Raw genomic sequence first — 288,358 nt, 5'->3', positions numbered from 1 at the left:
TGGCAGATATTTGCCCAGCTTAAGTGTTCCTTTAAGTACAGTTTTCATCCTGAAGGTGAAAGAAACATACCATACAGGAACAGTGCTAATTTCTTATCAATCTCACATTTGTGTCCATTTTGTCAAGGAGAGCAGAAGTTCAGCAGAAGGTGCATTTCATCGCACAGGATCTCATTTAAAAATGGGTGACGCACGGCTTCGCGCCAGAGCGAAAGGGACACACTTTGCGGTATCACTCGATTCTGGGAGCGGCTGCTCATTAAAACCTTTTACGGATTTTCAAAGAGCAAGCAATTAACTGTTCGGGATACCATGGCTTTTAATTAGCCCGTTCCTAAGAGACTCTGCTGGAAAAATATTGCTCTGAGACAGCCCCAGATACAAACAAATGTGGGAAGTACAAATGTCCTGTAAATAAATAAAAAAGTTCATGTTGCTCAAATTCAGAATATGTATACATTTAAATATGCATTTACAGGCACAGACAGAAGGGTTCCACTGAGAGGGAACGGCTTCAATAGTGTGAAAATGCAGTCTTCGCTACTATGGAAAGTTTTCCTTCCTGTTTTTATTTAGTTTATCTATGTGTATGAATGTATCTTAGGGCCCTGTGTGCATCTAAGATACATTCTAAAATAAAAATAAGCTTCTGTTATCAAGTTCAACTCAACATGTGAATGTCTGTGCGGCTGGTAGGGCAAAGGCATGTAGCTGGTAGGGCATAGCCTTAACTGGCTAGTTGCTTGAAGTCACAAGCAGCAGGTGGTAAAAAAAGAAATGGGTTGTGTGAAAAGAGGAAGCAAGGGCAGAACAGGTGAGGGTTGCTTTTCACTTTGGGTTTTATACATAGTCCTTGTTATTTTACAGTTTACCCTTTTATGTTTGCCAGGTTTACCAGTTTCATCTTGTCTTTGTGCAAAGTGTTTTTTGGTGGGAGAAGTACCAGACAGCTTCCTGAAAAATGGCCATTCAACCATCTTGGCTAAGAATTGTTAACTGTGGTCTAGCTGAGGTAAAAAAGTTATGAACTTGCCATATGAGCACTTGCAGTTGGAAGTTGGAAGCTTCTTCCCGAAAAGAAAAAAAAGAAATCCTGTCAAGAAGCCTCATAAAAGGTGGTTCTATTTAAAGGATGTCATCCAACCAGGAACAGCCTGCAAGGTGCCTAGTGAAGAAGAGAAAACTGATGGAGTGAGAAGGGTGTCAGCAGGATGCCAGCATTTCCTCTTTTTTGTTGTCATAAACTTTGCCTTACAGAAGTTTCAATCTGGGAGGAGAACTTGTGCACCATCATGTACACTGTCCAACAGATCTCAAAGCTGACTTGAACGTTCTGTTCTCAACCACAGAGAGGCTACAAGAAATGCTAGAGGAGGCATGTTTCATCATTTTATTCCTTTGTGAAAGATGTGATCAATAGTTCACCAGCATTTTCAGCATTTCAGCAAAGACTTAAATGGATATGTTTTGGGGAAATGGTGCTCTATACAAAAATAGCTAATGTGTACTCATTTAGAGTATTTCTATCCACTGTTCCTGATGTCTCAATCTAGAGCAAGCCAGCAACTATGTTTTCAGACAAACATAAGCTTTGTTAGGGTCATAGTATTATGGCAAGTAATGAATGCGTGTCTGCGCTTTCCACACTTTATGTTACCATTTCAGCCTTTAATTTCATCATAATGCCGTATCAACCCTGTTTGCTAAACTCAGTCTGCTCTAGCACAGTAGCTTTTTCCTATCAAATACACGTTTGTATGCCTCTTACCATGCTAAACAATGTCACATCCAATAACATAACTCAATGTATGAACAATTGCAGATGCAATTGTATTATTTATTTTCTCTGAAATATTAATTCAGTGGTCGGACTTTCTGAAAAGGCTCAATTTGACATTGAATCAAAAGTAATTATATATATATATATATATATATATATATATATATATATATATATATATATATATATATATATATAATATCTCCATGCCATTTATTGCATGTTTTGCAAATTTTTTTGAATGTCTCACTTTTTGCAAATTACTAAGCCTCTTCATTATTAAGTCAACACTAGAGGTAGAATGGAATGGCTTCTGAATGGCATACATCTAGGTGTGATCGCCATTGCTGTGACCTCCATAATTGTGTGTGAAGGAGCAGTGCAGGGGCTTGTATTGGTTGTAGCACTTGACTCTCGGCCTGGGGGTCATGAGTTTGAATCCCAGATGGGGCACTGCTGCTGTACCCTTAAGCAAGGTACTTTAGCTCAACAGCTAAAGTAAAAATTCAGCTGCATAAATATGGTTGATGAATGACCATGACGGAGAACAGTAAGTGCTGTAATTTTCCCGGCACAAGGACATCTGTAAAGCTATAAATAATGTAATGCAACGGTCAGTATGTAATGATCTAGGACAGATCTCTTCATTTGTGGACTATAGCAGGGTCCCACTTCCATTGTGTCTTTAGATTGCCTAGGGTAAAATAAAAACGGTGTATACATAGGGCATATTAATGCCAATTTTTTGTCAGCACCACTTTAGTTCTTACATATCGCTAAAACAGAGATTAACTTGTGACTGCGAAAAGAGATCCATTTGCTTTTGGATCATGAAACATACAAAAAAGATAGCCAATGTGGTGAAATGGAAACAGATTTTTCTCGAGGTAATGGTAATGTAAGTGGCCAGTGGTGGTGAGCAGAAACTGTGCTTAACACCAATAACATGGTGAACATCAGTTCTATATCCACATATTTATTTACCAGTAAATTGGTTTCTATGAAATCCCAGGGATTTGTGGTGTGGTTTTGGATAAAAGTCATTCTCTTACCTACATGCCATAGCCCATTTGCTGTTGCCTTTCCTCAGCAGAGTCCAAGAGTTTCCCATTATTCAGGCTCACTGACCGCAGCATCTGTCTTCAATGGTTCATTGTGTCAGCACTTAGCATCCCATTCTTGCTTGATGCAAGAGAAGACAGGAGCTAGAATCACTCACTATGACTTGAGTCAGCTGATTTCTTGGGTAGTCTGAATTTGAACTTTTTTTCTGCCCTAATGGAAATACCAGTGATCATATAAGTAATGTGAAAAGAAGCTTTTGATGAGTGCAGGCATTCCTATTGCATTATTTAAGAGGCGCATATCCTACACCACAGCATTTATGAAGACAAAAATAAATAACACACTATGAGCTCAATATCAGAGTTTGGCTCGTAAGGTTCCCCTCCTTGTCTCTCTCATCAATATTAATGATTGTCATTTTATTGCATGCATTTTGCACATTCTGTGCTAATTGCGTTAAGTGAACTTTGTGAAAAGAGCCTCAGACAACAAAGATGAGCATTCAAGAAAATTCAAGAGAATTGAATATCACTCAAGAGTTTTGACTAGTGTATTTATTCTTGTTATCTGCTTTGATCCAAAGGATTCCACCAACACCATTAAAGACCTTACCCTTGGAATTTTTAGTGTACAATGCCATTTTTATATTCCTTGGGAAATGGGACCAAAGCAATTATCCCACAGTTTCTGTATGTTTTACTGCTTATATAATGGGACAAATTTAATATAATACACAGTGCAGTGTTCTTAACTAAGTGCTACACATTTTGAGAATGTTTTTTTCTTTTTTTTCTTTCTTCTGTACAGCATTTTCCACCTGTCTCAGCAACTGCTGAGCTCATAATGTGATAACAGAAACATAAATTTGCTTAGATTTGTTACTCAAGGTTAAGGACATTGTGGTTTGGTTCAATGTGGGCTTTACTGTTGTCATGGTGACAATATTTTGGTTCCCTCAAAACACTGGCAGCTGAGGGAGCTGTCCAGCTGTTTCACATATCATAGGACTGAGTCTGCTCTGTTGATAGCCTTAATGCCTTGAACCTTAATGACGCCAATTGGTGTCGGTTTGCACTGCTTATGATATCTGCTATTTTTTCCCGTTATTTCAAAACCTAGAATGACTGGTTTTCAAGAAGAGAGGCTAAATTGAGGGCAATCCAATGTGATTCAATTACTTGATTTCACCAAAAAACTCCACTGAAAAGCACGGAATTTTTCCCTCTCAAGCACACAGTACAAGGACTGTCATTTCTTAAAATCTAGACCAAGGTTTTTCTTTTTTTTTCCTAGGAAGGAGAGGGATTTAGCTTTGAGTGAAGACAATCCCAGTGCAGTCTCACACAATTTAACTACTTCACTCTGACAATGAACTCTGAAAGTTCTGAAAGTGCTTGTAGTAACACAACACAGGAGTTGTTTAGGGTCAGCGTGAAGAGTGTGGTAAGGGCAGGCTGACAGGTGAGAGAAAGCAGCAGTTTATTTGTCATTGTTAGGATTAAAATTCTTAAATGGCACCAAAGACAGGATAGCCATCCTGATGCCCATTAGTAAATCACTAAGGATGCAATAACATTGTTATTTCAACACATATTATATTTTGCATGTATTATTTATTTATTATTTAGCAACACACTGCAGTGCCTGTTGCTTCACTGACTGGGTGAAATGGGACATTGAACATTGATTAATGTTTGACATTAGTCTGTAATATAAGCTAACCAACCTTACAACAAAAGAAGAAGTTTTGCTCTTTTGAACAATTGGCACAATATTAGCAAAACTATCTGTTTTTGCTGGCTGCTTCCTGGACTGACACTTAGAATTCTTGGTCTTTCATCTGTGCTCTGAGAAGTGGTTTGTCATTAAGGGTTGGTTATCCTTCAGGACCAGGATAACTGTGCAAAGTGTCAGCGTAGATGATGGATGCTGTGTGGGAAAGATGCTCTGCTGTGACCCCCCCCTTCACTGTCAGTGTCCCTTCAGTCTCCGCCCATGCAGGTTAATGATAATGGTAAACTCAACATATCGACTTAATATATTGACACCATCTCCTCAGTAAACAGATGTTTCACCCATTTGGTCTTTGTTTTTTAATCACGCTCATCTTTTCCTTGATGTTGAAATTGATATGAAGTGTACATTTCATTTTCTGTACAAATTGACAAAAACCTCCTGTATCATTTTGCAAGTTTCTTGCAACATGCTCTCTTGGTTTCTTGTGGGAGTTGGAAGTTTTGTTGTCAGACTCCAAAATCACGAATGCCTGCAGGGCATGAGAAAAGAACCATTTTAAAACAGCTCTTTGAGTGGATGCTCTAAACGAGGTAAAATGCTGAAATAATGAAAATAGCCCCCCTGAGTTAACAGTACATGTATTTATTAAGAATCGATTGCTGCAAGCCATTTAGTCATTGGAGCCCACACAAAGCAATTATCCATCCATAATTTCCAAAAAAGCCAAACAACCAAATCTCCTACACAGAGGGTCTGCGCTTGTCATGCTGGGTAAAGTTTACTCTCTTTGAAGACGTGCTTTGCTTCAGGGCTTTTTTTTTCAGAGGAAAGCCTTTTAAGAATGTACAGCTACTATTGAGAAGATCTTTTGTGGTAATTTGCTAGTTATGCTGAAACTCATCGACACCAATTTTCAATCGACTTTCAATCAGATTTTGATCTGATTTTGATATTAGTCAATACCAGAAAGACAGGCTTTATAAGATGGACATTTGTGTGATATTGGTATATTGCATGAGAGGGCCCTGAAAAGAAAGTTTGTTATTTTGAAAAATGTTGCTATTATTTTAAGAAAGCTTCTCAAAAATCAGTAGAGGTCCACTGGAAAATAACAACAGCAAAACAATTTTAGCAAGCAGACAGGTTCTCCTGAGAGAAAAAGAAGAGTAAAACATCTCCAGTGCAGCTCTCCAGTGAGGAACAAAATTAAAATAACTGTAGCTGAAATGTGTCTGTTCTTGCAGCTGCCTGGTTTAACTCCCCCTTTCTAACAATCGTGAAAGCACTTACATTGCTAAAACAAAGAAGGACAAATATAACAATAGTTGTTGTTTGTGAATTTCAATTACATACTTAGAGTGCCCTCAGAATGTATTCATATGACCAATATACAGTATTGCAGAAGTATTGGATTTTTTTCTGCTTAGAAATTAAAAATGTTATATTTTATCTTAATAGTATTGCACTGAACAAATACATATTGTTTACAAACAAGTAGTTTATGTCAGGAAAAATGAAGGTCACATTTACTCAAAGATCTTCTGAAAGTACAGTGTGTAGCAGCATCCCAAGGTTTTCTGTTTTACTGTAATATAAAAGGAGGAAATTCACAGAAGAAATTCATTCATAGTATACGTTGACATGGTGAAGGCCTGCAGGCAGGTGGATATTGACCTAGACACCTTAGGAGAAGTCTGCAGATGAATTCACTAAAAGCTGAATCTACCACTTTCCACTGCTGTGTCCATTTTTAGGACATTTTAGACTAGTGCAGTCGCAACTCTGACAGGAAATGGATGCAACTGGCTATGAGACAAGTGGTCCAGTAGGCAAATGCAAATTCCATGGCATGCAGGAGATTTCAACAAACAAAATCAAACTGAAATCTCCTGAAAACTATCCAGAGAATATAAAGTGTCAAAAGGTATAATTTTAACTTGCTTGCATGAATATGGCATTCATGGCCAGATTGCAACATAGAAACATATTCTGAAGGCAAACTGTGAAAAAGACACTGAATAACAATTGCAAGCATGTCTTATGGTAAGATGAAGTGGAAATTGAGTTTTTTGTACATGTTTAGGGTTATCTTTGGCATAAAAAGGGGAAGATTATGCTGATGAAAACCCACTCCCACTGTGAAATATGGTGGGAGGTCTATTATATTTTGAAATTGGTAACATTTGTTTTAGATAGAGGAAGTCAGGAACTTCAGCATGCACCAGGCCAAAAACCAACTTTCCTCTGCCAGTAAGCTCCAGCTTGGCCAAAATGGACATTCCAGTATGATCTCAATCATTAATCCAAATCCACAAAGAAATGGTTAACTGATCAAAAAATACATTTTTTGAACTGGCCCTGTCAATCTCCTCAATCCTGTCAAATGTCTGGAACTGCTGTTTTAAGTTTGTATCACAACCTGTGATACAGACCTGTGATACCTGTGAAGTGTCACTGTAATCTAGGCCAGCAGAGGACATTCAAAATATCAGCTACAGGGGTGTGAACAGATGTGATCCTTGTTTTCTGGAATAAGATTTATTATCTGTGAACAATATGAATTTTCTCTTTACTATGTTTGGAGACAAGAGCACCATTTAAAAAAGCCAAATTTACTGTTACATTTCATTTTATATTCCAATTTAATTAGGGGTATGAATAAATTCTGATAGCACTGACAATGGATAGACATGCATTGGGCAAGACTGGCTTACATCCACTTCTTTTGTGAGCTGAACATTTACCATGAAGAGTTATTGGTGTCCCACATAAAGAGGTTCACTGACATGCCTTTCACAGTTTGAGGAATTTAAAGCTGCCAAGAAGAATAACACCAGTGGTAATGTGCACTGCAATAATGTAGGATTTGGCTGCAGATGAAACAGCCCATAGCAAACCACTGTAATTGGCAGGTTTCTCCGTCCAATAGCTGGAGGGGTGCTGGTGCACCTGCCCATTTGACAATAAATTCTCTAGAGAGAAAATAGAAGTCTACTCAGGAGATATTTTCAGCTCTAGAGAACAAATCTACTCTGGAGAAACTGTTCATGTTTTTTTTTTCTTGACTGTTTGACAACACAATTGCTTGAGACAGCTCTGAGGAATGCCCATTGATCTAGCTGAGAGGCCACTAGCACCTCATTAACATACTTTACCCTTCGTAAGGGAATAAAGTGACTGTTGTCAGTCTCGCTGATAATGCTCATGCATGAAATTCAGCCTCCCAGAAGTGAACATCCAGATAAGGAAGTCAGCTCAGCTGCTGACATGGTTAGGCAGGGTATGAGGATTGACCACAATTCAAAGATCATACCAAACAAATTAAACCAAAGAGACATGTCAAAGAATGTTTGCTACTTTACTTAGCAATGACAAAGTAAACAGATATTAACGTATCTGATGAAAGAAGGACTCACTGGTGATGTAAGTCATGTTGGACAGGATATTAGCTGGTCATAAGGGATGATCTGTCCCTGCCATACTGAAAGGAGTCACAAGACATGGCTAATTATTGTTGCTTTGACACCTACCTTTGTTTTTTGTTTGGTAACAGACCACTTATTATTCAGTTATAAAGTGTGAAAGGGATGCATATAAATCATCAATTACTATGTTCAGAGCTGCTAGCCAGTCCTTAACTGAATTCACATGTAAAGAAAAATTGCATCAAAAGAATGCCTACAAGGCCACATTAGTTGGTTTCACTCCTTTCAGATACATTCAATCTATACACATTTTGTTAAGGGATGGCATATATTACCATTCTTCCACTCTTTCTGCATTTTTTTTTTCAATTCAGATGGAACTGGAGGTAATTAAGATGTAACTATGCAAACAGCAAACTAACGGAACAAGTAAATGAAAATGATAGAGATTGGCTTCAATGAAACGATAAAATGACATGAAAGGATTACTCATTTCTGTTCGCAACTGAAATAACTATACACACTCACAAGTCCCACAAGCACCAGAAGGCCAGATAAGATCACACATCTCAGAGCTGCTCTTTGGAGAGCTGCCTGGTGACACTTGAAGGCCTGCCATGACTCCACAGTGTTCTGCGGTGGACAAGGTGCTGTGGAAGGCACTGATTCAGCATCAAGCTTTTCTCATGAAATCATCCTAAGAGCCACAAGATTAAGTGCTGAGAGGATTTTTTTTTTTTTATTTGGAGACAGTGGTGAGGGATTCTCTGTCAGGCAAGACATGAGTTAGATTCCTCATCCTGTACTGAGAGGTCCTGCAATAAAAAAAAGGAGGACAGTCTAAAGTGTCTGTTCTTACTAGTCAGAGACCTGACTAAGAACCTATTGCATACCACCTGCTAAGGTTACATTTCTGAAGTGTCATGTAATAACCAGCCCCCCCCCCCCCCCCCAAAAAAAAACAACAAAAGCACACTCTCAGATCTCACCCTCCCAGGCACTGTTACTCATTTCTTCTTGTGTGAGCAACCACTTGATGTGTTGAAACATATCCTCAGAGTTGTCTCAGCTAAACCAGGCTTGAGTGTTGTTCTGTTGCAAAGATGGATTTTTCAGAAAGAATCCCTAACAAGAGAAAAAATTAAGGACAAAAAAAGCACATTAGGAACCCTGGGGTTCCAATCATTCCATTGATTTATATTCTGAAGGGCTGTTGACTTCTGTACATCTCAGTACTTGAGATGATCTCAGATAAGCATTACTATGGCAATATTTTAGCTTATGTCACACATTTTGTGTAATACATTTTCAATTCTGACTCAAAGCTGTCTGGAAATCCTCATCATGTGACCTAGTTGCATTTCTGGTGAGATGATGAAGAGAGACATTCTAAACTTCTGTTCAGAAATTAGAAATTAATTTATGGTTGCTGCACTAAAACATATGCCTCTCTGTAACGTGAAACAACAATCTGGGCTATTTTACATTTGAATTAAAAATAATGACAATTTAAATCTCACAAAGATGATGAAAAACAAATTGTTACGCATTCATAGACTGCAGAGATAAATGGTCTCAGATAACAGCAACGCCAAAAGATACAATGCTATTCTCTGATGAATACAATCTCCAAGGAGGTTAAATACAGCAAGAGAATTAATGATATTATATGTCTGTGACAATAATAATCCAAACATGAAAAAATGTTTCACATTAGTTACGCGGTCTGAACTGACAGCAGTCATGTACATGTAGAGACCTTGTTTGATTCCTTTATACATGAAGAGACTAAAAATGTAAGTAATAAAGATTATCCCACTTCAAGTAAAGAACTTCCTTAACAGTGTGTTCACCTTGGATTCCGTCTATGTTGCTGACTTTGATTTTCATAATGTTTTGCTTTTTGGACAAAAGAAATATCAATGAAAACGACCAGAGTGGTACACCTTTGCTATTTTTACACTGATGGAAACATACTCATGAACAACCTTACTTTCTGCTGTGATTTTACAGTCTTATAAACCATAGTATCCTTCCCTAACTGACTGACTGACTGAACAACTCCCCTAGTGTGACAACAGTACCTATGTTTCACCATCAGATGGCGTATTGTAGGGGGTTCTACCCTTGGTAGCAGGCTCTGAACAATGTCTGCTCTGTCCTGGTGCCTTGTGTAATGATAATAATAATAATAATAATAATTCCTGATGACTGCAATGTTCTAAGTTAACCCTAAAGAACGCTTACTCTCTTGCTTTCCGCATTGACACTCACAACTGTCCTTTCTTTTCAATCTGCCCAGACTGTGATCTGAGACCTTTTTTTTGGGGGGGGGAGGGTGGTAAGGGGTAAATTGTCCTCTTCTCATTATGTGCTAGTGCGTTTCCTTTTCCAGCTGCACCAAATTCTCCAAGAGAATAACCAAGATGATTGGGGGAAAGCGGCCGGCACCTGCTATCTCGCAGGTGTCGGAGTGGATCGAATAAATGGCTCTCAGGAAAGCTGGCGGGTGGTCCTCCATTTTTGTTTCCTCCTCCAATGATCAAACTTTTTTTCCCAGCGGAGGATGGGCATTCAGTGAAAGAGGGACAGCGGTGGGACTGAGGGCTTAATTGCGCTCGCTCATTAGGCCCCAAGCAGAGAGAAAGATGATGAGGATGGCTTCCCTGGGAAACGTCTCTGGATCTTAAGTGCTGTGCCTCGCTGTCAACAGACAGCCTTCATCGTCTTCATTAACAATGGAGTCTGCTGGATTTCTGCTCTAGTCACGCAATTCATTCTGTAACGCAAAATGAATAACACCTTAATCGCACACTTCAGTAAATTTGTACAAGTTATTATTCCCGTGATTCACTCTTGTTATGACACTGCAGTGATACTCATTTAGTGTTTCCTAATACATGGATTGGAACAGTGTTGTGTCAGACCTCAAATTGTGTATTATAATGTTAATTTTAATTACGTATTAAATACGTTACAGCACATTTGCTTGGCAGACACTGTTATTGAGAGCACCTTACATAACATAGAATTTTTATTCAAAATATTTTTTTACAAACAAATATTTTTCCGTAATCGTTTTGTAGAATGGGGTATTTACTGCAGAAATTTGGGTTAATGTGTCTTGCCCAGCAGGATGCAGAAACTGTGGCCCACCTGGGAATCAAACCAGCAAGCTTTGGTTCTGCTCCTTTTGACTATGCCACACTGCTGCAAAGGCTGAATTCTCTTATTGTGATGGACTCACATCAAAGGGTTTGAGCGTATGAAAAATGTGTCTCTGGTTTGAAATAGGGTCTGAATGGGCCAAGACTTTAAGAACTCCCAACCTGACTGTAAAGAAAGAGAAATCTTAAAGCAATTTTACTGTGGCCCAGAAGGCAGCTGTCTGCGGTAAGAAGAGTTGAAGGACCCATACATTTGTCAAAACTTGTTAAAAGGCATTCTTATGCATGAATGTCACCATCAAAGGACAAAGTGGAAAAAATATGAATGCGGATGCTATTTATTTGTACACAGTAATATTGGCTATTTGATTGTTTCTGAAGTATTTTGATATTGGTATTTTAGCAGGTGAAAATAAAGTCTTCCATATCCAAGACAAAACAAAAAAGATTTGACTTTTTTTTTCTATTTCCTCCCATGTAGGGACTGATCCAGCATCTTAAATGTACATTTTCAATGAGGCAAACATCTTAAGCTTAGAATACATACACAGCAGCACATGTAGACCCTGAAAAAGGTATATGTATATATAGATCACAATGGGTGCACAGTAGCTGCTTTCTCATTCGCTATGTCTTCAGATGGGTCTGAAGAAGACACATCAACACAGCTGAAAAGCCTGTTGCACATCATTTCCATATTACCTAAACAGGACAAGCAGACGTTACTGGTCTGTAGTGTGAGTAGTGTGTCTGCATAAATATCCAGTGACCCAGAAAGCAACCAATAATGAAAACTGAAGAGTCGGCTCAATTTTCAACATGCTAGTCCAACACAGCGTGCATGTCTACGCCAACAAGGGTTTCATGATCAGACCACAGCATTTGTAGCAGTGTATATATGTTAGGTCTGCAATGAGAAAGTGAACAAATGCTGACACGGCAGGCAAAAGAAGTACTCTGCAATTTCAATCATACAAGAGACCCCCAGCAGTGCACAAGAGACAACCTGCTCCAGCTGTCCAGCGGGGAGTCACAATGTCGTATGGATTAGCCATACTGTATGAAAATGACTGTTTAGATCACACCCTTTCTTTCTCATAAATTACCATTCATCCTTAACTTTGTGGCTCCATCTCTAAAGACAGTATTATTGTAACATTTGCCGTAGAAAATAGCAAAGCAATGGAAATGTATGTGTGTGTGTGTGTGTGTGTGTGTGTGTCCTATAGCCAAATGTATGTCCTATAGCCATTGTTTCACTAAACATTAAACAATGTATACTTATCATTATCTACTTGATTCCTACCTGAATGTTGCAAACACAGCATTCCTGCCCGCTCTTTTGATCAAAGATTCTTCATGGTTATAATGGGAGTTGCTTTTCTTTGGCTTCATGCAATGAAAGACACATGAAACACAATTAGTGAAGACGGAGTGCAACTTCGATTGCAGCCTTTATCTGGAGGCTTCAATCTCATGTCTTCACCTCTCGCTGAATATGTTATGCGATATTCAAAGAAATGTGCATCAGCGAGCCACACTTCATTTTCAGTTCATTTTAATGATACCATTCCTGCAATGACTGATAAGGGGGCAAATCACTGCGCTCCTTTAAAGTTTTAAGCATTCTGTCTTTTGTACAACCAAAGCTGCTTTGCTCTTTGTTCTCTTAGCATATGCTAGTTTCATGTGTAAATATGTACATTAAATTTACTGGAAAGCCAAAAGCGTTAAATACAATATGCTGACAGTAGTTACAAATCACAAGGGAAATTTCAAATATATACAATGCATATTGCAAAAGAGTAGTAATAGTCAGGGGTGCACATAACGTTTTTGGTCTGGTTCTCAAAGGAGCACCTGAAGATGTTGTTTGCTGCTCACCTTTTACACTGCAAGAATTTAGTTTGCCTGAAGTTCGTGTGCTCTTTATTCTTCCAGCGCTTTTCAAAAGCTGGATGACTTTTTTCGTCCCTATATAAAAGGCGCTGCTTTTATCCGCCAGATTGGGATTTTCACGGCACATTTTGCACCACATCTCTGTGCGGTCATCATCTGTTTGGAGCCATGCTACCTCCTGCAGCCGCTTTTCCACGAATACTTGTTTTTTTTTGTTTTTTTTTTGTTCAGGTTCAGTCTGGTGTTTCTTTGAAGGTGGTGGAATACCAAAGTAATTACTTAATGTAGCTTGCTTCTTGGACATGTTGATGAATATATGAAAATCTTAAAACCAAAAAATGTAAGCCAGTTATAATGTCAGCTAACTACTCGCTGGAGCTAACCTTGGTAACTTGGGAAAAAAAACACATCCACTTAATCAAGAAAGAAGGCTACAAGTTACACTATTACCAACTGATGATTAACATTAACACATTTGTCCTAATGGCTATCTTACCAGTGATGCATGGAGAATATTCTAATGTTTTAGTAGGTAACTGTGTCCCGAAAATGCCAAAAATGTTGGTATGCAAAAGCGCTTCTTATTGTAATACATGCTGCGCGGCGTTTATTTTGACCACGCATGCGCACCTGTATACCACTTATGTGAATCCCTGGTAATAGTAGTGCATTTGTTAAAGTGGTAATAATGCTATAAATAATATCAGCTTACAGTGGGAGGACTGAATTACAGTTACTCTTGACTGCCAGGTTTCATCTACCTGCTTTGTGTTTTGCTGTTGACTTTGATCAAAAAAATTTGGAAATTGTTACATTTTCTCTCATGTGCATGAAAGCTAATGTAAATGTGCAAAATTTACATTAGGTTTGAGAATGGGTGCATTATACACTTGTACTGCCTGTCAGAGAAGACAACCCTTAAACTGCTTTAGTATAATGGTCTGAAACCTCTGTAAGTTTGATTATTATTAATTTCTAGTAGCAACAGTAGATAGAATGATCTATTTCTTTTTCATATGGCTTTCATGTGTCAGTTTGTGAGGATGTAGTTACAAGCGCTGAAATGAAAAAAGATTGTTTTTGTACTACAGTATATATGTTATCATACACGACTTAAAATGATGAAAATATTGATACCAGCAATTAATGTTATTGAAAATTTTTATTTAGTTGTTTTGAGACATGGTTTTTATATACCTGAATGTCATAAAGCAAAAGACAGTGATAATTTGGGAACTGGGAAGTATAGTTATAAATGGGTTGTTCATTGTCCACATCCGGACACTCTAAACATTAATCTTGACCACATATGCCCTCTCATTTGAAGCTACAGTGCCGTAAGTGGCAAGTAACAGGCAGAAAACTCAAAGGATTTAATAATACGACAATATTAATTTAATGAGGATGTGATACCAAGGAATAATGATTGTCTATTTGCTCCTTGCCCCTTAATTTTAGTTGTCAGTAATACAAGGGACAGTTTGTCACTGGACAAAGTGTACAAGAGCAGATTTTTCAGTTTTCTCTCAGGCAGGGAGCTGCTGAAGTATTGCTGACCATGGATGTGTCACAGGTTAAGTACTTATGCTATACTGTTTTCCGTTTGTCCATGGTCAACATTAAGTCACAGACATTCCCAGAAAGAAGCATGGAAACTGATCTAGCATGAGAACTACATTCCTTTTGTCAAAGATTTGAGGATGAAGCAGATGGTGGGGGCTTTCATTCTTTTGATAAAACTAAGCAGAAAAATAACCTCTGTCTGCTTTTCCATGCTTTACTGTGCACGGATTCCTTTTCTTACAGCTACCTCACATGCACATTTTCAACAGTACTTTGAAAGGATTTGTTTAAAAGGAGGCGCAAAAAGAAAATGCCTTGGCAAGGCATTATGAGGCCTCTGCATGGGAGCATGCCGAATCTCAACATTTACTGTGGTGAAGATTTATGTCACTCATGAATAGCAGTTCATGTTGAACATGTGTTTTTCTTCTTCTTCTTTTTTTATAATGATAGACCGATTCAGAATACAATGTGGAGAACTCTAAATCCACTGCCAGCAGTCTGCACACACAAATGGCATCTAAAGATTTCAATCTTAACGTCGGGAGCACATTTAAAAATCCAAGCACATTTAAAACTGATATTCCCACTGATGAACTGAGAGCTTTTTACGTGAGATAATGAAAAATTTATAATCCATAACTATGCCCATGCTTATCTACGTGAGGGAGATTTGAACTGACATAATAAATGTAATTTAATCCTGTCAAGATGATTCAATATACTGGAGAGGATCTGGGCCTTCTCAACAGTATGTCACCTATAATTTCAAAGACTCAGATTGCACCCAATATTTCATCATATTCCTCAGTTGTTGTGAATCCACTGAGAATTCTATATGAAGTTCAATGGATTTTCCCATCCAAATAAAAAAAAAATGCACAAATGCTGTAGTTTCATCTAATAGATCAGTGCAAAATACAACACCAATTAAAAATGATAGTTGACCTATAAATTATTCCATGGACATATGATAGTATAAAATACAAAACATTAAATGCTATTGAAAATCAAGCTATTGTGGTGAAAATAGGAGATATTCACACATTTAAACATGGTGATGACCATGAATATTTTGTTTTAATAATTGGAGATTAAACTAACAAATGTACTGAGTAACATTACAGATACAAAATCAAAGAACTATTGAGCATAACTGAACTGAACGTGATTTGAAATGAGATTTGGATTAGTATCCTTTAAAACAATTTCATAATTTATTTTAATAATGGCAAATTACAGTTGTCATCATATTCTTCAATTCTGCCTTTTGTCAATTTTTGCAAATGCCCACTTTGAGTCTCTACACATGGACATCAGTGTGGTTTCCATGAATTGATCTTAATTTTGATGGATCATATTTTGTAAGTTAAAAGCATGTGCATAGTAAGTGGTTTTGAATTCCATCATGCCTTTTACCCATTTATAAAACCAATTTGGTTGAGAAATTCAGAATACCGTCATGTCAAGTGAACTTTCTGTGATGATGAACAGTAAAGATAAATGAACTGCTGTAATAGTAATAGTGCCTTAAGTAATCAGTGTCTCCACTCTTCAAACATTCCTGTGAAGCAAATGTAAAATACCAAAAAACAAAACACACTGTTAGATTCAATAGCAAGCTGGTATCAAATTACTGTTCCATACAGTACATTCCTTCATTTTTCCATGCCGTAAATTAGTGGGTGAGGGTCTTAAAAAACAGCATCAATTATATGATTATTTTTAAGGTGGATGTGCTGCAAATCCATGGATATGAAGGCAATTAATGTGAATAGAGATCCAATTTATAATGATAAGCTTCCAATAAAAAAGATGATAAAAAGCCTCTAAAAATGTTCTTTTTCAAACAAAGACTGTGTTACTTTCAACATTGACTAACTGCTGTTGGGATACCTGGTTTGACTTACGAAGGACGGATAGATTTCATTTCCAATGAGAGTTATCATAGAACGTTTATTATACAAACTACTGAAGCCCAAGGAATGTTTACGGAGGAGAAGATCAGACTGTGGAATATGTGCATATTTGACAACCAGCTGTCTGACAGCAAGTAGTGTACATAATTAGACCAGAGAAGGAGCCCAAGTGCAAACCCAGCGTATGCTCAGTGCTGGCAGCTACGCCACGTGTCGAACTCATTTCTAAATTTGGATTTTTTTTTTTTTCTTCTCCTTTACATCTTGGCAACTTCTCTTTTGCTTTGTAGAATTAAACATAGCTGTTTTGTGTCTTTTAACTGCCCTAGATTGCCTCCTTTTGGTTTCATCTGTATCTTCATTGCCAAACATGGCAGTGATGTACCATTAAAGGAGAGCAGGGTCAGTTTGTGTTCCCACCACATTATGTCTCTTGGAATTATTTAGCCTGAAGAACAAGCTGGTGGGTGTCATTAGTATATGTCTGCCTTGTCTTCAGCAGGGTTCAGGAAAAATTAATATCTCACACTTCACAGCTTTGTCAGCTTCCCTGACCATTCTCTGCCTTATGATCAGGTTACAAAGGCATCCTTTCAATTGCACAGGTTACCTAGAACAAGTGTTAGGATCAGGCCTTAACAGGGTGTGGTGGCAAGTACGGTAAGGCTTTTTCCCCCATATAGATTTATATGTGGAATAACATACAAGCACTTTTGGAGGAAGCCACACTTGAATACATGTTCAAAGCACCAATGTGTGGCTTCAAGCACCCATTTCTACCCTTAATATGGTCATATTCACATAGTTTGGTTACAATGAGCCATTAGAACTGAGCTATGAAGAGCTGAGGATTTTGTTACCGATTTTAAATATGTGCAGGGATAAAGACCCTGTCTCGTTGGCTGTTTCTTGAAGATCCTGTCTTTGATGGTTGCATTTCCTGTCATTCATAGCAAAAAATCTGGCTGATGCGGTTTATGCTTTAATGCATCTTTGGCTTACTGTTAGCAGTCCTCTGAAATAAAAGCCAGTTCTGTTGCTTGTACACACGTCGTGTCCTTGGTCTGGTCACATGTAGCTCCAGCTGGAATTTGATGCTGTGGTTGTCCAGCCAAATGAGCCGTGCATGAACATAGGTCAGGATCAGGCTTGATCAGGCAATGAAAAGATCAGAGTATGGATAATAAATAAGAAATTGGATATGGAGAACCTAGTCTTTGTGTTGTTTTTTGCCTTTGTTTAGATTTGTTGTTAGATCTTTGTATACTTCACAGCTGTTCCTCACATGAAAACAACACTTGTGGTGATATGTGACTATGATTTTGCAGAGTCAAACTAAATATAGAAGTCTCTACTGAACCAAAATGTTGTCCTTAACTTAGAGTAGCATTCCTTCTCTTCTGATTTCCACATTCCCCTTTTCATTGATTTCAGATGGAATTCAGATTTTCTATAAGTATTGAAAAAAATATGACATTTTCTTTGTCTTTCAGAGCAATGGAGAAAGCTTATTGCTGTTAGACAGAATAGAGGCCAAAGGCCAGACTGCATCTACAAGTGTCCTTTGATGGCCTCATACTGTTTCACTCATACACAGAGCAACTGCTTTATCCTGTCATCCAATAGTGTGCTCAGTATCTGCAAAAGAATTTCAGGACCTAGAACTAGTGGCAACTGCAGAATTCTTGCCATACGTGTTTGGCATTTACTGTTGTATGACACAATGACAATACCCCCCTGGACCACCACTGAATGAAAAAGCAATATTTCCCAATCTTTCTATTATTCATCAGCTTTTCATTATCAAATTTTTCAGCATGAAATATCATGTCTGTGCATTAAACGTTACAAAACATCCATCTCTTGAGTGAAACAGGAAGCCAAATAAAGTGGTGTGTTAAATTTTACTTGAATTTATGAAATCCGTTGCACCTGAGAGATTCAATTCAAAGATGAAGCTGTCACATTTAGCTTTTACTGAAAATGACCGCAACACAATTGGATAAAATTGCATGACTACATTTTATTTGAAGGTCACAGGCTTGCACATCTTCAGCAGAATTTCATACGGTTTATATTCTTGTGCAGTTAGTTTGCGTTCACTTTCAAAGAAGACGTTCAGACACACCACTCCCTCAGTTCTGGTTCATTAGCTTCTCTTTCATCCTCAGGATCCTTTTATCCATTTTTTGATCCTTTTATCCTTGGTGTATATTACCACCACTGCTGCAATCTCCTATGAATACTGTATGCTAAAAAGAAGGAATACCTCAGAGTCAGGTACAGTACTAGAATATTTTCATGGAAGAGAATAAGACACTTGCTCCATCCTCACCGATTAAGAAAAAAAAAAATACAAAAAATGCAGAATTAGCAGGCATTAGTAAAATTACTGTAAACGAGTAATGTGACTGAAAACGCTGGCTTTGATTCAGTCAAACTACATCATGATGAAAATGTAACACCGTTAATGTTTTTTTCCCCCATTTCTTAAATTCTCGGCCTCAGTGTTAGTCAGCAGATCTTAGAACCAGTGTACAAAATTATTGTTGAGAGTGTTTTAACTTTTCATCTCCCTGTCTGATGTGGTCACCTTAAGTGTAGATTTAAGAATAAACTCTCTAGAATTGTGTCAATGGAAAGCAAAATTGTTGGCAAACCCCAGAGGCCTTTAACTCCACTTTTTACAGAAAGGGTGAGGAAGAAGGCGCGGAGTATCCTGGCAGATAGCTCCCATCCTCTCTTCAGCCAGTTTGAGCCTTTGAAATCCGGGAGGTGCTATAGAGTCCCTCTGGCAAATAATGTTTTTAAGACGTCCTTCATCCCAAGTGCCATCAATATTCTTAACTCTACAAGTGACTGATGAGATTCAAGCCACAGACACTGACAAGAACTGTTTTTATTTATTTATTTATTTATACATTTATTTTTTAATGTCTAATGTGACCGTGTCTACATGTTTGTTTTATTAACTGCCTGTCTGTTTCTTATGTTGTTGTTCTTGTGTTTTGGTGAACCGAAGACAAATTTCCACCCTGGTGGACAATAAAGATATATTCTATTCTATTCTAAATTGCATTAAGTGCAGCAAAAAAGGATACAATTGTTTTATTATAATATCTCTCTCCACCACACCCTTTCCAGGTGACAGCAAGTCTGTATTCTAAGCATTCAGTAGTTTTACATTATGGCAAGTTGAGATGATCGCAGTTTGACTGAGGGTGGGTCCCAGAGTAGGCAGCTGGTTAGCGGCATTTCTCAGGCGTTCGATATCTCCCTGCCTGTTCTGACTCATGGCTGTCGATGTCTGACTTGATTCTGCTTAGTATGAAAAGCAGGTGAGGAGATAATATGATATGCCAAGAGAATGATTCATGCAAATGAATTATTGATACCATACCTGAAAGCAACATGCATGTTCTGCTAACGAATGGACACAGGGGAGGTGCATGGTTGCATTCATCTTGGAGAGGGGCTATAAGCAAAATTCCATCACCCCAAAGACAACTGACAGCATTTTGCATGTTGTAGACCCACCCTGCCTTCATCCACTAACCATTATTAGACTTCAAAACCATCCAGCTCCTGGTCTGTGTCCTTTAGTGTGTATAAAAAGAGTATTTGACACAAGCACAAATAATAACGTGCTACATGTGTGCTCTGCACTTACAGGATCCTGGATTCTGAGAGCAGATGTTACATTTTGTTGTCAGGGAAAAAAAGGAAAAGGTAATTTACAGAGCAATCTGGGCATCAAAATGTGTTTTTCTCCTGCCTCCACCAGCCGGGCTGGCCTTGTTAGAGTTTAAATCCAGCTGTATAACAAAACATTTTAAAGTAATGCATCTTTTTAAATTGAAGGTGACATCTCCTTGCAGTGCATGTCAGGGGGAATGGAGTCCGCTTTCAAGGCAGCAGAATTAAAGGCCGCCACACCGGTATTAACCTGCTCCAGGTCACTTACTCTTATATTCTCCTTTGCAAACAATACAGTTTCCCTCCCCTGTTACAACACTGAATATATTCATGCTTTAACCTTTGCTGCCAACATTACAGACATCACCTAATTTCTAGTGAGAGAGCAGATCCTTTTTGTCTCTTCCGGAGAGAGCGGTTCTCCCACAATAGGAGCCCAAGCTGTGCCAAGAGATCCATTATGGTTCATCCGGCAATATCCTGCCAAGGTGTTGTTATGGCAACTGGCACTTAATAAAACCTACAGGGAATAAATGCTGGGTTTTAATAAAAAAAAAATAATAATAATAAACCATCTAGGTAAAGCACCAATCATGAGCTTCAGCCTATTCTCAGCGGCACACAGGGAACAATAATCTAGCAAACCTGTCTCTTACATGCGCACAAACACACACACACACACACAGACACACTTGAAAATTCATGTGATTTGTTCGTTGTAGTTATGCAAAAACTGATTGAGTATAGCCAGGATCCAGTTATTATGCAGTCAGTCAGTCAAATAGCTGGGTTTTTTGTTCCTTACAGCATCAAAAGAAACCTACCAAGGACAGAATCGCTTACGGTTATTATTTCTCATGTAGTTTTATGGACAAAATAATTTACCGGCATGTTGGCTCACTCCGTTTTTTTTTTTTTTTTTTTAAGACAGGATACCCTTCTCAGCATTAAATGCCGTTAATCTAACAGGGACGGGGAGATAATACTTCAAAACTATCTGAGAAATGTTCTTGAAATGTCAACAACATTCATTTTGAAAAAGTCAATATTCCATTTATAATTCAGAATTCATAGCCATCGGCTTTATAAAAAAAAAAAAAAAAAAAGGAAGAAAAAAGAAACCATTAAAAAATACTTAGTGTCAGGAAAAAGTCTGCCTGTCTGAAATAATTGTAAGACCAAAAGTACTGAATCTTGATAAAATCCTAGGAGAATGCCACGGTCTTGACTGTATGTTTATGAACACGGAATACTAAATGAAATTAAACATGTGAAAGGAGTATTTGGAGTCAAGAATGAGAACCAAAATCATTTAAAAAATGAAAAATTATTATGTTATATTCCATGACATTGTTTCCTAATTAATAAAGTTTATTTTACTGTGCTGATTATAAATACTTTGTCATATAGCCTTGTTAACACATAATCAGTTTGCAAATAGCCAGATTCAGTGTCATTATGGCAACACCTACTTAAATGCTTCCTCAAAACTGTCATTATAAATGCAGTGCTTAGATCAGAGGCCTACATAAGAAATAAATAATGATTCTGATTTACAGCCACTCTGAAGGAACAGCGTTTGGATTAATCAATATCACATTATCAGAACATAATATTTGGCTGTGTTGGCCAAACATGTCATAAGCACTCAACTAATAAATATAAGCACGCAAATAACACTATAAAATCGCTCTGGTGTAGTTTCACAGCAGACATGACACAGTATTGTAATTTCTCTAGCATCGAATGTCATTTAAGCAGAAACTGTCTCTAACAATTGAGTTCATCTCTCTCTCCTCTCTCTTTCTGACATTAGCAAAACAAATTATTATTTTGCTTGTGGCACTTCCTGACAATTGCAGTCTCACACTGCTTTTAGCCTTACTGTGTATGCATTATTCAGCATCGCCACATTAATGATTTATTTCTTATGCTGAAGGTACGCTGCATGGCTACTTTTCAAGGTTTTAGATGTTGCGAGTCCAAATGGATGAATACGCTTCTACACTGGAGCAAAATACACTGGCTGAGTTTTGACCTGAAACAGACAGTCCTCAGAGACATTATCTGTTTCTGACAGATAAACAGGATGTTTAGTCTGTCTCAGTGCTTTACAGTCTGGGAACCAGCAGCCCCTGTACACTGTTTTTTTTTTTTGCTTCAACTGAACTCAAGTATTTAATTTAGCTTTAAACTAATTACTGTCTTAATTTGATACGTCTTTGTCAGGCATCCGCTTGAAGTCCTATAAAAGAAACATTTAGTGGGAGTTGTGTAAAAAAGCAGAAAATGTACTACAGCTTGATTGGCATCAGTAAGTCAATCTGATGACAGAACAGACTTGAATGGGCTCCAGCAAGCCTATGAAGAATGATAAATTACTTGTAACACATCAGCTGGAAGCTTGGAACATAATGATCAACTTCAGCAGGTGTGGAACAGTCATTCATGGTTTGATTTTTTAAAGTTTCCTCATAATTGTATTTCTAATAGTATTTATCCAAAAGACACAGGTGAACCCTTACATCCCCATTGCTGGATAGGAGCTCCATGATCATAGTATCACAAGAAGTGATGCACATGTGTTCTGTATCCTGCTTCATGGACCATACAATGTGAAATGTCTTTTACAGAGCAATACAGGTGATGCATGCATTTTAAAATATCTATTGAGAGCATATGCACAAAGACTTTCTTTTTTTTGACAACAGCCTGATCTAAGAAGTAGTAGCAACACGTTGTGGCCTGTGGTCAGTGGTGCTGACTGCTTTGCCAGTGGTTTGGATGAGTTAATGTACTAGGTAAAGGTCCAGTGCAATAGCTTGGAACATAATCTAAGTGGTCAGTCACACTTTCCTGGTGAGGTGTCAGCTCTCTCTCAATGCAGCACATATTCCCCCATGTCCTTCAAGTCTTTTAAAATTTCTTGTTTGCACTTATTACATAACATTTTCCTATAAATGTATTTTTTTTACTTTTTATACAGAAAAATTGAAAGCATCAGTAAGTTCCAGTTCAGTTCCAATTTAATTTCTCGGAAATACCTGGCCAACTTTCATAATTAAATCATAACAACATAACAACCTTATTTATATAGCACTTTTCAAGCATGCTGCATGTAAGTGCAGTAAAACAATTTAAAAATGACAATGAATGACAATAAAGAGATTAAAAAGAGGACAGACAAAATACAATATCAGTAAAAGCAAGCAATTAAACATTGACAAATGCAAATCTATAAAACTGAGTTTTAAGATGGGATATGAAAGAAAATACTGATTCAGCAGATCTAATGCTTCACATGCTGTTCCAGAGTGTTGGGGCCGTCACAGTGGAAACACAGTCCCCATTTGTTTTTAACCTAGCTAAAAGTGTCTCTTGAGATCTTATCTAAGAGGCCTGAGAGTATGGTAAGAGATTACCCTCTCTGTAACATAATCAGAAGCCAGACCATGCAGTTCCTTGTAGGTGATCAAAATATTGCCAAAACAGAGCCAGTGGTACAAGTGGTAGGTACAAGTGTGTTGTAGTTGGGTTCTGCAATGAATACAAATATCTGTAATGGAGCTCTGAGAATTTCTATCTGCAAACTGAAATGCACAGAAAAAAGCACTCAGCCCTCTAGAATTAGCTGTCATATGAGAAATCTTTAAAGCTATTTATATTTAACATGTAATATATTCAGATATGTACATGCTGTTATTTAGGGGGATTCATTTTTACTTTTTCGTCCAGTCTTTTGTGACAACATATGCAGAATAAATGACACAAGAAAAATGAAGCTTGGAACATGATTTTCTTTACAGAGGAGTGATGTGTATTCATAAACACTCATGTGCTGGTATAATTTATGTGTCACATTAGCTTTCAAGTGAAATTCTTTGAAAACCCCCTTTGAAATGAATCATATGAGAAAAAATGGTGGTTTATACACATCAATGCTGCATTCATAAACGGTGATGAGCAAATTAATACGCATAGGCCATCAAAGAATCTGGACAAAAGATTAAGCCATGTTAGGTTAACAAGGATAAAATATAGCAATTATTAAAATGAAAAAAAAAAATCAATAGATTTCTTTTGTGTCAACATACGGAATCAGGACACCTCATATCTTTGATCTTAGTTCCTGACTCCTATCTTTAACAGGGCCTTAATTTATGTGATGGGTTATTTTTTTCTATGAACATAAATCGAAACAAATTATCATGCTGCTTTATGTCTTAAAAAGTGACAAGATGGCTTTCATGCCCAAATACACCCTGGGAAAGTGCTTGGGTGGATGTGTCAAACATTTTTAAGTCTGCCTTGTAATGACAACAGATTTGATGGCCATACTTTCCCCGAGGCGACAAATATAAGAAGGTGTTAAGTTGAAAAAGTTAGAGAACTGCTTCAGGTGTCCTTGAAACGCAGACATTTTCAGGATATCTCAGTTGCACCAAAGTTCACATTACATGGAGCCAACAAAAAATAGTGTGTCGTCACATACATATATTCAAGCATAGTTTATTAAGTGAAGATTTTTTAAAATAAAAATAAGGAATGTATATTATCAGAGAGCTTGTTACATAATTACCTTCTTAACATCTCCTGGTATGAGAACCAGTAAAACATACCCTTACCCTACCCTGCCAGCCGTTTTCAATGTTTTTAACCCTTTTGCATGTGACTTATTTTATGCTATGTAGCACACACTATATTACATGGCTCGTTATGTTTTCAGCGTTGTTGAGCTTCTCATAGTTTTCACCACCACTTTTGCTATACCTTGTAATGTTAAGTCACTGTTTCCTCAAAGCTAAAGTTAGCTAGAATTTTTCCAACCTAGTGTTCTAATCACGCCGGTGTGACAGTATGCGTAAAAAAACAGTTAACCATGATATTCCGTCGGGGTCAATCTGTAACATGGGTGATAGCACACCTGCCATCACAGTCAGATTACATATGTGGAGTGGTATGGTAAAGTAGTGAATGGAAATGTTGCAACAATCTCTAAGTTTGTGTATTAACCTCGATTTCCTGTGATACTTAAATCAGCGATTACTCAAAACTCTGCACAGCATTCTCTAGTTTTGTGAAGCTTTACAATGAATTTGGTGCTGTGGTATTTGTCAGTTTGTATATCAGTGTTGTCATGCAGCTGTGGCCATACCCATGGCATGAACTCTTACTGATATGGGTTCTATGCCCAGGAGGCAGCTGTTAGGAAACGCTAACAGCAGAGAGAATTTAAGAATTACTGAAAGTGATGCTACACTTTGCAGGTCTGATGCCTCCTAAATTTAGTGTAGCTGTAACTTTGTTCTTTAGTTCTGTGTAACAATTGACACACAATGTACAAGTGAAACATATTACTTTTAGGACTTCAGTGCACGCAAACTACAGTATGTGCGCACTCCCAAAGAATATGCTTATGTCTTGGGGATGCTGGAATAATGATTTGGGGTGCATTGACCCAAGACATTTTTAGGAATGTAGACTCAGAGAATCAATGCCAGTGATAGGCATTTGAGCTGGGAAAAAATCCAAGGCTTGAAACTTCTGTCCAATTATGAGAATATAGATAAAATATAGATATAAGCCCTCACTAATTCATTTGCAGACCTGAGTTCAAACACAAATCTGACCTGGGTAATAAACCGAAAAAAATCCAAAATATTTTATTGATATCCATGAATATAAGAATACATTCATTAGAACATCAAACGATAAGTACATTTCTCTATCTTTTAATTAGTGAATATACCACTGCAGGAGCAGTGAGAAACAATATTCATATACAAAATAAATGAACAAATTTATACATCTGAAGGATATGAAGGGAGAAGAAAAATGTATGAAAAGCCAGTTCAGTTCAGAAGGTGGATAAATTCCGTTTGCCAATCAACCAAGCTCATTTTTCTGAAGAATTCAAGCTCAGAATAAACTGCTTTCATGTACAGAAAAAATTCTAAGCAGAGATAGGTCATGAATTCTCACTGGCAATTACCCCTGCTAGAAAATATCTCTTCATCTCCCCAGGAAGTGAAAGTATGTGGAATTCATCATCAAGTTGACTGGGATAAAACTACAGTTTGAAAGTAATTTGTTGTCTTATCGATATCCAGATTACAGTGCACATTACTGTTTTTGACACCACATCAACAAACATCATCAAAGTAAGGTGCAGACACATTCACAAGCTTTGTGTCCACACCATCAAGTAAAAAAACAAAGTAGTTATATTGTTTAATTCTTGGAATTCTTGGAAGTGATTATTCTATATGCTGGAATTTAGTGATAGTGGGATCAATGGTAATATACCAGAGGCATGATAGCTAAATCATGATCTAACTTGATGATGCATCCACATTTAATGAGGAAATCCTGAATGGAATTTGTGCAATGTTCATCATTAGCAGAGAGCAGGTACTGCGTGCCATCACTATACCGTTAGAGGTTAACAGGTAGTGTTCCCTACAGAAAAACACATCAAGTCCTCAAGGTTTATATACTAATATACACTGCTTTTGATTTTGTCCCATCTAACCTCACTTGAACAAATAAATCAGATGAATCATCAGAAGGCTACACAATTAATGCCTATACTTGGAAAATTTTGTTTCTTAACCGATCACCATAAATCCACCAGTACTCTTTGTAATATTTCTCACTATTAGTCTGTTATAGGAACATCAGTACATTCTAACCCAGCGTTTCCCAAACCTCCTCCTCCAGGAGGACCCCTTGTCCTGCATGTTTGAGATCTCTCCCTGCTCCAACACAGCTGATTTAAATGATCAGTTTGTTATTAAGCAGTTCCAGGAGTTCATAACAAGTTGATCATTTGAATCAGCTGTGTTGGTGCAGGGAGAGATCTCAAACATGCAGGACAAGAGGTCCTCTAGGAGAGGTTTGGGAAACACTGCTCTAACCAATGGCAAGTTTGATGCCTCCTTTGGAAAACATTAAGCTTAATATTACAGGTTCAGGTATTCTGCCCTTAGCAAGGCTACAAGAGAAGGGTTTGCTACAACATGTACAATAGGCTTTTAAGCCTTCTGGATGCACTGGTGCTATGTGCATTAATCGTTTGCACACTTGACCGAAAGCCAAATCTCTTGTATGATGCAGCTGTAAATTTGACACTCGGTTCACTCTTATTGCTCCGTCTGCTTTTACTCCCTTCCTGCTATGCCTGACCATCAATTCCAATTCAGGTCCAGAGTGGATGAGGCACATTAGCTCAGACCTCCTTTTATGGAAAGCATTTAATTCTCAATTCACTGAAACACTGGACATTTATGACTCCTCTTCCTTACATTTCATATGGTGTGTGCTTTCACACGTCTCTATGTATGTATCTAAGTGTGCACGTATTGACTGATGGAGAATACATGATATTTTTGAGTAACTTGCTATTTCTCTTCACTGCAAGAATTGTAAAGACGGATTAAAAGACAAAATGGGGGCTCCTGAGTGGCTTAACTGATAAAAGAAATTGCTATTACAAGTGCACAGATCACGAGCACTATGGCCTTGGTTTGATCCCAGGTGATCCCAGGTACAGTATGTCATTGGTTGATAATAACTGGGAATCCACAGCAGTGGGACAAATTGGCTCTGTTCTGTCAAAAGATATTGGGGAGGGTAGGTCAGGGGGCCAAGTCAGCGCCATCGCTCATCACCACCTCCTGCTGGTCGAACGGGTGCCTGCGGTTCTCCCTCTGTAACATTGCGTATAAAGTGTCCTCCTCCAGCTCCAGTATTAGAACAAGCTTAGCATGGGAACTGCAGTGTGTAAAGAAGCAACAGTTCACGTCACGTTTTGGAGCAAAGCATGCATTTATCCCTGCCTTCCTGCATTGACAGTCAAGGTTGCAGCGATATGAGCGGTGTCTAAGGACATCATTGGGCATTCCAAATTTGGAGAAAAAGGGGAAAAAAGTATTTTGCATTCTAGATTCATGGAGTTCTAAGATGGAAAATCCAACAAATGCAGGGGTCCAGACTACAGATTTGCATGTACAATCCGGTTTAATCTGATACGTCATTATATTACACAGACAAAACATGCTTATGATTAACAATTAATAATTAAGGACCGATGGGACACTAATGTCTCCCTGTCTTTTGATAGCTCCCATCTGAAATGGCACTACTGAACAAGCAAACCCTTCAGCAAAAAAGGAATAAAAAAACTTAATGAGGTACACACTGAGATGCACATTGCTGTACATCAGCAACACAGTGTGATCCTTCCAAGATTTTTGTTCTTGCTGAGCTGCTGGTGACGGTTACTACAGAACGTTTGAGATCATTCAGAATGTAATTCCAACATACCCAACGACTCTCCGCTCTGTTCCCCAAAATCAATCAAACCAAGACTACAATGCAAGTGTCTGCCTTCTTTCAGAGCTGGTTGAAAGAGGGAGAACCTGCTCACTTGGAGTATTTCGCCTTTGCAAGCTCACTTTGTACCATAAAATGATTTGTACGTTTTGATCCACTCTCTTGACCTGGATAATAACCACAGAAACACTCTTCACTTCAGCCCTGAGACTGCAACACTCAGAACTTTGAGTAGGCCATGTACTTCAGCTTGTCCCTTGCCACCTTTAATATTTTATTAACCATTACACAGAATACATACTGTACAGGAAAAAAATAATAATAATAAAATGAGAACCAAAAAATATAAAATATGCAAAGCATGTCTTCATTTTCAAAAGCAATGTTTTCATTCTTGAACAGTGAACTGAATGGGCTGGTTGACATATTTTTTCCATTAGGATGTTTTTCATATGTATGAGTATGATGGCACTTGTTATTCTTCTGCAGGGTGGCAAGAGCAGCAAAAAACAGCAGCTGTAGCATTTCCAGTTTCAAGCCAGTTAGTTTATTGACATTATCAAAAAGCTAAAATTATATCAGTATCCTCTTCTTACTGCACATTCAGTTCATCGTAAATTAATTCCAAAATCATGTACACTATAAAACATAAATAAATAAAAACATTAAAACACTGCATAGTTTTAATTGAAAATGGATATTGGTGTTGCTCCAGGTTATGCAACCATAATCAACATTCACAGCTGTGGAAGCCATGTATGTTTTAATATGCCTTCTAAAATGATATTATAGCTGCACTTAAAAAAATGCACCTAAATATATGGAAATGGGTGAAAATGTTAGAGTTGCATCAGTAGGGAGTGGAAATGTCATACTGGGCACAGGAAAAACATGGATTTCTGATGATTGGCCATTGTATGGTTGTATTATGTATCTATCATGTATATTTATACCAAGCCTACTGGTCAGTAGAGAGGAAAAAAACAGTTTTCTTTGTTATGGAATCTGACACTTTCCTCATTTTTCGTGGTTAACAGTGCAAAATTTTCTTCACTCTTTTGTTCAGATTTTTTTCTGTTGTACAGAAAATCCTCTTCCTGTCTCACCTCGTGCTCTTCACCTGATGTTGTAAAATGTGGAAATTAGCTGTGCAGGGGCTGCCATGGAAACGCAGCTCACGGTAACAAATTCAGGTATAATGCAGGTGGCATGAATTACACTTTTTTTCCTTGTAGCGCAACCTCATAGTTAGAGTGTTAAGCACCGTAATTGCTTCTGTAATTAGATGCAGATTTTCTCCTGCCATTCACTGCTGGAAAAAAAAAAGAACGGGTTTTGATTGATAAATCAAAATGTATCCCACAATACAGCACCATGGTGTGGAGATGAGCTTGTAATTGAAAGACTGAATGTTCGCTTACCAGGTGAAGCCCTGCTGTTGCAACTCCGATCAAGGTATCTAACCTGAATTGCTTTAGTAAATATCCAGTTGTGTGTTGTGTAGGTTGCCTTGTGTAAGAGGAGGTGCAAGGCAAATAAATAATGCAATGTCCACTTTTGAAGCAAGGAGGCAAGTGGTCGTTGCTCTTAGCATATATTCGAGAAGCTTAAAACACAGTCTGTATGATTGTAACAGTATTTGTAATGGGGCTTCAGATTTGATAGCGATAAAACGGTGCCATCTACCTTGTGTTCACCCATGTGTCAATGCCTCTTTAAATGTAAATTCTACCCCCTAAACCTCACTGTTTAATTAATTATCCTTATAGTTAAGAACACAATTACATTTGTTCACCTGGCAGATGTTCTTCCTCAGAGTAAATTACAAAAAGGGCATTCAGTAGGGCTAGGCAAGTGGGCCCACAGACACTGAATCTTTGTGCCGTCTTTGAAACCTAGTATGAGAAACGCTTCCACAAATGTTGTTGTAGAGCACACAACCTTACCCTTAACTATTACCATATATTTCTAGCCACCAGGTTTGTTTCACCATAGTTTGTATCACCATAACATGTTCACCACCGAGGTTTTGTCACTGCAAAAGTCTGAAGTGCCATCAGGCTTTTGTCTTATGTGCTTAAACTGCCATCCATTTCACCACAATTAGAATTTACTACAGAATTGTGGAGGGTGGGGTCAGAGTTCAGGTAGCCAGGATGTAGTCTGAATAGGTGTGCCTGTGCCAATGGACAGTGATCATGCTCTTCGGGCAGTTCACAAGCTCATGACTCCCCCTGGGGGCAAGGGTAGAGAGAGAAGGGACGTGAAAATGACCAGCAACCTTTCCAGGAGAAGACTATCGGGCGACCGCAGGCAGTGGGGTAGAGTGGTCTGGTAGGAATGTGATAATAGACTGCAAGTATTGAGGTGCTCTTTCTGTTACTGGTTGGTAGGCTAGCACTAGACATTTAAATTTTACCTATATCAGGTACCTGGCGTATAGAGACGAGGAAAGGTGTGACATGAAAATATTTTGGATTATTGCAGATCAGTTGAGCAGCTGCATTCTGAATAAACTGGAGAGGTCTGATAGCACTTGTGGGGAGGCAAATACAATTAACATTTCTGTACCATGTTCGCTTAAATAAAATAATAAATAAGGAATTAAATATGTACATAAATGCATAAAATGTGCAATAAAGTTCTCCTAGGCAGGGGTGTTGCTAACTCCAGGCATATGGAATCTGTGCCCCAGATATTTAAAATGACAATAATAGTACCCAATAAAACAATTTAAATATGGTATATTTCCTTGCTAATTTCATCCTAAAATGGTTACATCCATAGTAATAATGTAAAAAATTAAATTTACATATGGGCCAAGCCATGTTGTAGTAAACCTCCATTGTCTTTGAATAGTAAGGTTGCACAGTTTTGGAGTAATCTAGTTTAAACCATCATGTCAATAAAAATCAGCAAAGATTTACACATTATTGCCAGAGGTTCAATGAAAATGTCACTGAATCACAAATTTGTTTTTGCTGTTGCTGGAAACAGTCATCTAGCCTGCCTTACTTCTGTGGCTATTGTAGCTAATGTAGTTACCACCTGTAGATTCACTCAAGTGAAAGGCCAAACTCTAGGCTGTTAGAATACTGTGAACAAAATAGAATACTGCAAAATAGCGCACCAGTAATTCGGAGAGGTGCATTATTAACTACTGCCTTTAACAGTTAGAAGAGTACTCTTGATTCATTCAGACAACATTAAAAAGGTAGCTGTACACAAGGTCAGTTAGCATGGGTTGCTTATAGAGACACTGTGTCAGATGGTGGATGCAGTGCAGGATTTAAAGCCTGCGGATGAAAAATATAAAATTCAAAGAGAGGCAAGATTATCTCTGGCACGTTGTTGTCATCCATGCGGGCAAGCGAGGGATGTTATTTTGAGGTCCCAATGAAATATAAGCAAGCAAAAACAAAATGCTTTCAGACGTCTGTGGAGAACTACAAAACATTTTCTTAGAGCTGTTACCTCACCATCTATGCAGAACGAGGTGATTCAGTCTTGTAGTTTGGAACATAACTAGTGAAATTAAGGCATCAGTTGTTAAGGCAAACATTAATAGCTAGAGTAAGGGACAAACACACAAGAATAAATAGAACTCTGCATGTAGTACATAGTTCCAATAACTTATTCATGAAATTAGCATTTATTTGGATTCAATGACGAGAGGCTTTGACGCAGAATCCATTACAGAATCAATCCTGCACCGCTGACGTTAATGGAGTCAGCGATCTGCAAGTGTGTGATTTAAACTTGATGATGATTAAGTGGTGTTCGAGATGAATTTAAGAGGTACCACCCAGGTGTGATACGTTCGCCACTCTGCACATGAACCGAGCGTGCTGTTATGCCACGTGAGATTTTTTTTACACATTTTTTGCCCAAATGCGCACAAATTTTTTTTTTCAGCAGCAGATCAAAGCAAAGCAAACTGCTACAACTTTCCAATATGTGGCTGTCTTGCCAGGTGCGGTCTGTGAATGTAGTTTTGTAAAAAAAAAAAAAAAAAAAATGCCATCATCCAGCTTCGATTATTCAGTCAACAGTGCATGGTCTGTTTGCAAAATTGCACAAATTGTCCACAGTGTACTGTCTGCTAATGTTCCAGACACATCTCTGCACAACAGAAGGCTTTTGCAAGTTCCTCCAGGGAGGAAAGTGTTGATCTGGCCCGAGCAGTGCAATTTTTTTACAGAGGCCACACACAGCACCTGGGAAAATATGCAAAGAAATAAAAATGACAGCGATTTCCATGATGAAGCCGGACCCTTTGGTATTAATGATATTCAGAAGACAGCTGTGCTTGAAGGATTCAGTGGCTGGAACATTGTGTGCAGCAGGCGTAGATGTCAGCACAAAAGAGGACCTCAGGACTACATTATCTTTCCTTGTTTAGTTCTGACACTTGCTGAGCTTGATCATTGATCCTCCAACATCAGTCCTGAGGTAATGAGTGGCATACAGACAAGTAGCTCTTGCCAAAATGAATGAGACTCTCACGATCCTGAAGTAGTAGCTGAAGGTAGGGTGGCCATTTTTTCCTCATGGACAAATCAGTCCATTAAATCAAGCATATTTTGGTCTTATTATGTACCTGTTCTCTAGTGAAATGTGGCATTATAATCCAGTGAAGAATTGTGACGTTGCATATATCAGCTTCTATTGCTTACTCATGACAAGGTGGTCTGGGCACAGGCCCTAAATGCTTACAATACCTAGTGATATATCTTCTCTTTGATCAGAACTGTTCATATTGTCTTTCATTAAATGATTTCAAAATAACAAAGGAAATACCTGCCATGTCAAATATCTCAGACCAAATCATTCTTAAGTAATTATATGAGTTGCGTGACCATTTTGAAACCAGACATGTATGTACAGGAAACAACATTTGCACTACATAACCTTCAATATTTTGATGAATCAATTATTTTGCTAATTGTTTGGATTCATGGAAACAAAATACACAAAATGACACAACACTAAATAACACATTTAAGGTGAAATACAGAGAGCAAATCCTCACAGTGACACATATCGCGTCAGTAGGACACCTTGTCAAAAACCACATTTTTTTTCCTCGTTGGGGAGTGATGGACAGGGCGAGACAGGGAGGCTGGCAGGAGGGAGGTTTATGGCGAGAGGGGGACTTCAAGTCAAATTTCTGTCGCTGTCCTCTCGGTTCTTCTCTTTGGGACTTGATACTGTCATGAACCTGCCCAGAGGTGCTTGTTAGCTGTACTTATCGAGAAGACGAGTGGATAGGTGATGGGCATTCTATGGGACTTAAATTACTGCCCACAAGTCTCCTGTAATTCCTTTAGTTTCCATCACTGTAATATCACCCTACTTGTGGTTTAATGCCAAAAAGACAGAGAAGTACAAATAAAGAAAACAAACAAAAGCTTAAATTTCTGAACAAATATCCGTCTCGTTTTTGCTTGACTGCTCACTCCCTGTGCCCTAAGTGGAGTGGCGTTTGATGTCTGAGACAGCAGCAGACAGCCTCCAGCAGAACTGCACAGCACTGACCTCCACTTCAGTCCCTATGAATATGCTGCAAGCGTGTGACGGATCACATCTCTGGAACCAGGGCCTCACTGGCACCGAGTCTGTGTCTACATGAGGAAATACTTCATGGTTTCCATTAACCGATGATCACCCATCACTTACTGGATTTTGTAATCTTTAATGTAAATTTTTATCCCCGTCTGTCATTTTGACAGACAAAAGAACCCTGATCGTGATTAATAGAGAAGACTATCTGCGTTGCTCCGTTATCGCCGTTGCTTTAAGGAGTGTTGCCTTTTAAGGAGTGGTTTAAAAAGTTCTATGTATCTACAAGGTCTGCCATAACTACAACATGGACCAACAGCTTATGACAACTACATGTGTACTGCAGGAAAATGAGTTTATCATCTTACAACAGCCTTGTGAGATTCTATCTAAAAAAGGACTGTGATAAATTTAATAAATTGGATGGTACACGGCAGGAAACATTTGTTAAAATTACTTAAATTAGATGTGTAACCACAGAAATTTTGTTGAACATGCCATTTCATAGACTTTCTAAATTAGCATTTCTTTTTTCATTTCTCGTAAATATTCAGGTATTGATGTTTGAAATATTTTGTACATTAAAGAACTAAAATTATTGTCGTTACATTGCATCACTGTTTCAGAACTGTAGTGCTATTGCTTTTGAAAGTCATTGCAAAATTCAGTGAATGTTACGGCTATAGCCTAAAAGAAATAGTTGTTGTGGAGCATATCAGTTTATCAGAATTGCCAAGTGTCTGCATTATGCTGTCTTCCTTCTAATACATTAGCTGAACAATGATTTATTGAGACATGAAAATGATGGACAAAATTGCATAATGAAGGAAAATATTCAGCGCTGTCACTTTCATGGTTAAAAATTTATCCTAGAAGAAGCCCTGTTCTGTTGATGTTCAGGTTTCTTTCCCAGACAAAGATTAAATAAGTTAAATCACTCTTTAATAAATAAATATATAATAAATAAATGAATGGTTATAAGTCTATCTATTCATCTGTATTTCTAATGTATTGACACCAATTCTTCTGATGTTATCATAAAAAAAAATCTATGACTATCTTCATATTAATTCATGTATATCATGTTTTACATAGCATGTGCACTATTACGCTCTGTCTGCCATCATGGAACACTGCAGTTGTTTCATGGATCATTTATAACATAGTAATGACATGTTTATAAAGGTGCATGAGTTAGCAATAAGCCATCTTTACTCTATGATAGTATCTGGTTAGTACCTATTTCCAGGGAGTTAGGAGACATGGAATTTGGGAAAGACTGATAAAAAATTGGAGAAAGAAAAAAAATCATTGCAATCAAATACTCAATCAAATACGCCAAAATGGTGCAGTTGTTTTTATGAAGTTTACAGGGGACAGGCAAAGTAGTCTGCAAGAGGAGTAACTCGATGGACAGAAATATTGGAGCTGTCTGTGATTCCCTGCGTTATCAGTATTTTTACCTTACAGCTTAGTGTAAAGGTACATATGTGTCACATAAACGGACACATGGGCGCGCTGATAAGACCACATTAATCGGGCAGGGGCTTGTGACTTTGTGGCAGTGCGTTTGCAGATGATTTCCATTTGGATTTATGTCACTTTGGATCTTTAAATTTGTTGACTCTGTGATTTACAGAACTCACAAAAATGCAACCACTGAAAAACATAATTTCAGAGGACTTAACAAGAAACAGACATCTTTAAGATGTTGGAACTAGCAAACTTAACACGCAAACTATCAGGGTATATAACTATATAGACCTCTTTAAGTCAAACTTGTGAGGAAGCTCAACTCACGGAAAAGTAATATTTTATATAGGGGAAATAGCAAAGTATGTATTGAATAGTAATAAGATCAGCAACAACAACCTTAATGGTAACAGTCAAAACTGTGCACACTAAAGCAGTATATTAAAATGGGAGCCAGTACAAAAATCAAAGAATACATTTGCTGAATACCCCCCCCCCCCTCCAATTGAAAATTGGCTCAGCTTCTCAAAGATCTTTGAAATCATTATTGTGGACACCAATTAAAGGAAGTAAATGGCCAGTGCAAAGGTCTTTGGGGAAGGAAGAGCAGATGCAGACAACATGCAACACAAATATCATTTGCATTTGGACATTGTAATGCTTCATGAAGTGTACAGTGTGGAATACGAAAATGCTTAAACAGAATATGCACACAGAATGTAACTCATGGAGAGAATACAAACCGATGGCTGCTGTGTAGCATTGGTCAAGTACAACATAAGAAAATATGTAAATAGTACATTGCATGTTGTCACTTTAAAACAGGGACATTTATTCTGCAGGTGGTATTCAGTTGACAGGAAGTGCAAAAGCATGTGTAGAGTACAGGTGCGTAGTGTTTCATAGTCAGCTAACAGTTTATGCCCATAGCACAATACACAGACTTAACATTGGAGCAACTAAGCCTGATACCACCACATGGTAATCTAGAAGCGATTACAATGACTTAAATAATAAATATATAACTAAATAAATATGGGCAGAGCATGAGAATTAGTTCTTATTTCTAACCTACATCAGCCAGGCTGCCACATGATAGACCTGTGTGTGTGAACAAATCCAAATGTTCCATCATTTTAAATCTCCTGCAGTAACAGGACTGAGGGCTGCAACTAGATAACAAATATTTGCTTCGTCGTACTGCATTCAGGTGCCGAGCTGGAGGTATACTAGCGCGGGTGGGGGGAGGGGGGGGGGGTGGATAAATTGCTGGTGACAGCTCAGCTTCTGAGAGCGGGGCAGAGTGAATGAGATGTGACAGTGGCGGATTTTGCCAATGTCACACGGGGTGCGGGCGCGTGGACCTATCAAATGATTCGGTTCCACGGCGGGGTAATCTGCTGATAGCGCCGCTTTGCTACGGGTGACCTTACTCGAGCAGGAGGCGAGAGGGGGAGAAAATGCCGGGCAAACCAGGAGCGGCGGAGCTCTAATCTCTTATCCATATCTTTTGGTTCACATTAAGGGGATTAAATCAGATAATGGGATCTCCCGATGCTCCGCTGTCCGTGGGCCATAACGCTCATCAAATGGATTGTTTACTTTTGCGCCTTTTTATGTTCTCTTGCTTTGTGTACTCCTTCTATGTTCAGACCTTTCAGAGTCTGCGATGGGTCAATATGCATTTATTATGGAATCATAATGACCTGAACACGTGAAATATGACAAGAGTGAGATTAAGGTTAGAGGTTTATATGGCTGCATAGAGTTTCATCCTTAAAATTCAGATATGACTTTTGAGTGCTGCATTTCAGTTTCTCTTTGATGTGAGCCACATGTTAACTCAGTTAAGGACACAGCACACTGCTGTGAAATAGAATCTGGGCCATAGCTCCCTCCCGTATGGAATGCATGCTACTTAATTGTGTTATGGTAGTGTGATGTTGAGAAGATTCCTCCCACTCAATTACTGAAAGTAAATTTTTATTGTGCAGTGTCTGAAATGATGGTAAATCCTTCTGGGAAATAAATGACCTTAATTGGGCAGAGCTACTTCAGCTGCTAATGACTATGGTGTCCAACTTTTAGTGGTCCTGCGGATATGTGAGTTAACCATTTATCCACAAAGGCTGAGATATTTACCCCTCTTAAAAAAGGTCATTTTCATTCTCTCAAGAAGAAAAACGAAAAAGCACCAGTAATATGTAGTATTGGATAGGAGATTTCATGGAATATTGCTCATTTTTATTCATGTAAGAAATGACAGTGAAGTATTAACCAACAAGATAAGAGGCTGGGCCCTATTCAGCTTCCCTGCTTTGTCGTTTAATTTTGATTAATGCATTCATGTGTGTCACAAACACGAATGGAAATGCCATGTAAATAATGGATAAAAGCAACGCTTGCCTCAATTTGTTAGTCAAACCTATGGACAAAAAAAGAAGAAAAAAAAAACAGTGGAAGGACCAAATGGACCCCCTGAGCCACAGATGAAAAAGGAACGGAAGAGTGTTATTTGAAATTGGGGTTTTTCATGGAACACATTAGTGCACACTCAATGATGCGAAAGCTTTGAGAGGATTCTCCAAAGAAGGAATTTCAGGCCAAAACAGAATATTTAACGCCTGAGCAGGAGAACAACACAGGCACATGCACAAGAAACAAAATGGAGTGGTCAAGGGTGAAATTGGATCGCAACACAAGCTGCAGAGGAATTTAATAAAGTGTCCAATTTGAGAAATCACTGCCCAGAAGCTGCTCGGCTCACAGGGAAACAACCCAAAAAAGATTTGTGACCTCCAAGATTTTTTTTTTTTATTATTATTTTTGGGCCCCCGGAGAGCATTGCTGTGAATCTGTTCAATGGCTTGAACTGTATGAATTATTGTGAGAATGGATTTTCGAACCAGTGGAATAGGAAGCCTGTTCTTCAAATGTTGAGCAGATTCTTTAGTTTATCTGTATTCTCAAAACTGGTTTAAGAGCCAGTGGAACCATGGAATAGAAAAACAGGTGAGGGCTGAGTCACAAATGACAACCCTTTTTTATTTTACTTGGTTAAAAAAAGCAAAAAAGACAAGTAAAATTACTGAGGCATACATTGCTAAAGATCACAGAACCTGTCGGTGTGCCCTCTTAAAATCCATATGGACACTTATCACCTCCCCCTAATGCAGACCCGATGGAATCACTACTGACTTTGGGCTCCACTTAAGAAGCTTTATGTTTCAAATCATAAAGGAAAATGTGAATGATTGCCATATTAACACAAGTGGAACAAAATCGCATCCGTGTTTGTGACCGTAGCTACATGCTGCAGCCACACAACGCATTCAAAGGAGCAGCACTCAACAGAGCAATGGTCCCCTGCAGGCTCGGCAAGCGTTGATGATGCCGTGATGGATCATCCCTCATCCCAGGACGCCGGCTGATAAGTGGGACTGACACTCTACACTCCACCCCGTGATGTCATTTGGATGGAGCGATGATGACCAGCTAAACCACACTGACAGTAGTGCTGATCCCCTGTTTCCACACAGACATGACCAAAGTGAGCCAAAAGAAAAACTCTACTCTAACAAGCTTTTTCAACCATTTCTAAGATTGTGTTAAAATATAATTAAAGAAAAGAAAAAAAAAAACTAAGAAAACAGCAAACAAAGTGACATAGTTTGACTGAACAGGGCACTTTGTCAATGTGAAAATCACAATGTTTTGCCAAGTCAAGCAAAGTTCACACCGAATGACCCCTCCATCTGATAAATAATGCCTGGACCAGGCCTATAATAACTCATAATTTTGTTGCGCAATTGCTGCGGGTTCAGAGACAATTTCAGACATACTCAGAGTGCACTTTTAATCATACTGGATTAATGTGAATGCACCTTTTTTTTTTCCTTAATGGACTCCAAAGCCAAAATGCAACCCGATGTGAAGGACATGAACCAGAATGTTCCCACAAACACTCAGGAAAGTGCTTTTTCCTGTCTGCAAAGTCCAAGAGGTGAAGGCACTTCAAGTAGTGGAGGCTGACTGTTGGACTCCAAAGGCCTTGAAAGAGAAAGCCATTAAGAGGACTTTTAATTCATAACATTTCGGAAGTGATGCACTCTCATCATCTCCATTTCTACGAAATGACACCAGTGTAAAATATATTCAATTCACACAGGTCAGATAAAACAGATGTACAAATTAGCTCAGCCTATTACCTTGATGGCCTTAGGTTATATACAGTGATACAAAACCTGTAAATAAAATTGGTTGTTTAACCTAGTGATGTTTTATTTATTTAGTCATTCATTCATTCATTTTACTATTATACAGCTTATGTAATTATGCATACATCATTATACATTACTTTTATAAATGTAAAACACAATAGAATTAAGCATTAAAACATTTATCAGTGTTGTGAATAACAATGTATTAATGCAATGTTAGTTTTGTGCTTCTGCATTTTTGCTGAGGTACAGCAAGTGTTTATTTGTTGAATATTATGAGTATTTCTATAAAGAATGTAAATTTCGGAGTTGCTTCGTATTGCATTATTTGTTTTGGAGTACACTGGGATTCTCTGTTTCATGCATTCCCCGCGGAAGATATTTATATATGCTTTGTTCTTTCAGAATAACAAGGACCCATGGGACAAGACCTCTCATACCGTCGAGTTTATTGTCTGGTATGCAGAACCAGAAAGTTTAAAATGCAACTGACAAATTCAGCATTTATCAATGTGAGCATAAGGACAGGCCACACACCAGAATGACCCTACATAGGGTCACAGCAAATACTTTCTCACAGCTGTTGACCTTGTCCATCAAGTCCCGACACATTTTCAGCGCTGCACAAAACCCAGCAATGTGATTTTGCAGGGATATTTCTCATTACTAAAAGAAGAAAAAAAGCCACATATCTAAATCAACACCTTTCTGCCATGAATTTACTATGAATAACATTTATTTTTCTACCCCTGACTGCAAAACCGCCACTTAAAAGGTGACCTGCTAAATATTTGCTATGCATGGTTTTATTAAAAATAAATAAAAGACTCCCGGCTGAAATGTGGTGAGGTGTTATTAAAAGTAAATTTAAAGTAGCTTAGATGGAGCCATATCCATTTAAATATTTGCTTGTTATTGGAAGCTGTAAAGCTCACGAGTAAGACTGTCAGTCTGTCTGAACAAAATGGTGGTGACCAGCCAGCAGGTATCAGTCTTATCAGTGTAGCCAGTGGAAAATAGCTTTTATGAAATATGGGAACATATGCACATCTCCTTTGCATTTTCTGTATATTGGCAAGGCTTTTGAACAAGCTACAAAGCAAAATATAATAGATAACAACCTTGTTTTTTTTCCTTCCAAATCTTCCTTTACTTCCTTCCCTTTATGAATTGTGCAATTACTGTTTTAGTGTTTAGTGTTTCAAAATGACCACCTGCTCTACTCTTCCTCCTGGGGTGTTGCAGGTTCAAGTACGTGGCGGTGGGGGTTGAGTGAAGTCTTGAACCTGAATTACCTCAGTAATATCTTGCTTTATGGATATAACGTAAAATGCTGTATACAATAGTCTTGGATAGTGTAGATCAAATAAATAATGTAGTTTTGTATCCTTTTTAGCGAGTCATTTGATTGACTCTGTGTGGTGTAAATAAGTAAAAATCAATTGATCATCTTTCCACGGGTCACAGACTAAAAACAATCAGTGTGTGCCTTAGTATAATGAATCAGGGTCAGTCCATATCAAAGGATCCCTTTTGAAATGTAAAATAGATACTTGCCATTTGTCCTTGCCTGTCTGTGGATAATGTAATTATCTTGGTTCCGCTGTTGTTGTGTATACTATAGATTCCATAGGGGAAATGTGTTCCATTTCATTAAATTAAACTTGAGTTGGAATACTGGTATAATGTGCTATAAACTGTCTTTAAAGTATAATAATAATAAATTAGATCTTGAATGAGTGTTCCTTTAAGGCGAGAGTAAGTGCCCAGTACGTCATGCATGCCAAATACATAACAATATCTGTTTGTAACTGAGATTCACATATACTACTGATTTCTCAAAAGACAAATGTATGGCGGGGCCAAGACAGAAGCTGGTAATGAATATAAATGTATGTGTATATGTGTCAGAGAGAGATGCATTCTGATTTAAAAAAGTAATAATAGTCATCTTATTCATAAAAAGGAGAAATCAATAACTGTGGTGCAATTTCCTCGAATAGGGAGCAACTCCCCTTATACATTGATCTTGTAATAAAAATGCTGTCGTCTGAATGAGAGGAGGAACACAACATCAATAAAGTGATGTTTCAGTTCTTAATTAAAAAATGTCAGGGATTTTAGGCTATTTTATATTTGTACTCTAATCATATCTGTTTAGCCAACAAATAAATCGAATGGCTAGCTAGGCTCGGTAATCATGTATGCCTGCTTTGTGTAATGACAATTTATAACAGGTGGAATGCAGGGGCACAGTGTCATCATGCTCTGTGCAATAGGAACTCAAGGAACAGCTATACCCATTAGTGCTAACTGCAAATAATGGAAACAAATCCAAAATGCTTAAAACACCAAATACAAGCATTTCAGCACTTTTTTTCAACTTAATTAAGGCTGGTGATGATCAGGTTTTCATTATGACATTGGTACAGAGTATAAAACAGCAGTAGGAACTACATTTCACAACCTATGCCCCTGTGTCTTCATTTCCTGTTTTAGTATAATTCCCATTGCCACTCAATGAAGCTGGCAAAATATACCTGTACCTGCCAGACGCTCGTGGTTGCTCATCATTGTCTAACATAAATGATTCACACATTTTTCACACATTCACACACTTTTTTTGTTGGTCCAATGTATGACATTGTGTTGCCTTTTAATAGTCATGGAAAACAGTTATTCTTATTTTCTCCAGATCTTGTCTCTGGACATTGCCCTTTTCCAAAAAGTGAAGGTATTATAACTCGTTTGATTCAAAACTTCAAAAGAAACTCAGTGGACAACACAATGTTCTTTGAAGTGAAAAAAATCATTAGGGGCTACGAAGAATAATTCAGAAGGGCTGGTTTAATTAAAATACAAAAGGAGAACAAGCAGGCATGCTCATAGCAATGACTTGTGCGCAAATGTACTCAGGCAAATATAACACACAAATATTTGTTGATTTGGGATAGATCTCAAAATAGTGGGATAGATGAAAATACTACAAAGAGTTCTGCAGTGCATTGAATTAATAAGAGTTTACCTTAGATGAAAAAAAAAGAGAAATAATATGGAAAATCAAAACAGCATTCTCCCTTTTAATGGTCAGAAATGTAGCCTTCTGTCTTTTTTAATCCTATGTGTGCTTGAAGAGGCCGAGGACTGTGAGGACAGGAATACCAAGCTTCCTGGGCACAGCCAGAGCAGGGCTGACAATAATATGAACAAACAGAGCTCTCCAGAGTTTCATGTGACGTGTCCAGGAAGTGACAAGGACCAAGGCAGGAAGGCCTTGGCCAGCCGTGAGATCCCGAGAGAGCAGAGCAAAACAAATTCGCGGGTCTCCCTGACAGTCACATCGTGACACCAACTACATTACATGAGCGTCGGACCTGTCATCCAGTCTGCAGCCGGCCGGGAATTGGGTGACAGGGGTTATTCACCCACTGCGCTCTTGTGGCGTGCTCTCTAAGAGGCACGGGTAGCTGTGTGCATACAGGACAGCACTGCTACTGCAGTAAGTGCCTTACTGCAGATATGTGTTATTTCTGGAGCAGTCCGACTTCACATGTCCTGTGACGGGCTGCTGCTATGGCTATACGGGCAAACAATTGTTTGCTCACAATAAGCATCATTCAGCTTGAAATAACAAACACAGGAGAAAACTAAAAATGTTGATACTTCCGTTATGAAGGGCCAAAGAGGTGCAAAGCAGAGACTGACTAGAAAGCTTGCCAGTAAATGACCTTAGGGTCAAAATAATAGTACAAGACATACAGTAGAAACTGAACAGATAAAACAGTGGTAAGAAAGAAGGCCAGAATTAAGGCTATCATGCAAAAATAATAATAATAATAAAAAACATTGCAAATGTTACTGAAAATCTGTATTTGTAGACTTGTAGGGCATCCAGTCTTGCTGGTATGGAACAAACATCTGCTTTAGAAACAAATGTAAGTGTTATATCTGTCAGTATGATATATCTTCAGTATGCATCATGACTTTGGCGATCACTGATACAGTATGTATTAATAAAATGTAAAAATGTAACAAAATGATGAAACTGTTACTCGAAGTTAACAGTAAAGTGCTGTTGTGGTGAGATTGGATGCCTTCCCCTTCAGCTCAGAAAGCAATCACATATTCAAGAGAAAATTAGGTACTCATTAGCTCAGCAAGGCAGAGCATCAGAGCCAGTAAAATGTGCCCAGGTTAAAGAAATGAGAAAATCCGCATGTATCACAGTATGTGGAAGAATCATACGATTTAGTTGTGAATGTTAAGTGTCTCCTGTTAAAAAGAAAAACTACCCTCTCATGATGCTTAAGATTTATATTGTACATGAGAGCAGTCTCAGGAAAAAAAAAATCTTTTGGATAATTATATAATTCCTGCACAAGGACTGAAGATTGAATAGCTGAAATTTTGCGTGTACATAATGATAGCTAAGAAAGATAAATCAGTGTTATTATAGGTTGTAGATTTCCTACTGCTTCCGATGCATATATTACCATTAAGTGGCTGCCACGTGTACCAAATAACATTGGAACATTGAAGTTGGAATGGATTTAAACCTGGATACTAGTAAGTGAGGAATGAACATGTGTAGGGATGCGTGAGGCATTCCTGTAAACTGCACACTTTCTAGCAATCTTTGGTCAGTGCAGAGGTCGTCAGAGTTGCGCGTTCACTCCAGCATCTGCATTTGGTCCAGATCCATGCAAAGAAACTCAACCCCTGTTTCAGTACAGAGAGGGGCCGGTCTACAGTGCATGACATCCTATGCTTCTGTTTGACCTTTGCTTTGGTTTAACTTATAATACTGTCAAATGTGTGGTTCTGCTGCATCTTAGGCTCCTCTCAAATTAGATCAAATCTGCTGTTCACCAAATATATCAAGCATTCTCTAAGTGTTTTTCTTTGATTGCCAAACTATAGAATTGAGGGAAAATTGTTTTTGCCCTTACATTGAAAGATTCTCATAAGAGCTATTTGTTTATATTAGATCTTTATGTAAAAGTACGGTGCTCCATCAATACATCCTCCATTCCATAACTGTATACAAGAAATGCAATCTGTAACTCTATCAAACACAATTTGAAAGTTTTCTTTTAATGTGCACGGAACTCCAGCACTTTTCCAAAATATGTCAATTACCACGGCAGCATTTCAAAACCAAAATTTATGTCAGAACATAAATTGTACAGGTACCGGTTTAAAGAAAGAAGAAAAAATTGTAACTGCATAATTAATTAAGACTGTGATTTGTGACTGTTTTTCACTGTATCCATCTATACAGCTGGCTGCTTGCTGAAGCAATTCAGGTTAAGTACCTGGATTTGAACCTGTAAACATCCGTGACAAACCCACAGCAACACATTGTCAGCATCTGTTAAGGACGATCTTGTTGGTCTGAGGAGTAAAATATGGACTGCGTTCTGAGCAGCAAGGCATTAAAAAGGAAAGTGCTTTGAACTATGATTTGTCATTTCTCACACAATTTCTCACAACAGGATAAAGTGATTGCAATTTAATTGTCTAACTGGGGCTTCACTTCAGTGAACAATGTGACAATTTATGTCAGTATTGGTGGACTGTTTTTTTGGATCACTACCTCAGGTTATTATTGTTTAACGGAATTAAATCGCCGCTGGTGTCCTGGATTTTGTTGACTGTGTTAAATCTACCAAGCTATCAATAACTCACAGACAGTCACTCTCACCCTCAGAGGTCCCTAAACTTTTAAACATGTATGCTTATATATATACACATATATATATATATACACATGTATATATATATATATATATATATATATATATATATATACACATGTATATATATATATATATATATATATCTGAATTATTGTTTAACTGTTACCATTTTTTTGAAAATGTCCATTGCTACTTAATTCGTGCATATGCAAAATTTTGAATGTGCATTGTGAACATACAAGCAAGACTATTTGATGCCATTTGATGCTATTTGACCTTTAAGAAAGCCATGGATATTGTGCTTCATAAAGTGGCCTCTCAAATGCCATTCCAGGACCCATCAAATATGCAGACGTTTTGTTTGACCTCATTCTTGCTCAGCTGTAACCCACTCCTGATTGGGATGAATAATTCAAAGACATGCTGTATACTTGTTCAGTGTTTTTCCTCCAATGACTATTCTGACAGAAAATTGAATGTGAGCTAGGTGCACACAGGTACTCCTGAATTGAAAATCTGAATGATGTAATGTACTCAAGCAGTAAAAAATTCCCTCTCCATCAACAGTGGGAGTCAAGCATGTTCACGTGTGTATTGATCGTAACTTACCGAAGCTTGGGTTGCCATATCTATGTGTGGATGGAAAACATAATGGTAGCACACCATGAAAGAAACGATAAATGGGGAATGTGATTAGCCCAGAGCTAAATACAAGGAAAAAATAGCTTAAATCATTAAAAAAATGACCTGATGTAAAAGTTCCACATATGGAACAATAGTAGTTCAAGCAGAGAACTCACTTGCAACTCAACAGCAAGCATCATTAACTTGTCTTGACTTCCATATGAAACCAAATGTTGCATCCTTCCAATGGTCATATACTAGGGCCTATATAACCTCATCTATCTGTTAATGACATTAGCTATGCCGCATTTATAAATGTACTCTTCTACCCTAGTCTCCACCTGGTTTTATCAGACAGCCTAACCTCTGTGGTAGCCAGGCATACTGGGTGCCAGTGTGTTTCCTCTGAAGTGTGTAGCATCTTAAATGATTATCTGCCACACTCTAGGCCTAAATTTTATTCTGTGATTTTCCTGACTGAAAGGAAAAAAAAAAAAGATCTCATTGGTTGTGTATCTAGGATCATGTAAGGTTGGAGTTAAAGCAACTTGTAGAATAAAAGTTTTCCTACAGTACTCACCCAACACGTAGCATTTATAAATGCAGTTACACTGGTGTTGTACAAGGCTACTGTAATGTGGCAACTCTTTCTTTGATGCGTGTGATTATAAAGCATTTTGTAGGTAAATGAATGCATAACAGCTTTAAGATTTTAGAATATTTGGGATAACATTCCATAGGCAGGAGACAAAGACACAGAATGGTTGGCCTCCCACCACACACCGCCTGCTCTTCAGAGTAACTATGGACATACGATTGTGCAAAGGGACGTGAAGCTGGAGCAGGTCTTTTAGGTACATGGGGCCATTGCTTTGTATAGATTTGAGTCTGAGAATTCAGAAATGGATACTTTGATGGATTGGAAGCCAGTGAGGAGTTGCCAGAAGGGGAGTGATATGATCATGCTTACCCATTTTCAACAGAATTCTGGCTGCATAATTTTGGATATATTGCAGTCTTCAGGCTGTTTGCTCCAATGCCTGTAACCATGGCAAGTCTTGCAGTGACGAAGGTGTAAATGAGCTTTTCCACAGTTTTGCAACAGTCCTGAGATGGTGGAAAGGAACTTTACAGATCTTTTTATATAACTGTCAGAATACAAAGAGGGTGCATATTCAATGACCAGCAATGGTGACTTGAAATGTAATGCATTGTAGGATTTGGCAACTAATAGAGCTTCTGTTTTACTGCTGTTAATCTGAACGAAATTAATCCTTGCCTAGACCTTCTACCTATACCTATATCTCATCAAACAGGTGTTAGGACATACAGTAGGTATAGAGATACTTGGGCAACTCCGGGTAAATTTGTGTGTCATCCAGTGGACATGTGAATAATGCTGTGAATAATACGGCTGAGAGGGAGTCTGTAGGTGATGAATGAGATGGGGCCTAAAGCTGATCCTTGTGGTACACTGCATGTGACAGTGTGAGACTTGGATTTACAGCTTGCCGTGGTGCCGTTAGGAGCTATACGCTGCCTGGCCGCCAAAGTTGGCCTCAGATACGCTGGGTATACAGGCTAACAAGGTAGTAATTGTGTGTGAATGTGTGAAAGGAGATAAAAAAGGCAAAAAAATGAAAATAAAAGGCACCATCTGAGACAGACAGCTCACAATCCCCAAGCAACACAACAGGTTAACCATGGGCTCACATGGGAAGCATGATCTTGCACGTGGAGGGCTGTTTACTGACAATCCACTTGGGGCAGTGCTGAAGCAATCTCTGGTTTTTCATTCAGTTGTCTCCCCCAAAAAGAAAATCTCTGTGGTAGGAGAAATAAATAAATATGTACAATATCCTGATTATTTCAAAGGCAAAGCATGCACAGAGAAGAATAACGCTGTCTCCCAAAACCAAACAGGTTTTCAACAAAACAATACCAATGGTCCACAAACAGCAGCTGCTGCAACATGTTCCAATACAAAGAGGAACTTGCTTCTGCCCTGACCCAGGGAAGGTCACATCCCTTTAATCTGTGCTACAGGGAACTTAGACCCCCCCCCCCCCCCCTCCTCAGGTGAGATGGAACAAGTGCCAAAAAAGAGAAAGAAAATAAACCAAAAGTCTGTGTAAAGTAGGTGCATGAGGTAGGTTGTAACATTGGCGATATATCAGATCACAATTGCACTATAAGAAATGACTGTCATAAGCCATTATGACATTTATTCATAGGCAAATCTGTGTCATAAATTAGCTCTTTCTTTGAAGGTAGCACTGCCTTTGCAGCGTATTTATATAGCATCGTGTCTTTACATATATCGTTGGGCCTGCATTCCATTTTCTTAAACGTTGCAGATGACCTGTTGGGATGAAAATTGCAGTCCCGTTGCTGTTGTTTTGATGACTGCACTAAGCTGTTGCACCGTCACAGTCAAATTCTGTCTCTGGATACGAGAATAAAAACACATGATAATAAGTGATCGATGTGGTCATTAAGCTGTTTCATAGATGTGCTGAAATACATTTTAATCATATCACACAGCATGGCGGCCACAAGGCGTACTAGCAGTCATGCACATTTTGCTTGCAGTGTACAGCACGTGGAAAACTCTCCTTCCTGGGCAGCAGGTGTTGCAGACCCTTGAGGCCTCCTATCATACTGTTCTGCTTCCCCTCCACTGATCATGCTGTTATGTCACTATTGATTGGCCACAGTTAATACATAGGTCAGCGATTACCACAGGGAGGTGGAGCGCTGATCATACATCAGAAACATAGACAGTTAGATAGAAAGGTCTGTAATGTGATGTAACGTATCTCAGGCTAGAACAGTCTTATTTCTACAGGGCAAATGTCTACCCACTTACAAGGGTCTGGATGTCTAACATGGATGAGGGAAAGAAGATTACTAGTTTAGACATATGAGCTGAGACAGATAAACAAACAAAAAGTGGATGACAAATGTTTGTGAATATCTTTAACACTGAATCTTTTTGCCATGAAGCATGGGGGAAAAACAGACTCCGGCTCACAGCTGGCAGGTACTGTCTCAAGATAATTCATCTCTACATCATGTGCTATGATGTATACATACCGGCTCTATAGCTGATCTGATGTTGCCTTTGAACATGATGTATGGATCATATGAATTATAATTAAATAATGAATTGTTATATTGTTATATATTGAATTGCTAAGCACATGTCATACAATTGGGCTAGAATACTGAGTCAGTACTAGTGCAAATTTTTTAGGAGATGTTAGTGCAAATTATTGATTCATTCAGGTTCATTCTTTTGAAGATATGGGACAGAAAACTTTGAAGGATACTACTTATATTACAGACTAGTGAGTGATGGTTCAGTGCAGTAAGCCACATTCTCCATTGAGCACAAACCAATGATGAAATTTACAGTCAGTATAATCGCATCAGAAAATGTTTTGTCTCCAGGCGACGCAGAAATATTAGTTCATTTTACTGGCATCATATTTGTCACACATAATTAATTCTGGCAATGGCAAAGCTCTCCATTGAGTAGATTCATTAACCCCGATCCAGTAGTTTCCAGGATACTTTCCAGTGTATTAACATTTGATCCCAGACAGGGCAAACTGAACATGCATTGGAATGTTATTGTTCCGGTATAAGATGGTGCAATATTAGAGCAACAGATGGAGGGGAGGGGGAGGGGGTGATATTCCATTTGCCCTGCTTACACCAGACCATTATTTTTTGTATTGATGTTTCTCACACTTAAATATCTCGGGGAAAGCAGCTTTTACTTTATGGTTAAACTTTATTCACAGAATGCATGGGATTTTCAAAAGGATTTTCTCACAACTTCCCTACAGCAGTTACAAGTTTGTTTGACTGACAGTTCATGAAATAGCTTCCTGCATTATGTTACATCCCTTTTTATTGATACTTCAAATTTCCCTCAGTTTCCTTCAGAAATAACTTTTTTTTCTCAAAAACAAGATTTGATTTTCATCCACAATTATATTACATTTTGTTCAGACTTGGTATTTTAGTTGATAGTTTACTCCAAGTAATACACAATGCATCTTTGCTGAGTGTTCCATAATAAATTCTTTGTTACACATTTGTTATTCTGCATTCACAGTTAACAATAATGTTTACTGGCATGGCAAGAATGATCTTTTGACGCTATTACTAAAGCTGGTGTGCATCCTGGTTCTATTCATCCAGCAATGGTGAACCTATCCTTAACATTGCCAGCGTACAAAAATGGTGGTATTGTATGTCACTCAGACAATATGAAGAAAGAAAGAACAGGGAAACATGTTTTTAATGCTGTTAATCAGTGATACAAGTTCTCCCTGAAGTCTTTTAAAAGAGGTTCATGTATTGCATCATTCTGTAAAAAATATGTAAAACAATGGACGCCTAATTTGTCAGTGTTCTTGCAGTAAAATTCTTGTAGTTCCAGCGTTAAGAGTTGCATTTTTAGTTTGAGCTGCTCCCCTGTTATCAGTCGCAGACATTTGAATTGACTTGAGTACTTTAGCCACAAAGCACGCTGCATCTTAGCCTTTTCCCTGGTTATCTGATCTGTTTGGAGCCCAAGAGCTTTCAAGTGATTGGCTCTCAGAATTGGCTCTCAGCAACAAGAATCTTATTCCAATACTTGATCTCCAATAGCAGATAGTTTTCTATCACCCACAACATTCCAATGAAACACCCCTAAAATTCACCTCTCATGGTATAATGAAACAGATTTCCATCATAGTTCTGCAATTTTGGTAAACTCTTGGAATATTTCACAATAGAAATATATTCAGCACAGCAGAAAGAACCCGTAACACATGCAAAATCTCCACTTGAGTCTCAAATCTCATGAATATATTATTCAAAGTCAAATATACAGTACTTGCTCAACAATCTTGGATGATTAAAAATTTAGATTTTAGGCATTTGTGCAAAATAAAGTACTTGATGCTCATTGTATACAGATCCAGCAGAAAGAGTAGTGTCACACTTTACTGGCCACAAAAGGAGCCAGTTTTACAGAATGAACACTGAAATGTGCATGTGGCATAGATTAAATATACAATTTTCTTTTTATCCAAGAAATTACATTAAAGGATATATTGCTCCATATTTTAAGGCACTACATCCTGGCATGGACTGAACAGCGATGGCATAGAACAGGAATGTTCCAAGACACAGTTGATGTAGGCACAATTTGTGGCATCTTGTTTCACCATTAACTCCATTCACTCACTCATTCCTCTTGCGCCAACCTCTACATTATCTGCTGATTTGAAGTCAGTTGAAATTAATTTTCGAAAGACAAGGAGAAGCACAAAATTTAAGGCTCAGTTCATTCATGGGAGTCAGACACTCTGCCTGAGGCTTACCAGGTAATAATTATAAACTGACACGTTGCCTGCTCCTCCATCTGCTGTTTTTCAAGCATTCTCAGAATCACTTTGAGCATACTAGGGGAAATAAAAATGTATACCGTGTTAATTTACAGACTTCCACTTGACATAAAGCACTGACGTATGTGGAACCATCAGCATTACATTCATATTTAGTCCTATTTGTCTTTTTTTTTGCTTCAAGATTGACATCAGTCCCCCCTTACAGACAGCATTGCAAAACCTTTTCACCAGCGTTCTAATTAGGAGTCTGTGAGGGATGCTTTTCATAGACATCCTCATCTACTTTATACTAATGTCACTTGAGGAAAGCATTTAAATTAAGAGATTTTTAACTGAACAGATTTTGAAAGTTTCCACGTTTATATGAGGTTTAAATAAAGATTGGAATTTCTTATGTCTCTCCAGGCAAATTGTAAATTGTCATTATTGCAAGAACAAAAATAAAAGAAACCACTCAAAAAAAGAAATGCTTTTGTAATCATATTCTCATTAGATTTGTTTAAGCCAAAGGCCATAGAGCAGACAAATACCAAGGGTTTCTGCAGTGGAACTGCATATAGTGTGTCAAGATGTCTAAGAAAGCCACTTTAGCATTCTTCAAAGAATTACATTTGTTTCCTCTTTGCATCCCTGACCCCTAAGTGGTGCAATGGGCTACCCGCAACCCCCAGAACAGCTGAATCACACCTCCTCTGACAGAGATGAAAACACCAGCTGTTAAGAATTCAGCTTAGCAGACATTACCTGGATATGTTCTTTGCTAAGCATCCAGTACCAGATCAACAGAATATTGTCTGATGGAATGTAATTCTGTCTTTGCAGGTCATTGCTAGGCACTGAGTAGACATACAAGTATGTGAGTATGCATGGTTGCCGCTTTGCATATGCAATGAACATTGAACCGGCCATTTGTTCCTGTCATTAATTTCCTCATGGTAAAAGATGCCTTGGCTGCTCATGGAAATTGCAAGGAATGATGAAATAATTCATGTGATTTTATTTTGAAACTATACTCTCTTTTTTGATTGCTCTCACTGAGATTTATTGTTTTTGTGTGTGTAAACACACTTATTATTCTATTTTAAACATGAGTGTAATGCACCTGGAACAGAACTAAGAATATTTTTACGGCACGTTCTAAAATTTCAGCACTGTGACACGCCTTTTCACTTGACACTTTGATTGTTTTTATTCCCTTTTTCCTTTTTTATTATATTCTTAAGACAAATAATCAACATGATCCCCTTAAATGTGTGCAGCCCTTCCCATGTACCTCATTTGGCTACTTACCTTACCAGAGACTGTGGGTGGCACTCACTCAAGCCAAACAAGGAGTCAGATTATCAGAGTATTGCATTTTTGAAGGGCTCATTAAATGCCAGGTGCACTGGATGTGTTCTGAGAGACAGCGCTGACATAACCGTTCCATGTGCAGCCTCCTGTGGTTGGAACATCTTAGCTAGCTAATCACAATCCACCCAACAGCATCCCTATATCTAATGCTCTACCGGGTTATCTATCGGGGCTCTACCTGTGTAGATTCCTAAGACTAGTTAGTTTCTGTTTGTTCATACTTAGAGTCTTTGAAATTAATCTGAATTTTGATTGGTAGCTATTATGGTCAATTATTTGGCTGTTTGACTCCGGATATTGAGTGGATATAAGCCATTTAAATATATAATGCCAGTATCAGCTACACTAGATATAATGATGAACTAGGGCTATTGTGCTGTCTATATAGAAAAGCAAATTCAACCTGATGTTCTGAACAATTCAAAACTCATAAAAGCTGCAGTAGGCTACAGCTGCAGAAGGATACCAACAGGTAAGAATGAAGATCTATCTTAAATTATCCTTGCTTAATATTTAATGGATACTTAACAATCAAAGACAATGACACTGAGTAAGAAGTTAAGCATGCTGAAACAGTGCTCTAGATTGTAATTAGTTCAGTCAAATTATAAATTACTAAGATATTTTGAGACTGAGTGGATCAATGTCAGAATGCTTTGGATACATAGCAATTTTATGCTGAATGCTTGATTTAAATGCATACATTTACGTGAAGCTGACAGAGTAGCACAAAGCTGAAGCAAAGATGTTTGGCAACAGCTCCCTCACTTTTACAACTACAACACTGATTGATTGTTACTGTGGTCCTAGTCCCTCTGTAAATGCGCTGCTATGCCCATTGTAAACACACTCCCACTTTAAGGAATCAGTCTCAAACATATTGTCCCCAAATGCTCCTCATGATTTGTGTGTGTGTGTGTGTGTGTGTGTGTGTGTGTGTGTGTGTGTGTGCGCGCGCACGCATTCTTTTTTAGAGGGGGAAATATCTGCAGCAAACCTGATTTTAAATTGAGGTGTTCTACCTTATCTACATAATGGTTGGGGCACATGAGTGAAATAACCCAGCCGCTTCAATATTGGTTTCTGAGTTCAGAGCAGCTGCTGACAATGGGCCATTGATCATCTCATATCACTCAAAGCATTCCCCGGGGTCTAGCGGAAAGAGCAATGAGGTTGCAGGGGGGAGGAGTAGGTGCGAGGGGCCCCCATTATCCAACCCCATGATGCTTTGCAGCGAAGGCAAAACTGTCAGTGCCAATGTCTCCTTTGACATCACTGCTCATATGCACTTCCTGGATGAAACAGCCAGGAGTCTTGTTCATATTTTAACGCTTGATCAGCCAAGACACACAAATGCATTGTGTCTGCATCCATTTTGGAAGTACTATTTACTGCAGACAAGACACTCTTCAGCTGAATTCCCACAGGTACCACATAATATTATACACAATTTTGTTGTCTGCTTATAGCTTTCTAAAAACCTTAATATCCTTATTATTGTCTGGTTAAGACCTTGCAATTTGTATGATGCTGAAAGCAGAAGAGGTAATGTCATTTTAGGAATTGAAGCTGGGATATAGGTTTTCTGTGAAAATCATGGGATTACAGAGACCAACATCCAAAGTAAAAACTACACAGAAAACATGAAGACATTGAATGTGTTTAATGGGAAAATGGGATGGTGAAAAAAGAAAGTAAAACTAAAGGAAAGTACCAGGATTTCATAGATCAGCTTTGTGACATCCTCCACTTGGTGCTTGCTTGATTTGCCAAAATATGCTTTTTTTCAGATTTCAGATCTTTAAGTAGATCAACTCAAATAAATTGAATTAATCTGACCCCCCCCCCCCCCTCAACCCTAACCCTAACCCTAACCCTAACCCCCCTTCTTAATGTGCAGCATTGGGTGGCCCTTAAGGATTATATGGGGATTAAAAAGATGAATGTCCAACTAAAAAGGCTCCAGGCCTATAACAACATTGCTTGGGTGTGCCAGGTAAGGACCTCACTCAGTAGAGTCACAGAGAAAAAGAGTAGTGGGATATGGTAAGGGCAGATGCAGAGAGGTAGATGCATTGTGGGATTGTATATTACTTACAGAACTGTGTATGTCTGTATTCTTCTCTGCAGTTGGAATACATTTCAAAAAGAGCTGGTGTACAACGGAGGAAGCAAAGAAATGAATGAAGATGGAATGACCACCAGCATCTCTTTTCACATTAAAATAAAATGGCTGATAGACACCATCTTGTTTACACCAGTAGTCTACAGTTCGCATTATAGCAATTATTGTAGATAATATTAAAATGCTTTAATTTTCAGTAATCTCTGTAAGACTTCTTTCATGCTAATCTTTCCCGGGTGGATATACAACTGCGATTAATGCTTCCAGATACAGGGGGTGGGATGCACTCATTAATTTTTAAAATGTAGTTTTGTAGAAATAGCCTCTGTCTTTTCAATCAGATTCATTCACAGACAGTTGCAAGGAAAAACAATTCAATTTCAAGTAACATCCAAACTATTTTATATTTAGTCCTGCCAAAGCTTTGGTTTTGGATTGTTTGTGGAAGTCTATTATAAGAGCTTATATATTCAGCTCGACATTTTGATGCACAATAAATGAACTGATGTCAGGGGAAAGGAGACACTGAATAATGGGGGGAAAAAGATTAAGAAGATCTCCACAAAGTTAAAAAGCTAAAATTACCCCCTGCATTGCTGCCACTGCCTGTTCTCCTTCAGGGAAGTTTCCCTATTAATGAAATATTCCCAATACAAATGGCTTTTGCATTCCTTCTTTGAAGCAACTTCATTTTGAAGATATTTTTTCTGTCCCAAATGCTAATTAGTCAATTTGGTGTAAATCATGCAGTCTTCTGACACTAGGTGTGCTGCTAGCTGCACTGGTAGTGTGATATCAGATATCACTCAGATCCTGATCAGGTGACAGTGTGACGCATCACACTTTTTTTTAGTTTCTTGGGGGGCAACTCAATACTCATTACAAAAAAATTCACCTAAGTGTTGAACAAAGGTGGGGTTCTGAGCTTCTTTTGACTTCATGATCAGAAAAAAAAAAAAAAAAAAAAAAAAAAAAAAAAATTTACCACACATCAGCACCATTGCAAAATATTGCTCAATATTTGCGTTGGCTTTAGTATAAAGCAATGCAGAGTGCTGTGGGAATTTAGACAGCATGCTACCCAAAAATGGTTTCATGGTTAAAGGGGATTAGTGTCTTTCCTTGGTTCTTGGACAAACATCACTTCTCCTGTTTCTGCAGTCAGCCCATCTCCAAAATATGTTCTTACAATCACAATATTGGTATTAGGCTTTCAAAACATGACTGGAGCCATCCGTTGCAAGACACATAATAGTCTCAGGAACAGGTTGAATGCTGAGACAAGTCAGCGATAATTTTGCTTTACATTTGTCCTGGATTTGTGAATAAAATAGCTTTCAATCTGGGTTGCATTACAACCTTTAAGTAGGCTCTGCTCCATGATTATCAGCATATTTCAAATGTTGCTTTCCTGCTTTTCTCACTAAAGTGCCCAAAGTGTTTTTGTCCTTCAAAATATGACTGAATCAGATGCAGCATGAGATCATAATGATTAGGGGAAAAAGCACCGACTGCATATAAATTAAAAAGGAAACAAATCAAAACTAATGCAAATGGGCAAAGCTTTGTGCTGAGCTCTTAACATCACTTTTCTCTCTGCATTTCCATTCCTTTTAATTGGGCTTTATTTCATTTCCTTTTTACATTTGACATATTTGTCAATGACTCCTCTGGGGCCCATTGTATTTTTGGGCAACGTTAGCAATGTATTTTCCAGCCTTGGATTGCTAGAAGCCCTGGATCTGACCTATGCTGTTCCAGAACCAATAAAACTTCAACAGGGTATTGAGTCATATTTAGCTCTTTTTATCCCTTAATTCTTCCATGTTTTCTTGATAGCCAAGAAGATCTTGCTCATAAAAACCTTCAATGGCATTTCATAAGCTCCTAAAATATAAGCAAAAAGATCTGTGTCCATGTGTTTTGGTAAATATGCAGCTAAAGATTCTAACATTGTAGAATACTACCTTCTTCAGTGAAGTGGTGCTAGTCCAATGGCAGCCTTTTTATACCCAACTCTAAATAGCTACCACAGGTGTACAAGATAATTGGAGAGGAATTGGCAATCAGTGTCTCCATTTTCAGTAAGGCTACTGATAAAATCCTCACCCATGGAAGCAAATCCAAAAGGAGTATACTTTTTCAATATAAGTGGATTGTGTTCTTATTTCCTCCTTCAGCTACAGTAATAAAAGATCCACACTTAAAGGGCTTCAGTAAAAACAGAAGTAAAGAGTCAAATGTCAGCATACAACTTCAGTGAAGTGGTACCATTCTGACGGTAACCTTCTTATACCTGACTCTATATGTCACCACAGGTGTACCAGATAATTGGAAATGAATTGCCAATCAGTGCCTCTGTTTTCAGTGAGGGCATTAATGAGATCCTAACTAGCGGTAGAAAATCCAAAAGGAATATATATTTTTAGTAGAGGTGGACTGTGCTGGTTTTTCAGCTAATAGGTAAGGGTTCTTTTGAAAAGTAACTTACTTGTGGATCCGGGGTAGGATCTCATTAATAAAAATTTCTGAAAACAGAAGCACAGATTGGTGGCTCCTCTATGATTATATTCCACTGCTGTGGTAATGTTTTAGAGTTAGGAATAGATAAATAGTTTCCCCCTAAAGAATAAATATATCTCTAAATAAATATATAAATATTGACTGTTTTGGTAATTATGAAACATTCATTTAACAAATTTAAAAATATAAATGAATCTAAAAATATGTAGTATGTTTATGGGAACTTAAATTACCCTCTTTCTCCCTTTTAGTTGCTTCACAAAACAGGACTCTCTTCAGGGGCCAGAAAAGTCATGCGATCTCTTTCACACTCTTCTACAATACCAGGCAGTGCTGAAAGTGATGGTCTGTGACACCAGTACAACATTTGAGAGAGGAGAAGTATTTTCTGTCTGTAATGTCTAATAATAGCTTTTTCAGGTATGTGCAGTGCATTGACACTCAAAGCATTCACACTCACTTTGTTGATCACAGTCAGCACCATTTGTGCGCAACTCATGCAATGCAGATGCAAAGAGATCAGGTGTTCTATTTCTCTATTGACTCAGGTGCAGATCCTGCCCATCTATATTTGATTTAAGTTTAGCTTCTTCAGGTATTCCACTCACAACATACGTCTTCTTCAGGTATTCCTCTCATCAACATACCAGTCATCATATGAATTTCTAGAGAAAAAAAGAATGGCCAAGCAAATTTCCTGGTAGCCTGCGGCATAGACAATGAAAGATGACATATCCGATATCTTGAAACTGACAGAGCTAAATGTTTTTTATCAGGCCGAAGGTTTTGGTTTAAAGCTAGAAGAATGTCAATTCAGAGACACAATCCCAGACCAAGCTGGATCAAAGGACTAGTACTGATAGTTTAAAAGATAAAACATTCCAGATTTCACCATAGTGCAAACAAATAGAAGTCAAGTCACACCCCAAGTCGAGGGCATAAAAACACATATAACTCAACAATTTCTCCACCCAAAGAACAGCGGTAGTTACCAGAAATGCCTGGTAACGATGCAACTAATTGGGAAAGGAGAGACAATTGAGACCACAGAAAATAAATTGCCTTGATCACACAAAACTCCTTTGTGTAAAATCTTCTGGCAAGCTAGAAGCCATGAGATGTAAAAATAAGACTGAATTACAATTGTGAGGATTGTTAAATATGTCAGTGGCAGCCAAACTGCTATGATTTTAATTTTGGAAAAGGAAATTACATAGCAGTAGCAGTGAGGTACATCTTGTGGAGGCTCTTCACAGATACACAGCTTTCATGTAGAGCTGATGAAAACAACATCAGTTTATACACGCATTTTCTAAAAGATTAGAATTATGAGCTTGTGTGTTCGTTGCTTTGGCAATTTGAGTCGTCATTTGCTGCATTTACTAATGTCCTCTGCCAGGCCTTCTGTCGGTAAGCACTGGCGGTAAACACTCATGCAGAGCATCAGTCTGTCTGTCCACCTGTGATAACAATCCACATCAGCTCCTAAATGCCTCCATCTTCTGCTAGGTGTCTGAAGCTCCCACCGTTTGAGAAATCACTGATGAAATCATGATTATTTTTCTAATTAATTTTCATGAGTCAGCTCCTGCCCCATGTGTTAACTGCAACTCCCCCTCAGAGTCTGAGAGAAGAAAACATGGCTACAGAGAAAAAAGACAAATTAACCTTAACAGGAAAAGAAAAGGAGACTTGAACTGCAATTAAAATAGCTGGATGGAGGATGGAGTCAATTAATCTGAGTATGTGTGCCCGGCAGTAATACCACTAATAATAAAAGATTGAAACATTTTCTGCAATTCCATAAAACCCTTTCAATAGTGTAGAGTGTACTGTGGAATGTAGTATAGGTACATTTTAGGGGAAACTGTGGAAGGGTCTGGATATAAATGTTAAATAATAATATATAAATGTAAGGTTTTTGTAAGGTTAATGTCTCAATAGAGGAACCTAGCCTTCAGAAGAATGACCAGATCATCCTAGTTCTTGTTACCTAACATGAAATAAATTTCCAGTGTACTTGTCACAAATGTATGTTTGCAACAGTATCCTTTCTTTTTTTTTCCTTTCTACTCTACTCTATCTAAGCTCCGTTCTATCTAGGCTCATGCTGGGTTTATAAAAGGTATATAAAACATAATGTAAAATATGGTCTGCCAATCATTCCAGTAGGACTTCTATTAGATAATGGGCAGTTAGGTAGCTATATACAGTATATATATATATATATATTTATATGGGTATGTTTGCATTTCCAAAATCCATTGTTAATAACATGTGGTAACATAGTGGGACATTAGGAAAGCAAGATTAATGAATACATACATGTGCATGTGTTTTGGCCATGTATTCACTAGCCCCCAACAACCTCAGACAGAGAATTTTGATAAATTATTGTAATTAATTTACCAACAGTTTTGGTATATTTGGAAATGAATGAATGTAATGTAAATTAATTTGCTCTCTCAAGTGGTTCTCACCACCATCTCCCACATATGGTATGGACAAGAATACCACTTTCATTGGCCCATATTGCATTGGGATTTTCATTTGATAACATTTACAAATAAATATAAAAGGTATTAATTGGAATTAATTGGAAATTTTAACCTAGAAATTTAGGCTATAAATATAGATACTCTGGAACAGGATACAGAAATGTGTCAGTGCTCCCGCCCCCTAGCTGTGGTATTTTTGTTTTTCCCTGTCCATGTGCTTGCTTTTGTTTTCCTTGTGTTCTAGCCCTGCACTGCTCCCCGCCCGGTTCTCCACCCACCTGATTGCCTTATTGCCTTCACCTGCCTGCCTGCACACCTGCTTCCCATCCCCTTGTCAGCCCTGCCCTATATCTTCCCTGTGTGTCCCTGTCCTGTTGTTAGTTCATAGCAGTGTATTCTACCTGTTTCGTCCCTGCCGTTTTCTCGTCTGTGTGCTGTTTCCCGTCTTTGACCTGCCCGTTTTTCGACCTGATTGCTGCCTGCCGCTCTGCCTTGTTCGCCCGATATCTCTGCCTGCCCGTTGTTCGACCCTGCCTGTTCCGGTTTACCTGTACCTGGATTTTCCCTCAGACTGCCTCTCTGGTTTTGACCCTGCTTGTGATCTGTTTACGATCTTGCTTGCGATTTCATTAAATCTGCCCTGAAACAGACGCACCTGTGGTCTGCAATTGAGTCCTTGCCTGAGCCCTGACAAATGTGTTCCTGACAGAAATATACAGTAATGATCTAAGACATTCAGCAGCTCATCTATGCCCATTATGTCAAAATTCAATTGAACAGCCTTTATTTGGTAAGAAAAAAAAAAGATTTTCTTTTCTCTGTCAGTGATTTTACCATCACGCAAAGATACAATTGTTATTTCAGTCCTTTCGCCCTGTTTACCCCTCTTTCCCCTGCTGAAAAGGCATAGCAGTGAGCTATGATTCCCACCCACAACCAAGGCAGCTGGCTGTTGAATAAATTGAAGGGATGTCTTTAATCCTACCAGGTTTTTATGGTACAGTGTGATCGGTTTTCATTCATTCTGGAGGATGGAAGTGCTGCTTTCCAAACAACACAAAGGAAAATATCATGGCAATAATGCCTGCACATCTGAATATGATTTTACAATGCCTCTCGATCAATATACTGCCTGTGCAATAATAATATCATAGCCAATCGGAGGTCAAAAAACGATAGCAGCACAACGCTTGCTATATACACCTTTGTGTCTTCTGGCATTTGTGAGTGGGGAGGTGAAAAGGTCTGCATCACATTTTTAGGGGGGATATTTTAATTTGACGTGTAACGCAAAAATATTTTCTTAAGAATGCAGTGGTTATTTAAATCTGCTAAAGGTCAAATATCTCTTGTGCCCACAGCCCAACAGCTAGTCATCAAATATGTAAAATTAAGGATGCATTTATCACACTCACTTTGACTTTTGAAGAAAATCAGTCAGTGGTGGCGTCGTGGAATCTCACCTTCTAGAAAGAAACTTCAGGGATGAAACAAAGTCAGAGTGCAGTGAGACAATTCTGTGTTTATTCTGAAAGCACTCAGGGGAAAAGTCATCCAACAACTCGCATAGAGAAGTCAGAGCAATTCTAACTTTCAGTAGCATACATCACAATTTTTATGCAGTGATAAGGCGTGCAACTCTCAAATAGGCGCATACGTCATTTCTAGGAAGTATCCAGACACACAAGTTATAATTGTGTTTTGAAATATTCTGTGGTTAGCAGTTAATTAAAAAAGAAAAACTCCCTAAAATACATTCTTTTAAACTTGAGTCAGGTCAAACCATATCTATTGCTGACCGGGCATGGCCTGTGTGCTTCCTTAGACCCACACAGGATAGTAACCAGTCAAGGCCGTGGAGCAGATAATCTGCTCCACTCAGGAAAGATACAACACCCTTAACATTTCAGGAGAATACACAGAGGGCTTTGTGAAGAATAACATCTTTGTGTATAACTTTTATACATGCAGTCTAGCAGAATAGCAGAATTAGCCCCTTTTGTCTTTGATAGTGTTTATTCTGATTGACCACTAAGCAATATAATCATAGTATTTTCTGACTTGACACCGACTTGGCACTTGATTATACACACCTGAACATGCTTGGTGGCTGCTGTGACATTTTACGTTTAAGCCTGCTATGATCCTCCATTTAAATGATCCGTCTCTCCGCTTGGCAGCTTGTAATCTCAGCAGCATCTGCATCTGTGTTCTTGTGATTACATCTGCCCCAGCGAGTTTGCTCTAATCGCTGCTAATTCCGTTGCTTAATAATTATCGATGCCGTAATGCCTCTAATCACATGTATGGTCACAACAGGTCATCAGAAAGAAAGTAAAATGACTGTGTAAATGCTTCACTGCATTATTTTAGATTATATGGAATAGTAGTAGAGAGCCTTGCTCATATGACCTTAGCATGTCATGTATTGCGTAGTTACAACAGGCAGATGAGAGTGACATTGAGAATGTGATGGAAAAATCTGGAGTAACAATAGTTGATTTCAAGGCTGGCATATCTTTAAAATGTAATAACTCCTTCTATTCTTTCCATTTCAACTTCACTAAGAGTTATACGTTCTAATGAAACCAAATGATCTATTACTTTGTGTTGATATGTTTCAACCTATGCCGTCTTGAATATTTTGACCAAGCCAAATCTATCTGCATTTTCCCTTTTAGCAATGAATGTAAAAAGGAGCAATATTAAATCAATTTTTCCAGCCATGGATCCTACAGAAGGTTCTAGAAGCCATGGTGTGATTCTGGCTACACTGTGATCAGTCATTTATACCTGGGGGTCACTCTGTTCTACTCTGAGTCAGTGGGCATGAAGTATAGTCAATCTCCAGCGGTATTACCGGTCACCTCTCCAGAGTGTCTCTGACCTACAAGTGTGTCTGATTTTAACAAGACTATTTATCTTATGACACACACATGTACTCAGTTTAGAAAGTCATTGGTTGATAAATTCAATATAGAACGCACAATTCACCATCGATGTGTCTTCCTTAAATATAACATGACACTTAAGTATTATAAGTATTACAGTGCAATTATATTGTAATCTATTATAAAATATTGTTTTCAGTGTAACCACTTTATAGTTACTGTATGGCCCATAACCAAACAACTGGATTCTTTTCTGTCTGTCTGTCTTTCTTTCTTTTTACGGGGACTTCTGCAGCTCTGTTTCAACTTCTATGTTTACATCCCTGTAATATTGTCTGCAGGCCCAGATTCAATCTAATCACAATGTGCCTTTGCCTTAACTTTAACCTAACACATTTACTTTAACCTAACAGATTTAGCCAAGAGTTTTATTAGAGTACTGCAAGATATATTTGTTAATTCCAGTTACTGTCAAACTCATGATGTTGTTCAGGTAATGAAAAAAAGTTACATTCACCTAAAGGTGCTTCAAAGTGCATCACAGTTTGACTGTAACTGAGCCTTAGTTTAGCATGACTGAATTATCTCCCTTATACTGATGTCGTTGAGTGGTTTGTTTCCCTGCAATTATGTCAAGGCAGCTGAAGAAACGTTACGCAATGCATTTCACCTGCCAAATCACCCCAAGAGGCTTACATGATCCATCAAACTTGCAAAACAGAAATTCTCTCTCCCGGTGGTGATTTGTGCATTAAAAGTATTCCCCTTGTCACAGACAGGGAGTGTCTTTTAAAGTCAAGCTTCAATCTTGTGTTTATAATTTCTTTCATCTTTTCCAGGAGGAGAAGGAGACGACTCCGGGGCATTTTGCATCCAGACATGTATTGAAAAGAAATTTGGGTTGCACTCTTGAACGCCTATCTGTTTAAGACACATGAATCACTTTGTACCTGTCTCAGCATAATTGTTGATAATTGTTGAAATACACAAGATAAGTAGAATCTTTTTTTGACAATAAAAAGGTGCCATTCGATTTCAAATTCAGTCACAGCAGCAAAGCTCTCAACCAGTCATCGCTGTCACTGCACTGAGCGTTGAGTAACCATCGCTAGCCTTGTTGCATGTCTTTTCCTCCAGATGCAACAAAATAACTCAATCTAAAGGCGAATGGCAGATCGTGAGTGATTATAGCAGGCAGCACCAAACGATCACAGCTCTCCTACAGAGCGATGACCTACATAACCCACTGCTATTTAATTAACCTGGAGATTGGGATGTGGAGGCGCCGCAGGCTCTGCTACGTGTCCCCCCACTTAAATTGGGACACTTAAAGGATCAGTGGAAATTCAGGTCATTTGCCGGCATCATTTGGGGTAAATTCATTTCATATTAATATATCAAAACTGAGTTTTCCAAACTTGTACCTGTGTTGTATCCATACATGCCATCAAAAGTAACCCTAAGTACTAGATTAGTTTGATACTAAAACAATAAATGAAATAAAACTAGACATGCCCCACCATTACAGTTGGGTGGATATACCTCTCTTGTGCTGGAAGTCACTCTGAATAACAGCGTTGGCTAAATGAATGTAATGTAATATAAAGTAAGTTATCACTGGTTCAGTAATGCATAGGTTTCCAGATACTTTGTATTAAGCACATTTATTGACTTTCAAAAGCACTTGGGCAGCTCAGTTCATTAATTTAGGTGAATGTCAAATACATGTTTTGAAAGCAACACAGTTAAAGTGAAACTGGCTGTACTTTTTTCTACAGGTAGTTGAGGAGTCTTTACAGAATAACTAAAACACTATCCATCATTCATGTAGAACTGAATTTACAGTAGGCCACATCAACATGGATTTCATGTTTCACACTGGGCAAAATCTTGCAAAAAACCAAAGGCTTCCTTTTGGTTACAGGAAATTGGATATGAGAGCACTGTGTGTTTGAATTAGATAATGGTGCCCAGTACAGTACAGCATTGCACAGTATCATTTGTAAGTAGACAGCACTCTAGCCACTCTAAAGAGAACACCACACAGGTGAATTATGAAACCCCTTCAGCACATCACATCAGAGGCACTTTTCTGCGATAACCACAGCCACCAATCAAGTGCTTTCCCTGCATGTTGCCAAACACATTTGTCCAAGTGAAGTGACTTATGGGAATGTTTACAGAATTTTAAGCTGGCAATGGAACAAAAACTTTCCTTAAGAGAATATTGATAAAAGCAGGTTTTTCACAGGAAAAAAAAAGGTTTTTATTTTCTTAATGGTTTTGGAAAAAAAAAAAAAAACAAAAAAACAAAAACTAAAACTAATTTCATGCGGATGACAGTGCATTTTGCTGTGGGTCAGTATAAAGCATTGCTGAGCGACAGCATTTTGACAGTCCTGACACCAACGCATGCAGTGTTGAGCTTGTAAAGATACTAACACTGTAAGAAGAGCATTTTGGCAACACTGTTGCTTTTATTTTCTATGCCAGTGTCACATATCTTACACAGATTTGACACACTCAGAAGCAGTGAAGATGAGAATTATTAAACTAGCCTCTGAGCTCATTAAAAATGATGTCCAATGTTGTCAGGCCTTGAAAGATGTATGCGCCCTCCCTGATGGGCTATCTTCACAGGGCAAGATCATTTTAGGCCTTAAAAATATATGACACTGTGTGAGGAAAATAATGAATTTGTGTCAAGGATTGCAGATGCTAGTAGGACATACAGCTAATACTACCTGTCCTACTATGACATAATCTGAAGACTCAATCTAAAATATGTTGATTCCATCATAATAAAGAAAATTGGCTAAGTCCCTCTGGAAATTAATAATAGAAAATAATTCTGCCTTTGAATTGGTTTTATTGACTCTTTTTTGATTAGATGATGCTATCTTTATTTCAAATTCAGCATCGAGGTCAGAGGAAAGTTCATATGTTCAATCACAATAACATTAGCTCAGTTAGCACAGCTATTCAGGAGACTTTTTATTATTACTGTTATATATTTAAAATCCATTGTTTTAATCACAATTGCTTTTTATTACTATGCAAAACCAAGTACTGTTTTAAAAAGGGCCTTCACATAATTTAAAGCCTTTTCATTGGCTCAGCAGTACATAACAAGTTCACAAATAGGCTGTATTTTTACTTCAGCAAAGAGGAAACGAAAACATTGACTGATTAATTAATCTAAAAACACAGCATCAATCATCTAGCTCCACACATGTTCCACTTCTGAAGGACTGGTCAAAGCAGCTGTTCCAGGGAAACAGTTCTGTCCTCATGACCTGAATGACCTTGACTTTTTTTTTTTTTTTTGCAGATGTGGAGACGCAAAACCCTGGTTCCACAGTGAGATGGGGCTCACAGCACCTCTCTGCAGCACAGTGTTGCCTTCTGTTGCAAGCAGTGAGCAGTGGCCCTGCACCACTGCAATTATCATCCGAATTCTTAAGCGTTGTCCCCCGGTGTTGCTTTTTATTTTTCCTCTCTGTCCAGCTCTATGGAGCGAGGGAACTGAGCACAGCTCTCAAATGCGAGGCTGCTGTGACTCCAAGAATCGTATCATGCACTTGAATGAGCTCTGTTTGTTTTGCAGCAATTTGAAATACCGCTGCAGGCTGAATCGCCTCCAATTCTTCTTTTTTTCTTTCCCAATGCCTTATCCCATATTTTGTGCTGATAACTTTTACTTCAGTTTGTGGACACTTTTCCACATGGCTTGTTGTAATATATGAATGTCTCTTATTGTAACCTACTTATAGAAGTATTCAGCACAGCTATATGTTTAAGTTGAGGGCCCACATATTGATATTAGTATGTTGAGCAGGCAGCCATAGGTTGATGGTTCAAGCTGAAACAAATATGTGTCCTGACAGATGCATGAATAAACAGATGTATTTTTTTCATGTTCATGGATTAAATAAGTAAATAAATAAATAATTATCTATTGTTCCTCCCTCTGTTTTGTAATGGCAGATTTGTTTAACTTCACAATAAATTAATAAATAAATGCGTACATAAATACATAAAGGAGTCAAATAAGTATTGTATGATTAATGATTTATATTAAATAGGAACTTTTGTGTGTTGACTGTGACTACTTTGCTAGCCTTTCCACCCTCTAGTGGTAAAATGTCACTACTGCTGTTATGTTGGTTTGGAAGTTACTTAGTGAGTGAATGAGTGAGCAACTGCATTGGTGAGTAATTGTCTGAGTGAGTGAATAACTGAATGACTGTGCTAGAAACTGTGTGAGTGATTGAATGAGTTTGTGATTGTCTGTCTTAGTGACTTCATGAGGAGGTGACTGCATAAGTGAGCGATTCTGTTAAGTGAAAAAGTGACTGGATGAATAAGAGACAGTGTGGATGAATAAGAGACAGTGTGAATGAATAACACGAATAACGTTCTGAGGCTGCTTCATCAGATTGCTGACAAAAGGATCGCTTTGCTTAACTTCACAACTTAAAGTTAATGACAAAAGATGTTTCAGTTAGGTGTAATTAATCAAGGGCAAAGAGTTAAATCAAACCATGTGTTTTTACAGTGTATAATACCTCATAGTCATACTCATAGTGGTACCACACCAATCTAATCCCACATGACAACTATAATTACAGCATATTCACACCTGCTAATGCTAATTGTTTTTGTTTTCCTCGTCTGCATGGACGCAACAGTAGGCACAGGTGTTTTGATAAAGGTGTCGGGAAAACAATATGGCACACGCCAACAGAGAAAAAGCCCACACTCTGTCTTTAGCACTGCATCACTTACACCCCCTCTATTTCCAGGATTTCAAACTTATGCTGAATGCTGAAGGCACTGTCCTAGTGAATTTGTCACTTTAATCATAACACATTAAATGCCACTTATTGCTGTCAGGTACAATTCTCCCAGAAGGCCCTAGTTTTCAGCTTTTTAAACCTTATTTAGAATGGTTGGCCTGACATGAATATGACTTGGACACATCAAAACCTTTAAATTTACTATACTCAAAAGGCTCACAGCCAATACACGTATATAGCTCCATTAAATATGACGGCAATTAAATCTGTCCTCAACTTTAAAAAAATTAAGCAAACATTACTATTTTTTTGTTGTTCTCTGCACACCATTATGAGTTCAGCAGTTGAACATGTAAGCATATTTTGGAAAGCTTTTTGAACTTTGCAGCTGGAGACTGGAATTTGGCCAGGAGACCAAGGAGCCCCCTACTGAGTAATGTAATTTCCATTATATCTTTAATGACTACAGTGAATCTGTAAAATACAGGTTATGAACATTTAAAGCTTTATTTAACAAATACACCATGAGGATTTAAGAGTTCACCATATGCTGCATATATACAGAAAAAAAAATGTTTTATATTTCTACTTTTAAATATTTTTTGTTAAATTGAGTGATTACCTAACTTGCATTTTATGTAAGAATTCAGAAAAATGCAATGCTACTTGAATTAGTTCCTTCCAATTTGGAGAAGGTGGATTCCTGAGATTTGGAATCTGGCACAATTTCAAATCCAAGCGCTCATTCATAATTTGAAGTATAAAGTAAAATTTGTTCAACAAATATTATTAGATATGTTTGACAATGTTGATATATGAGCATATGAATTATATTATATATAACCACAATATCACCACAAAAACATGGAAAAGATTCCATGCATTTATAAATATCTGCAGAAATAAGCAGAGTAGTGGTTCCTTTCATTTGCTGATCTTCCAGGCTCGGCTGACACACAGCACTCCCGATGACATTGATTCACCTTTCATTCTTTCAGTTAGCATTCTGCTGGGAATGCACTTCATTGATCCTACAGGGAATGTATGAAATAAGTGTAGTTTCATATCAGACAGACACTGACAACCACGGTGGAGCACACACACAAATGCGCGCTCACACACAGTCACTGCTGCTGACAACCTTTTCACTCATTAAACATTCACAAGTAGACAGCACACAGAGCTGGAGCCCTGGAAGTATACCCAAAGGTATTTGACATGTTAATATGCGAGAGAGAGAGATGCGTACCCTCCTCAAATGTACGCAGATAGAGATAGCTGACTGGCTTGTTTTGCAGGAAAGACTCGCAGCCAGAGTTTGGGCGGGGCAGAGCTGTGTTACTGCAAACTGTGGCAACCACAACCGCAGAGGCCATTCACTTAGCCCACACCATTATGTTTGAAAGCATGCTTACATTGTTATTTCAGTTTTAAAATCAATGTCGTGGTGGTTCTACATGTTTTTCATTCTTTTATAGCTATTCTAGAAAATAACTTTGAAATCCAACCTGAAGTCCGCTGGTCTGAAAACAGTGACTTCTAACCAGGCTCTGCATGCGTAGGGGTCTAGTGGATATTGTGAACACTTGCCTAGCGCACTAAGAACCTTGTCTAGTACAATACAAGTGAATGCTAGTTTGTGTGTGACATTTATGGAAATCTTGCGACCATCCAGACCGTAGGAAACAGAGCAGGAACAAATTCCTGAGGCAATATAGCCATTTACATCATTTGAAAACATTAAGAGATATTCAGGGATATTCACCAGAGGCGAAAATGTCTAGACGTCCAGAAGAACTCTTTCATAATTTTTTTATGTTTATTATTCTTTAAAAATGACCCCACGCAGATTACAAAATGTTGTTTTCTCTGCTGATCAGGAGGGTTTGTAGAGGTTTTTAAAATGTTTTTGCATGCTCTGAGTTCACAAAGCTCAAATGAACATCAAAGTGCTCGAAGCACAGAGCGTTATTTACACATGCTGCTAAGGAATGGCTTCCTTGAAATATTCCTCTGGCAGTGCGTTTGATGTAATGCATGAATTAGCTCAGGAAGTAATCAAGCATCTCAAATATATCTTCAACAACTATCTTTAATCATCTGCCACCGGCGTACCAAGATTCAAAATAGATCAATCTTATGATCGCTGCTGATCATTTTTCATGTCACGGTTGCAAAAGCTTTCACGAAAAGATAACTTCCAAGGCAGTGGAACTTCCATGTTTTTTTCTGTTGTTAAGTTTTTTTTTTTACATGATTAATTATGAATGCTTGTTCTTGCTTAAAAAAAAAAAAAGTTTTGTAGTTTTACATTTCTGAGTTCAGACAGTGTTACATTGGAACATCCAGAGCCTGGAAGTCATCAGACTGGTGTAACACAGCTAATACTGAGAAAACTCCCACGGTGTGTTCAATTTAGTGTTGTATTAGGTAGTTCAATGGTTTCTTTTGCTTTGCCAGTAAAGGAGGTGCTTGTCAGTCCACAAATACATGCAGTTGGCTGGCTGAGTATACTGAACAATCTGCCTTGTGCAGTCTATTAACTTGAATTGTGCTCTGTACCTCCAGCTAAGCACTTCCCATGAGGTTTATTTTCCTATACTCATTTTAATGCACAAAATAAATTCATATCAAGCTCCAAGCAGATATGCCTGTTAAATTATAATTATGAGGTAATTCAATGATTTCACTTTTTTTAATTTTCTCCCAGACAACAGTGCCCTTTAAATGTTAGAATCGCAAGCACTTCACTTAAATAGTATTAAGATAAAGAAAACAAAGCAGTGCATATAATGTCAGCTGAAGTGAAAAGCAATCGAGCTGAAGTGATCCAAGCACAGTGACCCATGTTTGACATTTTCACACATAAACAGATTCTCCTCACCATTATTGGTCGGGTGGGGGGTAGGGCGGGACAACGCTTACCAGATATTCAGTGCGGCTACTGTCGCGTAGGTTTCTTTACAAGAGCAAAGTATCCGCGGCCACGTGAGCCTCCGCTTGGATAAATGTTATTGGAAAGGTCATGAATTTCATTTACAAGGCAGATCCTGCGAAGTTATGACGGCGTGTTTAGCCTGCGAGTGCGCTTTGTGCAGAGTAAGCAGGTGCACAGAGCGGCTGTCTGAAGCCCGATACTGTACAAGCTCTTGAAATGAGTCATTAATAATCTCGAGGTTGGCAGGAGTCACTTTTCAGCAGATTTCATTAACTCCTCACTTTGCAAACACCAGTCAAAATGACACGCAGGAAGCTGCGGCTCTTGCCAAAGTGGAGGCTGAGGGTGTGCCAACGCACTCCCCGATAAAATGCAGATCCACTCAGCCGCAGACCACTCACAGCATGAGGCTACCCAGCATGCACCTCTCTCCTTCCCTGCAGGCTTGCATTTTCAGCCTGACTCTGACTCCTCCTCATTATCGAATGAGGTGGGCGGCTCATGTCAATTGTGCCTAAGCATAAACTATACAGGTGAATGCCACCGATTCCTTTGTGTCATCACACAGGCATTGTACTAGTTGTACCAAAGTAAGATATTGTCATACGCATGGAAAGTTTAGCATGAATATAATAGCATACTATTACAGCATTGTTGCCCATTATTTGCCGTATGGGTCTTGCGTTCATTCGGTAAAGGAAAAAAGAGGCATCCTCCCACAGTGGCACTGGCTTCAAGCAAATCGGTGACTTGCAGGTGGAAACTGATGTTCAGCATCGCCTGTCAATGGAAAGGCTTACTGCAGTCAGGTTTGTCTCCCTTGCAGTGAACCCGAATCCATTCCTCCCCAGATACCTTTGTGTGGTAAACGTCTCATAATTACTAATGACAGAGAACAATGGGGACATTTGCTTTTTTCCCTGACTTCAAAGAGCATCATCCCAAGGGTGATAAAAAAGGTGGATTTGAATACGGGGTGCTTGCGATACTTGAATATTTCATGATTGAGCTTTCAATGGTTAAGGCCTTTTCACTTTTTGCATATAGCTCTGATGTAGTGGGCAAACAGTGCTTTTGACATGAGAGCTCTGAGTCTGATTCACATGTGAGGGCCAAGATACATAACCTGAATTGCTTCAGTAAATATTCAGATGCATACACTGAACTGACACCTAGGAAGTACAAGCTAAACAGTAACACCCTATATAAGGGTGGCTACTAAGCTAATAATAATGACTGCTAATAAATCATAATGAAAAACAGGTTACATCCAATATACTTGTTCAGCCAGAAATCAAGGTTTAAAGGGCACCTTTGATACTTTTATTTGTTCAATACAAATATACCAAAACAAACATTTACATATGTATTATTTGTAATAGGTTCAACAAATCAGACTTTAAAATTACAACAAACCAGCTCATTATTTACCATCACTTTTCCTCGTCCTTAAAGTCAAGTGGAAGGCAGAGTGTGCAGCATTGTTCTTTTCCTCCGCAAATGATCATATCATAGTGAGACAAGAGAGGATTCATATTTTCTTCAAAGTAATTGGCAATGCAAATTACTTTAGCTCCACACGTTGCATTGTTTGGTTTCATTTTTTTTTTTCCTTTTAATTTTTTTTTTTAGGAAGAGGTTTCATTTTGAAATTGTGTACAGCATGCTATTCGAATGGCCTTCCTCAATTATATTTCATTATTAAAAATAAATGAGAGAGAAAAATCTGAACAGAAGTTTGCCTGAAAGAAAGTGAAATGACAAGCAAAGTACTGCACAGTATGATTGAACTGTTTTCCTCATTGGATGAACCCTGCGTCTCTATTTCAAATTGTCGGTATCTCTCAATGGAGAATGTTCGATTAGTAAAGGCCTGGTGTGCATTATTTAGATGTTGGCTTGTCACTTACACTTTACAACTCAGGTTAATGACATGGTAAAAATGTGGTAAAACTACCTGAACTTACCCCCAGAGCACGCTGATTGTTACACAGAAACAAAGAGCAAAGCAACAATTACACTGAAATTTAGTGACATCTGCTGTAAAGCAATGTGCTGTGGGCTTGTGGGTGGATTATGCGGGTCAGGGAAACAATCATGAGATGCAACTATACACAAAAGGCCGTCTTAGTTATAAGACCAATCTCTCATTTCTGTTCTTTGTTTTGCTTTTTTTTTGCATTACTGTCTCATATATAAATTTTTTAAACGACCCACAGAAACGGAGTCATCTGTGAGGGATAAAGGAGTCACACATCTCAAGCAGCCCTGACTAGTCTCAGGTTCTATATATCAATGTTTTCATTCCTTCTGATGTTTTATATGATTCATATGCTAATCATACCTGATAACAGTGCTCAGAGGGGAAAAAAATAAAAATTAAACCCTTTGTGATTATTATGTTGTAAATCGTCATCAGTAATTTATTTGTTGGCAAACAAGTTTCACTTTTACAACAAGTATTAGTTATGAGGTCATTTAACTTGAAAACCATACAAAACGAATAAATAACCATAAACCAAAATAACAAAAAAACCTAAAATGTGCTGCAGTATTTTTTCCCACCCATTTTTCCATTTCTTTTGCCTTTTTTAAACCAATAAATAATGTTTCTGTCAGGGGAAGAAAAAGAGCCATTTCCAGTTTGCTATCTCCAGAATTTATATTTTCATATTACATCTTTTTACAAGTGCCTAGTGCGTATCAACATAGTATTTGTTCTCAAACTCATAAGCATTAGCTCCACCCTTAAGAATGAAGACCTTTATTTGTCCGCAGAGGTGATATCACTGGAAGTATCTAGCTTGGATTACTGATGATGCACAACCATGTTTGTTTCACTGCCACTAAATATGTTTACAAAATCCTATTTCAGTCTACAGAAGACAGGGTGGGCCAGCTCTCTTTTGGGATGAACACTGTGACATTTCCCACAGAAAATCTACCTTTACCCGGAAGTGCACTTCCTACCCCCATAGTGCTTTTCTGCATCTTGCTCATGGCTTAGACTACTATGGTCTGCCTTCCATGGTGAAACTAAAAATAGTTCTGGAAACATTTCAAGAGAATGATCATTGCAAAGTGTTTGTTCAGTGATTGTTTTTGGAGCAGCAGCCCCAAAAACGGTAGTGTCCCCTACTGACTGAATGATTCGCTCACTCGATCGCTGGGTGAGCGGCTCCCCGGCAGTGAATGGCAGTACCTCGTTTGACCACACGAGAGCAAAAGACCAGCAAATTAGCCACAGCCATCAAACAGTGCCTGCTCAGTTCTTGTTTGTTCATAGGAAACATGATAAAGGAAAAAGGAAAAAAAAAATGCTCCTACTGGTAGAGTAAACCTGCAAGACCAGCACAACAGAAAGAAAACTGTCAATTAGTACATTTACAGAGACAAAGGCTTTGGAGGAAACATAAAAAGCGTACTATTATGTGCAATGCTAGTATCTGTACAGTTACATAGAAATTCATTATAATTCTCTGTAATTAGTTTTTTGTCCTTTAATAGTTGGAATTATTACAGGAAAAAACATAAAATATGCTCTTTTCAGCATATATGATGGAGTTACATTTTTTTTTTTTCCCGAAAACAAAGTTTTGCTTAACTCGCAGGAACGTCACAGCAAAATCCGCTGTGATACACCAGATAGGAAGAAACTTTAAAAAGCCAGTATGGATACAGAAGTATAATAAAAATAGTTTTTGATTGTTTTTTGTGTTTGTTTTTTCTTTATTCTACACACTCAACTAATGGTAGACAGTTTTGGGCCTTTTGTAATTCCTTTGGGATGTCCACAAAAAAATCATTGCAGAGATGAGCTCCTTAGAATGCAGTTCCTTCTTCAAACGTTGAAGAGAGCCTCTAGGGGGATGGTCCAGAAGACAACAGACTGAGGACATTAGGTGCATCCTTTGCGAGACTCCAGATGGACCAGGAAGTGTAACCTATGCTTCCCGGAAACACAACGGGCTTAGTGTAGCCAGTGGAATAAGTAGGTAAGTAATAACATCAGTTCGTCTGTTCTCCTCTCGAGTGAAAGAAACCACAGAGTCTTAAGCCATCGAACGTCTATGTCTTGTCTCTTTTGTTCAGTAATTGAATGGCATTAACGACACAGAGAGAGAAAGAAAAAAAAGTTCACCACTGCAAACGGTTGATCAGAACAAGAAACCATGGGGAGCGAACTGCCCTCTATAGGCTAGTGACCAGGTGGGAAGGCTCTTGGAGGGGTTCCTCAGGGGACAAATCTTCTTTGTTGGGAGGAACTATAAATCCATCACTGCTGCCCCTGCCCATTTGGTAGTAAGTATGCAGCTCGTGGATGTGGTTCCTGGAGCCCAAGTTTGGCATACTTTTATAGTAAACATCGTCCACGTCGGCGCTTTTACTTGTCGGAAGCTCTCCCTCGTCCTTGGCGTCGTTGGTTTCCGCGTCGGGCGAGCCAGTGAGCACGGGCATGCTGGTGTAGAGAGAGTCCCTGTGTGGCGACTGAGACTCCTCCGTCTGTTCGTTGGTGAGCAGGGGGAAAAAGCTCTCGCTGTTCTCCTGGGGGATCCTCCTCCTGGAGAAGTGGTGTGGCTGGTGGTTCTCGGCGGACTGCATCCGCTGTGGCAGCAAGGGGGCGTTGGACTCCTCCCGGATCAGCTCCAGGCCCAGGGCCTCCTCGCGGGTGAAAGGGACGGGGTTGTCGAGGGCGGCAGGCTCGTCGCCCTTGGCGCCGCCACCGCCACTGACGCCGACGCCGACGTTGTTCGCCAGCTTGTTCATGAGGTTCCGGTTCTGCTCGCTGGATCGCTCGTGGTTGTTCAGGTAGGAAGGGATGTAGTTGGAGGTGAGCTCCTTCAGGATCTTCTTCTCCAGCGTGGTCTCCTTGTGGTTGTAGCCGCGGTCAATGATCTGCACGCAGTCGCTCATGTACTCGCCGCTGGCCATGTTGTAGCTGTTGCCATGGTTACCATTCAGTGGTAGAGTATCCATGACACTTGTATCCCTGGCATTGTTCAGAATTCCCTCTGAAAGACAGCAGACAGGACTATTTTAGATTAAATCTGTAAATGGCATATATTGTGAATAACAAAATATGAAATAAAAATAAAAATTAATAGTTATAAATATCTATTTTGTCTATTTTATCATTTTATTTCATGATTTTACGTTACTCCTAATTTTTGCATTGATTAATATGTTTAAAATCAATAGCAACAAGGTGCAATGTAATTATAGCACAACAACAAAGCAAATAAATCACAGTTTTAAAGGATGTAAACTGTCCTAAGTTTTAGTTTGTCTGTTTGATGTTCTTTCATTTTTTTATTAAAGCTACAAAATAAAAAGCTAAAACGATAACCTTACCTCATCACCTGACTTTCTCAATACTCATTATACTCATTATAGACATATAATGCTAACTATTCAGAATACAGATTTATACATAAATATAATGCACACGATCAAATTAATCATTCCTGATTTTGTGATTTTTCACTTGTGTTTCTGGAAACAACTTTTTATTTTTTTCTTCTTGTACATCAGAGAATGATCAATCTGAGAATGTTTTAATATGCACAGAGTCAGACACATCATTTAAAGCACATTCAACAGCGACAAGATCAGGTCTACAAACAGTCACACTGAAATAAAACAGACTCCAAATGAGCAAATGACAACATAAAATGAATGTGGTTGAAAAGTTCGTACATGCACACAAACAAAAACACAACACTTAATCATGCCGCTGCTTATTTTAAGACAGACTTCGCAATGAGACCTCAGTAAAATCGGCCCCTATTTAACAAAGCATCGTCAGTCTTCTGGCCCTGTTCAGTTTATTTTTCAAAAGAAAAACTGCAAATGCAGCAAGGACCTCCATGATGTTAGTGACTTTATCGGTACTTCTACACCTGCTATGATAAATAAGGGCCATTGTTTAGATGGCAGGAAAAAAAATCATTTAAATTAAAAAATAAACAAATAAAAAGCATTCAGGTTGACTTTCTGTTCTCTTCCATGCAGAAAAAGTGTGGAATCCCAATTGACAATTCTGACTTTATTTCATCAATGCAAATCCAAATCCATTATTCAAATCTATAACACTTCCCTCTTGTCAAGTACAACATTGTTAAACTACCAAGTTATTACACTTTACTAATATTTGACAAAAAATACTTGTATTCTGTCAAAAGGCAAACAAGTACATAAATATAAACACACATTGTGCAAATTATGTTTAATTAATCCGCAAACCTTTGCTTGACTCTGTCATAATCAACATTTAGTGTGTGAATATGCCATTACAATCACGTGATACGAATGTTTTGCTTGCATTGAAGTTTATGATTGTAAAACTACAACACAGCAATTGGGATGTTATGCTGATGATATGATGCTGATAATTGCTTGATTGATGCATTTCGGAAGATTTATTTATAATAGATGCATAGTGAAAAAAATCTATCATCAAATAATGAATAAAGCTTTTTTTTAAAGTTACTATTATGCATATTTGGACAAATCTCAAATTATGAATTTAGATGTACTCTTTTTTTTGGAAATGCAATTGGAAAAGGATGAAAAAACAACAATTAGAGAATGGCTGGTCGGTAATTTCCCCCCTTTATCGGCATAGAGTGAAAAGAAAGCAAACTGAGGTCAATTACATTTGATAAGCAATGTTTAGCTTTACTCCCATACTTGTCTCTCTGTAGGGTGCTGAGGGGACAGCGTGGGGGAAAGGAAGGAAAGAAAGAACACCAGTGAGCTTACAGTGACAGAGAGAGAAAACGGATAAAAGCAAACAGACTGATGAAGAGCAAAACATATTTCGCAATTTAATTGTTTATATTCTAGCAGAGTATGTTTTGCATCCTGTTTTCAATATACAGTAATTAAATACACAGTAATCAAAAAGCACTTTGTCCATTAAGCTGAGTAACAAATTTGAGGAAGCAGTACTTATTTTTCTTAGACAACATTTTTTGTTAATTTTGGTGACCTAAACTCATATCATGTTTGAGGTACAAAGCCTATTAACTTAACAAAGACCATTATTACTTTTTCTTCATGAATTTCTGTAAGAATTTTGTATTTTATTTTATTTTTCCAGAATTACAGAATAGATTTCAGGAATGTAAATATAGAACAATGTGTAACATTTTCTTCAACTTTCTACGCAAAGTTAAATGTTGAATGCCACCTGAGAGAAAAAAGTAACATTTGCATAAAATTGTTACTCAAAGTTAAGGACAAAGCACTCTTCAGAGAGACTGAATAAAGTCATTATAGCTTTAATATATTTCACACAAAAATGTCAGATTCCAGCTAATTTGAAAGGCATCTACAAACTTCTTGGTCATGTGCTCTCATAGAAGTGTCGTAGTTCTACATACAATGAAGCAACTTGGCTGGATTGAGATTTTCAATCCCTAATAACACATTTGTATCACTTTGTGAATCTTTACCCACAATAATAATAATAATAATAATAATAATGATAATAATAATAATAATAATAATAATAATAATCTGTCTATTATATTTTGAGATTTTACTTCATGATTTGTCTATTCAAAATTATATTATAAAAACCATTTGTATATTTGTCACGTATACTAGATGCTATTTACCTCCTAGATCTTGCATCTTGACACAACTAAACAAACCAGTGTATAAACACGCAAGGTTAATACGTAGTGTTGTCCTTGTTGCTACTTCAGTGCAGGTTTTGCTATTTAGCTAAACAAAGTTGAGTTTCTTCCTCATTTCCTACAAATATTTAACTTCCAAGGGTGTCAAAATCATGAAATACTTTCATGAATAAATGAATTTGAATAAACAAATCAATTTTTTCAACAATACATTAAACCGGTTTTTCATAGAAGTTTTTACAACAGTAGCTTACCATACCATAACTTACCATAAGTGTTCAAAAAACTCCTGAAACAAGGACTAGCATGAATGCATACACAGACAGACATAATGCACAAGCACACAAGCTGTAGAGACTGAAAAAATGCAGAAAATATTCACAAGAAACAGCACATATCTGGCTCCCAGTATGTCCAAACAGCTTTCAAATTGATCAGCTTGTGTAATGTTCACGGAAATTTTCAGTGTCGTGCTGTGCAAGCGTAACAGCTGTTGCAGTTTGAATGAACTAATGCTTTCGCAAATGGGTACAATATTTTAAAGGCCTGTTTGTCGTGTTACAAAACAACGGTATACATTAGTAGATATCAATTCGATATGACTTTTTTAAGCAAATAGACAGTAAATGGCCACACTGAATAGCCAAATTTATTGGTGAAAAAAGCAATGTGTATTTACCATAAAAATTAAAGGTTAAGAATAAAAAGAGACCACAGCTGCCAGATACAGAATATTCCATTGGAATTAAGACTTTGTATATGTTTCCATCTGAAAAATACACACTGTAACCTTGTAACCTGCAACCCTTGTCTCTTAATACATTTACTAATGTTGGACAACACATCAATAATGTATTTTAAAGATGTATTATGCAGTTATTAATTCTTTATTAAGGATTTATAACTACGACATATTTAAGGTGTTAGCCAATATATACAGATTTTTAAATGCCACCTTCATGATTTGGCAGTCCATTAACTATTCACTACATTTTTTAATAAGTCATACATAATCTATAGGTAGTAATGCATTTATTAAGAGTTTTCTGACAGAACAAACAGGCCCTTATCATAAAGTGTGACCCAAACAATTTACTCAGATCAGATGTGTCCTGACTGGTAGCCATGATAAACCTCATTCTGACCAAAGCTTTTGAGAAGCAACTGTTCTGGCATCAGTGCCTTGATAAGGCCAGATCAAACACGGCTGTCAAATGATTGAGGAAAAAAAAGGCTAGCACACCTTGTGTGTTGTACATGCTCACTGAGGGGTTGTTATAGACGGCCGATTCCCCAAGCAATGTGTTATAAGGATTGTTAGTGCCATGAGGACGAAGGAGAGCATTAGTTATAAGATGGTTAGCCATGGCCCCTGCAGCAGCCAGATAGAGACAGAGAAAGAAAACATACAAATCAATCAGGCAAATGCAGTACAAAAAATAGTAAAAAAATGCCAACAATCAATCTTGTTTTCTGGTACAGCAGCAGCAAGCCGAGACGATTGAGGGGTACAAGACTAAATTGTAATATATGGACAAGGGCAGAGAGATTTCAATGCATTTTTGTTTTCATTCGATGGAAACACAGCCACAATGCTCGTCTCAGTGCCTTCACATTTAGACAAATAACAAAAGCTGGCTCAATGCGACAGTGTACATACAAAGTGAAGTCATAATACATTCAAGACACAAAACGGGAGCTCTTTAGATTTAGTGTTTATCTATTTTTTTTTTTTGCCCTGACTGAGCCATCTCCTATGCTCTTTCAAACGCCATGTCACATTTTCTGTTCAAGAGCGGAGGAATGTGTTTTGAAGACTCAGCCAATAGTGTAACCTTTTTGATTTTTAATGAGCGAAAGAACATTCTCAAAAAAAAAAAGATATAGATTTAGTCAGTCGAACTTTCACTTTCACAGAAGCCGTCAAGCAGGCAGTCAGAAGTGGTTGACAACTTACCTCAAGAGTTTCCATCAACACATCAGTGACTTATACAAACCAATTAAACTCAAACACCTTGTTATTTACTGCAAAATATATGGCCCTTTGCCAACATGAGGATAAGGTAAAGCACTGTTGCATTAACTGCGTTCCACCATTTTACATGCCTGCATGTAGACCAAAGTCTCTGTTCTGTAAATTTAAGATTATGTGAAATACTATCATTACTACTCAGTTGAAGAATGCAGAAAGACATAAAATTGAGGTGATTCATTTTGTGTAGTTCTAAGATAGTTAACTCTGAAAATGTGACAGTGAACTCCAATAAGAAAACAAATAACATTTTTGTAAGTAGTGAAAAAAAGGAATCTAATGAAGCCATCAACTGAGAGTTAAAGCCAAACCACAGCTAATGTATTGAGTCACTCCTTAGTAAGAAGTGTAGGAAAATAAGTTTTAATTTCAGTCATGTACTTTTCGAACTGTTATTGTACACTGTGCATATGCACCTTTGAAATCATACAACACTTTGCTCATCTGTTAAAAAACAGTTTCAATATATTTTTCTAAGAACACAGATCTGGTTTTTCCCAAAAATATCATACCTGCAATTTTCTCTTGAGGTATGCCATGACAGACAAGGGGAATTGGTAAATAAATACATACATAATATTAATAACCTCCACAGGAAAGAACTGCAAATTGGTTTTATTGTTACAGTGTCCTATTTCTGCTCTGAATCTCTCAAGAATTAAAAAGGAGGTGTTAAACAACATATCTGTAAGGACAATTCCCTTGAATAAACAGTGGCCTGGAACCCTGCTGTGTGTCCCACTAGGTTCACTGCATTCAGTCCAGCGAAAATTGTATGACTTTTCACACAAACCCAGCATTAGCTGTGACTTCCTACCATTTTACACTCATGTGATTAACAGAGTGTTCATTATACCAGGTGGCTTCTGATTTGGGCCTCCTTCTCCGCTTGTGTACTCAGCTAATTTTCTTTTATGTGAATAGCTTGTTTGAACCATGGCACTTGCCTCCTGGTTTTTGATTTGGGATAATTCAATTAAATTTGGCTAATTTTAGGATGATGGTAAATCCCTTGGCCTATGGCAGGCTGGTTTCCTTTAATCATGTTTCTTTCTTTTTTCAATTTTGAAAGCTGTCAGTTAGCTTTCTGGAGTTTTATTGTATTGCCTGAGTTTTCCCTCCTCAGTTTCTTTGCTTTGCAGCTGTCTTTTCCTTTCCTAACATTTTCCCAAATGAACATTTCTCTACTGAGTTGGATTCTGAACATGGGACTAAATGATTGACTTGATTCATGACTCAGTTCCACTTCCGTTACTGATGCCAGCCAGTCCTTGTTCATAGTTTTTACTGATTAGTTAGTGAAAGAACTGCTAGGTTCATAAAGGAGGTCTGCATTCCATTTTCCCTTTTGACAGCTGCGTGTTTGTATTCTTCAGCAGATTATTTGGCTACCACTTGAATTTGAGGTCTTTATACAAATTAACAGGAAACCTCCCACTTGTGATCGATTCTTGTCCTTTCTGCTATCTGTCACACTGAATCTGAATCTGCAAACCAAGGTGTGCAATGTACTGTGTCACAATATACAGTATGCGCACATGGACAGTAAAATATGCCTGCCTGCTCCACCCTATTTTCTGGCTGTCAGTGGCAGAGATATATTTGGACCGCCTCGCTTAAAGTGCATAATTATTGAGATCGGGACACTTCCTTTCTCTCCGTAACATCAATCTGTAACCGTAACAGCTTATTAGTGTCCAAGGGATTCTGAGGTCCAACCTGATATACTGACTGAGGAGAGCAGGGCACCACCTCCCATCAAGCGACATGCATCTTCATTAAGCCTCTCATGTGCAATGGAAGGCAAGCCCTTCTCTTCTGCTGATCTAAAATTTCCAACAAGAGTCCATTTGAGAGGCACTCCAATATCCATGCTGTCTGAAAACACACTGCGTCCGCATTGATTTTCTGGCTTTACGTCCTCTTTGGTTTTCTTCTCTTTAAGCTTTAGAAATTAAGTGTGTGTCTTTGTTTAATTTTCTGTTCGTCAATGTCGAGTTGCCAGTAGGTTCACGGAAGTACATTAAACTGGCGTGCTTCTAACAATCAGTTCAAGTGCCGATGAGTATCAGATGTATTTGATTCACGTCTTTCTTGTCAAGCTCTTAAGCCTATTTTTGGAAATAGTATCAGTTTGATCCACCCAGAGTTCTTTTCAACTTGAAGAGTAGGCTTGCTGCCAGAAGGACAGAGGCCTCCATCACAAAGCCGTGGTGATTTCTACATCATCATTTACTCAAGTTCACAGGACAAATCTCCATCTGTCAAGAAGTACAAAATATCGCAATACGTCCTCTAAAAATCATGTTGGTGCATTCTCTCTGAACCAAAACTTTCATGTGCAAAGCCGAATGGATCTATGCAAAAAATGGGAGAAAGCTTTGCATGTAGGCATAATTAATGTGTTCATGCAACCCACCATGATATTAAATGTAACTCAACATAAGTATGTAGAGCTCTAAACAATTGTCTCATTGATGTTACATTCAATACCTATGAAGATCATGCTACTTTACAGTGCCTTAATTTAAATGTGCATTTTATGGCTGTGTCCTCATAAAAACAAAAAAACATAATCTGATTACAGATAATGGACAGGAATTCTTTAATGGCATGAACTAAGTGAGTGTGGTTTTAACATCATTCCACTGACTTTTGATATGGAAGAGCCTCTTAAGCACAAATGAATTCAAAGCTCATTGTCAGTACGTTCCATCTGAGATCTGATCATGTGTTTTTGGTCTGCATTTATCAAAAAGAGTGGCAATTCAGAGCTGTCAGATATTTTGCAGTAAATCAGCATTAATGCCAGAGAGGAAGCTCTGCCTCTATTCCCAAACTGCACTTGCCTTGTCTGTTGTCAATTTTGACGTTGGGAACCTCCTCTTAAAATGCATTACTGGTAGCCATAAATAAATAAGTATACAGACAGCGTGTACCAAGCAGCTGTCAGGATAGCGAGAGCCACCAATGCAGTAATGAGTTGAGAAGGACTGGGTGATTGCTGTCAAGGCTTTAAACCCTCATTAATGTGGCGCCGGGGAGAAGGGAAACTTGTCACTCTCCCGCCGATCGGGCGCGAGCAGGGAGAGGAGGCGCGTTGGTTATCGTCACGGTTACCTCTGTTCAGCGACGCAGAGCTGTTTATGTCACCCGTGATGAAGGAGGACTCGGACTGCTTTCTGACGGTGTCGTTCCACATGCGGCGGATCCGGCTCTGGAGAGGGGAGGAAGAAGAAGAGAGACGATGTGGGGACAAGGCTCACGGACTCGCTGACAGGTCGACAGCGGCCGCCGCGCCGACAGAACAGAGGAAAAACTAATGGCCCATGGACTGGACAGGGACGATCCAGGCGGTGCGACCCACCGTCAGCATGGACCTGCCATCCCTGTGTCATCTTCTGATGGACTGTTGTTGCATTTATTTATTCAATATCATTACCATTTAAACCGAGGTCTCATTTAATTTGCTGATAGGCATGTGATTAACGAAATTATTGTCAACATTATCGTTACAATGATTTACAAAATAAGCTAAGAATGGAATTTTCAATTTTATCTGTGTATTTATTTCACACAGTAGTGAGGCCATTTATGCGGAAGCTATGCTACAGCCGTGCATTAGCGTGTATCAGCCATGCTTCTGTTGGCAGTCAATGCACACCCTCTCAACCAATCAGAATCAGAGTCTCTTTTGGCAGTAACACTGCAAAGCTAGAGAAACGATGGTGTTAAGGATGGTACAATATAATCAATTTTGTTTTGATATAAGCATCTCTTTTCAAAGCAAAATAATGAGTAGAAATTCCATGATTTTCCATTAATGAGTACATACATAATGGGGAGGGTCTCAAAGCATTGCAACTCTATGATGCATGAGACAGCATCAGCACTCTGGGTCCAGTCCTCGATCAACATGATGCAGGGATGAGAGGAGACTCACTGACACCATGTCTTAGGCGGTGCTCCACACAGTGTTGACATTTGTGAGACATTTCATTTGACGTAAAATAAGCAGAGGGGAAGCACATCAGTCTTCGAATCCGAAAGGGTGACATTACATGTCACAGTGAGGGACTCAAATGAAAAATCACCGCTGCATGTCGTTCGTAACCATTGCTAATAGATTGCTAGCATGTATTTTGCCAGCGTGAAAAACCTTGCTACTGCTGCTACAAAAACATGCTTTTGGAAGTTAATTGTCTCAGGCACTTTGCCCAAGCATAGATTTCTCCTTCAAATAACACAGTTTCAAAGTACATGCAAAAATCGCCAAGTGAGGTCAGTTGTTTACAACGTACTTTGTTGATTGCATGTTTATTTAAAAACCCTGTGATCCGACCATCAATTACCACCTTTTTACAGCTAGCACTTAACATCTCCCCAGTTTATATAATTAAAGTCGATATATGCTCTTACCCCGCAACCCTTAATTAAAGAAACATTTCACTACTGCAGAGACTGTGAGGTACTATATAATATGTATACTGGCTAGCTTTTGAAAAAAAGCATGCTTATGTGTCTGTAGTTTTAAGAGATGATAACATTTCTGTCAAAATGAGTTCACTCATTTTGACAGATAACATTTCTGTCAAAATGAGTTCACTTAACACTAGTTAAGTTAAAAAGCAAGCTAAGGGCAACTGTGAACCATGATCCCTAAGAAGTCAAACAGCCACTTCTGATATTACAGCTGGGGTGGTTTGTGAAATTTGTGAAACATATTTGACCGGCAGTCAAACTTGTGAAGGAGAGAAGGTCCTAAATAATGGTTTACAAAGCATCAGTTACATGAGGAAACACCATTTTAATCTGCAGGGGTGAGAGTGAGAGGGAGATGGACTTAATGGCCCCCTACCTGTGATCCTGTGGAATAGCGCCCAGGTGTGCGGGATGCAGTGCTTTTCCCTGAAGTGATGGAAGTCTCCACACTTTTGCCGCTGCAGCAGTGTGTACGAAGACACTTGCCGTACTCCTTACGCACCTGCAGAGTATCATCGACACAAAATTCCGACTGAGTTTTATTCACAGATATACTACAGTTCACCCTTGGCCTCCAATAAATGATTTAACACATTAAATTTAATTTGTATGTGAACAATGTTTGTTTAGCCTTTAGAGGTTACTTATTATTTGGATTTGTTTTGTACTGAAATATAACTGGTATGTACCCCCCACAAACTGTTGAATCTCCTAACTACAGCTAGGCTCTGTTCAGCATGAAGTCCAGAGTAACTGAGCAGATAAACACAAATTTAATGGTATTAATAAGGGCAGGTCTCTTACTCTTATCAAAGCTAGAACATCTTTAAGCTGTAATCAAATTCAAACCAAACCAATTGCTATGCATAAATTATTTGTCTGGGGCTATATATATTTGACACGCTTACTTACATGTTTACTTAATGATATACTATAAGAACTCACACACACACACACACATATATATATATATATATATATATATATATATATATGTATACACCAAAATTACATAAAGTGTGTGAAGCCAATTTAAGATACAGACATAACAATATTGCTCCATAATTATATTAATTGGGCAGATCAATTATTATGACCTGCTCTGTAATCTGTTATATAGTTGAGACTGTGTTGGAGTCATCTCGGTAATTTATATCCCTGAAGGCCAAATACACAGCAGGTGTCCTGGAAAAAAACACAATAACCGATTTCTGTTTCGGTTTATCCCATTTTTACAGAAAATAGCACATGATGGGATTCATTAATCCACCCGAATAACCAACCCCCACTCAGGAAAAAAAAAATAGTGTGGGCGAGTGGGTTCTTCCAGGACACTCTTGCTTCCATTTACAATGTGATTCATTGCAGTTTGATACACGTTATGTAGCATGATAAGATTCCTTTCATTTGAAACATTGATGGCCAGTGGAATTCATAGTTTTGAATTCGTAAATTTCAACCTTACCTTCTTTTGCAGGATACAGTGAAATATGAAAATGAACATCCCTTGCAACGAGTTGAATATCGTGAAAAGGTACGCCATGATGACTGTGCTCTCATTGATGTACATCAGCCCAAATGCCCATGTAAGTCCCAGAAGGCAAAGCAGTGCAATCGCTCCTATGACCCAGGATCTGCAACAGAATGCCAGCAAAGCGGGACGGTCATCACATCAACTCACCAGAGGAAATTAAAGCATTTCTTAAGTTTGGTATTCACTGTGATATTGCACTTTTATTGAAAATGTTATTTACATGAACATTATTTTCCCCAGTCAATGTCACCGTGACTCCATTTTGATGTACACTCTGCAGAGTCCATTTTTTTTTTAATCCATTACAAATTTGTCATTTTCTTCAAAAGGTCACTTCTTTTTCCTGTCACTGTTGCTGTGAGACCAATTAATCTGATGAGCTAACATGGCAGAAATGAGACAGAGGGAGAGAAACAGAGAGCGAGCGAGCAAGAGAGCGAGAGACCGAGCTAGAGAGAGAAAGAGACAGAGAGAGAGCGAGCGAGAGAGAGAGAGAGAGAGAGAGAGAGAGAGGATGCAAGAAACAGCAAGGGAGACCAAGAGAGGCAGACAGTAAGACAGTGGGAGAGGGCAAGAAGCATGAGGGAAACAGCAAGAAGAGACCATGATAAAGACAGACAATGAGAGAAAGAAAGAGAGAGGGATAGACAGCATAAGGAGAAGAGAGACACTGTATATAAAGACGGTCAGATAAAAGGAATGATAGAGAGAGAGAGAGAGATGATGGATTTGATCATCTTTGGCAGCGTTCAGTCAAGACATAAATAAAACAGGTGGACTCTGCAGAAAATAAAGGTTACACTATCCCTGACACCCCCTCCCTCTCAAAAACTGTGCCCTGTTAGCTAATAACTTGGAGGAATCAAAGACGGACACAGAGATATTTTAATAGACTTCACATAAGCTCAGCATGGGGTGTGTTTGGAGATGAAGAGCCTGCCGTCCTTGCTGAACATCAAAAACCGCAGCGGGGGAGCACACAACATGCTTGATTACTTTGTTTTACAATAAAATAATCTCAAACATTGGCAACAATCAAATACAGCGGAGCAATGTTTCGGTTTCAGCTTGACTTTAAACTACGGGTGGAAAATGGCTTGCTGCACACGGCAATCCACAGAGAAGACAGGGAGAAATGAAACGGCACACTGCACGGCCGCGCCAGCAATTGTACAAATATGACAGGTGCTAGGCGGGGGAACGGAAAGGAAAACTGACATCAAAGGAAAGAAAAGGAGAGTGTCCTTCAAATTAATTGCATTTTCTTCGCTTTTCTTAAATCAAGCCCTTTTTGGTCATCCCTTTCAAAATGGCTGTGCCCATTAGGCTTAGTTAAAGCCAAAAGATGAGTCCGGTAAATTAATTTCAGATCAGAGTGCTTCATAGCTCGGAAAGGACAGGCACACGCCAGTCACCAAATGTAGCCAAGAGGGGGGAAATCAAACACTGAATTAAAAGTAAAACATCAATCACACAATAAAATAAATAAAACACCGACAACATTTTTCCACAAAGATCACAGCGTGTTGACTGCTGGTTCTAGAGCACTGTCCATAGAGGACCCACACTGGCAATGCCACTGTGAGACGTGTGAAGAACCAGATGTCCTGCTTCACTTTTGTGGAATTGCAGCACCGATTCACAGATCAGACGACGAACACAATCAGCCACAAAAACACTCGATTAAATAAAAGGTACATCAAGCAAAAGTGGCACTCAGCTAGCTATCAGTGTTTGCGGCAGTTCTGTGAGGGAATAAAAAAGATCAAACACACTCTGTGTGGAAAAACTGACACTAGAATTCAAAATCAGAGAGAATCTGAAGTATAACTATTCCCTTTTTTTAAGTTTTTATTTATTGGTATTTTGAGTTCTGGTCACAGCATCTATAAATACCAAATTAACTTGATAAATTGATTATTTTACATATCTACTGGCTGATCTGATGAAATGATTAATTTAGGTGGACTTGATTATTTTATGAAGTCCTCATGGATGTTCAGTGTCTTAACTCCTACTTTATAAGTGTATCTAAATGAATATGACAGGTGAGAGAGGCTGCAGCTAATGTTAGAACAATGAAACTGTTGCTGCATTTAGAATGGGCATGACAGTGTTGTATACGCTTATTACTACAGCCACCTCTGTTTATCTAATGCTGTATTCAATCCACTTGTAAGATGGTGATTAATCTGAGGTTGACAATGTGTTGTCTAATTAAAGGTTTCCATTCTACCTTAATCGTTACACCCTACCTTCATAAGTCATCCTCAAAAGTGAAGCTTTTTTTCCTCCAAATTAAACATTAAGTAGGAAAATGACAAGTAAAAGGAATTAAACAGGTCAAATGCAATATAGTAAAAGAAACTTATGAATTGTAGTGACCCCACAGGTTATAAGCTTTATACATCACAATGGGTCTATACATGCCCTGGTGTTGACAGTGATGCAGAATAGATTATCATAACGTTCAAGTGTCATTATATTCATGTTTCATTATCTTTTGACTAATGCCAGTTCACTGGGGGAGAGAAACCACATTGTATCATACAGCACCAGGTAATCAATAAATAAGTGAACAAATCTTTTCAGTGTGTACATAAAACTGGACTGGTCTGAATCACAGCAAACTGACTCCTGTCAATACTTTTGATAGGTTGCAGTATTAGGACAATGGTGGGGGTCTTATTCCCACTCATATTCCCTCAAATATTCCCTCCTTCTGAGTCCTCTGTCCCACCCCTCATTCCATTTCTATCCTGTGCCTGAAACCTGCTCCCTCATTCTCACCCTCTCCCTGAAGTTTCCTTATCATCCCTCCTTCTGATCATAATTTTCTTTATCCCTCTGTGCCAATGTTCTGACTTCATACAACACAAACACAATAAAATGAAACTTCTTTCTATGGTGGGGATGACATTCTTTGCTGAACCTATAATCAGCGATACATCTGAAAACACTGATTAACAAGTCTATTTCAGACAAACTACAGTTCCTTTCAGCAGAAAAAGGGATTAATATGGCAAAGTTGGGTTTGTTTCACACACCAAAAAAAAAAAAACATCTGGGGAAAAAAGACAGAGGGAGAAAGCAATTAATGAGGATGTAGTGCTGTCCATATCCAGGCACATTACAAAGAAAAAAAAACGATACAGCACACTCCTAATGCAACAAAAACGAACAGGTCAGGAAACAGAACAGGATTCAGGGCTATTCTCTGCAGGCGTGTGACTGTTTCACTGTTCCTGTAATTAAGAAAGGAAAATGCAGATCCACAGCAGAATCTCATTATTGCTTTAACATGGCCTGCAAGCAGCACATTAAAACTGGCTCTGCTGAGTGTGTTAAAAAATATGAAAACATATATGTAATTAAGTAAAATAAAAAGCATGTCTAGTTATGACTTCATGTTTCTCCCTTGTCAGTTTGTCTTAAATATGCTACATTGTTTTATTATTATATTAAATCTCTTGTCAAACACCTAACATGGATGCAAGAGAACCTTAATTATTAAATAAAATGTATCTTTTAGAGTTTCCAGTCCTGTGGCACTGCAGCGTCCTATTATATCAAACCAATCTTCTTTCCCTAGGGGCATATTCAGCCAAATGCAAACTCTGAGGATCATGGGTAATGACTTTTGTTTTGTCACTGGAGGTCAAGGCTGATTCAAAGGTGCGAGGGACTGCAGCTTGCGACTATGCTTATTTCAGGTCTTTGAGGGCATCGCACACATCTGCAAGTTGTATGTATAAGAAAGCTCAGCTTTTCTGTATGCAGCCATTCACCATTAGAAATATCCCACAAAGGTACAATATGTTATTATTACTAATATTATTATTATTATTTAACTAAATCTGTCATCGCTGGTATATTCCTCATTTGGTTACCCACAAAGTTCATTTGGTTCCTCATAAACTACTCATACTGTACATTTCGGAGACTACACTCTAACACAGTGTGCAATAGTCCATCACACGCAAAAAGGTGTGGACAAGGTGATTCGACACCCTGATTTGGAAGGCAGCATGAACCTCAGGTGGGCAGGGGAACAGTATTTATAGGGTTGTGGGTTTGACAAACGTGTGACAATTTCCTGGCCAAGCAGGAATTAGTCATGTTACCTTTAAGTGGTCATTTGCCTTAGATCAGATAAAATGGGGATAAATACTGCAGACCTACCACAGATGGCATTTTGTTGTCTGTGCACTGCAATTTCGGTACTAAAATCTAGCCCTCTGTCTCAGAGGGACTTTTAGCAAAAACACTGATATAATAGCATAGGATGGTACATGGACTTAGACATCTACAAGTGCATGAAAAGCATTGTTCAATCACACTGATATCAGCAGCATATTCTCTTGAGGAGATATTTTGTACAGTTAAACAGTAATTTTCTGAGTGAGGTGCAGGTGTTAGCTATAATTATCCAGTTTCATAATTCACCACTTTCCAATAAATACTGATGTGTCTAGTGTTGCTATTTAATACATGGGCCAGGTGCAAAGAAATAAATGATTTATTAAGTTAATGATGCTAGTATTTAAGCATTCCCACATCTGCGCAGATGGGAAAGTGGGCGGCAGAAGTGCCTCCGATATGATTAGAGGCTTCACAGGGCCAGAGAGGACAGTATTGGCCTGAAATTGGAGTATTTTTGCTTAAAGGCAGACGTGGATTGAAAAAGAAATAAATACATTTGTTTGTTTTACAATGCAGTATATGATCTCTGAGCTTGTATTGTCGGTACAAATATATGACAATTAGCCCCATTCTTTGCCATTACTATCACTGCATGGATGATTGCTGTACTATGTCTCAACAAAGATATTCAGAATCTGATACTGTACACCATGGAGCAATTTTTTCGAAACACCCCGACCATCATTAACCTTGTGAGAAGCATCATATTCAGCAGTGCACTCTCTCCTCAATAACCTCAAGACCTCCTTACACAAAAGACCACAATAAGACTTTCTGTTAATGTCCGGCACCTGCAAAGCCATTTCCATAGCAAATTGGTATTTCTCTGATCATTCTGTGCTTTTTTATACTGTGTTATCTAACCAATATCAATCTCCAAACTCCCATCTTTATGCACCATTTTCCATTTCAAGAGTATCTAATTTTACGCAGGTCACTGGTAATGAAATCTATTTCTCTATCTATTATCTCCTTCTAAATCAAGGCATGTACTAGGGTCTGCCACTCATAACACCTGTCATACTAGCTAAAATGTGCTAATGTCTTCCATGCACCTTTGTATCATATCACCATGTGCTGTCAAGAAAAATATCAATAATATATATTTTTTCAGTTCCAAAACTGACAGACAGACAGATAGACATGAGGTGATCCTACCAATGCTGGAGGTAACAAAGGAGAAACACATAAAGAAGAATGTCAAAACACATTTTTTTTAAAGCGACTTTGGGATTTCAGTGTTGCGCACTGCCAGCTGCAACAGAAACCACACATTAATTATTAAGACAACATGGGGTGGAAAAAAAGCAGTGGAAAAAAAATCACAAGCAGACAGGGCTGATGGAGCACCTGCAGCGCAGACTGTATCCTAATAACTTCAGAGGCTGCGATACGCTTTTCCAAGAGGACACCTGAAAACCAGCATCAATTATTACTGTCTCTCTCAACTGTGAAATAGTAATGGCAATAACAGTAATAATAGCAACAATAATAACAAGTTGACCGGAATATTGCCCTTGTAGATCAATGTTTGTCTCTGTGTGCATGTGTTAGCATAATGTAGATATGTTGCTGGTAGGCACTATATGTTTGCTAAAATAATTCCTGCATTATGCGCATAGCACTGTTTTTCAGCTTGGTGTTTATTTACTTACTCACTGTCTACTTTGTTCCCTTGTTGTTGCTTTGCAGGTAGGTAGTCTATTTTAATGTATGTATGCCATGACTGTGTTCTAAACCCATCTCGTTGAGAGCATTTTCCATTAGCATGCGAATAAACAACACATATAACAAAAGAAGGAAACAGCCATTTTGGTTGTTGAAGAGACCAGCTGCACTTTCTACAAAGCTTTATATAGACATTTTAAATTAGTAAAAAAAAAATTATCCAATGACAAAATAAATTGAATTAGGTCACGAAAAATATGATATTTAGTTCAAACAAAAACATAAAAGCGACTGAATACATCAATCAATAACATGCTGGGCCTTTAAACAGATTATGGTAAGGACAGTTAGGACCGTAATCAAATTCATTTTTGTGCATAATAAATCACTATGTTGAGTCCACAGAATTATACAAGCATTTTACTTATTAGGTCAGTTTAGTACTGTTCTTCTTGAACATCATGATATTTGGCTGAGACCCAGAATACACTAAAGCCACGAGAGGAGTCATCACATTATTTCTTCGTTCATTGTTTCACCTGCGTGCGGTTTAAGAAATTGAGTCTAGCTGAGAATCCATCTTCTCTCTGAGGCACGTAATCAGTTCACCCACAGTGCCCTTGACCTTTTGCCCTGTTACTTTTTTCATTTCATACACAACATTTTAAATTCAGAGGCTGCTCAAATAAACGTAAAAGTACAAATAAAAAATATAAATAACACACATGCTTACATGAATTACTCAAAGACAAGGACAAGGCACAATTCAATCACACTGAAATGAAGCCTTCAGTTGCAGGTCAGTGCTTTCACACTTGATAAATATGTAAAATAACAACACCACACATCAATTTTCTGTTACTACATTCAAAATACAACATATCAGAGCGCAGGTTTATTAAACTTGTGCATGGCGTCGCATACTTTTGAGTGAACAGACACTCATATCAGACCACATGATCTGGTTACGCTCATTAAAAATGGATCTCAAAGCAGTGATAAGTTGCTCACTTTCCTGCAATCTCAGTCATTTCAAATACTGAAGAGGTTCCTGCAGCGATTCTGAAAAAAACGTGTGAGCGGTGATGACACTCGAGGTGTGCTAAATGCTCACAGCTTTTTCACAGCTTGCCGCCTTTGAATAAGAAAGGACTCATCTGTTCAATGGGCAAGGCTTTGATCATGCAAGTGCTATCTTACGAACCAAGAATTTAGCAGGGACGGTGGGGTGATTTCTTGGGAAAAAAATACTATTTTATTTCCATCAAGGCCTTGACTAATCTACCAGCAATCCTGGTCAAAGGCAAGAGAAGTCTTGCGACGGAATTAAGAGAGGTGACGCAGGTATGAGCTATGAATGCGTGGCATGCAGTTTTAGACCTCAGCTCTGTGGACGTTAATACTGGAAAAGAAAAGAGATATTTATAGCCTTTCACAATGTCAGAAGTACTGTAATGCTGAAATAATCCTGAACTTAAAAAGAGTTTAAAATCTCTGTGTACTCACTAGAACATAAATTCTTACAGATCTCTCACCAGACGTACTGCTGACTGTTGTACTGTACAGTATGTCCTGCAGTTTCATTCATTTCACCCACTTTGCCACTTTGTTCTTAATTTCTAGAGACAGATTTAGACATGTATTTTTTTAGATTCCTGCACAATGTCTTTCATTAATTTCAGTGACCGCTGACCTCCAGACAATGTGTAAATATTGAAAGAAGTGTAATATGTGCATTGAAAGAAATGTGATGCCTATTTTAATCCATTGCTCAAAGAACAGAATACCGGATATAGTTGGACAGCAAGCCCTCCCAAAGGCATTAAGACATTAAGACATTAAGAGATTAAGCCATTTTTCTACACGAGAAGAAAGACAGGAAAAAAACACACCTGAATCACACTGTGCTATGAGGGTACTCCACTATTGATAGAAAGGACAGGACATGAAGACACCACAATCAATTCCAATCAAAATGCAGCCTTTACATTGCAATTGCAACTGGAATTGATCTAACCAGGGTGACCCCCCCCCCCCCAAAAAAAAAAAAAAAAAAAACAGAATAAACATTGTACTGCTTTTAAATAAGGGCCAGAATATTGGTTTAGTCAGAGTAGTAGCTGAGAATGTTGTGGCTGTCTGAACAGACTGGACTGGTGCAAAGCAGGTTACAAGTGAATCATAAAAAAACATTAATAGGTTGAAAAGAGAGATAACAGATGAACCAGTCCACAATGCTTTGTTTTCTCCATTTTTTGACAGCTTGGCAATCTGATGACAAAATAACAAAATATTTTTAGCAGCAGAGGAGAACATAAGTGGCAACCCAGCTGGCGACCACATATGAAATGAGTCCATATTACTGCAGTCACACTCTGGAGGGAAAAAAAACTGCCTTTGGGTAGTGCATAAATGTACAGATTCCATCCAATGAGATCCTCACAACCTCTTTAACACCGGTACTACGAATCTCACAATCCCATGAAATGACACTAACAACACGGGTTTGAAAATGTGTCTACAGCTGCTGCAGCAGACAGCTTTGATAGACCTCACTGTCAAGATTAGACACCAGCAGATCGTTTTCACAGTGAAGAGATAAACCCGTAAAGTGGTGGACACAGTCATATAAAAAAAAGAGCTTTGACCTGAATGGCGGTCCCCTGGATGGGAACATGTCAGTAATTGTCTGGGAGTCGGGCCTCTTATCAGAAAGGGTCAGTGAAGGGTCGTTCACATTACTAATAACGATGCAGCAAAGCAAAGTTTCCCTTGCTCAACAAAATGGAAGCCTACGGCATGCTGTAACATGCATAGTGACAGAACCACACCATGCAGAGAAGGGTATGATGGCATTACAGTTTAATGCCATATTTAACCAAAATATTAAAATTATAAACTACATTACAGTCATTCAGCAGACCCTCTTATCCAGAGCAACTTCTACAGGTAACAATTTTTACATGTCCATTTATACAGCTGGATATTTAACAGGGCAATTCTGGGTTAAGTACCTTGCCCAAGGGTACAGCAGCAGTACCCCAGTGGGGAATTGAACCAGCAACCTTTCATTTATGAGCTCTGCTCCTTACCACTATGCTACACTGCCACCTCTTACTACATATTACACTGACATTGATGGACAGAGCATTCACACTTCGGTATCAGGTCCCGCGCCGCAGCTTCGTAATTGTCCTTTTAATCAGACATTGCGTGTTTTCCAGGTGTGAAGTATCTAAGGAGCATCGCTAATGGAATAGCGTTAGCGCCTTCTGTTCTGAATTTCGTGCATCGCATCTGGAATGCTCTCACATGAGCCGGGACGCCGGAGAGCAAGGGAGCCAATCTCTTAGAGAATCGGCGGAGATCAATGTGAAATTCAGCAGTCTATTACTCCACACTATCCTGTATTCCCCAAATGGATGGTTCCCTCTAATCTAATGAATGATTCAGATGCAGTTTGTGGTTATTATATAGACTTCTCGATTGTGTATTGATCGCTCTGTTCTGCAATTTCTTCTGTGACTTCAAAGTGCTTTTGGAGGGAAACATTGCCTGCTCTTTCTTCTGTATTCTGATGCCTGTGAAGGCTTTTTGAAGAACCCTTACATCCTGAGGATGTATGTCATTCAAAGGCATTTTCCTTAAATTACAGCTGGTATGCAGTTAATAGTAATACTACTACTACTAATAATAATAATAATACACAAAACAAAAAGGACAGATAAATACCACAAAATATGACAGACATATATGCTGCTGTTTCACTTAGACAAACAAAAGTTGTTAGTAACTGATCAAATACCCCTAACATTTCACCTTAATGTACACCTAGATTCTGTGCCCAAAGGCAACCCCATTCCAAAATGCCTTATATACATGTTAACATAAACACTGGAATATAGAATCCTGTAATAACCGTATAAATCAAATTTTGCATACCTTGTGAACATTCATAATATCTAACAATACATTACACACAACTAACCAATACAGTCTAAATACATGCCATTGTCAAGGGTTTAAAAAAAAAAACACATACTATTTAACAATAATAAACAGAATATTAATGTAAATCAGGACCTGAAAGGATATGCTTCAGAAATGACAGATTGACCCTATCTGCCCTGTCTGCAGTTTGCAGTGACTCCCATTTACAAATGATGCCACACCCTGGGCAGCTCCTTGAAAAATGAAGCCCGCTCGTGACATGCATCCACCTGCCTCCACGACATCATCCAAGCCATATTCTTTCTGAATATCAGTAATGACCAGGGAGTGGAAAAGGTTTGGATTTTCTGTGTTCAATAAGCATGACAAGAGATCGGGAAGCATGGCAGTGCATATACTGTAAAAATCTATTGCTGTAGACAACAGGCTGCAGGGACACCCCTATCAATCAGAAGAGTAATGGCTGTCTGGAGACACTCAAAATGACCCATCCAAAGCTCAACCAGTAGTGTTTGCTGTACTAACATTTGTTGGATGTCTTAGATAAGGGCTGCGACATAATCATCATTGTAATCATCACCATACAAAATGGAGGCTTACATAATTACCTTTGATCCAGTTTTACAGCTGCATCCAGCAGACATACAATACGTCACACTCTCAAATCTGCATACAGTATGCTGCCGTTACTGTGCCAATACAAATGTAAACCTGACAAGACCAGTGTTTACTAATGAAGTTTACTTGCCTTCAGTCAACCAGCCATTTCATTAATTACAGCAATAAACAATTCATAAAAGTGGGCATAGTTTAACAACCTTCACAATGGGTAGCTGCAGAGCACTATGCAAATATGTTATTCTGTTTGAACATTGTGTAATAACAATCGTGCCTTCAATCATTCTATTTAACAATTCACAGGGAGAGAATCGTCTCAAATCAGAAAACACACACGCTATTGTCTCTGTACAAAGAGAACAAGGAGAACCATTTCTAACATGAACATTAGGTCTCTGCTACACACAAAGTATAGTCTACATATGACTTGACATTTTATGACCTGAATGAGACTTGGCTCTGCTTGGTGCCTTTCAAAGCAGATTTGCTATCCCCATTTACAATGGCTTCACATGGTCATTGAGTATCAGCCATGCTTCAAGTGTGTCTGCTTGCCTCTCTACACAGCAGGAGATCCACAGCAGTGATTCAAGTTAAATATCTTCCTCAAAGGGGAAACTGTAATGCATCAACTCGTATTCAACCCTGTAACCCTCTGTTTACAATTGTACAAATGCACAATTCCCTATCCTCTACCCCGACACTGCTGCATAAATGCAATGCGGTATTATAATGAACTGAACAACTGTCCAACTATAATTATAATTAACTAACAACCTGTCCAACTTGAAAAATAATAAGTACACAAATGTACAACTAAAGAACATAGTTACACCAGGACTACCTTTATTCATGTATCTAACGAGTGAAACCTAGAAGAGTGGGACTAACGAGTACGAGTCTATGAAATGAAACAATGAAATCATTCCATACCCCTAAATTGCCTGCCAGTGTTCTTCAGTTAGACCTGCAGGGTTCAAATTACTGTCTTTGATTTTCTTGGAGTGTGAAAACATTTATATTGTTGATATTGAGTGAAAAATTGCCAGATCCAGAGCTTACAAGAGAAATACATGGTCACTCAATTCTTCTAAAAACAGAAAATTAATACTTACAACTGTTCAACCCACTTGCAATAAACATTGAAAAATGTGTCTGTTCCATTTCTTCACGCACCAAGACATTACTTTCCAGCTTCTTTCCCATACAAATATTCACCTCAAATCTCCGAGGCAAATAAATTTAACAAGGAAACAAGCCATAATTACACTGTGGTACACCACATCACTTACACTGTTTTTTTATTTGTTGAACTAAAAAAAAAATCAATGCACAGTTCCAGTGTTTGGAAGTTTTATTAACTTCACTTGATTTTGTCTCAGAATACTGACATTTTGGACACAGATATTAATGAGTACATTTGCACTGCGAGTGGTGATTTTGGAATCTTAAGTGTGGGGGAGGTGCTTTGAACACTGCAGTTAAAATGACTACCCTAAGCAACCCGCTAGCGGAGGGACGCCTCTGTTCTAACTAAGACGGAGCGAGCGCTGCCAAATGTTGTCCGGAACAGAGGCTTCTGGTGGCGTTTCATGAGCGGGAGTGGGCGGCCATTAAAGAAATTAAATGGGCAAGGAAGCCGACACTTCCAGCGCAGGGAAATCATTTTTTGGCAGCGCTGAATTTATACCCGTTAGAGTTTGTTTGCATTTCATTCACACTTGTTAGCATTTAATTCAAAATGCCATGCTTTTTTTATGAAGCCAAATAAACAAATTAGCAAAAACATGAACAGAAAGCCAAGTAAAATGCTTACTTTATGTTGTCCAGGCAGCCCGAGTCGGGTTTGAGAATGGCCGTGTGATGGAACATTTTGTAAAGTGCAATCCCCAGGAAAATCACGTTGAGCTGAAACACACAACAAGGGAAATCTTTGAGGTCCCATTTTTTTCAAATGAATTCCATTTTTATTCATTGTGAAGGCATTCGACGACATCAGCTGGGATTTTATGTGTCTTTCCTTCCAGACAAAGGGAGAAAATGGATTCTTTAAAAGTGCGGCCATGGATTAAAAACAGGCAGCATGAATCACGAAAGGTTGGCACCTAAACACAGACAGCAGCATCTCATCATTTCCACAACCTTCACATTTTCAGAATCTATAGTTTAGAAAAAACACACCTGTATGGTGAATTCTGAGCTGAACTTTAATGATTCTGTGTACCCGATGCTAAGTTTAGCAGTACGTAGTTTCTTGCCACTGGCCTTATGCTTACACACAGTATTACCTTTATGTCACATAAAAGCAGGTAAGTTTGAAATCTTAACCGCTTACGGGTAAAAGCCATACCTACGGTTGCTGTAATATTCATTGTTCAACAAGATTTTTTTGTGTTTGAAAAGTTATCTAGAAAATATAAAAGGTTTTTTGTGACATATTCATGTTTTGTGTACCCTCTAAAGCTCCTTTCATCACTATAATCTAGAAATGGAAGAGTAAGTCTTCAAGGAGCTGCCATGTGCTTTCAATTACTGAAAAAAAAGAAAACATCAAACGTCAAAACAACACGACTCATTCAAATCAGTGAGTAATCAATAACACATAATAGCTCCACCCATTTGGGGTTAATGAGGCCTCCTTCTCCCATCCCTATTATTACTCTGCTGGTGACACTACCACCGATGGTGTTTTTGACATTTTGTCAGGAATAGGGATCATAAGTATGCTTGTGACATTCAGCTAATTAGAGCAATGTCCTGCTCAGGCCATTTATTTCCACCACCCCACTGTCTCACGTCTTCACTGGGGACTGGACTGCCCTTCACTGCTTCCTCTGCTTCCTCCTCCACTGCTGTTTATCTATTTTTACTAATACTGAGTAGAAAGGCCCCTCTGACATCTCAATTTCAAAATGACAAAAAAGTCACACTCAATGAATTTCAGTTGCCTGTATAAAATACATGAGCACACACAACTGTTATCATAGATCTCAGATGGCATATTAGATCATACATATATCTAACTTCACATATGTGAGCTTCTGTGTGTGGGTGTATGTTTGTGCTCATGTTGTTTAAAAAAAATAAGGACAAGCACTGTCTTCACAGCTACCTTTATAATGACCAAAAAACTCTGCTTATGAAATGCAATTTCCATGTCTTAGAGCGCAGAGATTATATTTTTACCGCGCCTGAACGTGTATGCTGGTTCATTGTAGGGGCGCTCTGAAATCAATCTCAATCTCAGAGCAGATGACTTTGCTCTTGAATACTAAGGAGCGCTCACCCTGCAGTGAGAATAAGATGTTCTTTCAGCTGTTCATTAAACCAGTGAGGGGCCCGGCGCGGAGCGTGCTCTCGGGTGACGAACGGCCAGAGGACAGCCGCTGCACCGCCGGGGCACGGGGAATGGGAAGGCAGAGCGGCGGGGACACTCGATGGATAGCTCTCACCCCGCCCCCGAAACATGGGCGGGGTTAGTTCGGGGGCTGCTTACCATGATTATCAAGGTGGCCGGACCGATGAAGCTCCAGATGAAGTAGGTGTCCAGCCGGAGCCAGCATCTGAAAGGGAAACGCAGGGAGGGGATGAGAGGGATTTCGAACACTGCATCAGGGATACGCATCAGCACAGGGGAGTCTGACAGAGAGTAATGGATGCTTCGAAACATTCCACCGAGGGTGGGGAAATATTACATGGCTTGTTCATTTAAATGCTAAATTATGGGCCCCCAATCTTCGAAAGCACTATTGGCAGTGTGAGATAATTACCTCTTGGAGGCAAAGGAGTAGAAAAAAAGACAGCATTCTTGCAATATTCTTACACATTCCATGTCTATAAATGCTGAGCACATATACATACACACTGACATACATGCACACACAAACAGCCAGTTGTATCTGTTTATTCATATTTTTGACTTAATCATATGGTAATGTCATTTCAGAGGCGAAAAGATTGTCATTTTAAGCCTGTCTTCAGCCACAGAAACATGTAGCTAAATTATTTGTTGTGCAGGAGATTTCAATGTACGGGATTAACAGCTCACTATTCATGCCAATGTCACAGGCGCTGCATTGGAATGCATTGGAATCCCATCAATGAAGTTGATTCATGGCCTATAGCTAAATTATTAATAATTTCATTTCCAGCACATTAAACAGACCTCCATCTTTTGCCTCAGGAAACTTATTGTCCTACTCGGCTGCCATTTAGGGTGACAGAGAGACAAAATTGAGGTGACACAGTATTAACTATACTCCTTCTTTATTGAACATTTTCTGTATTTTAAATCTGTATGTATTTGTTTTTATTTTCATTAATTCCTTGTATTTCTACTGGATTCTGAATATATGGAGGTAAACGTGAGACCTTGCCTCATTTTGCATTTCAACAACAACATTTCAGGTTGAGAAATACATCCACTGCATGTACCTGTCCCCTCAGAGAATACTAGAGTGCTCTGTGCTTTATCCTTGGCAAACAACCTGGTTTTAAGTGACCAGAAGACTTAACAAAAGAAGGAAAATTCAAGTACTCTTACTTGACAAGGCTTTCCAACACACACAGTGCTTTTCAAAATGAAACTGTCTGGTGCTGTGTCTTCCTTTCAAACAAAATGCACTCACCACTTGGGAGGTCAGTGGGATAAGGATGAAAAAGATTCAGACATTCTCTCATTCAGCCCATAGCCATCGCCATCTCTGCCTTCTTCTGTGGGGTGAAGTTTAATCTTGTTTTGTTGTCATTCTGTGGTTATTATGAGCAGATGTAGCCATCTGTTGAATGGATTCTACTTTCTTTGAGGCCAAAAATGCTAGGCCAAAAAAGTTAGTAACCTCAATTGTTCAGAAATGTCCAAAGTTAATGGAGTTAATGGACAGAAACAAATATGAAGGTGATCCAAATAAAATGAAATAACGCCATTCAACACTCTTCTAGATTTCACTGATAACTAAGACTTGAGCAAACAGAATTCAACCACACTTGGGGATATAAATCTCTCACACATATAAAAGAGATACAGAAAATATCAGCCCCTTTGATACACAGACGGCAGAGAAACCAGAACTTTTATAATAGCCTTTAACATAAAAAACAACATCTATAACCATCTTCAACACCACTCCCGCTTTGAAAGATGTTAGAAGGTCATTCATTTACAATGGCTACAGTTTAGGGTGAACAGTGTCTTCTTTAGGAGAGACACTGCAAAACAATTCATGACAATAACATTAATATATGCTAACAATGTGTTATTGATACTGATACTAACGGCAACCTCAATATAATATGCCACCAAATTGTTACCTCAAAACTATGAGTGTGTTTTTAGCACCCAAGGTTGAAAAAAGGAATAAAATTATTATTATTATTACTATTATTATTATTATTATTTACTGATACTTTGAACTGCAACATAATTATGTATTTTTTAATACAATTTAATAATTATGCATTACATTATGGGCTCTACATGTTTTTCACTGAGAGACAGAGATGAATCTTAATACCGTCAGCCCTGCCTATCTTCTTTGCACGTGCCTTCTAGGCAGTAATTTCAACTCATTTCAGATATGTAGGGTTGTGCTCCAGTTATCATTAAAAAGAATTTTTTGAAAGGTTAATTTTTTTTTTTTGTGCGATGACACTTCCAACATACTTACCCCTTGACGCACAGTTCCGCATTTGTGAAAATACCTATTTTTGCACACATCTCATTGACACACACCGACTTCATATCACTTTTTCACTCTCCATTAGTGCAGAGGTAGAGGAATGAATTGAGACGAGGCGTGGGAGAAAAAGGGAGGTAATTGACTCTTCAGTCGTGTTAAAACACAGATTTTCTTCACAGTATGGATATTCGTCACGTCAGAATAACAACACCCGTGCCTAACACCTCTGACACACCGGTGAAGCTAATAGAGGCTACCAGAAAGTCAGAGAAAATACTACAAATGAGTACACATGCTGAGAAATAATTGCTGGCAGGAGCTGACTTCATATCTGCAATAATCACGCACAAAGAGGGAAATGGAGTCACTCGTCTCAAGCAGAAGTCATTTTTGAGAGCCTCAATTTCAATTTTGAGATTCAAGTCTGATGTGCTGATTTTTGTCACTGCAAAACTTACCTTTATTCTTCAAGAGGTAGAGATTCAAGATTAGAAGGCACAGTTACATTTGGCATTGTCCCCTTAAAGATGTTCAGCTGTGATAGTAGGTTTTGAATGGTCTTGGTCTTGAATGGTGGGAATTGGCAATATCAGTTCTCTGTAAAATTGACATTGCTGCATACTAGCTTGACCTCAGTAAATGAGGATTCTCATAGACAACGGGACATATAAATCTCTGCAATCTCAGCCGTACCAGTCATCATTCTTCCATCCCTTTAAACAATGCACACGCTGCAAGAACAGCACAGAGCATCTTCGTATCACCACTAGTAGTGACTATATATTGCTTGACTTTAAATGAGTTTATCTGCTTGTTCACAATCATCATAGCAGGTGTGACTCAGCCTGAGTAGTCTCACTTTTGTATTATAGAATAATCAATATGACCGTCTGTTTTTACCACAACAAGCACCATTTTGAGAGCACAAAGCAATATGTTGATCACAGTTTATCCCATAATGGTTTTCATGTCATTATCTTGAAAACCTACTATTAAAAACACAGTGGTCATATTTATAACCCTCACCTTCCTCACATCATAAGCTTTTATTTTCTCTGCACCTGCTGAGTCCAAGACATGGCCAGATGATCAATTTTATCAGACATTTCATGATGATGTCCTGCCAAGCTTCACTTTAATGATATGCAGATTGGAAAGAGAGGCATTTTTGTCTACGTTGTCTTTGATGGCAATTGCCAAATTAGACAGAAAACCACATTTAAGCACTGGTTAGCAACAGTATTTGTGCTTCCATTATATTTAGGGTCATGCTAAATGTTGTCATTACTACAAATCAGGCACATTCAGGACCTTAATTCAGATGGCTTTTCGAAAAGAATTTATTAAAAGTATACAGATAAATTATTTGCAAATTAAGCACAAAAAACAATTATCATAAGCATATCATTAAGGGGCTTTTTGGTTGAATCTTTATTAGTCTCTTCAGGGGTATGTACTTCACTGACACATAATTATTCATGTTTGGAAATTTGGATTTTAACAACGAACATAATTTATCGTATAACTGCCTTCTCAGGGGAAACATCCAATCCAAAGCTGAAAAGTGAAATATTCTCCTGTTGTGTTGCACCCTCTTTAAGCGTAGTGAACTGTATTAGAAGTACTCACTTCAATTTAAATCATAATTAATACACAGTATTTACATAGTCCACAGTCCACACGCATACCATGTAACTCATTTTTGAGGTTATCCTAAACAATCAAATATTAAACCAGCAATCAAACATAATACATAGGTTAGTGTTAAAATGCTTACACAGGGCTGCATCATAGTTCCTTAAAAAGACATCATTCATCCATCTTCTATTCATTTTAAAATTCTAACCATGGGTAAGTGGATCATTCCTTTTTTTCCTTTGGTAGAGATGATTCATTGTCCCTGTTTCTCACTGACTGTGGCCTAAATTTAGGGTTGTGGGATGTGCTATACCTAGCTGCCGTACCCTGTTACACCCCATACCACCTGTTCCATTTCTCAACACCTTCCCATAGTTGTGAAACGTCTGAAACCATTTTAACTCAGGGTCATTCACACGATGGTGCCTTGATGTACTGACAGATGTCACTTAATCTTCTCAAAACAACTTGATCACACTTGATCACACATTGCCTAATATATCTCCTTTTTCTTTTTTGTTTTTTTTTGGGGGGGGGGGGGGGGCACAACCAAGAAACAAGATATATTGTGTATATATATATTGCTATATATTGCTTGAAACCACTAACAGATGAAACATCTTTGTCTCTAACAGCTTTAAAAGTGTATTGCTGAAAATGCAGGGTATTACTTCCACAAAGTAACTTGTGTGGAAAAACAGATGCATGACATTTGCTTGCTGTTTATTGACTGAGACTTCACAGAAAAAAATGTTCAAAGTATTGTTGCACACATCATTACACCACCAAGCATGAACTGACAGCTGGGATATTGTTGATCACCTGTTTCCATTGTTTTTAGAGCAGACTGAAATGCTTTTGAAATTAGTTGTGTTATATATTGCAGTCCCCAAAGTGCTTTCTCAAAGTCAGAATATAAACTGGGATATTGTTGAGATGACATTTATTTCAAGGATTTTGAAAATAAGGATCTTTTACTCTTTGTGAAACCTGCAAAAAATCCTGTCTGAAAAACCTTAAGTCTTTGTTTACTTTGAATACTAACGCTAGGCTTCCACACAGTGAAACACCTTGCGAATTTCGCCCTACGACTTTTCACTCTGGGGGTATGATCTCGAAAACAGCAAACAAGTTTGGCTATCCTGTTAGTAGCAAGTGTAGCTGTGGTGCGGTGACATAGCCGGCTGGTAAGCTAGCTAACTAGCAAGCTATTGTAGCCAGCAAGCCAGCTAGCTAGCTATTGTAGCAAGCGGGGTCTGTTTCCCCCAAAGAGACATTGAGAGAGTTTTTTCTACTGCTCTGGCCCCGCCTAAGTTCATGTAACATGTAAATAACAACCCATGTTGATGTCGACACAAATGATTGCCCATACATCTTTTAATTATATACATGTTTTCATTCTACATGTAGCCTTTAGCCTCCACCATCTTGGTCAGACTTTTTTTTTACTCCCGCCTCTCCAGAGAACATCACGTACCAAACACATTGAACTGATTGGTTCTCACGTGGTTCTCATTTGCATAAAGTTGGGGATTTGCCACCTCATCTCTCATCTCATCTCAATCTCGCTTGCTTCACCGGATTCACTCCGATTTTGCCCAATCAGAGAGAATTTCGCCCCCCCCCCCATACAACCTGAATAAGAGCAAAGCGAAATTCGTTGCAATGGAGGTAAAATGTCTCAAAACCGTGAAAAACTGATTGTCTGAAAGTTGAGGACAGTAACCAATCAAGCCATCAGTTTGAGAAAAGCCCAGAACCATAGAGACAGAGTGCTCATTATCCAGATCTATCCAACACTATATGTGAAAAATACCATATTGAGGATCTCACTGGCCCTCACATACGCCTTTTTGCCCAAAAAACTGACTGTATCTTTAACTTTGAATCTGATTTCATTTTAAAATGAAAGTCCAGGCAACAGCATAGTGGATTGTAGACTGTTTACAAATCTGGACTTTAGAGCAGAAGAATGCATGCTCACATCCTGGTTGGGCCACTCCTGGTATATGTTTGTGTGAGATGCTAAATTTAAATTGCACGTGTACTTCTGAATCATTTTATAATGATAAAATGATAACTTATTAAGCTTTTTAAAGATGCCCTAGACAATGGTTGTAATGGTAAATTGCGAAGGAAACAAATAAAGCCAAAAATGTCTGCAGAAATAAAAATAATTAACTGTATCACTAATAGAGATTTATATGGGGGAACACGACCTAAATGTTGACAAAGTACTACAAGTTTCCTTTTTTGGCTGAATCCATGTCAGTGTGGTGAGTGTGGCGGACATCAAAATCAGGCACTAGGACTGTGAAGCAAACGAGACATGGGGCGGTGGGACACTCACACTCGGTCCGTCCCGTAGCTCCGGTAGTCCACGGCCGCCGACACAGCCACGATGAGCGCGGGAACGCCATAGCCCACCAGGTAGAAGTACCTCCGGCGGGAGTGCTCGCTCTCGAACACCTCCACCAGCATGATGTAGAGCTGCACCCCCTCCAGGAACATCCAGGTGAAGGCAGCCAGGAAGAAGAAGTGGAGGAGCGCGGCAAAGACGGCGCAGGCGATCTGAGGACGACACACGCACAGCACGTCGCAGTTCAGCACAAGCTGTTCTTTAGTCACACTCCTTTTCGCTTGTTTGGGTTAGGCAGACTCAGGGGGAGGCAATACACTTCTCTCTATTTTGTGAAACTCCACAGTGTAAAATATGTCAGCAGAGTATGAAAGGTAAGTGAGTACACGCCTGTTGATAAAAACCCAAAAAACAGGTGCCACTGCTGTAATTCTTTCTGGTCAGGATCACGCATCTTAACCACCGTCCCCTGTGCTTGAATACCAGATTTCACAGTCTCTGTTCTTTTCCTGTGCTTCCTGTTCCACCAATGTTAGGCCAATGGTGGAAATGCTGGCTCTGTGTTGTGAGTTGTCTTTGATCTTTTGACTATTTTACCAGCCTTACCATGCCTTTTTTAAAATGCATGCCACAGTGGTGGAGTCAGACTCCCCAGCTTTGAGGTTAAGAAAAATGTTGAAGATAAACCTGTAATAAAACTGGCCATGCCTACATATATCCCTGCTGAGTAAAATGAGAAATGTGTATGTTCTACATGTGTCTTAGTTTCCACCTGCTGTATATTTTTATTACAGAACAGGTGTGGGTAGTAGTAGTTAAGAAACTTGGCTTGTAATCAGAAAGTCAACGATTCTCCTCCCAGGTCTGAAACAGCCCTTTATCTCTTCATGACATGAGGAGACTATATCAGTGATGAACTATTTTGCACAAACATGAAATCTGATATGAAATCCAACTTCTTATATACATTAAATACATTTTTCATCAGTATGCAATACAATCATGTAGTCATGAAAAAGGGGTTGAGCACAAATAAGTGACAATATGCTCACATTTGCAAACAACCACATATTGAGCCACTGAACTGAACCATGTAAGAGCTGAGACCTCTTAGAACAACACATCCAGCTTATGATTCAATGATCCACTGAAAACATTTCTACATTAAAGAAAGTTGTTGCTACTCTAAATAACCTTATATCTATAATGCGACAAATAGCACTCTGTCATTGGATGGGATATTTACAGCGCTCTGGTGCCCTTGAATTAAATTGGTCTAGAAATACTAATTGATACACTTAAAACTTGAGACACATCTTATTTACATTCTTCAGTTTCAGTATTTTGTAAGATGTGAAAAAGAGGACACTGAGTTCTGACACTAAAAACATTTTCTGGTTGAGAAACAGAGGTAAATAAGCTATAATGCATATTAGACATCTGCCACAAAGGTCATTCAAGAGCAGATACATTCAGTCAGATAGTATGCAACTGCCTCAAGATCGCACAGTGGATTAATCATTTTAGGGACACACAAAATCAAAATCTAAATCATTCCATACTCAGTTAAAGACAACTAATAAACAGCGAAAAAAAAAAAAAACAGTTACACAGTACGCCATTCTGACTTACCGGCTGATCGGCACGGTTTATCCCGACAAGGAAGAGCGACTCGGCGACGAAGAGGCTGATGCACAGGTTCTTGTGGATGGTGTTGCGGTCGCTCTGGAGGCCGCGGAAGAAGCAGAAGGTGAAGATGCAGATGAGCAGGCAGACCAGGGACAGCAGGATGCCCACCCAGGTGATGACGTCCAGCAGCAGGTCGTGGACAGGGTCAGCATTCTGCGTGGGGAGGATGGGAGGCAGAAAGGAGGCCGACCGCGTCATAAGGGGCCCATTTGTCATGTGATCAATACCAGAATCACCACTCTTGTAAGAAGTGACTGGGGGGCTAGGACCTCTACGCTGTCCGAATGAGTAGTGCGACGTGCTAACGAACACAAGGCTGTGACGCTCGGGTATTGGCGGGCGGCGGCTGCCATTCATCAACATTTACACTGCTTATTGTTAATGATGTCTCTCGTACAGGGGCCACCGTTGGCAGTTGCTCCCTCTGAAAGAAACGGAACGCAAACAATAAATATTGGTGTACTTACAGCAGCCGAGACGCTGCATTTTTTTTTTTTTTTTACGGTTATAATTAAAGTAGATTTACTGCTAACCTTAATGAACAGTGGAGTCAGCTCCATTAAATGTGACAAGTAAAAATAATTAAATCCCGCGCCGAGCTCGCAATCCGCACAGCATGGGCGAGAGACAGAAAGGGCAGGCAGTGGAGGACGCTGTCTCTTACACAGCTACCATCACACATCACGGAGCGAGGAAACATCATGGAGCACTCGCACGTATGGTGTGCCCTCGTGACCCAAATGACCCAGGTTAATGAATCTGCTCGCTTCATGTCTGCTCCTTCACTTTGACTAATAAATAGAAGAGAGTTCTTTATCCTGCGTCATTTACAATGTTTTCATTCGTAGCATTCTAAAATGCAACATAATGTAGGTCACAAACAAACAAACAAAAAAAATTGTTAGAGGTTAAAACCACCTTGTGCATGGTAAGTCTCCTAAATTGTGGATTCTTATACAGCTGGCTTCACTGAAAGGAAAGTAAAAAAAAAAGGATCAAGGGCAAATGGCCAGTTACATTCTTTTTTTATTTGATAATACAATTTTTCTTGCAGGTGACCTTCTCATACCTTGACACACAGTATGATGTGCAACGCATAACTCCCCCGAGAATGCTGAAAATGTCGTGGGGAAGCTCCAACTAGCGACCGAGAAAATGCGGACGCCTTTCCTGAAACATGCCATTATATCGAGTCCTCTTAATCTGATAATATACTCTACTAACTGTATTACCTTAAACATGTTCAGAAGCTGGAGCTGAGCATTTGCCCCCTGTCTCACTGCCCCCCCAAAACTAATGCAAATATTTTGCCTGCAGCTAGACAGATTCAGAAGCGTTTGCATGGGCGACTGTGACATATACACCCTCTTTTTAAATAAACCATCATTTATGATTGGACAAAAGCATAAAAAGGCATAGTACTCGAGAATACAAAGAGACTTATTTACTTACTTGCTGTAATAATGAATACCTTTGTCAGTTATTCCTTAAACCGAGCAGATTTTGGGCGACATTCATGCAATGACTCTGTTTTGTCAACCTATCTGTTGTTGCACCCATTAAAATTCATACAACTGCTCTTATCTCACAGAATCGGTGCAAGAGCACATTGTTTTTAAAATTACAAAGAGGAATCATGCATCCTTTCAAAGAATGTTTAATGCAGAAAAATATGTGCTTTTTTCCCACTAAAGTGAGTTTCAGGAGAGAGAACATGAATTATAGATAACGCATCTTGCTCTGCATTATATTGTATAATTAAAGCTCTGTTTACATGCTAGTCTTTCCTGTCTCTCTTTACATCATTTTTATTTACTTTAAATTGGATGGTCGTGTATATCTATCAAAAAAAAAAACTTGTACAGAGGCTCTCAATCTAACTTTTTAAAGGCAGTCAGAAGATTCAGCTTTTTATATTGAGGGTGAGGCAAAATCTGTCAAAAACACTAGCAAAAAATGTTAGCTCATTGGTTTGTCCCGAAAAAGGTCACTTGCTGAGCCAGTTATTAATGCAATGTAATGATCTGCCATATTGAACAAAGGGCCTCGTGGAATGACGCTCAGATCTTTGTGAAGGAAGCTCGTGTCGCTACAAAAGCCGGCAAAGCAAAGGCGCGGCTTCCCGTCTGTGTCCGCGTGGTTAATTACCCATGCCGGCGCAACGCTTACCGCCGGGCTCTCTCTGATGTGTTTGGCTGATGAGGCGTCACGCGCGGCACACCGCGGGGTGCGGGGCTCTCTCTCTCTCCCATCTGCAAGTGCGAGAGAGTCGCCCGCGATCTGCATCGCGGCAGCGCATTTGCCGGAGCGCCACAGCGCACTGGGCACCTTTATCGGCGCCATCCATCACCGCCGCACCTTAAGCCCGGTCCACGCTTCCGTCCCACTGATGGATTTACTGCGGAGTCGCTCCTGCGTACCACCGGGGGGGGGGGGGGGGGGGGGGGGGGGGGGGGGGGTCGGGGGGGTAGATGATTGCTGGCGCACCGCCATCCATGACCTCTTTGAGGCCACTGGCCCCAAGGCCCCCGCATCAGAGGCTAAGGAGCTTTGAGTCTTATTTTATTTTTTTTAGGCTGGCCAATGCTTTAGACAGAGTTTTGGTTAAAAAATCACTTTCTGTGGCTTAGGATCATTGTGTCCCACAGCGCAGACATGGACATGTTGTTCCACTGTGTTCTTCATATTTTTTTTTTTCATTTTGTGCTCAACCTCTTGATTTAAATGAGATTCAAATTAAACAAAAACAAGTAGAATAGGAAGTCTGCCAGGTATAAACATATCAAATCATTCATTTTTTGTTTTTTTTGCTGGCTTGTGTGTGTACATGCTTTTGTGGTGGGGCAGGTCATGCATTTTCCTATTGAGCCTTTCTACTTGTGAATGTTTTCATCTTTCTTTCAGAGTTGTAATGTGTTTGGGTCTATAATGTTCTCACTTAATCCATACGTGTGTCCCCCAAGCGTTATTGTTGGAAATGTGGAATATGATCACTCAGTGTGGTTATAAACTTGTCCTCACTGGGTCCCAAGGTGTTCCCTCTCATGGGTGTTAAAATATACAAAAAGTACAAAAAGTCTCTCAGCTTCTCTCCAATACAAATGTTTTCTTTTTTCACAAAAAGGAAAGAGAAAGAGGGCAATAAGTCTGTTAGCATAGCAGAAGGAACCCATTATGAAAAGAGCACAGCCATAAAGAGGCTGTACAAATTCAAAAGTTCATCGCTTATTTATGATGCACTGGTAAATGTACCTTTCTCAACATAGCTCTTGACATGGTAGAATTCCATACCAATGTCCTTGTGCAATTTGCTGTGTTTGACATTTCTAAAAATATTGGATTTATGCCAGTGAATTCTGTGTTTTGTGTCATTTATATCCAATTGCTGTGCTTTTTCTGATACCATAGCTTCTGATTCATTCTTCAAATCAACCCTATTTTCCTGTGGGACACACTTATAGCACATGAACTTTTGTTCAGAATCCCCTGAAAGAAATTGAAAGCAATTGAGAAACCGCAACCAATCACTGACATGGTGGAAATGCAACAGAAAGAGGCAGTATACCATGCAAGTCAGTTACAGACCACCATGCTATGGTTTCAGAAACCCATTCCAATGTATACACAGTATAAGGAAAAAGCACACCATGTGTAACTGACAGATGTAGGGCAACGAATTCCACAAATCTGGAAAGCTTAATAACTCTAAGGGATAATTACAGGGCTATTCAGGGGAGCATATAATGCACTGTGATGCTGAACTACTTAATTGTACATATGCTCTTGTCTGGGGACACTTGGTGGTCCTTGATCAATTGTAGTATCTACATACAACATCCAAGGACAGTACTGTATACCACGTCTCCGATGTATGAATGACCAGCATGGTTTGGCTAGAACTGGATAAACATTCTTTCTCACTCACTCACTCACTCACTTACTCACTCACTCACTCTTTCAACCAGATCCTCTGTTCAAGAACTGTTTCTGGTAGTTGGAGCATAATTTTAACGATGGGTTTTGAATGGGTTTCAAATTTTTAAAGGGGTTTGAATTTAGAAGTAGTAAAACCAAAAGCAGACCCCCTCGCTTCTTTGGGGACTCCATCGGAATGATTGGCCGACTTGTAAACCGGCCACATGTTAAACTTTAGATCGGATTACGTCAAAACGTTGACCCGCCTGCAAATAAGAACATGCTAATCCACCTCGACAGGCGGACTCCCTAGATGGTGGAGCGATAGGCTTACCGTGCTCTCCGGGAGACTCTCGATTTCAGCTCATTCGCTCCACACACTTGGTAATGACACCTCCTGCGTTTTGGCTTAGGAGCAACTCTGTCTGAGTTGCTTATTTGACAGCAAGTGCTTGATACCAGTCAGCATATTGCTCCACTTAATTTTCACATATTTTACCCTTCAAAGCAGGATGCTGGAGAATCTGCCCCATATTGCAGCGCACCGATACGAAAGTCCTGTTCTCTGGAGACACATCTCAGCCTTCGCCAAAGCCAAGCTGATTATTACAATGATGCATTAACGACTGAAAAGCCTTTTCAGCTTCTGTACTACTCTGAATAACAAATCTAAAACAGTCTGAAAATAGACAATATGCAGCAGGACCCAGTACTGAAACCCCCTAAAGTTAAGCTTATTCTGTTCAGCCGATGACTCAAAGACAGAACGCTGCCAGTAAAAACGGGCCGAAGAGGGAAGGATGAAAATTGTGTCACATTCTGCACTGCAGAAGCATGTGACCCCTCACCTAATCGCTCCCAGCATCGGGGGGGGAAGCTTCTACAGACACCAGCTGCCACCAGCTGTGCGGCGAACAGCACAGAGTCACAGTCAGAGGTCGCACAGTGACTTATTGTGCTATGGGAAGGGGACACAAAGTTTTTGTGCCCTCTGGGTTATGTTCCAGGTCCCGTCGATGGAGGATCCTCGTTAGACCCAAACAAAGTGACCCACATCAGTGAAGGCAGACTTCTAAAAGAGGAGGAAATCATTTACCATCTCACTCCAGATGTTCTGTGGGTGCACGCGATGGGGACGTCTGTCAAAGCCTGGGGCCCACGTCAAACACACGTGTAGCTGCATATTTACGCATATGTTTCAGGAAATATGCATAAAACATAGACAATGCTCACACTATTCTCAAAACTTTCTATGGTGAAAACAGAATATTTTAAGCGAACATTTTATTCATAGTCTTCTTACAAAGCTAAGGCACATTTTCTCCACTTTTTAGTTCAAAGTCCAGTGTGGTTTCTGGAGATAATGATCAGCTTCCTGTATATCGGTTATCAGCTGAGAATGCCTGGAAGCTTGAATTCCAATTTGATGCTTCTTCAGTGTGGCAGTATTTAAACCAGGCAAACAGGATGCTGTTTTGATCTTCTCAACTATTGCTCAAGGAGTTTTCCTTCACAAGAGATAAACCTCTTCACGTTTAAGAGAAGATGGAGGGAAAAGTTGGAAAGAGAGAGAGGAAAATGTTTCTATTTTATAAACATCTGAAAACAATGCAGGAAAATTTATGACAATACAAAATGCTACATTTTGTACAGAAACACTTAGCTAGTTACAAGGAATAAAAAAAAAAACTTGACTGTCAATGTCAACAAGTATTACAGCACATTTTGTGTGTGGATTCAATTCCACAAAAAATCATAAAATTAAAACATAAAATTCATAAAATTATTATTCAATATTTATTCAATATGATAAATTAACTTAAATAATATTGTAATATTACATTTAAAAAGTGTGATCAACAACATTTTAATCATGTAGAATGTCTACCAATATCATTAGTGGTATCTGGACAAATATGTACAAAACAGTATCCTCACTATAGTCACAAGTTCCACATGAGTTATTAGTAAAATATCATAAGGAGATGTAAGGTACATCTGATTCCACGGTGCACTAAAGTTACTTTAGTTCTTCTGACCAATACAAGTTGACCTTCAATATGCCCTCTCCATATTTGCTAATTTCAATGATGGAAACCTTTTATTTGGTGAAGATTCAAGTGATAAATTTACCTTCAGCGACAAATAAAATGAAAAGGCAGTAATTAAGTGGAAACATAATTAATTCCTTAGGGGATCGGTGCTTGTGGACAGAGAATCACAGTTGATAAAAACCATGTTCACTGCGGTCTCCAAATACAAGATTTTTACCCTTTGCATTTTATTCGTTAAATTTGGGTGCAACTCAAGTTCAAGGCCTCATTTCTGTGATTGATGAGGTGAAAGCAGTTGAAAGAAAATTGCCTGCCATCTCATTATTTTGTTTTGCTCTCAAAAAGTAGGATATCGAACATATACAGTTATGTACAAAATTGTTTCCTGGAACTTAATTGCTTGATCTTATATCGGGGTTACTTACATGTACTGGAGTAATACGCTCATAGTTCCTTTCAGCTCAGACTAAAGTATAATCCATTTTATTCACATTCATAAATCACTTCATCTTCCTGCTGCCTTCTCCCCAGCAGCAAGAACACTGCATCTGGCTAACCGAGTATGATCACATGTATACATTTACTTTGTAAAGCCATAAATATGGTTCCATCCTAATAAAAGAGCATTTGAAGCAGTTCATCATATTTAATTTAATCTGATGCGATTCATCATATCACACTTATGTAATTTTAATCAAAATCCTAAAATCAAGCCCTCAACCCAAAGGTAATTCATCACCGCTCCTGAATACTTTATTAAAAAAACTGGCATGTTCATGTATTGCTGCATTGACTGAAATGGTGAAGGTGAAGATGATGTGGAATAACAGTGCTGAAGTGCAGTGTGGGTATTTCTGTAACCGCAAAAACATATGTGACCACTCAGCTCTCTGTAGCTCTCATTTTTGCTCCCCAGTGCATCTGGTAGTTGTGTTGTGTAGGCAAATGAGAGAGGAGAAAACAGGGAAAGGCATTGATGCATGTTTGTGTTGCATTAAATGTATTTATGCATAAAATGCCCTCATTTGTTCTATTCATTGTGTGTGCTATTCAATGTATTTTCTTACATCAAAAAAAAATGGTATGAGTCGTGTAGCATCTTGGCAGCAGGCAGCTCCATTTGTTCCCATAGAGGTAGCAGTGGTGTGTGAACATGAGCCAATTGGGACAGGCATTATGGAGTGCTACCTCTCCACTGTTGGGACCAGAGTGTCAGGAGGCCTTCAAATCGTCCCACGGCAGAGTAATGCAAGTGACTGTCGCCAGCCACGGGCCTGAGCCCCTGCTGTCAAGGGAGGGCCAGCTGTGAAAACAGGGCTTTCCACATGGTTCAACACAAAGTAGGCCTCTCCCCTGCTCTGTGGGGATTTTCACATCTTCTATTTCAGCCGAACATCCCTCAAGCTGTCTTCAGAAATTTGAAAGGTAATAAAAAGGCTGAGCAAATAAAAAGAACCAGTCTGCGGGGGTAGCGTACAGCGCTTACAGAATTAAGAGTAGCATTCTTATTATCTAAATAACCGCCTCTCCTCCCTTTAAACGATCTCGCACTAACCTGATCTGAAAGTTAATAGGTCGATAGCTCTAAAATGATGAGATATTCTCGTACTCTAAATGGTGATATAACTACATGCTGATATTTGAATGCTAATGGAAGGACAGGCAATTAGCCGCCATCAATTTCACAATCATGTGAAACAAATAAAAAAAAAAACATAGATAATGGAAAAGTTAATAATGATATTGAGAATTATTTAGGTTCATATCATCAGCATCCCTGAAAAAATGAACTGTCCCTGTCAATCATCATTTTGAATGTCAACGACTCTGAATTCATTATTTTCTCCAAATGAATATTTATGAATTCATCTGCTTTCATATTAGAAACTGTCGAGCAACCAGTTGAATAGGATGCGTCGTTCTGAATAGTCAGACAAGTCTACTGTTTGGTCACACGCCAAGGCACGCATCATCTTTGGCGCTTAGTATTCACATCGTCTTGGTTCCACAGATAAAATGCGGTTGTTCTTAACGGGCCACGGGAAGAGACACTGTTTCATCCCTAGTCCCTTGTTTTTGTTGTGAATAACAATCAGCGGGAAGGAGGGGGGTTGTCCGGGGAATTTTCGAATGCGATGAATGGGAGCTGAGATCCAGAGCAAATTGTCTCTTTGAGAAACACCTCGCTTTTCGGAGAGTTTCTCATCAGCGTTCTGCAGGACGCAAGCTACCCATTTGGGAAACATTTCAGTGAAATCTGCCAAGTAACGGCATCAATCATCCTCCACCGAGACTACCGCAAAGCACGAAGGTGCTACTCATGGAGAAGCTCTCATTCATTGTTTTGCATTACGCATCACTGCTTTTGCATTGAGGAAAATATTTTTTAGGTTGTGCGAAGCTTACCCAGACCTCCTCTCCAGCTACCTGCAATGCACTTTTGTCTTAAACATCAGTAGCATGTTTAAATGTTCGTTTTTGTCAATACTTGCGCAATGTCTTTATTTTTTATGAATAACGTGCAACTTTATTGAATTTTTACTTGGGAATTATAGGAAAGGCACATTGTAGCTCAACAGAATTTGGGCATTAGTCTCAATTCATTTGAAATACTGCAGTTCTAAAGATCATCTATTTGACTGTCACTCATTAACATCAAAGCAGAGAAGAGAGTGAGACTCGCAAGTGTCTCCACCTCTGATGCAGCATGTGTGTTAATTGGGAAGGATATTCTCAAGTACAACCAACGGGAGAATGAGTATTCGCTCACCTTCACCTCCACATGGGCCATTAGCACAGCGAAGTTGGTGAGGTGTGTGCAGGAGCAGGTGGTGTGCGTCCGGTTGGTGCCCAGCAAGCGGCAGTCCTGGGTGGACCAGTATCCCGTCATCGTCCGTTTGGAGTAACTCCAGAAGGAGCAGTTCGGGTTGAAGTTTTCTTCTGACTGCTGTGAGGGGAGACACGCCGAATAATAACCAGGGCACAGTTCCGCACCCTTTAAAATGAAAATTTCATACAGCAATTTTCTTCATCTCCTTGTTCATTTCAGTATTGTTAATGATAATACTAAGAAAAAGAATTGAGGATTATATTCTGAAATTGTGGCCCTCATTTAAGACCCTCCCTACACTTCTCAAATATCTCTTCTATCATCCTTACGTTCAGATTCAAACCCCATAATCTTCAGGAAATCGTTTGCGTTCAATTTGATTCCCTTCCTTGGTGCCATTAAATTTCTCTCTCATAGGTCTTCTAATATCTGTGAAGTCGTAGCTGTATATCATGCTATTTATTTTGAAGTTGTCTGAATTGTCTCAAAGGAACATTACCATCATGGCAACCACCACTTCTTTGTGACTGCATAGTTATTGTATTAAAGGCAAAAACAACACAGATAATGAGAGAGTATGCATACACCTTTATCCTGAAGAAAAACCTGCTGGAAACCCTTTTTTATCAATGCATAAAAGTGTACACAACCTGTTTTGACATTTGCTGTCAGAAGCTGCAGTACAGAATGATTTTGACTGAGCTGACTGACATACATTGACATGCTGATGGCTTTTCTTGCTTTGAGAAGAAAACAACACAGGCATTTATTTTACCTAGCTTTGTTTCTAAACCAGAGATTTTTACATAGATCGTCTTCTGGTAAAACACAAAAAGGTTTCAAAATCCATCAAGTGGTAAAATGGTACTCCGTATAGTATGTAGTGTAAAGCGCTGCCACGCTTCAGCAGGGTCAAAGCAGTCTACAAGCCTGTTTCACTGAACACCATCTATAGCTGTTCATCACTTTCCCTCCATTATCGTGTCCACAGGCAGGCTGGCAGGCAAACACTCAGGCAAATACACACAAGTGATCACATAACTTCCAATCACACAGCGATCCAATTCAGGCTATTCTGTCTTGAAAGTGGTACAGCAACAATAGGCTTTTGGCCATTCTGGCTTGAAAGCCTACATAAGCGAAGAAAACTTTGGGAAAGGAATAAGGGGCAGATCTCCAGGTACAGTACCTGCAGGTGCTTGACGGTAAAGATGACAGGGTCAGATAAGTAGACTTTGCTGCTCTCCTTGTTTATAGCAGCGGTAATGACAGGAGAGTTGACAATGACAGAGTAGTTGGTGGACATAGCCTCACTCCCCAGCTTCATGCTGGCATTCTCAGTGGACAGGTAGGCTCCCAGGTGTTTGTACAAAACGAAGGCAATCCGTATCTCTCCTGGGAACAGAAGGAGAACAAATGACTACCAATAATAAATGACAAGCCAGCCCTGTGTGGTTAGGTTCTTCTTCTTCAAAAAAGTTTTCTTTTACTGTTAAACACAATCTTTCATATCCTTGAAACACATTCTAATATCTTATGTTGGTCAGGGATATATGGGAAAATGAACAGCAAAAGAATCTAAAGTTACATCACAGCAAAGCTGTGGAAACACTATAAATACTGTTGATGGTTTCTATCTTAAAGCTGTAATAGGTATGATTTCTTCACAGCCTATGGATCAAATAGACCAAGATTGTCTCAAAGTGTCACCGAGATTTCGTTTTCCCTCAAGTCTGACTAAAACCTGTTTGCTGGTTTTCAAGTCATCCTTGAAAGAATGTTCGAATCCTCAGCAACTCTCCCTGCTGACCTGCCGCGCATTTCAGTATTTTTTGTCTGAAATTACATTGGCACATGCCTGTGGTGCCATACCATTGAAATACCATTGAAAAGCAGTGTGCCTTGAAAAGGACTGTCATAACATAAATCAAGTAAGAGTGCTACGGTGCTCTTACTTGAATGTCCTGAATTTTCTGGCTGTCAGCTCCTATAGTCACTTTTAACAAAGCTTTTTGTCTGATCTACATAGTAACAGCTGGCTATATTCCTGGCAGATAAGAAAGGTTAAAGCACTCTCTAGTCACACTCTTGTATACTTTAAAATTAATGGTATACTTTAGCCACTCAGATCTGAGTGTTTACTCGGATCCCATACCTCAACAGTAAAACATTTCGAATTTGAAACTGTTAACACATTCTAATTCACTGAAAGCAAATAATGATTTTTATCTGTTCCTACAAAAGCACAATTTGCTCTTGAACGTTTCATACATCTTTCAAGCATTGCTTTCGAAAGAGACCCCATGCTGAGCCCAGCATTCATGCTTCAGATGGAAAGAATGCAGTTGCCAACCTCTTCTGAGGATCGAAAATAACATGTTTGAGACACATATGCAATTATATTTGTGCACTGGTGCATGTGAGCTCATTCATAGAGTTGTTTCAAGAAAGCCATACACGCTCTAAATGAACAAAACCAAAGACTAAAAGACACATAGATATAGGCCACATTTTACTAAAGTATGATATATTTCATCTTCCATATACAGTACATCTTGTGAATCCTGCAGTATGAACTCAGAGTATAGAGCGACTAGTAAGAGCAGTCATTAACGACTGGGGCAACTTACCGTTTTTCCCGTGCTGCCTCAATGTGCTTGCCGACAACCGGATGGAGTTTCCGTGACCGTCGGTCTGAGGGAATCTTAGGTCGGCCAGGTTTCCGTCTGTACTTAAACGTGCAACTTCCAGCTCTAAAAGCAGAGGTAAGGCATCAAAGGTTAGAACGCTGCTGACACGTTTTAACCTGTCGTGCCAGGTCATGTCAAATAAGCACTGAAAAATGGAAACTCATTGAGGTTTTTAGTTTTGCTCGCAAGGCTGAAGCCCCGCACAGCTCAGAGTACCTTTGATGATGCGCCTCTTTGTTAACTATGCATGTCTAGAACAATAGGACGTAAAAAGATGTTACTGTACATGGACTCAGAATCAGTCTGCCTGTGCTTTGTGTTTAAATTTCAATAAACTTAAATACCAACATAATAAAATAATACAAAGATGACTTAATTGACTAGGCCAGACACCTATTCATGCCTTGACAGGTCACATGGAGCAAAAACTTGTGAATTACAGAGGGGAATGTCACTTGGCAACGCATACATTTCTGATGAGAAACAAGGTCATTGCTTTTTTACAATGTAAAGGCAGTTAACTAGGGTAAGGTAAGAATAAGGTATAAGGCATAAGGTAAAGAACAGCACAAGTATAATTGTCGCTTTTTGTGTGTGCATTCCTCCATGCAAATAAGGACAAAATTCACAGTGGTTCTGGGCCATGGGTATCGCTCGCTTCTATGTTCAGCTTCTCAGATAAAAGGCCATGGAGAGAAGGGGGTCAGAAGCTCAGACTATCTCCTGAAAGCCTGTGTAATTCAATAGTCAGGTTCGTCAATAAAAAAATTGAAAGCACTGGATAAAGTAAATCCTCTAAGACTCAGGTCTTTAAATTGCAGCATTCCTTAGTGCATATTGATCTGAGCTCCGCTTTATAGTCGCAAATGACTAATTTATCACTTCAAGAGTGTATTTGAGATGGCCCACTTAAATGTTGTATCTGATGTCTCCCCCTAAAAAAAAAAAAAAAAACAACCAAAAAAAAAAGTGGTTCTTACTTTAAGGTTATCCGTTTCATAAAAGGAGAAGTGGTGACACCTAGGGAGGAGAAAGCTGTACAAGCTCGGTCTGCTGCTTGGGGTGCATGGTCGTCGGACCAGATTGATATTCACGGCGAGAAAAACACTCTAAAAGGATTGGAGCTATAACTGTAGGGCTACATAAGATAGCACCATTATGTGGAGCACAAGCTGGATCAAGAGGCCTTTTGATCCAGTGGCGAGGCCGGTCGAGATCTGTGGCTCTCCCCTGTTGTCGGTGGGTTGAAATTTTGGCTTCAAACATACCTCCGCTGCAACAGCGGACATCAAAGTGTGGTTTAATTTCCCCCTGTCCTCAAACACGCATACAGAGGAAGAAGACCATGGTACTTTCAAACTGAGGGTAACCTAAATACAAGTTGCTCTCATTATAAACACTCTTAAAAAACACTGCATTAATTAGAATTTGGTCCTGCCTCAAAGCCGCCCCTCTGCGACAGAGGGCTGAATTCCCATTGAGTTGCGCGGGTTTGTCAAACAAATGAGACTGTAACATTATTCGTCAGAAATCCCCCTGAGGTAACCCACCGATCTGGTGCTCAATGCCAATAATGTCTTCATCAGAAGCATCACATTTATTCAGCATTTTTAAGCCACTGAAAGGCTTAAGACTGGCTTTAAGCAGCAAAAAGTACTACTGCTCAAATCTGCCTGGAGGTACGCTGCAGCTGGTTTAAATAACAAGATAATCTGAAAACGAATAAAAAAAAATCTGTTCATAAAATTGGCTGCGAGGCAAAAATTCAGAGCACAGAAACAAGAAGACAAAATCGGTTTATGCTGTGTTTACAGAGACAGCAATATATTTTGTCTCCGGTTAATGAACATATCTGTTTCACTATTGTCCCAGTTTCATGCGCAAGGTGAACATTAAATTGCACTTTTCAAAATAAATACTAGTAACCAAATCCCACAGCGCAAAACTAGAGTTCCAAGGGAAAATGCTAGAATATGCTTCTGAAAATTGATCACACATTGTTGAGGGCAGCATTATTTTATAGAAATGTAGACAAAACTGGCATTGTATCACTTGGGAGTTTAACAGCATACAAATGCCAATGCTCTGATAACTAAATGGAGCAAGCAAATCTAAAGGCACTGTAAAAATGTCAGGAATGCATGATGTACCTTGAGAGGGCTACAAAAATGTGCTGTGAAAAAAAGGCTTCAGAGCGTTTTCTATAGAGTGCAATTTTTCAGATGTGATGCATGTGAACTGGCCTTGAATCCTTTAACGCTAGGATAAATTGTTTGCCAGACACAATAAATTCCATTTTTTTTGAGTGCACTGCATTTCTTCAGAGGAACAGGGCTGTTGCAGTGGCTGTCTGAACTTCACCTATAGCAATGTGAAATGCTATCAACACACTACATTTGATGTAAAGGATACTGACATGTCTCTCAGCAGCTATGTTATCTCCATGAGTTATTTCTATCTATCAATCACGCACATACACACACGCACATACAAACAAACACATATAACATTTCACACACACACACACGCGCGCGCATGCATGCACACGCACACACACACGCTTTCATCCACACACATACACACAGACTCACTTTTGTTTTGATTATTTCCTCCTTTCCTTTGATACTTCACCCTTCCCAAACACCAGCCTTGATTAATAATTGCTGTCTGCTATCAAGTGGTTCATTCACAAAGTATTGATGGGAAATCACAGTGAATGACTGTGTCCTCATAATTGAAAGACTGTGCCCTTGTAATTACCTTCATAAAAAAATCCCAGCAGTAAAACGAAGTTCTAGATTTGGAGCACACATTGCTTCTTCTTCACCGCTATTATGACTAATGCTGTAATACTGTCACTATTTATTCTGTAGCAACAGCAGTAGGTAAGTGTAAACAGTGTGAACAGATCCTGAGAATACAAGGTCAGGCATTGTTAAAGGAAGCCTAAAAAAAAAGTGGAAGTATTTGATTAAATACACCCCAAATTAATTCATCATCCTAAAGGGCATGTACAGTATTTGATGCTTGCTTTGAATGCCAAAATAAAACACTTTCCCTGGTCTATTTTCAAGTCTTGCATAACTTCTTACATACATATAAAGGTAAAATAGTAAAGTGAGAAGTACTTTTGGTGTACTTTAGGAGAATCCATGTGTCTCAAGGCCTCCAGCTGTGCAATTCACTATGAAGGTGTAGATGGAGACTGGAGGTCAATGACCCTGACGCATGGTGCATACAACCCATACAGCACCACTATATTTTTATTGATATTTTTATATTGCTTAGCAAATGTCTGTATCTAAATTACACACCTCACATAGTTCCTTTAACACTGTGCACATTATCTATATGTATAACGGGAAGTTAAATGAAGCATGCACCTCGCTCAAGGGTACAACAGCACTGAACCGGACCTGCAATCCTCAAGGTACAAGCGGTTTATTTAGACATTACACCACACTGCTGCTCCAAATTTGTCTTCAGGCCTTTCAGCAGTGTTGGCCCAATGATGGCATAAAGATGTTGTCCTCCCGCTTTGTCGCGTGGGCCTGATTGACGCGCCGGTGCTAATTTCTCCTCGGAGCAGGTGAGGAGGCATCGCTTTTTCATTGCGAGCAGAAGGGATCGATCCCTCCTCAGTGGGACACGAGGGACTCTGTTGCACTGGATGCTGGTGAAAGCGATGCTTCTGCAGTAACAGATCAGCTTGAGACCTGCGGCCCTGATGCCCTTGCTTGGCTTGGCGAGTCACATGACTGTCACTTCACCATCGTAGTGGTAGCCTACCTGGACATCTAGCAAGCATCATTTCAAAACAGCTGTACATGCAAAGCATAGACTGTAAAAAAGGACTACCATAATAATTGAATGAATGATAAAAATAAGTAAAGGAATTAATACATTTTAAAATTAAGTTTATTTTTGACGCTTGGGTTCTTCCATGTTTCAAAAGTATTGTAAAATGCGACTGCAAATGGCCTTGGTCTGATGCTGAACTGTGCATATGAAACTGCTCTGAAAGCTTCTGTGAAATGTGAAATCCACAAACAACTGTGCTGTTTTAACTTAAAGCATAACAACACAAGCTCTTGTAATGACAAGAACAGGCCATTCAGGTTCATAATTATTTTCAGACAAAAGGGCATCTAAGATGACTATTTATTTCAGAAGGAGTGCAGAATAGAAAGAGGATAGACTCTTTTGTTTTTAATCATTTTTTAATCTCCAAACTTAAACTTTGCCTCCCTGTGCCTCACAAATCGTGGTTTAAAGATTTCATTCATACGTTATATTTATTATTCATTGGTCTTGTTGCTCTTCTCTGTACTTAACAAGCATATAGGACATATTTCCGTGTTACACATGTCTTTTGTAAAGGTCACTACTGAAAAATTATCTATGAGCTTAATTTAGTCAACATTATGTTATTGCTTTATAATGCAAACTGTTTGCTACCTTATTGTTTGGTCTTGCCACTGAATTCACATAGGAAAGAAGGATTCTGAGACATCACTCTCGGAATTTGCAGCTCTAGTTGGGAGAACATCGGAATTGGTGCAGTCCCACCCATATCCTTGCGCCATTATCAGTGAGCAAGGCTTCACAAAGAATCAAGCATGCATGTCTTCTACTGAAATACAGATGGTATTTGATACAAAGAGACCATTAAGTATAATTTAATTACAATTTCAAGGGCCCTCTCAATTTGAATGATTTAACGTTTGCTGGCACACAGTTTCACCATAGAGACCCACAATCACCCCAGGAGACAGAGCCTGTCCATGGGAAAATGAATGAAACCCCTGCTGGTGCAGTAATAAATTATCATACTACCCTCAAAAGGGGGTAGCTGGTGCATGAAGCAGATCAAAGCCGCTCAGTGTGGCGCAGTGTTTAGGGAGATGGACTTGCAACCGTAAGGTTGCGTGATCAGATCCCAAGTGGGGTAAACAGCAAGGTACCCAACCTGAACTGAAAAAGGGCATAATAATTGAGATAAGTTAATGTGGATGTAAAAGAATAATTCATTACTCCTGAATTAATTATGATATATATATGATGGATTATAAGTAATCTACCAAACAAAAAGCACATGTACACAAACGGTGCTATGCATGTGTATTACAAATGTGCAAAGGTTAGACTTGAATGTGTACCTCTAAGAAAAAGAACCTGAATGCCCAGACCAACAGCATTCCTTCTGATTTCCATATCAAAGTGTTGAGAATCAATATCCTTGTCTTAGGACCAGTTATTATTAATTCTTGATAATAAGCAGCAGCGTGACAACATCTAAATGTAGTTTGTACAAATTGATTTTCCTGATTGCCCAAAGCAATCATATTAGGATGTTTAATGAGAATTCTGCCAGCCAACAGAGGAGCGATATGGGAGACTGTTTAATTCAATAAATTACACCCTTTTTTGGTAATAATTCCATCTGCCACATTTCAATGGATGTTGTCCATTCCAAATTGGTCTGTATGTAATGCCCAATGCACCCTGGAAAAAGTACTACTAAATCAAAAAGACAGAAAAAAAAAACACTTCAGAACTACTGTCGTTCCAGCCTTTTAAAAATTACAAAGAGAACCAAAGCTTTATGCGTTTCCTCTGGAAAAGTAAGCAGAATAAACAGCCGACCCATGTGGAAATGTAGATATGAAGATAATACTGCCTAATACTGCCTATGTGCAGGCCATTTAAGAGCCAATCAAAGGAGATAAAAGGAATCTTCCATCTCGTGGTACCACCCTGAGAACCTGACATCATTAGTGGAACTATATGCACTGCATGAGGGCATGAAAAAATGCATCTCCATACCACATAGCACATTTAAAGCACAGTACATCGAAAGGGAAGCTCTGCATAGTACAAAACACATATGACAACATTCATCTGATTCTCTACAAGTGAATCTCCTGTGTTTGTACAGCAACTCAGAGATGACAAGCGGTCGGGGTGGGCAGACTGTTATCTGTAAAACCCACTCATTACCTTCTGTGCTCATAGATTTGCTCAGGGAGATCTACAGCAGCGTTAAGGGAGCACTCATTACAGCCAATCAAAATGCATCTCTATGGATGGGGAAGCACTGTGAGCAGCTTATCATAAACAAAGAAAATGATTAATCCAGCTTATAGAGTTCAATAGAACCACCCCCTGAATACCCATCGCTACCCTTTAGCTTTGTGGTAGCAGCGTGTTTGGACTCACGTATATTTTCCGTGTTCTCCTGCACGATGTCTGTCTTGAGCAGGTTGTCAGCCAACACGAAGGCGCCTTCCTCTACCGTGTCCAGGAGCATGGTGGCTGCCCTCAGCTGCTCGCTGGTGGAGAGGTCTCTCCAGGCAGCCTGGGCCTGGGGCTGGAGCAGGTTATTAACTGTCTCTACCATGGCCTGCAGGAGAGAAAGATCCATTTAGCCAGGGCCCTTACCACAAACCTATATGCAATCACCAGCTGCCGACACTAAGTAGCCAACATTTTGCATCCTCCATCCAACAGGTGGGCCAAAGGACACTATTCAATCCTTTTGAACCTTTGATAAGTTCAGTCTATTTACAAAACATCTCTGTACTTAAAAGATGATTTGATATTAATCAGTCTGGTTTCTGTGCAGTGTTACCTCCGCTTGCCACTTATCACTGTTCAGAACTTTCAAGTGCTATAGTTCATGTCGTTGTATTTGGTAAGGTTTTGCATTGCTGTGTAATGTGGCCTTCTAAAGGAGCTGTTTTCTGCAGGGTGTGATAAAACCTGATCGGTACATCATTTCATGTGGCCTTCACCCTTATGATGCCTTGCCTAAAGTGTCCTCCATTTTAAACTTGATACACTGACCAGCCTAGAATGAGAACCATAATGCTTCTCAGCTCTGCATATGCATACGTTACCACAACCATGTTTGGTAGTTTAACAAAAAAAAAAAACAATTTAGAAAATACACCACCAAAACAACCCCAAAACAATCCCCCAGTGGACAGTACAGATTTAGACTCTGAAGTGGATGCTGGTCTTGAGGGGGCGAATATGACGAATGCTACCTAGATGGTATTACAGAGGCAACATCAGGACATGTCACAGGTAATGACTAACAACCCAGGCTTAGGTACAGTGGAAATGGGAAGGCTGAAAGATGCAAATGACCCTGTTTACCAGTGTGAGGAGTGACCATGGAAAACACTTCAAGCTGCAATGATGTATAAAGGGCTGCCAGCATGATGATCACACCCCCTCTGCTGACAGGATATCAAAAATAATGATCCAGACATAGATGGAAAAATCCTGCCATAGCACCTGGTCTCGGTAAAATGTTGAACTCTGACCTGAATCAGTTTTGTGCATGTTCGAAATGGCTTTAAGCAAAAAGCAAGAAATGCACTATCACGTCTGTGGTAGTATTAACAAGTAATAACAAGCAGTGGCCTTCCTGTCTCTCTGTGGCCTTAACTATAAAAACAAACAGTTAAGTCCCTCCAATGAAATACACAGCTGATGTTGAAAATGAAATGAAATGAAGCAGTAAATTATAGTGACCATTGCTATTGCTGTTACTGTAGGATCAAAATTAATATTACTATGTTATGTTCAGTTATTATGTTCAACCTCAAGTGACTATGGATTAATAACGAACAAGAACATAATGAAGAAGCTGAAATGCAAACATGCAGATATGTTTGCTACTTTGCTACCTTTTTGCATTTTATAAGAGCAATAAGCACTGCTAAGCACTGCTGAAAAAGTCATATTTCAGACAGGGATATAAAACAATCTAGGTTTGTTTCCTTACATTTTGTATTAACCAAAAAAGAGGAAAGACTTTTCCAACTGGGAGAGCAAACATGATACTCTGGATTGAAAAGCCTTGGCAGGCTCCCCATGCCTGTTCTTGGTGTTGATCGGTGGACAATGGCAGGAATTTCAGGGATAATTTCCATACCTCAGATGCAGTCGGATTGCTGGCTAAAGCTGATCAAAACAATCACCAACCTGAAGGTGAAGGAGGAAGGACACCTGTAATGTTAGCTGCTAGGTCCTACACAGGGTGCACCGGCACATGCTTGGGATCAAGAGCTGAGCCCTGAGACCAGGATCATGTTACACTTCTGTGACAGAGACCTCAGTTTATTCATTTCAGATACAGATATGAGATGATGAAAGGCAGGTACCATAGGGATAAATGGCAGTGTTCTGCTCATTGGTGCAGCAAGTAAACATCAGCACTGAAAAAGGCTGCTTTATTCATGCGTAACACCACCAAACACAAATCCTAGTCTCCGTCAAAATCTTCCTTTGACGTAATTACTCATTATCTGCTGCGAAGCTGAAACCGGTCCTTTTTACATCGCATTTGGAGGGTGGGTGAGGTGTTTTATTTTCTGTCTTTCACACACCATTTGCATAATCCTTCTCATGCCAGTGTTTTAGATTTGTTAAGCAAACACCCTTATCGAGTGGAACTTACATATTAGCCAATTATAGAGGGAGACATTTTATGGAAATGCTAAGTGCCTTATTTATGGACCAGTGGATCCGGGAATCAAACCCATGGCTTGCTCATTTTAAGCCTAGTTCTTTAACCACAATGTCACACTTACTACCTTGTCATGTTCTTTCACTTATAACAAAACATTTTTTGTTACTTTCATCAAACATAAAATAGAGAAAGTTGTGTGTGAATATTCTGGAAAAAGACCCAATGGTCAAATTAAGAACTTCGCACACCCTTCATGTGACAAGCCCAGTTTGAAATGTGAATTTAGGCTTAATTTCTATCAGGGGAAGCCAGAATAAACATGCAGAATATGTGCTTTTTTCTAAATGTTTGTATTAATTTCCAAATTCTTCCCTTGCCAGTCACAGATTGGAAATACTGTTTTTCATTGATGTCATGCCAGGGTGCATCTACTGTTCATCTGTGAAGTGTAGACTGGATATTGTCTGGGGAGTTTTTACATGCTAGAAACAGGCAGTCTGAAATTAGCCATGTTATTGCTTTTCCAGGAAGGAAAGGCTTAAAAATTGCAGCACACTTTCTTGGGATTCACCCGAAGAACTGCTGATTGGTGCATTGCTCTGATGAGCACAATTTCTTATCACATTTGAACTTACCCTTTATGGAAAGGCAATGACAAAAATATGATTTAGAATTTTCAGTATTTCAGTTTTCAGTTTCAGTATTTACCGAAACACCACACTTTCATTGCTCAAAATAGCGGTGAGTAGTTTGATGCATAACAGTGCAAAAAAATTTGAGCTAAATACTTGAAACCCTTTGACCCCCCCCCCCCCCCCCCCCCCATTCTGTGTATGAGGAGGGCCAAATGGACTCCGTCAGAAATGAGTTCAATCCGTACAGCAATCTGCTACAGAGACAGAGGGGTGAAATTGCAAGAATAAACCCTGGGCCGTGACGCTGGAAAAGCTGTGATAAAATATGAGCAATGGAATGGAATTGGCTACTGCTGCATTCACACATAAACCCCACAAATTTAATAAAAGAAAACCCACATTGTGTGATGTCAGCCCTAACTGCACTTGTTCTACAGATACCGGAATGCAAACACAGCGTATGTCAGGACTCTGCTGTTCGGAGTCAGTTCTGCAAAATGCATACTTTGCCTGTGTCGGCAAGTAATACATCATCTTTTTGAAAATATTGTTTGGCACCTGGTGGTGCATCATTTCTCCGGAGGGCTAATAGTAGCTTACATCTCCGATCCAGAGTGATGCGGAGTGGTTAGGAGGCGATTAATATGTGATTTTGGAGGTTTCTGTTTCTGGGCCAGGGTCCTTGGCTGGGGATTAGACGGGAACGCACGTGGGAAATAAACTTTCCTCCAAGCCAATGAGGAAGACAAATTGCAAAAACTTGCGTGTTAGAGACAGCATAGGAAAATACAAGCATAAACCGTTGCCTGCAAAAAAATAAACAGCACAAGAAACAAAAACTCTACAAAACAGGATTATTGGCAATAATTGTACATCCTTTCCATCTACTTAGCAGACACTCTCATCCCAGGTGAGAACAACATCTTACATTTATGTACTTATCTTTTTTACAGATTCCCGAGGCAGTTCAACTTAAGCAGCTTGCTTAAATGTGCAACAGTAGTGCTCCACCCAAATCCCTAATTGCGTGTCTGGTTCCCTAACTACTGCAGGCCTTGCTGCCACCCATAAAATATATCAATTAAAAAAGTACGAATACAAAACAGGTGGGTCTTTACAGTTCAGACAAGACAGCGAATATAACATTTTTGCAACTGCATTATCAGCATTTAAATGTGACATCTAACTAGCTCGGAGAGTGATACTGCGGTGTACAGCGAATATGGGGAAAGGGCTAGGTCACTCACACCCTGTTCAAGTGGAAGCTTCCTGTGAAATTTCCCTTTGACACTCTCGACAGAGCCGGGGGCAAAGCCGCGCGGATGACAGGGTGATGAGGGGCACGCCGAGAGCCCTCTAATCAGACACACTGACACCACTGGCACAGGAGTGCACTGTTGCCACCAATAACAGCACCGACACACAGGCTCAGATCCGGTGCTCCTCACCCGTAACTGTGAGCAAGTCAGCAAGAAATCTTTACAAATTTTGTTTCTTGCAATATTTTTTTTTTGGTGCGGGGCTTGTTGACTGCCAAAATGAAAGAAATATACTATAAACTAAGTGAAACAATATAAGGAGTTGATAAGTTTGGCATACTAATAAAGGCTGCAGTTACCTATGGAGTGTCATATAATGGGACTATATAATTTATTTTTCTGTGTTTATGGAGACCAAAAGATGAAAAAAGACTGAATATAGGAAAAAGTATTTGCAACCCTTCAAGTTTAAGTTTAGACAGTAAAGTCTAGGCTTTGGTGTATGTGTGTGTGCGTGTGTATGCGTGCATGCGTGTGCTTCTGTGCACAGAGGCGAGACAGACAGACCGACCGTTGGAAGCACTCCCCTACAATAAAGTGTATAAATCTGATGACTTTCAAGGATAGCCAGAGAATACTGGCAGCAATGAAACAAGGAAGTTAATTGTGACAGGTCTATTGCTTCCTTTGGGGAACAGCGCTGCATTATGAAATGGAAAACAGGACCCATCAAACTCACAGAAGCACAGCATGGCTCCGCTGGGGATAAGTTAACAGGAGAAGAGGAAGAGAAAGTTATTGATGTGCACGACATGAACTGAGTGCTGAAGCCACACTTTTATAACATTGAGCTGCCTGTTAATGCTTTCCCCCTTGAAATTACGCTTTTAATTAGGTTAAACACTTAATAACTCGGGTATGTTCAAATCTCACCATGTGATCGGAACTAGCAGGTAACCCACCGATTGAACTACTTATAAATGACATTTGACTTGCAGATAAGATGACTGTGAGTACTCCAGACTCCATGCAGACAGTAAATGGAAAGGCTTATTGTGGTTGCAGAACTGGACTTTTTACATAAACTGATATTTATTCTAAATTTCAAATGTTTAGGTCTACAAATGTAAATAATGTAATGCAAAGCAATGGATAAATAGAGTGATTAAACTGCATGTCTCAGATGGCTCAGACAGGCAAAGTCCACATGTACTGATATAAGTCAGTGCAGATGCACATCTCAGGCCTATTAATATCAATACAGTACATCGACGGAAAACATAAGGTAAAAAAAAAAAAGGAGGTAAAATGAGGTGTTTCACAAAATTGTTTTCTCCCATACACAGACGCAAACAGACACACAGACACACACACACACAAACATACATGCATACATGTGTGTACATACACTTACAAGCACACACAGTTTTTACAGTCTGCTAAAAGAAAAAAGTTTCAAGGGAATGAAAACTCAGAAGACTCAAAGAAACTCACCCATGCAGCACAGTGTGGTGTAGAGTACAGGGTAGATGGATTACTGAAGACAGACAGGCATCCCATCTTTAAAAGCACTGGGATATAAGAGCTCAGGCTCTTTGAAAGTATGAGCTCTGCTTCCCTGTACAGAATCCTTTATTGGGCTATTTAGTTATATTAAATGTTAGAGATTTAACTGATAAGAGAGAGAATTGCAGCTTTTTTTGCAGCTACATTTAGACTCATAATGAACAGATTGCTCTTCTACTATATTTAGCATTAAATGGGAATCCAAGCAAGCAAAGCTGGTATTATAATTGATCTAAACTGCCCATGCATGTTGACTGATGACTCAACTGATTTGTAATTGATTTTCCCTATTTTAATGTATCTACTCTGCATGCGCACATACCCAGCATAACTTAATTAAAATATAACATTTAAAAATGTGTAATGGAATTATTCCTCTGGATTTATACTCCGGGTTCGTACGGGGGGCTAATTAAGACTTGGACCCTCCCAAAAGAGGTAAAAACAACACTTGGGGGGGGGGGGGGCATTTATATATCTTTCTTACCTGTAATTGTAAATATTACAAAGTATGGTCCACTTTAGGGGTGTCTGAATTACCCCTTACCCCTTACACACACACACACACACACACACACACACTGTGCTGGTAAGTCTATCAAAGTTACATCAGCAGCTGAATTTAAGATTTCAATGACAGGCCTATCCAGCCCACATAAGGGGCACTCGTGGTGAAATGTGCTCACTTCATCCATGTTTGCTCAGTAGCCATTCCTGATCCGAGGCAGGGTGTGTCAGTGTGCTCTAACAACTGGAACGGCCTGCTAAACACGATCCGCACACAGTCCACACACAGGGAGGCCTGTTTATTTCAGGGGGACAGATCCACAATCAATGCTGTCTCAGAGACATATGCACACATACTCGTGCGCGCACACAGACAGACAGACACACACACACACACATCACCATACACTTGTGCACACATGCTCAAAAACCTGTTTTACATGGGTACCAGTTGTTGTGGCAATGCTTATATTTAGTGTGATTCACATTCTATGAGCACAGGTTAAATGCATCTGTCCACAGAGCCACAAATATTATACTGAAAATACCTTAAGAGATGTGATTAAAAGTAATGAGAAACAGAACTGACACGTACAGTATCAAGTGCACTCTAATATTTCAATTTTTCAGTCCTCAGTCATTACAATATCTCTTCAAAGGCAAACTTCATAGTTGGCTGTCTGGATATCTGTAGCAAGTTACCAGTCTAAAGCTGTTAATTTATCAAGTTGTGGATCATGTCCTAATACCCCAATTACCATCTGCAGGAGTTACATGATCACAGCCATTTAAATAGCATCATGAACGTCATGCGATGTGAGCCAGTGTATGGTATATTTAATACAGCGCGGCCATATTAGTAGCAATAAAATAAACTACGGGAGGGGATAACATGGCCCTATCTTTATGAGTACATGGCCTTCCTAGCACATCTCATCTCCTAACAAATTGACTCTCCATAAAATGTTATAATCTCATTACCCGTTCAGTGGGGTAACCCCATTGAGGCAATCTGCTGTAGTGTCCTACGCATCATCAGCCGAATTGGGATGTCCGCCGTCACGCCATTGGTTTGCAAACCCACTCAAACCGAAAGGAGAGTCTGAAGTATGCCCCTCTCCTGTTACCGGACCATTAGGGCGATATGAAAGCCTGTTTGTCGTTTAGACTCCGGGGGCCGTGATAGCTGTATTGTGTGTTCTGATAAATCATTCTGCTCCACTTACTCCCGGAGAAGTGCATGCGTCTGCAAATGGCAATCGCCAGTGGCCAGTTCGAACACGCGGCACAATGTTGTTCAACAACGCATAATGCTAATATAATGTAATTACGCTGATTGCGCTGCCGTGCACTGCCAGACATTAACAACATGTACTTGATTCCAAAAAACAAAATCTAAAACAAAAAACCCCATTAATAGCCCGGTTATGTTTTGATTAATTTTATGTGGGAGGATTACGCTCTTAGACATCCTGAGAGCCAACAGGAGCACAGGGGGTGGATTTCACATGGTCACTCATAAACGTGGCTGAGCTGAGAGGGAAATGGGGCAGAACTGAAGCTCTGTGAAGCTCAGGAGGGATCGCCAATAAAGTCTAGATTAGGGGACTACGGGGGGACGTGCTCACCACCATTCATCAGGGCACTCTACCTATAAATGACTAGCTGGAATATCAGAGCGTAGCTGCCATTGGGGAGGCAGCAGTTTAGGTGACTATGGAGAGCATCTTTGAAATGTCTAATGCTACTAGCATAATTTAAAGGTTTTCTGACAATGGGAATATTATTTTTATTTGAAGGACACCACAGGTCTTTCAACTGTTGTTGCTGACGTTTTTAATAGCACAGCTATTAAATGATTTTCATCAGTTCTAATCATTTAAAGTCTGTAGTTTTTTCTAAGGTTGAAAGGAAAAGAAAAACTAAAAATTCAAACTCAGGGAAAGTGTTTATAAAAACATGCTGTATCATGCATGCACACAAATTTTGGAATGCTTCTTGCATTGAATTAAATGCTTCAGGGCTTTTTTGCCCTCAGTGTCCCAAGAATCAGCAAAACAAACAACTTAAAATGAAAATGCCAAATTCTACATCGTGATGCTATTTTCTTTCTTGGGGAAGCTCAGCGCTATGTCTTATAAATAACTCATGAAATCCGCATTAATTTTCATCCCACTGGAGTCAATATTATTTGCCTTCTAAAACTAGTGCTATCTTCTTTATTTAACCAAATGTGTGTGTGTGTGTGTGTGTGTGTGCGTGCGTTTGTGCGCGCGTGTGTGGATATACATTTTTACTGTTAAACAGATAACAGGTAACAGATGGGACATCATACATGAATGGATAAATCAGCAGTGGTTTCTGTTTTAATTTATAAAAGCATAAATGAATCATTAATGATTCAAACTGCATATGCGTTTGAGTCAAGCTGTGTAATTTGGAGAAAATTAAGGTACTGGAACGCATTTTTCATATACCGGCATGATTAAACCTTCCCTGTCCTCGGGGCCAGAGAAACAGGTGACAACTGGTCAAGTTAGCAGAGGACAGAGCATATGTCAAGGGACACATCATACTTTCCATGACAAATGTGCAACACAGAAACTGGCTAATGCTCTCTCAATTAATGACCTAGAATTCAACCATTTTCAGTTCAATTAAACCAAACCTCCTGCCCATTCAACTGATCCACCAATTAGGAGCAGAGTAATTACCATGCAGCGGTCCGTGAATATCTGATCAGAAATTTCAATAACACCAGCTCTCCGGTGCTATGCTGTAATTTTTGTCACTAACGTCCAGCTGATTTGCATCAAATCAAATTTCATGGGTGGTGTAATGGATTTAAATAAGTAATAATGGCCAAAAATCTCTTGAGAAATCTGCTGAGCCTCTGGAAAGGAAAAAAAAAAAGAATTTCCCCCTTGTTGTTTTTGGTGATTACATGTCAGCGCTTTGAGAGGGAGAACATGGTAATTAAATCCGCATTTCACGCAGTGCGGTGAGTGTGTCTACTCACACACTCTAACCTTCCTCCTTGTGACATTGCTGACAGCTGCTGACATGGAGGATTTTTAAAAAACACACTGTACATCAAAAAAGTGAAGACCAACAAACTGAAATGCACCCATAATGCATCAGCTAAGATCTCGGGTGCATTATGACTTCCACTCCTGTCTTTTTATATGCTTGATTCCACTGGAGTCTTCAGCTGGTGATTTAAGTTCAAACACCATGCATCATAATCAGGAAAATTAAGCATTGCATCATAAGGAAAATGCATTTGTAAAAAGCCTACTCAAAATGGCCCACTCAAGGGTCGTTTTTAAAGATGAATGTACGCCAAAAATGGAATCTATTCAGTTCATGTGGTTCAGTTCATTTCATATACATGTCACACATTCAGACAGAAAAATTACATTGAATGAAAAAAAAAAACATGTTCATATATACATGCATACACACACATTATATATACGCAATATGTGTGTGTTTGTGTTTGTTTGTGTGTGATACCAGAAAGAAAGTGTACGAGCGTAATCCCTTCAAATCGCCTATCTCCCGAAGGCTGCCCACCACCATGTTTGTGCTAAATGATAATGCAATCACTGGGGAGGTTCAATTTAGAGCAGATGCTGCAAAACCCAGCTAATCTCTAAATTCTATGGATGTGTTAATTCAATTATTTTGGACTACTATCACTCCATCCAGATGTTATAAAGATTAGTCGATCTGTGCGGCCCCCGCTCTGAATTGATGCCTGTGAACAACCAGTGACTATTACCAATGCAGAAGGCAAGGCACTTAGAAACATGGAATGACTGGTAAACATTTCGGGCTGTTCATTTCATTTAGCATATCAACTGCCTTAAAATTGAATTGCAATCCATATATTGATTTTATTGGATTACTGGCAATATATAACTTGCTTGCTAGCTACATATGCAATTCCTACTTGTTCTACTGTATAGCAAAATGCTTCATATTGTTTACATGCTATGCTATCTAATTTGAGTTTGCAAAGGATTTGTGCATAAATTAACTATAAAGCATACAGTATTTTTCCACTATTAGCACAATCTTTGTGCTGTAGCCATCTCCATTTTTTCAGACAGTAAATAATAGTCCCTTATTTGTTGTAGCATGCCCAAACTATTTGCATGAGAGGGATATGTGGACATATTTCACAGCAATCCTCTAGCTAATCTAGTTAGCTAACATATTTTCTGTTGAGAGGGACATCCAGTCATCCCACTTCTTCATTCACTCAGTGCCTGACACTTTGTTGGTCTTAGCCTAAAAGAGCTGTCTGTTACATATAACTGAACATATTTTTTTCAGGGGCACCATAATGGAAATGTGGTTCTTTTTGGGTGGATAGACTAGCACATCCAGGAGCTGTTCTGAATTTGCCAATGGACTTCTTTTTTTGGTCAGGGAAATTTGGCATGAGTCAAAATGCCCTCCATTCGACTGATCGAGCAACCCACCGGTAAACTCCCCAGTGATGTCACCACGCTGTGCACAGAACAATCCATGCATGAACACATTACTCAGCTGCTTCAGTCCCCCCTTAGAAACCTAATGCACATGATGCACCTAATGTACGACCAAGGCTGGCCCAGTTTCAAAATCAGCTTCTGCATTATGCTTTATCCTTAACATTAATAAACACACTTACAAGTGTTAAATTTTTCTATGTATCTGTTATGTATGCTTTATATATGTATGTATGCATGTGTGTATGTATCTATATACATGTTTAAGACAGATGTATATATCTGTCTTCACATGTTTCTTTTAGTAACCACAGAAACCATGATGTTTTGTATTATCCTGAAACCGTAACATATAGTGACTAAGCCAATAGAAGCTAACAGATTTCTGTGCTGGAACAGGGCCCTTGTTTCCACCAGTGTCACACATAAAACACCTTGGGGTATACAGTAGATATTAACAGTCAGAGCATGCAAGGGAGAGCTGTGTCACATGAACTGGGGATGGCATTTATGGCATTAGCGTAGAGACATAGGGGAAAATGGAGGCTGAGTACGAAACCAAATGATTTTTATAATTAAAAAAAATATTACTTAGAAATATGCACACATACACAATGCATGCTATTAACACGTGTTACTCAACGCTCTACTTTCCATTCCCAAAGCGTGCATTTCCAAAGGATCCAGGCATCACCTCGATCACGACATTAAATGGCAACGGCTCCATGACTCACAGGGACACGAGGACAACATGGCATGCTCTCACAACACGGACACATGCTCCCCATCAGCCACATCACAGAACAACACACAGAGCTGGGACTGAAATTACCTGGACAAAAAACCGGCAAGAGCGCTCCCTTTTTTGCAGCTGAAAGACCAAAACAATTCATTAGCGCAGGCGTACCTGACAAAATTGACAAAGAGATGTGCACAGTTGAAAACACCACCTACGACATTCATTAATTACCATGCTCCTGTTTCACGTGAACTTTAAGATCATGTATTTTAATTACTCTTTCTCTCTTCAAAGAAATAAAAATAATCTTAATTGTCACAAAAAATCAGAAACATAACCCCACGTGGGAATAAGTCAGGAACTTGTTGTGATATAAGTATAGGTTTAATCTTGTATTTTGTTCATACTGTTATGAAAGAACAAAATAAGATGAGGAAAAAGGGACTTTTCTGAAGGCTCTCTCTTCCAGTGCATTAATCATTACACGCACACACGAGCACACACACACACACATATATACACATACACATACACACATGAGCTCAGTTTTATACCATCTCTGAATCATTGTGATAAAAACGGTTAAAAGTCAGGATATCGTTAGGTTAATATATGCACGTGCTAATGTGCTGTGTATATGGCATTTAGGTGACTAGGATACATCTGTCAAGCATGCGCTGATAATACCAATTGATTTTTTTAAGTTTCTGGATCGAAAATAACACTTTGTTAACTGTGTGTAGAAGGCGACGGAATTCTTATGTACTCCTGATTGGCCCTAATTTGCACTATCCTTCCGTAAAAGCACTTACTTCAAATTGCAGCCAAGTTTACAGGATGTTGTCCCATTAGTGCTTCCCAAGTCTTTGATCATAAAAGTGGCACGGATCTTGGCGTTTGCCATTTAAATCCCGGCTTTGTCTCAAGGCTCAGTGCATTGTGCGCGCTATGAAAGGAATCTTTCATTCAGCTGGCTCTTAGCAGTGGGTCTTGAAATAATTGAACTCGGAGGTAAACATGGCTTAGTCTGACTGGTTGCCAAACGGGAAGAGGTGAATTCGGATGGAGACCTTAGCTGAGAGAGTGTGAAGAGAAACCGCTCACGGTGTAAAGTATCAACTCATTTCACTCCGAGAGGAATCTGGAGATAGGGTGTAATCCCCAAACATGGACAGCCATCATAAAAAAAATGCGTTGTTCAATGTGTAGAGATGTTTACAGAAAATAAGGTGTGACCCAGAATAACACACTTGCACAAAACAAAGTTGTTGTTTCTGAGTAATTCATAGTGAATCTTCAACATCCACAAACCACAAGGTGATTCTCTCGCAAGCAGTTTTCTTCTGTGTTTTTTGGTGTGTTTAAGTGGTTACAGAGCTATTTTGACAGGCTTTTCTATGTCTTCATTCACTGTAATTAAAAGAAATCACAGCTCTTAGTGGGGGCTGTCTGCATCATCGACTTGAATGAGGTACAGGTGCTAGGCTTGCAGGATGGTATTCAGAATTCTGAGCTGTGCATCGCAGTACTTAACATAGAAGATGAAACACCAAATTGTCAGTTTTGACCGGTGATCTCCTTTGACTAAAAGTGAAACTAAAGGACAAAACGGTCTATAACAGACCATCTCCAAGGGAATCGCATAAATTGCAGTCCCTCATTTTTTTAACGTTGACCATTTTCCTGTCAGAGGATAGAAACAATAGCTTCCACCAACAACAACAAAAAACTGTGTGTTGTGTTTTGATACACAAAGCACTGGCACCTCTGAAAGGATTCTGGAATTAAAAAAATAGTAATTTAATTATATACTCCATATTTTGTTTGTCTGTTGGTGAGTGTGTGTGTGTGTGTGTGTGTGTGTGTTTGGGATTTGGCATTTGCTCATTTCTGGCAGCAACCGTAGAGTGAGGGGGGAGAGAGAAAGAGCGATTCTGGTTGAAAAGGCAGCCGCCTCTAATTCAGGCGTTCCACTGTGAGCTCGTCGCAGCCGCTCCACTAAAGAATTAAGTAAATCACCCAGCCTGTCCTCTGCTTCACTGACTCATGTCTCAGATTTTCACGCTTCTCTGCTCACTCTGGCAATTTAATGTTTGCAGTCCGAGGTTTGTACTGGGGTAGAAAAAAAGAAAGAAATGTTTTCAAAAAAACAAGGGATAGGGAAAAAAAAAATTGGATTAGGATTCCATTCTTAAAAACCGGATCCTCCCAGCTTATTGCTCTTGGCCTGGACCGGCGTCTCTGGGCTGCAAAGGCCTGTGGAGGATTCGATTCCTGCTGGTCCGAGATGGCTTTGTTAAGCAGCATTACGCTCGATGCTGACGCGCTGCGGCGTGCTCCCGCGGGCATCGTTTCTGCCCCGCGCGACGCGCATTCCAATACTGACAGGGCGGCCATGCAAGCACCCGAGAAGAAAACAACAACTTCCCAGTTCCCGGCAGGAACATTCAGTTAAGGGAACCGAAGTGAAATTTTGGAAAGCTGTTTGCTTGAAAACAGGTGTTCGCTCGCCGCCGACAGCAGGGCCTGCTGAAACGAGGAAATGAAGGACCGACGTTTCGAGCGTTTCGACCATTTTCCCCACCCTTGCTTTGTGAACCGAATGCGTTAATTTCACCGCCTGATCACCCTAGGCACAGCTGACTGCGGGTTCGGAATAATGGCATTAGTTTCACACTAAACGCTGCACTGAATAGATCTCGCCCACCATTAGCAAAGAAATAGGGCCGTGGCAACAGTGCTCACAGAAGCAGTCCTGTGGCGAATAAAGAAAGGCACCTTTTCTATATCAACGGCACCCCTAATTCAGCATATCCATGCAATTGCCGGTAAATTCCACCAGATCGCCAATTACGCTGAAGATATTGTTCCGCTAATCCAAAACACAGTTCATATCAGCACTGGGTTCTGACCATTAAAAGCACCACGGTGGAAGGCTGTACGTCTAACTCAGCCGATGCGTTCTGCTGGCGACAATGCCAACAGGCTATTTTTATTTTTTTAATAAGCGGGCCACATAGCTGAGGAGAAATCCCAGAGATCATTCTTCGTGACAGGGCCGGGGCCCCTGTTCATTAAAAGAATTTCCACTCTCTGGGGTTGACCATATGTGAAACCATTATTGGTACAAGAGAAAGAAAAAAAAAGAAAGAAGGTTAAAATAGGAAGCAGATGCAACCAATGGGGAGAGAGAGAGCTAGGTTGGGCGGGGCGCCCTTTTCCCCGGCGCGGACGAGGCCTACCTTGTTCAGGCTGCGGGCCGCGCTATCCTTGCCCCCGGGGGTGAGGTTCCGGAGCTGCACGTCCAGCAGGTCCACCAGCTGTCCCATGGCCTTCACAGTGTAGGAGATGTCCCCCGCGTGGATGTGACCCTTGGTCTGCTCCGAGAGCTCCCTCGCGATGATGGCGGCGGTCTCCCCCGACCTCAGCTGCTCGACAACAATAAGACAAAGACCATTCATTCCCAGATAAATAAGGCTTGACCAAGCCTCAAATTTTGACAGCCATTTTTTGCACAATGTGTGTTTATGTTGCATTTACATCTGCATGAATCAAAAGCCTATTAGTATTACATTCTGAAATAAGTACAAATTCTGTTGGGTAGCACCTAATGCTCTACAATTATTTTATTTAAGATCATATTACTATCATAAGAGGTAGTTCTTTCCAGCACTCAGCAAAGCAAACAAGCACTAGCACCCAAAACGGATTCATGTTGTGCAAACAGACAAACCTCTCTCCAAGTATTGCATATTTGTACTGTTATGTACCAGCAGCATAATAATGAATTCCTGAATAGATTTATGATGCTGAGTATTAAGCCTTTTTTCCGCTTTTAAATGGACGGTTCCACCTCAGAAACAGTGACACCTTGGTCCAGATGGTAATTTTACAAAGCAGTAAGTATAAAGGATGATCGATATCAGTAAGAACAACACTTGCCTTCTGCCAAATGGTGCAATCATTAAGCCCTGAAATGTCTATTGTTTACAGGCTGTAATCATTTTGCCTCTACTTATGCGATCTTTAACAATTGTTGCAATCAGTGATGGAATATTTAGAAAGTAAAAAGGACACAGCAGTAAATTAAAGCTGGCTCTATGATGCTGCAGTTGAGTCCTCAAAAGCACTTTAGCATGTATAGGTAAAGACTGCAGTTTTCAAAGCTCCTATTTTTTGTATTTTTTGGACTGTCTCAATGTCTGAGTGTGCTAATTAAAAGATGAGAAACAGCGAAGCCCAAATACTGCTACAACAAAACAAGGTAAGATTTCTTCATTTGTAGCGCTTCGAGCATCAGACAGCTTTTGGAACAAAACAATACAATATAACAACATCTCACTCAGTTTAGATACAAGGCTAATGTGCAACATTTGAGATTGTTTTCTAAAAAGAATCAATGGGGCCCATGTGATATGCAGGCTTGCCACAGAACATGAATTACAGCTCAATGAAGGACCTGGGCTTTGACCACGGGTGGTACACAAGCTGTAAGGAGATGGACCTAGGCTGAGACCCCACACCTGGAGCTCTACGTTTGGTAAAGATGGTGGGTGACACCATGCTGATGCAGTCTACTGTATTGAAAAGAAAAAAAAAAAAAATTGAGGCTCACAAATTAGAGCCACCGGAACAGTTGGCGTTTGCCGTTCCTTTATCACCATGCACTGCTGAACAGGGCAGAAAGCCCAGCTAAAACCCCTGCCCTCCTAATTCAGAGCTAAAATCAACAAATAGGATTCCGGTGTTCTAGAAGCTTCTGTGGGAGACAGACTGCTGTGCACTTACTGCTTTCATATGCCACATATGCAAACAGAAAATTGTCTAATGATGGTCTGACAAAAGAGCAACACATTTAACAAAGCACTGCTTTTGTGTTGTTATTTACACAGCATTTTTCAAAAAAAAACTTAACGATAGCAGTAAAATACCTCAAACAATGTAAATCTTGCATTTACATGCTGGTAAGCAATGTCAAGAATGAACAGCATTGCAGTTAAACGGAAAACAAGCTTGGATATCATGGCCAATTTCTTTAACGCATTTAGTGACAAAACATGCAAGGGCCTCTAAATTAACAGAATAATTTCTCTCTCTTTCTTTCTCTTCACTGGCGTACATGTGTTCATATTTCCAATCATGCATTGCTGAGACGACGCACACCAGTTGATTTCCATTCAACAGCAAATAAATGGGAAAGATACGAGAAGGTGACTCCAATGTCGTTCGGCAAGATAGTCTTTTGCATTACTTCAGTGAAAATAATGGGAAGCAGATCTATGGGGATATATGACAACTGATTGGAGATAAAAGAGGAATTAATGCTACCTGATGGAAAGTAAAATGCAATTGCATGCCTCGCCCCCTCTCCCTGGCTCTCTCAAAGTATACATCTGAAAACTAAGGCCTATAATTCCACTCTGTCTGAGAAGCATTGCCCCTGAGGCACAGAACGCATTTTGCATGGCAAGCATTTTAATTTCTATATCTGTGCGCCTGTGCCTTTCATTTTTGTCTTCAATGTCTGACACAAGAGAATAATACTAATGTTAAAATAACATCATTAGGCCAGCTGATACAACTACTGGGTAAAAGTCCAAATTTGGTACAAAATTTAATTAAAATGCACAAAAACATTGGACTGTGACCATTAAATACCATTCATTCGGTTATTTTTTGTGCTATCAGACGACTCCACATTTGTCTCACTCTCCCTTTGACAGTCTGTTACTGTATCGGTTTAGTTTTGAAATGTAGCATGTTACCTGAATACCAGATGTTCTAATTACATAGTTACTCGTGTTTAATTAGTTTAATTTATTATGAATCTCATTCTGATTAATACTGTGGTCATGTGAAAGCAGTGGAAACAATGTGTTTAAAACATTTATGACAGATCAACCTTTATAACACTATGGAAATAACACTCCTTGCTCTTAGATAAGATTAGATTAGATGGGGGACAATGATAATTCCCAGCTATTCTACACTATTCGCTATTCTCTATATCAATGGACATATTGAAACACATACTGCCACCAACAATGTGTTATGTGATTGATGTGCCAACCACATAACACTTAAGAGAGTCCATTTTTAAGGGTTGCAACCAGTTCTTCCCGGGAAGAAAATCGTATGTGACAAATGGAAGATTCATGGGTAACTTTTGAAATGCGGGATGTAAAAAATTGCGTGTGGTCTGACAAGGTAACAAGGCAACCAAACTCCGAGGCCCACCACTCAGTCACAGTATACTATAAAATTAATAACACCCACATACGCATGTGTATGTGTATGTGTCTGTGTGTGTGTGCGTGTGTGTGTGTGTGTGTGTGTGTGTACGTGTATAAAAGGCTCATTCTTCTTTTGTTTGTTGATAACAAACAAATTGACAAAAGTGAACAGAGGCAACGTATGAATGTAGCTTGAAAAGAGCGGCGGGGTGTCGCTTTATACTCAGGCATTCCCCACTGCGCAACAGCAATAAAAACCCATCTTTTATATGCATGCTTTATTTATTTAATGCATTCCCCTCTAATATCCCAGAACATCAGAACAGGTGCCATGGGTTTCTACGCGCCGAATGATGGGGCTGCAGGCTCCATGATTCATATTTTAGCAGCAAGGGATTGCTGACATCACGGAAGGTGATACAAACAGATTACTCCAGTGATGTGCGGTTTCGTATCTGTGTTCAGGGAGTCACTCTTTAATGAATCCCCAGAGAACTCAGTTTGAGCTTGCAGCACCCAGGAGTAAAGGGCAGCTGGGAGTCCTGCTATAAAGAGATGTTTTTTTTTTTGTTTTTTTGTACTTGAGTAAATACGTTCATCTGGGAACAACACATGATTTTTGTGAGTGAAAATCAAAGGCTCACTATTTTGCAAGTTACAGTACATTGAAACACAAGGATATTGTTTTCCTCCTCCTCCTCATAAGGACTTGATTGTATGTCTATCTCACAAAGAGAACATTATTTGAAAGTTGCTCTTTTATGGACATTTTCCTCATGTAGCTGAGAAATCGAATCCATCTAATGTGCTGAGATTTGCGATCAGCGGGAGATTTTTTATTTTTTTTTTGTTTTTGAGTGGGGGGGGGGCATACAATCCACACCGTCCTTAGTTTCATTTAAAACCGTCTAGAGCTTATGATTCATAAAGCGGGACAGTGCATGCTTGTTGCTTGATTAACGACCCCATTTCTGCAGTAAATTCTTAGACTGGAAGCGTTTGTACAATATCCTGCGAGGGGCCGTTTCACTCCAGACAAACAGCACATTACAGCACAGCTTGGGGGAAAAAAAAAAAACAAAAAGAAAACGGTAACCAAGGGTGCACGGGAGGTTCAATTGAAACTTATAGCTGCAGCAGTCAGATTTCTTCCTGTTAGAGGCCCTGACTGATTGCATGAGATACACACTTACTCTTTGCGCGATGTGATTGACCCAGGGGGAGGTGCAGTTGCTGAGGTCTGGTCCTTGAGGATCCCAGAAGGCCTCTTGTGCCATGCACATGTACGTAGCGATCCCTGCAAAGACACAAGAGCCCAGGCGGAATGGACGTTAGCACAAAGCCTTGTGCCCCCCTGAAGAGTCCTGAATCGAGGTTTGGCTTTGGCTCTGCAATTACGAAAACAAAAGGAAGACACTCCTATATGGGGGTGCGTACACACACAGGGATCACGCTCCAGTTATTCATGGCCCAAGGGAAAGGCCAAATACTCTTTTATGCAGCTCTTGATCTGAATTAGATCTGTCTTTACAATTTTCTGTTGCTCATGTTTATATACATATATGTTTTTCTTCTTTTTACTCATTTTAATGACAATAGTTTGTGCATATACAGACATATACATCTATTTCTGTATCTGGCTTTGTTCAGAGAAAAGATGCCCTCTCAAATTGGCTTCAGCAACCATATCTGTTTTTTTCATTGTGCAAGGCTATGTCCCCATAATTGGCTTGCATTATGAACGTATCACTGGTCCTATTATTGTGTCCCCCTCATTTCTACACCCTGGGCTTGTGATGGCAATTACTGACCAGAGTCCTTCTGTACATGCCCTCAATACTGGCCATAATTAAAATGGCAGTGAATGGAAACTTAGCTTCAATTAAGGTTAAAGTGATGATTATTTTGAAAGGTCAATGGCTGCTCTTTGCTTACCCTCATCCGTATCACTTTAATTCAGTTTCAGACAGACTGCCTGAACTTTAATTTACTTATTTAGTCAAGTTTATTTCAAGCTGATCCTATTATTTGAAATAACAAAATGGCACTATCATTTGGGAAACTGCAAAGCATTTTGTTTAGACTGACCAGGCACTTAATTATTAAAGTTAACAAAGTCTACCACACCCCTCATTGACTGAGCAATTCAAATGTGCTCCAACATTTTACATTATTGTACATTACATATAAAAGTCTCAATTAACATATACCAATGCCTCTCAACAAAGTTGGCAACTTGGACCAAAATCCACCAATCCTATTATCAGGCTTTGGTCTGGGATGTATTTGAGTGTCCCTTAAAGCAGGTCCATCAGATAGCGCAAGGCCAGTGGAGGGTCATTGAAGATTCACAGAGAGGCAGAAAAAAACCCATTGATGGATATTTATAGGCCCCTCTGAGCAGAGATGAAGTCTGCAGCGGGGCAGCCTTTGAGGGGGGCACCCGGACAGCGCTCTGTGCTCCCCGTTATCGGCCGAAATGCCACATCCGCCTCTGAATCCCCGGATCTGAGGCCAGGGCGCACAGCTGGAGGAGGGGCTCCAGCTGCTCCAGGCCCTTCAAGAAGTTTTCTTTCTGAGCTTAACAGCGTTCTTTTCCCAGCAATGGCACTCAAGAAGATATCCATCTACAGTGCAATGCTACAAAGCCATCAACCGCTTCAATACTCCTTGGTTCACTCATCTTTAGAGCCCCAATTATAAAATTTTAAAACAAAAAAGTGAAGTACCCAATTTAAAAAGTGTGCTGCTTTTTTGTAAGATTCTGCCCTGAATGACATTAAGCGGGAATGAAAATGAGAATATAAATGTGGAGCCCTGGGAAACATGTTGTTCTTCTCACAAGCCATTAGTCTAAAGAAATAGTGTTGTTATTTTTATGTACAATAATGAATTAGTTCCCTGTTATCATTTTCTGCAAAAACAAGAACTGTGCACAGAACAATAAATAAAACTCATTTTCACCTTGGCAGAAACCAAAAAAGCAATGAGAAAACTCTTTAATATGTCTCTTGATGTCTCTTTCCAATCAGAGGTGTTTAATTCTTATGTGGTACAGCTTATTCTGAAATTCAACACCAGTGTACACACAAATACATACTTAAGGAGACGCACTTGAGCCTTAATTAACCTTTTTTTTCTTCTGGTTCCTATTTGCTTGCTCTTTCCAGGACTAACACATCCATAGTTATATAGTTACAATTATGTCTTGCAGTATAAGTTCATTTGTCCTCAGCACTATCCGAATAAAACATTGAGAAATGGACTCTTTCTGTAACACTGAAATCCAGCTCCCAGCTCATATTCTTCAGAATAATTAATTCTAGCGCTGTTGCTTGAGAAATTCTCTAGTACTGCTGCTTGAAGAGAAATATGTTAATAGATGATAAATTACTGAAAGTACTACAACACAAAAGTTAATACATTAAGAAAACTGTATTTTATGTTATTCGTTAGAGATTGAGTGGAAATTATTCTGTGAAATAAACACTCATTATTTCATACACCTCCCTCTTCACTAATGTCATCCAGCTGGTGCATACATCACGTACTGCGCTCTTACCTATTGTTCCTGCTGGACACGGCTGCCTAGCAACCTGACCCTGGTGCGTTTTGGGCCAGAACACGTCAGACTCCTCCAGCGGGCTGCAGTAATCTACAGCTATGTTTGGCAGCTGGGAGGAGGGGGGCGGTCGGGTAGTGATCTCTGGAATATCGCCCTCTGCTGGTGACAGGGTGGTGGTGGTCCTGGCTCGCTGGCTGGGAGTGGAGGTCATGGCCGCTCTAGTGGTAGTGGTGAAAGGAGTTGGCCTAGTTGTTGTCCTTGTCGTGGTGGTGTCCATATGTATTAGCACAGATGAAGATGATTCTGCATAAAAGAAAGAAAAGACAAATGGATAAAAGCACACAAAATAATACTGCAGAATTGCAAACAGTACAGCAGCAGCATAAACATAGCACAGGGCAAGAACAGTAAAACTGTCCAACCCTGTCTTCTTTTTAGCTATAGTTTACTTCTGACTGTAAGGCAAATATTTCTCATGTTGTGAAAATAAAAAAAAAGAATGTATTCCTCCATTCCTCTTGTCAGTTAAAACAGAGATAGTTCAAACAGGATCAATTCGGCGGATTTTACTAGAACGTGCAGTTTCAGTTTTTACTGCACCTAGCAAGCTCCTACAGCAACTCAGATCCAAATGTTCAGAGAGCAAAAACTAAAACTCTGTGCAATTTTCCTGTGCCTGTGCTTCACAATGCATTTTTTGTTTATGGTTCTGTTAACAAATCAATATGGCTTCTCTGCTCTATTGAGGGTCAAAAAGAGTTAAACGAAAGCTGTCTGCATAATTGTATTCTCCTTTTTTTCTCCAAGAAAAAAAAAAGAACGACAGCATATTCTCACTGGACATTGTTTGCCTAACCATTGAAGGAATAGTTTGATTCCAGATGCACACTATGCTTCCCCCTGTGCCCCCTCCGGCGCCCTGTTGCAAATCATCATCAATCATTTCAACCAGAGCTCGCAGCCCCCACGAGCTCCTGATTGGAAATACGGAACCAAATTAGTTTTGTTCCAGAGGCATTATGAAGCAGCACAGTGACAGCTTAGCCCAAACTCTGCAAGCTACTGGGCAAGGGAGAGGAAATGTCAGGCTTCAACGACAGCCAAACACGGGGGTGATGGCTAGGGGGTGAAGAAACCAAACAAAGCAATAGGAAAACAAACCAGGGAAGGCACAGCGAATTAGCGAGTTAAAGTCAATACCTCAGTCACAACATGTTTTTTTTTCTTTTTTTTTGTGAGAAGGAGGTTAATTTTGAGGGTGGGGAAAGAGCTCTGTAATCCAAGGAAACGTCATACATAAGCAAACACTTCCACTGGCCATCCCCTTACAAAATTAAAACATTTTTGAAGCAACGTTCATCAAGTTGGCTCTTAATTACCGACACTGAACCATAACTTGAGAACACAATGCACATTGTTTTACCGAAAATAAGGGCACCTTTCCTGTCTTTTTTCCATGAACATTTCACAGAAATCTGTTCTTTTAAATTATGAGCTTGAATTTCTCCCTCCTTCTAGATCCTCTGAGCTTATTAAAACATGCACTGTAAAAAATGCACCAAAAAACAATGTCCCAAATGTCCCACTTCCTAACATTTGACTGGAGACGAGAGATTTCCAAAAATGAGAGCTTTTCAAAGCAGTATCATTAGCAAATGACAACAGTCAGTACAAGCCAGCTTCAACATCTTCCAATACCTCTTCCAAGTATATCAACATAAGTTAAAACAAACCCTGAGCAGGAATGTCGATATCTTTGGTCCTCCACAGAATTCATTTCAAAGCACAACATTAACAAAGTAAACATTTACAACAGGCAGGAAACGCAGCCATTTTGGTAATCTATCTCATATTTTTTTATGTTGTAGTTATTCCAAGCCATTACTACTGGGGCCCTGATTTGAACATCTCTGTGGATGCATATATCCAACATTTGAAAGCAGAATCATTAGTTTGATACTTAAAAACATGCATCTCCCAGGTTAGTCAAACAGTGCTCTTGGTGCTCTTGTGAAATATTCTATTCGAAGGACCATTGAAAGAGGTGCTCAGTCCTTGGATATAATACTTAGCAACATGAAAGAAAGGTTCTGGACCAAAGGGAAGCTGCCATCCAGAACCTTTCTTACAACATTTCCCACACAAGAAAAGAAATTAGGGTGGGTCAGGACCCTCCGGGAAGGTATGGGTAGTACATACTGGCACTATCAAGTTTTGCAGGACAATGCTTGTATTATCAGCCCCCCAAAATAAGTGACTGTACATTGCAGATATTGCAATAAATATGCCTTGGCCTTCTGTTCCAATGCTTCTCGGCAAGAATAAATTATTCAACGGGAAGGAATATATAGGCCTACTGTTTGTCGTGCCCCAAGGGTGCTGAGATCGAGTCATTATTTCTGTATGCAGTCCCATCCCTTGCCTGCATTATAATGTAATCAGTCCTTTCTCTTCATATATATGATACATTACACAGGGGATGCTGATGTGAGGGAAATAACTCACTGAATGGAGATCCCTTGAATCTCCGCTGTTTGCTGGCAAATAAGAGAGAAGCGCTGACCTGAACACAAAGAGGGTCGCTCATCTGAAAAGCGCTACAGAAAATTTATCAGGAAATTTATCAGAGCAAGGGTTAATCAAACCACAGAACATGATGCTTGCAACTCGGGCAAAGTTCTTTTTGCAATTGCCCGTATGTTTCTACTCTGAGTGAAGAGAGATCCCTGTAGGAATCTGCAACATGCTCCGTATGGCATGCCTTATTGTCTCTTACAGTCTGCTTATTAAAATTATTCACGCCTTTGTTTAATATATCTATATCATAGCTTTGAAAGAAAAAAAAAATCTGCAAACTTGAAGATACTGTCTAAGAGGAAGTGGCCACAATAAAGACAGATGCGCCAATGCTAGCCTTTGAACAGTTTGTATCCATTAAATATCCATCAAAAACTCATTTTTTATGAGCCCACATCAAGGGGGTTGACATTTACCCGGTTAAATTAAATCACTCCTTAAAACCTTTCGCTACAATCATCCACGGTCTACTATCAATCTCCAACATGGACTGTCTGGTGAAAGACAGATTTTTCTTAGGAAAATCCGCTGAACTCTGTTATTGAATGAAAACCAGTGAGGAGGATAGGGGACTGACACCATAACCAGAGGATGAAGGTTCAAGACACTTCAGCCATACTGCTGATAAAGGTCCTTAAAATATCTGCAGATGTATGAAAGGACTTTATATAAAATATTACATTAAATTCATGTTTTCTAAGAGTCTCTGGATTGGGGTGTCTGATACAAATAGCCTCTAGATACATCCTCTGTGTCACCTAAAAAAAAAAAAAAAAAAAAAAAAAATGAGGGATGAAAATTCACTGTCAATTTTGCCCTGGACAGCACTTCATCTCCTAGATGACATTCTGCCATGAGGGATGTCACATCAGAAGACAAGCCACAATGCTGGAACGTTAAGTGACTCCAAATGATACAATTTAATATCTTTTACAGACGGAAGTATCTTTCTTGACGATAAATGACACAAATAACCTTCAGACTAAACCTATACTTGGATAGTTTGGCAAAAGCAACCGCTGGGGCGAACTCCGAACTTATGCGACATTCTGAGGATTTGGAAAACTTTTGGAAAGTGCTTCTGAGGTAATACTTTGCCGGTGAAACTTAGCTATGCACCTTGATGCCTACCACAAGCTAGGGGAAGAAGTGGTAGGCGAATTCACTTCCCCTGCCTCACGCAGAGACAACATTTCCACTGATCCACCTTAGCTGTAGGTCAGCTACACTCGAGGTGAACGGGAACGTGTTTCCACAGCAAACTGACCTGGCCAAACAGCATGATAGCCAATCCAAGATATGAGAAAAGGTTGGACCGGAGCCAACGGGTCAGGCAGGTCAAGTGGAAATAGGCATGTTTATCCTGCAGAATATACCAGTTAGAAAGTATTTTTTTCAATTCTTACTCCTTGCTTGGTATGTAGCAGAGTCTTGTTCTCATATCCATAGTTCATTTAGTTCAATTATTCTACCAATGCTGCGTAGCAGATCTGCATGTGGTCCGCACCCATACGAGGAAATCTTTTTGCTGCAGTCTCTCAAAAGCAGAAATGAAAAGCTATGAGCACTAAGGTTTCCTTCTTCATGAGATAACAAGTAGTGCCACAAATCAGGTTAGTGATCTTGCAAAATTTAAACAGACAAAGGTGATATAATCAGGTTTAGGTGGCGCCAAAAATGTTCCACACTAAAGGTGTTCCAGGATCAATGGCCCTACAGAAGCAGGTGAGAGGCCATGAGCTGCAAAGCATACCACCACACTGAGCTGTAATAACACACATACAGGTAGGGTGAGTCAGTAGTAACCAGGCTATATGCGCCTTCTTCATTTGAGTCTCACGGGCTTTTTAGCCACATGGTCCAAAAAAGCTTCTGATATTACATTGAGAAATGTTACTGCCAGCAAAGCCCCCAATATAATGCAAATGCCCCAATGTGATGCAAATGAAAAACACAGCGCCCATGCATGTGAGAGAGAGCTTTGCGAAACATGCATTTTTCAATACAGAAAGGTAAGTATAAAGCTCTACAAGATAATGCAGCTACTACAGCTAAGTTCCTGTGTGACAACCTAAAAAGGCAGACTCCGAGATCTTTCTAACATGGCTGAGCTTTACTGGTTGGCTCATACCTTTCACTCTGTCCCCTATATCAGCCAACACACAAGCCATGAAGATCAGTGAATCTGTGAGGAATTTTGCTTGTCACAATACCCTCAAATGTTAATTAAGAGAGCTTAAATGATACATGGAGAAATTTACCAGTACAATCAGTTTTGATTTTCTCTTCTCACAAGATGCATTCTGCTTGAACTGGAAAATGCACCACACTATCTGTGTAGTCTATTGCAGTCAGAGTAGCTAATTGGAATTTGTCAGATCAATCTAATCTGGTATTTTAGTTTTGGTCGACAATTTTAAATCAATTCAGCTTACTTACATGTTTTTACATTTGATAGCCTTTTGCAACCCATTCTCAGAATCAATTCCCTCACTTTAGCTTTTGTGGAAGTCACATTGTGCATCATTGCACCCTAAGTAAACCATCCTTATAACTGTCCCTTTATTTCACAAGAACCCTCCGATCAACTGATCAGGGACTTTCAGATCATCGCTACGCTGAGGAGCAGATATGCTTTCCATTTTTCTTCTCTTCAGCTCTTAAATGCATATAGCATCAGATCCTAAATACGGAATGCACAGCAATTATCCACAGCTACGCCATTACATATAGGATCTCCTCATCCACCCCCACATCCCCCTTTATCCACAGAAGACACAATATGCCAATTTCAGCACTGACGTCATTTGCACTGACAGCAATTTTTGCAGACTGAGTTAAAGATGCCAAACCGTTTGCACGTCACTTGAGCCATACTGTTTTGTGAACGAAACTAGGCCCAGTTAGCTATACATCTTTGCATATCTTTTAATAAAATTATAAAATTTTAATTTTATAACCTAGCATGGTAGCGATCTGTGGTGGACATAAAACACGAAACTTTAAGATAACATGAGTTTGTTTAACAGTGCTACAGCTGGCTTAATTAGTCAAACATTTCAAGTTTTCTTAATTTCTGGCATTATTTGCAGAAAATACAGTGAATCTCAGCCTGTATTATGTTCAATTGGACAGTTTCCTATAACTGGTTGTGGGTGCCTTTTTTAATCCATTGAGGCTCATTATTTGGTGTCCTTTAATAGCAGGATTAATAATTATTCCATTAAGATAATATGATTCTATTGTAATTGTTTTTAAAAGAAAGTAATAAAAAAAATCTAATGTCTCTAACCTGCATTGAATATGAAACAATGCTGAAGCTTTTACAGAATAAAGAATGAAAGGACCAATCTGAGAAATAAATAAGTAATTAAATAAATATATAAAAATATCTAATAATGATAATTATTTGGGTTAAAGATATGTCTGGGTGATTACTGTGGAGTGAATATTAAATATATTTGAGATTAAGGACAAAGCAAATTAATTCTGAAGTGTCTTTGAACATTTGCTTTTTATGCTCATGACAGAACTGGTGGTCAGTGGCCATGAGGAGATACAGGCAACTTCCCTTCACAGCTTCTATTGGAGCATTACATGTGTGAATACATTAGTTCCAAACAGTAAAAGCAACAGCTTGTAATTTACCAAACCATGTAATGTAAATTCTTCTGGTGCCAACGTCTTTTTCATGGGGGGAAAAAAAACACACCTTATCAGCCCTTGTTAGCTATGTGCAACACAATCAAATCAAGACCACTGTAATGAGTGGGTTGGAGTTTAGCATCCCTTTCTCCCTTGGAACATTATGCTTGACAATGTGAAAACTCAATTCTTATCACCTGCCGCCAAACAATTTAATAAGACACCTCTAATAAAATGGTTTTGTATCTGCTGTCTGGCTTGTATGCATTAACGTGAATCACTGAAGGATGTGTTACCAATTTACACACACAAGACACAAATGAATGCCACAACAACCAAGTACACTGTCTTGCTTTTCCATGCACCACAACTACTTATCTGTGTGTAATGTCAACACAGGCAACACAGGGTCATCACTGTGGCACTGCAACCTACAATTACCCGCCTTGCACTCTATGCATGCTTTATATGAATACAAACTAACAAATGGAATTTACACAGTATAAAATGAACGTAGGGCTATACAGAGGACACACAATCACTAACACAATGAAATCCAAACTGAGTCCTTTAAAAAAACTGGATGGGATCTTGAAGTCTTTTGGCAGACGGTTCTAGGCTTCACTTCTGGCAACGCAAATACAAACCTTAACATATGTATTCCAGCTTTTCGCGCACCACTGAACACTCCTAACATTTATCATATATTTGTTTCACTCAAACAATCTACTGATAAACTTTCAAATGAATTAATGGGAAACGCCGCCATCGGGCTGCCATTTCCCACAGCTGTCCTTTTCATTATCATCGCTGCGGCCTTTAGAATGTGAAAGCAGGGCAGGGGAGGGATGAGAGCGATCGCCACTACACCCTTGCGGTACTTGACCTTCATTCTCACCGTTTTTTTTTCTAGCACACTTCAGCTGAACATTACAGTGGGTGGGTGTACTTCAGACAGCTTGCGATTGCCACCAAGCACTACAGTAGGTCACTGTGTTCCAACGCAACCTGAAACCAGATTTAGCTATATGTCTCATCGATTTAGAATGTCATGTATGTGACTTGAATGGAATCTACTTTACCTGGAGTGGCCCTCATAATAATTCTAGGAATCACTTGATGGACTACTGAATGTAGTTCTTAAGCCATCCCTAAAATGAACCCTACTCTCATCCACAATTTAAACGTGTTATTCTGCTTATACTGTTACACATGTGATTTCAGGAGAACAGTGAATCGGTGTATACTTGCCTAGCTGTTCCAATGTAAATATAATTACATCGTTCTTACTGCCACTGACGTATGTGGACCAAACATGGTGATCACTAAATTAAGAGCTCTTGATCTGTCACTAACATTGTAACAGACAGTTGGGGTATGCTTTTCAAAATATTTTGGATCATTGCATTCTTAATTCCCGTAACAAGACCAGAACAGACCTCAAGCCATTATATACTTGCGATGCCAACACTACAAGCTAATGCAACATTCAGGGCGGAAAAGGCCTGGGAGGATTATATTTTCAGGAGCTGTTTATTTTGGTTACAAATACTTTATGGGAAGTACAGCTCAGTCTTACTGAATTACATTTTCTTCAAGACTCATGATGAAGAATTCGACCATATTGTATGCTTGAAAAATAAAAGCTCGCCCGAGGCGATGTGGCAGGATGTTTGTGTACAAGGGACAAAACACAGACGAGGTTTGGATCGTTCAGTCCATATGCCCTCAGGTTAACAATATGGGACAGCCGTTGTGTATGAATTACTAAGGCCTCCCACATATTGGTGAGTCCTTCAATTTGAATTTGAATGAGATATTACTTTTGCTTTGCTAACCCTTGCTTGCACAATGTTGTCTAATAATTGTCATATCTGACAGACAAACAACAGCACTGTGCAAAGATGAAATATAGGTCTAACGGATTAACAGAAATCCCTAACTTTGAGGTGAGTGACCCCTGTTTTTGGTTGAAGCCTTCAATGTTCAAACATTTAAAAGACTATTCATTTACTTATTTATTTTTACTTGCAGAGGGATTTAAAAGAATAGACTTTGTAGGATAAGCATTCAAGATTTGGGGTTTTTGGACTTTATTAGGTCAGCCCCGCATCCACAAACACTTTCCAAGGGTCAGCCCCGCATCCACAAACACTTTCCAAGGGACAACTGTTACATTTGAAGGTAATTAGCCCTGGCAGCTGCTGTTTCCTCTCCTGCAGTCAAAATACGCTGATGTGTTTTGTGGATATTATTATCTATATCTTAATAATGAATGTCTATTTATTTCACATCTATCGCTACATATCTATGTTGTTATTTGTATCTATAATCTTCCAATGTCAGGGAGAGGCAACAGGCTATATTGAGGGCTGTATATCTATATATAACCACATAGGGAAAAAGAAAATAGTGGAGACAGAGAACAGCTATGAAATTGTAGAGTGACCATCGACAGGGCAGATATATACATCCTGCTTTTTTTTTTTTCTTTTTTCAAAATAAATAAATAAATAAACAGACAATTCAAATGTGTGTTGTCTTTGCTGCACAAGCAGATCATACTATGTCTTAGTTTCAGATTTAACTGTCTTCACCTCCAAAAAAGCAAATGATTAAAGCCATTTCAAAGAATATGCCTGAATAATTAGCCTTTATTCTTCTTTTGGTGCACCGCAGCACAATTAGGTAAGGCTTCACTCTGCTTTAGGTGCAGCTCATTATTTCTGAATTGTATTCTTTTTATTACTTTGTCATTTATTTCAGAAAAAAGAGCTTCCAGATCAAAGAGAAATACACTGAAATACAAACACTGTTATATATATATATATATATATATATATATATATATATATATATATATATGTGTGTGTGTGTGACAGAGAGATCATCCTATCAAAGCAGCATCTCATATTCTAATATATTTATGATCTCCTGTCTTAAAGTCGAACAGTGTGTGATGAACCATGAATCACCACCATGATGAACTCATAAAACATATGCCTTTTGGCTGACACAATCTTAGAAAAGAAATCATACACAGTATGTCCATATGCAAAAAAAAAAAAGCGATGCAAACGTTTTCAGATGCTACACATGTAGGAAAGTAATAATACAAAAATTGCAGCTAAATAAATAAATAAAGCATCCAATGGACCATTCATTTGTGCAGGCTCGCAATCTGCCAGGCCGAGCCATCATCAATTATGCATCAATAACACCCCAATATCTCCCGACATAATGAAATCATAATGAAAGGAGCCCATGCATTGTTTGGCAATTAACTACTCATTTCATATCCCAGCACCAGGTGGGGCAAAGATGGAGTCCACTCATCATCTGGTGAGACACGCCGGAAATCACGGTCCGCTCAAACAACCGTTCCCCATGTCGGTCCAGCTGCCCCATCTCCGGCCTAGCACATGGTGCAAGGGGGAGCAATGGGAGAGGGCGAGAGGGAAAACACGGCCTAGCTCTCGGGCGAGAGAGGCCTGACACCTGGACTTAAACAGAGACAGCCTGGCAGGCCAGCACCACAGAATGACGCAGAGCTCTCTGTAAGCGTTCAAACCGCACCGATAAGGGAGATTTCGGCACTCCAAACTACCCAGTGCGGCTGATCTTTTCTGCTGATAATGCCAAAGCCGACACTTTTTTGTGTTTTCTCCCCAGTGACTCAGGGAGGTTCACAAGCTATTTAAATTCAGGGTGGAGAATCAAATCTGAAGCTCTGAATAAAGACCTCTTTAATTTTGTGAGAGGAAAAAAAATGGTTTGCCAAAACCAGAAAAAAGCCTGGGCTCCTTTTGAAAAAAAGTGGTCTAAAAATCATTGTCATTCTCCTGACAATTCTACATAAAGTATAGCTACCTGATCTCACCCAGCTGAGATGGAGATACATTTTTGACAAAGGTGGAGCAAATAATTCTAAATATAACCAGCCCAAGAACACCTTTGACCGAAAGCACTATTATATTTTATGTATGTGTATTTACATTTTAAATGGTACCACTGATATAGTCTCCAATTTATTATGAATCACCAAACAATTCATTTAACACACAGATACATAAACAAAGGAGCTATTGTAGATAACTACTAGAAAAACAACATAGAAAAACAGCTTTGTATAACACCCATGGAAACAACCATCTAAAAATATAGTAGATAGAAGCTTTAAAAGGCAGCAAGGGCTGACAGGGGATAGTCTTTAGCAGTATCAGGCCATTTAATCCTTTTGTGAAAGATTTTTACCTCTCCCCTAATTTCACTACAGAGCAATAAGCAATCTCCTAGCAGGGCCCATTTACATGAGGACATTCACATCTTCATTCAAATGGCTCAATGACATCATAATGTGAAGAGGCCCCACCTCCTTCCATTACAGTAGTGACTCCGGCGGCTCTTTCGCATGTGAGTCACAGCGGTGAACATAATGTGACTAAATGCAAAGTCAGTCTGGAATAGGGAAAGGGATGTTTCAGAGTCATGTTCGGAACAGTAATGGAAGTTTTCCCACGGAGACCAAGTGGAAGGTTTGCAATGCGGGAAATCTATCCAAAACTCTTGAGATGACTTCAAAAGAAATTCTGTGTTTAATTAAACAGCTGCATTCAACATGAGTAACATACTCAAAGGCAAGGAAGGCTGTCACAAACAACCAAAAGCCCTGAAACAGCTTGTTTAGGCTAGCTGTCACAGACAGTCTAACATAATCAAGACAACATTAGCTGTAGTATGCTGCAGTAATTCAAAGTGAACGGACCAGCTTGAACATAACCTTTCTAGTGCACACTGAACCTGACACCTAGCCCTGCATCATGTTCTTAAAAGTGTCCGATTACAGCACATATTTTCAGGCCAATGTGATTATACAATTTGATTTAAGACACTGTAATTTTAATTGTACTTTCAGCTACATACGTTTCCCTGCCCTGTTATTACTGCTCCACTAAATTACAGTAAAACCTTTTCTGACAGCAGGGATTTCATATTTCAGAGCTTCAGTTACTTATGGGCTTATAAGCCTCACTGTTTGAGACATGACATAGACTTCTTGGAAGAAGGATTGACATTCATCTGGATAGAATGAGGACAGGGGGGTTAAGTGCAAAACAACTGCTTATCTTATGTCTCTCTCTCACACATATTTTATATATATATACACACACACACACACACACACACACAGACAACATATCCCTCAAGACCATATATCTTCTCCCTTTCCTTTAAAGGGTTTCGAGAACTGTTGAATGCATACACAAAGCTCAGGTCTTACACTGTACATCAAAAAGCAACACAGCCATCACTACTGCACACAAGCTGGCTCAAGCTCTATCCTAATTGGCGGGCTGAATCACTTGTCTGTGAAAGACCACCGTGTCCTAATGAATTCAGCGGAGAGCAAATCTTGTTCAATTAAGCAAATCTCCATTCATGTTGACAGTGGCAGGTCACTCCGCTGGTGCAAACAGCCCAACTTCATTATGGAGGTCGATGACTTTGCGCTCCGGACTCCTCCAGCCAAAACGCCACGTGCTGCCACAGACAGATGGTAACATGTGGCACGGTTACAGGGAACCAAGGAAGAGCAGGGGACTCTGAATGATGTCACAATGTCACCATCCGTGCTCTGTCCCACATATGTTTAACGTTGAGAGGATTTCGTGCCAAACTGTCTTAAGTGGCCCCTTTCAAAATGGATGGCATATTTATATTAATAGGAAATATTTGACATAAACTGGACTGAACTATTTTACTCAGGTACTGTATGGTACACAAGCCTGAGCCAAGGTCGTATTCTTAAAATGCAACCCCTACCCTAGGCCGTAATCAAATCCACATTTGAACTTAAATTTGACCTGTAATTTATCACTTGTGTGTACTTGCATTGCATCACTAGATTTTACAGTGAAACTAAAACATTCACTTGATTAAATTGAAAATGTTTGTTGAAACTGTATCTATGATCAGTGTGTTACAAAGTCTTATTTTAATACACATCTCATTTTTACCGAAGTCCAACTCCACATCAAAAAATGTATAATTTATTATATAGTTCCAGTTAAGTACACTATACCAAGCCATTGCTCAGGAATGTCTGCTGCAATAAATGCAATCAAAAAAAGGGGAAAAAAATTTCATTGTTAATTTAATATGCCTGATAGTCTCATCTCCTGATACTAGTGAAATGTCAACAGAAAGACAAGCATTTTCCTTTAAACAAGTACTAGGACTCTATATGGGATTCTGTTTAAGGGGGGGAGTACAGTTTTAAAGAGTCCAAGCTTTGATGATGCAAGCCATGTGAACCCTCTGAAAATAGAGTCCACCTAGTTCCACCTCACAAAAGCCCAAATGACTTCATTTGGCATTACAGAAATGTCAAATGAATTATTTCCACTGAAACCGCAGTGCACTGGAATTAAATGGCATGTTAGTTCATTTATCCTGAATTTAACACAAAACTGAATGATTAAAAAAAAAAGGAAAGAAAAAAATAATTTTACTATCCAAATGTTAGAGAAAGGACAACGCATTCATCATTGTAACCTTGGACGGTATTGTTACATCTTGTTCTGTCCCTACACGACTTCACTTATACAGAGAAGGAGAGGAGAGAACTAGCAAGAGGAGAGCACTCTGCTAATCAGTGACAATCAGCAGTGTTCTGTCTCCTTTCAAACCGTTCACTGACAGCCTTTCACTTAATCTCTCTGATCGGCCCTTTCATTGCCTCGACCATTTGCCACCGACTCTCCACTGCAATCACTAACTTATAGGGCAGCAAGAAAATGGAGGTTGCATGCTTGACTTCTTGAGGAAATGAAGTTTGACAATCGGAGATCAAAGGTTGCCACCGTGAATTCCAAAAGTAGTCACAGGAAGTCAGAGGATAACCTAGAAAACAGAAGTGTTTTTTTTTTTTTGCCTCCTCTCACCAACCAAAGTGTGTTGGACGTTAAAAAAATACACATTTTATTATTTTCATTTTAATCTGACCTGAACTGATTTACAAACGGCACACATGAGTATACAAGTTTTGCTCAATGCAAAATAGCTCTGTTTGAATTATCAATATTATTTTAGCCCTGGGTCATATTAAGTGGACAGAGAGTAAACTAGACAAGTCACAGGTAACTTAAGGGTAACTTAAAGACCGTTAAGATATTTATTATTAAATAAATAGAGATATTTATTTACTTACTTATTTGTTTATTCATTCATTCATTTATTTTCTCTTACTTGGCAGGCACGCCTATCCAGCACAGTTTTGACATGTATTTATACAGCTGGACATACACTGACGCAAATTCAGGTTGAGTAACTTGCTCGTGGGAACAACAGCCGTGCCCCGCCTAGAAATAAAGCTTACGACCCTCTAATTACAAGCCCAGCTCCCTAACCACAATGCCGCACTGCTGCCCCGCTAAGTACTGTGTAACTGCTGTGTAAGAGCAAACTTGTGAAAGCGCATCCGAGGGGTAGGGTTAGGGTTGGGGTGAGGTTAATTATTGAGGTCAGGGGTAGATTTAGAGTTGGGACACGGGACAGGGTTAGGGGAAGCCATACGAGTGCGGTTGAAAAGAACATGTGTACTGAATTTGCTTTGATGCAAAAATAATAAAATATATAAATAAAATAAAAATGTTCTGCAGATAATCCCACTGCAATTACCAGTGAATTTGCCTGACTGCTTGGTTTTCTACTGAATAAAAGCGTGATGAATTCATGAAGTCAAATATGTATAATAATGAATGTCAATGGCACTTTTTCCATCACCAATAATGATATGGATTATATCAAAATGTTGCCGTCTCCAAAAATCTATGACATCTATTTTCTGTATTCATCTATTTTCAGATGTTTCTTTTTCTTCCCTTTCTCCCCACATGCTTTGGCTTCAGCCTGTACTATGTCTAAGCAATTTCTTCACCGATACATGAGGCCTGAATGGAATGCTTTGTGATGTTCTATTTTATTGCAAATGGCTGGCTTATATGTAGCCTTTTGAAAAGGAGTATATTTTATTTCCACAGTTTGGTATTACGCGCACGCCATCTCTGCAGGAATCAATTAAAAAAAAATGCACCGCATGGCCCGATACCATATGGGAATGTCAAATAGATACGGGGGGCCAAAGCGATCAAGATGAAGTAACTTTTCAAACTGTCTGAGGAACAAATGAGAAAAAGAGTAATCCTTTTTCTAATTTTAAGAGCACAAAGGCTGCATTATGTCCACAGAAATTTGGCAAAAGACAAACTGATTCCGGTGGTGCATCTTTCCTGTGACATACTTGGAATAAACAAGATGTGATCACGATGTATTTTTGTGTTATAAAGTCATAGCGTAGTGGTTTTCATTTTATTGAGTGAGGTTATAAGAAAGAGAGATATCCACGGAGACAAAATTTGTCGAAGCTAACTCGAACCTGCATCAAATTATACATTGCAAGGTTTACAAATTATGGTGATGAGAATCTACAAACTTCTCAAAATGACACAGGCCCAGTGTTTCCTGGAAATATGCACATGGCATTACTATGTCAGCAATATTTTTCACCCAGTGCAAAACTGAGATATATTTAGTGTGATGCCAGGCCAGTAACTGAGGAGCTGAGCATGACAGAAAAAGATTGCTACTCTTTTAGTGACACATGCACTCAGGCTAAGGATTGCATCTGCTGTTAGTAATGTATTTACAAACTCGGCATCTTGCATGGAGCATGCATCTGCCTATTTCGCTCATGCATGCATATAAAACGCAGTAAAATAATAATGACCGTTGATCAATGCTCATGTGCTGCACAAAGACAAGCTTAATGTAGTCAAGCGAATGATCACTCAGTTTTCCATGTGTCTCATCCATTAGAAAGAAACAAAACCAACAATAAAAAAAAAACAAATATACATTTCAAAAGCTCTGGCGTCACAATACACATTTCGGCGACGCTGCATTTGCATGGCACCAAAAAGACCGCATTGATCACATTAAGTACCCTGGCCATCCTCGCTGCCCTTTGAAAATAAAGAAGCAGGTAATTCGACTCGCCGTGATGGGGATGATTCCAAAAATAAATAAATATACAAATACGTTTAAAAAATAAAATCAGGGCTGCATACGCAGTTGGCAGCATCTGGCTCGCTTTTGGGATGTGTTCCCAAAAAGTACCGGGCGTGAACGGCGATATATACGAATCGGCCCTTTGTTCTGTGTGACATGTAATGCAACGTGGCATGCTGTGCACGCAGAACACCGGCACATCTGTGTGAAGCAGAAGGGGCGCCCTGGTCCACTGCCCAATCAGTACGCTCTGCCGCCGGGGCATCTCAGGCGTAGGCTACCTTGATGCCCAGGTGGGTTCCTCTGCCCTCTCACACATCTTTTAACCCCGGACAACCGCCTCTGAACCAGGTCTGGCCAGGTGATACCCCTAAAACAAATTATTAAATATACATACCCCCCTTGCTGTCTGTACTCATTTGCATTATGTGGCCATTTGCATAATTTACAGTCTAACGTTTTTAAAGTAAATGACTGGCCAATCAGCTTATGCGATTCCCAGCAGCTGAAAGAGATGCATATTACAAAAGTACCCTTCTCCTTGATGAAGCTGTGTGTCCCGACTGCCAATGTGGCTCAGGTTTAGAAAAAAAAAAAAAAAAATGAAAACATGACTTATGTATATTGGTAAGGGATGCTTTCCAGGGTTCAGGCAGAGAAAATGATGTACAGAGGAATTTCACCAATTAATTCATCATGCGATTCGACAGACATCGCCAGTGCAGTGGCATCGATTTTATTTATTTATCTTTCCCTTGTCAGCAGTCTATCCTTAATAGCACTTTGGAGGTCAGTCCATTGAATACCAATTGATCTTGGCTGGAAATCCCAGGAGACGGACAAGTCCATTACACCAGGGTGATCGGTTAAAACAAAGTTTCCTTGATACCCTTCAGATAATTTCTTGTAGTGCAACTCCTGAATGCATGTAAAAGCATGGCTTGATATACCATCATTTAATATAGAATGGACCAGACCGGCTCAGTCCTAAAAGGCACCGAGAAGCAATTACACTCAGCAAATAGCTCTGGACTCCTGGGAGTTCCCCATTCATCCTTGGGAGACCAGATTAAATTCCTATCACACCTACATGAACGATGAGATCCCTTTACACAAGACCTCCGTTAATTATCGCGGTCGATACAAAAGATGCACCAGGCCAGCTAAGCAACAGTGCTGTGGTACATGCATTCCTTGCATTTGGCTTGGGCCTGGACTCAGCCCTGCCACATTTGGGTTTGTTCTGAACTTCTACAAAGCTTTGATGCTTTCACTGCCTTATTATTCTGATGTTGTATGGCATAGTAGTTAATGAAAAAATGTGGTGCTATGAATTTTAAGTTTTGAATACTACTACTGCTGCTAATAATAATAATTGTTGACTCCCCACCTAAGTCTGGATTCAAAAACAGTACAGCATCAAAATGTACTAAGTGATTATGCCTTGAAAAAATGTTGCACATTCAAATAATGTCTGAACCAGTGGAAATAGTCAGCTAATGTTTTAATACAGGAACTCTCCAACTCCAACTGCACCGAATCCAATTTTCCTCCACCAAACCGTACAACTCAAGAATAAAATGTTTTCCACCATCTCACAAATGTTCTTTCCACTCAGTAATAAAATAATGAATAAGTAAACTTTCTTACAGAATAACAAAAGCAGAACAGGAAACTGAATAGGACAACAACATCAAAAAAGTGATTGTACTAAACCACTTTTAGACCGGTGTAATCAAACAGAATAAGTATGACTGCATTCTGCTCATAATATAATTATCCCCACTGCCTCATACTTGATACAGTGCAGAATTCAAGTTTGGGAATAATTTGCACTACAAGTGTCAAAGCTTTGAATAATGCCTCTGCTGCACAAACAATATCTAAATTAGAATTCCTAACAAATGATTTAGATCTCCAAAATGTAAAATGCTTTCAAGCCACTAAATTGCATCATTCACCTCACTAGCTTGATCTATGATCTTCCACTTATATCTTTCCTGTGACCTACTTATGAAACGCCCCAAAAAAAGTCATTAATTAACGAGAGTGTGTGTGTGTGTGTGTATGTAATCATCTTCACATCTTGTTCAGAGAGAACAATTAATGAAGACTACCCAAACTCATTCTGTGAATAAAAGGTACGTCAGTACATTTCTACAAGAAGATAAAACCCAGCAAAAGGTGTTTGGTTGAATGCACAAAATATCCATAAATTAGATGTGTAAGGGCCGTTAACTTATGCTTGATGAGTCCAGCCAGATGCCCTGACCTTCAACGATAAAATGTTCTTCCTGCATGCATGCCATCCATTCCTAGACCTGATAAGATTTACATGCAAAATAATAAAGTGGATTAACTCTCAGAGAAAAGTCTTAGTTACAGTTTAAGTCCACAGTAAGCATCTGTAGAAAACAAGTAACACTTACCGAGCCGATTATCCATTGTTCCGAAATCCAGAGAGTACTTAACCACATGGTAGTTGTTCCAGACATACAGCAGGTTGTCTCTGGGATTGTAATCCACGGCGGCGATGTACTGGTAGGAGTTGGGGAAGGGTATGTCGAGGTAGCCGTCCTTGCTCTGGTCGGTGTTGTAGATGTAGTCGATCTTGTTCCCCGTGGCCTCATTGTCGTCGTCCTCGTAGACAGTCTTGACTACATACAGGACGCCACAGATCATGAAGGCGTTGGAGGCGGAGCGCTTGTCGTAGGCCGTCTCCCAGGTGCCCTCGATGCGCAGCGTGTACGGGTTGAGCTGGCTGATCACCATCTTCCCGTTGTTCTGCTCGGTGGCGTAGATCACCCACAGCCCGTTCTCGTCCACTGCCAGGTCGATGTCCGACTTGCCGCCCCAGCGGTAGGGCGAGGTGTCGTGGTAGTTGGCGCTGGCGATGATGGCCTCCCCGCTCTTGATGCGTGTGCGGAGGTCGAACTTGACGATGTTGCGTGTGCGCTCCTTGTTGAAGAAGAGCGCACCGTCGTACACGACGAAGCCCGTGCCGTCCACGCGGTGGGGCAGCTTGTACGTGGTGGTGGGCCTCCCGGCGATGAAATCCTCCTTGGAGGAGTACTCTGTGAGAGTGTCCGTCCTGTACGGTGTCCAGGGCATGTAGTAGATCTTGTCGGACGACTGCAGGGGGTCCTTGCACCACGCCCCCGACTGATGGTCCGATTCAAAGAGGTGTTCGCTCTGGTACACACCTCGCAGGAGACCCGGGCAGAGGAAAACTGAAGAGTCAAGATGAATGAGACACAGTGGATAGGTTATTTCACAACCAATGACCATGTGAGCAGTGAAGAGAATGGTGTAGAAGGTGAAATGTCAACCATTCTTGTCAAACGTACCGATGCCATCACCAGCATTTCGGAGCCGGCGTGTCTGTCATTGCTTAAGTGATTAATTTGCTATGCATAGTCTTATATCATCTAGTGAGTTTACAAAGTAACTGCACTGCACAGATACTCATAAATTCAGACATGTCATTTGCCTGGAATGTGTGACATGGGAATGTCTCCTGACAGGAACATGGACCTTGTATTTCTATTCCCACAGTTGAGTTTACAATCTTTTCGCCAAGAGGCTTCCTCTGTGGTAACACAGAATGGGTTGAGTGATTGCCATTATTGATCAAAACAGGGTTGGACACACAATTAGACAGCACTCCAGGACTCATTCATTTCAAGTACAACTGCATTTCCTGAGAAATTTTGTCTTTAGAAGAGGGGAGAAAACAGCATTCTAATGCAGATCAATAAACTCACATCCTCTTAAATTCGCCATGAACAATACCATTCTTCTAAATGTATTATCCTTTAATGACTGGTCACAATGGCAAAGGAACATTTTAATTAACTGAAACATTCAAATTAAGTAAAAAAAATGCATACAATAAGCATAGCTATACACTCTTTGCCATACGTAATTGTTTCACTTTGAATTTAATTAGTTCGCTCTATAAACTCGGCTACATTCAAATCAATATTCAGTCACAAACTAATTACTTGGGAGCTTACAGACTGAAATTCCATAAAAAAGAAAAGGTGAAATACTGAACACATACCATTTGTATTCAGAAAACACAGTATCTGTAAACATATATGCAACTGTTATATTTTGTGAATGCCTCTGCTTTGAAACCAGATGTCTGGAAACCGTTTAAGCTTCCAATGTCAGTTATGCAAGATGAAACAAGGAATTGCTCTTTGCTTGGGTGACATGCCGCAGATTCTGTATGAGGGGGATCGGAGAAAGCAGCATTCATTTATTAGTCTGGGGATTCAAAGAACGGACAACATATATTTGTTGCTGGAGACAAAGGCATCTCTGCTGTCTGAATTGATACAAGAAAGTAATGAGGAATGAAATTGCTTCCTGGCTCCATGTGATTTATGATTCCAGAAACTTCAATAAAAATGTGAAAGTTCCTTTGGTTTGGCTGGGGAGGGGGTGGGTATCTTTTCAGACAGATGATGTGAGTAATCTGTTGGAACCAAAAGTTACAGTTTTATAATCTTTTTTAGACACATACAAAGTGCCTTAAGATACGTCCTGTTGACAAGGCTGTATAAATGGTGACTCAGTAGAATCATTATTTATGTGCCTTTGTCCAGGTCAACTTGCACAGCTGCAATGTAGCTTAAGTACCTTGCCAAAGTTGTAACTGCAGTCGCGTGCAAGGGAATTAAACCTGCAACCTCATGATACAAGCTGGGGTCAATAACTGCTATGGTACTTTGCCTGTAAGGATGGAAATCCATTGAAAGCTTTTAAAATATCTTCAGGTGAGGGGTAGGATTTGACTGGAAAGCGCTTTCAAGAGAGAGTTTGTAGATGCAACCAAACGTGGATGAAAGCGAAAGAGACAGAGGTCATTAAGAGGAAAATCAGAGTTACAGCAACCGAAACAAGATTTTAACGTAACTTTACAGGCGACTGCAACTCAGTCGGCAGGATACGATTTCACATCAATTACCAATTTTGCTGCTGAGTGCCTTATTCATGGAATTTAATACAAAAATACAGAGTTATTATTCCTGAGGCCGAGTGGATCATAAGCTTGTAAAGGTGCAAAGCAGCGACTGGTGCGGAATCTGAATGTTGTTAGCTGACAAGCAGGTGCACAAGCACTTCAGCTGTGTGAGCGTACGTTGTTGATAATGTGAGGACGTCATGCAGTTCCTGCTCTGTCTAGCTTTGACAGGAAATGCCTGAAGGTTACAACCATCTTTGAGATTATTATCTTCATTTACAATGCCAGAAGTTCACCTGGGTAGGCAATTGATTATCTCCAACACGACTTGATCTGAATTGATATCAAAGGCTCCCGCCAAATAAAAAAGTCTCATTTATCAGCGGGGGCCAAGTGTCTATGAGCTTTAGGCAAGATGTAACATAAATTACACCCCATACAGCTGCTTACCATTGTGATGTACTCTGTCAAAGAGCAAGAAGAGGTTATGAGCTAAAATAAGCATTTTACATAACATTTGCATCTCATGTAAAAAAAAAAAAAAAAATCTTTAAAAAAACAAACTTTAATCTTTAAAAGAATCTTTTAAAAAATCTAAATTGTTTCTATGGTGATTAATTTATCAACTAATTATTATTTTTTTTTTTTTTCACGTCCTTTTTTGTCGATGACTGACATTCAGACAGCTGCCTGCTGCGGGTAACACAAGGTAAGTTGTGCAAAATATAGTCACTACAAATATATAACTTGCAAAAATGTTAATAGACTTCTTAGCATTAAATCATAATGCACTTTGACTTTAAGGATTCATTGTGCATTGTGCAATGCAATGACGAAATGTTACATTTACTCCCCCATCTGCTACACATCACGGTTTCGGTAAGAGCAAACTGTATTGTGGTTTGGACTGACCAGGGCCAAATAAATCTCCTTACCTCTCATGGATTACAATGGTTTTTAATTCAAACATGCGATGTCCTCATGTAAAGGAAGAACCACCTCGCAACCGCAGGGCAGCCATGAGTCATTAACATGAGTTAGAGCAATGGCATACTCAGCAGCAAAAAGATAAAAGGGTGATTAGAAACATGGTGTTGGCGAAGCTGATAAGGAATCCCATTTATTATCAGATAAAGCATGTTATTTATGTAACCATGAAAAAACGGAGTTTGCAATTCCAAAGGTATTGAATTACCTTTCTGTTCCACTTCTATGTTAGGCATTGGGGAGAGATAAGAAAGAAAGAGAGAAAAGAGAATAGATTAATGATGCAACAATTAGCAAAGAATTATATTCACCCTTTCCAGATCAGCACAACCTCATCACATTTTACCACAGCCTGATAAACCCACCAAATCATATGCAAATCATATAATACATTACATCACTGTATAACATGGTGAGACTATTATTAAAATAAAATAAAAACAACAGCTCCTTAAATGTATTGACTGCCATACCCTGTGGAAAGAACAACTGGAGAGACAGGAACATGAAGACTGTATATCACTGGTAATTATATATCACTAGTAATTTGGACAATGTTAGCAAAGACAAAAATATTCAGGTATCCATTAAAATCCCTTGCTCTACTCTTCTTATTTTTTTTGGCAAAATCAGCCAGTTTGCAAATCGTTGGCACACTGCAATAAAAAAGGTTCACTCCAGAATAAATTTAGGGATTATATCATAACACATTCTATAATATGAAGGGGCGTCAATTATCCAGTGACTTATTAAACTGTACCACCTCATATTGTACTTTTTGAGGTTGAACTCTCAAGAGCTACTCCTATTATTGACTTCAATGAGTGTGTCCCTGTCTGTGTTTGTTTGTAAGTGTGTGGTGTGTCTGTGTACAGGTGTTTGTATGTGTAAAAGAAAGTAATCCAGAGAGAACCAATATGATAAAAAGAGTATGTGTGTGTGTCACTGGGAGGTCACCAACAATTCACTGTTCTGTATGAAGGAAATGGTAAAGATGAATAAAAAAGAGCAAAAAGAAGATTCCAATGTACTTTACTCTTTGGAGGTGGTAGGCTATTTATTTCCAAAAACTACACCTAGACAGTTAGAAGACAGATACCGACACAAATGGCATGGATCCAAATCAATACTCTAAGACATATGATGTAGAGACAGTAGGATTCTTCTTTCTAACATAAATAAACAGACAGTGAACCAAACAGAGATCATATCTTGCGTTCTCTACATTGTGTTCCAACGTCCTAGGTACTGTGCGGTACATTACCTTGTTGTTAGCCTTCACTAACTCAGGTAGTCGGTGTGTGGTGACTACGCTTTACCCCTAAACATTTGACACTGCCTTCTGGACCTGAGAGAGCCCCAGTACAGGACAGAACACTCATTTTACCCATGCAGTTTTCACCTGAAATATGAATGCTGATTTGTGAGTCCTAATGTAGCACTCATTAAGAGAGTATATGCCAAGTCTAACAACAGTAGAGTTACCCAACACAGGGAGCTGCACAGTGACCATGGAAATGTGGGTGTGACCCTCAATGTCAGCCTTTGCTTCCATTTCTCATTCTAAAATTCTTTGTTTAAATTAGGGGATAATCATGACTGTTGCTGAAACCTCAACTAAAAATGCTTCCCGAATAAACTGATAGAAATCATCTTTCATCCAGGCAACTCCAGTGGGGGGACAAAATGTGTACCCTGCAAGTGTAACAAGTCTTGTTCTGTCATAAAAGAACACTAGTTAGTCTAAAACATTTTAGACAAGCATATGCTCTCATCACATTTAGGATTGCGATCCTGTGGGGTTTCTAAAGCAAGAACCACAACGGCAGTGCTTCATATACTGTGTCTTAGACTATGTGATTATAATAATCAATTTCCTCCTACTCCCATGGATGGATATGTATATGTACATTTGATATTAACATTATCATAACAACTCAATTTTGTTCAAGGATAAAATACACGTAAATGTTCAAAATACAGCATGCTATTTCATGCTTATATATTCACCATGCAGTATTTGCCTTTGAGTGCTTAAAGAGTTCTTGAAAAACATTTTCCTAATGTAAAATTCTAGGATAATAAGAGTTAATAGATTTGAGGGGAGAAAAGTATGGACACAACAAGCAGTGGAAACAGCAGTTTAAATGTCAAACAAATGCCATTCAATTTGTACAATACTTTACGAAAACACCGGAGCTGAATGAGTTTGCTTATCTGCAACATCCTGTTTTATGAGAAATGTTTTGTATCACATTGTATCACATTTATTGAATATCCAGGCATTATACAAACTTCCACTGGCATTTAAAAGAACGGCAAAACATATCAACATCTGGTCAGCATCTTTGAATAGGACATTTTGACATGGTGGTGGATAAATATGGACTGCTGGTCATTTTGGTCAGCTCATAACCTGTCATTATGTAGACCAGACACAGATGTGCATGGGTCCTGCACAGCCCTATATAAGATAATTTAACTCAGGCTATATGACAAAGAATGCTTACGGTTCAAAATATGAGGATGTCAGACTTTGAAGTGTGTCTGGGGATACATTCATTAGTGTACAAGAATTTGAGATGGCACACAATTATGAATATTGCTTTTTCTTGCCTTTGCAGCCAAGACATTCTCTGTTATTCACCCCCCCCCCCCCCCCAAAAAAAAAAAAAAAGAAAAAATACAAATAGTAAAAGATAATGACATTTCTTTAATGAGTAAAAAAAATATAAACTGCAATGATTAACATTAAAAAAAACCCCATAGTCAGATGGCAGAACTTTTATAATCTCTCCCTTTGCTATATTTGCAGCAGCCAAGTTTTTTTTTTTTTTTTGTTTAATTGAGTTATTCATTACTGAGCTCAAAACCTTTCATGATGGCACAGTGAGATTAACGACTATTCTGAGGGACATTCAGTGAAGTCTCCACTTCGTAACATTCCTAAATTGGACCTCGGTGAACACACAAAATGCACTATAATTGCGCAGCGAGTGCTGGAAATTTTACACCCGTGGCATTACCTCACTTGCGAAGGAGCTGACAGGGACATTTGGTACTCTTTCACCCAAACAGCAGGGCAGTGTGATTTGCATCAACATATTAAAAGAAGGTAATAAATAAGATATTAAAGAATAAGTAGAGACATCTAAATGCATTCATTAGATTTTTCCAGCTCAGTGTAACAATAAGCTTGTATGCCTATCAGAATGCTATCTCTTTCCCGAAATTAAATCAGCTGTCCACTGTATGACCAAGGTCACTTTTGAATTGCCCGGGCGGTCAAGAATAATTTGTCTTCGGTAAACGCCATCATTAGAAATGACAGGGATCTAAATTCAGTGTTTCTCAAGGGCCAAGAGAAAAAAAGTATTTAAACGAGTGGAACATACAACGTGTCCATAATAAGGTTCAGTCTCAGCTGGCAAATATCTTTATCACAATGTACCTGGGGTCCTCAAGCAGACTGATACTGCACAACTGCACTGAGTCTCAGTATAGCACTTAACTACCATTTCAGTGAACTAGTCTGAATTAGTCTGTCTTATTAGCTTTATGATACTTAGATTGCTTTAGCAACTGTGAATCATTAGCAAATGCTTAATATGTAAGGGCTGAGTTGTATTATGCTTACACATTATAACTACAAATAAACTGCAAGCTACCCTTGACCTGCGTGTGTGCGACATAAATGATAAAACTGACAATGTCCCTGCAGAACTATGACAGACAATATATTCCACATGTGATGACGGGGAGGAAGCTGCACTGTCTAGTCGCAGTAAATGGCTTGAACTTTTTTTTTTTGTTCCAACTTATCATCAATTATTCAAGAGACGCTCATCAACTGAGTCCATAATGTTATCACATCAATGTCAATAATGGCAAGTGAGTATCGAACACTGTACAGCATCTTTCATCAACATGGTTATGTGAAGCAAACATCAATGCCGTGACTGTGGCAAACTCCCCATGAGGTGCAGTTGCACTGGCTGGGGGTTTTAATAATTAACATATTTCACTTCATCACATCTGTGAAGTAATCGGAATGATGTCACCGCAGCCGGGGAAGAGCACCTAATCATGGCTGAGTGAAGCCCATTTTATTTAAATCTGTAAGGAAATTGCGAATAGATTTCCCATCCTTAATTAATTACATAATTACTCAAATTAGAGGGTTCGATTGCATGAGCCCGAGGGGTATGAAGGGTCAGAGCTGCAATCTCTGGCTGGGGTACGTCGAGCCACAACAGCATCCAAAATCTGCAAGCCTTGATTATTTGGGAGAGATCTCTCGTGACAGGTGCAGACGTTTGGACCGCGGCCAACCAATCACAGGGAACGTTAGAAAGCCAAATAAAACAAGAGGAGAAAAAACACGTTTTGAGCAAAATTATGACTGGAATTGGAGCGTAAAGTATAAGTACCCGACTGCAGACTCTAATTGCGCCTTGATTTTCCAAAGAGCTTAAAATAAATGCACAGAGGCCTGAGGAACACTGTGCCGATTCGCCAAACACATCCTAAGAGTGCTTCATGATTAATGCAACAATCCGGGACCTTGACTGGCACGGCCGGGCACGTGACAGCCCCAGGGTGTCAAATTACCAATTAGGCTGATGGTCTAAGCACTTAGAGACCCCCAAATACTTCATGCTAGGGACGCATGTGTAAAGAGCAGGACCTGATAGATTACGCTTTCCCCCATACAGCGTCTATGGGAAATCATTCTCACATGCCCCGAGTCACCAGGAACGCTATAATTCATACAACAGCGCTATTCATGCCCTTCCCTCGCAATTAGGGATTCATTCTGCTATAAAAACATTTTAGCTGGCAAAGCCTTTGCTGCGCTGCGATGCATCCCAAATTAGCTCCTAGACAATGTTGAACATCATGTCCTCTGATATGGTCAGCTCACCATAGCATGGGGAACCTCATACTCAGCACTTTGTCTCCAATGGAATTCCATCTTTCTGAATATAAGTGCTTGAGTCAGTCTGGACACATAGTGATGATAAATTGCCACAAGCAGCAAAGAAAAAAATAATTTTCCATCCAGCATCTAATCTATATGGATCTGGTGGATTCTGAATGACGTTCCATGTCACGCTGCATTAAAATGTACATTTTTTTTGTTCTTGTTTGCCAATTGGGTGGTAGATAGAAGCCCGCAATGGTTTTGAAGTATTTAAATAGCCTTGCCTTTCCACATTATAACCAACTTTAAAGAAAAAAAGAAGAAGCCTCTTATTTGTTTACCTGTGGTTCTATTACTTCAATCGCCTATACTGACTATTGACAGATTATGCCACAAAACAGTGACTGATCATGTATTCATTCCTGGCTGAAACCACTCTCAGTCAGATTTGCTCTTTACAGATATACAATTGGAAGCATGCAAATAAATAAGTGCTTCTGCCTACCGTTACATAGGGCATTTTAGCTTTGCCCAGATCGGTCACTCAGACACATCAAATGTTTATATTCAAAGATGTTGTCCTAAGGTAGCTACCATGACTCGCTAAGTAATAAATAATTAAAATAAAATGTAAATGTTGCTATTTGCTACAACTATTTATACTTATTAAAAATAAAATTGCACTTCAGAAAAATATAATATCTAGCTTCACTATAGGTGTAACAAAGCAGTTTTGCCAAGACATTTATTAATTTAACCTGAAAATAACCAAATACGTAAGACTAATCCAAATGTCACTTATCTAAGGCATGAAATTGACTACCACTATGGCTATTAGATGGCTAGAAAATAAAAACAAAAAAAAAAAAACAGCACAAAATACTATTTTGCAATAACAAATGCTGCATTGACTATATTACTAAATGTATCACCATGAATAGGTATGTATGGGTGTACACTGGGGAGAGGTTTACTTGGGCCTCCAACCTTGTGACACTGAAGAGGTTTACACAACATACTATGATCACATGACTTATAGGCTATATACTCTACTCTCTTCAAAAATATTTAAAATATCTCATGCTCAGGCTATTATACTTTTTATGTCAGTGTTGAACATTTAAATATTAATGTGATACAAGAAATGTGAAGAGGAAAAAGATACTATACGTTCATCCATCACATTTTATGATACATGTGTAATGTCCAAAGTCAAGTGTGCAAAACGCCTGTGCAGCTGCTCTTGTTACTGATATCTTCAATCACCATCAGCCAGGTTTACATCTGAAGGTAACAAGGGCGACCAGCCTATTTGTTACAGGTAGAGAACAAATACAGAAATTCATGCCAAACAGATTCAGGTTTCATTGTTAAAGATCTACCTGCAAACTCACGAGGCTGAATTTCTTGGAGCGATCCATCAACTGACCAATGCTTTTCACCGCAGGGATTCTTCACTTTGACATGCTGATTGCTGGTCTATCGATTCAACCCTTTCTCCAAGGACGCAAAGACCTTCTACCTCTGGTTTCTGTACGTCTCCATAAATGTATTGATTGGTTAAAATACACCAGAATATTTAATAAAAGCGGTCTTAGTCACTATTTATAAATTCATAATTTACAAATTATACTAAAGTCTGTATGTTTCAGCACTCTCTCGAGACATATTACATTGCCTGAAATATTTACTTAGCACACCCCTACGCCCATGGCGCCTCATATAGCTTACAATTTATATGTTGTGTCTTTATGGAGGGAGATATTTTCTTGAAGCAATTTATCATGAGAACCTTGCTCAAGGATACAACAGCAGTGGCACATGAAGGACCGGACCCTGTATCCTTCTGGTTATAAGGCCACCCTACGTTGCTACTTCGTACTATATGTACCATACATGCAGGGAGTGGGGGCGGGGGTGCAGGGGCGGGGGGTTGGTGTTAAGAGGACAGATGTTTCACATTGCAATCGGCCATCTGTTGAGCCGCATCCATCGCGGTGACGCCGCCTTCGCCGCGTTGACATTGGCGGCACACTGGGTGACGAGCAGTGAAGTGCGAGTGATGAAGAGCTCTCAGTGCGTCCTCAAAATCAACATCACCTCCTCGCCCCACCACACTTTGCGGGGCTTAAATTATTGACAGGCACGGACTCCACAGAGCCGCCTTTGTTGCCATCGTTTCCAGAACGCCCTTCCACGGAGGGTGGTGGGGGTGGCAAATGAACCCCTTGTGTGACATATGTATTTGGTTACGTTCACGGTCATTTTTTTCGCAGGGTTCACGCTCCACCCTTTCTAGTGGGCGGGAGTGGGAGGGTGTGATTGCCACTGATTCACAGAGGATCTACACCATTATGCTGGGCACAGAAAGCGCTGCGGGACCGCAGGAGGTGACCACATTTTTCGGTCTCCTTTTGTCAAAGGGAGGCTGAGGGGATACCGAGCTGCATACTGCTCCTGTACCTGCGGTCTGTGAGATTCAAGCAGCACACAGACTTATTATACATTGATTTCTAAAGCACTGCTCCTTTTCTGCTGTTTTTGATTGACCATGCAGGTGACAGATGCACAGTGAAATGCCAATAACAGGCAAAGGCTGTTATTCAATAATGCTTATTGCCTAAAAACTGCCACTCGTTACATGTAATTTGCACATTACATGTAATATAGTTTTTCATTTTGAGGATGATCAGCAGGCTAAAATCATATTGGGGAAAAATTCCTCTTAACAATATATAGGGGATAGACAAAATAATGTTAACACCAACCAATATATGAATACTTATTAACTAATACGAATTTGGACTGCCCATTACCTTCAGAATGGCATCAGTCCTTCTTGGAATATTGTTGTACAAGTTTTGAACTGTGCTGAGTGACATATTGGACCATTCTTCAAAAAAAGCCTCTAGTTTTTTGAGAGATTAGGAAGTAGAAAGCTTCCCATGAAGGTTCAATGATGTTTAAATCTGGCATTTGGGGAGGTCATGGAAGGTGTTTGACTTCATCCTGGGGTACACAAAACCACTCTTGAATCAGTTTAGTGGTGTGTACAGGGACATTTTCATCTTGGATTTCGGGAACATCTTGAGGGAGCAATGTCTGCACCATAGGGGGCATTCCATCATGTAGAGTAGTAATCAGGCTCAATGAAGCCCACAAGATGGCTGCCTATACTGTAACAGTTCCACTACCAAACATACACCCACACAGATATGTAAAAAAGAGTAAAATACGACATTGGACCATATTAATTTCTTCCACTGCTCAGAAGTCCAGGATCTGTGCTCATTACACCAGTTTATGCATTTCCCTTGGTTACAAGCAGTTTCCAAATTGCAGCTTTGTGAAGACCACAACATACAGTTTTAGTTGAGACTAGGACATGGATATGTAGATTCAGCTCTGTGGTCATTTATGAGGCCACTTTTTTGTGTTTTTGGCAACTATCCTGCTAAGCGTTTGTCTGTCCCTGTTGATGGGTTTTGACTTGCGATCTCTGTTTCTCTTCCCCGATGCAGTTTTTCGTTATTTGGCATATGTTGTCATAATTTTTGATTCTGTTCCCGTTGACACATCAAATAATTTTGCCATGTCTGTGACTGATGCACTTACAATTTGGGCGCCAACTATTTGACCTCTTCCAAAACCTGTTAGATCTCTCATATTGCTTTAAAAACTCACTTATGTAAGTGTTGATTTTAAAATGTCTTTTATAGCAGAAAACATTCTGAAACAGTATTGATATTAATATGAAACATGTGTCAAGTCCTTTTTAATTACGATTTAATTGTTGCAAAATTAGTTTTTTCTTACTTTTTTTCCATTACATATATCCAATGTATATATGTATATATAATAATCTAGATTCTAGAATGACTTATATAAATATATGTGTGTATTTTTGGATATGTGAATGTAATTATCAGCCAAGGTTTATTGAATGGAAAACAAATGGGGACATATTTTAATCAGAGCTCATAATGTGCAGGCATGTCTAAAATGTTTCTTTTCTCCTCTAATCGTATCCTGCTGTGATGCAAATGCTTTAGTCTATATAAGCAGTCGAATTCAGGGAATCTGGACCACGCATATTCTATGGAGTTGGCCCAATGACAGTTGACAAGCTGCCCATACTCCGTCCACAGCATAGTCAATCTACCTTCATTCCACGCACTGGAAACAACAACCGCTAGGCAAAAAAAACAAAGCCACCGAAAGCATGCAACAGTTATGCATCCTATCTGCATTAATCGCATACATTAAGGACAAAATGCTTTCCATGGCAACGGAGAGCGAAAAAAAAAAAGATTTTTAATTAGGTGTATGTGGGGATTTGGAGAGGCGGACTTGGATAAGGTCAAAATGAAAAATTCATCTGGTAACAAACAGAGGTCACCACGCTAAGGGACTGGCTGATTCAGGCTTGTTTTCACATGCAAGCCAGCAGGAAAATTCAACTACTGTATGTTAGGTGAGAGCCCGATTAATTAAGCCTGTGAATGAGACTGCATTCTGAAGACCACAGCGCTGACCTCTGGAGACACCTACCAAGGGAGCAGACAATGAAACAAAAAGGACCCAAAAAGGTTGAGAGGAGAGTCAATGATCTATTGTTGTTTTCGTTATCAGAAACACTGTGTGATTGGTGGACTTGTTTTCACGAGGGCATCATCCTGGGATGTACGCAAGCTTAGCAGCATGCTACCATTTTACGGCTGTCATGAGTTGGCAAATTTAGGCATGTTTTGAATGAGCGCTTTTGAATCTGTCCTCAACCTTACATTTTAATGGCAATTCCTCTTTATAATGCAGTAGCTCCATAGTTAATACATTACAATTCATCAGTTATTAAAATTTGCGCATTTGTTCATCATTCTGAACAAAAAAACACATTCTCAACAATGAACACCACAGAAATGAACACTATAATGTGAAGTATATGAACATTATGAACTGGTATGAACGAGCATTTTGAATGTCTCATTCACACCAGTGTCGTGTGGCTGACTCCAGCTCAGTCCATTGGATACTACATTAGAACTGCATAGATTCCAACTCAAGTGGAATAGAAATCTCCAAGTGGCAGGGAAATCACACCAAGCTGGGCGATCACATAGTGTGGTGACTGCTGACTGCTGGGACGGCGTGGAAAACATCATTCACTGTAATGCAATTTGACTCTTTTTTTTCATCCAGCGAAAATCCCACTGGGTGCTGAAGGCATGTAAAACAGCATTTTTATGTAGGTATGAGTCTATATCTGCTACTTCTTATCCCTGTGATATTAGTGTAATCACATCAAGCCCTGCACAGTGAAGCCATTTGTTCTTCTTCAATGGATGACAGGGGGTGAAATAAAGTCAATGCAATATATAGTGATGTGGGAGTGTGGCTTCAAACCCCATAAGGGGAGGAGCTACCACATACCAGTCACTGGCTGGTACAACATGAGTCAATCAAAACTCTCTCAACAGCAGCATGCCATAATTGAATCAAATCAGTGAGTTATTGCTAGCAAACGGTTTTTTTATTATATAGTATTATTTTATAGCTTGCGATGCCTTTTCTCACTAAGAGCGTGAAGATCCACAGAACACCATTTTATCAAGTGGCAGTGGCAAGTAGCACGTCCGCAGAAGATGGAAAAAAAGAACTTCACAATAACCAGTACTATTCTATTGTGCCAACAGCAATGAAATATCAATGGGCAGGTTTTTTTCTCAACTTTCCTCCCCTTACTTCTAAAATATTTAAGTGAGGTCTTCTATCTCACTTTTATGGAGTGAAAGGGCGGCAATAAAAAAGACAGCTACCTCGATAAGTATGACTCATTTTATATTATGGTGTGAATCCTGTTGTCCCTCTGGTTCACGTTTTAGTGGTGCAGTGTACCCTTGGTTTGATCTGATGTGTCAGTCCTGCCAAAATGTAATGAAGATGCTTAAAAATATTAAGATCATTCAGAAGCAGTAACTTCCTGTAAGAGTGCACTTCTGACCAGAATACTGATGAATCCATGCTCTACAGAAAACAGTGAGACAACTTGTCAGCGGGATGCGAGGGGAAGACTCTTTGCTGAAGCAAATGTCTTGATGGGTGGCTGGGGCTCTTATTATTTCAAACCCATGGACCCTTGTGCCGCTCACAGGTCTGGAAGCGCCTGCAGTTATGAATCTTTTCCACTGTCCAATAACTACCCCATCACAAATCCACTGCCTTTTTGAGTGGGCGTCCCGCTGATCATTTACATAATAATCCTCTTATTTTCTACCCTTTTGCACATTTTGAAATCTTTTGGATTTTTTACTGAGTCACACACTGCTTGTGTATCTAACCACCCCTTCCCTTCTCCTCACCTCTACAGCAGAGATCTCAGATCAGTGTTCATGCTGTCAGTATTTTGCCCGACATAACCAAATTGACTTGAAAGCCAACGGGAAGGGGATTATGCGAACAAGGGGGACATTTTTGCTTATTTGTTTGTTTCAAATTGATCTTTCCTTTTTGGGAACACTAGTACTAAATGACTGACTAAATATATATATTTAAGTCGAACAAGACCTTAGGCACAACTCATTTCTTTCACAAAATTCTGGCACACTTTTTCAATCATCATAATGAGCCGTTCTTGGCATGTGGTCGTCATGCCATCCTATGTATACATAAGCAGCACACCTTAGGGAATCAAAAAGAACTCCTGGCAAACTTAATGACACATGACATCATTTCCTGCTGGATGCCTTTCTTGCTGCTCAGTCTGGAACTACTTGTTAAAAGTTAAAATTCCAATGCTACACTTATAACCTTAAATATATTGACAGTATCTATAAACCGTGCAGGTTTTTTAAAATATATAAACACTGCAAAAGTCCAGTATTAAAATAATCAAAGCGACATTTCAAGAATCGTTTAGTCTACCATGCTAAATCAAATCACGACAGAAGTCTTAAAACTAGGCCAGCTCTGTTCTTCTGTCAATCTCTAGTCTTTTTTAGGGCGTCTAACTTCATCCATTTGCTCACTTTGGTGTTGGAACTGAGACAGAAAAAGTCTTTCAAAATCAAATAAACGTGAATTTCATCCCCTGCCTGCCATTTCCTTTATACAGGTAATTCTGAAGCAACTCAATCGCTGCATAACGTTATAAAGATATCATGTTATGTTTCCCCATGGTGTAAAGAGGATTCAAACTTGCATTATCCAATCTACTAGTCTATGCACTGTCTATACTGTCCATCAGTAGATATTATAGACTATAATTGAACGTTTCTAAGGGAATCATGTTGCCCCTTATATGATAAAATGCAGCAATCCTATCCAATAGCACACAAAGTCCCCTTAGCTGGAGAGGAAGGCACTCCTGTCAACACTAATACAAAGGGAGACACATTTTGCAGTACTCTCACATAGGAAAAATCGACAACTTATATTGCTAAAGATATTGCTAACTGCATATTCCTCATCCATCATCAACACCATTATCATCAATAAAATTGACAGCAGTAATAACAATTGACATTTGAAACGAATGAATTAGGCACATAATCGACTTTCGAAGCCACCTGCATCGCTCTAAGTGACCAGGTCACAGCGAGGTGGTGGTCAGCTCCATAAAACATTATGAGGATGAAGATGCTCTCTGTGTGCCCTCTTTTCCAGGTTTAGAAGAACACTCGGGCATGTCAAGCACATGGCTGCACTCCTCCCTGTCATGTGTGCCATCCGCCTCGCTAAAAGCAAAGCGTAAGCGCAAGCGCTGCCTGTTTAGCGGGGCAGAGGATACGCACCGCTACTGCCTGATCAGCAAGCGTTACAGCCGTTAGCCCACACTGTTGATGTAGCCCAGTTTATCTACTCCAGCATCTTTCACTCAAATTAGCTGAGTGTGAGTGAGAGAGAAATACAATATGCCTCAGTGTTAATAAAGGCACAAACATTTCAAGCCATAAAGTGATTCCAGCAAATCCCAGTGGAGTATTGGGGACCAGGATAAATGACTGATGTGATCTGAGAGGGCCCATGATATCTGTGATGAGTCTTCATTCAGCACACTGGACACCTCTTAGGTAACGTCCAGAACAATCGATCTCATGATATACTTACACATGCTTCCATCAAACTGTTCAATTTACCCTCGGTTGTTTTAAGTTAACTTTGAATTACCTTACTATTCCCAAACTGAAGAAAGGGTTTCCATCAAGCAAGTGCTTATTAATGCAAACATATCGTATGGACTCTAAACATGATATATAGTGGGGTTGTGCACGGCCATATGGTGTTTTTTAATGAACAAATACATTTTCAGGGACTAGGTGTGGTTGGTGCTGCAGAATGAAGATATGAAAACACACAAACAGATCAATACCTTTATTTCTGATTTCTGCACAAAGGAAAATAAATCAATAGTGTTTTAGATTAAATATATGATGCAACAATAAATCAAAAATGTTCATATTAATAAGAGTCCTGTCCTAAATCACAACATAGTTCACGAAGGCATTATGATATTGCAGCAGGGTCCTAACTGCAAAACAGAACTATACAATATCACAGTATTATAATATTTTCGGTGTAAATGTGAATGTGAATAGAGTATGTGTCTGATCCATTCTGGCAATAGACACACATTTTCAGATGGCTGGCTAACATGCTGAAACGTGCTGTGATTGCATGGTACAACCAGGCCTTTCATGTGTAATAATCTGTTACAATTTGAAATACACTGTAGAAATATCAGTCCCAGGCTAAACTATATGCGTGGGCAAGGAAACAAAATCCCACCCGCTGTGCAAATGTCTCTTCAGAATATCAGCATCATTGTGGGTGTCCAGGCTTTTTCAAGGCCTTAAAAACTGTTCATAAAATTGCAAATGTTACCAAACAAGAAAATGCATTATTATTATTCTATTTACCACAATGGTGCTTTTTGCCACCGTTTTTTACTTTTTTTAACTTGGCAGACTCCTTTACACAGGGTGAGTTACATATAGTAACCTCCTTTCTTTACATTATCCATTCATACAGCTAGATATTGTGGTTATTAGACCATTATTTCTAGGATACAGTGGCATCGCCAAACCTGGTAACTAAACTGTAAAACTGGTTACAAGTTCCTCAAACATTGCTGCCCCATTTGAGGAAAATAATTCTGAAGATCTGTGAGCCGCTATTAATTTCATACATTTATTTGTCCTTCAGGAACCCTCCACCATATAATAATAATAACAAAATAATTTTATACAACAGACACACATGCATCCACACACACACACACACATACACACACACACACAGAAAAGAAGGCCTGTGTGCAATGTCCCTTTTGGACATGTATTTAAATAAGCTAAAATATCTGTAATAGTTACAATGGTGTCCATTTTCAGATTGCAGGCATGGTAACTCACTGTTACTCCAGGGGTGTAGGAGGTGATACCTACTGTAGGGAACGCATTCATATTGGACCTCCAGGTACTTGTACGTTCCGGGACAGGGGTCTGGGAACACATCTGGACCGGCCACCACAGCACACTGTGTCCGATTGTTACACCTGCAATTCAACAAAGGAGAACCTCATCAGTCACAGAGCACCAGGAGCATCACCTTGGAATAGCATTTAAAGACTAAAACCACCCAAAAATACCGCGTGCATTGTAAGAGGCTGATCATTTCTCAAGGGAATGACATGGGGAAAAATAAAACGTTACGAATTCTGGATCAAAGACAAGGTATCAGATTAAATTCAATATGAAATACGCATTGTCCTTCACTTCAGTGACACACTTTAACCAATTGTGTTACTGTTTGTGTAATTTTTTTAAAATTCTTACAAATTGGTTATTAACTGCAAGAATCACTAACTTCACAATGTTTTGCAGCTAAAAGTGTCAATAACACATAGCACCCAAACACAGTGTTTAGACTGGATCCGGGCAGTACTGTTTTTATTATATAATACAGTTGCAGCAGCAGAAGCAGAAACCAGACAATACCAAGTGCAATTTCAACCAAAATGCTAAAAGGGCCTTTCTCCGATTCAGATCCTAATGGCACTGTAGGCAATTCTCCCTGTCAGACTCATTTGGTATCCATGAAAGGACACATTGCTTATTTTACTGAATCATGTATCCATATATATCTTAGACATATTATCTCTTGCAGATGTTATATTTATAAACTGGTTAACAATTTGATCTAAACAAACACAGAAAAACATGGACGTGTGAATGAAAAGTGGAAGGACAGAATAACATGGTTAATGTGTTAAGTGTAAACATATGCTAAGTGGGTAGACCAATCACAAATTAATCTCTGGCACAGAGGGCAGGACAATAACCTACATAAGCACTCATTGTGCACTCAAGTGCGATTAACATCCATTATCAATGTTGCTTCCCAGCCGTTGGGAATATAATTGGATTGAGGTATGCTCTATTGTTGGTAACCAGAATACAGAAGGATCACAGCCTAGTCGCATTTAAATACATGTTAGTGGATTAACCACGCATGACAACTGCCGTAAAACAGGGCTAGGAGACATGCACAGAACCGCGAGTGTGGAATCCAAAGTGATCGCCGTTAATGACTCACACATTGTCTTACAGTTCAGAGCCCTTGGGGGAGGGCTATTGTTAATTTATGTATTTAAATTAAACCCTATGGAGCACTGTGGGGGGTGACTTACTGTAGTAAATATGAGTCAAGAAACTGAGACCTGCTGCAAGTACCAATGCAATGGTCCATCAGAAAAAGCTGATATGCTCCATCTGCTCAGACCAAGAATGCAAAATGTCTACACTAATAAAAGGGTTGTTCTGAATTTTTATTTACTAATTGTTTTATGTATGTATGTATTTATTTATTGTTTTATTTTTCTTTATTTATTTATTAAGTCCTTTTATTGCCATTGTAATTTCCAAAAAAGACACAATGAGCTAATGGAACATACATGGTTTACTAATCAATACTTCACATTGAAAAGGTTACTCTACATTTCAATTAACAGTAATCCGCTAAGAACTAATCAATGACATCGTAAGATACATTAAAGGGTCCTCTAATGTAAGCCAGGGGCTAATGAGAGGAAAATTCCATCATTATTCCAGTTTTATAGGATCATGACCCCCATATCATTCATCCTAAGCACCTCAAACACCTCCAGTATTTGTCAGTTAACTCATTAAATGGCATTCATGTAAACAGCAGCAAACCACAGACTACTGTATCAAAGCCTTGCTAAAATTGTTTTTGACAACAGTACAGTTATTACTTTGCTTCATAAACAACTTCTTCTTTTTCTTCTTCTTCTTCTTTTCGGTTCTTCATCTTCTACTTTGTCTTCTTCATCTTCTTCGTCTTTCTTGTCTTCTTCCTCCAATTCAACTTCACATTATTATTCATACCCATGATGCTTATAAGAAAGCACCATTTAATTAAAATAGTTTGCATAATAGCTCATGCACTCTTTTAAAATGAGATACACATAAATAAATACTTAACAAATGTGAAGTATAGTATCCCTTTTCATATCATCAATTTTCCCCCTCTTTTTTTACCAAAAAGGGAAGCTGCACAAAGTTCTGACATTTAATTACAGGGTAGGTGTAGGTCTGCATTATAGGCCTGCTTAGCCACAGCCACAAGGTAATACATTTCTAAAATACTAATTATAATTTTACCTGGCCCTGCTATTAAATGTCAGCATATTTGAATGTTAATATTTGTCTGCTCCTTCCGCTGCGCTTCCACTCATAATTCTTCCCCATTCAGTCTGGCTGTCTAAAGTGCCTCATCTGTCATTTGTCATCGCTGGCAGATCCGGCCTCAGACAAAGAGCTGACAACGGCGGATGAGACACACTCAACAGGGCGCGTGTGGGCACAAAATGTAATCACCGCTTATCCCAAAAAAAAAAAAAAAACAATAAAAGGGGGCCCGGCACCCAGCACGGGTGGCGAGAGATCGAACACGGGACGCAGCAAAAAAACGGAGCCGCTTCTAATGAGACTGAGATTTATCGGCCCGGTTATCTGTGCCTTGAACTAATTGCAGCGGCCATTTTTCTCCAAGCCACTGCAAGCACGGGGGGCATCAGTATTCTGCTTTGGAAAAAAAAAAAAAAACTCCGGGACATAAACGCCTGGAGCCCATGCAGGGAAAAAGCAATGCCACTTACTGTACTTAACTAAATAATGCCTCTCAGCCAGACGCACAATGCAGGGTCCCTTTGTGTTCGCAGGCCAAGAGCAGTGCACTGCTACCAGAGGTACAGAAAGCTCTGTGATGTCATTGGTCAGTTTCCAAAGGCAGCTGGTAAGATGACACGGGCTTTGTTGTCCCTGACAATACTGAGGGGGCGCTGAGATTTGTCCAGATATCGGTCACTTCCCACACGCTGGAGACAAATCAGTACAAAATGAAGACAAGGGGTTGTCCCTAAGCGCTACAGAGACAGTGGGTGCGAGTGACAGACAAGTCAATATCCGGATCTCTCTTCTGTGGCACATATCCAAATGCACTAACAGCAGAGAATAAACGTGATTCATTATCTTTCACAGCTGCGCTTCTAGGCATCCATCTTTTTCCCGTTGGTATAAGACCCTTAGATCTGTATGACCACTTCAAACAAGCAGTGGCCCTAATGAATCAGTCATGTCGGGCGCTCCCTCCTACAGTTAAATACTGTTGCGCCATATTTTCAGATTGCTGGTATTTCCAGCAAAGGAAAGAATGTCTGCTACAGTGATTGAAATGCCTCTCACTCTAAGCTGACTGCCATTCACACATACATACGCCGAACACAGAACACAATGCCAGCAATCATGGAATGGCTCTGAATTCTCAATTCATTTGATTTGATTTCTGCTGAATTCCAAGGAGACAAAACACTGGAGACTCTTTAGGAAACCGTGTTCACCTGGCAAGATACTGTATGAAAGGGCCACAAGCTGAGACCACTTTAAAAGTGAGAACACATCTGAATGTATGTTTAGCCTAAAGAATACCAGCATTTCAAGTGTCTTTGGAATCATACACAAGTTGTAATAGAATCATCCAGTTTAGATTCAGTAGGCGACTCAAATACAGAACCTTCGGCATCTCTAGTTGTGAGCAGTTTCTAACCATAGAACATTAGTCTAATGCAATTTTCAGAATAAACCAAAGAAAAAAACAATTAACACTTAATGTGCAAATGTATGCAATTAAAGCCTTACTTCAGCGTCAGCTATAAGAAGAGGTGGGTAGGTGGGAGGCATTCAAGACATAGTAGTTTGGTTTTCACATTGAATTACACGAGGCTTGGTGGCCTTATTTTTGCCAGAATTTAAGCCCGTCTCATTTCATTTAAAGACACTAGGAGATTTTATTATTCTTTTTTTTCTGTACAGTACAGTAGATGCCTGCAACATGAATTTTAAATTTACCCAAAACTCCATAGGAACGTGGCTGGATTCCAAAGCGCGGTAATCAGCTAAAGGGATAAACACACATACTTCCTGGTCTGTTTAGAAGAAAGGGGCAGTCTGTGCACTGATGAATGATGCTAGCTTTCTGAAATAAAGGGCACTGAGTCGCTTTTTACCGTTAATGATGATTGATGAGACAAATATGGTGGGGGAGAGTTTCAGCGCAAGACAGGTCCAGACGTTCTGGATCAGGGCCGTCGTGAAGAATAACCAAAGAACACGCATGAAGCAGATGGCGTGGGGAAGACGGATGGCTCCTCAAACAAATAATCAGAGGGTATCATGGATAGATGAATAATACCTTTCTTTCCATAAAGGCTCACTTAATCAAAGTCAGAGTTTAGGTGTGAGCGACCCCCTGAGTGAAGTCACGAGGAATACTGTATGAAATAAATGTAGCATAAAGGGCATAGGAGTCTTTGCTTTGAGTAAGGCCAAAAAAAGTTAAAAGGCTTGTTTGTGACTCCCATGACACTGGATAGAGTTACTTTAACTAAAGTACAAGGAAATGGATTAGCTTTGACTGAAATCAGTATGTAACCTCTTTCAGCCTCAGTAAGAATATACTTAAGAATATATATACCTGTATACCTGGAAAAATAAATAATAATCAATTCCTTTTCATCTGTACTCCTGGTGGACAAATAATAAAATGGTAAACACACATTAGGTGGTTAACCAGCATTCCATCAAACATTCCAATTAACTCAACGCCACAGTTTATCAATCCAAGTCTTTCCCGTGAGGGAACAGAAGAAGAAAGGCTTCTCAGGCATCACTTATGTCTATGAGCTCAATTATGAGCAGAGCAAGGCGCAATTATCTTCCACCTTGCATAGAACTTAGCTATATGACTCACAAAGTACCATACCTCCAAAGTCATGTGCTCTCTCTCAAATATCACACCACTGAGCAATTAGTGTTGCCAGAGACTAGAGTGTGCATTCTCCAGGTAATATATGCAGAAAATATTAAGCTCATAATGATACAAATAAAGCATAAATTTGGACGCTTTGAGGTATAAAAGCCTTCAAGCTCAAATGTCACACCCCACACAAAACACCACAACAAGTGGCACCACTCTCTGTTTACAAAGGCGTGAGACCATCACAAGTGGAAACAATTTTATTGTTATGTGTTGCTGATACTTATTTGGAGTAATAGTGTTATAGTGCACAGTGGCTAAAGAGGCAAGTTAAGTCACTGTAGATTTGACTTCTGGAGCAAGGTCGATTACCTGAATTGGTTTGGTAACATTCCAGATGTATGAACAGATAGCAGACTACTGCGCAAAGACATTCAGGAGGAAGCGATGTATGGATGTGTATATCATCTTACATGGACAAAAAGATCACAATAGAATTGCACTGCATACACACGAGTTTAAAAAAGTGAAACACTGGAATTTTTAAGGTGTGGTATCTGTGGCATAATGAACAAAGACAGAGAAACACTATTTTTTTTATTGACTAACCCTGGACTGGGAGACCCGAAAAGCTGTCTAAGGAGGATGAGCAATACGTGAAGGTAATATGCTCCTGGAATATAAATAAGACAAACACTGAACTGACAACAGAACTGGCAGAAGGCTCAGGTGTCCTTGTCCATCCTTCAGGAGCAGGAAAGTCACCCTAGACTCAAAGGACTTAAAGGATGTGTTGCAGTAAATATCAATTTAGAAAGGGGATGCAAATTAAAAGGCTAAAATATGCAGTTTTATCAGCAGAAAAATATAAAAAAGTATGTAAGGCTTTTACAAAGGACTGTATGTGGAACTGTAAATTATGTTAGTTTCCCTGAGTGCCTTCAAAGCAAAAATGAAAAAAAAGGAAAACATACTTTGTGCTAGTGGTGGGTAATCATACAGTAAAAAGTAATTGATTGAAATAATATTTTTAAGAAAGTATCTATGTATGTATATATCTATTTACTATTTTAGCAGTATGCCATCCCAGCCACCAGCTACTACTACTACTACTGCTACTACTACTACTAATAGTAATAATAATAATCATAATCATAATCATAACCATAATCATAGTAATAACACATAGTAGTACTGGTAGTAGTAGAAGTGATAATTATGAAAAATTATTCAGTTGCTGTCAATTACCCAATTTCTGGTATTCCCATAATATATGGCATTATGTTGATGGATGCAATGGCTTCCTTAACTAATCACTCCACATGGAATATACATATTCACTGTCACTTCTGAGTACTAAAGTAAAATAATATCAATCAGTCAAACACCAGTTAGTGTACGTGATTATGTGTGCCTACACACTGATTGTGTAGTATTAAATCTCAGTGTTTTCCTCAATAATGTGGTCACATCCCTACTGTGCACACTTGTGTGTGCATGTGTGTGTCTGGATACAGCTGCATGTGTGTGAGCAATGCGGTTTATACATTTGCCTCCCCGTGACTGTTGAAGTAAATGATGTCCAATACATTCCACTCATTGCTGTAACCTCTCTCAGGGGACGCCAGCACGTGAACTCCTTAAGTCACGGTGAATTTGCTGACAAAGCACCACAGTGCCTACACCCAGCAAGTTCAAAATTCCAGATCCCTTAGCAGATAAAATGGCGACACAGCCGCTGAGGGGGGAGCAGGGGGGGTGCACTTGCTTCAGCTTTTCAATACATCAACTCCTGTTTGTTACGCACACACTGAACAATGAAAGCCTCCATTAAGACTCCAAAGTGTTCTTAAAGAGCTCGATGCGGACACGCGCATGCCGCAACGACGGGGAAAAAGAAAAAAAAAAGAAAGAGAGAGAGCGAGCAAATCTTTCCCCGGCTCCAGCTCGGCGTTCCTTTCATCGCGCCATCGCGGCCTCAGAAATCATTTGCACAGTAAACGCATTATACTTCACAGAACTAAACGCACACGATCCGGGAAGCCTTTAAGCTCAGCTATTTCACTTCCATGCTGCGTTGCCATGGAAACCCCGATGTCCGATCCCGGGGAGCGCTTCCAGCACTTTCTTTATGATTCCTACCACATCACTGCATTCCTTAGCTACAGTGCGCCACAGCCCCTTGACTTTCTGCCTTCTCCCTCCTCAGTCCATAACAGAGCCAGCAGAGGACCATCTCTCACCATTAGCGCCGGCTCCGGCATTCGCTGGCAAATGGCTGCTGGATGAAGTATGATTTCAGAACATAAAAGCAAGCCCTGAGTGTCCGGTACTAATAGCATTAATAGAAAACTGCACCAATCCTGCTGTTGACAACAGTGCTTTCAAACGGTTTTCATGCTTCTGTTGATGTAATTGTCTTATTCCAATACATTGTAGAATCTTTGGCAGTAAAATACAGAGAGAGAGAGAGAGAAAGAGATAGAGAGTGACAGACAGACAGAGAGAGACAGACAGGCAGAGAGAGACAGACAGGCAGAGAGAGAGAGACAGAAAAACATTCATATTTCATCGTGGCATGCACATGTATGACGTCTGCAACTCCTATGGCTAAACATTCTATGTAATGCTGAAATAAACAAGAGACTATAAATTATAGTCATATTTAATGGCAAACCAGATATCGATCAAATTACAGTACAAACAGCATTGGTACTAGCATCCATAATGTTATCTAAGGTCTTATTTGGCTGTCTGGCACAATTTATGAGAATGGTTAAGAGCTATTGAAAGATGGAATTCATACATCTACATGACATCAATACACCTATAAGGCTTCACTCATAACCACTTTGGGGAGGAAAAAAAAAATGTAATTTGCTGACCATGATGGAACATCTTAATTTAGTTTACCCAAAGAACACAGCTCATGAACAGGATTCTGTGAACAACTGGGGTATTGGAAATGTCAGACACATGGAGCAGGGCCAAACACAAGGCATGGTACTGGACTGGTTACCAGAAGGTTGCAGATGGAAATTGCGGGTGGGGTACTGCTGTTTTAGCCTTGAGCGAGACATGTCAATTATCTCAGTAAAGACTTCAGCCTGTGCAAATGAATAGCAAAATGGAAGATATATGAGCCATATGAAGGTGGGCAGTAATGCATCTGTTTCAAATGATGGTGTTTTTTGTTGATTATTATTATTATTATCATCATCATTCTTCTTCTTCTTCTTCTTCTTATTATTATTATTATTATTATTGTTTCAGATCTCAATTTTCATACACATGAAGACTTTGACCTTGCTATGCATAATGACTACACCGGAGAGTGCCGCAATTTGAATGTGTGAGTTATTCTATCTCTGAAGAACAAGAGGAAAGAAGTCACTTGAAAATATGTGAAGCCTTTATAACCAAAGAGGATGCCCGTTTCAGAGGCACGGAGGGCAACGCTGATTGTCCCCGCCGCTTGCGGTGACAGACCGAGCCTGATATGAGACCCCGCGCGGTGACAATGCCCTGTCAGATTTGTCAGGGCTGTCAGCGATGTCTTGGGCGTGCACTTCGGTCGCCTTCCTGAGAATCCTCAGAGATATTGGGGGGGATGAAGAATGTAAACACAGAATAATAAAAACGACGCCCGCTCAGTGCCGATATGAAACCGAGGTCATTATATGTGCCCTGCAATGCACATGAGCACACGAAGTGCATTTTGTGTAGCTCCACATGACATGGAGCGCACAAGGACTGACCCATTGAAGGATGACGGACGAAAGCACTTCCTCTGCTTTGGGAGTTGAAAACTTTTTTGAAAATCTGTCTTCAATAATGGCAGTTACAGAGCACACTGATATCAGTGAGGCATAGGGTCCTGAGGCCAAGTGTCAGCTTTGCAATGAACACAGATGAATTACAGTGAGTTAAACTGTCACACCCCAGGCCATCATACTGCCTTTGATAGCACCAACATATGCAGCTAATAACAATACACAACTATCTATTATTGTCCTGTAACACATAAAAATGTATCAACAAATAAATAAATAAATTTGAGAAAATGGTAGGAAGTGACAGCCTGACTGTTGTTGCTATGAGACATCTTGCTATGTTATACTGTAATACAAAGAAGTGATGGTCAGAAGAGCATAATAGACAAGCTATCTTATACCAGCTCTAGTGATCCTTTTTTTGTCTATGCTTTTGATTGGACATCGTGTTGCCCTTTGCACCAATCGCTGATTCACGCCATGCAGATTTAAGCTTGCAGCTAAAGTAACATGATACCACACACCACGTGTTGCAGTCTTGGGCAAGTTACCCATCTGTGCTGAGATCCATATTGGGCAAATAATCTTTCTAGTTTCATGTAATGGTTTCAATGTGAGCCATTCAAAGATACAGTGGGTGCAATATTATTTTTACTGGAATCAAAGAAAATAGTGATTTGTAATTTTTTATCCCCCAAGTCCAAAGAAAGAGGAAATGCAATAAAATAATATCACACAGAGGAGTACGGAGCTATTTATATTGATGGTTTCCTGTGCAGGCCCTAATTACAGCACTGAGCGAGGCTGACAGTTGGACTCCCACAGTCCTCCGGGCCATCTCCCATAGCCACAGCTGAACCAGCCTCCTGGGTACTGCAGTGCTGTATGTAGGCCAAAGCAAGATTCGGCCTAATTCAGCGCTGAGGAAAAGGAGGTCTGACGTTTCTGTGCTGCTGAGAGCTTCCTGGCCCAAAGATACATCTAACGAGCGGAGACGGGTCGGCGAACACCGCACAGTAGGAAGCTCCGTGTGTCAGGGTATTTCTCTCGACAAAACGCACGACGGGGCGTAAACATGGGCTCAGTGCTTCGTGTCTGTCCAGTGCTTTTTGTGCCCCTCTCTTAGAAGCACAAGGACTGAGGTAAGGAAAGGAAAAGGAAAAAATGAAGAAAAAAAAAACAGACTTCAAACACTTTTGGGCCAGCATCTTGTATCCACTTACAAGCTTCATTCAAAATAAAATAATTTTGTCAGCATTACTGAAGGTTTGCAAGACCATTGCTCATGAAAATATAATTATTGAAACAGTGTATGATTAACAAGGGAGGCCTTTAGTGTGTCCAAAACCAGGGTGGGGTGGTGTCAAACCAGCATGATTATGAGTAGGAAAGGAATGAAAAACACATGCACGTACTAGGATAAGCAGCATGTACAAATGTGTATTGCTGTCAGTTATATTTCCCCAAGTTCATCACAACTCCAAATCACCAGGCTGTACAGTATGTTAATTTGGCAGACGGTAAGTGCATTTTTTTTAAAACACATGCTCCGTGGATTTGGTTTTGACTGGCTTAAAAATGAAATACACACACACACACACACTTTTGTTTACTTTTCATATTGTCAACCAAAGACTGAAATTTTTGACTTCTCAACCATCAGCAAAGGATGAGTGGCTGGTGAATCAGAGTTATAAAAAAGGCAGGCAATGATAAAGTTGTAAACAACTTCAGAGGGCTGTACTGTCAAGATGCGTGAGACACAATGCTTTATACCATTTCCCACTTAGTGATGGCAGAGACTGATTCCTTTCCATCTGTACAGCACCGGAGCTTTTAGCATTTTATCATCCGCACATTTGCTTTCACACACTAAAAGATGGCGTGCCCCGTTGACAGACAAGTTCATAAAGAAAACAGCAACGCAGATGCTACTGCCAATTAACTCTGACATTCCAGGATGTTTTGATGGTGTATGAAAGAGTATGAAAGTTCTGGAAGCAGCAGAAAAACAGATCCATACTGTTGGAACTAATTAACACTGTGACACCACACCAGTGGTTGCATTATTGCGGATTACCTCAGCAGTGCCTCAATAAACACGCAGATAAACCAAATAAAATGCCACTAGCTAGATGTTGGAATTGATGAATTCTAATATCTGCAGAATGTCATTAATGAATTTAGGACTTCATGAATAAGAATGTGGTATGAAAGACTTGTGTATTACATATTTAATAATTGTCAGCATGAGGAAACACATGATGGTAAACAAGGTCATTCCGCAAAAAACATGTCAACTCTTTTTTGAAGTGATTTATTGAAAACTTAAAAAAAATGGCTACAAAAAACATGGAATATCTGGCTTGTTCTGCTCTGAACAGAAGAATTTTCAGTCATAATCAAGGCCAGTGATTTGCACAAATTAAAATAAAAACATTTCCGAAATCTAAGACAGACAAACACTTCACAGGCATGTGTAAAGTGTGAATGCAAAGCAGGTGGTTAAGGTTAATTCTTTAGATCAAAATGTTTTTGAATGCATGTTTCCCATTATCTTTATCAGGTATGTCCAACCTTTTGACTGGGACTGTATATACATGTTATATTGCATGTGTTTATTTATATATTTATATATCATGTTATCATATTTACACAAACATATAACAAAATGCTGCTGATGATATGCATTGATAAAAACATGAATTGCTTACAAAGGTTATGCGCAGGAAGTTTAAAGGTCATTTTGACAAGTGTGAATTGTTGCTCAAGCAATCTGATGAGGAACTCATCCAAATCAAACAGCTCATTAACTTTAACATGTCAAGATGGCATCATAATTATAAACAGGCTGAGCTACTTTGCAGAGATGTGCTGAATGCCAATCAAGTTAAGAGCAAGGGATTATGGCTTCTCCAGTAAATATCCTGAAGTCACCTCTGTACTACTTCATAACTGAAAATAAATAAATGAATTAAGTTCTGACAAGCTTATTAAACAACTGCATGGTACATCCATTTGTAATGTTTCCATCAGATTTTTGCCAGCCTTTTTTACGATAACTGCAGAGAGATACACAAGACACGCAAATTACATGCCAATGTGTGCAGCAATTACAATGCTAATCCAACCAGGGTTCCAATGCTGAGGGACATTGTCCTGTTTTATGCAGCAAATATATGTAATATTGTATGCAGTAGATGTGCTTAATCACAAAATCCCATATGGTATATACCATCAATGTGACACTTATGAGGAGAGACACAGGCTCACTAGACCACAGAATCTCAGTCAGGAATGAAATGATATCTCTGGCCCTTCCACATATTACCATAAACCTTTTTTTTTAACTCTACCTGGTGCTTTGAAACTGTGATTTTGGTTCACAAAGAGACAAGCTGCCAAGAGAAATTTACTGAACAGGTAAGGTGACGAGTGACCCGGAGGGAAAACCTCAGTGCGGATGGCGCCCCCAGGAGGATGCAGGGGGGCTACTGAGGAAAGGGACGGGGCCGTCCCCTACACCCGCCTCGGGACCAGGTGGCCCTGGCGACGGCCCCGGTGGCCAATTCAAGGCATGGTGCCCATAGGAGCTGGCCTGTGGCCCCGCATTCATGTCCCATTTAAGTCATTGATAAAAGAACGCCGGGGTGGAATGGGAGGGGAAGGCCGAGGCGAGATGGCGCTTTGAATTGCTGACTCTGGCTCCGACTGGAAGCTTTCCCAGCTCGACAGCTTGAGTCGCTGTTTGACTGGGACGAGGCCGCCGAATTGGCCCATCTCCTCCAGGAGGGCCCCCACTCCTCTGTGTGGCACAACAACATGGCCACACAAAGGAACACAACGCTCCAAAACAAACGGTGGCACCCCGCATCTGTTCACAGGAGCGGCGGAGAGTTATGAATAAATGATAGGTGCTCAGAGAGAGGGGTGCCATTTAAGAGTTTATTATGCGCTCTCTATGAAGCTTGCCTCTCACAAAGAAGTGGCCATTCAAAAACTAATATCTGTGGACAAGTGCATGGCTCTGGGTATTTTTACGGAGCAAAGTTCATCCTATAATAAACGCACATTGCATTGCAAATGCCAGATGTCTTCTACTTTTCTGTCTGTTCCAAGCCATTTCTTCTCAATTTAAATTTAGGTTGACAAATACCACTGAACAGCTTAGACGTTTTGAGAATGATAATGTTTTTGTGTGTATGTGTGTGTAGGTGTGTGTGTGTGTGTGTGTGTGTGTGTGTGTGTGTGTGTGCGCGTGTGTGTAGGGAGGGGGGTGGTCTGGAGGTCAGGCTGTATCATTGCTCAGTTGCTCGGATTAGTGTAACAAGAATTGATGTTTTTCCGCATTGCTCAAGCATGAGCTGCATAGCTGGATAACCCACAGCTGACTACACTTACTTACAGGAGGCTGTGCTCTCCCTCACACCTGACAAATTAGACAATGTCCACAGACGTTTCAATCTACGGTACCAAAATAAAACATGCAGTCAGAGCAGATGCAGAAGACATCAAATAGATGTGCACTCCCACCTACCAATTAAACAAGAAACTGAGCAAGAGAAGAAAAAAAAAACAAAGCTTATGCATAACTGCAGAAGCATCACACAAATTATGTTGAGAGTTGAAAGAATTATGCGCCCTGTCCCACGCTAAATTAATTCTTTCATCCCCTTTTAAAGTGTTCAGAATTACACAGACTCTCCCACTAATAAAGAGACTAAATCTTTCTTTTTTTTTCCTTTCATGACTTTACTCCAAATAGTATTCTGAACTAACTCATCTGTAATGTTGATGTCACATCAAGGAAGCAAGGAAGAGGTTCAGCGGTTAAGGAACTGGAATCATATCCATAAGGGATAATGCTGTAATACCTAATAACTTAAAATGAAATGCTTCAGCGAACATCTGGTTTTATGGATGGACAAAGTGTAAAAATAGTAGGATTTATAAGTTGCTCTGGACATGGGTGTTGGCTAAGCATAGAAGTAATGCAAAAAATGGGAAAATCTGCCTTGGTACAACTGAGCAAAGGTTTGGGAGTCCATTATCTAAAACACTCTGAAACAGAGAGGGAAAAATGTCAAAACCCATAACTTCAAGTACCAGCGTGCCCCAAGGGTGCGTTCTTTTGCCGATGCTCAATTCTTTATGTGTTTCACATGATGGCTCTGTGAGGCCTCTCAAATTCTCATTCAGATGCAAATGAAACAGCGCTTACCCCAGAGCTGTTCAATATTCGGTGGAGTGACTGAGATGACGTTCGGCGTCAAGTAAGGCTCAGTAATTAACACTTATCACTTATTTACATATGCATTATTAATAATACATTGCTAAGTACCCTCTAGACTTAAGAGAAACTCAGATAGGATGTGAATAGCTATGCTCTGACTGGTTGACAAAGCCTTGCATCTTGGTGCAGTGCAGATTGTTTATGGACAGGGTATCATTTTTTAACCAATGTCCTTGCCAGTTTGTGGTTGCAGCCGAGTGGTGTTGGAATTTGTCATGGATGGTTGCAGTTTCTGGAAACACTAAGACAAATTCCTCACAATTTTCTGTTCCATGGCAGTACAGACCTTTGTTATACAATCTTATCTAAAGCTTTCTTGACATTCATTTTTAGGCATTTTTGAATTCCCAAACGCTTGACATAAACACAGAAAATAAGTTCCACAATTTAAATTTCCAAGCTGGAGACCAAACTCTGTTCTGAATTTGATCTGGCCTTGCCCCTGGAGAGTTATCAGTCAACGACACATTGGAAACCTCTGCAAATATCTTCCAAAGAGGAATTTCAGGAGCTCGTGTTAATCGTTCCTGAGGTGCTTCTCATCAGGCTCGGCCTGTCTGGGAATTGAAAGGTTAGACTGCCCGCGCAAATTTACAGCAGCTAATTGGCCAAATGGAAAGGCAGCAGGTTCTTATCAGGTGGAAAAAAAAAAATGAGCGACTGAGAGAGAGGGAGAGGGAATAATAAATGGCCAGTGATGTCATCTGCAGGGCCTATAAAAAGGAGTAGGGGAAAAATATGTCTTTGTTTAAGTGCTTTCAGAATTGGTAAGGCTGTTATATAATAGAGAAAGCAGATACCACAGGCACAGAGGGGAATTGGGCTTAAATTCCAGAAGTAATCTTTAAACACGGCAAGCATTTATTGGCCAGTCTACTGGGGGAAGACTATTTTCAGAAGTGCAGGAGACTACTCAGTGTAAAAGGTTTTCTGCATATTGCACTTTACTTTTATATCTTCACATTATTCCCGTGGTGTCTCAGTGCTGTAGTTCCTTCCATGCATCAAGTCACTTTTATTGCATTGCACTGGTGTTAAGTATACGCGATATTGCATTGCTTTATTATTGTATTTCTTTACAACAGAATTTCCCACTAACAAACGCACCCAACGGCATGACAACATGTCAACATTAAGAAAAAAAAAAGGAACGGATCACTTACATGTAGATTCAACACCAAAGAAGAGGAAAATGCGGGCTCAGAAAACGGGCCCCTGCACAGGGCTGCACCGATTTCAGTCTCTTGAATAAGCTTTCTGCCCTCACTGCATTGAGGTGAGCGTCGTCAAGCGTGTTCATTGAGCAGACATTCCAAAACAGAACCGTTACATTATATCTCAAAGGGGACTCACGTTGTTTTGTCTAATTTGTCCAACACATGCTGGATGCCAGAGGCTTTCAGAAAAAAGGGCCGAGCACCTCAAAGAGGCTATAGCAGTCGGAAATGAGAGTCTACAGAAGCCTGCAGTAGAATCTTGTCCGCACGCATAGGCGGCCAATGGCAAACGGGGCAGGGACCGCCTGCGCTTATAACGAATGCAAACGCGGTGGCTTTTTTCGGAATAATGAGCGTATCCCGGAGGGATCTCCCCACCACCACTCTGTTTGTCATGTGTGCTTTAGTGTGTAAGCAAATGTCACCATTCAATCCGATATGCGGCGCGAGGGACCGGCGGAATTCTACAGCACGCGAGCGCATATCCATCCTGCAGCCCATATGTGGGGCACTGACGACATAATTCAGAGGAATAAGAGCCTGCCTCCACAGCTCAGAAGGCATTTTCAAACACAAGGGAGAAGAGGTGCTCTCAAAGGATATTCAAATCAGAAAAAAAAGGAAGAGGAGGAAGAAAAAGACTGGTAGAGCAGTTCTGTCTGTCCCCGCTACGCACAGACCAACACCATCCCGTGGAGAATAAACGCTTGCGAGATGGAAGAAAAAAAAAAAAAGATTTATTTCTGGAGGTTTTGTTCTGAGCGCTCCTGCATTTTTACTACGGATTGGTCCTATTTGAAAGTTTTCTAGGGTGAGCTATTTTTTTTCCCAGCATGATTCAATTTCCAGTGTTACAAACTCAGAACAGAAAAGCACAGCTCAAATTCTGTAGAGTCCAAAGTCCTAGCTTCAGCTGAGAAAATCATTTTGTTTCACACATGGCAAGGGAAAAGCAATCAATTTCAATACCTAACATTATAGCTTCTACTTTTATCAATGTTTAACACATTTAAGTGTTAAAAGCCAAGGCACTAAAAAAAGCTTTTTACGAATTATAATCAACTTACCAAGGTGACTTCTGAGCCATCACAGAAACATGCTCAATTGATATTGGGAGAGCTCATCCAAGCAGTGGGCTGAAATAATTTTTGAACCATACTCAGTTCATGTATATTTCATTTCGTGTTTGTTATATAACTTTAAAAAGTTCAAAACTTTAATTGCTGTGGCCCAAAGCTTTTTGACAGAGGGAGAACGGGACAAAGGCAGAGAGGGAGAGAGAGATACTGAAAGAGAAAGAAGTGCTGGAAGAAAGTACAGTGGAAGACAGAAATAGATGGCTCAAACTCTTCTTTCAACTCTTGCTGATCAGTAATTCCATTGTGTTGCTCAGGCTTGAATATCCTCTTCCATGATTTATCATTCATTGTACGTGTCTCCCTCTAATCATTGCTACCCATGTAACCTCAAGGCTCAATTTTAGGTCCACTCCCATTTTCCCTCTTGGTCCTCGCACTGCGTCTCATGCCTTCTCCTATGTGCATTGCATTTCTCTCTGTCCTCCTCTCCTGATTATCACTTTCCTTCTCTAGTATCGGACCAGTCATGAATAGAGGGACGTTCCCATTACACTCATCCTCCTGCAGGCACCTCTTGCACAGTGCTTTTCCCTCCAGGTCACCTGTCACCTTACCTGTTCAAACTATTTATCTTGGCAGTTTGTCATCCACATTTAAACTCTGACATCTTGTTTCTGCCTGCTTTCTGTTTCATGGCTTTGATCATGTCTCTCCATGTTTACTTTAAATTCTCTTTTCACCATCTGGTTGTCTTGATTTATAAAGAATTCTGCTCACCGGCTCCATTTTTTTCCATCTACCTTTCCTATTGCTGTACATATTTGCTTCAGCCCCCTTGTACTTGCCCTTTAATGGATGAAAAGTTCAGTTCTTCGTAAACTTCAATCTACTGTTTCATTTCATCATACAATCCCTTAATCTGTTGCGATCATGGTACACAGTGCATGGCAAATGGTACACATAATACTTGCACACTATTTGCCAAATATGAATATACCACATAATTTTCTGTTGGTCCTGTTTAGAATGATGATGTATTTCTTATAAAATCTTAAAATGCTGAAGTAGGTCATGCATCCATTGCAATGCAAGTGTAACTGGAAGGCAAACAGCAGACATTGCATCACAGGCACTGAGATGAGAGTCCTCCCTTGGGCATGAGCTGATAGTCATATATCAGGATCCAACCCAAATTGGGACCATCATTTTACTCATTACTCTCATTTCAGTACGAGTTCATCATTAAGAGAGAGGCTAATCAAACTGAAACCTGAATTCCGTGTGATGAATTGCAGGTATAATGTATCCCACATGGCATCTGACAATTGACAAAACGGCAGTGGGACACTAAATGGCAATGCACATCACAATTAAAGAAACACAAGTAAATGCATCACAACACAATATGCTTACAGGCCTATACCGATGTTTGATCTCAACTACTCTAATAGAAAGCTTCCAAATCACATGGTAAGTTTGACTACTTCAAACATCCACTGTAAACTGTACCACACAATGTAAAATGGTTAACTTTTCCAAGGCAGGTTACCTAGACAACAGAGTCAGTCAGATAATTGAAGACTTTCAACCAGATAGAAAGATGAGAGGAAGGGAGAAGTTCTATGAGGATGTAAGAGCTCCTTCTTCCCTGTGACCTATATCTCTTCATGGGATTAATGCTAGCGTGGCACAGTGATATCAGCCCTACTTTAGGTAGCATATGAAGTCTTTTGAGTCTTTGTGGTGATCTATGGCTTTGATATCAACAGCAATTACTGGCTATGAAGGCCTCAGAGCCCTGGGAGAGCGAAGCACAAAAGCAAACGCGATACTCACGCGTGGGGGGGGGGGGGGGGGGGGGGGGGGGCAAAACAGCAATTGTTTTTCGATTTTTATCGTGGTTTTGAAGAGGCCTGCTCAAAAGCACCGCGCCACCCCGACGTGGGATAGACAGGCTGTTAATACCACAAGGAGCTAAGCGCTCTGCTCAGTGACACAGCTGATGACTGTCTCCACGTACTGTGACATCGTTAAAGCGAGAGGATTACGAGACCCAAAAAAAAGCCTAGTTACCGAAGTGTACATTCTCATATAAAATTAGACATTTATGTAATATTCATCGGAAGGAGACAGCTGTATATAAATGGCGGTACAACGCTAGATGTATTACGCGTCAGAAATCCCATCAGTTTTATTTTCAAGCCGCTCTTCTTCATCACATATTTATGCTTGTTACGTTCTCGCTGACATCCACAGCAGCTTCCACCGAAATATGAACAAATCACTTCCTGCCCCCTTTTTCATTATATATCAACCTCTTAATTGTCTGCCATCGGTAACATTTGCAGACGCGTGATTTGTTCCATCGCTAACGAGCTAACATTCTAGCAACAGCTGGAAGCATCTGCGGGTGCAGGGGCCGAACAGTTGCTCGATGTGCAAATGGTGAATTGTGTTTGCGCAACCACAAATATTTCAGGATGACTTCCTGTCTACAGTGCAAAAAGCTGCTCTACCCTCTATTTGTTGATTTCACAGTTGGCCTTCAGAGTCTCCAGCAATGCTCTGAACATAATCAGCTCTAAAATAATCACTCGCTCATTGGAGTTGGGCTCTGGACACACCAGAGCAGAGTGGATATTTTGTCTCTGCTATTCAGTTTTTTTTGCAGTTTTTACTTACATGCTGTTATCTCTGTTAGACTTTATTCTCAGAGAGAAAGTAGCTTGATCACTTAAAGACATTTATTCATGCTCCTTGTGGATTATATGACACACTTATTTAGGAGACAAGGACATCAATATACTGGCGCCGCATAAAATAAATTGCAAACCTTTTTAAGATTGAAATGTAACTGCAGGCATAGTGCTTAGACCTTGCGGAACAGCTTTGAACTGGCTGTTTATTTTAGACTAATCAAAATAATGTATCGAGAACATATTTTTATAAATGAGCATTGATTTCCATCAAAGAGAATTTATGGTAGGCCTGAATTTATGGCTGCAGCTTCACAAGATGAATGCTAGTCAGGGAACATTTCACTGAGTGGTATTCCTGACATGCTGTTTAGAAATTCCACAGGTTGTTGATAATGTATATTAATTTGCCATCACTAACAAGTGACTCATTTATATAAATAAGCACTACTACTTCAAATCTCCATCATACAATTTGAAATGAATTCTAAATGCATTTTACAAGCAACAAATGCATGGCTGTATTGTGTAGCCTACTCACTATCAATATCCAGCATAAAATAATAAAAGTTAACATATTAAAATACAAACACCGTACTTCAATCCATGGAAAAATATTGCATATTTTAAAATACAGTTTAGTAAATATAAACTAATATATTATATAGTTGTAAGCAAACATGGTAGAATTTTGCATTACAAAACAACAGTACATGTAACACCATTCATTCTTAAGAATTATAGCAGTGAATTTGGCAACCATTGCTATGTTTCTAATAAATGACATACAGTATTTTAACATTATGGCTTAAAATACATGTTTTATGTTGGCTTACATTCATATTTTCGAATATTTTACTCAGTGATATCAGGGATGTCAAGCGGAAAGCACACACATGTCCGGCGTGACATCACATCTGCCCGCACATATTTGTAGTGACATCGCACACAGCGTATGGTCTCACCTCTGGGACATTATCTTGTAGGCGTCCGGCAGGTAGCACCGCGTGTTCTCCATCTGGGCCGGGTCGGCGTCACAGATCTTGTCGTCCGTCCTGCCATAGTTGGCGCTCTCGATCATGATGACGTCAGTGCCCGGGCAGCGCAGCTCGATGGGGTAGCTCTCGCATGACAGCTCCCTCCGCACCACGGCCATGGGGATAGGGGCTCGGCTCAGCACTGAGGAAAGCACAACAGAGAAAACGCTGCCAGATGCTCTCCAATTTTCACTCAAAACTCCCCCGCCTTCCGCCGAGTCCCGGCGCACATTTTCCAGACTATTCTCCTCTAACTCCGTTTAAAGTCACTCACCTCCCGCTGCCCCTTTACATTTTCCCTCTGAATCCCTATCCCCCACATTTTAGGAGGGGTTAATCTACCATTCTGGCAACCCACACAAGAGAATTCACACCGTATCACAACTTGCAATGTCACCTCTACGCACCGGGTGTTCTTCCCTCTTTAACACATCCTTTCTCATTCTGCTCTTGCACGTTCAGAAAAAGCGATCTGTGAGCAGGAGGCTCCTAAAACCCTGTCCTGGTGGACCGTGGTCCATCTGCTTCCCGAGCTCTTTATGAACCACTAACATCCTCTGGATTGGGGAGGAAAGCTAAATTGGTTCAATCAAGACAATCTTCAGACTCAGGTGGTCAAGTGTCTGGCTGGAACAAAATCGTGCAGACAGGGTGGCCCACCAGGACTAGGGTTTAATACGGCCTGTTTTGGTAAGTACTGACAATGGGACACTTGAGGATTGCTATTTGTGACAAAAAGGGCACTGAGCAATCATTGAGTATTGGGGCTGTTTTGTTTGCCTTCAGTGATGCAGTTGCTGATGCCTTTTTTAATGGAAGAGCCAGATTTATGCATTTATTACTATGAATCATTTGGCGATAATACCTTTCATTACAACCTAATACTATTACTTTTACTTCATATGCAGGTTATTAGTCTTTTTGCCCATTATTACTGAAAAAACAAAGTCAGTGTGTTAAAAACAAAATAATTTCATGTCATTTTTTTCAACTATTTGGTTTTAAAAAAGGGATAAATGACTAACCGCATCTGTGCTAGTGGGTTATTAAATCCCAGAGAAATGAGTTTACACATAAACAGCTGAAATTATATTCTGAAGAGGTCTATTAATAACCACTTGGGGCTCTGCAATACCAGAGAATAATGAACAAAGAATAAGCTGCATTCCTTGAACACCGGCAACCACTCTCCAGTATATCAAAATGCAGTCTGAACAATACAGTTCTGAACTGAAAGCAGAAAACATATGGAACGCGTGACTCTAAATGTAATTTAGGGATATATGGCAGAGTATTGCAAATGTATGGAATTGCATACTGTATAAAAAATACGTTATTACTGATGCATCTGTATACATGACCTGTATGTGGACACATATTCCCTGATAGTATGTGATTCATTTAAGGATAACAACTAAATCTGCACACATATACACATGTGCGCATGCACGCACACACGCACACACGCACACACACACACACACATGCGCATGCACGCACACACGCACACACACACACACACACACACACACACACACACACACACACACACTATCCATTCCAATTATCTTACAGGCTTTACGTGGTACATACATAGATGGAATGAAAAATTTCATAGCGGAAAGGATGTTTGGCGCTATGATGCAACTATATCTGCAGATTTCAAGGTGTGAAAGAGCTTTAATGCTACAGTGAGTCCGGACCACATTCTGCGAAACGTAACCATGGCAACATCACCCTCCACCGTCTGTGATGTCACGCCACAGCCTGCGTTCCCGCCGCTGCCGCGTGAAGCGCAATAATGGGAACTTAACTTTACGCGTGACGTGAACCTGAGGAAGGTACAAAATTCCACAAGATTAATTGCGATCGCATTATCCAGTGACAACCGAGGCTCCCCCCCCACACACACACACACACACACACACACACACACACACACACACATCCTACAGCTTGTCGTTTAGACAGGGACACGCCAAGAGGACCCAACGGGCCGTTCAGAATCTGTGTGCACTGCTCCATCAACAATTGAAACGTTTTAATGATACCCTGTCCTTCCTTTGAGATAAAGCTGACATACAATGACATTTAAAAGTTATCATTAATGTGAAAGAATGGCCTTCTGGGCATGTGGTCTGTTCATCGCCCTGGAAACAAAGCGCCTTCCTGCGAGAGGTGCCGGCAACGGCAGTTGTAAATATTACCGTGGTCGTTCGCAAACGTGTTATTGGACTGTAAAATGGAAAATGGCCTCCGTGCAACCCTATGGCTGAAAAAGGGAGGTGGGAACAGAGATGCCCAGTTGGAGCGTGAGATCGTCCGGGTATGGGGAGGGTGAGGACGTGTGCGGAGCTGCGTCTGTTTCTTGCATTAACACACCGTCAGCAGCTTTCAATCTGACACTTGGACATTACACACCCAACCCCCCCCCAAAAAGACTCAGTGCCAGATGGAAAATGCAGCTTAATAAAGCCATGGTAAAACTGGCTACATCGGTATAATTGAACATAAAACACCCAGATAAAATCGTAAATATAACACAGTGACAACCTGTGACATTCCTCCGCTCTGCGTGAGACCGAGGCGGGTCTGCTTGAAGAACAGCCTCCACCACAGGACAGTGCTCTTCCTCATTTGTTAAACCTAAATTAGGAAGGGTGTAGCACGTAGCAAATGGGCTCATCTTCCCATTACAGTGGCAAATTTTCCTCTTAATTAATTCTTTCCGGCTAATAGGAAAATGAAACTGCCAATGTACATTATAGACGATCAGCTTTATATAATGGGTAATAAATCTGCTTTCAAGGCCCTTCCAGGAAAGACAATGAGTCTTTCCAACTGTGCATTCAAAGCAAAACTGCACTCATCTTTATCATAGGCAGCCAATGCGGGTATTGATCAACTTCCCGGCATCCAAAGTCTAAACAGCTTGATGAGAAAACATTAAATGTGTGCTGAATAATTTCCATTTTAAAATGTGACATCTACAATAGCAAAGTGAAAATGAAGGCATAAAATTAGAAGTCCAAATGAATAAACATTAATGAGCCTAGCAGTTCACATCAACAATTACTTGAAATGTGAGAACAACAAAATGTATAACAATACACTGATTTCTGTGTGGTTCCTTTCTACATAAAGTACATCCTGGAAGCATTTCAAGTACTACAGCAAGGCAGATTTAATTGAACTATGAAGAAATCGAATACATCCAGATGGAGGCTTGCATACAGGCTATGGTGTGCCGAAATCAAATTAATGGAAAGTGGTTGATCAAATAAATAAGACATCCAATCAGACCGCAATACACTTTGCCCTTAACTGACTAATGTATTTAAGGAAGTGCAGCATGTTATTTTGCCTCTCCGACAAATGACTTTTTTCATTACATTTCAGCGACCGCCGAACTCATAAACACCTAATTCATCTTGTGAATGAACAAACAACAAAAAATTGCTTTCTTCAACTTGCTGCTCAAAGTTAAATTTAATATGTGTCACTGTGTTTGTCATTTACTCAGCCTCCAAAGCAAAGTATTCATCTTGATATCATATAACAGATTGTTGTCAACAGACAAATCCGCACCCACTTTAAACACGAGCAAAAAAAAAAAAAAAAACGCTGCAGCTGTCCAGTGGCAACTTAAGTGGAAACCACGGCAACTGCACTTAAACCATGTCCATTACGTTTGTGTCTGCCGGGGCCCTGGGGAGCAGGGAGAATGTCTGGAATTCTTTCTTTTTTTTCTTTCTTCATCAAATGCATAGGGAGGACAGGATCCCGGCATTGTTAGGTGAACTGTTTTCAGGCAGCTCAATGTCTCATGACTGCTCTGTCCACACTGACCATTTGACCTGCCATTGTTTCACAAAACTCAAAATACCACCTCTCAGACTGCATTCAACCCATGGAGTCAGTAGGGATCTGGCTAAGGGTAGGTTGTGCAGCCTGGGAGAAATCCATTTTAGCTTTCACACTGTCAAAAAGGAGTTTTGGCTTTCGGTGCACAATTATTTTGAAATATTTGACGGTCTTAAGAGTACGACACAATTTTTGATCTTTTGATATGATGTTTGGTTGAGAATAATGTTAAATTTGACTTGAAAATGTTAAAACAAATAGTTAAAGTCTTCAAGCAAATTTAATTTGGGAGGGTAGACAAATTGTGTGTTCATTTCTCAACTGCCTGTTTTGACACATATTTTAACATGCCACCCTCAAACTATCTTATTTGTTGAGAGTTAAATACAAGGAAGTGTCTTGAGAGGTAAACACAAAGCAACTAAACACAAGTAAGACCTGTGAATAAAGTGGTGTTAGTCTTTTGGCCAGTCCTCGGCCAAATGCATCTAAATGAGGAGAAACAGTTTATTCTTGCTTTTGTATTGTGAAGTTCTACATGACAGAAAGCTAGTAATCAGCTAATTATTTGACTTCTAGCAGGGTACTAATGAGAGCATCATAACTTCTTGGCCACATTAGCATGACAGACCAAGACTGAGAGTTTCACAGTGTGCTGTTGTTTTGCAGTAGCAAACAGCACGACACAGAAATAAACATAACGGCACTCAAATGTGAATACACACACACACACACACACACACACACACACACACACACACACACACACACACACACACACGCACACGCACACGCACACACATGCACACACGCATGCGCACGCGATTGAGCAAACGAGGGGGATTTGGCAGTGTCTGACCCAAGCAGGGATTTGGTCAGGCGACGTCGCTTTGACATGGTTTGGAAACGCTCTGTCTTTCTCTCCTGTGACTCCCGTGCCACTGAATTCCTTTGGGGGTGTTCTCACCCAAGACGAACATCCAAGCCTGGCTGCCTCATGCCACGCTCTTTACACTGGTGTGACTCAACCCAACACCCGGCGCAAGGCAGGGTTCAGATAAGGCGAGGCTCAAAACGGCTTTGTCTCCCTCTCTTCTCTGAGGCAGCATCCCACGGAGTGCCGCAGCAGATGCTGAAAAAGACAGGTTGACAATGGAGCAAACTCCACACTGAGAGCAAAGACTAGACCTGACCTCAGACAATCACACGTGAGTCGTATTGAAGCAAACGGCTTTGAGAACATAATGCCCTGTCACACGAACAACTCCTGAAGCGCACTGCATGAGTTAATCTATCAACTCACATATCACAGGGCTTCTCTTTAACAATGACCATAACAGTCTGAGCCATTGCTTCGTGTGATGCTTGTTTTTATTGTTTGTTGGTGGGCGGCTTTGTTTAACAAATTTCAGTCATCATCACATGATTATGTGGTCGTATTTTAAAAGAGACTCTCCGATAACAACTACATGATTCATCATATAATGTTACAGTCCACTACTTTGATACGGACGTGCTGTGCAGCCGTTCTAATGAATGCCCAATGATCTCGTTGGCACCAGTGAGATGTGTTTTAAGGCCTTGAGCAATCAAACCTAACAAGGCGATGCAGAAACGCAAGTCACTGTAGGGGCCGCATTCCAAATTTAGATACTGCTCATTTGTTTGTCAATGGTTGTAAACCCATAAACCCCCTGTTAGAATAATTCCCTCCACTTTGGACTCAGTGTGTAGGCACTGAGAATAAATACCTGCCTGCATCCAGTGCCATGTGTGCTGTCTTAACCAATATGTATTACCGCTGGGCATGCAGCTCAAAGGACAAACAGACAAACCCAAAAACCATAAGGAAGCATTCAAACCTCGGCTAAGAATGACATCTTCCCCTTCAAAACAAAAGGGAAGACGTATGACAGAAACTTCCTTTCCAGCGTCGTAATTTTTATCGTGTAATTTACGGTGGAAGAAAGAGGCACCAGAGAGATTTGTTTATTTTGGGAAACCAAAGTTCTTTTGTGACTCACCATCTCTCAGGCTTTGTGAATTATTATATCATTCATTATTCGTATGATCGGGGGAATTCTTATGCTAACATACACTGAACATCTGTTTTCTATGCAGTGTTATTTTTTTACACAACACAAATCACTACATGCTATATGAGAGACAGGAAACCCTACTAGAGACGCTGGTTTTTGATCCATCTGACCTCTTAATTGAGTAATTGGATCAGTTATTACCCTCTCTGAAAGTAGATGACCATCCAGCTCATCATTGTTCTACTATTTAGAGAGGAAAATCTGCATGATTTTGATTCCCCAGGAACAATTACCTAGTCTTTTCTGCACCATTACACTCTAACCTATTCCGTGAACAATATGGAAAATATGCCCCCATATTACGAACTATGCAACTGAATCAGAACTTTAGTCCCTGGCTATCATTTGGAGCTGATATTTCACATTTTCTTGATTTTTTTTTTTTAATTATTGTCCAAATCCTTGCTTTTCTTACACTGTGTTGACCTAATCTTGAATATTTTTTCCCTCACTAACATGTAGAAAACAAAGACTAAAAAAGCTATGTATTATTAATATCAGCTGTCTTAAAGCAGTAATATTTCACAGCATAATAAAATACACATGAACATTATTCAAATGTGTTAAGTAAAATATGAATTTATGAATATAGAAAAAGCCCCTAAACAAAATGTATTCTCAGTATACTTCTGGTCTCAATTCAAATCAGTAATCAAATTATACCAGATAACAACTACATAGGTTAAGCACAAGCTTTGATATCAAATACAATCCGTGTATAAGTCATGTCTGCATTGTCATAAGTGACAATGCAGACAGCTATCAATGTACAGCTATCATGGTAAACTAACCTGTGCTCTACTTTAAACTGATTAACATCTACCTACAATTCCATTATTTAAAGGTTGATGGTGGATTTCCCAGTGACACAGTTTGCCAGGCGCTCCTTTGAGTGCAGGCAGGGCCCTATGGCCCAAGGTCAAACCAGCCGTGCTTTTTCCGACAATCCTCATGGTGCCACAGCACCAGATCATAGCCTTGTTCCTCTAGGGATAGGAGTGGGTAGTTTGCCCAGAGAGTGCTCGTCTCAAGGTTCTCAGGCACCCTGAGATTCATCATGTGCCTGTGAGTTGCTCAGGTGACATGAGTGTAGCAGAGCCTCTCCTCCAAAGAAACCCTACACCACCGCATTGAGGTAAGCGAATTGGGTGAAAATCAGGTGCTGGCTGCATACAGGTTTATCGGAGGACTACACAAGTCCAGAGGCTGCCGTGGTGAGACGAGCCTAGTATATAAATTTGGCGATTTCAAAATAGTGCTGCATAAAAGGGCAAAAAGCACTTCAAAAAGTACAAAGGTGATGCTTAGTAATGCTTTGTTGAATAAGTCAGGCACTTTTGGAATGCATTAGACAATCCTGTCTGAGATCCATGGTATTACCTCAGCCTCAGACTAAATCTGGCTTTGCAGTTGTACACCTCTCTGCTTTTGCACTTGTGCTCTTTCAACAAGGGACAATATGGGGTTGAAATTTTATGGGGAAAAAAAAAGAGTTTGGAAAATTGGATTGCGTGTGGTGCCAGAAATGGCATGAAAAAAAAAAAAAAAACTTTTCCTTTTCAATCTGCCAAATTACCAAGGGTTGAAGCGTGACAAATTTCATGCTGATGGAAATGTTCACTTCGTTAGAAGTGTGATTCTGCGCAGGGACGGGTTGGCAGGCGCGCCGGACTTGGCGAAAGGCCAGCCGCTCCCCAAAAAGTGACGCGCGCGTCATCCGAGCACGTCTCGCCGTCATACATTAGCGACTGCATTCGAAGCTGTTATTGGGTAAAACAGAGGCTGTGTGATAGAACAGCGCCGGTGCCTGATGAGGTGTTTACAGGCACAGATCTGAGCGCATCATCGGCCCTGTGTGATGTCGCTCTTACCGGTAGGGCTGCAGACGGAAAAACATGTGAGTCTCGGAAACGAACCGAGCCAATGAAAAGTCTAAGCCTGCGTATCTAGAGCAGCCGTTGGCCTCTAATGCCCCCCGATCACCAGCACTCCCAGCATTTCCTGAGAGGTGCAACCCCCCCATACTGCCCCTTTGAAAGAGGATCCCCTTCAATCAGAGCCACTGAACTGGGGCCAGTGTTTCAGGGAGCCCTGGGAATGCACACCTGCATTCTTCAACTGTTGACACAGTCGGCCTTTTGTAGGTCTCTCGCTCCGCACCCCTAGAAAACCCCAGTCGACTGCAGGCCCTGCCACCCCACTCTACAGCATGGAATCCAGCACATTCCCAGCTTGTCTAAATTACATTTGAGGTCATATGTATGAGGAGGAGTGAAATGAGGAAATGCATTACAGATTATATGCATCAATACCAATACAAATATGACTCAGCATGTGTAAAATGTAATATTTAAATATTTCAAAAAATGAATTTGATCTGAAAAATGAATTTCCACATCCAGGTTTGGATGTGCTTCTCTTGGTTTAGGCACTATCAAGCTTTGATAGAGATGGAGAGAGGCATGATAAGCTTGATCAGTTTGGCTCTGGCAATATCTCCAGAGAGACCCACCACGGGGAGCGAGACGAAAGCTCCTTTTTTGGCAAAGGTTTATTTTCTTTTTTTTTTTTCCCAAAGCACAATTAATAAAGAGTTGGAGCATGCGGAACTGTTTCTCAAAGGAAGCCGACATTCTTACAATAGAGGCTTTCTTTTGTCAATGCTTGTATTGAATTCCCTCTGTACTGTGCCACACTGGAGCCCCATCTCAAGTGGCCCCCGTCCCCTTCTTATCCCAGAGGTCTGAAAGGCTAATCTGTCTATCCTGCCCATTTGATCCAGCCCTGGTCTAGACGCCTACATTACTATTCTCTTTATTGATTTGCGGGCTTCCTTTTTTCCCTCCTAAACTCCATGTTACGCATTGTGGAAGGCGGAATTTCAAGGCCACTTTAAATATCGTAAAGAATTTATTCGGGGAACATCTGTAATGATTTCTTCCCTTTTTCATATTATTAAAACGCCATGTAGTGAGCTCCTCACAAGCCCAATGTCAAGTTAAGATGCTGTAATTAATGGAGTAAAAAAAAGGGGGGGCTGGATCAACGGCTAAATAATTAACGAGCCTTTATGCTTTCAGCGTTCTTTTATTGCAGGAGAAAACACAGCCTCCTCTGAACTTGTTGACGTGACTCCATTACTGTTCTGTACTGTTCCCCAGAAGCCTCTCCTGGGCCTCCACTTCACTAAAGATCCGGGCTGATTAACGCCGATTCAGATCCTAACTGGGTCTCCGTCGCCCCATTTTAAATCCTGATTTCAGCTCTTCAAAGCGGCAGACTGAAACTCCACGGGGATCTGTGGTCAGCTGGTACACAAAGCTTTCTTCTGTTTGATTTTGTTTGGGGACACATACATAAAGCTCTAAGAAGAGTGTGTGTGTGTGTGTGTGTGTGTGTGTGTGTGTGTGTGTGTGTGTGTGTGTGTGTGTTTGTGTGTGAATGTGAGTGTGTGTCTAAATATTGAAGTGAATGTGATGTCATGCATGATTCAATTAAACAACAGGCTGTTCTTAGAAAATAAATATAACAAACCCCGGGAATGTGTTAGGTTGTACATACCAAGCATTCAGATGGCCCTCCTTGAACTACTCATGACATGTTCTGGGGAATGTTTTGGTTGAAATCTGCCCAAATTTTAACTGCAAAACTGCAAAATAATATTTTTTACATTAACTGCCCATAATGTTATAAGTGCCCTTAAAGTTAGTCAACAGGGTTACTGTGTTACTCAGAATGTAACCTTGAAATGGACCACAACCAGGCATTCTGTAAATAAACAGAACATGTGCCATGCACTGATCTATGAAAGGAAAATACAATCCGACTGGCTCAGCATAAGGAATTATTTCAATGACATGCAATGAAGTGGCTTTGCATTTCAACAGCATAATGATGCGAAACATTCTGGTCTGCTGCATATGAGGTATTTGCATAAAAAGACCTTCTTTGGGTTACACTCATGCATACAATTAGGGGTCATATTGGGCTTGAATTCAATTGAATCGCAGACTGAAAGTATGTACAATATGCGCATGCAGCGAGCACTTTTTATTTCATTTAATACGTTTTTGAACTTATTTGTAAAGTCTTGTACTGTAACTAAGGAAGTCTGAGAAAACAAGTAGGTTGCAAATAGATTTTACATTAACATCGTTTACTTTGGATTCCTGAAACACAACCATCTTGGTGCCCTAGCTCTCAGCAAAATGCTGACTGGCTCGTCTTCTTTTTGTTCACAGAAAACATCAATAGCCACCCACCCTTTCCTCTTTGTAGTGTATAAGAGTCATTTTGCAATATTTATGATGTTTCTCAGCAGCCGGCCACACTATGCATTGTGCCACCCGATGTAAACTAACATCTAGATGCTCTTGACCTCTTGTCAATATCCATCCTCATTAAACACCACTCTGCTTCAATAAGCAACTTTAAATTGCGTCTTTCAACACCTCAAACGATGCAATTTAGGCCCCGGCTCTAATTCATCCATTTATAAGATATACACGCCCTTCAGGACACCGATAAAACTGCCGAGTGTTTAACCTGTTTCCAAAAGCCTGCCCACTTAATGTTGCTGTCATTTGTTTCAATGGCTTTGACAGCACTTTGGCAATATAAGACAAGGAGGATGGCCGTGGCCAGCTTCTCAGGCCACTTTCAGCCGCCCTGCGGGTTGAAAGACATTATTGATTTTTCAATCTGGGGGGGGGAGAAAGGAACAAAAAAAAAGCCGTCCCACAATTTCTGGCAAACTCTGCAGCCAGCTGTATTTGGCAAATTGCAGCGCTTCATATTAAAAAAAAATCCTAGAACACTGAAACAATGAATATGTGGCATAATGACTTAAATTAACCTATAAACTATGAATTATACAATTAACATTCAGCATACTTGCAATAACTCCTTATATAGCGAATATAGCTGTGGCAAAAAATTGAAGAATCCCAATTAAAAGGGAGAAAAAATGGGCAGACGTGTTCTGGAAAGTGAAACGCTGACAACTGAGACAGACATGTTGTCAGGGTTCCTTCAGGCAATTATGAAAGGGAAAAAAAAACAGCTCATTTTACCATCGTTTGGAGAACAATTCAGCGTAGAAACGGGCAGTGTTTCCATAGCAGTAAAGCGGAATCGTTTCAGTTTATCTTTGTCAGACATCTGATCACTGCTGATGGCTCTTCCCAGAGACAGCTTGCAGTCTTCTGCTCTGCTTGGAACACTTTATCAAAACATTAGTCTGCCACTGAATGTTGATTAGCATCCGCCCATGAAAAAAAAGTTTGGATCCATAAGATCAGAGCTAAAACTTTCTCTACAGCTTGTCGAAACATACGGAAGTGTAAGATCACAAGTTGCCCTACCCATCTGCAACTATATGAAAGAAAACACATGCTTCAGATATTTGATTTTATAAAACAACTATGCCCATTCCTCTGAAAAAAAAAACATCACTGGTTCATCTCACCTGAAATTAACATTAACATATCAGGAGGATCATATTATCTATTTACTAATGTTTACTGCAGCATAATCAGAATTAATATATAAAGCCCATGGGACAGTGTTTGGTTGGACAAAAGCATTGTGTAGGTACACTTAATTTACAAGATTGATTTACGACTGCTTCACACATCAAACCAAACCCCCCCCCCCTCAAATTAACCCTCACAGCTTTATATGTAAGAAAAAAAAATCATACCCCAGTATTATTCATCCCATAGAATACTGACATGATCCTGTAGCCCGTACAGCAGTGCGCACTGCACTGAGCGAGTGCTCCATCTTCCTAATCTGCTATAATACATCAAATAAACAGATGAAAATGTCACAACAAGAAGTATACTGCGAGCGGAGGCATAATCCTTTATATAAGTGGTTTAACTAAAACTGCCCTCTGGATTGCCACTCCAGCTGAATGAGGCTGCCAGCCATACGGAACAGGTTATGTGGCAAATGTCACGGGATTTAGCCCGCTGTGCCCCGCTGAGCCGCGCGGCGATCCTCATTCCTTTCGGTGGGAGGAGGGATCCTGCTTCAGCTCACGAGCTAGTTCGAGCAACTTTTCAGGCTCACTGCTCACGTCCATTACTGCTAGCTAAAAAAGAAATAAAAAAAAAACCTCTACCGTTCAATATTTCATTTTTTCTTAGGTGGGCTTTCTTACAACTGAGTCTTGATAGTAATGACAAGCTTGATGTCAGACACAAAAAATAAACCTAATACAGCTGGCGAAGGTTATAGCCGCTCAAAATACATAACCTATGGTGGATTGGCAGTGCTTTTAAAAAAAGATGGTGACTTGTGTTAGAGGCCACCTCTTGATCCAGTAAGTAAACATTGCAGTTTAGTAGTGCTGTGCTAGGCTCTGTGCGCTCACCTCTTAGACCCCCTGCACACTATGGATCATTTGTTTTTTGTTTTTTTGTTTTTTTTTTCTTCAATTCACTCTAATCCCAGTAAACTGGCCTTAATACTCTGCAGAAACTGGTGATGTCAATGTCACTGCCGCCCCCACCTCCTTATAATATTGTACTGACTAATTTATCAAGAGTTGTTCTGTAAGAGCACCTAGGGATATTATCTGGGGAAAATATTGAGTATGTGAATAAAATTTCACATGCGTCTCAGATCTAATCTGGTCTTGAAATTGATGTGATTGACGTTTTCTAGGGAAAATCAACATCTATTAAACAACGAAAAAGCGGTTAGTTGGGTATACCAAGGACATACTACATAAATGACCCTTAAAGCCTAAAAGGCTGATATTCAAATGACTGGGGCATCCAACCAAAAACTGTCTTTGGGTTTTATTTCCTCATAGCAAAGTCCCAGGAGCCCTTTAGATCATCTTTCCCTTTTGCGAGAAAAAAATGAGACACAAAATGAAAGGCATGTATCGACAGCATGGTAGTTATTAATGAAATTCGATGAACTGTTTTCTTTGCGACAAAATCAATGCTAACTTTAGGCCTGACAGAACAGCCAGTATTCAATTAATGATTTCCTGGTAAAAATTGCACCCTGAAAATGTGCTACCACTTGGTTCATTGAAAATGGATACAGATCAAGACTGCTTACAAGGGTTTTACTTCTAAGCCGGTGAATTTCTAGGTTTATTGCAGTGTTAGGCCTTTCAGATTACACAAACTGGACTGATTTTTCCTCAGACTGACAGTGTCCCTGACACGCCCTACAGTATTCTACACTCAGGACTTTCTTGTACTTATAACATGCACTTAAAGCACGGTATAAACATTTTTTTTTCACTTGTAAAAAAACAATTAGATAAGCACCCCAGTTGGAGTGAAGTGAAACATGCAACCCACTTATTAGAGTTAGTTTGTTTTGGTCTTGTTTCAATTAACTTTGAGGCTACTTCGGAATTCATGAATTATTTATGATTGGCTTCTTATCTGGCCTTAAAAACTTGACTAAACTGTTGATGTTTAAAATATGAATGAATGAATGAATGAATGGATGGATGGATGGATGGATGAATAAATGGATGGATGAATTCATTATTTATGTGTCTTGTCGTAACGATACCTCCCTCCCTTGGATCTACAAGACACAACAGAACATATGTGTATAGTATATAGAGTACATAGAGTACAATATACTGAGATCTCAAAGACTGAGAGAAAACAAATGCTTCCACAGGGGAAAAAAATATTATCCAACAACATAAATAATAAAGAACATAATATACAGTACTAAACATGTAAATGAATGAGTAATGATTTAACACAATATTCAGTGCCATACTACAAATGAAGAACAAGAGTAAAATTACATTAGCATGTTGTAAAGTGCAGGGTACATAAATCATCCATCATTAATGTAATGAGTTTCTCCTCCAGTTTTAAGTTCAAAAGCCTCCAAAAGTTCAAAAGCCTTCTCCTCCATAACCGCTGAAATGCAGTTTGCTGGGCTGTTCTTGTGACATTTTCTTGAGGAAAATTTTTCATTGTGCAGGTCATCATACACATAGATAGCATGCCAGGCGGGATGTGAAAAGGGAAGGGCTTATGCAAACAGATATGAATGGTCTAAAATAGTTACGTAAGGAAATGTATTCAAACTGACTTGAACTGACTGTGTTAGTTTGCAAGGAGTTAACAAGGACCAAATGCACATGCACTCATACCCAACATTCAGTAAGGTACAGGATCAATTGAAAAAGAACTTAAATTTAGCACCTTCACGGGGAAATACAACGAAAAGTGGCAGTGTTTTCCCATTGTGCCACTGGAAAGGCTTGCGTAACTCCAAGCAAATGCAAAGATTGCCTTAGTACTCAAAGGTCCAAAGCACACTCAAATTAACCCTAATTCACATGGGGAGGCAACACAGAGTAAGCCATTTGTCTTTTTACATAAGACAGAACCATGTTACCCAGGCATTCAGAGACTTAGGGACCCCCCCCCCCCCCCCCCCCCCCACGCAGCATTTCAAGTGTGATGTATTCTCTGCCTCAGGGGCACAACAGGGAATGATTCTGTCTTGAGCCAATAGTAGTGAAAAGGGGGAGGGGCTAGGAGGAGGGGAGGGGTCACTCACAAACCCTCCTAATAACAACTGACTCAAGGAATGAGTTTCTTGAGTTGAAGTTGCTTTACTTTGTGATAGCATGTATATTTGTATACGTATTATGTCTGAGACAACACAAAGAAAAGAAATGAACATATGGTGTACATGTTGCTAAGCTTAAATTTTAATAGATGGTAAACTGTAATAATAAAGATTTTCCTGATGTATGAAAACTAGATGGATTTGGAAATCATATATCTGCATTTGGAAATTGTACTGCAGGAATTTAGGGATATTACAATATATAGCATACTGAAGTCACCAGTAGCACATACAAAGTTATAACATTCCATTTTGGCAATGTTTTTACATGTTTTTACATGAGAGAAACCAATATCAGCGCCTATTTTAATTTCATTAATGCAGTGAATTCACCAAGGTAGCACTTTCATTGAACTTTAATCTTTGACCTGCAACCACACACAAATTAAATCACATTTACTACAATGGTGATGATATCAAAAAGCACACACAAAAAAATTCTTGCTTCAAGCGATTGACTTCTTTACTTTAGTAAAATTAGCATAGTCTTTATTATTCTTCTTTATGGTTTTCCCTCCACACTCTGCCCTGTCATGCCCTATCACAGAGTAAGACACACTAGGTCTGTGGGATAGAGAATAGTTTGTTTTTATTGTCACTGCCAAAGTCAGTCTGTGGTAGAGACATACATTTCAATAATTTGATATTGGGCTATGCTATTTCTCCGGAGATAAAATATTCAAATAACTGAACCCTGCTTACTGTTGTGCCTCAAGCACTACAAGAAACTATGGTACTGACTGTATAATTTTACAACAAAGAGACTGTTCTTTTATAATTAAATGAATAATACCAATATCTAGTTTTATGCAGGGTTCTTAAGCTCTCCTTAATGAATGTTCATGAGAAAGAATACAACTCTATATATTAATTCATTGCATTGTAAAATAACAAGCATTCCAATATAGATCCAAGTGCTCGATTAGTCATCCTTTGGTCAAATATTCCAATAATCAAATATCTGATCTCTTCTCTAATCTGAACACCCGATCTTAATGGAACTTGCTGAGAATATTCCCTGTGGATCTAACTAATAACTGGTGGGACATCCCAGAGTAATAGGAGCTCAGCCAGTCTCCAGCAGAGGAGAACTTGACCCCAACAGTTAGTGCTTCACCAAGTGTGTCCATTTCCTATTCTGTCAGTGACCACAGGCTTGAGTGATGCATCCCGCGAACAGTCTGGCGTCAGTCACCTTTTCCCACATTTGACATGCTTGATTCATTTCCTTGTGCGGGTGCGCTCGCTTGAGCTACAGAGTAATTAAAGCCTTTGCTTAATTAATTGAGTGTACAATATAAATAATTTTGGATGTGCAGGGCCTCTGCAGGCTTTCTTAACCACAGCTGCTGCTGGTAATACCAAACATAATTTGCACCCCTCGGAATACGAACAAGTCAATTCCACACATCTACATACAATATAGAAATGTGTATTTGCGACCGCACAATGTTGTAGAATGGGCACAGCTCTGTTATCTGTAGGTTGTGGGCTCTCATCCCATGTGGCACTCTGCTTCTGTAAACTTTAGCCACAGCAATGAACCTCAACTGATCTAGTAAAAACACAGCTGTATAAATACACTACGGAATGCTTAAGGCATACAATTGGGGCCATTGTAAGTCACCTTGGAGGTGAAATAGCCTGAATAATTGTGGCTGCAGGTACAAAGGACCAGAGTTTAATCTTGCGGTAACCACAATTTCGTGATAATAACAATAATTTGGGAATTTTTATTTAATAGCCATCATGTGCACAGTTTTAGTAGTCTCACATTAGAGCCAAATCCACTTTTTAGATTTCAAATGTGGAATAAAATATTTGATATAATTGGTTGTATTTTACGTTATTTTTTTGCATTTATGTACAAATTGAATGTGAGGGCTGTAGCTGGAATGGACAGCCTTCCAACCTCATTTACAATATTAGCAAAAATGATGTCCTGTTATGGAGGTTATTTCCCCGGGTAAATGTCCTTCAGTAACAAACAGCTGCTTTCTGCTAACTCCATCCTTGAAAAGCTGGCAGATCTACACAGGCATCTGTCGTCAATGTGGAAAATACAAGTCACTGAGGCGAATGTTTATTTCTCTGACTAAAGCAATGTGCTCATTGTTCTATTGGTGCATGTGCCAGCTTGCTGCATGTATGGGAACATGTACATTTACAGTAAGTGACATGCAACTTTCATCTTGTAGAGGCACCAGTTGCATTTTGGCATGTGAAATAATCCATTTATCCTTAGTCTTCATTGTTAAAAAATCCGCACTAAGTCATACAAAGGAAACATAGGCTCAGGCCGTTTTCTCAGGTGCTTTAGAGAAAGCATTACATCAAAGAACTGAACACTTGTACAGTATGTGCTCTCAAAACATGTTGTTCTCTCAGTGCAAACAGAACAATCTTTTGATCCAAACTGGATCCTCTTCATCAGAAGAAATTTGCAGCACAAAATACATGCGTATTAGCAGGCTTGATAGATGCGAAACCAGTGAATAATGTAATTACTGACAAAAGACATTACAGTGGCTCAACTGAGACAGCACAAATATTTAAAGTTTGATAATATTTTAGATCTGGGTAACAGATAATACACTTACACACATCTCAACAAGAATACATAATCATTATAAGGGGGTTGTTGAATTATCAATGACATTTGCTTGTGTAAAAAATTTATTATGTTACATTATGTTTATTTTGTTATGAGCTATGTTCTAGTCATGAAATTGGATCAGTTGTTTAAAAAAAAATCTTCATCTGAAATAGAGAAAATGAGGACTTGAAGTATTCAACATAGCTTTTTGACCCCTGACCCATTATGATGTTATTTATTATTTAAAGCAGATGTCTTAATTCAGAGTGACTTGCATAGCCTCCATTTAAACAGTAGAATATTGCCAGAAGGTGTTCAGGTTCCTTACTCAAGGATAGCCAAGGATAGCCAAGCCCCACTTCGGAATCAAACCGAGAAGCTTTGGGTTGCCAGTCCTGCTGAAATACCACTAGACCATACTGGTTTTCATTGACATTTCCCAGCTGCTCTAAAGGTTATAGTGGAGCTGGCTGGCTCACGCCCCTCAAAAGCAACACCCCACTGTGGCACAAATCACTTATACAAATTGTATTCTCTTTTTTTTCCAGGGGAGTAAAAATGAAAAACTTGGTCACCCGCCGCATTCTCTGAGCTCTCCGTCGAAACAGCTCTGCGACGGAACATCTGACTCGCGGCCGTGAACTGGAAACAGCCGCGGAACCCTGGGGAGGGGCGGAGAGGCGCAGGTGGGCCCTCGGAGACGCCAGCTTGAATGGTCAATTACCTGCTTCCCCTCCGTGCCGAACGCTCGGCAGCGGAACCCGGGTGGCATGGAGCGTTCTGCCGACCGCCGCAGGCGAACAACAGATCTCACGAGCCTCTGACTGAATCAGTTTAGATTTTGATATATATGTCACACTCCTGTGATGAAAAGTGCCTGCTTCGAGTGCTCTCTCGCAGCACGGAAATGACTACATGCTGCTACCCATGATTGTAATACTGTAGCTTTGGAGTTGCCTGAAGCCCCTCTTATTATATAGATATGAATACTTTTCCCTTATATTTCGTGTCTGTGTGTGTGTAATACAGATATACAGTACATCATGTTCTATTTTCTGTTAAATAATGAATACCAAAACAACATAGGGCCTTCCAAAGTCTTTAGAGCAGCTACTATTTTAAACTACTGTTTTATTTCTGTTGCACTTATGTTTGAAATGCATTTGTGTTAATTTATGTTTTTTTATTGAAACATTCTTTCAGACCTATGGAATCCCAAGAAGTCATCCATTTGTCTGTCTCTCTCGTTCTTGCCCTCTCTTTCTCTCTCTCTCTCTCTCTCTCTCTCTCTCTCTCTCTCTCTTTCTCTCTCTCTCTTCCTCCCTACATACAACTGTTTGATACAGCAAGACATATGTAGAGATATTGATGTTTGCATATCGACGGAAATGCACCACGCCGCCCCAGCCAGGCGCCATGCAGAGTAATAAGAGCATATTCATTCTTCCACAAAGGAAGGGACTGACGCAAGACGTTAATAGGATTATCTCCAACCAGGAGAGCGTCCCCCACCGCATGTTTCAAAGGCCAAGCTGGGAAGAGTTGCACTGACTGGAGAAACGCCTGCAGTGTTTGTGCAACATACAGCCCTGCGTGTTAACATGTGTGTGTGCCTGCATGGCGGAAACATAAATATGTAATGACAGTGCTAGCAACAGAGCTGTTGACACTCTCACACTGCTTAATTTCGTTTAATTAGTCCTTTTAAATTGACTTATTCTTTCCTTCCATGTAAGGTTTCGTTCAGGGGGCATCTCAGGTAATGGCAAGTTAACAATATAATGTTACCACATTTTCACCATATTCCAACCTTCTCTACCAGAGCTGGAAAATGCAGCAAAATAAACCAAATGTCGCAAATGTAAAGGAGTCTGCTGTGCAGCTTTCAAACTTCTGGAATATTCTTTCAAACCATGAAGAACTTCTGCGCACCTGCTATGCACATACACCTTGTAAAAAAATTACAAATACAGTGTAGAAAATATTTAATTTCACACCCCTACTATGCCATTGACATAAATTATAAACGTAAACCAGGATACAACCCTAAACTTTACCCTGGATCCAAGCCATTACACTTTGTATTTACACCAATGATGCAGTGCTGTTCTACTGCATAACATTACACTGTGCTTGCTTGCAGTAATGCTGTACTTACTTCTTTTACTAAAGCAAACCTTTATAGTTATGTCATCTATTTAGTCTAAAATGTGTCCAAAAAGCTGAATTAGTTATATCATGCATCAGGAGTTGGATGCAGTATGTGGTGTACAAGCATAAGGAAATTTGCTACCCAAAGGTCAAAGGTGCAAATTCCTTCTGTGAATGTCTAGCTGTCCATGACAAAAAAGAAGAGCTTAAGGATCAGAATAAAAAGTGCTTACTAAACATCCATGACGACTCAGCAGCAAAGGACTGTCACTGCAAATGTGACCGGATGCAAAATTACCGCAAAATGAATCTATGGTGTAAGAGCATTCCACATGCAAGTAGCAAGAGGCTCTCCATGGTGCTATCACGTGTAGATGTGCTGAGGCTGTGTGCTGAAAGGCCCAGGACATACCAACATCACCCGGCCACTTCTGAATGTCCAGGCGAAATCTGCAACGCTGCAGTGCCTGTTTTGATTGAGCCCAGGCCTGCAGTACGATTGGATTGCCTGGATCTCCATTAATGGGCTCGCTAAGTAAAATTAGCATCTTCAAGGGCCACCGCCCCCATGACCCCTGCTTGATTTATTTTACTCCTTTAATCTGAATTCAGATGTCTTCATTTGTTCCATTCCTGAAACAATTGCCAAAGGTGTGCAGGAGCAGTGTGAGCTGGGCTGTCTTCGATTTATTCTGACCACCACCTGAAGGCTTTCACGACAACCTCGGTGCACCCGCCCGATTTGGTGAGTGTGTGGTGTGGTGTGTGTGTGTGTGTGTGTGTGTGTGTGTGTGTGTGTGTGTGTATGTGTGCGTAGATTTATTAGTTATCCTGAAATGAATCACATAATATCAGGGATTTACAATGTGTGTCCACATACAGGTCATCTATACAGATGCATCAGTAATAACCTTTTTCTGGAGGGGAGGGGAACTTACCAAGAGCTACTGGCGTGAAGAGAACGGCAAAGAAGAGCAGACGTGCCGTCCACATGGCCGCCACGGAGGACCCGGCTCCAGCTCCAGCCATGGCGGTTGAGCCCGAACAGGCGCAAGTTCCGCTACTCGTCCTCCTACACGGCAGATGGCCCACACCTCTGAGCGATAACTCCACAGGCCTGGGGAGGGGAGAAACACACAGCAAACGAAAACCATCAGGCCCCGCTTGCACCCATCCGCCGGGGAAGAGCCGCTCATGCTGATTCTAAGAGTCCTGTTCCAAAGGTTCTGTTTTTCTGCATTAAGTCTCAATGCCCATCAAGATCCTCTTGTGGCAAATCAAAATAAGACTACAATAAAAGTAACATTTTCAGTTTGTTGTTCAATATCAAGGACAAAGCACACTTCAGAAAGACTGAATTTTTTAAAGTGTTTCAAGTCCTGACCGATGGTAGAAATACAGATAAAAAATACAGAACTATATATATATATATATATATATATATGTACACATAGAGAGAGAGAGAGAGAGAAAGATGAGAGATGATTCATTTGTGCTTTGTTCTCTTTACATCTTTATGATTTTGTACTATAATTTCATGTTTGTATCCATTTTTCCTACTGTTTTGTCACTATGTTTATACTCTCTTTATAAAAACCCCCTCAACAATTATTTTAATCATGTTAATAATATTAATAGTAGTAATGATAACCAACACAAATTAAAGTTCACACCAACCAAATTAGAGTGCAAATGTATACCAAATGCTGGAAATGAATCAATTGCTGCTCCTGGGGAAATATGCTGATGACAACAGACTGAAGCTGTGCTGCAAAGCAGTCTCTGCATAGTTTTCAAGCTGTGTTTTCATTATGGAGCTCTACATTAAGTGTTCATTAAGCCTTACAGTTTTACAGTTCTAGCATAACATGCAGATTTTTACATTTCAGATTCCCATGCAGACTCAAAGCCACATCTCATGAAACAGTTCTGAATTAATGATGTGTTGCAACTTCTGTCTGTTCAAAGTGGAAAATATGAAGTGGTTTGCTTATTTCTTCACATTATTACCCGTTGAAGCTTATTGAATGGGACTGAAATTCTGACAATGACATTCCACTAGAACTTTAGCATACACATTGGCTAAGAGGGAATAAACCCATTATTGCAAACACAACATGATTATTTACCTTCTTGACCTTACTCGTGACAAATTTTAGAGGTCCAACCATACTGGCTCTACATGTATATTGGAAATGTATATATATTTATATAGGATATAAATATTAGAAAGATGTACTTCTGTATAATTTTGCCTTTCGTGTGTGTTTGGTCATTCTAACATGCAACGTAGCTAATTATATTCCACACAATGGACAAGGACAATTTAAATAGCTTTAACCTACCAAATTATCCATTTATAAATATGTAGTATTATACAAACTGAGAGGAAGCAAATGCCCTCTGATTTCATCAGCATTTGCCTTTTCATTTACTGATTTGGGGCATTGAGGCTCCAGGTCCACCAAGTATCACAGTCTAGAAATACTGGTTTCGTATCGTATTCCATTTTTGAATGCTATGCACATTGTCCTTTCATCTCAACCCTTTCAGCAAGAATCCAGACTAAATTAGAATCAGCGCAGCATAGATGCTAGTCAGCTAAAACGGACACGGTACACTCATAACAAGTCAACCACTCACAACAACTCAACAAAGGTCAGTGACCTGATTTTCGCTCTAGGACACACAGTCATCTAATGCATTACTTCAATTCATGGCTACAGTTCTGCTGACCCTGAGCGTTCAGGGGGCTGCGCTGCTGTCTGGCGAAGTGACCGGTCCGTGCCGTGCCACGTAAAGACAACATGATTTACACGCTGGGAGATCGCGCGCAAACAGCCCGTCTCTGTGATGCTGGCATGCAGGAGACGAACGCAGGAGTAAAACAAGAAGGGCAGCCAAATAAACAACACTGACTGATTTGAGGAGACGTCTCTACTTTAAACAAGTAACAATTTACGAGTTCTCTCCAGAACTCTCAGGAAAAATATAGACTGCCATTTTGTATCAATATTTTTTCCCCACTCTCCTTGATAGCAATGCTTTACTTTAAAGGTTTTACAGTCAGGCTGCAAGTAAGTAATGGAAAAGCATACAGTTACCTAGCATTAGGTAGTCCTGCTTTACTGGATTTTGTTTAAGTGGGTTTTGACACAACAGAATAAGTACTTTAAAATATTTAAATTGTCTATTAAAACATTTAACATTAATGGTTTTATGCAATGACTCCCACCTGCTCACTGAATTGAATTTAGGCCTTCACAGAACACAGGAGTGCAATGTAATTATGTTCAATTTTTTTTACAATGTCCAACACAATAAGTGTTGTTGTGAACTGATACAATCTAGTGAGAGTTCAGTTTATCAGGCTCCAGCAAAAAAGACTTTACAAATGGGCAGGTTACAATGCAGTATCCCACTTGACTTTATCTCCCATGTATTCCACACTTCTGAAACTGCATAACTGACATTTATAAATGATTCAACGATAAAGCCCAAAAAGTCAAACATATCATGCTTTTGACTCCATTGAGATTCTTCTGTATTTAACTCAATGCCTCCTGTCATTTTTATGTTCTTATGTTACTTATATGTCCACCACAAACCCTTCTCCGGAGCAAACTGCCTAGCTTACATTTTCCATATAATCTATTTATGCAGGTGGATATGCACTAAAGTACTTGAGGTTAAATGCATTGCTCATGGATGTATTAGCAGAGGCTCACATGGGGTTTGACCCTGCAGCCCTCAGGCTGGAAGACCACTTACCTAACTCCTACACCACATCATCATGCCACACAGGTAAGAAAAGCTTACAGGTTTAAAAGCTATAAAAGATGTTATTATTAGTGCTGTTCTCTACTATGATGATGATGATTTTTCTGATTCTTCTCCTTCTTATTCTTATTCTTCTTATTATTAGTAGTATTACTATATTATCAGAATCATCGTCATCATCATCAGTATTAGCATCAGTAGTAGTAGTATTAGTAGTAGTAGTGATCAATGCAATATAATGCAGTTCATACCTCAGAACAAATGACAAATGAGCATTCACCTCACCCTCATCAGGTGTGAGAATTCATTCTTAAATATCAGGATTCTTACAGAATGACTGGCTTTCAGTGGGGAAAACCAAATTATGTGGATATGGATGACTTTACACCAGCGCACCACACATATTCCCCTTCTGTGACCTGTCTATTATGAGGCGCTTAACGCTGCATGTACATCTATTCTGCATACTTTATGAATTTCATCACTGCTGCCTTTTTAAAGGCAGAACATGTGCTCCTGTAGCTGCTCTTGCATTTTGCTGTTATTTTAGCATTCCTCGCAGGTGCTACCATGTGAAATGGATCTTGATGGCTTAAATTAATTGCTCATTTCAAGCCCTATCCGCTAAAAAACAATTAACGGCAGGGCAATCAGGAACGTTATTAACGGAACGCTGCACCTGCGACTTATTAAAAAGACAATGCATCGGGACAAAGCGGTGCGCCGAAGTCTGTCTCAAAAACAAAAGAGCGCAGCGCCGCGCTGTAGGAGAGAGATGGGCGGGCCAATGGCAAGGCTCCGGCACGCTGAATGGGGCTGGAGCACGCTGGGGTTGCAGACTCTGTGATGGGAAATCCATCAGCTGTAATGGAGATTATCGATCTCCGCGTACGCAATATTTGGCTCAGGTTGCTCAAAGCAATACGGAGTCTGTGGGGTGGCCATATGTCCCTTTTCCTAATGTTCCAGTTCCATCTTTTAAGCCTCATCCCAGCTGACGTAACTTTTTCCTGAAAATCTGGCAACCACCCTGGGCTGTTGTGTGTTGCATTTCCAACACGGCATGACCTCATTTTGATTGTGCAGTCATATGCTGACAATGATTGTGCTGATGACATGCTACTGTACATTTACTACTGTACAAAATTATTATTACTGGAAGCAGCAGCAGTAGTAATTCAACCGCCACAGCCATAATTACCATAAAGATCACAATAACCACAATCAAAATCCTAACAATAAAAAATACAGCTAAGCATGTCATGTAAAAGGTCAAGAAGGCTGTCTAAACATTTCAAACTCTGAATCATTTCTCAGTGTCAGCGGACATTAATAAGGTCTGCTGTGTAATGCCTAAAGATAGGGGACACGTAATTCCTTGTTTCCTTCAGACATTACACTCTCTCCATATGTACACAAACATGTACGCTTGGATTGTGATGAAACAAACTTGTTATCCACAATATCTAAATATTGGAATTCTCACAACATAGCAGCTACATGATCTAATCGTACTACTTTTTGAACTCTGTATGAGTACACTTAAAGCTTAATTAACTGAAAAAACTGTGCAGGACTTGAACAGTGCTTTGACAGCTTCAGCTATGCCCCATATCATGCCTGTACTATAGATGTGTCTCAGGTTTCAACATTTTCTTGGAAATGGATGTTCAGTCTCTGTCATAAATTGACAATATTGCAATATATTTCATAATATATAAATTTCCAACACGACATGACCTGTACAAATACACACATACACATGCACGCATGCACACACACACAGACACACACACACACGCGCACAGTATACACTTATATACATATAATACAGTATATTATAATACATACTATACATCCTCATACAGCTATCATCTAGCTGCCATTCCCTTCCCATGTGACGTGAGGGAACTGAGCATTCTTTCAAAAAGCTAGGTTGAACTAAAGACAAAAGCAAACCACACAATACAACATGTACCACGAAATAGGAAATCCTATACTATCTGATGGAAGAATGTTCATCTGGGAAAAACCAAATAGTCAGGGCATCACAGCATTAAATCTGCCTTGGTCGGGGCACATGACAAATAGCTGTGTTCTTATTGGCCCAACTAGGTCACACCATCAGTGTTCGTGTGAGAAGGGACATGTCTTCTATTAAATCTCACAATTGGAAAAATGCCATATGTTGAGAGTTGAATTTCTGCTCAATATTTTCTGTGGACAACTGTACAGTCATAACATTAAAACCTGGCCCCAGTCAGTCAACACAAATCTCATGTGTCTCTCAACACCTCTCCTCAAATATATCACTGCTTGTGAGATTTCCAGGTTTCCATAATTTATATTTTCAGCTTATCGTGTATGTAATGTATCTAATGAAGTACTGTGCTTATATTTTGGATCTGAGGTAGAAAACAGACTTATCAAATAAATCTGGGCTGGTGATTGGCTGCCACAGAGCTGACATCACAGCTCCCCCTCTGCAGAGTTACTGATAATTGCTCTATCTTAAGCCTGACTGGCCTTGAGGCACTAATGAATGGGCTGTCAGCGCATTCTTTATCAAGGGTTTCCTGCCTCCCGGTGAACGTGCAGTCGGCTCGACTACCACGTCTGCATCATGTCCTCTCACAAAGACTATGTCAGTGCCAGCTGCACCCCCCAGCCCCCCAGCCCCCAACCCCCCCGAATATGTTTACACTGCCTGCCTTTGTATGGATATTTTAGGAACCTGACCACAGCCCTGCTTCAGCAACTGTACAATGTGAAATGTCACATGAAACATGTAAGCCACAAAGTTTGACGAAGAGAAAAGATAACCAAAAAACAAGAAGCAGCGAATGAGAATGGGAAGCCTTTCGTCTTCATTTAGGATAAAAGCAACCTCCCCCCTCCCTTTTCTATTAAATCACAGAGGGGTGCCCAGCTAATTCTAATTTTCCTTCACTTCAAACTGATGTAAACCAAATGGAGCACCGACTCAGGGGTGGGGGCGGGGTGCATAACTGATCCCAGTTAAACTAGCAAGGAGCCGAACGGTGTCACAAATTACTCTCTGGGGAGGGCCAGACTAGACCAGCCACAGAGTGCCGCGGTGAGTCACAAAGACACTGCAGCGAGTTACCAAAATAGCGCCCACCTTGTCCGTGTCGAGTTAATTAACTCGGTTTGTGACGGAGAACGAGTCCACACGGGGAGCCAATTTACCGGCGGCCTGAGAGGGGAGGAAAGAGCTTGAGGTGGCCGACTCATTGCGCCACAGTGACCCCCTCGCTCAAAACAAGCGGCAGACGAGGTGAGATCCCTGCAATTTAGACAGCGGATGGAGCCTCGCGCTGATTTAATCATGAATGGGCTTTCTGATTAGCTGCAACTCCCACCTGTTTCAGATGTGCCTCATTATGTCAAAGGCAGACGCTTTTCAAAAACAACCAATGCATCTACGCATTGAACTAGGTGCAGAACATAAAGATGCCAATTATTATGTGGAATGCATGGTGAAATGTTTTACTATTTAAAATTATTATTGGATTTTTTTTTTCCAGTTTGAACTGTCTGAATGTTGTAGGTGATTCCTTTCAGAATTTTTATGAAAGTGACACTGTCCACAACAATAAATGCTCAGGGCTTCCTGCTCAACCACACAATGATGCTGCTCACAGTAGGGCTGTAATTTTGTGGGTTGACCACTTAAAGGCCGCGATAAATACTGTTCAACAGGAGGGGATGCGACCATGACAAAAAAGCCAATACAGACTCTCAAGGCTAGTATAGCAATCACAGTACAGAAAGGGGGTCTTTTTTTCATTTCTAGGATTCTTTTGTTGTCAGTATTTCATATTTCACATCATGTTATTAATGCTAGCAAGGCATACAGCCTTATTAATAAAGTGAAATTACAATTATAATTGTGCAATTGTTTTTACAAGCCAAAACAGGCAAATTATTATTTTTAATGGCCAATTCCATATTTTAAATAAATAGTTTGTTGTAAAACTATACAGTAACTGCATCAGTGCTGAAGAGGTTACACTCCAAGTGCAGACACAGGCTATACTGGTGAGAGATAATTAATTTGTACTTCCTGTGCAGTTTAGCTATATGTCAATCAATATGCACCCCCCCCCCCCCCCCACCACCACCATTTCATTAGTAAAAACAACTGAACAATGTTCTCTATTTTACTTGCTTTACCATAGATGCTGTGAAACGAACTGATGGCCCTGGAAGCTACTTCATTCCATTTTAATAGGCACAATTCCTTTCAAAAATGGAAATTTCAATTCAAAAGGGCAAATCCACAACCCTGCAAGTGATATCATGATCATGGCAAAGTTGTCACCCTGTCAAAAATCTGATTAGAGCAGCCATCCAGCAGGAGTCATGTAATAATTTGATCTGTACCCTTCCAGCCAATGAAATACAGTCACAAGGTTCTCTTGACCGCTGCTCAGTAGGACCGTGACACTGGATTTTGTCGTGTTGACTTTTTGTATTTAATCACATCCTCATGCCCTCTTTGTTGGTTATATGACCTGGCTTTTCCTGGCTTGTTAGACATTCAAACCTATCCAAGTTGCCTGACACTAAGTTACAATAGAGACCTGATCCCATTCAAATCATTTCTATGACCTGTCAGCGCACAGCGGCACAGGTTTACAGGAGTGGTGTCAAAGAGAATAAATTTTTAAAAAATCCTTATTAGAAGACGGATCACAAAAATAAACATTGGCAATTTCAGTCATACCCGTTGTTCATTTCGCTGCAATCCTAATTAAATAGAAAAAATGAGAAAAGACACATGATGAAAAACACAAAAGAGCAGCCAAGCTCCTGTCAGCTGTAAAAGAGATCAATATAATATAAAGACCTCAGAGTTTCGCTTTGGCCTAGTCAGCCATGACATGTGATCTCCAACAAGCACAGTTGCACACACACCATGGCGAATCGGAGCAAACTGTACAATAAAATGCAAATTGAGCAGAAGATCAAAAGCAAAGCCCTAATCATCAGTGACAGATCATCCAATTTTCCACGTTCTTCCCCAGCACAAAGATTTACGGCGGCATCCCTCTCACATAAGCAAACATTGCACTGAAAAGTCCTTCCTGCTTGCAAAAACCAGACTGGGCCAGGGTGTAAACAACATTAAGAAGTGCACTGCAAATGGCCCTGGCAATCTGAGAGGCTTTTTTTCCCCTCAGTGTTATGAATAGCAATTCCATTGAAAACCGCAGAGGTTCAAATGGCTTCCACATGGCTGGCTTCGCTGCTGCTCCCCAAGACGGAGTGGCTTTCGGAGTCACCAGAGGACTCGTCTAGACGGAGGTCGGCCCTTCCAGCTCATCCCCGTTAGAATCCATTTTGCCCAGGCCTAATTAATTTTGTCTGCTCTTGGTAAGAAAAAATTAAAGCAACCCCACACAAAATCAAGACCTAGGAGCGGATCCATAGGAAGTGCCAAATGCAGACACGGATGTGGGTGTAATCCCCCCATTCACACACATCTAGCACCCGGTGCGGAGGCCACAGTGCTATTATGGCTGGTTGGTCCTCGCACAAAAAGGTGGGCTCAGTCAAAACAGACGGCGGAGGCTACGGATTGCGTGAGCTTTCCCTGCACCGCGCGGACAAATGAAAACAAACAAGGCTTGACTGAAAGGAGATTCTTGGAAATTTTCACAAAAAAATGGGGGGGAAAAAATCAACAATGGGGTCCTAAGCACAGGTTAGTTTACCTCAGCACTTCGGAAGCGCGGTAACACTACCCGTGTGCCCGCTGCTGTCCGATTTGCTTCAAGTGATAAACTGTCTCAGGACCTAAGATGGGTATTGTGTCGTGGTTGGAGGTGAAGATATGTCTGGGACTGGAAGTTTTAGCCTTTTTAATCCGAGAACAAAGGCCCAAGGGCAAGTCGGCTGGGGCCGTTTGGAGGTACTGGAGTATGTCAAACCCAGCACAGAGACCATAAAGCACTTTTTTATTGCGCAGCGATTAGTGCAGGTCTGAGGCCTGCTGCTTATTCTAAGATGGCGGGGCATGATTCACTGGGATCTGCCCAGAACAAATATATATCTTAAGGTCAAGCAGTCTCTGGTGATACGTGCTTTTGTTCCTTAAGTTGGTCAATTTAAACTGACTTCACTGATTGAGGGTGGAACGGCGGTAGATTAATTAAGACAGAGGGTTGTTAAAAAGAAATTTAGTAACCGCTATAACCTCAATAGTAAACACTAGAGCTGGAGTATTTTAAATGTGACACAGCTTGCTTTTCAGTGGTGCTTACTGGAAATCTAGCTGCAGCACTGCTGTAAATTGCTAAATCCATCCTTTGGGGTTTCTACATCCTACTTAAACTTATTAAAATATGCAAAATTCCTCTGAAAAAAATACAGATGACCCATTTACTGCAACATTAAGCTTGCTAATCTTTTTCAAAATATAAGGTGGTATTTTAACTTAGAGCTAGTTCTTAATAAAAAAAAAAGGTGTGGAAAAAACCTAGAAAATCAGATTGAAGCCCCTGGTAAGTATGGAGATGATCTTACATAACGACACACTTCATTTATGGTTTCTCAGAACAGGTAGTACCATAAGACAATAACAATAAACATACATAACCTATACTGAATGTCCACGACCTCTGAACACAGGCATTATGGCTTGCAAAGCGAGGCTGAAATACAGTTGTGGCTGATTCAAGGACATAACATGTTTTATCCATATTAAATCACAAGAAACAATGAAGCACAACAAAACTGTGTTCATTTTTTAAAGCATTTCAATTAAAAGTGTTCAGACTTTTATACACCTTATCCAATATGCAGAAAATCTGTGTTTAACTCTTTCAGAATGTTTTATTCTACATCTGAATAAGAGGTTAATAAATCGTTTAGACAGTGTGAGATTCGGTGTTTAATGAACTGTTTATTCATTTTCCACATGATTGCTATTTCCAAGTGATTATTGCATGTCAACTGGAGCTTCTTTAGTGGCAGATGATTAATATGCTAGAAAGCATCAAGCAATTTTAAAAGTATATGGAAACCATTTCACAAGTTAAATCTGTGTGATTGTTGGGAAAAACTGACAAAGTAAGAAAATACGGCTGTAATAGCATGAAACATTGGTACATTATTGGGAATCTACAAAGTTTGTATTTCATCAAATGTCAGCAAGTTCAAATGGAAGACATTTTTTCAAATGTATATTCTCTAGGCTAGGTGGTTCTGTCATTAGCTTTAAAATTGTTTATAATCTTGCACCACCATAACATATCTCTTTGTGTCCTTTTTAGAATACAGTTTTCATTGAATCCACTTTACATGCCTGATGTTCGCCTTGCTAGATCTGTCTTGACAATGACCGTACATTACGATGAGAAAGAAGCCTATCTTTGTATTTTACATGGAACCCTCACAGCATTACAATATAGAACATCTAGGTGAAAAAAAACATAGCATAATAATAAATAAATGAAGTAACAGCTAAAAGGTTCCTTTTCTTTTTTCTCCATAATCACCATCATCTTCAGAATTGTGATGATGATGATCATGATTATTATTTTTATTCTCACTTTCTATATTTTCATTATTCTGTATTTCCCTTTGCTATATTTTCATTATTTATTCATCTTATGCACTGTATAAGATAAAGCACAGAGCTTCCACAGAATGTGATATAAGGCTAAGAGTGATACTGATGGATGGCTGGAGATTACTCAGGAGTTCTGGAAAGGTCAGATGCATTTGCATTCATAGTGTGCATTCTGCTGTTAGAATTGTTCAGTGCTCTATCTCTCTCTCTCTCTCTCTCTCTCTCTTTCTCTCTCTCTCCCTGTCACACTGTTCAAAGGCATAGTCTTCATCGTCACGTTGTCTTCTCACTCTCTCTCCCATTTCCAATTTCAGAGCACACCGAGGTGTTATTTCTAAGACTACAGGATAGAACTATCTTTTTGGCTTTTATTGCAATTTTATCAGCATAGCTCAGGACAAAGCAGAGCAGTAATCGCTTTAGCCTTTTAGAGCACTCATCCAAAAAGCTGGGGAAGATAGCACACTGATTTGAGGTAATAAAAGTGGTTCTCCTAATCAGCGCGCCTGCAGTTTCCATGCAGACGGCATAGCACAGACGCTTCTCTGTGGCCAACATTGATCTATCAATCAATACTGTGCAATTCAATAATAAATAAGATGCCAGGGATTCAAAGAGCACCTTACACTCAATTTTGTGAGATGGCCAAACAATTTCATACAGGCCAACTGGTAGGCTATTTTCATTCCAATTTAAGGCAATAAGTAATCCTAGCTGAAAACACTATTGATTTAGAGTAAAAAATCTATACATTAATGGTCAAAGGCATACATATTCATCAGGCACATAATTTGTATAAAGTATCATAGGTATGCAAGATTAAACCTTCCTATAATAAGATGCAACACATCCCCTTCACTTATTTCGACAGCTTTTTTGGTCCTTTAAAGTAATTTGTGGTAATATTAGTTGGGGACTATACATAATTATGGGAAAAATACAAAACGTGAGATTCCACTGATTAATCTCATTACCTCCTGGGCATATGGTGTAATTAATTCAGAACAGATTTCAGAAACTTCACATTTTTCAACTAGCTGAGATTTTGTGGCTGTACTGAGCAGTGTCAAAACATACTGTCTCATATTCCCATGGAGAATCTCCATGCAAGCTCCCATACCTCTGGCCGGCTTTGTCAGCAGAGAAAAATAAATATACTTTTCTTGCAGGGGCATCCTCTTGGTTGCCATGCTTCTGTCATTGTGAAGATCTCAATGCGGGGAACAGGCCGAGTTTCCCTGTTTCTCTTTGGATCAATCTGACAGAGTGTATTACTTCTCCTTCACAATAGGCCATCAGGACTGTGTAATCTTCAAAGCGAATGCTGGCTCGTCTCGTTTCCCCTTCCGTTCGAGAGCCAAGAAGAAATCCAGCTCAGAGCTGGCATGATTAATTCAGCACAGTCCATTGTAATGCCACGGTCTCCGCTGACTTCTTGGCAGCGAGCTACGGCTCCTTGTTGGACCAGCTGGTTCTGGATAGCGGACCGAGCACCGTCCAGCACGTTCAGATACGGAAGCCTCGCAATATCACCTCCACGAAACATCTCACGTGCATTCCTCCATCTTATATGAAACACATTGGATGGTTTCAAAAGGCAAGTCGAGAAAGAAGGGAAAAAAAAAGGAAATTGGTGAATGGCAGCGCAGTTCAGAAACTCAGCGTATCAAATTTAAAGTGGGGGAACCACTAAATATGCATGAACAAAACATATGTTCCCAAGGGAACGTGTCAAACTCGCAATGTGCGCTTTGGAATCAACAAACCTAGCACACTCGGTCCCAGGGCAGCCACAGATGACAGATGCAAAATCACAACTGTCAATGTTTAAAGACTAATGTGTGGTGTTGAGTGCCGACTCATGAATCATTTAACACAGTTATCAGAGATCCAATATAAACAATAATAGATGATGACACGACTTAATAAATTAATTAATCAATAAATAATACATTGTCTAGCTTCTGGAAAACAGCCATCTCACTACACGGTGAAATCAAAAGAGTCGGGAACCATGAATATACAGTACTAGGGACTACATGTGTTTAGCTAGACATTAAAAAGTGTAGTTAATAAATTATTCAGAAATCCCAAAGGCCATTATTATTCACCCTAGAAGTGATGAAGTTAAAACACTTCAACAACAATTTCGAGATGTGGGCCCAGCCTTTGTCTACTACTTCTTCACAGGATCTTTTGTCAGGCAAGTGTGTGCAATTACCTGATATTGAATATTTATTATCTAATATCTGATAACACAGCTTGACACAGCTCTACAAGCTTGACCTCTGTGTCTGTGACCTGATCGGAGAGGAAGCTCTTAACCACAGAGGCGCCGTAGCAATAAACGCGTGCACATCGATGGGTCTTTGACAATAAATACACCGCTTTTCGGGCCAGGCGGTGGGGGCTGGCCTTTCTGCCTCCCCGTGTGTTGATGTTATCTTCCGGACTCTAAATTCATCTTGGCGTGATCCTGTTGTGAAGTAAGGATTTCATGCTTTAATGCTCTGGAGTAAACACCTTGACTGGATGATTGATGGCTGTAAAGTGGGCTGTTCTGTTTTCTTCCATCACCGGGGACCTCTGCACTGTCTTAGGGAGTATCGAGTGCAATTGCCTGGCTTCTGAAAAAATGCCAAAGGCTCGAGAGCAGCGCTAACATTCTGCACTGCCCGACCTGCACGGTGGATTATTCCCAGCCCATGCGACTCAGAACCTCTTAGAAGTCTTTCAGACATTTGACTAATATAACAGTCCTGATTTATGTTCTCCTCATGTGCAAGGTAAATTCATCACACAGTTGTGTAGCACCATCATGTATGGAGAGGAGCCAAGAAAGATGCTATTTTCTGTCAGACGTCTCTGCCAGAACTCAACCGCTCTCAGTGGAAAAAGGGCTTGGCATTGCTTAAGGTGACTAAGGTGTGACCATCTGTTGACCAATCAGGGTGCAGCAACATTACCTTTTACAAGTTACACAGCTAAACGATTGAGAGTACGGTAGCAAACATTCAAACTCAAGTATACATACACCATCATCCTTGCTGTACACATTTCAAATGTGCATAATTCTTCGGAATTGTATTTTCATGGAGAGGGAGTAGCGTGCATTCACTACCACAGCAAAATGGCATTTTTATTAGCTTGCTCACTGAGGCTTGCAAAAAACTCTACCAAGGTAGCCAGAGAGAAAAAATCCTTCCTGCTAGCTTGCTATCCCAACAAACTTGAACTCATTTACTTAAAGCCAGAAAAAAAAAACCCTCCGCAAATATAGGATATGAGATAAAATGGACATTTTTTCTTCGTCTTCTCACACTGCTTCACAGAAAAGGATTCATTGTTAAATTATTAACTATTACAAATGCACTACTTACAAAACACTTTGCTCAGTAAAAATACGCTACCACCCCCAAAGCACTAGGGCTGCTGTCTCATTGGCTAGTATGTCTCCTCGGACCCACAGACAAGCATTCTGTGGAAGATGGTACCCACAACGCAAGTGAGCTATTAACGTACCAACAACATCCTTAACCACCAAATACAAAAACGTGTCAATGATCAATCACAAGTCACTCAAATTCAAATGTTTTACCTCAGTATTTGAACCTATTCGAACCATTACTGAACTGAATTATTTATTTATTTGGCTCTCATTTTCAGTAAACAGTTTACCCTTCCAATATCCTCTAACAACCCCCCACATTATACACTGCTGAAATTTGAAAACCACTGTCCATTATTATGATGTAAGTATGTTATAAGTGAATTCATCTTAATGTACATTCACTTCCGCTGCATTATAACATACAACATGAGTACGGGACTGTTTAACAGTTTTGTTAAAACAAGCTAAAAATAAATTTCCAAACACAAGTAATTTGTTAGTGTGCTTCTCAATACCGGTAATAATATCAGAAGCTGCTGATTCTGGTAAAATTCTTCTGTAGTCACTACTTAGATACCATAACATGTGCTTCTTTGAGGTAACCCCTAATAACTACATCTGTCAATTACATCTGTCAGTCTGATACATCACAAAACTCAACACCTAAGCCCCCAGCTGAGGCAGAATGCTGTTCTCAGTTAAACAGCTGTCCGGTCCACCTCTTCCTAATAAGCTAAGGCCATCCGAGGATCAAAACGGTGACATAACTATTTCACAAATCAATGGTAAGTACTGCCCTTTAGCAAAGCAGGCCACCACAAGCACCTCACCTCGCTCACCATTTCCCTTTACATGTATGCAGTCACTTGAGTGCGATGATCAAGATCTCAAGTCATGGCAGACTTTGACACTGGTTCTGGCCACTGATGTTCTGGCCACAAGGCCACAATTATGCTTTCCATGCTTTCTATGCACTCGAATATACACAGCGAATATTCAAAACACAGCCCCTGGCCTTCCATGCTCCCCACGGGCTGAAGGCACTCTGCCCACCATTCTGCAGTGAAAATATGTTACCCGAAAATGCAGCGCAGTTGTTTACTTACAGAACCAGAAGCAAGCTTAGCCTCGTCATTACCCTCTAGGCACTTGGGCTAGAAGATATGAAACAGGAGAAAATGGGCTCTTCATGAAGCAGTGCACCAGTCTAAGAGAGTCATTATTGTAAAGTTTGCAGCGTTATTCCTCTCTGTATCTTTTTTTAGTGCATGTCTCACTAAACTTACATTCGAAGAGGGCCCGGAACATACAGTCTGCTCTGCAAATATGCAAGGAGTGTCTCGGTTCTTGTAATGGGTCCAGGCCATCAAACAAGCCTCCGGGAGGGGGCGGGGGGGGGCATCCCGCTGAAATACAGTATGTAACCATGTGATTAAATATTTATTCAAAGTGCCTTTTTGATGTGTAGCCTGGGTTTAGTCCGCCAATGAATAATATATACACACCAAAGTTGTCTAAATATAAAAGGAAGCACTTAACACAGGATTGTCCTGCTACAGGGGGACTACACCATACAAAATACGAGCGGAGCTTAGTGGAGCATGCTTCCAGTGAGAGCTTCTGCCATCACTTCTCAGAAAAGATCGCCATGTCAGTTCCTGACAGAGGGCTGGCTAGTGCTTCTTACATGGTTTTGGCCACTCATATGCCTGCTTTGCCTATGCCAGTATAGTGCTAGTAAGGGGAGGGTCATACTCAGTGACTAGACTGTGTCGACTACTGAGGTGCGGCATTTGGTTACATCATGCAATGTGGTGTGTGTTATGTTACAAAAGCACAATGAGCTTGTCGGTAGCGGATGCGTTTTGTCATTGGTGCTATCCTCCTCAGGGTCTTACGTAACACTTTTTAAAGGGCATCTGTATCTGCTCTCTGGAAACAGACCACGCACACCTTTTCTTTAATTAATCATTTAAGAGTGTGTATCTGAAAGTGACCTCATAATCATTTTAGGACTTCTGATAGATGACACAGTAGTTTCAAAATGGATTTGAACAAAAAAGAAAGCTTTTTTGCTTGCATAAGTGCAGTTTTGGATGCTCCAAGCACACACAAAGATAAAGGCTTCTGAAAGGTAGACTTATAATTATTATAGTTATTAGCATCCTGTGAATCCAATAAAACATTTTCCTTTATATTTACATTTCGTCAATGAAAAGATCCTGATATATATTTCTTACAGATATGTCTTTTCACCTACTGAAAGAGGTCATTATCTATACAATGTCTGCAAGCAGAGTCCCAGGCCTCTTGTAATCCTTGAGATGGATCTACCTCTGTTCTTATACTCTAGGTATCACCTATAGAATAGCAGTGCATTTTAATAGTTTTATGCACATTTTTAGGAAAAGAAGACGCTTTTATATTTTCTGGCATCATGGTATGATCCCAAACTTATATTGTCAAATCAAGTAATGTATACCAGTAATTGGGTGAATTAGTGAACTCTGTTAGAACTCTATTAGAACTCTGAATTAGTGTTTACTGAACGTAAAGTGCACACACAGCCCTCAATTTGGCAGTACAGCTCTTGCAAACAAAACAGTTTTTTTTTCCAAGCAACACAAAAAGCTGAAGACTGACAATCAAATGTTCAGGAAAAACAGTTTACCCTGAAAAACAACAAAAATGAAATAATAATAAAATTAATTTGTGAGGGAACATATTTTCATTTTAATCAAAGCCAAACAGAACAGCAGATGACATATACAGTTATTATGCCCCAAGCCCTCAGGCCAGAGTAAAAAATCAATGCCACATTATTTCGTATGTGTGTGGGAATCCCATGTGGGGCTCAGATGAGCTAAATATTGCAGTTTCATATTGCCGATGCACTCCTCCGTCTGTACATCATGGTAATTTGTCAGACAGATTCACACATATCGATGTAATGTGTAATATCAAGTCAACGTCAAATGTAATGAACAAAGTGAGTGAAGATATGGGTCCATCTCATAAAATATTATGTATACAAATGTTGACATTGCTGCTGATTACTGCTGGTTGCTGTTATGTATTTGTACTGTACTGTACTGTATGTGTCTGTACAAAAACTTTGTCGACGATCTTTGTGAGCGTCACTGATGTAACACCCTCTCCGTGTCTCTTCTACATCACAATGCGATAAAATAAAAGGCGTCTAAGTCACCACTCAAAGCTAACCCTTCTGTGCTTCTGGGGCTTGTCATTTGCGTGAACGGAAAGCCGCGGCATACTCTGGGTGTTGCCAGTGTGACTCCCTGCTGTGCGGTAGGCCGCTGCCCCTGCAGCTTGTCCCCAACAGCACACATGCTACTTTGAACGCCGTCCCCGTGAACTTCGACACTGGCAACATCAGAGTGCGCAAAACGGGGGCGCCATCTTACAAACATCTGATCCTTTCCGGCTCAGTTATGAAGAAATTGCACTCCACTTGATGAGGGACAGATGCACACATAACGTAAGTGGGGCAGCTGTTAGCTCAACAACATGCTGATCAGTAAGTTTGTCACAAGAGCCTAATCATCCGATTTGGGAAAGCCTGAGAAGTCTCATGTCCTTTACAGAGAGCAAATACATTTATCTCAAGCTAACCGCCCCTCCCTGCATCCTCTCCTTCTCGCTTTCCCACAGTTGTTTTTTTTTCTGCCTTTTTCATTCCCAAAATACATTTCTGATAAGGCTTTACATAACACGGCGAGAGGGGAAGTTCTAAGACAGGTCACATGAATGTTCTTACATGTCTTTAAGTAAGAATATGCCAGGTTTTCACTCCCCATAGATCGGCAGATTAGCTCATTTGCGTGCAGCATAAGAAAAGGAGACCAGTACCAAGGAACGAAATAAAACTGAAATAAAAATGTGCGGGCAGAAAAGGTCATTTCGATTCCTTTTCTGAGAAAAAGGAAGAGAGGAGAAGTTCCGCCACGTTGAAAGGATACAGTGTTTATACAGAGATCTCGATGCAAGATGCTCCTCTGAGGCGCGAACTGACTTTCTGACACAGTCAACACGCTAATCCTCACTGCACCGGGAGAGTGAGGCGGGATCACTGGGAGCCAAGCAGTGACAGAACCTAAAATATTGAGGCCCACCAAGGAGACATTTAATTGGGATCAAGGAAACAGAGGTGCGGCCGTTGCCGGGGAGGAGAAACTGCGGCACTCTCTTAGAGGCTGATAATAATCAGCATGACTTGCCGCATTATTTTTTTTTTCATTCTAGAGGGCTCATATAAATAGGCCTGCTTGGTGGAATACTAAGTCCCTGAAGGGAACTTTCTTGCAAGTTGTTTTCAGAGAATAGTCCCCGAGGCCCAGGAGAAGCGCAGTGGGGAGACACAACACAGCGTGATCTCATTTCCAACACAACATCACACTGCTACGATGGCCAATCCATCTGCTTAAAGGGCACATGGGGCTGTTTCTGTGGAAAAAAAAGACAGTCACTAGTTTCCCTTACAACTGTCATTTGGCATCTAAATGTCTACGACGTTGGAAATCAAGTTTTCTCTAAAGCGCACACGTGTGTGGAAGTGGATCCCGAGAATGGATTTGTTGGATGCTCCAAACAGAGCCAATGGCCCATGCAAGAATGTTTTATACATGCCCAAAGGTCTAATCAAACTTTTCCAGGGTTTAATTTTATTATGTAACAACCCCCGGTGTCTTTTAAAATTAGAACGCGTTCACCTCGTATCAAAATACCCACTGCTGCACAACAGCCAGGATAGAACTATGCACATGAATGGGTTCTCTGGTGAATAAAAAATCAAATTAAATTGGGCTCCGTGGGCTTACATAACCTCATATTTAAACTGAACAGTAGTTCAAAGTTTAGATAAAGTTATAATGTCTTACCTTCTTCTAGAGGCTAGTTTAATAAAAGCACAAGAATGGGAGAGAGAGGTTTTGCAAAATGGATGACAGGTTTGCATAAATTAGAGATTTCCGCTAATTAGAAGTGGGACAAGAGTAAGCAGGATGTGAAGCATGCCTGCAATTATTGAGTCCATTCAGGCAGTGTGTCTTAACATACAGTTCAAAACACTACTATATAATGTAGTATTATATTTCAATTTTTGCCATTTCTCTCTTTGATTCATCCATCTTCAGGTATGGCATTAAAAGCTGAATCCAAATTGAGTCAAAGTGAGGTGTCACGATTGCCAAATTCTGCACTGGAGTATGGCTCCTTTGGGTGCCTACTCTGTGATCTTACAGAGCTGCTACGTCCTCTCCACCTTGATTCCACGTCAGAGGTTTCACCTAAACTGGTCATTTTCATTCTCTTAAATCCCATTCAAATTAAAAAAAGGAAAATGCCAATCTACTAACTTCAACAGTCACGCTTTTACCACAGTATAAGCCCACTAACTCACCTATAATGTACACATGTGCACGCACACAAACACACACAGACACACGCACACACACACACACACACACACACACGCACACACACACACATTTATTCTGCACTGAGTTTAACACACAGGCACACTCCACTCAGTTGTAATTCACATGTTTGAAGACATTCTACAGAGGAGCTGTGATTTTGGTAAATCGTCTAGGTTGCACACACATATAAGCCCAGTAATTCACCCATAATGCATGCACACACAGACACACACTGACACACACACACGCACACACACAGAGCTTCAGAAGCACAGCTTCTCAGAATATCTTCCAGCCACAGCATCCCAAGGCTCCCATGGAGATCAGGCCCCTAATCTTGGCTTTAAAACAGTCACTTTGAATTCCAAACACATTACAGTTACTAAGCTGCACACAGGCAAAAAATGTTTAATGACAGAAATGTTTTTACCTAAGGTAGACAGAAATACACTTAATGCAACACTTAAAATTCTAACTAAATTCACTGTAACATACCTGAATTGTGAAATGACAGAAAAATTACTTAACACTCCTCTTAAACGTAGCACAAATAACCAAATGTATTAAAATATATCCAAATATGAGTGCACATTAACGGCTGCTACAGCTAAACTTCCACGGAAAGTTCATGTCTTAGCCTGCTTCTTACTGATAGTACATAAATACAGCTCAACTGGTGTTGGTTTAACACCAGCTTTATTACCATGAAACAATGTTCTGTGATTATTGTGCTTAGCAGTTAGTCTTGCATCTAACTTACAGCTGAAATTCTCCCTAAGTAATCCATCCATTTACTCAGTGGATTGCTTTTCCGTAAACACATTAAGATTACCCGCAATAGAGTTATCTGAGAACGAAGAGGAAAGTCATGAGGAAAGGGTAAAATGGGTGTGTATGTGTATGCGTGTATAAATGCTAAAAACATGTTTACACACACACACACACACACATATGTTTATATGCATGTACATGCTTGTACCTGTGTGTTTACATACATATTTTGCCTCAAATAGATATTACAGACGAGGGTGCTGAAATGCGCCCCGTGATATCTGTATGAGTAATCACTATTGTAAATTAACGCATTGATTCTAACAACTGAAATTAAAACAGAGCAATGCAATTACATCAGCCCCACACTTCCTTTGATAACAATCACATTTGTCTTCAAGTTGCTCTGCAAACCCAATTACGTGATTGCCCATTCCACTGCCTCTGGCCTTCGATCTGGCCAAAAGATCTTAACGTTGGAGATCCTGTTACTTTTTGCTATTTATATGTAGTGAATCTGCTAGTCTAATGTAATTCAATGAGAATCACAAAAAACATCCTGTGCGACACTTCTTAGGTCTCACTGTAGTTGTGAAAGGAACTCAGAACAGGAGATTCGATCTACTGCAACTTTCAACAGTCAACCTTAAGAGACCAAAGCAGCATTTATGGAAACATTACCGTTTTGCTACCTACAGAACCATTTACAATTTTCTATACTAAAGAGAGGTTGTATATATCACAAAAATTACAATAAAGTATAAACTGTGTTAGATTGTTCTAGGTAATATTACACACTGTCTGTCTAAAAGCTTTGTGACTGAATTGTCACACTCTCCCACTCCTGAGGGAAAAAAAAAAATACTTGTCAAAGTTTCGATCCCAAGCTGCGTGCTCCTAAAAACCCTGTACAGTATCTAAAGTACACGTGTTGCTCTTGACCTCTTTGCTCCACAGTGCTCCTCTACAGTGAACAGCCACCTCCACACACACACAAACACACACACACACACACATCCTGTATTGTTGTGCTTGATAGAAGGCAAATGGCTCCAGTGGAAATTCCCCTTTGATTCCACAGCATTCTCCTCCATTATCCTCCTCGGCTCCTATTACCCACGCATCTGTTCCTCGCCGAGTCTGCAGGAAGGTGTCACATGCTTCCAGTTTTCCCCCGTGTCGGCAGATGGTGCCGCGCAATTAGGCCCGCGGAGCGTCTCCATCCATCTCGCGAAACCGCGGAGAGGAGCAGGCGGACCGGGCCGCCACCTCGCTCCCTCTCGTCCCCGGCCCGCGCTTGGCACACAACCTCCTTCTCTCGTCTTGTTATGGACAAAAGTGCTTGCAAATGTTTTTTAATGGAACCCCACCTTTTGTTCAGAAGACAAAAGGTTTAAGCACGCAGTGCAAAATATCAAGGGGGAGGGGGTTTGGGAACACAATAGCTTTGTGTTTGCACTCCATTCAGGGAAAAGGGAAACTGACACCTTTCATTCAAAACCCTTATCCTCGATAACAGTATCAGTTAAATAAGGATACTGCTAAATGGGCACTGGGAGACCAGGAAGCATCTGCTGCCTTGCATCAGCCAGCTTCTGGTGGGTTTCTTCCGTTCTTCTCAAAGCTTAAACTTTTTCCCATGTAAATATGAGACGTGACCTCAACCCCCACACCCCCTTCTTTTTTCTTCTCTCAGCATCATTAAGTTCTTTGTGGTTTAATTTCAGTAATCCTCACATTTCCTTTCTCTTGTCCATTTCCTCAGAGTTTCCTAACCAGGTGGCTACGCCTTCCAGTGCGCTAAATCTCTCAACAGGAGGGCGGATGCGTCCGGTTCTTTTTAATCGGCCCTCCTCCCGGTGCTGTGCACCTGCGGTGGCGGCTGATTCATCTAGGGGTGCCAGCCTGCATCACGGAGCTCAGTGTGCCAGCCCACGGAGGCTGCCGCCAGCAGGGACAGGCCCCAAGCCCGACAGCCCACAGCGTGACGGTGACCAACGCGCCAAGGTACTGCCACTCTCCGCTCAAAATGGCAGCAGTCACAAAAATGGCATGCATTAGGAATCGCACCCTATAGGCCTACTGGTCATTAACATGATTTAGGTGTAAGTTACACACAAACCTAAATACACATATCGAGTTCTTAGCAAACAAATACTTGGTACTGGTGGTACTATATTAATACAATGACAGTACATATAATAACATCATGCTTAAAACGCAAAGCACATAAAATGTAAACTAGAGAGCATGAAAGGTGAGAACAAAAGAGAAAGTTACGGTAACTGTCCTCTATTCTCAAGCCCTACATATGGTTCTTTATTTGATGAATTTACACAGCTTCTTTATTGCCCTGCTTTATTGTTACTGTTAATTGTTTGTCTTACTGCAAGTCTATACTGCATTTGATTACAACATAATATCAAAGTTTTACATCAAATTACGTGTTACAGTCTCTTTCTTCCACAGTTTTAATTATTACTAAAATCCACAATTCAATCAAACTACAATGTGCTTTGTTCTTTTAAATGTAACAAAATTAGGAAAGCTAGACATTTTTTCATAAATGTTTACCTCAGCCACAACCTCCCAAGTCTGATTTTTTTGCAAGCAACTGAAAAAATGTAACATTTGTCATTTCTCAAAGTTTGCAGTCCTGTAGTCCTTGGGGTCAAAGCTACAGTATGGCTAAGTGCCCTTCGTGCAGAAAAATGGGAGATCTGAACCAAAACAGTTGTGGCATACCGATATTCCTTAAATCTAAAGTGGCTTACATCTTCCTCCTTGCCTGTGTAGGCCTGTTCCTTATTCTAAACACAGACACCAAAAAGCCATCCCCCCAAACAAATCGCACAGTCATGATTTCCAATTAACGAAAGGGTCAAAGGTCACTGCTGGTCACAGTCTGAGTGCTCCAAACATGATGGTCGCGAACACGTACGGACGCTCCTTGCGGCCCAGCACGTGGTCCCCTTCTATCCAGGTGCAGGTGTTAAACCCGCCAAACGTGCTCTCCGCTGGCCCCCGCAGTACTGAGTGTGCAGCATGAGGCTCTGTCCATGCCACTGAATATAAAGCACCCCATTAATAAGCATGCGGTACTCTCATTCAACAATGGTAATTACCTCACATTTTCCTTGCCTTCAACATACTCTGCCTCCCCTGAACCGGACTGAGAAACTAAAAATGCAAACTTAGGGGAGAGGGAAAAAAAAAAAAAATCTCAAAACTCAACTTCTAATGGCTTCTCGGGACATCGCGTTCCGAGTGGTGTCCCTGTGCAACCTCCTACATTACTAACAGCAAAATCACTCTGTCATGGGTTCACAAAGAATCACTGGATGCATACAGAGAGTGACTATTCCAGTCCAATTAGTTACATTCTCAGTAAACGCTGTCAACAAATCAGCTCACTGTGTGAAAGTGTCCTCCGCAGCCCCACTGAACAGTAGAATAAATACACTGAACTCACAGAGCCAATAAAATTGGATCTTGGCTAAGGGTAGCAGCCAGCGTATCAAGAAGCATAATTAATGGAGAAAAATGTAACCTGTCTGGACAGCCTTATCTATTGGCTCAGATTACATAGAGCCGTGATTACTCCAGGCACGCTCAGAATCACTACAAGCAGACAGTGCTGGTCACTGATGGGCTGAAAATGGATATTTCCATGGCCTGCAGTTCTTTCAAATGCGAGACATTTGGAATGAGGCAAAAACAATCACATCCCTCTGAGTCAATCTGTGCAGCTTCTCACAGATCATTAACTTGTTAATTTATGCGTGAATATGTATATAATTATGTATGCATGCACATACAGTGCAGTTGGTAAGTTTAACTGCCTTGATGGTTTACTTGGAGTTCTTTATTTTTTATTTATTTTTTCCAGATAATTCTTATGCCATATACTGCACGTTCAAAAACAGTAATGACCAGTAACATATGAGGGAACAAAATGATTATCACAACCGTTAAATCTGACTTATCTTTTGATTTAATAGTTTATTTTCTGGCATGATGAGTGACTGAACTGAGCTATTATTCGGTGGCCATGGGAATGTCAATGTAAGAATTCTCTTAACAAAACAGATTAATACGGTTAAGTGCGCTCAGAATAAATGTTTGGGGCTGGCCTGCTCTGGATGACTGTCCATGTAAATGCCACAGAAAATATATTCCATTTGGAAATATTGGCAAGCAGAAAAGTGCTTGCAGTTTCTCTCTCAAATAACATATTTCTTTGAAAGACAAAGTGTTAAGTTAGGCAACTCCGGGACCTGTCAATGGAATCATTTCTCATCCGAGGACCGCATTCAATACATTGATTAAGCGATTCATCACTCCTACGGTACAAGACATTATTCCTAATTAAAAAGTAAGCCATAAATTCTGGGTTATGTTGCCAAGCTTGCACTGTAAACGAATCCGAGTGACGCAACGGGGCCACAGTTTTCACAGCTGACAACTGCAAAGACCATAAACCTCCATACAATAGGCCCTAAACTGACAGATTCCTGTACATTGTGCCCTAAAGCCCACGCTGTACGTTCAAACAGCTCTCATCCGCTCAAAGTGACGAGTGCTTTCCACACCTCCTTTGACTGTAAAAGGAGGCACGGACAATGGCTTTTTGACAGAATGGATCAATTTTCTTTTTATCCGCCGACAATTTCTGGACCCAGCCGAAGAGCGAAATTAGCCCTCACGTCAACAAATCTGTTCTCGCTTAAGCGCTGTTTGACAACTTTGATTACCTCGGGGGTATGGAATTCTTGAAAGGGACTCGGAATGAGGGGAACTCGAGGGGCGGGGGACTGCCTCCTTCCCGGGAGTAGCTGCTGCCGCTTGAACAATACGGAATGACAGACGGCTACACGGCGCGGGCATGCCCGGATGACTGCAGACGCGCGGCCTCTGGCTCGGGCGGGCTCCCCCCTGGAGAGAAAGGTGTGGCGTGTCGTGTCACGACGCTCCTGAGGGAAAAACGCGGCCTACGCCCCCGAACAAAGGCGCTCGTTGATGCCTCAGCGTTCCTGCGGCGTGGCATTGCCGCTGTGGCTAAGTGCGCTTCCTCCCGCCCCGACGCTTGACTGCGGTTCTCAGTTCAGAAGAGAAGGACGGATATGTATTCAAAGGTACAGCCGGAGGGAGCGGAAGTAATGGTGGGGTTCAGAAACGGGATTAAGTGTCTTAAATCAGAGGTTTCTGTGATCTTCTCGCTAGGCTTTATCTCCCTAATCATTGCTCTCCACAGCTGGCATTAGAGTGTTCGTCTCAAACCGCTTCGAAAGTGCGGGCCTTCTTTCATTCTCTCTCTTTTTTCTTTTCTTTTTTTTCATACAAGCAGCTTTGAATTTTATTTTCCTGAAATGTTGGATGGCCACAGTTTAATATCCAGTAACATGAAAATGGCGCAAACTGCGTGGTTAAAATTCAGTCCTTGAATAATGTACTGACAAACCACGATATGGACTTTCACAAAGACATAAAAAGACTGAAAGATATCAGCTTTTTAAATACAGCATACACAATAAGGTTTGTCTATAGCTGTCTTTCTGTGTGATAAAAAACAATGGCCATGAGTAAGCTCTCATATTTTTTTTTGATTATATTTTCACATCTTCCATCGCCAGAGCATGGATCAAGTTTTTTTTTTTTTTTTGGTCAATTCACAATTTGCTCAATGGTTTTCAGTCATTCAATGGCCTTGAAATGCACCATTTTAATGAACTTAATTGCAATTATAAATCACTTTTGCCATCATGTTGATTGTTATCAAAGACGACTGTTAGCCAGACAGCCTGGAGCATTAGAGTTTTTCTCTAGAGAATACTAATTCTCATATAAAGCTAATATATTAAGGAAAGAGAAATAATAACACATAGTTATGCTGAGTGTGTGTGTGAGTGTGTGTGTGTTTGTGTGTGTGCGTGTGTGTGTGTGTGTGTGTGTGTGTGTGTGTGTGTGTGTGCACATGGGAAGGCGGTCTCTCCTTGTAGCCCAACTGGGGTGATGCAAGGCAGCCATTTTGTGCCAAAATGCTCACCACACTTCAGCTTGGGAGAGGGATTTATTGAGCCAGTTAAATTGGGGGGTGATTAGTTGGCCAGTCTGGGCATGACTGGGTATTTGGCCAGGGCGCCAGGAACCCCCCCCCCCCCTTGTCGCCGTGATAAACACCGCAGGATGTTTAAAGACCACGGCAGGTCAGGCCTCTGGGTTTCACGTCTGACCCGAGGGGCGATCTGGTGTTAGCAATGACACATCCTGGCAGGAGGGCCCCATCCGGGTGAAGGGACCGCGCAGCTGCGTGGCTGCGCATATGCCCTGGAGCCAAGCACTGCGGCCCTTCGGAGGCCATGACATCTGCGAGGTCTGTCCGACCTGCCGCCGCATTGGAAGAAGCAAACATCCGTGTGGGATCCCTCAGTGCACTGTGATAAACTGGAAAAGGAGTCACACTTTAGACCTGGATTACAAGAATCTAACGACGCCGATTAGTCGTGCCGGTCATATCGGCTTTCAGAGCCACTGAACCTTACGCAGTCTTTGTGTAACCGCTTAATTAACAGGGTTTCCAGTGTCAGGCGTCACACTACATAACACACAAACTGCATAACCAATGCCAGAATAGGGTTCTTTGACAAATTCAGTCAAAACAAAATCATAAAAGTAATGAATAAACTTGCCAGAAGTGTAATGTGTATACACTTAGCAGATACTAGGTTTATGAAAGTATAAGAATAGATGTGTAATGAAAAGACAGATGCAGAAATTAAAAATACTGCCTTTATTAAAGGTAGAAATAGGTAGATTTAGTTTTGCATGGTGGAAAAGTCGTATGCTGAAGCGTTTGAGCATAGAGGCTACGTTCCATCTACCACACATCTACCATTTCGCAACCTGACCACTAAACCAGCACAAAAGTGGGTATGAGTGAAAGAGCGCTATCCAGGTAGAGTAAACACCCAGGTTACAGAACTCCGCAAAGCTACAGGAGACAGCAAAAGAAATGCACACACGAGACAAAAGCGAGCTCACCACCAAGCCATCAGATAATCTGCATACCCTGACCCTGCCCTGACGACATCTACAATGACATACATCAATAGACGGCACATAGGCAAGCAAGCAAGGTAGTAAGTAGACAAATAACATATGAATAAATAGTAATAAAATATACTATATAAATAATAAGCACCATTCAATTAATTTCACTTATAAAATGACAGTTGGTATTTTGATACCATACCATGACAGACACAACTCTGTCACTCTGAAACTGACACCTAATCTAATGAGACTTGAACCTGTGTTTCCTGCGCATTCATTTTTAACATCCCTGCCTTTCAATTGACGGGTGGCTGTGCACTTGTACACATAAACATTTCCAATATTTCCCCCAACACATGTGAAAAATGTACAGTACACAATATGTACTGACATGGCGATATGACATGGAAAGCATGTGGTTTTATTGAAACAAGTTTCTATATTGTATGTGAAGTTTGAAGCTTCATGAGAAAAATAACCAAACTATGAAGAGAAAACAAGTCCATTCCAAATTCCCTTGTCATCATAATTTCTATGCAACACTGTAATGGAAAAGCAAAACCCTAGTATCTCATTCCTGCTCAGAGTGCGGAAGCCAAAGCACTTAGACATTTTTTTTTTAAATATAAAAAGGTCTAAGAGGAAAAAAACTGTGGTATGTATTTAGTGATAGTGGCACTAATGGATATTCAAAGGATTGTGAGGAGTGCATTGGATGAGATTGGACCTCTTATTTCACCAGGCAAATCGCCTGAAGTCAGTCTCATATCCAGGGTTATCTTTTAAATGAAAGTTGATTCAAAGTGACCACATATTAGGCAAATAAGGTACATCAAATACAGATCTTAATTCAACGTCATCACAGATTAAGATGTTTATAATGAGACTTGGGTACGGACCATAATTAATTTGACACATTTCAACACTAATAGATCTCTTAATTTGTGAGATGCACTTCGGAAGAGTGGTTGACTTCAATAACTGGCACTAGGGAAAAAAGGGAGGGTTCTTTCCAGTGATTTGTTATTTAAAACTAGTACTAGTGCCAGTGGTGGCCCATGATAAGTGAGGTTCAAAGTAGGTGACTCACAAATTCCACTTGTAAAATTATCACTGTTCTCAACTTGCTTGATTAACAATCTTGCAATTAATTAGCCAAATCATCCATGTCCTTTGGAAGGAAGTTAAACTCATTTCTCTTAATTGTGTCTTATGTGAACGCATTCTTTATCTTCGCATTACATCGGGGAATTTAAATGATAAAAGACTCCATTTTTTTTGTCAAATTAAACCTTAAGGTAAATCATTTCGTGATTGCATACCTCATTAATTTGGGAGAAACCCAACTCGGGCTAGTGGAGAGGATGCATCTGGAAGATTTTTGCAGGTGGTGCACGCTGCCAGCGCGCCAAGTTCGCGGACAGACAGAACAAAGAGTAAGCTTATCCGCATGGTCAAATAACCAGCGGGGCTGTGTGAGAATGCTGCCCGCCTTCCCGCCATGAGGAAAAAGAACTCTGCGACGGCACACAACAACGAAGCATCAATTAGCCACAGACAGGATCCTTCACCAGATTAAGGCCGTGATTATTAATCAAGGGAAACAAAGGGAAGGTTCGTAATCAGTTGGAAGGGTAAGCCTTTGCGATTCACCTGTTTGAAGCTCCCAACCCTCCGCTGACTCGTTTTGTACTTGATTCTGTTTTAGTTGCCTTAAATAACATTGAGACATGCAGAAAAAAAGGCAAACAGAATATACATATGTAAAGGTAGTGAAGGATTCACAGTGGGATTTTCATATATTTCTATTCATTTATGTAAATAAAACTGTATTCACTGCTGCACTGTATTACAAAGTAGTATCCTTTGTCTCTCTCTCTCTCTCTCTCTCACCCCTGTATAGCTTTATGCTGTATGCATTACAACAAAACATTTCACCCCTTCATATGCCCCAGATTTTTGATTGTCTATTGTTCTTGGGCAACCACTTAATCAGCACTCCAGTCCACAAATACTTGCAACCCTTGCAACTCTCACTTTGGAAGCACCGCTGAAACGTCTGCATATCTCCTCCCCTTCTCCTTCTTTATGAACAGCCACAGCCCGTTTACGTACACAAAACTAACTGCGCGGGCACTTCGTTTTACGCAACGGTGACTGCCGGCTGCCACGTCAGAGACAAGCTTGGCTTGTCATTCCCGCACGGGTCATCAACACCCTCTCTGAACCCGGGGCGATTCTTCATTGTGCACCGAGTATGCGATGCTCAGTGCACAAACCCCCAGTCTGAGAGACTGAATCAGGAAGTGGGGATGGTGTGAATGCGTTTCGTTTGGGGGGGGGGTGAGACACAAACAATGACTAATTAGGCAGAAGTATGAGGAGAGGCAGACTCCAGGCAGTGCAAAATAGAAACCAGCTGCTGTTTAGCATGATTGCTCGCAAAACATTATTGTCGCTGCGGAGTATAATCAAAACATGCTCAAGATCAGCTGAGAGAAATATCAAAGACTTACCAGCGAAGTACTAGACATTTGCATGTGTTGATGAGTGCATAACCATAAGCCATCGCCGAGAATGCTGCTTCCTCTTGGAGGAATGATCGCAAATGGTCTGCTTCTAACACAGCAGCCAAATTAGACTGTATAAAGTACTGTGAGAAATACATGAACCCGAAAGAATATGTACACCGCAAACATAATATACCTATTTGGAATCATACTAAATCCCTGAAAAGATCTTGGCAACATGAATGAATTATTATTTCATAACTATGAAATGTTATAACAAACACATTCAACAGAAAGTGACACACGTGGCAGTTCTCTTAGTGGTTTTACATACCTGTAAATGTTCCTTGCCTTGTCAAGGTGATTTAAAAATCCAGGGCTTCACATTTCAACACCATCTGGACTGGACAGTCCTATAAGCAGAGAAAGTGGAGAAACCAGTTACACAGTGGGACTTCACACCACTAGGACATATAATATCAGAAATATAATTTCACAATCAATCCACTGTATAACAGTGTAACATGCATGACACAAGGAAAGTTTCTCACTGAAAATGCACATATGCTAAGATGATTCAGAGGTCCAGCATATTTATATCATTATGTATAATGCCTACATTATTGCCTCTATAAATTCATAATTGGGTATGTTACTCACACGTGTCATGTAAGCTAGAAACTCAATGTTTTTCTAATCCTTATCAAGGTCCAAATTCATCTCATCACTCATTCCTTGCTTGTGAACAGCTAAATTACACTTCGTACCTTCATAACTTATACAACATTATGAGTTCAGTAGCCGGGGAAAAGATAAAAAAAAAATCTATGAAAAAGACTACTATGTCAAAACTCAGGCTTGAGGACAGATTGTATTGAGATATTAGTGAATCTCATCTACCGACACAGTACTCTCTTCAGAGGATGACCCGCCATCTTTGCAAGATGAGTATTTAGGGGGAAAAAAATCAAAAATAAATTAGGGCCAATTCTTTTCGACCAATTTCCATTTCAACTAACGTAATCATGGTGACTGAAGGGCATATTGATAGACACCGTCGATTTTTAAGTGCTGTCTCCTCCAGCCCATTTCACAGGGTGATTATAAATGTATGGAGAGCCATCCAGGTCACTTTAGCTTGTAACAGGTCATTTATCAGCACAAACCAGCTCCACTTATGGGCACAGGACAAAGGGACTGATTTGAGCGGCATTAACGCTCCATACAGCGTATCCTTCACAAGATTCATTTTGATTCCTTCTCCTCATCCAAACTCTCTCTCCCGCTGTCATTAACTCCACCCACCCCCACACACACACATACAGTCACACTCACACACACGCATACGCATACACACACACACACACACACACACCCGCACTGGGAAAGGTATCTGAAATAACAAAGCAGGCTTTAATTATATCTTACCTAATAGGAACCTCGAGGAGATGAAGGGAATCCTTACTTGATAATTAAATCTTTATGTATGCTCAGTGTGTATGTAAGCCTGTTACAGTGACGTTATCCTCAAGTCCAGATAAGAGCTTGATTTTTTTTTTTTTGTCTATGCAGTAGACATGAGGAGCTAATCGGGTTAAATACTGGCAGATCCACGCACACCACCATTACCGCTGTGGCCTTGCCTATACGCATATCATGAAATTGAAGCTTTCTGAACTTCGTCATTAGCTGACTGTGCTGGTAATGCAAATACCACTGCGGCGATCGTTTCCGGCATAATTCAACCACAAATCTCTCTATTGTGCACACATGCTGACACACAGATACCTCATTCCTGCACTACAGGCAGGAACAGCCCCTGTGGTATTGTACCGTGCAGGTTAAATGCCTTTCAGCCAGCACCTGGGTGATTTTCCTCTTCAAGTTCAAAACCAAAAGAAATCCCATCACTTCTATTCCTTCTCGCCTCCAGTGTTTCGCACACAAAACCTAGGCTGGTACACAGAGTACTGAAGCACAGCCCCCCAACCCCCCAACCACACACACACTTTCACTCTCATTCTCTCTCACTCACACACACACACACACACACAGCCGACACACACACAGCCGATACGTCACCTTAGAATAAACCAGCGTGCGCCGATTCACACAACACAGGGCTTCCACTCCTAGGCACGCGACTCTAGCAGGGAGTGATTTGTGTCCACAAACTCCCTGAGAAAAATCAAGCCTTTTCAGAATCCAGGGCCTGGCGACCCTCAGCGTGAGAGACGACACGTCGGCGTCTGTCACAAGGAGGGCCACGGAGTGCCGCCGCCGCCGCGGGGCCTGCAGCCGCGCACCTCCTCCATCACCTCCATTTCCACATTACCACAGCTGCGTGCGTCCCGCCAACACCGCCGTTCCTCTTCACTGGACACTTTTCCTGTCGTTTTTTTTTTTTTAAAGTGCTTCCCTCCTCTGCGCCGAACTCGTTCATTTCTGAGATTTGCAGCGGCAGGGAGACGACGCCCGAAAATACTCGAGAGGCGCAGACATAAAAACATCTGTTGGAGAGCACTTGTCTGGATAATTACCTCACGTGGGTACGGTTAGTGTCATGTTGTGCTGTAATGGCTTTGTTGTTCCGTGCATTTGGATGTTATTTATTCCACAGCACCACCGCTTCCTCCCAGTAAGGTTCCCAACATGTTAACTTTATTTTATGCTGCAGAGTGTCTCACACTGAGAGTATACAAATTTACATCATTAGCTAATGACGATTTATTGTATTCCTGATCTTTTCTTTCCTCTCCTCCTCTCTTTCTTCCATTTTGGCCCTCTCTCTCACCCTCTGCCTCTTTCTCCTTCTCACCATCTCCTTCTCTCACTTCATCGCTCCATCTTTCACCCTCTGTTACTCTGGCCCCCTCTCCCATCCTCCATGGATCTCTATTTCTCTCTTTTCTTCTCTGGACTTCAGCGCAGGACTGCAATGTGTTAACCAGATCTACAAAAATGGTGTCATTGTGCAAGAGGTTGACAGAAAAGTTTGGTGCATTGTGCTAAAATTGTGCTGAAAGCAAACAGGAAGCAACAGCTTTACCTTCACTCCTCCTGACTGACCACACAAACACTGCAGCCATTCTCTATAGCAATCATCACTAAGACTTCGTCTGAAGTACTATACCACTTATAGAAAAAAACTGCCCTTACTGCACCATCATCAAATTGCTGTTTGCTTTCAAAATATCCACACACACACACAAAAAAAATGTTTGTCCTGGGATTGGCATGGGCAGCTGAGAGTGAGCTCTGTTCCAAAGGCAAGGACTAAAAGGACACACAAAAAAAAAAAAAAAACACTAAGATCAATTTCATGATCTCACCAGAACTGTCAACTATCATTGGTAGGTGATTTTTTTTTCTTAAAGTTCAGTCTGTCTCCATGCATATTTCTGAAGACCTTATTAAAATAACTACTTTTCACGTTCCACTTGAGCTAACAGACTACTTTAACGTAAGTGGAATTACATGAAGATGCAGATATGGACAGAGTGTACATTCGGTACAATAAAACGTTCCTTAGCAATGACAGAAACAAAGAACGGTCATAGAGCAGACCATTCACTTGCGCTGCGCCGCCTCCTTCAGCGCGGGTCACTAATGTCTCTATACCCCAAACACATTAATTATAGTGCATCGCCATGTTCAGTGACCTTGATGTATGGAAACACGGCGAAATAAAGCCATCTGATTGATGTGCTGAGACAGCTTTCGCAATTTACACTTGCTTTATAGTGCTTCCAAAAATCAATTAATTTGTAATTTAGAGCAAGTAAAAGCACGGGCCTGTCTATGCATTCTCACATTGGGCGAACGGGCTGCCACCCAGGCACTTCCATCTAACCGGCGTGCACTCCATTTCCTCATTATCTCTAGATATATGGCAGAGGTCAAAAGTTCACAGCTCGCGGCAAAATGCCTCCGCTGCCGGCGTGTCTGTGTCCGAGCAGGTGCCGTAATTTCTTCACATTCCAGCGCTGTCGTACGGCTTGGAAAGATGACCCAACAAATTAGCCTACACCCCCCCTTTGAAAGGAGGCACTGCACCTGAAGTATTATTATTTTGTCTTAGCCTGTTAGCATGCCTTGGCCTGAATCATACACGGCAGCAAATAAATGATGTTGCCCTTTTTAAGAAGCAACAAAAAGAGACCCGCAATACACTGAACAATGAAAAAGGTGCCCAAAATGGCATCCACAGGTGAGCTGTAAGCAAAGATATATTGCTGTGCTCTTACTGCTCATGAATCTCCAAACAATATATAAGAGGAAGAGGAGATAAAAAAGCATTGAATCTACATAGTAGGGATCAAACTGTTGAAGCGAGTTGGTAACAGCCGACTTCCTTTGCTGGCACTTCAGGCCCACGGAGGAAGAGGACGATCACTTGGATGCGGCCTTCAAACTGAGCGCACGCCTGTATGCCGATGAGAAACAGGGCCACATCCTGACACCTCCAACCTTTTCATCAGCACGCCCCAGATGTTCCGGCATAGCTACACGGTAATTGGACCCATTAGCAAACGCAGGAACCTTGAACGATACCTGCCTGGATGACCGCGCAAAAACCCGAACGCGCACGGCCGTAGACATGGAGACCACGTTCGGTCGGATGGGCTGTGCTTCACCTCTCTTTTTGATCTCTTTGTTTTTGATTGGCAGAGGGTATTATAAGAAATGGGGTATCAAAGCCAAGCACAGATTAGAGGAAGTAGGTGCCTGAACCTCAGTGATTTCCTGTAGAAAAAATCGCTACATCACACTTTGTGGCTTACATTTATACCGTCCTAAGGGGCCTTTAGTTTTGTTCATGTCATGGCCCACTACTGTCACCCATTCAATTTTCTACTCTATTGCATCTGAGGGGGGGTTTCAAAGACTGTTTTTCTTTGTGGAAGAATGCCATTATGATAATGGTGGCCGTTTTTTTCATTTCACATGCATGAATATTCTCACCAAGACAACCAACCCCAAAGCCTCACATGAAACTCAACAAAGGGGAAAATTGCCTTGGTGACAGTACTGAGGTTTGACATGGACAGTCACGTGATAGAGGCAGAATGTACATTCAGGTGGCCATTTTGCGCTGAATCATAGCTAGCCATTTGTTCTGTGGCAGGATATTACTGTCAAGCAGACTTGAAGGCTGAAGGCACATAGGCTGCTCAGTTTTCAATATACTTCTTCATTTCAGCACAATGGAAAGAGTAAAAAACCTAAATTATTCTAGATTCTTGATCAGTGGTTCCCACAAAAAAGGAGGGGAGTTTGTTAAAGTAATTTAATATCGCTCTGTATCCTGATGCTACATTGCTTTTTGAAAAAATAAAAAAAAAAATAAATACAAGTAATCACAAAACAACTCCGGCCATGTGGGAAATTGATCTTTTGTTTTTGAGTTACGGATTTTTAAATAAATGAGACGGAGTATAGGACAAATGTAGGGTGAACCCCACCCAGTCTCGTGCAAGCCTCATTATGTTCATAAACTAAACAGAGAGCAAGGAAAAACAGCAGCTGCTACAGACGCGAGTGTGCAGGTGGTTAATTAAAAAAAAAAGAGAGAAAGAAAATAAAGCATTAAGTGTTATTGGACCTGCAGTGGGAGTCCTATTTCCATTCATGCCTAAACTAACTGTTAACTGGCTAACCCCACCCCGCCACACACACACACACACACTTTGGAATACAATCCCCTCCGGGGACCGCCGGTACCCGGCACAGATGTGACCTTGACGTGGCGAAAGGGGCGCGTCCATTCCGATGAACGTGAGAACACTCGTCTCAGTGAAGTCTGTCGCTAGCGGTGCCACGGGAATTCTCGGCGGACGGGCGCTCTCACCAAAATGTGGCCCCCGGCTCGCAGACGAGCTAGACGGGATCAAGGACATAACCGGCCCGCTTATTCCACGCGCCGCGCCGTTTCATGATCCGAGTCTCCAGACAACAGAACGGCTTCCACTCAATCACAGGGCCCCGGTGTAGGCAGGTATGTTGTGGCAGCCTTCTGATAGACCATCCTGTCTGTGCACATTTCACCATCTCTCTCAAAGAGGAAGAAGAAGAATTTTGTCACTGAGGCCCAGCGGATCCATGCCGTTAATCATCAGTCCAACAAACATGACATACTTGCATTTTGCATATCATCCACCTACCGAGCCGGATATTTAACTCTGGGCTAATTCGGGTTAAGCACCACATTCAAGGGTAAAAAAACCTTCAGGGATGTAAGGCACCTCAGTGCTAGCTGCAGGATGGTTCTGTGCAACACTGTTGGCGTTGATTTTGCACCTTTATACTGACCAGAGGGTGACAGGGAGTCAGGATGAGTAATGTTCCATGGCTCGGACCACAAAGCAACTCATGACTAGCCATTATTTCAGCGCCAGTTCAGGAAGGACAATGAGAATACCAATGTGACCAAGGAACACTGGACTCAGTTTGTGACCCCCCCCCCCAAGTGTATTAAAGGTTTACAGGAGTGACTATCGGGTGCCATCTTATTTACTGGAGCAGGCCTTCAACTACATTCAATGAGATTTTATCTGGGGAGGTGTGTGGTATTTTTTACGGTCACCTTTGGATGTTATCAGTGAATCATGGTCTGTAGTAGAGTTTCGCTAGTATTTATGTCCATGCAGTTTATTGTAGTTCTTGAACTGTAAAAAAGATAAGGATATAGTTGTACATCTCTAAATTACATACCAATTTTCAAATTAATAATCTTTTTTTTTACTTCAGAACACCTCATTCAGAAGAAGGTGCAATTTTTTTCTGAATCAATCTGAAATTAAATAAAGTTCAACATAAATGCACGATGAATCACTCACTTGCAGAAAAAGCACCGCTGTAACAGTCAGAAGGAGTAGTTGTTTGAGTTTGTTTCGGTAAGTTAATGAGCAGAAGTGAAAACCCTGCTTATTGTCTTGAAAATGATTTATGACATGAGCTTAAAGAGAGAAGATATGTCTTCTAATTTCTTTTACTTACAATCAGAAGGACCAACATAATTCAGATATTTAATTAAAATGGCTCATTGACTTAATGAATACTTCTGAAATCACAGAAAATACTTTGCATTGAAATGCCTTTTAATGCAAATCATACGCATACGTAGTGAATTATCCCTTTCTCGCTCCGAGGAACAATTAATCATCTGTTCGCATTGCAAAATGTCATAATTTGATCTTTTTAAGTTCTATTTGAATTAGACAAAAGATGGGTGCAACCAATTCAATAATGTACACATCAGAATAATTACCACATCTACCAAGAAATGCATTTTGGCTTTTAAGTTACTTGAATAAAAAAATAAGTGAAGTATAAATAATTTAGAAAAAAAGAATTCTCAACAGTAGAAATCCATAAGTGAACTCTGATCTTTTATATTACAGGCAAGTTAAATCAATTATTGGGGAAAAAAAACAAAAAAAACAAATGATGAATACTACAGACAATATTACAGAAATGTATATCATATTGTGACTTTCATGGGCGGAGTTCCTAAAGTTAATTGCAAAAGCACATTTTTTTTTTACACCTCTGACATACTTTTAATAAAAGCTGAAGATATATGGTGCGACAGTGAGTGTTGACTAACCATGCGGAAAATTACAGAGCCTTCCCTTGGCCAAAGCATAAATCACACACCAGGTTACAGAAGCTGTCCACAGCAAACCTTTGATGAAACAAAAGTAATTGAATCGTGAATGAGGTGCGAATATAATTGCAAAACCTTAAGGAGGAAGGTGAGTCCATTTTAAACTGCTTTATCGATCTGTGTGCAGCGCCATGGATATGCAGGAGCACCATTCTGGGCTTACCGATGACTGAGTCATATACCCTGGTAGATAAATCATTATCAGACGTACCAAGGAAGATTCATCATAATCATTTGCTGCATGTTCTGATATGTTCCGTTCTGTACCAGGATTAAACTTTTATGCTAGATAAACAAATATCCTTCACATACTACCTTGATTAGCTTCAAAAACCGTGAACACATTCAGTGTAGGGTTACTGTTTTGTGAAGAAAAAATGAGTTTTTGTTCCTCAGTATATCCCATTATCACGAGGACGCCAGCCGCACAGAAGTATCCCACAGTGGGAGCTATCCTCGCTCTCTTGCCGAGGCAGCGCCAGCCAAGGTGCTGACATTGAGTGATATGAATCGTGCTTTGGTGAAAGCGCAAAGTTGCATTATTGTGTCCTGGTGGGTGATTTGATAAGATGTGGCAGTGTACTGCTGTAAAGTGACATTGTGCCGTTACAATGTGCTCAATTCCTCCCCGGGCTGGGCAAATAAGTCCACGTCCTTATCGGGTCATCTTCCACGTGGAACTTACTCTAGCGGAATTTCAATGGTGAAAATCAGCGGCGAATATGCCAACTTCAGGCCTTGATCCATACTATTGGCAGGCCAGTTGAAAAATGAACTTGAGACCTATTGACCAATGACCAATGAAAACAACCCTATAGGATTAGTAGATTTGTTGAAAAAACAATAATTCATTTTCATCTTTTACTTTTTCACTGCAGTGCAATAAATGAACACCATTGGAGTGCAAGTAAAAACACAGCATAATGCATTTGTAGAGATAAGGCCATACATTAGTCAAGCAGAGAAAATAATGGAAATTACTACATGGCATTATTTAATGTATGAATTAAAATTTAAGTTAAAAGGGCTTATATCTCAACACACCATACAACAAATAAAACGGGGACAATTATGCCCACTTTTGTGGTCCAGGATTCATTCAACCCCAAAGCATCCTATGGACAAAGGTTCATCCCAGGAACCTTGTAAGTACGTAAAAGTTGATTAAGGATGAAAGCTGAACTGAGGAAAATACAGGCAATATACGGGGGCTGGGATTGACATAAGAATGACCATGAGGACGATATAAATCGGTCATAAGATTATTGTGCATGTGTTGCATTCCATTAAATTTGTATAAGAAGCAAAACAACAAAACTGCGACTAAACCAATACCACAGACATAGGAAAACAGATGGCTGCCAGTGTGTATTTATGCATGACAGATAACTGTCTCTGCCAGGAAGACTGTGAGGCTCTCCAAAGGGACAGCTGAAGGATGCAATCATTGCAAAGGACGCTTGACAATAATGTCAATTACAATGGATCAACCCCCAGATAAAGATATCTCTGCCGCTTTGTATAGGAGCAATTTCACAAATCGATAACTGCAACCAGCTGACACCATGTCTGCGGCTAGTAACGGTCACCACGGAAAGAGACATGGTGGATTTTATGATTTTTTTGTGTGTCTGACTGTGCTTTAAAGGTGGTTTAAAAATGTACTTTCTTCCTGTCTGTTTGGTTGCAGCTGCTTCATTTACATGCTGTCATGCAATAGGACCGTATAACAACTGTTCATTCCATCTTTGCTGAGAGAGAGAGAGAGAGAGAGGGAGAGAGAGAGAGAGGGTGAGGGAAGAAAAATCAATGCACAAAATCACTTCATCCCTGCTCAATTTCATCCTTTACTGCCAGCACAATTAAAACTGCTGCTACCAACTTTCCGGTCCAAATTTCACTCAGCCTGACAGGTTTCTCAATCTCAATCTCAATCAGTGACAGGGCGCTAAGCCCCTCACAACCCGCTATGCATTTCATATCCCCACACTACAAACCCATTATATGCATGACCAGTCTATTGATCACGACTGAGTGAGGATTCATTACCAGTGCGCTACATTTAGGCATACTGTAACAAATGATTAAATCTGCACATGGGGTACTGGTCAGTAGTCCAGCCAGTCAGATGGAGACAAACCCTAAGCGGCCTAAAATGGCTTCATAAACTAATACATACATTTCATATTCTGAACACACACACACACACACACACACTTTTAACACAGTTTATCTTCAGATATCAAATATATGGACAATGTGTTGTCCATATAAAAAAAGCAGCACAGGACCAAAATGTCAAGCTTACTTCAAGTGGAGACAAACAGCAATAATACTGTGTAATAAAATCATGTTTTGAGAAAAAGTCTGTATTTCTACACAACACTGAAAACAAAAATCCATAACCACATCCATTCCAAAAACACGTCAATCGTGGCATTTAAATGTTAAAATTTCAGACAGTGATATGTATTGCATTTTAACTGAATAACTGTTGTTCTGCATGCACATCCTCGATACACCCTGGTTTTGTCTTAATTAAATTATTTTTTTGAGCAAAAATCTTTTAAGTCAGTGTTGTGACCCTAAGGGTTCTACCATCTTAAATAAGATATAAGATCCAATTACTGGCTCCAGTTAAGAACCCAAGACGTATACTTCCAAAGAATGATTCTGTCACAATGCACAAAGCATAAACATATACTCAAAACAAGTTTTTCTGCATGATTCTTGGTGTCGTTTATACATGTTTGAATTATCCAGAAAGTAGGATTGTGGGACGTCTATTCATTTCTCCATTCACTCAAATGAGAAGCTGAGGTTGGTAGTAAGGCTGGATTTTGTCAGCAGGGTCAGATTCTATGCTTATAGGATGTGCTTGGGAATGTTCACTTCCTCAAATACCATATGCAAATACTTTATGGGCATCATAAAACTTAACATTTTGATTTTGAGTCAAATTATCCATGTAGTTTACCTTCAAAGAAATCATGCACCTGATAAAGAATTACCAAGAGTATTTTCAGGATTAAATGGTAATTTCAAGAAATAAAATGAGAAAATTGTCAGCCTGCCCCTCTTGCAAATGGACTAAAATACAATATTAGGCTAACCTTTATAAAGTCATATAATGTTTCTGTCTAGTCAATTGTCCAACCTCCATTGTGTAGCTGTGTAGATGCCATGTCTGAATTACATAAAATTGATATACGTTAACATGCGCACTTGCATGCACACAGTCATTTGACATCAGACTGAAAACTAAAACTCCCTACTATGCTCTGATGTCTGATCCAGATTTTGAGAACATTCCAGAAATGCAGTGACCCCATATAAATCCCACAGAGCAATCAAAATTCATTATTATTTCTTACTTTACTTTCTTCATTATTTTGAAAATGTGTCCCTTATTTTGGTGTGCAAAAGTGTAAAATCTATCAGTGATTATGTAATTACCTGTATCTACACGGAGAACTGGCAGCCTCCCCAATTAAGTTCCCCCTAGTTACAACTGCACAATACGACCCAGCTGTGTTTGACACAAAGCCGGCTTAAAGCTGCTTTCAAAACTGAAAATAAAAACTGGATTACAGAGTAACCTTTAACATTATTCCTTAAAAACATAGAGACTAAAAAGAACTTTGGTCATCTGTCACAAAAAGAGTGGCCGCCTCTTAAATATAATTTTCATATCAGATTAACTCAAACACAAATAAGCTCTGTATACAATATATGCATTTTAGGACCTCTTTCAATATATAATTTATGATTTATATAATTGATGATACATGCAAGTGCCCCTTCCAGGACAATTATCAGGTCTGATTTACAGACAGATGTCTTAACATCAACACAATTTTTTTTTTGTTTTAATCCTTATCCAATTAACAATGATTGCAATGCTGAAGGGTTCTGTTGTTTTCATTTCAGTCACTGACATTTTGTCCTTGTTAATTAAATTAGCGTTTACTGGCAGAAGAAACCGTGCAAATGAATTCCAGTCAGTACACAGATGCCCCTTCACAGGTGCACCATTTCAGCATTAGTCACAGTAGCAGTTAAATTACAGGCTAGCCACACTGAAGGGCAGGAACAGGAGACAATCTGAGCAACTGCAGCTCACTAAAAGGCACAGAAAATCTATGTTATCTGCCATAATATGATAGCATTACTAATAGTACAACACTGGTAAGCTTAGATTAACAACAGCTGTTTCTCCCAACAGCTCTCCCAAGCATACATTTCCCCCTAAGCATGTATAAACACTACACATGTCTGCTGCTGAATATAAGGCAGTACTGACTATGAGTTGACACCCACTTTTGACATGAGGTGAGAGTAGTTGCTCTTTTGTTCCCTGCTTTTCAACAAACACTTTCAAGTTGCCATAAATCCTACACAAAACTCTATAGTCTTGCACACTGTTACATGGTTTAGTGCATTCTTATAGAACACTGTGGGACATTCCCTCAATATTACAATATTAGGTCGTATGGTTTTGGTACAAAATTGGATTTGGTGTCCAATTTTGATTGCAATCATGTTCCAAAACATATATCTAAGCTTTAACTAAATTGTGAAGGAAGTAGAAAGGAGCTGCTCAAAGAAAAAAACACTGCCATATGCCAATCAGACGAGACATTTCCAAATGAATATGCAAATAAGCAAACCTCCTTCGTTAAAGAGTCAACTGTTGTCAAACTTGTTCTACACACATAGCACAGTTTATTGTACAATTAGTTATTGTACTGTTAGTTCCATCCTAAGTACAACCAGTGCTTAGGAAACGTGACCAATTTGATCAGTGGATTGGGGTGAAACTGATCCGAGTCCAGCAAATCAACAATGAACAGAGAGCGAATATATATGCAAAATTATTCATAATAACAGGCCGATTGTAAGAATTTGTTCCTTCAGGGGCTCAGAAGCTGATGGGGTCTCACAGAGAGAATTGTTGAGTCAAATATCCCTTGCTTTCTGGGGCAGTATAATGAAATATTTCCGCCGTGAAATTGATAACAGGCATTAATAACTCGCCACTGGGGTCTGAAATAGTGCAGGATGTGATCACATGACACTGTTTATGGAAATAATCATGAGTTGGAAGAAGCAGGGATGAGGCGCTGTGAGAGGAGAAGGTCAGCTGGCTATTGGAATGAAAGGATTTACTGCCTCACCATTAACCCAGCAGAAGAGGATAGTGACCAAGACCAAAACACTGCTAAAATGAGAACTGACAGAGTGATGGAGAGAACAATAATAACTTCTGCATACTAGACCCTAATGTGAGCTGCACAGTGCTGTCTTCCTGTCTCTAATGACATGGAGGGCAAGAGCAACATGATTTCAGAATAGCCGCTGTGTGGTAAATGGAAATGGTAAGTACCGAGACATCGGTCAAAAACCAAAGGTATAAAGCATTCCTCTTTCCTATCTGCCATGGAGAAAAAGAATAAAGATGAAAGGGCAAACTTCATTTTGCAAATGTGGATTTCTCACCTGAGGTTCTCTTGCACATCTCACTTGTAGTGCCTAATTGCCCTTAAAAGAGCACCCACACAAAATGGCAATTACCTGAATGCATACTTATACTTGGTATCTGACTTAAGTAGGGTCCCAGCTAGTCAGGGGTGATTGATATTTTACATTACATTATTGTCATTTAGCAGATGCTCTTACTCAGAGCGACTTACACAGGTTACAATTTTTAGATATTATCCATTTATACAGCTGGATATTTAATGAGACAATTCTGGGTGAAGTACTTTGCCCAACGGTACAGTACCCCAGTGGGGAATTGAACCAGCAACCTTTCGGTTACAATCCCTGCTCCTTACCACTATGCTACACTGCCTCCCTACATACAGAGTTCAGTGGGACTGAGGCTGGTGTCAGCTGATGAGAGGGCTCAATTTCATTGCCACAGTTAAATAAAAAAAAAAAAAAACATTAAAACCATCAATAAATAACAATTTTTCAGTTCATGGAGAAATACTGATTTGTGCAGATTGGTATTACCCAGACATAACCAATATTAACGTAGAGCTATAGGTCCACATCCAAATAAATGCATATTTGAATTTAAGGATAAACTGTGTCCAAATACATTCTGACCTGATGGGAATTGCTACTTAAACACATGTGCGGTAATAGACTGAGATTTTAATGTAATTTGAGTCCAAAGACAGATGGCACACATGGAGAGAAACAAAATTGCATGTTGACTAGGTACTTTCTTTTGTTAATTACTTGGTGCACAGCACTCAGGAAGTGCCAAGTCATTTCCCTCTACACTGAATACATAAATGGACTGAAACAACAGATACTGTGATCACAGGCACACTATGCCCTTGTCGGGACACAACTTGTGCTGTTTCAAAATGTCAGTAAAGTTTAAGGCGTACCAGTTTAGCAAAACAATGTTTACTGACATCTATACAGAAATGAACACATTTACGAATATGGGAATATTTTGCTCAATATAACAAATAAACAAAATAAGCTCATACTGATTATGCATTTATTAATTTTGTTTTATCTCTTCATCAAATTAAATTCAGTCAAAAAGGTTGCTAGTGTTTAAATTGTGAGGGAAGGAGGATGGAGCTGAAAAGAAAAAAAATACTGCCATATGCCAATCAAATTGAGACATTTGCAAATGAAAATGCAAATAAGCAAACCCCCTTCATCACACAGTCAATTGTGGTCAAACCTGCTATGCACACATACTGGGGTATACCCATACAGCATTATAAATACAACAAAAATTCTATATGCTAGCAACAACCAAAATTTCACAAATTGTCATATATTTTTAAATGCCACCACTTCTCATGAAGTCCTCTCATGAACTTCTAGTGCAGCATTAAGTTTCATATAATTTAGGTCTAATTCGGTATAAATTTAGTCAAAAAGGTTGTCAGCTTTTTTTTTTTTTTTTGGGGGGGGGTTGGGTGAGGGAATTTTGTGGTTGAAGCTATAGTATAAGTAGCAAAAAAAGAGTGTTCTGAGGTGGATAACATGAAAGAATAATTTGGTATTACCCGACACCATGGCTTGTTTTTGCTTCTTAGACCTTGCCTGCATATCCTAAAGAACACCTTTCTTGGAATGTGCAAGTTAAAAGTCTGTGACAGAGTCTACCTAATACAGATAATTGTTACCATCTGGAAGAACGTCATATGACTCTGTTTTGCATCCCAAATACCCATAGCAATCTTAGTTATTATTTATAACTGCCCTACTGCAATCAGTCATTTTGAATGGAAAAAAAAAAAACCTTCAGACATCTGAAGGGGAAAGACGTCGCTCTGAATACATATGGGTCTCCTTCATGCTGAATTCATAAATTGAGATAAATCTTTACTTTTTGTATGAGCATTTACTTAGGACGGCGCTGCAATACCAAACACCATTTGAAGCACAACATCATTGATAGTTCTGATCTATAGCTACATAATTTCTGCATTAATTTTGTAAAAAAGGCTTAATTAACAGTGTGAACTTTATATCCTGTTTTGTGAAATATGCAAATAAAAATGACAGATTTCATGTAATATAATTTAATTACAGTATAGCACTAATGGAAGGTCACCAATCTTGCCATTTGCAGTTTTTGAGAGTTTTGTGCATTACTCTGTCATTCTAAATTCTAAACGCAACAACTGAATCTATCAAAAGCCCTTTCCTTTGTAGATGGGAAAATTCATTTAAATATTTACACTGCTTGGCTGAAAGAATAACTCTGAGCCTGTTTCACCACCACTGAAGGGCGGTGTGCAGCAGCCCGCTGTAGACCTTGAACAAAGAGATATCGCTGCACAACCTAACACAAAACCCCCATCTTCCAGCTCCCCAGCTATCTGCGCCTGTACCCACAGGCATCCTCATACTGGAGCTTTTCTCTGCGGTTATTATTTGGCCGAGCGAGACGAAGTGGGACTTCCTGAGCAACCCCTGACGTAGCGACTGGTGACACGACGGAGTTCACAAAGCAAATAATGGTGACTTCCTGAGCGGTGGAACAGGAGAGCAGTGATGGGAGACGGGACCCGCTCCCTGCTTCAGATGTGCTAGCTCAGGTTTCCCTTCTCAGGTTTCCTGCACTCACAACCACTCTGCCCAGGCGACATTTATTTACACGAATGCACTACAGCTGTGTCATTTTTTTTGTTTGTTGGTTGGTTTGTTTATTGCCTGTCATTAGCCAAACAGCTAAAGCAATGCACAGCACAGTAGCGATGACATGACGTTCATGAACCTCAACTGGATGAGGCTGGCAGTGACTCAGGAACTCGGATGAATCATTGTGGTTTGCTCTGGAGAGCAGAGTCTTTTGATTGGTTCTTAAGAGGCAGTGATATTCAGCACACGGTTAGCTGCCCTTGCAGGTTCATAACGGCTAAGACTTACATCATTACACTGCAGTTCTTGAGCTAGTACAATAGACAAGGAGGACTGAAATGACAGAAAGTTGCCTGGCAACATTCCTCGGAGAGGCTGACTAAATGCTACCATGTGAAAATGCTACTGTATGAAAATAACAAATGCTAATGTGATTTTCCTTCTGAACTGAGTTAACCATAAAGAACAGAATGAATTGATGTGGACAAATATGAGACAAATGCTGGCATCATTGAAAACCTTTTTCACCACTGCATTCATATAAATCCAGGTATATTAACACTGAAAGGAATACAACTCATAAAAATAAAAATCAACATTTGTTGTTGGTGTTTTTTTTTTTTGCCACAACTGAAGTCCCCCTCCTCTGTCTTATGACACACCATATAATATCAAATGCAAAAACCAACTGGTCCTCAACTCACATTTATAGACATTTTCATATATCCAAGTCATCAATTTAAGTGACCACTGGGAGCCTACAGGCAAACTCAATCCTTTCCTTTCCTCCTGCAGTGCACTATTGATTAGCACAATCAATTTGGACTGATGCAAGGACACACGAGGAAATGCTGAAACGCAACATTCAAGATCAATCAAACGAGAGATTCTGTTGAGATGAAGAGGAAAACAGAATTTATTTACACTCTTGCGCGACCTGGCTGTGCACCTGGTTTCACATGACACTTGCATTAGGTAGGCCTTTATCTTAATGAGCAATTTCACAAAATGGTTAGCGACCACAAGCTGACAGGGACGGGAAAGCAGAGCGAGGCAATTCCAGTGGCACTCTGTGGATTGAAAGAACATTTTCCGTTTTCAGGTAATTCTGTTTTATGTAGATGTGCAAGGCTCATTTTTTTTTGTCCATGTCCCACTTTCCCTGAGAGGAAGAAAGAACAGGTTACAACTAAAGACATTGGCCCATTCTGCAGCAACACCTACGCAGCCTAAACGCAATGTGACAGCTCTCTCTCCCATAACCCATCTATTAATCCACCAGCTGTCGCACAAACGAAAGAAGGAAAAAAAAAAAGCACACTTCAAACCTATGCTTTCAGTACTATTTGTGATTAATAGTCTCTCATATTTGAGGCCAGCTGCCTGAAAGGATCACAGAGTAATATGCAAAATGAACACCTTTGAAGTATTCAAAACTCGCACAGGACACAAACCAAACAGTAGAAAAAAGGTACTTAAAGGGAACTGATTGTTGATTTTCACTCAGGTTGTTTGCCTACTGAAGCAAAACCAAGTGGCCTCACAAACAGTGCAAGATCCTCACTATCCCTCAGTATCTTAATCATTTACTGTTAACAGAAGAGTGCTTTTAGCAGTAAAAACAGCAGCAGTATTAGTAGTAACAGCAGTAGTTGCACTAGCAGTAATTGGAGAAATAAATTCTAGAAGCAAAAGTAGTAACAATAAGAACTAGTATATAATTTTTACCACTGTTGACTAACATCCATACTGCTAGTAGCAGTATGTATTTAACTTTTTGATTTAAAATTCTCACCAGAAACTTCTCATTAAAATATACTCACGATGTTATATTGGTTCTGACTGAACGACTAGCTTTCATATTCACATGACACCCAGTCCTGCATACCTTTTTCCTTTTGGCAGTTGCAATGGTTTACACACTGTCATCCTGTGTTTCTTCCATTGTAACTCTGCACAGAAACTGCAGTCTAAATTGAATTGGTTTCCTGTTGATGGCTAATTTGTTACGGACTGTGCCCGCACCTGGTGATTCATGCTCCAAAATTGTTGATGACCTCATTGTAAAGCTTTCACTAGTCATAATTCCACCACTGTGCTTTGTGTCGCATGATATATAAGTCATTGTGCGTGGTGCATGAATGAATCGTGGGTAAATAGTTTCAACGCTATGAACAGTTTCCTCAAGGAAGAAATTGAGAGACAAGAAATAAACTCAGCAGACAAAAAACCATTGTGAACAGTTTCCTGTCAAGAGAAAAATATCAGACCCTCTGAGAAAACTGTATATAATTAGAATGGTAAAACAAACATATACTTTTTTTTTCATTGCCAAAATCACTGCTTATCTGCAATGCTTAAAAACCCCAGCCACATTGGTACAAGGAGAGACACACCCTCCTGCCAGCAGCAGTGTTGTGTTATAATGTTTGACACAGCCTCATAAAATTCCCTCCAAGTAAATAGCTAGCAATTACAGCCACTATGCCATTAAAAACAAATAACTTCAGAAGTGGAAGTACCACTAGGGTCACACCCATTGGTATCAAAGCCATTTGCGTCATAATTTATATGCAGCCATGGCAGTTCCACTGAATGAAAATGCTGTCAGAGAAAAGCCATTTGTTATTTCATCGCAGACTAAGAAGACTGCTGTTTGTCACTTAAATTGTAGTCAGCATCAATTATAACAGGATATAGTAATTTCACCATAAAATAACAAACTATGGCACAGTAAGCAGGATTACTATGACACCCAAAAGTTCAGAGGTGTTAAGAATAGCAATAATAATGACTTAGCCCAACTGCACAAGCAATGAAGAGGTAACTGGTCTCATTCCCCACAAATGGGCTTGATGTGTTGTTTACTGGTTGAGATTGGTATTTTTGTTGTTTCAGTTATTCAGATACATGTCATGCCCCAAGTCCCTACTACGATGTCATGAAAAACAGGAAGTAATACCTCATCAACACAATCAATCTACAAAGACATATATTCTTATCACCCAGAATTTATGATTTGGCACTTAATCTGTTATTAGTTAGTCCAAATAATTCACCTTGGCACAATGACCATTTTTCAGGAAAACACAGTTCACATCATTTGCATCAGAGAAAAAGGGATTTTTAATTAGCCAATTAAGATGGAGCATGACACAGAGGACAGTTTGAGGAAGCCAGGAAATTTAGCACTGAGCAATACATTTACTCTATGTGATGGGTCCCATGGGGTCTTTAATGGCCCCAGAGAGTTGGGACTGGGGGCTTTAAAGACAGCACCTACAACATCAGTGTTCTCAACATTGCACTGAACCATTGGTTTCTACTTGGTGGAAGGGGGTATAAGCCCACCAGCATCACATCTAGGAGCAACCATGTTTTTTCAAGGAAATATCCAGACCAATTCGGGCATAGCTTAGCTCCACTTGGTATGCTTATGACAAACCATCAAAATTTGTACTTAATAAAAAACAAAGGTTATTCATCCTCCACTAGACTGTGACGGTACATCAAACTGAATAACTAACACCTTTGTCACTCCCTCATCACATACCCCATTCACTAGTAGCCTCTATGTTGAAGGCCAGTGTGGTGTTTGTATTTCTGAAAGTGTTACAAGAGCATCATATCCATGGACATGGACTTTACAAAGCACTTACAGGCTGACAAGCACAAGCAGACCTGAGGAAAAAAAAATGACTCGACCCTCGGTGTCTTGTAGCACTTTGCATTTTAAACAAAGCCCAAAGCGAGGTACTTTGAAGAGCTGAGATTTTAATGGAGGCATACAGGTGAGGCACCTTGCTTGAGGGTAAAGGCAGCAGTGTTTAACCAGCAGGTCAGCCAGCCGTTCCTCCAGAGCCATGAGAAATGACCCGCGCTCCTGCTGCCCATGGCAGAGGGAAGGGCTGTCAACGGAAAAGCGCCAAGACGCAATCTTGCCAGCGGGCATGCTCAAAATGCATTCGGTGCTGCACCTTAACAGATGGCATAAGGTCTAGTCTTCTTACCTGGACTCCCTATGGTTGAGTATGGCTTTACATATTCCTATTCAGAGTTGTTGGATGTAGACAGAAACACACCCTATTAATGTAGTCTTTTATTATATGAGATCTTTGAAACTAGCGGTAATTCAAATATTCTCATTACTGACACCTTTATAATAATATTGTATTCACATCATATCCAGTGCATTTACAGCATGTTTTGTTTTTAAACAGAAAATTATTTAGCAATTTTTGTTTTTTCTACCAATTACCTGGTTAATTCAATCCACATTTCCGCTCATTAACATAAAATGAAAACCCTAAGTTCTTGGGGGACCGGAATTCTGCATGCAGCGCGATGCATTTCAAATCACGTATTGATCAAGGGGAGTAACGAAGTATAATAAACCATTTGTGAAGTCAATGGCACATTGGAAACAATTACCTTCGAACGCTGAGTGAATTAAACGTGCAGGCTTATTCCCAGCACCCATTCCGCCGGCGTTCTGCTCTGGATACAAATACTTTGCACTTGATGAGAACAGCGAGGAGCAGGATTATATCTGCATTCCGCCTGAGCGATTTAAACCAGGGGACATGCTAAATAACTCATCCGGAGAGGAAGAGGGAGAGAGGGAGAGCGGGGCGAGGCTGCTTCAGACGCACCGCCTCCCCAGGCCTGATTCACTGGCCGGAAAGCGGTGCATTGTTTGACGCGGCGCGTGGCTCCGAATTCCGCCCCAGAGTCCGCACAGCCTCAGTTCTGGCTTTTATTGAAATTAAACGCATAAATTACAAGAATAAATTTGATGTGGGCCAATGACTTCAGAAACACGGAGGCAGAGAATGCTGCATCACAGACAGTATCTGGTTCAACCAAAAGTGGATAGTGAAAGCATAGGCTTCAGCTCAGGGGGACACTTACCTGAAGCAAATACCAGTTTGATTTTTAAATCAATATTTATTTGTTTAATAATCCCCTGTATCTAGGGATATTACAGTGATCCCACCTGAGAACCTCGGGCTGAGAGTCCAGTGCCCTAACAACTGCATGTACACCGCATGCTGCTCAATAGCAAATTTAAGACAATGCTAACATTTGCCATAACTGATAATAAGTGTTTTTTTCCAAGCTTGTGATTGCAATTAAAACTATTATATGGTAAATCAGAAATATCTCTATCCTTCAGCAGTGGGGTTTTTTTTTAAGTTTTAGGCACTTGTTCCTGCTAGTTCATGGCAACATCCTTGCCATGTTGCTTACACTGAATGAACCATGAATGACCACACTTCTTATGTAAGAGTAGCCTTTGCAGATTCCTCCCTTTCAGATCGACCCAGTTATTGTCATGGCAAAAGCTTCTCTTTTCACCCACTGGCAGAAATTTGTGGTTACAATTCTTCCTCAACAATGACAATCCTGCAGAGGATAGTAGGGACATTATTTATATGACAGGAATAACCCACTTTGTAAAGAAAAGACTGGGTTACCAGGTGCAATACTTGGTGAAGGAAGACATGCTGGAATGAAGGTATCCTTGGTCATGTGCCATTTGGAGGAATGCCCCTATAAATTTCTCCATTTATTTTCTGACCGCCCTGATTCATGTCAGACTTCAGAAACCCTCTTTAACATTCCGCTCATAGTCTCACACCATACAATCCCCCTTCTGTTGCAAACAAAAAACAATGACTCATCAGGCCAATTGAATCTGTAAAGGACCTTGTGAAAATTTTGCTTTTGTTCCTTTTTATTTTTATCTTCGAACAGTATGTGCATTTTGAAAGCATTTGAGCTGACAATTTATTGCATTTAAGCTTTAATTGCAAAATCATAAGTGTTCACATTTTCGAAGCCTCTGTCCTTAACAACAGGATAATATTTGTTCATTTACCACCCTCCCTTTTTTTCCAACCACATTCAGAAGATGCCAATTATACATTTAAGCTCATCACCACATCGACAACTACTGAAGAAATGTAGGAGCACTGGGTTGGGCACAAACAATTCACCAATACACACATACCAGCAAAGCAGGTGACAAACACCATCACAGAACAGACGCATCTTCCTGACACTAAGTTACTCCTTGGTGCCCACACAAGTCTCACAGTTTTGATAGTGGATTGACGAGGGGACCATGGTAGACCTACCCCACCCCCACCAGAATGAAGCAAATTTGTTCTGCCGATGTGGCCTCCTGGGTCGTCGTTGTCAAATGACATGGCTGATTTCAAACCCCGGCCGTAGGGCTCAGCCTGCACTTGAATTAAACATCTTTACCAACTGAGACACTTGCGAGCACTAAGATTTCTTTTTAAATTATTTTTAGTGTCAGTATGTTTTATCAAGTGCTTCTTGGCAACCATTTCTGCAAGTGCACTTTTTTAAGGATCTGGAGCAGATAACTGTCAGGTGGTGTCACACCCAGATCAGAATTCAATCAAAAACTCAGTAAAACTTGACTGATTAGAAACATTTGGAACAAACACCAGCAGATGCTGAGTATGCCAATATTATGGTTGGGAGAGTGGTCCAACAGCCCTTCCAATCATCTGACACCCATTCAACACACTGTCTGGACTGTCAGGACAAGGATATTTTATATTTTTAAACTATTCAAAATTAAATAAATGAAATTACAAAGGGAACTGATAATGAATTATAATAAATAACTTTGATAAATAATAGTCCAAATAAAGTCCAAATTCTAAACGCATTTCATTAATTTCTCATGAATCGCAACATTTCACATCATAACAAATCATTCATTTCAACATGAGAAATGGGTGAAGTGTGAAAAGTTGTAAAAAGACACGGTTGTATCAAGGAGATCTGCCATTATCATGCCGGCGTTGAGACGGTACCATTTTTGTGGTTTAAATCTGCCAAGCCAACACTTCACAGACCTGATTCATGCTGTCTCTGGCCCATCTCAACATGCAGTCCAGACTCGGCACAGTGCCTGTGTTAACACGCCATTAATTTCATGTAAATTAAACGCCATTCAAAAGGCAATCATACTTCTAGCAAAGTCGGCCAAGACTGGTAGAAAACATTTCATCTGCCATCATAAAGCGCAGACAAGACGATGATCTACACAGCACAGTTTCCTAGTTCCACTTTCTGAAACAAAATCAAGTCGTAGGAGTTGACCATAAAAACACGCCTACAGAATGAGGGGGAAAGTAGAGGACATTATCACATGATAACATCATGTTATCACAACAATTTCAGTGCCAAGCCCCTAAAATGCAGACCTCTCATAAGACGTGTGTCAACACTTGGGTGCTTAGTGACAGACCCTGTGTACCCCAAATCATTCCCCCCCTACATATAAATATGCTATATCCACACATGCCCACATAAATACACATGCATACATTTTCTCTTGAGATACAGCACATAAAACCTAAGCTGTTGGATAAATACCTGAAAAAAAAAACGTTCAGTCAAAGTGTATGGTAGCATAGAAAATCCCAAACGGCTGTAGTAAATACTGCCTTTTGTAATCTCCCACCTTTCAAATGTGTCATTCACACCAAGGTAAGGTTATTTATTTATTTTTATTTTTTTTCAAAGTAATGAGGAAAGTGTCAAACTGTCTCCATTCTTGTGAGCGATCTGCCAAGGCCTTTCTTTTGTCAACGATCTCACAAATGGATGTGATGTACATGGATGTCTTGTATTACAAGGAACTGAGAGAGAGGCTGTGGCTCTGTTGCTTTTATCAGGTGCCAGCACAGTGTCATGATTGACCTTTAAGGACTTCTTTTCCACCATGGAGCTGGAACCAGGCTAGAGGAAGCAGGTTTAAAAGCTGGTTGACCCAGCACGGCAGAGTAGGCTTCTCCAGGTGCCTTACCCACGGCCAGAGCATGTTTCTGAGGACTGAAATGGACTCCAGAATAGAGGCTCCATTTTACTTCAGTCGACCTCTTGATTGTTTATGCGCTCACCGCCAGCAGCTTGCTCTTCTTTCCCTTCCATGTTTATTTCCTCGGCATTTAGCGCTGACTCTGACAGAGGCGGTGTGGTCACGCCGCTTGCCAACTCCGCTCACGGCTCGCGTGTAAGTAGGCCAGAGCCAGCAACACTGCAGGGGCTAAGCCGGCACAGGTCAGCATGACAAAACAAAAAAAGAAATGCTCATGGAAAAGCAACCGGAACCTGACCCAAGTGAGCCAGCCTGTTTCCGGCATGACAGAGGTTAAGAGATACACCGCCAAACCAGGCCATGCTCCACAACTGATACTTGTCATGAAAGAAACCGTATTAACCAGGGTGTCTCACCCTCACGGCATGGTGTAACTGCCACCTGACCCTCAGGAGACTTAACCCCCATTGCAGCATCATAAGTTCTCCAGTTGGCACACACCGCTCAGTCCAGATAAATATCTGATGGCTGTTTCATGTCAGGCTTTCATGTTGATGTTGAATCTATCAAACGTAAGACATGTGTAAAGATAAACATCTAAACCCTTAAGGAAAAACATAATGGAAAACAATAAGCATAACGCTACTGCTACACTGCACTGTTTGTTGGAAACGTTTTCTTCCACCCTCTGCTCGGTGTTCCTAACGGCCATGTAAATGTCACTTTTATGTTCTTTATACAATTTTTATTAACATCCTTATGTTCCATACTCCTATTTCATAGCCTTAGTCATCTTATATGCGAGTCAGGAGACACATCTAGAGTGACCTTCTTATTAAGTTCAGCCTTTTTGGGTGGGGGAGCACCAAAATACATAATTAACAGGTGACAAAGCCTGTAACCCCCTAGAACTGTGTTTTTCTTCTTTCAATTTCAATAAAGTAATTAATTTCTCTCATTAGCAAGCGTGCATGTGTGAGCAGAAGGCATTTCTTTCAGCCCCCTAATGAACAAAATATGTTTTGATAAGCAGAGATGAAAGCAGCTTCGGTTAAAATGAATGTGCTTCCATCCCTCGTATTACAATTAGCAGGATTTGCATAACTCCACCAAAAGACTTGGATAATAAAATGAAAGGTCACATATCCAGAATGAACTAGTGAAATGGAAATGGCGAGGATATACATAATTTCACAGCTTTTTTCTCTTAGCTTTTTTTTTTTTTGCCTGCTGTTGCTGCTTTGCATCAAGGACATATCGGAACCTCTATCAAAGAAAAGCCCGGGTTATCTTTATATGAATAGTTTGAATTATCGTGCCTGTCACAGCTGATTACCATGATAATTTGGCCAACTGATGCAGTATCACACCGTACCCCTTTCACCTTTTATTCTCTTCTCAATGCAGGTGTAGAGGATTATTCATCTTATTGGCTCATTACGAACAAACCAGCTCTGTTTCACAAACAAAATTGACGACCGACTTCTTCCACCCCCCCCCCCCCAGTAATTTTAGTGAAATGACCTCTAAAAAGACATCAAGTCAAATTTTAAGAAGGTAACTTAATGAGAACTATTCTGGAGGCAGTAAAAGTCTTTTAAACGTGAGGGGTTTATATGATTTCACTGACTGTGTAAAAAGAGTTTAATGACGAAATCAAATACCAAGACCTGGCTATGGCGGGCGACATAAAACAGAAGAACAAGGGCTGGTGCATCAAAGTAATTGCAGCTCATATCTGGAGATGAATGGTCACATTGCAATGTCTTTTTGGGCGTAGATCCTAGCAAATGAGGTGGCATGGAGTAAGAAATGATAAAGGGACCACTGTTTTTCATGACAACAAAGAATTAATGCGGTCATAAATCAATCCTTTCGTGGGAAAACTTTGAATATTTTCACTCAAGGATAAATACGACTAATTCAGTGTATCACACGAGAGGGTAACACTAATTTCACAAACCACTGAACGGATGGTGTATCAAAGCACATGAAAAGATAGAAAATCAAATCCAAGAACAACCATCTGTAGCAATTCTCTCACAATGCAGTCTGAGATGATCAGAGTTGTGAAAATCGGAAGGTGTTTCTTAATATCGCGTAATGGATGCATATGCATATAAAGCGATTATGTATACATTAACCAGGCTTGCAGTCCCGCCCCCTGACTGCTGCCATTCTGAAGTGGCATCTCGGCCCAAAAATGTGTCAAACCAAAAAAAAGACATTATTGTTTTAATAATCTTTGACATAAAATGTATACAGAACAAAATTTTAACTTACTTCATTCTTTCATTTTGCTGTAAAAGCTTGCAGTTTTCCAATAATGGATGAGACTGCATTTTGTACCAAAGACACCATATTGTTATGGTAGCAGTTGGACAATAGAGCCAAAAAATGGCCACGAGTGAACTTTATGCATACATCATTGGTACAAAGTAGTGAGGGGAAGGTCTGGCTTTGTGAATCCCAGAATGGATGGAGATAGTGACTCACTGATTTCACCCAATCATAGTTGGTTTTGGTAGCTCCATCCATAATAGGGTTCATGAAGCCTTGCTCCCCCATCACGAGCACAAAGGATTACAACCTGACCACAAAGAGAAACCGAGCATCTCACCACAGGTCAGACTTTGGGTCAAATTATCATCACTGACAGAGATGAAACCACTTGTCAACCACTCTGCAATGCAATCAATAATAATTATCACCTCAACCTCACAAGGTGAGTCCACTCTGAAGACATTTTACATTCTTCAAAAGCCAACCACCTTTCTCCTAAGAAAAACATCAGCAGCTGCAAAAAAAAAAAAATCTGATCATTCAATTCAAATTTACTTGCCTTCCATCACCGTAAAAGGCTGCATGACTGACATATTTATGGAATCTAGTATTCAAGTACTGAGCAAAAAACTGAACAAAAAGGGAACTCCACATTCTCAATAATTAAACAGAAGCTGATTTGCATTCAGTCCAAAATCTACTGGAAACGCAAACAATTTTAAATCCCAAAGTTGTACTTTACCATGATTTGCAGAAAGAAATGTGTGATTTATGCTTGCAGGTTGTTTTGTAAAACTAGTATCAAGTGGTCACATATTAACCCTCTGAATGTCAGAGTGAGGCCACCAATCTCATTACATTTGATCCTAATTTCTTCCAGGATTAGACCATCCTAAATTATGTTGAAAAGCTGACAATGATAGAACAGTTACATTGGCAAAGCTGATGCTCCACCTGCTTCTCCCTAGAAAACATTACATAGACATGGAACAATGTTTGTTTTAATGGAAACAATCTCCAAAAAAAAGTGGCAAAAATATAAAAATCGAATTCAAAGTTGGGATATAGTAGCGACATCTCTATGCTGAGACCCCACCCTCCTGTTTGTCTTCACAGAATGATGGCAGTAATTTAAAGTTTAATGTTTAAATTAATTAATTCCATTTAAGTTTAAATTAAAGATTAATGTTAAAGCTTTAGGGAAGTAATCATCCCCATGCAGCCAATTATTTATTAAAAAAGTGAATGTCTTTATGTAAAGATTTTTTTTTAATCGCAAAGAATGCAGTGATTTGGTTTAGGAGGCATTTGTTATCAATAAATCATCACATACTACACTACAATTCAGGCATTACAACTAGGTACATAACTGTGCACTAAGCTGATGACATCACATTACAAAAACAATTCTGACGGTCACTAAACATTGTAGTTCCTATTCCTGCTCTGCCATGTTCTATGCTGTGAATGCACGATGCAGGCTTCTGCCTCAAGATATCAGCAAGTTTAAGCAGTGGCTGTAATTCCATCATGAACAGAAAAGGGCATACTAAATTAAATTGAGACATTTGGAGCGGGGCATGGTTGCAGACTGACTTAGTGACAGACAGCACATTTGCAAGCTTTTGTCTTTTCTCCTGCATCCAGAATGAGGCATCTTAATTAAAAACAGACTGTCCACGAGCATGTTTTCCAGTAAGGTTCACTGACATTCAGAGAGGCCGTCTTATGAGTGAAGACTATTCTGAAATCATTTTTTCTCACCTGAAACTTAATTTATGAAATTAAATTTGGTATATAAATATATTGTTGATAGTGCTGATATTGTATTCCTTTATGCATATGCATAATGGTGACACAAAGCACTTTGGCCTTACCTTTCAATAATTAATTTAAGGTGGAATTACATTACATTAATATTATGTGTTCAAATTGAAAAACACTATAAATATATTCTGGCTTCGATAGGACTACAAATATAAAACACTGTTAACTAAATTTGCCATGGATTGTTATGAATGTCAAATCCAAATCCTTTTAATTCAAGCTACTCCCTATCTAAGTGTCCCTAGATAAATGAGTCTGCTAAAATATAAATAACCAACAGACTTCATTATCATTCTTATTCTATGTAACAGGTATTTTCTCTCCCTGAACCACAGAGGTCATTTGGATCTCACTGGATCTTGAGGACGCTCGCCATCGCTGTCCATTACGCTTTGGTCTCACAGCAATTAAAACAGACTTTGGTCCCACAGCAATTAAAAAGGTCTAAGGTGTGCTTAAAAACGAACGCAGGAAGGTCAGATTGCAACTGACGTCAGATATCTCCAACATACAGTTCCCTTGCCGGCTGCTAGGCGCACTCATTTTCCTTTACTGTCATCACCGAAGATAAACAGCTCCATATTGTGGACATGCATATTTCAATTATTTGTATCTTGTGGATAACGCTGGTGAAAACTGTCCCTAAATAACAGCGGCCTCAATTAAAATACTTAAAAAGACAAAACAACGCTAACGATATCTGAATATAAGTCAACGAACAAAAAAATCGTAGAAACTTCCGACAGAAAAATAATGACCGAAAATTGTAAGTTTTGTCTTATTATAAACAAACTGTCCACCGTCATTTCAAGAACCATAATAAAACAACCAGACAGTGGTTGATATCTAACCAGTCCAAAAGGTAATAGTTCCGAATTATCCCAACCATTACTGGGACGTCTCTTCTGATGAAACAGACGCGCCCTTCTGTGCACCAGTGCAACCTCTTTACGTGATCGGAGGTACAGTACCTGTAAGTGATGAAGTAACAGAGCATGCTGTATATTACTTTAAGTTAATTAAATTCAAGAATTCTCGTGTCTCTGTGGATGTAAAAGCACCTGCTTGGTAACTAGGCGTGACAACTGGAAATCCTAGATACCCAGAACTTAAATTAACGTATTGTTATTATTATTATTGTTGTTGTTATTATTATTATTATTATATTATTATTATTATTATTATTATTGCAGTTGTAATTTGTCCTTTCAAATGGTTATAAAGGGATTTTCCGATAGTTAGATAGATAGATAGATAGATAGATAGATAGATAGATAGATAAATAGATAGATAAAGTTCCTTGATATCCTACAGTATATGTGGCTGTCATACCAACACATCCTCCAAGAATTTCAATAAATCCATCAATTTGCCGCAAGTCTGCTAGCGCAAAAGCGGCGCTGAAAACTGGGGAAGCTATTTACACAGAGAAAGAACAGAAAAGCCATGTAGAATTATGCACTGTGGTCAGAAGATCTCAAATCGCAAATCCCGTTGAAAACTGTCCTACCCTCTTTTAGGGTACCGCGCATTGCAAAATGTAAACTATGTCACATTGTAATGGATTCCTTCACAAAAATGTGAAATAAGTCATGAGCTCATTTCTCTGGACGAAATGTGTCCAGCGTCTAGCAAAAATCTTAAATCATATCTCGGTTTTAGCGACGCCCATTAATTATCGTTCTCTATTCGCCAGGGAGTCTTTCTATATGGGAGCAATTCATTCGATTTTGCATCATTTTGCATCAAAAACAACATCTGGACCTCCGGAAAACAATAAAACATATGGAACATAGCTTGCAATCGAACTCCTGCTTTCTCCGAGCCATGATACGCAGGTATAACGTTCGTATCTAAGGTATCCGTGCGGGGATGTACATAGGTAGATGGATACATGAGAGACAAACAGACAATATTTAGAAAACAGAAATGCTTTACCACATCTCACGAGTTGCTGACGAGCATGCAGCAATGATCTCCTTCAAGTCCTGCCATTGAAAACGCCAAGGGTCGAATTGCTTATTTAATTGTCTCTTTTTTCCTTAGAATATGTCCTTGCACGCGAAACACCCTACATAGATATATAGTCGTCGCCGATAAAGGTAAACTTTGACTCCAAATATTCAGTGTGAACAATCGCCTCTTGTATTTTCCACAAAGATGCTCTGTGGATTTGCAGCAAATGCCTAATATCCGCTGATGAAAGGGAAAATATCGGTAAAATAAGAGGCTCCTTATTTTGTATCCAGATCACTCCCCACCTTCAAAGGCGAATCGCGTCCTCTTCAACAAAATCGAGTCCTTTTAAGCAGAGAGGGGATGAAATCGTTAACCCAGGAATATATCCAGAGGTTTTTTCGCGTTTTTAAAAGTCCCACAGTGAAGGACTCCAGAAATTGCTTGCTTACAAAACAGAGCTCTCTGAGAAAAATGACAAACCAATTTCGAAGCGCTGCTCGGCGCGATGCAGCCGGAGACGGAGCTGAGAGAGAGGCGAGTGGAAAATTCGGAACTGGATTTCTGTTCACTGCATGGACTCGGGCTCCACCTAGCAGTAACCGTGTGGTAAAATGGCTCGCCACGAACCGCAATCGTACCTGCAGCGAGTTGAAGAACTTTGCGTTCATGACGGGTGTCAGCAAAAGGCCGCTTCGAAGTAATCCATTCCCTACGAGTTCTATATCTACAGATCTGACTAATCATATGAATGCAACTAACTGGGGAATGGGCTATAACAAAATAATAATAATAAAAAAGTATTGCATTAAACTGGGAAACAAATTTTCCTCATTCTTGGACCAAGGTGCTGGGGTTAATTAGTCGTTCACAGAGTTCCGCTGAACATGCAGTTACGGACTAATACTAGATAATACTGTAGTCTGACACGTGTCTGCCACACCCTAAAAACGGCAATCACATACAGCCAAAAATGTAAACTGTAAAAATGATGGTCCTGTGGATTCCTGTATGAGCTAGTCTGCCTGGTTCCACCTCGTCACTCCAGCAATAAACACGTAAATTATCTAAACCACATTATCTAATCGACTTTAGCGGAACATTGTATTGCATGCCTGTGTGAAACAATGGTATGATGGATTATGTAATATAAATTGAATAAAACTATGCATGAGTGTAACCAGTTCAAGTGAGCAGTAAAATTCCCTGTATGAATTATTAATCTGTATTCTGCAGTGACATAGACTGGACCATTTACCTTTGAGTTTCGCTATTGATCACATTTTTTATAGACAGAATATGACTTTGGGTCAGGGTGATATGCTGAAGGATCGCAACACTTACAGCCAGTTTCAGATGATTTTATAATTATCTTTTGATTGGCTGCTGATCATAACCTGGACTAAAACTGGCAATCTGAAGCAAAGCTCAAATACAGACCAAATAGGCTTGCTTAATGTATTGTCAGTTCCTTAGATGCAATGAATAAACTGAGACTTCTTCTGGTTTTTAGTTTACCATGTTTTTGGGTCGTTTCATAATTAATGTAAGGCATAAAGGAGCATCAAACAGTGAACAAATAACAAATTGCATCAGTTTGGTAAGTAAATATATGGTCAACCGATGACTGCAAACCCGTCAACCTTTAAGGACTAAGGCTGAAATATAGAGAGAAGTAATGTTCTGTACAACATTCATATTCCAGTCAGGGCACAAGAGCGGAATCCATTTTCATTTTTTCTACTACAATCAAGTGTCATGTAAAGTTCAAAACCTGAACAGAATCCATTACCATAAATAAATGAAAATGGAAATGTTCCAGTTGCCACAACACTAGAGGCAGGGGCTGCCCTCCACATGGTTTTGGGTTTGCATCCCACAAGGGTGAAGTCAGGAAGCAAATGAATTATGCATTAGATATTAATAATTGAATAACAAAAAAGAAAGCACACTTTAAAAAATAGGTCTATCATAATGACTATAGCTGATTTGTCCCTGTCATTACAGGTCAGACACACGCACACACACACATCGATACACACACACACATATATACCTCCAAGAAAATTGCAAGCATCAGTAGTCATTTGTGGTAATTTTGCAAGCATATTCTTTTCAGGTCATCAGCGTTCCCCAGGAACTCTTCTGACTGAAGTATAATTTTACATCTGCACTCACAAACCTCTTTTCAGCTGATGGAATAATGTTAGTTGAAGAAGACAATGAATGAATGCAATTGCATCTTTGTCCAACCCCTAATAAGTTTCCTGGAACTCAAAATCAAGGAAACCATTACATAATTGCTGTACAAGAATGCATAATTTCCCACTTTGCTATTTATTTATTTATTTAGCTAGGTTTTTTCCCCCAATTTCTGGTAAAGCATTTTCATCACTTGGCAGCGTAAACAATAAGATGCGGCAGCCAGTCCATTGGAACTTTGGAATTCTGAAGCTCCATGTAATGAACTGTCATGCAATGCTCTAGATCTTCTATATCTGCTACTTACTGAATAAATGGGGAGGGGGGGGCGGGGGGGGGACTTACAGGGTGGTATTCAACAAGATATGTTGTATGCCCAATGCTTAACCCAAATTGCCACAGTGAAATACCCAACTGTGTAATATTTAACCTATGTACATTGCCCTGGGTAAAGGCCTCTGCCAGGCAAATGAATAATAGTAATAAATAAAACAATGGATAAGGCAGAGGGATAGACATTTACATAGTAAAGTTAACACAAGGATACATGGCATGAAAAGTACTGTCTTATTGTTACCACCATTCAGATGTCAAAATTCAGCATGGTGACCTAACTATCGGGGGCAGTTTTACAGATGGTTTATTCAGACATGTTGAGAGTTCAGTGCCTCTATATTATAGCTAGCACCAGGTAGTTACTGAATAAGCTAACAGCTAGCAGCTAAAGCACTTTGAAAAATGGAAAAAAGCCATCTTGATGTTTGTGCATTTCACTATAATTGCTGTAGAGCTGTATGTACAGTTTGGGGCCTCACATATAATCTCACATAATAAAGTCAATATTCGTATGTGATAGAAATGAGAAATCTGGACACAATCTTTTTTTATTTTCAATCAGATTAATGATTGTGATGCTAGTTTGCATTCATCACGTTCCTCTATATCAGGCATAAGAAAATGCAATCTGGGTCAGCTTGATTGACTGATTTTTAAATCAATAATTATGTTACCATTGATGGAGGAGAAAAATACCTCCATTTTGTCCTCCACAAGACTTTTATCTCTGATATCTGTGTTTATTGCTCTTCTTCAAAGGAAAATTACTTTCAACATCAAATTCATAGGGTATTTTTTTTTTTTTACAGAAGCTTGAGAGAAGGTTACCACAAGCATTACCTCTCATGTCTCAAACCAAAATGTTCTTGTGTTTAATTTTTCCCCCATTCCCAACATCCACAGCCCTGCGTGACCCAGGTTTGCCTAATTATTCCATGTTGCCGATTTGGCTCACTCCAGAGGTGGAGTTGACATTCGTGGGCACCGGTTCATTGTTTTGGCTCATGTTAATAGCGTAGAGAAGTAGATGGTAGCTTGGCATGAATGTGAAATATTTCAGTGGAATTCTGTCTTCAGTCTGCCCATGGCCAACTTCATTATTTCTAAGATAGTTATGTGATATTACTTGCCCCAGAATGATTTAGTTTTCTCACTTTGACAGGATTTGTTTTCTTTTAGTTCTGTCTGGAGCAAATGGTTCGTTTCTGCTGTTTCTGTCTCCTCTGACATTCTAGATGTTGAACTTCGATAAATATTATTAAAAGCATATCTGCAACCAAAAGACTTTCTGAGTTCTGCATATTTGTTTGAGTGATTGCAGGTGTAACTGCAGTTTAAAGCTCTACCATGTTATATAAACTTTAATGAACTTCATTTTGTGTTCATTTTATTAAGTAAAAAGAATTACAATAAGCATCTCAGTTGAGCTGTTGCGGTTGTCTTTTGGCAAATGCGTTCCTATTCACCAGCAGCAAACACCAAATAGAGTCTTGAAATTATACCACCCTGATCATGGTGTCAGCACCACCCAAACAGCATTTGACACTATGTCTCTCTCTACATGAAAACAACCAACCAAATATTTTGTCCTTTGGTCTTCCACCCAATAGCCAACTGCAACAAGCGTGGCACACCATAGAGTATATGTCATTTCACTTTTGGCATGCATCTACTTCCCAGGTGGCCTGGTCAAACCCCTCTTTCTTGCACATAATGAAATTGACTGTTAAATATTACATGGTAAATATACATAGTAGCCCTAAATCCAAACATTCCTTCCTGATCTGAAACACAGCAATCCCAATAGTTACTGGGTACATCTGTCCATAACATTTCAGCTGTGTTTTTCATGGACAGGCACCTTGCAGTAATCAAGGTAATCATATCAGCTCACACTGTCCCAGTGGGGATAACAGTAAGTATCGGGGAGAGTTTGTAATGAGGCTAATGCAATAATGACTCCAATAATCTGCATATACAGGCAAACACACATGTTCAGTCATTCATAATCACAGAAACACAGTCAAACATACAAACACATTCACTCATAAGCATGCGTGCAAACATACTCATCCAGAAAACATGCATGCATTCACTCACATACAAACACACATACACACAATAATATTTGTATCTCGTGCTTTTTTTATTTACTGCTTGATTGAAGCATTGCCATAAGTTTACTTTCTGTCAACTTGAGATAGGTGCAGTGTAATTGTGTGGCTGGTTTGAAGTGGAGCCTGGTGTGTACATTATGAGCTGGTATGCTAACAAGGACATGAAACTGCTGAATGGGAATAGGGAAGTGCAGTGCAATCGCATTACATTTGCTCAAGACATGAAAAACCATCCTCCAGCACCCCACGCTCCCATGAATGTAAACTTTGTTAATCAGAACACAGTTGCTCTCTAAGCAGGATCCAGGATATTGTACGTCTTCTAAGAAAAAAAAAACAGAGTATGGGTAAATTAAAAAAATATAGAGCAGTTATCTGATATGTACCCTTAATTACATTGTTCAGTTTGAATAACGCGTTTGAACCAAGAGTATAAAGATGAAGCCAGACATGGGAATTGATCTTTTAACCCTGAAGAAATTAAGCTAGAAAACCTTGCTTTTAATTTAACTAAGCTCAACTGAAGAATATTTCTCACAGTCTTCTTACACTTACATGACTTTGTCTTTGATTTCAGTGACTCTGAATGATGTTTGGAATTATCAAAAAATATATATCTCCTCAATTTTTTTCAGGAAAGGTGAGAGCGAAGTGTACTTCATCTACATTAATGGAATCCTCTGCATCATATGTACAATATGGGTACTCTATTTAGCTCTGTTGAAGTATTTACACATATCATTTGAATTGAGACTAGAATTACTTTATTTCCGTCATGTTTGTAAGTGGGGTCCACACAGAGCTAACAATGACCTAGAGCTGAAGAAGGATCTCTAGGGCAACCTCTCCTGGAGGACCCCTTGTCCAGCATTTTTTAGATCTCTCCCTGCTCCAACACAGCTGAGTTAAATGATCAGTTTGTTATTAATCAGCTTCAGGAGTTCATAATGAGTTGATCATTTGAATCAGCTGTGTTGGAGCAGGGAGAGATCTAAATTATGCAGGACAAGGGGTCCTCCAGGAGAGGTTTGGGAAATGCTGCTGTAGGGTATAACAATGGAGAAACCTTCACCTTTACAAGTGATAGAGACTGTATTACTGATGGTATCACACAAATCCAACCATATAAATGACTCATCTTTCATTTGCAGAGTTAACACTTCCTGTAATTTCCTTTTAATAGGTGGTATAAGGTTACTTAACTATGTCTTACATATCCTCTTGGGCATTCAAAGGAAAGCAAATATAGGTACATACAAGAATCTGTCAAACTTTTTAATATCATGTACATGTTTACATTTATCCAGAAACGTCTTGAATTGC

At 39.8% G+C, this 288,358-nt stretch overlaps 1 protein-coding gene across 5 annotated transcripts; it reads right to left on the bottom strand.

Annotated features, from left to right (window-relative positions):
• Window positions 1-74,423: 74,423 nt before the first annotated feature.
• On the bottom strand, window positions 74,424-282,893 carry adgrl3.1 (adhesion G protein-coupled receptor L3.1). Of its 5 annotated transcripts, none has more exons than XM_036516462.1 (25): window positions 282,363-282,893; window positions 252,992-253,070; window positions 223,053-223,231; window positions 202,699-202,912; window positions 182,785-182,894; window positions 168,629-168,643; window positions 164,891-165,691; window positions 147,168-147,473; window positions 144,799-144,902; window positions 140,615-140,800; window positions 137,466-137,504; window positions 125,905-126,088; window positions 119,626-119,748; window positions 118,185-118,390; window positions 116,936-117,112; window positions 108,140-108,349; window positions 106,499-106,719; window positions 100,329-100,395; window positions 98,649-98,740; window positions 86,324-86,492; window positions 85,235-85,360; window positions 83,497-83,593; window positions 79,588-79,716; window positions 77,392-77,409; window positions 74,424-75,713 (listed from the first exon to the last, which is right to left on the bottom strand). In XM_036516462.1, the coding sequence occupies exons 3-25, from the start codon at window positions 223,141-223,143 to the stop codon at window positions 74,893-74,895; spliced, it is 4,506 nt and encodes a 1,501-aa protein (XP_036372355.1). In that variant the 5' UTR covers window positions 223,144-223,231; window positions 252,992-253,070; window positions 282,363-282,893; the 3' UTR covers window positions 74,424-74,892. The 5 variants fall into 5 exon arrangements, with proteins under 5 accessions (XP_036372355.1, XP_036372356.1, XP_036372357.1 ...); XM_036516465.1 differs by having other exon boundaries at window positions 75,570-75,713; window positions 77,358-77,409; XM_036516463.1 differs by lacking the exon at window positions 79,588-79,716.
• Window positions 282,894-288,358: the final 5,465 nt, after the last annotated feature.

The sequence above is a fragment of the Megalops cyprinoides genome, chromosome 22 (genome assembly GCF_013368585.1).
Source record: "Megalops cyprinoides isolate fMegCyp1 chromosome 22, fMegCyp1.pri, whole genome shotgun sequence".
Taxonomy (NCBI): Eukaryota; Metazoa; Chordata; class Actinopteri; order Elopiformes; family Megalopidae; genus Megalops; species Megalops cyprinoides.
Note: the sequence above shows the minus strand (reverse complement) of the source record. Positions and strands in the feature narration are given on the sequence as shown.

Bases quoted from the DNA above. Each gene is read 5' to 3' on its own strand.
- adgrl3.1 (XM_036516462.1), bottom strand. From the start codon at position 223,143: ATGGCTGGAGCTGGAGCCGGGTCCTCCGTGGCGGCCATGTGGACGGCA. The intron at 202,913-223,052 runs GTAAGTTCCCCT...TGCTTTCCTCAG, and splicing joins CTTCACGCCAGTAGCTCTTG to TGCTGAGCCGAGCCCCTATC. The intron at 147,474-164,890 runs GTAAGTGTTACT...TCTTTTATGCAG, and splicing joins AACAATGGATAATCGGCTCG to AATCATCTTCATCTGTGCTA.